General features: G+C 42.1%; 2 protein-coding genes and 1 pseudogene across 8 annotated transcripts; 1 reads left to right on the top strand and 2 right to left on the bottom strand.

Annotated features, from left to right (window-relative positions):
• The first annotated feature begins 16992 nt into the window (after nt 1-16992).
• On the top strand, nt 16993-25767 carry LOC457015 (endoplasmin-like). The gene is given in 4 exon segments (XM_009425105.4): nt 16993-17070; nt 24333-24499; nt 24501-24609; nt 24741-25767. Coding segments are annotated over 4 exon segments (1359 nt in total). The 3' UTR covers nt 25746-25767.
• Nucleotides 25768-58032: 32265 nt separating this feature from the next.
• On the bottom strand, nt 58033-263416 carry TGFBR3 (transforming growth factor beta receptor 3). Of its 7 annotated transcripts, none has more exons than XM_016922373.3 (17): nt 263330-263416; nt 239332-239505; nt 175348-175532; nt 136630-136767; nt 112793-112976; nt 107790-107958; nt 105661-105808; nt 99962-100151; nt 97541-97881; nt 96960-97112; nt 94286-94426; nt 93954-94112; nt 89957-90256; nt 86378-86498; nt 75788-75829; nt 73340-73447; nt 58033-61534 (listed from the first exon to the last, which is right to left on the bottom strand). In XM_016922373.3, exons 2-17 carry the CDS (start codon nt 239390-239392, stop codon nt 61416-61418), a joined length of 2559 nt encoding a protein of 852 aa, XP_016777862.3. In that variant the 5' UTR covers nt 239393-239505; nt 263330-263416; the 3' UTR covers nt 58033-61415. The 7 variants fall into 7 exon arrangements, with proteins under 7 accessions (XP_016777862.3, XP_513555.4, XP_009423400.3 ...); XM_513555.9 differs by lacking the exon at nt 263330-263416 and adding an exon at nt 263178-263270; XM_009425125.5 differs by lacking the exon at nt 263330-263416 and adding an exon at nt 263178-263270 and having other exon boundaries at nt 97541-97878.
• Nucleotides 138361-138514, bottom strand: LOC112206916 (U2 spliceosomal RNA; annotated as a pseudogene).
• Nucleotides 263417-288358: the final 24942 nt, after the last annotated feature.

The raw sequence follows: 288358 nt of genomic DNA, 5'->3' as shown, positions 1-288358 counted from the left end.
AATACAAAATAAAAATTGCATTGTATTTGTCAACAATAGAAAATGTGAATAAGTGCATCTTTAGAAAATACTCTGCAAATACAGCTTCATCATCCATCTCCAGGTACTCATACAACCCATGTGTTGCCCCTAAGCTCTTCTTACATCAAAATTCTGGAACCTTCACTGGCTCCACAAATGAATGTCTTCTTGTTCTTGGCAAGTTGTCTGGCCACATTTAGTCTCAGATTCTTTGGCTGGAAAGCAACCTCCCAGGGCTATAGTGGGGACTATAGTGAGATGACATACAAACCATCTGTTTGTGCCCACTCCCCACTTTTCCTGACAGAAGCTTGGTCATGGTCTAGCAGAAAGTAGCCTTTGCTACTGTGACTTGGGAGCTACAAAGCAAAGGGGAAAGTGGAACTTGCTTTACCTAGGTCCTCGTTTGTCTGAATCTAGCCCAATATTTGGAGTAGCTGAGTTCTCACAGCTCCGTGCTTTCCTTGAAAGGGAAGTCACTCATCTGACCTAAGAGGCAGAAACCCCAAGGGCAAAACTCCGAAACTAAGCTCATTAAAATATGGATCACAGGATTACCCACTTTCTGCCCTGTATCAGAATTTCTCCCACAGCCTCCTTGATGGGTTATCAGCCAGGATCTTCACGGTCTCTTCTGGAGCCAGGCAGATCACTGCCTTCTATGAGGTGTCCACTCCACTGCTAATCACCCAATGTTAAGCCAAACCTACCTTTTTATAACTTACTCCAAGTGATCCTTGCTCTGCTCTCTGGAACAAATCAGAATAAATATAATCCCTTTTCCATACAACCACCTTTTTCAAAATTAACTACCTTCACTGCCTCAATATGATATACACACTGTTCGTATCCTGTTTACCCAACTTTGAACTTGCTCTTATTCATCAAATAAGACCCTTTTGAAATTTGTGTTAATAATAAGGGCCATAAATGGATCCAAAGCGCCTTGTAACTGAAACCACTCAGAAGGCAATGAGAATATTGCCCACCTTGTATATCCAGATAGACATTTTCTTTTTAAGCAGCCAGATACATTATTGATGTGTATCCAGTTTGGACCATCTATAAAACTACTGATTTTCATTTTTGATTTTTTTTTTTTTTTTGAGACAGGGTCTCATTCTGTCGCCTAGGCTGGAGTGCAGTGGCATGATCATGGCTCACTGCAGCCTCGAACTCCCGGGCTCAAGTGATCCTCCCACCTCAGCCTCCTGAATAGCTGGGACTACAGGCATCCACCACTATGCCCAGCAATTTTTATTTTCATTTTTTTGTAGAGCTAGGGTTTCGCCATGTTGCCCAGGCTGGTCTTGAACTCCTGGGCTCAAGAGATTCACCCACCTTCTGGGATTACAGGAGTGAGCCACCATGCCCAGCCCATTTCTGATTTTAAATGGGACTTGGTTAACTGCCCAGGTAGAAACATGCCTAAATTTCTTCTGAAGTATTTATGAAGCACAGAAAGATTAAAATCTCATCTACCATCAAAAGCTAAGACCAACAGAAAGCCACTTGGCTTTCTGTTGCCAAGTGGCAACTGGCTATCAGCCTGGCCTTTTTCTCAAGAAACAGAGGCTCTCTAACCATGGAAAAGAAGGTGGGAAGAGGTTTCGCTCCTCCTAGCTGCTCTACTCCCCTACATAGAGAGCTAGAGTCTACACCACAAGAAACCTGGTGGCCATCCCTTTGCCATAATGGTGTTACATTTTGAGTTCATATAAATATGTTTCATCAGCTCCATCTTTTGCCATCCACTTGGAGACCAATTCTTGGAAGTGTATCAGACTGGGAGTGCTGGATACATTGCGTTCTATTAGGAATAATCACCAGAAATAAAATGCTACAGCTGGGGATAGAAGGGTATCACAGAATCAGACAATGGGGTAGGAATTCAGCACAGCAGAGCTATATTATAGGAATGTTAGCTAAATTCTCGAAATTGGGCCAAGATCCGTTATCATCAACCTGCTCTCCAGCTGTAGAGCTGAGAAAATTCAATCATTACCCAAGTGTCCAATCAACAGAACCAAATAAAATCTACACACCCTGTCTGTGAGTGAATCCGAGACTAGCTCATTCTCTTCTCATTCAAACATGAGTAATCAGAAAAAAAAAAAGAAAAAGAAAGCTGGCATTGGGAGCACAAATACAATTATGCAGAAGACAAGATGAAAAACATTCCTCTGAAAATGATCTCCTACAGGGGAACCAGAACACATTTTAGAAAACTGTGTAATATCCTCAGAAGCATGGAAGAAACTTCTGTGAAAGAGGTACAAATAGTCACAAAGAAAGAAAAGAATCGGTTGCAAAGACATGAAGTAAGATGAAGAGCAACAAGAGATAGGTGAGCTTAATAAGAATATTAATAAATATTAACTAAAATATAATACACTTATTAAATAATATAAATTACACATTCAGATGAAGAAAGAGTGGCATTAGCCTTTCAGAAAAGTATATTAGTATTCTGGAGATCACACTTGAGATGTTCTATAGTGTAGAGGAAAAGAACAAGGAAATGTAAATGGTGCGTGAGAAGATGGTAGACACAGAAGACAGAGAACATGATTCAAAATGACCTTTTTTTTTTGAGACGGAGTATTGCTCTGTCACCCAGGCTGGAGTGCAGTGGTGAGATCAGGGCTCACTGCAACCTCCGCCTCCCGGGTTCAAGCAATTCTCCCTGCCTCAGCCTCTCAAGTAGCTGGGATTACAGGTGCCAGCCATCACACCCGGCTAATTTTTGTATTTTTAGTAGAGATGGGGTTTCGCCATGTTGGCCCGGCTGGTCTTGAACTCCTGACCTCAGGTAGTCTGCCCGCCTCAACCTCCCAACCTGGGCACGTTTTTAAATTGAAAGAAGAAAAGAATCCTTCAGGTACTCAGGTTGAAAAGTTAATAATAAGCTATTTACAAAGGAGCAGAAAGTAATCTAATCTCTGATTTCTCTGCAATGCTAACTGCCAGAAAACAATGGAGCCAAATCTACAAATTTTTGATGGAAAACGATTGTGAATCTCAATTTTCTATCTAACCACGTTGTCACTGATTAATGAAGGCAACAGAAAGACATGCTCAGATAGGCAAGGACTCAGAAAATAGATTGGTCTATAGTCTCTTCTCAAAAACATTATTTGAAGACATACAATAACCAACTGATAAAAGAATCAAAATCAACAACACACACACAGGTGCACACACAACATACACCTTCATGCAGAAGAACAGGAATTCCTTCAGTTTGGAACCATGTTCTGGAATTCAGTAGACTGTGATATCTGGGATATTGTATACTCAGAGACTAAGCTTACCCCTTGTGAGAAACATTGTTGCTTGCTAACATGTTTCCCTCCTTCCTCCTTTCCACCACAACCCCAATTTTGTTCATCTCCATCGCCTTACATAACCATGGGCTTCAAAGGAAGGTAGCCTCATACCCAGACACCAAGTGGACTGTGACCGGTCTACCTCCTGGTCTGTGATTGGTTTAGGTATGCACATGTGACATAACCCCAGCCAATAAGACATGAGGAAAGCCTGTAGGGGAGACTTGGGGGAAAATTTTTCTCACTCTTAACTAGAGACACCTAGCAGGAGACAGGCTCATCTTCTCTTGTCACTGCCATGTCCAGGAACTGCTGCAATAATCTCACAGCCATGAAGGGAGCTGGCTTGAGGACCGCCCCAATATATCTAGGATGGCAAAGCCAGAAGATGAAAAGAACCTGGGTCATTGCTGAAATTGTTGATTAGCTAAATTAACCAAACCTGGATCTGCAGTGTGACACTAGATGTATTTATTATTTAATACAAATGAGTCCAAATTTTCTGTCATTTACAGCCAAAAGCATCCTAAGTGACACAGTGCTGCAGTGTTAACTTAGCTATTCCTCCACTCGCTAGAGTCTAAGCAGTAGAGTCTACTGTTTCCACCTCTCTTTCAGTGCCAAGAAACATTTCTTAAGCCATATCCTTTAACCCACAGTTCATATGGAATCTCTTGCCTGATTTGATGGTCACTTATAACAATAACTGGTGCTGTTCTTGTCCAGATTTTTCTAACAATGGCTAAGCTTATTACATAGTGAAGATCCTGTGCCAAGAAAATTACTGAACAACTGTTCTTTTCTCTCCCTCTCCACAAAAGGAGTATTGCGTAGAATGACATAAATGAACTTTTTCATTGCTAAAGAACTTGAGAAATGGCTTTTATGCATCTTTAAGTCTCATGTTAAATGACCTAACTCACTGAAATATTTTTTTAATGATGAAAGATAATAAATCACTTAGGGACTGACATTACATATCATTAAGTGCCTCTTCCTAAATTATTTGACCTATGAATATAAATGGCACTTAAAAATCAGCATATATTATCTCAACTATGTAAACGCATAGGAAAAAAAACTAAAAAAAAATTCACTAAATTGTTTCTGGTGATTTTGCACGTTGGGGCATGGTGATTATTATTTTCTTCTTTAAACTTACAAACACTGTATTCACTTTTGTCTGTCTTTTCTTTGTTTTATGAGTGCATGACCTTCCTTGACCCAGGAAGTACATGGCACCACCTCATTTTCCTAAAAGAGCAAAGTGGACCATTCCCCCTCCTCTCAGCTCTTCAGGGCAAGTATATTTTCTTTCCCAATTCAGATTTCCCTGAATTAGATTTACAACTTCTATTTCTAGCAAGATCTCCCACGCCAAGGCTGCAGAGTTGGCACCCCTCCCTCTGGCACCCTTGATGCGTTCACATGATCCAGACTTATTCTACAGAGACTGTCCTACAATGGGCACCAAGTTCTGCCTATTTCGCCTCTGAGCTAATTCCCTCCAATAACTAGTTTCTTGATACTCCCCTTTGGAATCATTTTCCTGGCTTCTTTCCTGGATTACTTCTTTCATCCTGCCTAGAAACCCTTTATTCTTTGTGGTCAATTGAAGGGCAAAGGGGACATCCTCTAAGCCTTTCATCCTTATCCAAATGGGAGATTACCTTGCATTCATAGCATTCAAAATGTAAGACCCCTCAGGCGAGAAGATTGGCCTAGCACACAGGGCGTGTATTTCAACTTGACAGTTCAGTGACCATGTGTACTTCTTAGATCAATGTGGTCCCAGGAAACTACCATGGCAAACTGCCTATTAGTTCTGCCTGTTCACTGTCAAGATCTCTCAGGAAAAGTGCTCTTAACTCTCTCCTGGTACATTTGTACCTGGAGGGCAGATTGAATTGACTTTGATCACTTGACATTCTGGCTCCTTACAAGTCTCTCTCTCCTTATCCTCCACAAGATGCTGATCATCATTTGATTCCAAGATTGGTAGGACCCCTCTACCTGGGCAGATCCCAACTGTAACAGATACAAATAATCCTTTGTTTTGAAGATGGCTATTTTGATGTAGAGGAACAGAGGCTTGACTCAAATTAACTAAAGAAAAAGGGAATCAATTTTTAAAGATAAACATGAGGCAAAGGGGGATCAGAAATGGCATAAGAATTCAAGGACAGGTACCATAGTATGGCTGGGCCCCAGGGGAAATCTGCAACTAGCAGAGACCACTCTCTTTGGGCATCTACCTATCTCTGGCAATGACCGCTCCATTCTCCTCCCTAACTGACCAGCTTTCTCTGCTTACCCATTCTTTCAAATTCCTCTAACTTTGGAATGCCTGTGGCTTGTGAGCGCCACTCAGGCCCCAGCCTAATGGCAACTCTTGATATAGAGATTTGGCTTTTGCCTTCAGTGTTCTTTGGTCTAGTTTTAGAAAAGCTGCAATTTAAAAATAAATGTTTCAATTATAGAATTTAACACACAACACATACACATTACAGTAGAACACTAAAGCCCCACATACCCATCACCCGACTTCCAATTACTAATACTTTTCTTCTAAACTTCTGTCAAACTATGCATCTGACAAAGGTCTAATATCCAGCATCTATAAAAAGCCTGTGCAAATTTACAAGAAAAAAAAAACACTAAAAAGTTGGCAAAGGACATGAACAGAAGAAGACATACATAAGGCCAAGAAGCATATGAAGAAAAGCTCAATATCACTGACCATTAGAGAAATGCAAATCAAAACCGCAATGAGATGCCATCTCACACCAATCAGAATGGCTATTAGTAAAAAGTCAAAAGATAACAGATGCTGGCAAGGTTGTGGAGAAAAGGGAAGACTTATATACACTGTTAGGCGTGTAAATTAGTCCAACTATTGTGGAAAGCAGTGTGGTATTCCTCATACAGCTAAAGACAGAACTGCCATTCAACCCAGCAATCCCATTACTGGATATATACCCAAAGGAATATAAGTCATTCTATCATAAAGACACATGCATGTGCATGTTCGCTGCAGCACTATTCACAATAGCCAAGATGTGGAATCAACCTAAATGCCCACCAATGTGGGCTGGATAAAGAAAATGTGGTATATATACATCATGGAATATCATGCAGCCATAAAAAGGAAAAAGATCATATCCTTTGCAGGAACACGGACGGAGCTGGAGGCCATTATCCTTAGCAAACTAATGCAGAAAAGGAAAACCAAATATTGTGTGTTTTCACTAATAAGTGGGAGCTAAATGATGAGAACACATGGACATGTGGAACAACACACACCGGGGCCTACCTAAGAATGAAGGGTGGGAGGAGGGAGAGGAGCAGGAAAAAATAGCTATTGAGTACTAGGTTTAGTACCTGGGTAACTAAATAATCTGTGCAACAAACAAATGCCCATGACACAAGTTTACCCATATAACAAACCTGCACATGTACCCCTGAATCTAAAATAAAAGGTTTTTTTAAATAAAAATAAACTTCTGTTTACCTCTTTTTTTTTTTTTTTTTTTTAGTATTTTAAAGCAAATCCCAGAAATCGTTTCATTTCACTTGTAAATACTTCTATTCAATTTCCGTATTTAAAGTCATTAGACCCTTTCCATCAGAAAGGAATCTGATTAGCCTGCCTCACCATTGTAAGCCCAGGCATACAAATGATCACTGGGCAGTCCATGGACTGGATGTCTTTGGATCAGGTGATCAACCCAGTTCAATCAAGAGTGGCTAGGCGGAACTGTGTTCATTATCACCAAATAACTGTGATGACACTGCTTCTCCACAAGGCCAACAGTTTTCAGTATAAGGAGGAATAGGCCTGGTACACACTGCACAACCTTGTTAAATCATCCCCAGATCACTGAGTTATCCACCAGAGCTGGGGCTAAGGTGAGGCAAAGGGGGGACTTGCTTCAGGCACAAAATTTAGGGGGAGCCAAAACATTCATTAAGCAAGATAAATAACATTTTAATGCAATCCTTTAATGAATCAAAATTACTTTTAGAAAATCCACAGTGAAGAAAATATCAAAATGTTAAGTAAGGACAGAAGTTGTCTACAAAAGTAATAAACTTGCTGCAGTGAATGACTGTCTTGTGTATTCAGGTACTTTACATACGTTAGAGCATTAACTCCTCATAACCCTATAAGAAAGGTTATGATTAGCTAGTCTTAGGAAAATTCTTGACATAAAATTGCATTTCAATCTATTCTTGGATAAAAAAGCATTTATTGGTGAAGTTAAATGTAAGGTATCAGAAACTCCGTAGAGACTCCTACAAAAAAGTAACCATATTCTCCTTTTTTAAAACATCTTTAATTTTCTCTTTTCCCAGTATGCCCAGTTCAACCATCTAACTTGCTTAGAAAAACAAGACTTTTCCAAGAGAAACAACATTTAAATCAAATAAAATCCTTACAACAACAGTGTTTTTAAACGTGATTGTTCTAAGATTCTGATATGCCCGACAGGCTGAGTTTTGAAACTTCGAGTTGGGACGCTTTATCACTCAGGGGACCACTTCTTCAGGGGAATTTTATAGCTGCACTTTGAAAGTTGCAGGGAGAGGGTTTTTTGCCTTTGAACTGTGATATCTCTTCAACAAAAAGGAGGTTTTCATTATTATTATTTACAGTGAAACCTAGTGACAGGCAGCTACTATTAATCATTCACTTATTCACCATTGGGGGTCCTCATGGTTTACAGCACTATGCTTGGGACACAACTACAAAATAAGATAACCAAAGTCCCTGCTTTCGTGGGACTCACATTTGGTTTTGTATTGTTTTGTTTTTTACTTTTTTTTCCCTTAAACTCAGTGGGAAGAATGACCTTTGATTTTTAGTATTATAATAGGGCTTAGCATGGCATGTTGCATTTAGGACCTAATTTTCTTATATTAAAAAAATGTTAATTTGTGCAATTATAAGAAAAATGGGAAACACATTCAACTTCAACTAAAGTCTGAACGCACTAGAATATCCCCAAGTCAGTAACAATCCTTAGACCTATGTTACCATTCTCCTAAACATTCTAGCCCATTAATGGCTTATTAATCCCCTAGCTAAACATTTAATAACTAACAAATTTGCTTGTGCCACATGGTTTGTGTGAATTTAAAAATCCTATGATTTTTCCCTTTCTTCTAAACTGCTTTTCCGAAAACCATTCAAGAAACCAATAAGGAGTTAGGTGAACTCTGCCCTTTATGATCTTATCATAGAAATGAATAAGGGTGGCTAATTTAATGACAACTTTAACCTCCTTTTCAAATTATTTCTGCCCATAAAAATGTTTTCATATGGTACCAGATAACTCCCAGCTGCTCTATGTGCTGAGACATGCCTTTTCTGGTAATACCATAGGACTCCAATGGTACAATCACAATACACAGAGATACTCTCCCTGACTTTCCAGATCTTCGACAGTTCTTAGGAGCTGGGCCTAGCACTGCTGGAACTACCTTTCATTAAAATACTACTGGTTCTATAGTTTATATTACTCCCTTTAAAATCTTACTAATTTCCAGACACTTGTTTTCCTGAATAAAAATGTCTCAAGGCTCCATAGTCACATACTACCTTTGCATTAAAATGCAATTGCAGCTAAAATCAGGAATGAAAGCAGGACATCACTGCTGATCTTAGAGAAACAAAACGGATTATAATGTAATATTATAAACAACTGTATATCAACAAAATAGACAACTTAGATGAAATGGACAAATTTCCAGAAAGACACATACTACAGAAACGGACTCAGGAAGAAGTAGAAAATCTGAATAGACCTGTCAGGCCTCTGAGCCCAGGCTAAGCCATCATATCCCCTGTGACCTGCATGTATATATCCAGATGGCCTGAAGCAACTGAAGATCCACAGAAGAAGTGAAAATAGCCTTAACCGATGACATTCCACCATTGTGATTTGTTTCTGCCCCACCCTAACTGATCAATATGCTTTGCAATCTCCCCTGTCCTTAAGAAGATTCTTTGTAATCTCCCCCACGCTTAAGAAGGTTCTTTGTAATTCTCCCCACCCTTGAGAATGTAATTTGTGAGATCCACCCCCTGCCCGTAAAACATTGCTCCTAACTCCACCGCCTATCCCAAAACCTGTAAGAACTGATGATAATCCCACCACCCTTGCTGACTCTCTTTTCGGACTCAGCCCACCTGCACCCAGGTGAAATAAACAGCCATGTTGCTCACACAAAGCCTGTTTGGGGGTCTCTTCACAGGGACATGTAAGACAAGACCGATAACAAGTAAAGAGACTAAATTTGTAATTTTAAAACTTCTCCTAAAAAAATTTGTCAGGTTGTCAGGCTGGGCGCCGTGGCTCACGCCTGTAATCCCAGCAGTTTGGGAGGCCGAGGCGGGCAGATCACAAGGTCAGGAGATCGAGACCATCCTGGCTAACACGGTGAAACCCCGTCTCTACTAAAAATACAAAAAATTAGCCGGACGAGGTGGCGGGTGCCTGTATTCTCAGCTACTCGGGAGGCTGAGGCAGGAGAATGGCGTGAACCCGGGAGGCGGAGCTTGCAGTGAACCGAGATCGCACCACCGCACTCCAGCCTGGGCAACAGAGCCAGACACCATCTCAAAAAAGAAAAAAAAAAGGTTCCAGGTCCTGATGCCTTTAAACTGATGAATTCTACCAACCATTTAAAGAATAATTAAAACCAATCTTTCACAAACTTTTTTAGAAAATAGGAGAGAAGCGGCCAGGTGCGGTGGGTCACGCCTGTGATCCCAGCACTTTGGGAGGCCTAGGTGGGCGGATCACGAGGTCAGGAGATGGAGACCATCCTGGCTAACACGGTGAAACCCCGTCTCTACTAAAAAAATACAAAAAAAATTAGCTGGGCGTGGTGGCGGGCACCTGTTGTCCCAGCTACTCGGGAGGCTGAGGCAGGTGAATGGCGTGAACCTGGGAAGCAGAGCTTGCAGTGAACCGATATCGCGCCACTGCACTCCAGCCTGGGCGACAGAGTGAGACTCCATCTCAAAAAAAAAAAAAAAAAGAAAGACAATAGGAGAGAATACTCCCAAATATGTTATGTAAAGCCAGCATTACCCTGATACCACACCAGACAAAGACATCACAAGAAAACTACAGACCAATATCTCTTATGAATATAGACACAAAAATCCTCAGTAAAATACTAACAAATCAAATCCAGCAATTTGTAAAGAAGATTATATACCATGACCAAGTGAGATTTATCCTAGAAATGCAAGGTTGGTCTAACATCAGAGAATCAATTTATGTAAAATACCATATCAACAAAATAAAAACAAAAATTAGTCCTGGTGTGGTGGTTCATGCCTGTAATCTCAGCACTTTGGGAGGCCAAGACAGGAGGATTGCATGAGCCCAGAAGGTAGAGGCTGCAGTGAGTTATGATACCCCGTCTCTAAAACAACAACCAAAAAAAAAATTTAAAACTAATTAGATTATCATCCCAACAGATGCAGAAAAAGCATTTGACAAGATCCAACACCCATTCATGATAAAAATATTTAACAGTTTAGGAATAGAAGGTAACTTCCTCAACCTGCTAAAGACTATCCACAAAAGACTGACAGCTAACATCATACTTCGAATAAAAGACTGACTGTTTTCCTCTAAAGATTAGGAAACAAAGATATCTGCTCTTGCCACTTTTATTGAATATTGTACTGGAAGTTCTAGTCAGTGCAGTAAGGCAAGAAAAGGGTATAAAAGGCATCCCAGTTGGAAAAGAAGAAGTAAAACTCACTATTTCAGCAAGGCTGTAAAATATAAGATCAATATACAAATATCAGTTGTATTTCTATATGCTATCCATTAATAACCTAAAAAAGAAATGAAAAAAGCAATTTTATTTACAATAGCATCAAAAAGAACAAAATACTTAGGAATAAATTTAATAAAATAAGTGTAAGATATATACATTGAAAACAAAACATCACTGAAAGAAATTAAATACTTAAATAAATGAAAGGCATTTCATGTTCAAGGATTGGCAGGCTTAGTGTTATTAAAATGACAATACTCCTTAAATTGATCTATAGATTCAGCACAGTCCCTATTAAAATCCTAGCTGTCTTTTTTGCAGAAATTAGTAAGTTGGCCCTAAAATTTACATAGAGATGCAAGGGACCCAGAATAGCTAAAAAAAAAAAAAAAAAATCTTGAAAAAAGAAGAACAAGGTTGAAGGACTCATATTTTCTGATTTCAAAGTACTTCAAAACTACAGCAATCAAGACAGCATTTTACTGGGGCATAAAGATAGACATATAGATTAATGGAATAGAATTGAGAGTAGAGAAATAAATCCTTATATTTATGATCGATTGATTTTTGACAAGTGTGCCAAGACTTTTTTCTCCAATGGGGAAGAAATAGTCTTCCACAAATGGTTCTGTGAAAACTGGACATCCACATGCAAAAGAATGAAGGTGAATCTCTTCCTTACACCATACACAAGAATTAGCTCAAAATGGATTATAGAACTAAGTGAAAGAGATAAACCTACACGATGTAACACTTAGAATAAAAAGGGCCAGGTACAATCCCAGCACTTTGGGAGGCAAGGGCAAGAGGATTGCTTGAGACCAGAAGTTTGAGACCAGCCTAGGCAACAAAGTGAGACCCTGTTGCTACAAGAAATTGAAAAAAAAACAAAACAAAAAAAACAGCTAGTCAGGTATGGTGGCATGTGCCTATAGTTCCAGCTACTCTGGAGACTGAGGTGGGAGGATAAATTGTTTGAGCCTGGGAGGCTGAGGCTATGGTGAGCCAGGATTGCCACTACACCCAAGCTTGGGCAACAGAGCAAGACCCTTCTTCAAAAAAGAAAAGAAAAAAAACATAAAAATAAATCTTTGTGACCTTAGGTTAAGAGACTTCTTAGATTCAACAGCAACAGCACAAGTGAAAAAACTAAGATAGATTTGACACCATTAAAATTAAAACTTTCTTCCCACTGATACTATCAAAAAAGTAGAAAAACAAGCCATCAAATAGGAGCATATATTTGCAAAATATACGTATGATAAGGAACTCTAGAATATATGAAGAACTCTTACAATTCAATAACAATTATAAAACAGGGTAAAAGGTCAGAATATTTTCTCCAAAGATATATAAACAACGAATTAGCATATGAAAAGATGTTTCATATCATTAGTTATTAGGTAAATGTAAATAAAAACCACAATGAGATATTACTTTACACCCACTAAGATGGCTAAAAATTTTTTTTTAAAGGTAATAACAAGTGTTGCTGAGAACACAGACAAATTGGAGCTCTTATACACTGCTGGTGGAAGTGTAAACTGGTATAGCTAATTTGAAAAACAATCTAGAAATTCCTCATGAAGGCCAAATATAGAATTACCATGTGACCCAGCAATTTCAGTTTTAGGTATGTACCCAAAAGAAGTGAAAACATACATCCACACAAAAACTTGTACATGAATGCTCATAAAAGCATTATTAATAATAGGCAAAAACAAATGCCTATAAACTGATGAATAAATAAAATGTCTTGTAGCCACACAGTGGAATATTATACAGCCATGAAAAGAAATGAAGTTTTAATACATACTACAGCATGAATGAAACTTGAACATTATGCTAAGTGAAAGAAGGAAGTCACAAAAGACACATATTGTATGATTCTGTTTCTATGAAATGTCTAGAATAGGCAAATCTATAGAGACAAAAAGTAAGTTTAGTGGTTGCCTAGGGCTGGGGGATTGGGGAGAAGGAGGGGGGCAACTGCTGATGGGAACAGGGTTTCCCTGTTTTAAAATTAGATTGTGGTGACAGTTACACAACTGTGAATATACTAAAAACCATTGAATTGTATGGGTAAATTGTATGGTATGCAAATTATATCTCAATAAAACTGTTAAAAATGCAATTGCAGGGATTCGTGTTGGATACAAAATTAATTAAAATAATATGTTAATTTTTAACCTCCTGAATCTTAGTTTATTAAACTGTAAAATTCAGATAATGCCTTCAAAAGTTTTTATGAAGAAATTATTGATTCCTTCATTCATTTATTCAACAAAAATATTTGTTGAGTGCACCCTAGGTGCAAGTACTATTCTAGGTGTAGGGGATAGAGCAAAGAACATAACCTAGCCCTTGTAATGCTAACGTTCCAGTAAGAGGAGACAATCAAATGACGCATGTGTTAGGTGAGAATTTGTGTTACAGAAAAAGTATATACACAAATATATGTAAATTTCATATATATATATATATATATATATATATATATATATGAGGAATGGGAAGAAGGTGAATAGGGTGATGGATGGAATGTTTCATTTTAAGTTGATCAGGAAAGGCTTCACTGAGAAGGTGACATTTTAGGGAAGTCCTGAGGGAGCAAGTCCTGTGGTTAATCTGGGGGTGAAGCACTCCTGGTAGAAAAAGGCCTTGAGGCAGCAGTCTGCCTCTGGGTGTTCTAGAAGCAGTAAGAAAGCCAGCTCAGCGACAGCTGAGTGACAGAGAGGGGAGAGAAAAGATGATGGGGTGTAAGGTGTGTTGGGTGGGGGTCGGGGGAGGTACAAAGGAAGACTGGACCAGATCACGTAGAGCCTTACTATAGATTGTTGTAAGAAATCTGGCTTTTTTCTCTGAGCCAGAAGAGCCATCAAAGGATTTTGAGCAGATTATCACACTGATCTGATTTACATGTAAATACCTATGGCTGCTCTGTTGAAAATAGACTGCAGGGCTGCAGCATCAGGAAGACCAATGGAAGACTGCCTCAGTGGGACAGGAAGGTGGCTTAGGGTGCTAGTGGAGGAGGTGATTAGGAAGGATTAGCATCTGTATATATTTTGAATGAGGAACCAACAGGATTTATGGACAGATCAATTGGGAAGTGTGGGAGAGAGACTTAAATGAAAGAGAAATAAAGATGAGTTAATAGGGCCGGGCACGATGGCTCACACCTGTAATCCTAGCACTTTGGGAGGCCAAGACGGGTGGATAGTTTGAAGCCAGGAGTTCAAAACCAGCCTGGCCAACATGGTGAAACCCGGTCTCTACTGAAAATACAAAAAATTAGCCAGGCATGGTGGTGGGCACCTGTAATTCCAGCTACTCGGGAGGCTGAGGTAGGAGAATCACTTGAACCCAGGAGGCAGAAGTTGCAGTGAGTCAAGATCACGTCACTGCACTCCAGCTTGGGCAAGAAGAGGGAAACTTTGTCTCAAAAAAAAGAAAATGAGTTAATAGATGTTAAATGCCTAAGCATTGGTAAACAGAAACCATTGACTACTTTTCAGCTGTTATTATTATTATTACTAATTCCTGTTTTGAGAGGTAATGTATAGAACCTATAAGTAGTACTTAACATAAGCTATTCTTATTAAATCCCAGAGAGAAGCCTTAACAGGAGTTTGTGTCCTCTCTGCAAGGCTGGGTGATGGGCAGCTGAAAAAGCGTCGAGGCTCAAGATGAATGAAATAAGAACTTCAAGTTCAGTCCTTAAATCCTATTTGAACCTGAGGTCCTTGCTAAGGCTGTTGGGTAAGATCGCTAAGTGCCCATACTCCCACCTCTCTCTCCCTGTACTCAGAACCTTCATTGTCTTCTTTTGAGCATTGTAGAGAATGTTTTCTCTTAGTTACCATCTTCAGTATTGTTTTTTAAACAATATTAGTGTGTTTTTACTAAAAAGGCATGCATATTCAATTCAGAGAATTTATAAAACATTGAGAAAAAAGTAAAACTATTCAGAAATAATATCACTCTAATATTTTTCTCAGATGGATACTTTTTAAATTAAAAATGGGATTATACTACACATACTGTTTTGAAGCCCTCTTTATTCATTTAACAATACATTGTTTCTTAACAATAAATACTCTTCTATAACATCACTTTCAATGGTACATAATGGAGAACCGAATTATGTATTCCCTATTGTTCAATGCTTAGGCTATTTATAACTTTTTGGCATTAGAAGCAGTCCTATCAATGAGTGTCATTACCTATATATTGTCAAGGAAAAAATTTCAACAAACTGAGTTTAAAGATCTAATTGGCTTTATTAGTGATTCATGAATCAGGCAGCATCTCATGTACAGAATAGAAAGGTGTTCTCCTGGGCATGGCAGAACAGTTGGTTTTTGTAAGGTAGCTTGAGCAGCAACAAGGGAACAGCAGAGTGCAAAAAGTGAATTGGTTAACAGCAGGTTACTTCAGGTTACTTTCCTTATATGGCTAAAGTAGAGGGAGCTTCCTTATGCCGATTCAGTTTGTCAAGGCTTTTTTGGGTTTTTGTAGTTGTTGTTTGAGACAGAGCCTTGCTCTGTGGCCCGGGCTGGAGTGCAGTGGCAGGATCATGGCTCACTGCAACTTCCACCTCCTGGATTCAAACGATTTTCATGCCTCAGCCTCCCAAGTACCTGAGACCACAGGCATGCACCACCACACCAGGCTAATTTTTTTGTCTTTTTAGTGGACACGGGGTTTCGTTATGTTGGCTAGGCTGGTCTCAAACTCCTGGCCTCAAGTGATTCGCCCACCTCAGCCTCCCAAAGTGCTGGGATTACAGGCATGAGCCACTGTGCCCAGCTGACCAGGCCTTTTTGGATAGGTTGCTGTGATCTCCTGTTTTCTGGAAAACTGATCTGTTTCTAAGTACAGCTTGATTATGAAGCACAAGTGAGTCCATTCTGGTTTGGTCTGGTCTGTTCAGCCAACTGCAGGAACTGAGTCCAAACCAATGGCCTCCCATAAACTTTATTTAACAATATCTTTGCAGCACTCTGATTAATTTCCCAGGAGAGATCTAGAAGTGGAGCTGCTGAGTCCAAGAGCATTCATAATGCTTTTTTTATTTTTAATTTTTTTAGAGACAGGGTTTCACTCTGTCACTGAGGCTGGAGTGCCGTGGCACAATCACAGCTCACTGCAGCAGACTTGAACTCCTGGGCTCAAGTGATCCACCTGCCTCAACCTCCCAAGTAGCTGGGACTACAGGTTTGCCCCACCACACCTGGCTAATCACAATGCTTTTGATACACGTTACCACCAACCTGATATTGATCCATTTAAGCCACCCATTTTTATGACTGAAGACTCCTTAGATTCCCTAGGCTTCCTCCCAGAGGAACGTGGTAGGACAGAATTTTAAACTACGAAGAACTTCAAGTTCAGTCCTTATATCCTATTGGAATGTGAAATAACTTCACCTCTCTGTTTTTCAATGCCTTCATTTGTCAAATGAAGCTACAGTACTTTCCTCAATGCAATGAAAAAGCCCCTTGAAAAGATTATGAATTCCCAAAGCACATATTACTTAAATCAAAGAATCTTTAAAGACCAGGCCCTGTCCTTAAAATCATCCTTTATCCTAGAGAAGAGGGAATGGACCTCCTTTGTCTTCCAAGCCATCTTTTCCTGTTATATTGTAAGTCACATCTGGAAACTTACTGAATAGAGATCTGGGAACAAGAAACCAAGAACTCAATAACTGATTGTCAGAAACAGCAACCTGTACTTGCTGCCTAGAGCAAGTGAGCATTCCAGCAGGAAGGCCATAGGATGCAGCAGAGGTGACTTCCTTCTCAGCAGGAAGAACTTGGCCTAGTATTGAATGATGGACGGGTTGAACTTTGAGATGGTGGCTGGGTTGAGCCTGCGGACCCAGGGAGGATACGCCCTCCTCTCACCCCAGGTAGGGGAAGTTGGTATTGGGCTGCCTCCCAAAGGGGTACTAGGAGAGAGGACTGGTTGCAATAAAGGAGGAAAGCATGAGTTTTGGTGGTGTCAGTAACTGTGGAAAAGCCCCTTCCACAGATCTCACTTCCCAGCCACCTGTGGGCCTTAGGCCTGAGTGAGTATCCCACCCCACCTTTCTGCTCCTCGCTGTTGGAGCAGTCCCAGCAGAGAAAGCCAAATTTCCTCATTATGGTTCTTTCCCTTGTCCAGGTTATAAGACCTTTGAGGGCTCACTGAATAGCAGCACCTTCCCAATACACAGAGAATCACCCTAGGGCTTCTAGGCCACAAACTTCACAAACCCCTGAACAGATTATCCAAGGCATGGGAAGAAGACTTCCCAATCAACATCAGAACCCTCCGGGAAACTTCAGTGCTCTTAGTAGATAAATTTGGAATCCTCTGGAAAGCCTCCAAGCTCCCCCAAGGTAAATGGCTCTCCCAGCACCCCAAAGGAACCCACAGTTGCATCTTTCATATGGAGGCCACAGAGGCATCCACTGCATGAGGTCACCTCACCCAAGGGGCGTGGCAAGGTGGCTCTTCTGACTGCAGAGCCTCCATCCTTCCCTGAAAAGTGCCCACTGTCGTCCCTCACATGTTCTCACATGGACCACGTTCTGGATGGCGTTCCTCAAAGCACAGCCAGTGGCCCTGCATGGGACTGAAGCCCCATGGAAACCACAGAAACTGCAGAGATCCCAGGAGCCACAGCCACATGTGTCATCATGATCTCAGAGGTTCACCCCTCAGGCAGGCTGACTGGATGTCATAAAAATTAATTAAATAACTTAAATTGACTATTGAGGTGTTTGCCCAGAGCAGGCACTGACATCCCTCAGGCTTCTCAGGGCAGCAGAGCTCATTTGAGTCATTCTGCAATGGGTCCCAGTGGAATCAGTGGAAACAGGGAGGCGCAGGTCTGGCTGCCCTCCCGGGCTGAGTCAGAGCAGGCCTCGCACTAGGAGGCAGGGCTGTGCCCCCAGACCCTGGATGCCCTTTACCCCCTAATCAAGGGCTCTCTCCCTTCAGGATCTCACCCTCCTGCAGAAAAGGTCAGAGTGAAGCCTGCAGGAGTTCGCAAATGTTAATCCCCACCACCACCACCTCCACTTCTGAGCAGATGTCCTTTTCTTCCTTCTTTCCCCCCCTTTTTTTTTCTAAATAGAGATGGGGTCTTGTTCTGTTGCCCAGGCTGGAGTACAGTGGTGTGATCATAGCTGACTGCAGCCTTGAACTCCTGGCCTCAAGGGATCCTCCCATCTCAGCTTCCTGAGTAGCTAAGACTATAGGTATATGCCACCACTCCTGGTCCCTTCATCCTTTCTTTTCCTTTTCTTTGCTTTCTCTTTTCCCACATTCAATTCGGGAAGTGGGAGTTGGCAATACTCAATTACCCAATAGGCAGATAAACATGCGCTTAAGGTCTAGGAAGGCAGGAATTCCCCCAAAATTGTTTGAAAAGTATCTCATATCATATATATCATCACATACACAGACACGTGTATTAGAAAAATCATACCTTTGTTTACCTTGTTAACACTTTGTGGCTTAGTGTAGTTTTTCTTTTGAATTACATGAGGGTCGTGAAAACCAACACCATTATCTTTTCATGTTTTCTGAGCTTACAGCTGCTAAAGTCCTTGGGTAACAGTGGTGAGTTTTGAGAAGTTGTGCTTGGAGTTAGTTAGGGACGGAGACAAGCTTTCAAATGTAAACCCATGTCTAATACCTACACTAATACTGGAGAATGTTGGTAGATGTGAGTTGTTTCAGCTACTTTGAGAGGCAGTAGTATAATGTAAGGTCTAAAGACTGTGAGGTCACACAGGCTGGGTTCAAAACTCATCCCTGACATTTACATACCGGGTGATCTCAGTGAGTTATTCAACCTCTCGGAGGGCCAGTTTTGTCATTCATAAAATAAGTGATCCTTAGGGCTGAATGAGCTAATATGAATAAACTATTTAATACATATAAGCATTCAGTAAGTGGTACTTATTATTTTCCGAGATAGGTTTTAAAAGCAACTCCGCCGTTTTTACTATAAAAGCTTCAACATGATAAGTTACGCTTTAAAAAAAACTTTTTTCTTATAAATAAACTAATTATTAATACCTCTGCTTTTTAATATGGAAAGATCCTCTATTAAGGGCTTCTAAATAAGCCAACTGTTAGATTAAGAACTTAAATCTCAATTCAGGTATCATTTGTTAATTTGTTCAGTTGATGAAATTATTTGTCTCATCATGGAAGCCAATTAAATTAATGCATCTGTTTTACCTATAATTTTAAAAGAAAAAAAGGTCTAGAAAGAGCAGAAACACTTTCCTTACCCAGGCTCTTATCATTATCAATTTAAGTTGACTTAGACCCAACGTAGGAAAGGCTGGGAAGTGAAAGGGCGCTGACCCAGGGTTAAAGAGGGGTGGGAAGCTGGGGGAAGGGTTTCCGTCTTGGAAAAGACCAAAACAAGAGCTTCCACGGAAGTAAAGATTCATGCAGGAAAGGCCTGGAAACCTGACCATTAAGTGGAGGGCTCCCGTGGTCCTAATCCCCCGATGGTGACTGATAACCCCCATTGTGTTCGGGCCTAGTGCTTCCGGGCAGGAAACCCCAGCCTCTGTACCAGGGATAAGGCAGGCTGGGAGCAGGCCTGGTGAGGGCATCTCACTGCCACTTCCTTCTCTCAAGGAGGGTCGGGGTCAGGCTCCCTTTCCCAGGACCTCAGAGTTCTGAGAGGTCAGGGCTGGTGTGGGCTGCTGTGGAATCGGGCCTCTTCTGTGTGGAGGTCAGCCCTTAAAGCCAGGCCTGGGGATTGGGGTGAGGTGGCCCATGAAGGGAGGGATATGAGGAGGTTGAGGGAGGAGGAGTGAGGGAGAAGATAAGAATTGGAAGATTCATAACGTGGCTTATGTTAGGGTGACATAGTGATGTCAAGGGTCAGCACAGAAAGGGATTTGAGTGTTGGGCTAGGAAAACTCTCTCTTCCCTGTACTGTAATTTTTTTCGGATTTAACTTTATATTTTGGCTAGTCATGTTTTTACAAGCTATATTGCGTCTTTCATTAAGTTGCAACTTCATATCTTAATTTTATTTAATTTTTTTTTTTTTCTGAGACGGAGTCTCACTCTGTCGCCCAGGCTGGAGTGCAGTGGCCTGATCTCAGCTCACAGCAGCCTCCACCTCCTGGGTTCAAGCGATTCACCTGCCTCAGCCTTCCAAGTAGCTGGGATTATAGGTGTGTACCACCATGCCCAGCTAATTTTTGTATTTTTAGTACAGACAGGGTTTCACCATGTTGGCTAGGCTGGTCTCAAAGTCCTGACCTCAGGTGATCCTCCTGCCTCGGCCTCCCCAAGTGCTGGGATTACAGGCATGAGCCACTGTGCCTGGACACATACCTTAGTTTTAAAGTGAAGATCAAAATTTGATTATAACTCCTTTTAAAAATCACATTATAAGGCCGGGCACAGTGGCTCGCGCCTGTAATCTCAGCACTTTGGGAGGTCAAGACGGGCAGATCACCTGAGGTTGGGAGTTCGAGACCAGCCTGACCAACATGGAGAAAACCTGTCTCTACTAATACAAAATTACCCAGGCATGGTGGTGCATGCCTATCATCCCAGCTACTCGGGAGGCTGAGGCAGGAGAATCGCTTGAATCCGGGAGGAAGAGGTTGCGGTGAGCTGAAATCGCACCATTGCACTCCAGCCTGGGCAACAAGAGTGAAACTCTGTCTCAAAAAAAAAGAAAAAAAGAAAAATCACATTATTGCTTTTTCTGATTAGAAAATGTATATATAGTTACTGTAGAAAATTTGAAAAAAAAATTTAATCACAAAGAAGAAAATTAAAACTACCTACACTCTTACCACATGGAAATAACTATGGTTAATGTATTAATGTATCTTCTTCCAGATATTTTTGTATGCATAAATGTATGTACATTATTGGGATAATACTCTACTTTGTAACCAGCCTTTTCCCCTGGACAATATATCAAAAATATGTTTTTATGTCCTGTGGTATTCTTATACAACTGGATTTTTAATGGCTAAGTATTCTGTCATATGAGTTTTCATAATTTATTTAACCAACCCGTTTCACTGCATATTCAGGAATGACCATTTTCCCCCCCCTTAAAAAATAACTGTGGTAAACATAATAATTACCACTTTTTTTTTTTTTTTTTTTTGAGATGGAGTCTCCCTCTGTCACCCAGGCTGGAGTGCAGTGGCATTATCTCAGCTCACCGCAACCTCCACCTCCTGGGTTCAAGCAATTCTCCTGCCTCAGCCTCCTGAGTAGCTGGGATTACAGGTGTGCACCACCACGCCTGGCTAACTTTTTTTGTATTTTTAGTAGAGACTGGCCATATTGGCCAGGCTGGTCTCGAACTCCTGACCTTGTGATCTGCCCGCCTCGGCCTCTTAAACTCTGCTAAAACAAAGATGAGGCATTACTGTGACAATTATTCAAAAGGTTCTAAATTCAAACAAAATTCTGAGGAGTTTGAAAGGCCATCTTAATGTAGCTCTCAGGCCTCCCTTCAGGCTTGCAGAGCACTCAGCCACCTGACTCTGACCCAGGACTCGGCACCATGGAGCATGATATTGTTTGTATGTTTGTCTCCACCCAAATCTCACGTCGAATTGTAATCCCCAGTATTAGAGGTGGGGCCTGGTGGGAGGTGATTGGATCCTGGGGGGTGGATTTCTCATGAATAGTTTAGCACCATCCCTTTGGTGCTGTCCCTGAAATGGTGAGTTACTTCTTGTGAGATCTGGCTGTTTCAAAGTGTGTGGCACCTCACTGTCTTGCTCCTGCTCTGGCCATGTGATGTGCCTGCCTCTTCTTCGCCTTCTTCCATGATCGCATGCTTCTAGAGGCCTCCCTAGAAGCTGAGCAGATGCCAGCATCATGCTTCCTGTGAAGCATACAGAGTCGTGAGCCAGTTAAACCTCTTTTCTTCATAAGTTATCCAGTCTCAGGTGTTTTTGTTTGTGTTTGTTTGTTTGAGACAGAGTCTCACTCTGTCACCAGGCTGGAGTGCAGTGGCGTGATCTCGGCTCACTGCAACTTCTGACTCCCTGGTTCAAGCGATTCTCCTGCCTCAGCCTCCTGAGTAGCTGGGACTACAGGCATGTGCCACCATGCCTAGCTAATTTTTGTATTTTTAGTAGAGATAGGGTTTCATCATGTTGGCCAGGATGATCTTGATCTCTTGACCTCATGATCTGCCCGCCTTAGCCTCCCAAAGTGCTGGGATTACAGGCATGAGCCACCATGCCTGGCCAGGTGTTTCTTTATAGCACTGAAAGAACAGCCTACTACAGAGCATTTATTCATTCAATTGGCTCATATTTTTTGAGCAGCTACTATTTCAGGAGCAGAGGCTACAACTTCCAGAGTATTCATGGAGATTGTATAGAGAAAGCTTAGGATCCTAGGATCCTGGAGTCAGATTGCTTGCTGTGGTCCCAAGAAGTTTACCATATGATTTTGGGCAAGTAACTTTACCACTCCGAGCCTCATTCTCTTCATCTGTGACGTGAGCATAATGGTACCTACCTCATGGATTGTTGTGGAAATTAAGTGAGATAATGCTTGCAAAGCTTTCGTACAATGTCTGGTGCATACTGAGTGCTCTAGCTATTATTAGCTTTAACACTGCCCTCCTGCTGTTATTATTGAAGTTTTGTTCATCTGAAGCTCTAGAGCCATCTCTCAATAATGCTAAACCTCTTTATTGCCTACACTTCAAATAATTCTACTCTTTTCTTGCCAGCAGCTTAATTGAGACAACTGTCTGATCTATAATCACTTGAGCGGTACACACCATCAAGGAAAAAGGAAACACTCAGTTAACAGATAAAAATACAGAGTTCAGCAGTTAGCCTTCCACACTACAAGAGATACTTGATTAGTCTTGAAACTTAGAGTCAACTAAACACAATTGCTTAAGTTTACTCTGGACAAACAGTTTCCTCAGCGAGGAAAAATCACGTTCCCTCAAGTTCTATTGACATTTTGAAACTCTAAACCCTCCAGTTACTCTTCTATAAATCACATCTGCTGGGACCCTGATATGGTTTGGCTCTGTGCCCCCACCCAAATCTCATCTTGAATTGTACTCCCATATTTTTTTACAGGCTCATAGGCAGAAGGGACTTACCTTGTCTCAGATAAGACTTTGGACTGTGGACTTTTGGGTTAATGCTGAATTGGTTAAGACTTTGGGGGACTGTTGGGAAAGCATGATTGGTTTTGAAATGTGAGGACATGAGATTTGGAGGGGCCAGGGGCAAAATGAGATGGTTTGGCTCTGTGCCCCCACCCAAATCTCATCTTGAATTGTACCCCCATAATTCCCACATGTTGTTGGAGGGACATGGTGGGAGATAATTTTAATCATGGAGGCAGTTACCTCCTTACTGTTATCCTGGTAGTGAATCAGTCTCATGAGATCTGATGGTTTTATCAGGGGTTTCTGCTTTTGCATCTTCCTCATTTTCTCTTGCCACTGCCCTGTAAGAAGTGCCTTTCGCCTCCCACCATGATTCTGAGGCCTCCCCAGCTATGTGGAACTGTTAGTCCAATAAAACCTCTTTTTCAGCCAGGCGTGATGGCTCACCCCTATAATCCCAGCACTTTGGGAGGCCGAGGTGGGTGGATCACAAGGTCAAGAGATCAAGACCATTCTGGCCAACATGGTGAAACCCCGTCTCTACTAAAACTACAAAAATTAGCTGGGCGTGGTGGTTGGTGCCTGTAATCCTAACGACTCAGGAGGCTGAGGCAGGAGAATTGCTTGAACCCGGGAGGCGGAGGTTGCAGTGAGCTGAGATCACACCACTGCACTCCAGCCTGGCAACAGAGTGAGACTCCATCTCAAAAACAAACAAACAGACAAAACTCTCTTTTTCTTCCCAGTCTCGGGTATGTCTTTACCAGCAGCGTGAAAACGGACTAATACTGACCCACGCGCTCACTGCATCACTGATGCTGAGCAGGAATGGTGGGAGGAGCACAGAATGCCTCCTCCCAATCAGGGTATTTTCAGTCTCTTCTGTGGTGAGAAACTTTTTGAGGATCCAGGATTTCAAAGCAAAGAGGCACTGAGGCCAACATTGAAATGGTTGCTCACCCTTTCCACTCCTCCTCCTACAAAATTCCACAGCTTGGTCTCCACATTTCATTCTTATTCCTTGACAGGGATACAACACTACACTAACCTTTTTTGGCTATAACTTGTGTCATGTAAATGGAAAAATGCAGCTGAATACTGTGCTACCTGGAATGGAGATTTGCAAGGTGCTAATGGGGAAATTAAAATTACAGCCTGAGGTGGGCAGACCCTGCGGCTGGAGCAAGGTTGAAACTTGAGGAGCCCATGGAGGTAGAAGAAGCAGCAAAAGAAGACAAAGAAGAATCTGATGATGAAGCTGCAGTAGAGGAAGAAAAAGAAGAAAAGAAATCAAAGACTAAAAAAGTTGAAAACACTGTCTGAGACTGGGAACTTATGAATGATATCAAACCAGTATGGCAGAGACCATCAAAAGAAGTAAAAAAAAAAAAAAAGTAGAAGATGAATACAAAGCTTTTTACAAATCATTTTCAAAGGAAAGTGATGACCCCATGGCTTATATTCACTTTACCACTGAAGGGGAAGTTACCTTCAAATCAATTTTATTTGTACCCACATCTGATCCACGTGGTCTATTTGATGAATATGGATCTAAAAAGAGTGATTACATTAAGCTCTATGTGCTCTGTGTATTCATCACAGACGAATTCCACGATAGGATGCCTAAGTACCTTAATTTTGTCAAGGGTGTGGTGTACTCAGATGATCTCCCCTTGAATGTTTCCCTTGAGACTCTTCAGCAACATAAACTGCTTAAGGTGATTAGGAAGAAGCTTGTTTGTAAAACTCTGGACAAGATCAAGAAGATTGCTGGTGAGAAATACAATGATAATTTTTGGAAAGAATTTGGTACCAACATCAAGCTTGGTGTGATTGAAGACCACTCCAATCAAACATGTCTTGCTAAACTTCTTATGTTCCAGTCTTCTCACCATCCAACTGACATTACTACACTAGACCAGTATGTGGAAAGAATGAAGGGAAAACAAGACAAAATCTACTTCATGGCTGGGTCCAGCAGAAAAGAGGCTGAATCTCCTCCATTTGTTGAACGACTTCTGAAAAAGGGCCATGAAGTTATTTACCTCACAGAACCTGTGGATGAACACTGCATTCAGGCCTTTCCCAAATTTGATGGGAAGAGGTTCCAGAATGTTGTCAAGGAAGGAATGAAGTTTGATAAAAGTGAGAAAACTAAGGAGAGTCATGAAGCAGTTGAGAAAGAATTTGAGCCTCTGCTCAATTGGATGAAAGATAAAGCCCTTAAGGACAAAATTGAGAAGGCTGTGGTGTCTCAGCACCTGACAGAATCTCTGTGTGCTTTGGTGGCCAGCCAGTACGGACGGTCTGGCAACACGGAGAGAATCATGAAAGCACAAGCATACCAAACGAGCAAGGACAGCTCTACAAATTACTATGCAAGTCAGAAGAAAACATTTGAAATTAATCCCAGACACCCACTGATCAGAGACATGCTTTGATGAATTAAGGAAGGTGAAGATGATAAAATAGTTTTGGTTCTTGCTGTGGTTTTGTGTGAAACAGTAACGCTTCGGTCAGGATATCTTTTACCAGACACCAAAGCATATGGAGATAGAATAGAAAGAATCCTTTGCTCAGTTTGAACATTGACCCTGATGCAAAGGTGGAAGAAGAACCCAAAGAAGAACTTGAAGACACAACAGAAGACACAGAGCAAGATGAAGACAAAGAAATGGATGTAGGAACAGATGAAGAAGAACAAGAAACAGCAAAGGAATCTACAGCTGAAAACGATAAATTGTAAATTATACTCTCACTGTTTGGATCCTGTGTGGAGAGGGAATGTGGAATTTAAGTCATTTCTTTTGGGAGAGACTTGTTTTGGATGCTCCCCACAGTCCCCTTCTCCCCTGCACTGTAAAATTTGGGATTATGGGTCACAGGAAGAAGTGGGTTTTTTAGTTGAATTTCTTTAACATTCCTCATGTATGTTAAATTTGTACTATTAAACTGACCATTCTTGATGTAAAACCTTGTCATGTGTATAAAAATAAAAAAGATTCCCCCCTAAAAAAAAATTACAGCGTGAAATCGCAAGGGGCTTCAAGATAGTTTAAAATCCTCTCCACTATTTACCCCATCTTTAAAAAATGCTTCAGACTGTGGGAAAACTAAAGTGGCTCTCTGTAATTCCTAGATATGGCAATTGAGTAGGAAATGTGGCTTTGAGGGGACCAAATTTAGAAGTAATTGAAGAGGCAGCACCATCTAACTGATGGAGAATCCGACTGGATTTTCTGTTCCTTCATCCATTGAGCTGGCTTGACACTTCCCTTCTCAGTGCTTTTGTTTGATTTTTTGTAAAATGAGAGTCACGCTACTAGATAATCTCCAAAGACCTGTATAAGAGTCTATGAAATTTTTTTTAGATGTTGAAATATTTTTAGACTTTGCACAATTATTAAATGTATTGAGATACCTGATAAATATATTTATTAATAAAATGATATAGGCAAAGAGCATAGACAGATGATTCATAAGAAAAAATACACATAATTAACGAACATTTCCAAAGGTCACTTTTACTAATAATCACAATTTTCTACTTATCCCAACAATACATATTTTTTAAAAACAGTTCACACTAAAGAGTCATATGCAGAGTGTTGAGATAATCTTGTTTGCTTGAAAGGTCATGGAGATGCAGATAAACCTCCAAATCCAGCAGGGTCTAAGCAGGATGGGGACCTGATTTTTTGCAGCCTGCTCCACCCATTGACTTTTGTGATGGACTCGGTTAGTTTTGTCTGCCTGCTTTCTGGGTCCTTTTCTTCTACTGTCAGCACTCCCCAGGTAGCCATTCATCCCCAACTCTCAGGCCATTTGTTTTGTGGATGCTGGGCAACACCGCCCCCACCACCCCCATCGACTCCAGTAGAATTTAATTCTTGGGCTTTGGTCAGAATGATCAGGAAAGCGACATTCCTTTCTGCTAGCACTAATAGCTTTAAGAATGCATAGGCCAGGAGTTGCTGTGCTGCGATGAGAGGGCCTGACTGAAAAGAAAATCAACACAAGGAAAGCTGTAGGGATATAGGACAAACCAAAGTGTTTTTTCCTACCCTCTACTCTCACACAGTCACTCAGTATAATACTTCAGACACCAGATGTGGGGGTGGTCTTCCCCCACACACCAAGCAATCCTGCAGATGATTCTCTGGTGGATACAAGTTGAGTGTCTTCAAATCAAATTCTATTCTATTCTCACACTGTCTTCCTGAAGATAGCAAGAGATCCCACAGGTTGAGGGCTCAGTCCCATGACACTGCCCCCACTTCAGAATGCCAGTTGCAAGTGTAGGATGTGACCAGTGTTTCTGACCAACCAGCTATAAACTGGGGTTTTCCCAACCCCTTCCTTGGGTTCCGTTAATTTGCCAAGCGGCTCACAGAACTCAGGGAAACAGTTTACTTACATCGAGCCATTTATTATATAGTATATTACAAAGGATACAGATGAACAGCCAGGTGAAGAGATGCACAGGGCAAGGAAAGTGGGAGGGAACCTGGAGCTTTCATGTCTTCTCTGGGTGCCTTACCCTCCAGGCACCTCCATGTGTTCAGCTATCTGCAAGTTCCCAGAACTCCGTCCTTTGGGGTTTATATGTAAGCTTCATTACATATAATGATTCAATCATGATTAAATTATTGGTCACTGGTTTATCAACCCAACCTTCAGTCCCTCCCCACTCCCCAGAGGTTGGGAGGTGTGGGGTAGAAAGTTCCACCCCCCTAATCACATGGCTGGTTTCTCTGGCCACCAGCCCCCATTCTGAGGCTATCTGGGAGCCCCAGCTACCAGTCATCTCATTAATATACAAAAGACACTCATCACTCAGGAGATTTCAAGGATTTGGGGAGCTTTATGTCAGGAAACAGGACAATGAGCAAAAATATATTTCAAAATATTACAAAAGCAAAGCCTAGAGGGTCAAGTCCTGATGACTTCATATGAGTTCTTGGATCCAGTCATGCCTGAAGATGGTCCTATCCATAGACGTTTTATGTCATTATTTTTGAAGTAATATAATATACAGAGTATTAAAAGCCAAATAATATTACAACATCTACAAACTGCAACAACAGAAGTCTCCTGCCTATTCCTTCCCACCTCTTTTGTCTTCCTCTTTAGTGTTTTCTGCTACTTTATATTGTGTTTATCTCCATATATCTAACCAATAAGGCTATCCTGCTATTTCTCAGATCAATACTTCTCATATGTTCCCTCATGACTTTCTTTGTGGAAGAAAAGGATTTAGCACTATTTTCTCACTACCTATCCCTCACCCAACTTCATCTTTCCAAAATAGATATTTTACAATTTTTTGTTAAATTACTATTTAGTTTTCATCTTATTATGAGGTGTTAGGTGATTACATTTTCTTCTATTACTGTTGTTCTTTCTGTAAGTAATAATTGCCTCCCTTTGCTCATTTTTTTATTGACTGTCATGATTTCTTTCTACACTCACAAAAGCCTTTTAAAACTCTGAATCAACTTCTTTTTTTAGTTAAACATCTGATATTCTTGTTTTTTTCCTTAGAAAGGGTCTCACTCTGTCAGCCAGGCTGGAGTGCAGTGGTGTGATCATGGCTCACTGCAGCCTCGACCTCCCGGGCTCAAGAGATCAGCCTCCTGAGTAGCTGGTACTACTTGGCTAATTTTTGTACTTTTTGTAGAGACAGGGTCTTACTGTGTTGCCCAGGCTGGTCTCAAACTCCTGGGCTCAAGCAATCCTCCCACCTGGGCCACCCAAAGTGCTGGGATTACAGGTGTGAGCCACCATGCCTAGTCTGATATTCTTTCAGTTCCTTTTTTTTTTCCTAGGGACATTCTCTCCTGAAGCTTTTCATCTTCCTGCTTCAATCAGACTAGCTGACTTCTAGGCCTGCTGCAAGATTTCCTTGATTTTATCTTCCAGCCCTTCTTGTGGTTGATGCTACTGTGTTCATCAAAGCAGATCCTTCTTCCTGAGTACACAGCTAGACTATGTCAGTTTTAGCTGATGGAATGTGGGCAGAAATGATTCCTGTCACTTACAGGCCTGGTCCATAAAAGCCTCCCAGGGAGATTCACTTTGTCTTCTCCTGTTGAGATGTCCAGGGTGATCTTGGAAGCTACATGTTAAAGATGGCAGGGTCTTTGTCAGTGGAGCTCCTAACAACTTTGTGGAGTCCTACCCCACTCTACTGTCTTTTTCCACTGATTGGACTTAAATGAATAAGAAATAATTTGCTAGCTTTCTATTCTGTAATGGTTCCTTTTTATAGCATCCAGTTCTTATTTCAATAATGTAACAACATTTGTTACCTCTTTGAGGACATTGAAGATTGTTGTGGAGTTTTTGTGGTTATTGTTTGTTTGTTTTGCTTCCGGCATTGTGTCTGTTTCCTCTGAGTTCTTTTTGGCACCTACCTGTTTTGATCACTCTTTCACATTGAGTTTTTCCTCAAGTATATGAGTATCATCATTGACCTCTGACCATATTTGAGAGTGAGGTATTGAAAAGCTGATTAAAAGCTATGTGACCATGGGTGGGGTTTGTTGCCTGATTAATCTTCATTACAGAGATAAAGTGGCTGGCTGGGTTTTTCCATTTGAGAATATCATCTCAGTATCATTAGGGCTTTTCTACTCCACTGGCCAGTCTTCTTAGAGAAGGATTCTTCAGTCTTCTGCCCAGGCTCTGTAGACCTGACTGCTGGGTTCTCTGAGCTGATCAGGAAAATGGTTGAAGTTCTCCCCATTCAGAATGTGGAATTGCCTGTTTTTGGAAGACTCTTTCCACTGTTTTTCTGTTTTCAGTTGCCTGCCCTGGACCTCTTTGCTACATCTGGTGTTTGGGGTCTGAAACCTCTCTGGTTAAAGTTTACTCCACAGTAAACCTTCAGTCCCCTGGCAGGGTTGGGGAGAGATGCGTACCTCTCAATGTTCCTGTTTCAGACCCACGTCTCCTTTTGTCCTTAGAGGCTTCTGCATCCCCAATTCCTGAGCCTTTCCAGTGTTCTGCGGTGTGAATGGGCTTGCTTCTCCTTTCAATTCTCTTTTAAGAATGTTGGGGCGCACCACTCAGATGGCCCCCTTTTGATGGAGGTCTCATTTCCCAGCTGCTAGGAGTATTGGCTGATGACATTCCTAGGAATTGACCATGGATGATGGGAACTGCCACATCCAAAGTTATCCCAAGGCCTAAGACCCTTGCCTCAATTTGGGACCACTCTGAAGGGCTTCCTATGAGGTCTTCTGCGACTGTGCTGTGACTCCATCTCAGCTCCACCTGTCTCTACTCAGTCCTGCTTCTTTCACTCCCCAACAGGTGTCGTACCCAAGAGCTCTGCCCAGTAAACTGCCAGCACCAGATTTCCATCTCCGGGTCTGTTTCACTGGGAACCGAATCAAAGACACCTTTCAGTCTCTAGCTGTTTCATCTCATTTTAATATTCCAAAAACATATTGGTATTTTTCATCTGCTATTATCTCCTCTCCTATATTGATTGACTTTACAAGTGTATACCTATTTTCCCTCTTCTGTTCTCATTTTATTGATATTTCTACAAGGCATCTGGCTTAAACATATGTGTTCAATCTGTTGTTTGACCAGAAGTCTGGAAACATATTAATAACACCATAGAACACATAACGAATCCTTCTAGCTTCATATAGGTCATGTGAAAATTACTAAAACTAACTCCCTTTTATGGACACTATTTGAGATGGAGTATTAGAGAGTAAGAGACTGTAGGGTAAATATGCCAGATCCAGACCGCCAATGGAAAAGCTAGAGAGCAGCCCCCATACTTTCCTGGATTACCCCCTCCCCTACCCCAAGCTGTGCTCCCTCTCCTTCCTGGGGGTGGCGGGGGGTAGGCACTGAATCCCCACCAAGCTCTGAGCCTGCTCTCTTTCTCTCCAGGCCTTCGCAGATGCTGCTTTCACAGCCTGGAATGTCCTTTCTTCATTTCACCTGACTAAGTCCTTTTAACCTTCCAGAACCCAGCACAGAGCATCATTAACCCCTCACTGGGTCAGGTACCTCCCTTGTGCATTTAAAGTACCCCACACCTGCATTCATAACAACACTTAATATACCAGAATTGTCACTGCCTGTGACTTTGACCTCCTTGAGCACAAGAACCGAACATTTTTCTTTTTAGAGCTAGTACTTCTCACAGTACTTGACAGATGTTTAAAAGTGGCTGTAGAGGCCGGGCGCGGTGGCTCACGCCTGTAATTCCAGCACTTTGGGAGGCCGAGGTGGGCGGATCATGAGGTCAGGAGATTGAGACCATCCTGGCTAATGCGGCGAAACCCCGTCTCTACTAAAAATACAAAAAAATTAGCTGGGCATGGTGGCGGGTGCCTGTAGTCCCAGCTACTCAGGAGGCTGAGGCAGGAGAATGGCGTGAACCTGGGAGGCGGAGCTTGCAGTGAGCCGAGATCGTGCCACTGCACTCCAGCCTGGGTGACAGAGCGAGACTCTGTCTCAAAAAAAAAAAAGTGGCTGTAGAACAAATGGAATAAATGGATCAATGAATAGATGTATGGATGCTTCAAACAGGCTCTCCTTGGAAAGACTGCCATAGAAGAGCAAGGCCTCAGGCTTGGGGAAAAAAAGAGGAGTTCAAGTTAGGAATGAGTTTCTCCTGTCCAGCTCTCGCCTAAACCTTGGTGAACTAGTTCCCAGAAATAGTAGAGTAAAGGAGGTGGTCCAGCCAGTTGTTACTGATCTGGATTGGCAGAAATGGAAGAAAAGATGCCAGAGTAGCAATGGAGTATTGATGCAGAAAAGGCAGAGAAGGGAAGCTGTATGTAAAAATACCAGCCTGAAGCTGCAAAAAGCTACAAACAAGAACCTCCCTAAGAGCTTATCATATCAACAAGAAGCACTACTACTAACGCTTATATCTTAGGGACTTTTTACAGTTCTGTGCATGTTGTAGCTCATTTTATCTTTACAACAGTCTTATGAGTTGGGTGCTTATTCATATTTTATAGATGAGGAAACTGAGGCACAGGAAACTTACCCAAGTCGATTCAGCTAGGAAGTGGCAATGCCGGAGTCTAAATCCAGACAGTCTAAATTTGGCATCCATGTTCTCAACCATGACAAGAGAAAAGCTGCCTCCCCTCTCATTTCCTGATCTCACCGATTCACCACCTACCCCAAGTTGCTAAAAAAACAATTCATCTTTTTTGATAGAAGAATATGCCTGTCAAGGCAGGATTCCCAGCTGTATTTGGTCTCATAGCTCAGGTAGAACAAAAGTGAGGTGAGGAAGAGAGCTGGGAGGGAGAAAGTCCCAGTGTCTGGGATGGTCCTTATATCCCCTTCCCTTGACAAACACATTCCCAGAAAGAATCAGTATAGAGGAAAAAGGGAGAGAACAGAAAAACTGCAGGACAGGTCCAACTGACTGTCCCTCCCTGGAGAGTGGTCCCCTCCAGGCCTGGTCGCAGGCACTCTGTGGCCTGCATTCCAAAGATGGGCTTTGGTTTTTGGACCCAGGAAGAAGGGGCCAATATGCATCAGGGATCAAGTCAGAGTCAGTGACTCAGCCCACACAAGGCCCAGAGGTTCAGTAACACATCACAAGATGCTGAGACACGTCTCAAACACTTGCCAGCTGAGTCCATCTGGAACATGAGTTCTGAGCAGAAAAGAGCAGGGAGATGAGGGGAGGAGCCCTGGATGTGCTGGTCAGTGAGAACTGACTCAGAGGTGACTTCCAAGGCCAACCTGGGGTGATCTGGCTGAGTCTCGGACCAGTCCCAAGTGCTGTGGAAGGTCATGAGAGTGGCAAGGCTGAACCTCAAGACCAGTTTCCCAAGCAGGGAGGAGAGGGTGACTCCAACACTGCCTAGCCTCTCCCATGCCGTCCCTTTCTGGTCTCACTCAGGCCAGGGAGGACTATTTTCCCAGGATGGCCCACCCTGAAATGTAGGAGGCAAAAGAAAGGAGCGCTATCAAAAATCCCTGGGGCAGTCTTGTTGCCACTTCTCTGAATCCTTTCAAAGGAAAAGAGCTCATAAGCAAGGCCATGAAATTGTTCCCACTTATATAAGCAGAATTCTCACACTTGTGACTATTGAGCTTGTGATGTGAAATTACTTGTTCCATGTCTGTCTTTCCCACCGGGCAGTAACTGTTACCAGGGAAGGGACCAGGCTGGTCTTGTTCACTTGTGCCTAGGAGAGTGCCTGGTACACAGCTGGTGCTCAACACATATGTGTTGGGTGATAAACTGTGCATGGACGCTGGTCTTCTTCTAGCCCTTAGTTAGGAATTAGTATGAACAAGACCTCTTCCCACCCTTCTTTACTGGACCAGCCTGCAGATGCTCTTGCTCCCCTCTCCCCCGTCCACCAGGGCCTCATTTTGCATTTGCAGAGCCGGCAATTAAAACTCCCCCAGAAACTTTCTTAGAGCCAGAGCCCAGGTCACGTGGCTTGGGCCACCGCATGGAGCCTGGGCCTCCTCTGGCCCCAGTTGCAGCTCAGGTGTCAGAGGCTGGGCTGGGAGTGGGGGCTGGACTGGGAGGGCAAGATTTCTAGGAATCACTGGGGGCCTGAATTACTCAGATGAAGAATTTGAGAAGTTGATTCAGCTTTTGGGAGGAAATGTCAGTAACTAGGGGAAAAACAACTGGGATGAAGGGCGAGCTCCCTGGCTATGGGAAAGTGTGCTGGCTCCAAGTCAAACTGGCTCTCATCCAGATTTTTATTTCTGGTGTTTGGTGGTTACATAAAAAAAGCTTATAAACTTAACTCCAGTTAGAAAAAAATACAACTATTTCTAATATTGATCCTGGATAATCCCTTCAAACCTGTCAGGGAGACCACCCGGTGTGAAGGGAGGTGGGGGCCCAGTAGGTGACAACTTAGGGAGGGCTGGGGCCAAGGAGGCTCTGGGGCTGCCTGATTTGGAACAGCACCTTCTCCATGCAGGATGCCTGTTTTACTGGTCACCTGGCTGCTTCCTATAGGATTTTAAGGACCAAAGGGCAAAAAGTTAATGTACAGGCCTGCAGCCTCCAGCAGTGATTCCTAGCCTTTCTAGAGTGCTCCCATGCTTACATTTGCATCTGATATTTGGTGACTCTTCCTCTCTGGGCAGAAATAATAGGTTAGTGTATATTTTTCAAGTGGAAATGAATTAAAATAATTTTATCAGATTGATAAAAGCATGACAAATACCAAATAGAGGAATTAACCAAGTATGTGAATGGACAGTTCACTACAGGAAAACAAATGCCAAATGAATGTGTGCAAAGATGTTCATCCCCAACAGTCGCCAAAGAAATGCAATCAAAACAAGGTACTATTTTGTGACTTTCAGATTAAAAGGACTAGAAAGAAATAATATCGTTTGTCAGTTTTAACTCTTGGAAGACCAGCAAGTCAACTGGAAGACCGCTAGGCCTGAGGCCTCAGTCCGATGACTGGTCACCATATTCTCATATAAAAAGCGTAGAGAGACAGAGTTCTTCCCAAATGCCTACAATAACCAGTTAGAAAATACAATGGGAAAAAAATTCCTTTCACAATAGCAACAACAACAACAAAATTTTAAATGCCCAGGAATTAATAAATTAATATAACAAGAAATGAGGAAGCTAGATAAAGAAAGCATTCTGCCTTACTGAGAGACAAGGACATCAAAAAAGGGGCACATCTAAAAATATCCAGATGAGTTAAAGATTTCATTGTAAAATACCAAATTGTAAAAGTCCTAGAGGAAAAGCTAGGTAATTATGTAATTATGAGATAGGGGAGACTTTCTGTGGATGATCCCAAAAGCAGAAACCATTAGCGAAAAGTTGGATAAATACGACCTATATAAAAATTTTTAAAAATATGTTGATGAACAGCATAAACCAAACTAAAAGGCAAATAACAAACTTGTAAGTACTCAGAAATTTTCTCAACGTTAGCAGAAAACATGTTGCTGGTGCTGCATTTTGTTATAGAACATTCATTAACATCTATTCTAAAGGAGTGTTTTTGGGGAAAGTGTCAGTAAGATGTGGTTTCAGTTCTTAATTCACAACAGCACATAATTCTGTGGGCCTTCTTCCAGTTCCTCAAAAACTACCAAGATCTTTTGGTTCTGACGTCCTCTACACTTGCTGTTATCTTTGCTTAAAAAGTAAATATGTCCTTTCTCACCCCATGGGCAGCCATGTCTCATGCTTCAGACTTGGGCATAAATGATGCCTTCTCAGAGAGGCTTACTTTAACCAGTCTAACTCAAGACATTCCTTACTCTTTATCCCACCAATATGTGCATTTTCTTTATAGCATTTATCAAAACCACACCTTGTAAATATAAACATATTTGTTCATTTGTGACTAGGCCTCCTCTGAAAGAGAGTAAGGCCATAAGGGCGGCTCAGGAAGACTCCTGCCTGTTCACAGGCATAGAGCAGTACTTGGTAGAGTAAAGTATAGCTGGCACAGGTCAGCCAGGCAACATTCATTTGTGGGACAATGAATAGGCACTCATCTGGTGTTGGAAGAGTAAGGGAAAATGAAACAGAGCCGCTCCCCTCCTGAAGGATTGGTTGCTTGAATCAATGAATAGATGAATTAATGAACAGAGTTGGATAATCCTCTCATGACAGTATTCTGTAAGGATTGTCACCCCATGTTTTGTCTCTCCTAAAGACCAGAACCTTGACTTGGATCAAGAGTCTTTGTCAAACTTAAACTTTATCTGACTTCAATCAAGTACAGATGCTCCTCAGCTTATGATGGGGTTATGTCCCAATAAACCCACTGTACGTTTTAAAAGATCATAAATTGAAGATACGTTTAATACACCCAACCTACTGAACATCATAGCTTAGCCTTGCCTACCTTAAACACAATCAGAACATGCACATCAGCCTACAGATGGGCAAAATCATCTAACACAGCGCCTATTTTATAGTAACGCTACAATAAATAATTTTGAATCAAAATTCAAAATTCGAAGTATGGTTTTTACTGAATGTGTATTACTTTTGTACCATTGTAAAGCAGAAAATTCATAAGTTGGGGACTGTCAGTGTCTTGAATCCGGCTGTCATTATCTAACTGAAGCCTACCCTAGTCAATACCCAAAAGCCCAGCTCCAGAACACAGGGGACCACCAAAACAAGGAAGCAAAATTCAACAAAGAAATTATCGAAAAGGACTTTCACTTGTTCCTTGTGTCTCTTGACATTCAAGGGAGTCTAATTTATAACCCCGTGGGACTTTTCATATCCTCTCTTCTCTACCCCAATCCCCTGCCCACCCCACAAGAATCTAGACTCCTCTAGATTTGCCAGAGGTGATGGGGTCCTCATAGCCAGCCTGCCAGTGAGCGATGCCATCCAAAAATCCCATTTTAGAGTCAGCATCCTAAGACCACTTCTCGTATCAACTGTCATAGTTCAGGTACACAGAGAAACAGATTCCAAGATTCTGAGATGTGCGTGCAGGAGGTTTTTTTTGGGGTGCACTCTTGGGACAAACATCTTCAAGGAGTGAGGGAAGCAGGATTGAGCAGGAGAAGAAATTGACCTGCACTGCAGTTGCAACAAAGGTTTCAGCTGCTCCTATAAGTTGCCATAGCACCCAAATGGTCTTCAGTGCTGTTCTGCTTTGAGGCAAGAGGGCTGGGACTTAAAACTTTCTCATCATCCAAAATTGTAGCTGTCAATTGCTAAAACCAATAACTATGGTCAAGTCACAATATATCACAGCTGGGGAAGTGCTGGACCTGCTAAGAGAAGAAAGGAGCTCCAGATGTGGCCAGTATGAATTGGTCAAACCTGGGACAGTGTGTATGGGACTAGATTCTAAGACTGATCAAGGCAGGGGATGGACAGAACATAACTGTATTAGTTATCTATTTCTGTATTACAGTACCCCACAAACTTTGTGGCTTAAAAGAACACACATTTATTTCTCATAGTTTCACTGGGTCAAGAGTTCCAGCACAGATTTCCTGGGTCCTCTGCAAGGCTGCAATCAAGGTGTCAGCCTGAGCTGAGATCTTACCTGAAAGCTCAAGTGAAGAAGGACCCACTTCTAAGTTTACACAGTCTCCCTGTATCAAAGAGGCATTTCTTACCAGCCTAGCTTAAAACAGATGCTATCCTCACCCTATCATTCTCTAACACTCTTATTCTGGTCTATTTTTCTGCTTATTGAGTGTTTGTTTGATAGCCTCTCCACCTAGAATGTAAGCTCCATGAAGGCAAGTCTGCTGTTCACTGATGTGTCTCCAGCATCTAGAACAGTACCTGGCACACATTGAGTGCTCAATCAGTGTCTGTTGCAAGAATAAGTGAATGATTGAGTAAACTGCCATGGCAGAGACATGGCCTGGCAGGTTTCTTGTGAGGTTTTTGGAAAATGTTCTGTGAAAGCTCAGAGAGCAGCAGGTAACAGCAGAAACTCATATATTGGCTGCCTCTTTTTTTCAGTCTAGGGATTTCTCATCCTATATTTGTTGTTGTCTTATCACCTCATTCAAAATAGAGTTCTAAAACCTCATGGCTTCTACCCAGACCAATAGGGTTTATGACATGGCACAACCAAACCCCTTCTTCCTTATCCATTTCCCAAACACAAATCCACATCCACATCTACATCTACACCCACACTTAGCTTTAGCAAACAAATCTTCACAGAACACATTAAGCTAACCAAATATATAAAATATATATTTACAAAAAGATTTTAGGAGATGTTTATCCATTTCACAGAAGGATCTTTTGCTTTGGAAAAGGATTCACCACAGGAATCCTTTCCATAACTAGTTCACCAAATCATTTTAAAATAGGACTTGACTTCAAGTGTCTCTCCTAGAAGAAAAGAAAGAAGCCTGTATTTACCAAATACCCATATGTTCACATCACTGGGCCTACACTATTGGCTAGTACTTTATTTAATGAGTTAGTGAGTTATACCAGGGGTCTATCTCATTATTACATCCATTTATTGTATCTTTTGAGTTTCTTTGAATTCCACAGATGATTATATTTTATCCAAGGAAAAAGATAAAAATACATAGCATGCTGGGGTCACTTAGTTTTGGAACAAGTAGATTTTATACACCTCAAAAACACTTAAGAAGGCAACTTCCATTTCTAGCCATTATGGAATAACTAGCAACAGACTAGTCTTCCTGTTTTAAACAACTCTTAAACTGGAAAAAAATGTATGAAATAATTGTTTTCAGACTTTAGACAGGATTGAGATTCCTGAGAGGAGGAAAACAAATGAGATGAACTTGTCAATTGCCCTGGCTTTTTGTCTGGAGCACTTTGCCCACTGTGGTACAAGGAGGGGGTGCTCTGATAGTGGATGGTCCTCTTGCTGAGCCAAGATGGCAGACATCAGAGCTCAGCACTACTGAAATGGTTGGAACTTGTGGGCAAGGCACTGGAGAAAAGGGAACTTTGCAGAGAAAGGACTCTACACATCTGCTTAGAAGTCCCCATGAGTCTTTAGCTGATATTAAGCTGTACTTATGTGGGACAAGACTCCATGAGTCGGAGCAAAGACTAACTATCAGGGAAAAAAACAACCACTGGGATGATGTGAACTAACAACCACAAAAACTCACACAGCCCTAGGAGACATTAAAGTTTTGACCAGCCAGATGGAGAGATCTCACTGAACACTCCAAGCAGTCATTAGAGACCCTAGGAAGGCCATATCTTAGGATAGGGCTAATTTAACCTTACAGTAAAGGCTACTCTAGTAAAGACTACTCTAATAAGGCTTAAAAACAGCTCTTATTTTATTTATTTAGTTAGTTAGAGAGGCTAAGGGAAGGGAAAAGGAGAGGAGAAGGATGGGGGGCAAAACAACTCCTGTAAAAACCAAGTTGATCCACAAGTAAATTAACTACCAACTAGAACAAAACTCAATATAATTAAAGAAGAAAACAAAATCCAGAATTCAACAATGCAGCACTGACAATGTCCAGCATCCAATCAAAGATTACTAAACATCTGAAGAAGTAGAAAAAAGTGACCTATAGTGAGAAGAAATATCAGCCAACAGAAATAAATGCTTCTAATGTTTTCCTTGCAATGTGGTACAGTATTTTCTTTTCAGAATTAGAACTCTGATTCAGTAAGAAGGTAAATGATATTCTGGCTATTTTGTTTAAAAGGCAGAGAAGCATATAATATTTTTAAGGATTTATGTCCCAAATAGAATAAATAGAAACTTGGGGTAAGTTTCACCTCTTTGACAATAACTCTTGAATCATATGAATAATTTACAACTTCATAGAATTATCACACTGTAAGAGGCCATGGAGATCATCTATTCCCTCATTTGAGAAATGAGAAAACCAAAGCCCAGTGACTTGCTATGGTAAGAAGCAGTTGGGTAATCATTGAGCCAGGTTAATTCCAAAGCCTAGGCTTTTTCCATGCTGCTTCTAGAGCCATCTTGTTAATTTTTAAATTCCACAGTATTTATTGCAGACCTGCTAAGGAGGGCACCATCCTAGGCATTGGACATAGAGCCATGAACAAGTTGGATATGACCCCTCTTCATGGAGCTCACATTCTAGGGCAAAAGGCATGCAATAAGCAAGAAAACAAATGTATATAAATTCTACATTGGGAGAAGTACTCAGAAGAAAATAAAGACAGAAAAATGGGATAGAGAATGACTGGGGGGTGAGAGAGGTGCCAAATTTGGTTTGTGTGGTGACAGAAGGCTTCTCTAAGAAGGTGACATCTGCCCTCAGGCCTCAATGATGATAAAGAGCCAGCCATATGAAAATGGGCAGGAAAATAATTCCAGGATGAGGGATAGCAAGTACAAAGTCTCTAAGGTGGGAATGAGTTTGGCATGACCATGGTAACAAGGAATGGAGAGGGGAATGGTGATAAAGAGTTAGGGACTGCAGACTTGCATCCTGGACCGATTGCTAATTTTCTGTATTGCTTAGTTAAGTCTAGGTGATCACTAAGGCTCTGACATATTATGGTTCTCTAATTTACGGAGCATATTCAATGTGACAATAACAAGAAGTACCATGCAGAGAATAAAGAAACAAGATAATGTCCTATGCATGGTGCAAAAAGAATGGGCTTTGAAATCAGCTTAACTCATTTGGATCCACATGTATTAACCTCGTATTATTGGATAATTTCTTCAAGGCCTTATTAGTTTCGGCTTCTTTACTGATAAAAATAGGTATAATGCTAAATAGCACAGAGTGACCAGAAAAATTTACTGAGATGTGTAACAAAACCAAGCCCAGTGTTTGGTGCATATTAGCAGCTCAAAAAAATGTTATTTTAAATCTTCTGTCTGGGGAACATGACTGATAATACTCACTATAAAGGCATGTGAAAACATCTAAGGAGAGGATGAAAGGGTTCATTAATCACAGATCTGTGTGACATACCTACTAAGTGCCAGGCACTGCTCTAAGTTCTGGGGATGGACTGATGAGCATGACACACACCCTGTTTCTTTTGGAGCTTGCATTCTGGATAGGGATGTAGCAGGACGAGCTGCAGACAAAACTCCTCAGACACCGAGTTAAAGAAGGAAGGGGTTTATTCAGCCGGGGGCATCGGCAAGACTCCTGTCTCAAGAGCCGAGCCCCCCGAATGAGCAATTCCTGTCCCTTTTAAGGGCTCACAACTCTAAGGGGGTGCGCGTGAGAGGATCGTGATTGATTGAGCAAGCAGGGGGTATGTGACTGGGGGCTGCATGCACCGGTAATTAGAATGGAACAAAACAGGATAGGGATTTTCACAGTGCTTTTCTATACAATGTCTGTATCTATGGATAACATAACCGATTAGGTCAGGGGTCGATCTTTGACTACCAGGCCCAGGGTGTGGCACCAGGCTGTCTGCTTGTGGATTTCATTTCTGCCTTTTAGTTTTTACTTCTTCTTTCTTTGGAGGCAGAAACTGGGCATAAGACAATATGAGGGGTGGTCTCCTCCCTTATTTCCCCACTTTGAGACTCTCACTCAATAGTGGGAGTTCTCACTTTTATTTTTACTACCCATGTTTTCTTGCAAGACAGATCGATAGTGATTTATGTAGTACACTTGTGCTGAAGCATTTTGGTGAACTAAAGTAGCGATGAAGCTTTTTATCATTTGAAGAAGTACAGGTAGCAAACAAGGGAGCAGTAAGCAGGTTCCTATTACTATTATAACTCTTATTATAAGAGTTTTACATCTTTCTAGTGCTGGGAACCATTTTCTAAACATGGCCCCAGGATCAAATCCATGCCACACTTGCACGGGCATATGTGCCAGTTTTGTCATATCTCTAACTATGTCTTTAACTACTTGCCCTTGATTATCTATGTGTAGGCAGCAATTAGTAAGGTTAAATTTCCTACAGACCTCTCTTTCAGCTGCTAGCAAGTAGTCGAGAGCTAATCTATTTTGATAGATTGCATTTCTCTTCTGAGTTTCTTGCCGGTCCAGAATAGTCAAGGCTCTGCCGGTTTTATTAGTGATTATTTTTAAGATAGCTTGTAACCGTATGATTCGGTTGATCATGTAAATGGGGGTCCGGTATCCCCACGAGCTGTCTTGTGCTTAAGTAGCAGGCCTATAATATTGTATGATTCTCTCAGGGGGCCATTTATTATTTTTAAAATTTTCTATAGCTATGCTTCTCTTTTCACAGGAAGCATAGACAGGGAAGCCCAGGAGTTCACCTGTTTTTATGGGCAGTAGGAAGAGAGATGGTTTAATAGTGCCAATAACACAACTACCTGCCCACTGGTCAGGTAATTTGGTGTAAGCTCTATGCCCACATATCCAGTATAATCCAGTGGGGGCTGTCCAGTCCCGGTGGGACTCCTGGTGGGTCCACACGGTTTGCAACTTTGGGAATTTACTAAATGGATTTCTCTCTGTGTGATTTGAACTCCACCAAGTGACTGTTTTTGTGGTACCATTCTACAGTTTCTGTCTCAGACAACTAAGTCGTCCTATGGGGTGAGTGAATTCTTTTCCTTCTCTAGCTATACAATATTGTCTAATAATTGAGGCTTTTAGGACCCAGAAATTATCAGGGTGATTCTTTTGAGCTGGGAATTCATCAGAAACTGGGTCTGTAGGTACTAATTCTCAGGCTTCCCATGGCCATTGATCTCCTATTACAGTTCCTCCACATACATACCATGAACTGATATTGAGAGACTGGGCTATATGCTCGGCTAATTGCAAAAACAAATTTCTTGTTTTTCCTGGAATTTCTGGTGCTGGCACATTTAGTTCATCATAGAAAGTTTGAAACACTGGCTCAGGAGAGCATTTGTAAACCTCTCCTCGAACCAAGATATTTACTCAAGGATCCAGTCCGGCCCCATCGACTCTTAAGGTCGCACGTTCCTCTTTTTTTCTAGCAAGGATCAAGGGGATTGGTTATTGCTAGCTCTAAGGGGTTACATTGTCCTTTAGTACAGGAAGGGCCATTTTTTCCTTTCTGAAGGTGGACTGGATCTTTTTTTTTTTTTTATCCAAGTGGCCTAAATGACACAAGACCAGTATTTACATTTATTTCTACACAGTCCTAATTTATGACAGATGTACTTATTTTCTGCCATATAGCCTCTTTTCTAATTAAGAGAACACACCTTATTTCTAACTTATTACCATTAATGACAGCACAGGCATCAAATTTTAAGGTGACTTGTTTGGGTACCCCTTTTTCTTCTGTTTGGCTGACAATTTACTCATATCATTTATGAGCCTCCACCAGTCCTCAGTCCTTAATCTTATTTTTAAAACTGTGGTTATGGGAGGATCAGATGGGTCATAACACACATCAGGTTGGTCATTTACTGGGCTACATACCTTGTATAGAATAACATTATACAAACAAGTTCTTTTTAGAGTTCCAGTACACTTATAATAACTGTAAAATAATAGGACCGTAGCAACCTTTTGTCCTACCTTAGTGACTTGATGTATACACTGGGAACAGTCCTCAGTCTGAGGAACGTCAGTTGACGTCCTTACTGTAAAAGTCCAAATTTTAAGGAAAATGAATCCCGCGACTAGTTTTCTCATGCTTCGGCCGTGCGTGGACCAGTCAGCTTCTGGGTGTGACTGGAGCAGGGCTTGTCGTCTTCTTCAGAGTCACTTTGCAGGGGTTGGCAAAGCTGCTCCCATCCACGTACTGCTCACAGTCTACTGATGTTTAAGGATGGTCTCGGAGGTTGGGCCTGCTAGAATAAACTGAGTCCAACACCTCTACACAGTTATGTTCAACTGGGCTCTCTGATACCAGGAGCAAGGTGGTGGGGTTTAGGGTGTTGCAAACTTCAATGGTTATGTGGGGATTTTCACATAGCAAGCTTTGGTGCTTGGTTAATCTAGCATTTGTTAACCAATGATGTCCTTTGGTAGTCATTAAAGTTACCACAGCATGGGGGACTTTTATATTCAGGTTTTGCCTAAGGGTTAGTTTATCTGCTTCTTGTGCTAACAGGGCCTTTGCTGCTAGGGCCCTTAGACCTGGGGGCCAGCCTTTGGAAACCCCATCTAGTTGTTTTGAGAGATAGGCCACTGGCCTTGGCCAGGGCCCCACAGTCTGGGTTAAAACTCCAACTGCCATTTTTTCTCATTCTGACACATAAAGTGTAAAGAGTTTTGTCAGGTCAGGTAGCCTCAGGGCTGGGGCCAACATGAGTTTTTCTTTTAACTCATGAAAACCTCATTGCTGTTGATTGTAATAGATGTAGTTTATCTAATCTACATTTTTATTAACTGTCATTTACTGAAATATTGACAAATCTCATAACTATTTGATTTCAAGCTTTAAATTGATCTGCTATTCTTTGTGGGACTCCAATTGCGTCTAAATAGACATGAGAGTCGAAAGACCCATAAGGGGCTTCTCTCGCTTTACGATGTCTTATTTTTTTTCCTTCCGGTTGATGAAATGCCAGGGTGAAAGGGATGGCCAATTGGGCTAAAGTACAAGTGCCACTCCAGTTATTCGGCAGAGTGCCCAGTAAAGGTCCACCACAATACCACCACACATCTGCTCAGGGATGAACAACGGCTGACTGATTGATAAGCTCTTGAAAATTCTTAAGCTCACTGCATCCCTTCAGGTCTCCAAGGAACGCTGTCTCCTCCTTGTCGTGAGAGACACGAAGTGAACTCAGTGTTGGGAGACGGAGGCTGGATGGCTCTGGGGGGCTGACCTGCAGGGTGCCGGACTTTGAGATATAGCAGAGAGAGCTTGGCACGACTTATTTCTCCAGGCTGTAGAATCCTGGAAAACAGCTACCATGCAGCCTACACCTGGTCCACTGGAGGACCACCTTAGTGGAAAGGGGACAATCTGGGCCTCTGGCCTGCCATGTGCACAAGCATAACAATTGCTTTTGTTTAACATGCAGATGGAATATTTGATCCATTTTAACCAGGCATTTGCATCTTGGTATCCTGCCTTAATTGCTAAAGTTTAAGTCTTTAACTTCTATGATCCTGTAGTAAAATGAATGTTTGGTTTTAGGAAATTACAAAACCCAGTTAGGGAAGTCCATCCTTGCTCTTTAGTGGTCCACAGAATGTTGGACCAACTATGGCATGAAAGCTCTACATCAGGGGCAAGACTCCTGGTTGGCACTGGGGTGTTTATCGAAATCTCCCCGGATTAAATGGTCCTAGTTTACTAGTGCCCAGTCTGAGGAGAGTCAGGAGGGAGAGAAGTACTTTTCTGAAGTAGAAAGCTGTCTTTGGCTTGGCAAGTCCCCACAGGGTATAACAAGGCAAGCATTAAATGCAATAGTTTGAGGCAAAATTGACTTGGTTATGTTAATAACTAGATGGTCAGCAATAGAACGAGGAAAGAAGAAAGAGTAACAGAATAGATGAAAAGAGTTAAATTTTTCTTAGCTTTAGTTTGGTAGGGCTTTCCCCCAGGACTATGGCCATGACTCTGGAGGGGGTGGCGCTTTCTTGACTCGGGTATCATGAGTCCATCCTTTTTTTTTTTTTTTTTTTTTTTGCTGTACAAACACCAGTCTTGGTGGTTAGCAGCACAAGGTAGGGTCCTTCCCAGGCTGGCTCGAGTTTTTCTTCTTTTCACCCTTTGATGAGAACGTGATCTTCAGGCTGGTGCTGGTTTACCGGAAATTTTAGGGGTGGTACATGTGCTAAAAGACTTTTAGTTTTTGAGAGAAAGGAAAGTGGAAGATAAACCAAGTATATAATTTTTAAGATATTGACCTTTTGTTTTAAATGTGGGGACCTTGGCAGTGGACTTTAGAGTCCTTAGTGCCTTTTTACTGAGAAATTTCCTTTAGCACCTATTTTTATTAGTTTTTAAACCAAAGAAAGCCAAATACCATTTTACATTTAACAATGCTTCTTGTATGATTTTTATACCAGATAAGCTAAATTTTATCTTTATATTAGTGTGTTATTAATGTTAAACCTAATTTTAATAAAACCTTGTAGACATATTTATCTAATTTTTAATGTTTGACCATAAGGTAAGATTTTATAAACTCTTTTTAACCTTTTATAATTTTTGCTAAAAAGAAGGTTGGTGCTTTAAGAAAAACCTGCTATGCTTTTACTTTAATGTCCAGTTTACAGAAAAACTGGATGATACTTCTTTAACTTTAGCTAATATGTGTACGCAGAGAATCATTTTTACAATTAATGTTTTAACACTTGTTTAAACATTCAAAACAGTAATTTTTTTTAACTTTTTAATGTAGGTTAAAATGTACATTCTTATGCCTCCTTATAATTCTTTTACCAAAGGTATATTTTGCTTTTTTTATACACCTTGCACATAAACTGTTTTTTTAAAAATAGTTTTATATTCAGGAGGCCTAGTTACTTTTAAATTATGCAACATTTTTTGCATAAATTCTTTTTTATAACTTTTTTTCTTTCATGACTTTTGAAGACAATTCTTTGACATGTCTCAACTTTATGACTTACTACAAATATTTCTTTAAACAACCAGTTAATTTATTTCAGAGCAAGAATTTACCATATAATACTTTTTATATAAATTCCGCCTTCCCTTTTTTTTCCTTTTTTTTTCCCTCACGATACTTCTGAACTGGTGAGGTGTGCTCACAATGAGGTTTTCTCTAAAAGTTATTGTTTTTTACTTTTGTTGTTGTTGTTGTTAGCAAAACAGTTGCCGCTACAGATTGAATGCATTTGGGCCATCCGCGGGTTACTGGGTTAAGGATTTTTGATAGGAAGGCCTCAGTGCTTTCGGGATACGCCCTTGTTTACACTGACAAAGTGGTATTGGAGTGTTATAGGGTTACGGAGGATACCTTCAATTATCGATTATAGGTTTTAAATTTACCTTGGCTTTTAAAAGAATAGGGTACGCTTTTTTTAACTACTTGTATATCTCTTTATTTCTCTCTTTGACTTTGTCTCTCTCTTTTTGACTTTCTTTTTGCGTCTGTCTCTTCCTTTCTCTCTCTGCCTCTCTCTCTCTCCTTGACTTCCTCTTTGTCTGTCTCTTCCTCTGTCTCTTCCTCTCTCTCTTTGCCTCTTTTCCTCTCTGTCTGTTTCCTTTCTCTCTCTCTGCTGGTCTTTCCTTGCCTTTGCCAGCCGCTTATGCTGCTGTTCTCTCAACCACTATGTGTTGGGGGCGGGGGGGCCTAAAACCAGCTGTAACCAAGTGTCTATGTACCGGAACTGGTCTGGATTCCCCGGCTTACAGGTTACCTTGTGTCATACCTTTGAAACAAGGGACCTGTCCAGGCTTCCTTCTAATGGCCAACCTACCTCTAATGCTGGCCAGTCTATCTTACACAAAGTTTGAAGTTTTCCTGGTGTCATAGTACTCCACAGTCTCCCTTAAATTCTTTTTTGAAATTTTTCAACATAGTTCCTAGTAGGGTGGGCTTATTTGTGCCTGATCTACGCTTCTTCGAGACAAAACACCATGCTCACTCCACAAACACACCACAAAACAAAGAACAGGTAAATAGAGCACACATACATACTTTTGCAGTTTGCACCAAACCAAAATCAAAACCAAAATCAGAGTATCCAGAAATCTAAGCCAGGTCAAAACCAAAACCAAAGTATCAAGCAATCCAAGTCAAGTCAAAAACAAAAACCAAAGTGCCAGTACAGGCACACCATGGGTGATCAGGCCACGCTTCCACTCAAATGGAGTGGGCAAGTTCCCAAAACCGGTCCTATCGAGCAATTCAAACCAAATCAAAACCAAAACCAAAACCAAAGTGCTGATAAAGGGACGCCGTGGCTGATCAGGCCACGCTTCCACTCAAATGGAGTGGGCAAGTTCCCAAGACCGGTCATGTCAAGCAATTCAAACCAAATCGAAACCAAAACCAAACCAAAGTGTCGATAAAGGTACGCCGTGGGTGATCAGGCCATGCTTCCACTCAAACGGAGTGGGCAAGTTCCAAAGACTACTCTTACCAAGTTTTAGATATCCAGACTTCAAGTGCCCATTCCTTCCCGGTGTTCAGCCACTGCATTGATCCTCCACGAGGGCCTGCAACACACTGCTCTGGCGAGGCGTCCCACCGGGGCAAATTCCTTCCCGGGAGCGCTCTCAGGATCCGCGTCGCTCGGGCTGGTCAGAGTCCCCCACAGGGATGTTCCACAGGGCAGGCTTAAGCCGCCTAAGGAGCTGCCTCGACCATCCGCCATTCAGCTCGCTTCCCAGTCAGGGAACCAAGAAATGTAGCAGGACCAGCCACAGGCAAAACTCCTCAGACAGTGAGTTAAAGAAGGAAGGGGTTTATTCGGCCGGGGGTATCAACAAGACTCCTGTCTCAAGAGCCGAGCCCCCTGAGTGAGCAATTCCTGTCCCTTTTAAGGGCTCACGACTCTAAGGGGGTGCGCGTGAGAGGGTCGTGATCGATTGAGCAAGCAGGGGGTAAGTGACTGGGGGCTGCATGCACCGGTAATTAGATCGGAACAAAACAGGATAGGGATTTTCACAGTGCTTTTCTATACAATGTCTGTAATCTATAGATAACAATCAATTAGGTCAGGGGTCGATCTTTAACCACCAGGCCCAGGGTGTGGCGCCGGGCTGTCTGCTTGTGGATTTCATTTCTGCCTTTTAGTTTTTTCTTTTTCTTTCTTTGGAGGCGGAAATTGGGCATAAGACAGTATGAGGGGTGGTCTCCTCCCTTAGAGAGAGATGGGCAATGTACAAACTAAAACAATTAAGAAAAATATTATCAAGGAATAAGTGCCATGCAAAGAATTAAAACTAAATGATGTGATGGAGGGAAATTGGGTGTCTACCATAGACTGGGTGATGGGGGAAAGCCTTTCCCGTGTGATAATTAAGCTGAGATCTGAAAAGTAAGGAGGAACCAGCTGTGGGATGATACGGGGAGTAGCATTCCAGGCAAAGGAATTGTCAATGTGAAGGCGTTAAGGTAACAAAGATGTCACAGAACATGATGGTTGGAGCGAAACAGGGAGGCAAGAGAGTCGTATGAGCTGAGGAGGAGTCAGATCCCTTAGGGCTCTGAGTGCCAAGATAATCACAGACAAAGGGCTAATCTTTGTAATATATAAAGAATTCCTAGAAATTGAGAAAATTAAAGACAACAAGCCGATAGAAAAAGAGGCAAAGGATAAAACAGACAGTTCACAGCATAACAACAAATAATCCTTATACATATAAAAAGATGCACAACTTCATTCATTGTAAGAAAAATGCAAATTAAAATTACTTTGAGATATCATTTTTTCATCCATCAAATTGGCAAAAATACCACAGTTGGATAATGCACTCAATTGGTACAGCTATGAGAAAACAGGTATTGTTGATAGTAGTTTAAAATGGTGCAACTTCAATGGGATCCAATTTGGTAATATCTATTAGGAATAAAAATGCACTTACTCTTTGGCCTGGCAATCCTACTTCTGGGAATTTTTCCTTGAGATACACCTGCACACAAACCAAAGAACCTTCATATAAGGCTACTCACTGCAGTGTGGTTTTTAATAGCAAGAGATGGAAACAAGTCAAGTGTGCATTGAAAGGGGTAGGTTAGGCCAGGTGCGGGGGCTCATGCCTGTAATCCCAGCACTTTGGGAAGCCAAGGCAGGTGGATCATGAGGTCAGGAGTTTGAGACCAGCCTGATCAACATGGTGAAACTCCGTCTGTACTGAAAATACAAAAATTAGCCAGGCATGGTTGCACGTGCCTGTAATCCCAGCTAATCAGGAGGGTGGGGCAGGAGAATCGCTTGAACCTGGGAGGCGGAAGTTATAGGTAGCCAAGATTGTGCCATTGAACTCCAGCCTGGGCAACAGAGCGAGACTCCATCTCAAAAATAAAATAAAGAAGAAGAAAAAAAGGGATAGGTTAAATAAATTATGGTATATCCCCAAAGTAGAATTCTATATGGCTGTAGAAAAGAAATGAGATACTGATTTATATTCTGATATGGATACAAAATATGTTAGGTGAGACAAGCAAAATGCAGAACATGTATCGTATTAATATGTTTCCACTGTGTAATAAAGCGGGAAAGAAAGGAGATTCTTATTTGCTCACATTTGCTTTAAGAAGCATCACAAGCTAGTGAAAGTGGCTACCTACAGGGGAACAGAAGGGTACACACAGGAATAGGAGCCGGATTTTTAAAAGTATACTTTTGTTTTGTTTTTTTGGAATTTATTCTAAGTGTGATGGGAAGCCATTTGGAGTATTAAACAGGGGATTGACAAGATCTAACGTCTTTTAAAGAGTGTGTTCTAGCAGCCACATGGGGAATAATCTTAGACAGACAAGGAGGCCGCAGGGAGTCTGCTGGATGTGCTGGTTTATGTTGGAGGTAAGGATGGCGTAGACTCGGGTGGTGGTGGTGCAGATGGAGAGCAGCAGATATGTTTGGAAGCCATCAGGACTCACTGATGGATTGGCTGCGGGAGGTTAGAGAAAAATAACAGTTTTGTGTCTTGAGTCATGAGGTGGCATGGTGCTACCAGACCCCAGAGATTGATAAAATAACAGCTGGGGCAGTTCATAAGGTTTTATGGAAAAGACTGCCTGTTAGCAGAGCTGTGAAGGACTCTAGGATCTGAGGAGGTGATGAGAAGGCCTTGCAGATGGAGAGGAAGGAATGGAGCAGGCAGGGCCAGGGGCCAGGAGGCAGTGGGGGGCTCTGCTCTGCGAACTGGTTGGGTCTCTCTGCTCACAGTTGTTTCAGTTTTTCTCCATTGCAACTCAGCTCAGCCCCAGGGCCATGAAACAACTTGAAACCAAATCCTCTATTTCCCATCATATGCTTCTTTTAACTGCTTCCTACACTTCCTGTGACTGTTTCCTTGCAGTAACTAGAGTTTCTATCACATGCATTGGCATTCTGAGAAATACACTAAAAGTGAAAAAAATCAACCAGTCAAAATGAGGACTGGCTGGCTGGCTGGGTTAAAGATTTGTCGCTTTTTCCTTTGCTGGCGCAATAACGTAATTACCTTCTCTTGGATCACTCACTGGGGGTGGAAAGGTAAAGCGTGGTGGATTTCCCTGGAGTGCAGGTTGGATGCTCCTCCAGGTGCTTCCACTTTTAAGGCTAACTGGCGGGCTAAGAAGCTTTTTATTTTCACCTCTCCTCTCCACTCGAGAAAAAGATTTGATAACTGGAATCCTCAATGGAAAGTCTCTTCTGCAGTTGCTGTACTTATCAAAAAGTGGTGCTCCAGAAGAAGTTTGTGTTTCAGATGAAGATTCTTGAAGCTCTAGTTTCCACTTTTGGGGTATGCTGTACGGTTTTGGGTTTAAATAACAAAAATTGGCCAGGCACGGTGGCTCATGCCTGTAATCCCAGCATTTTGGGAGGCCGAGGCAGGTGGATCACTTGAGGCCAGGAGTTCAAGAACAGCCTGGCCAACATGGTGAAACCCCGTCTCTACTAAATATACAAAAATTAGCCGGGCATGGTGGCAGGCGCCTGTAGTCCCAGCTACTTGAGGGGCTGAGGAAGGAGAATCACCAGAAAGTCAAGGCTGCAATGAGCTGAAATTCTGCCATTGCACTCCAGCCTGGGCGACAGAGCGAGATCCTATCTCATGGAAAAAAAAAAATTAGTTTTCTCCCTTCCTACACCACCCCTGCACCATACAGAATCCATGTGATTTTCCCTTTTAAAAATTCAGCATTATTTCAACACTGTTGTCAAGTACACTGTGTTCTTTGCAGAAACTATGTCATAGGCAGTTTATGAACCGGGACAAGTAACAGACCAGCAAAAGCTGCTCCACCCAAATCACTTATGAAGACTTTCAGCTTTGAGTCTTTGATTGGTCAAGTGGAAAGAACCAAGTTGGGTTTTAAAGCTGAGAAATTCTTGTTCTCCTTGTCCATTCCCTCTTTTCTTGCACAAGTGGTGTGCTTTGGTTGATAAAAGGATAATCAGTTCTGGGGCTTCTGAGCAGAAAGAAAATATTGATAATATGTTAATAAAATAGAAAGGAAAATGGCTGAGGGTTGTGTGTGTGTGTGTGTGCATGCACACTCACACTCCCACCCCTCATTTCTTTTTAAGTCAAGATAGAGTTCACTTCAGTCATGTGGTTCTACATTTAAAGTTTTTTTTTTTCTTTTTAATGAATTCTCAGAGGCAGTAAATGCAGAAAGTCTTTAAAAATTAATTCAAGCTGTGACCTTCTGAGTAAGGGGAGGTGATGTCATATGATGACCTTTATTTTAAGTGTGAAATCGAATCTACATAAAGTACAGTGTTGAGTTCCTCTGAAAAAGCTGAGGTGGAAATCTAAGAACAAGGGCAGCAAATATGCCAAAACTCAAACTTTTGATTATCAATGACATCTATAAAAATTAATCCGACCATCTGCCCATTTTCAAACATGTTGCATTAGGGGAGAACAATGCTATAGGTTTGGCTTACTTTGAAACAAAAAAGATGCCTATATTTGGCATTTGGTAACATTTCTTCACTTTACAGAATTATTATAACATTCACAAGTGGCTAGATGAAACCAACACTTTATAAATAATGTTTGATTAGGGAATATTAATTTTTCCATAAACATGGGGAGGGAGGAAGAGGAGGAAGAGCAGCAAATTATCAAGAATACTGTGTGGAACCATGAAAAGTTTGGGATAGACCTAACATTGATTTGCTTTTTATTTACTAGACAACTTTTTTTCTCTCTCTCTCTCTCTTTTTTTTTTTTTTTTGAAATAACAGTGAAAGAAATTACATCTGTGTGTGTTTTTTTTTTTTTTACAATAAAAATCGGACAACTCACAACTCTTATTTAGGTCATGAAATTATAACATTTTTGGATCACAGACTCTTGTAAGAATCTAATGAAAACTATGACTTATTGTCATATGTAAGGGCCTAATGAATTAGATCAATTTCTGGTTGTTTTACTTGTCTGTTTGAGTAATCCATTTAACTATTCCTATGCTAATATCATATTATTTTTATTACATGATTTTATACTATATGTGCTAAGGCCAGACTACCTCACAATTCTTTTTAAAAGTATTAATTCAATGGGAAGTGAATGAACTTTTTAATAAATGCTTCCAGTAGAATTGAATAATCACCTGGAAAGAAGCAAAAATAGACCCCTACCTTCATATCATACACAAAAGTATGGATAAAGACCTACATTTTAAAAATAAAATTTTAAAAGTATTAGTATATATCTAGAGTCAGAGAAACCCTAAGCAAGAGAGGGAACCCAGAGGCCAAAAGGAAAAGATATGTATCTTCAACTACATAAGAATTAAATATTTTGTCTTGGCAATATCAATTAGAAACAAAATGAAAAGACCATAATAGACTGGGAAAATATTTCTCATACATGACATGTGACACAGAATTTCACTAATGTACGATCATTAAGAGAAAGACAATTCATTAGAAAAATGGGCAAAGAAAATAGAAATTTACAGGAGAACCTGGGAAAGACTGATATGATAATTTAAAACTTAGTCATTGCAGATAATACAAATCCAAATGAGATACAATTTTCAACCATCAGATTGGCAAAATTTAAAACACATAACACTGGTAACAATGATAGTAGGTAATATTTATTAAGTGACTAGTATAGGCTAAGAACTTTATGTGGACTAGCTCATTTAATATTCACAACAATGCTAAAGTGTAAATTTTTTTTAATATCACGGAAACAGTTCGCCTAGCAAATGGTAGCACCAAGATTTAAATCTGATGCCTAGAGCCCAAACTTCTGTTTCAACATAGGCAATGTTGATGAGGAAGCCAGGGAATGGGCACTCATACATTGCCTGTAGTGATGGCGTGATTTTCAAAAACCTTTAGAGAAAGTAATGTGGCAATAAATATTAAGATTAATATAAAAAACTCATTCTCTTTGACCTGCCATCCCAGGAATAAAAGAAACACCAGGATCTTGGCATTATCTGTTCTTTGACTACTTGGTAGAATTTACCTGTAAAACCAGCTGGGCTTGGTGGTGTTGTTCGTTTGTTTGTTTGTTTGTTTTAAATTTTGTGTTCTATTTTGTTGTGAGTAGATTTTAATTTAGTTTTTACTTTTTATTTTTTATTTTATTTTTCCCATAAGCCTCCTAGATCTTACTTTTCTTAAGTGTAAAGATTTATTAAAGATTTATTTTCAATTTTTATTGCTTCTTGAAATAGTTTTGCAAAATTGCATTTTTACTAGGAAGTCATCAGTGCCATCCACTAAGTTTTTGTCTCCTAGCTCCCTATCTGCTTGATGATGCTGGTAGTGGGACTGGGCAAGCCACGCTCAACTTCCCGCTCTGATAATCCCTGCCCTGGGCGCTCAGCAATCTCTGTTCACCTTTTCAGCCCTTCAACATCTGCTACACCAAGTCCTCACGTTCATTTCTTTCTGTTGAAATAATCAGAGTGGTTTTTGTTTACCCAACAGAACTCTGACTGTCCCTGACATATCACCCACATTGTGTTTTCTAATTTATTAAAATAAAGTTTATGATGATCCCTTATTGATTAAAATTTCTGCTATATCTGTTGTGTCTTTTTTTATCTTCTAATGCATGTGTTTACTTTTACTTAATTTTTACCTATCTCCAATAGTCTTTTAAAGTAATAATTAACTTGCCATGTTGGATACTGTTACATTTTCAAACTTTTTTTTCCAATGTACAACTTAGAGCAATTTAAGTTTCTCATAAGTTACCTGCTTTAGCCACAGGTTTGAATGTAGTATTTTCACTGTTCAAGTCTAATCTTCTAATTTTCTTTTTTCTTTTTTTTTTTTTCTTGAGATGGAGTCTTGCTCTTTCACCCAGGCTGGAGTGCAGTGGCGCAATCTCGGCTCACTGCAACCTCTGCCTCCCAGGTTGAAGCGATTCCCTTGCCTAAGCCTCCTGAGTAGCTGGGACTACAGGCGCATGCCACCATCCCCAGCTAATTTTTGTATTTCTGGTAGAGATGTGGTTTCACTATGTTGGCCAGGCTGGTCTTGAACTCCTGGCCTCAGGTGATCCACCCGCCTCAGCCTCCCAATCCAATTTTCATTATGACTTCTTTGAGCCATGAATTACTTAGAAGTGTTTTTTTTTTTTTTTTTTTTTTTCCATTTAACTGATTGTCAGAACATATAAAGCGGTTTTTTTTTTTGGAGACAGAGTTGTGCTCTGTCACCAGGCTGCAGTGCAGTGGCGCAATCTTGGCTCACTGCAACCTCTGCCTCCCAAGTTCAAGCGATTCATCTGCCTCAGCCTCCCGAGTAGCTGCAACTACAGGTGCCCGCCACCACGCCCGGCTAATTTTTTTGTATTTTAGTAGAGGCAGGTTTCACCATGTTGGCCAGGATGGTCTCGATCTCCTGACCTCGTGCTCTGCCCACCTTGGCCTCCCAAAGTGCTGGGATTACAGGTGTGAGCCACTGCGCCCGGCTGTAAAGTGTTTTTAAATTCCTAAATGTATTGAGTATTTAAAAATTATTTTCATATTCATTTTTAAACTATTTGCATTGTGATTAAGTAACCTGATCAGTATGATTAAATTTTGTGATATTTGCTGAGAATGCCATTATAGTTCCAGGAGTGGTATATACAAAATTGTCAAATTGGGGGGACACAGGATTCTATGTATGGATCTTAATCAAGCTTAATTACATTGTTCAAATCTTCCATATCCAAATATTTTTGACTTGTCAACTTCTGAGAGTGATATGTTAAAATATCCTACTGTGATGATGAATTTGTCAGTTCCTCTTTTTCCTCTTTATAATTTTTATAATTCTGTCACTTTTTTTTTTTTTTTTTGCTTTAAAGCATTGGAGTGTGAGAACATAATATATAAGGATATTAACTGCAGCAGAATATCTTGGCAAAAAACTAAAATGTCATTACTAGTGAATTGGCTGAATTCATTGTAAAAAATATTATGCAGCCACCAAAAAACATGAAATTTGTTCCGTATCTAATAATCTACAGGAGGTCCATGTTAAGTGAAAAAGGCAAGTTGCAGAGTATGTATATTATGATCCCATTTTTAGTAAACGAAACAAAAACTTCTATATTCATGAACACGTTTCAATATGTTTGAGTTTGAAAAAAGGCTGTTAACATCAGCTCCTCTAAGTAAGTGACTGGAGGGAGTAGGAAGGGTAGCGTTAACAAATATCTTTGTATTTCACTTCCTATGAGAACCATGTTTTTATTTGGGCAATTTAAGTTAAGCCTAATAAGAAAATGATGATGATCAGCAGTCATCTTAGGAGGCCTGAGAAAGATATGCCGTATGAAAAAAGCAAGTCACAGGCTGGGCGTGGTGGCTCACGCCTGTAATCCCAGCACTTTGGGAGGCCAAGATGGGTGGATCACTTGAAGTCAGGAGTTCGAGACCAGCCTGGCCAACATGGTGAAACCTTTTCTCTACTAAAAATATAAAAATTTGCCTTGGGTTTAGTAGAAACCCCATCTCTACTGAAAATATAAAAATTAGCTTTGGGTGACACAATGAGACCCTGTCTCAAAAAAAAAAAAAGAAAAAGAAAAAAGTCACAACTGTTATAATCCAATTTTTTTTTTTTTTTTTTTTTTGAGACAGGGCCTTCCTCTGTCACCCAGGCTGGAGTGCGGTGACACGATCTCAACTCACTGGAATCTCCACCTCCTGGGTTCAAAGATTCTCGTGCCTCAGCCTTCTGAGTAGCTGGGATACAGACGCATGCCACCCCGCCCCGCTAATTTTTGTATTTTTAGTAGAGACAGGGTTTCACTATGTTGGCCAGGCTGGTCTCGAACTCCTTACCCCAAGTGATCCACCCACCTTGGCCTCCCAAAGTACTGGGATTACAGGCGTGAGCCACTGCACCGGGCCATAATCCAATCTTATTTAATGACATGGACATGTTGATATGAATTAAGGAAACATCTGGGAACACATACACTAAATCGGTATTCTTATATTCAAGTTGGAGGATTATGGAGGCCTTTTCATTGCTACATGTCTGTATTCTTTGCATTCATTTTATACATATATATTGTGTGAACAGGAAAGATAATTTTTTCTTACAAAAAGCCTATGGACTCTCACCAAAAACAACAGCCAAGACATATCTGCAATAAAATCCTACATACAATTCCAGCCACTTCACACTCTCTGAAGCCCATTTATTAGTCACCCAGGTTTTTCCTCCAGTAGACACAAGGAGAGTTTAATGGCAAAAAAAATTCATTGACCTGCCAATTACTCCCACATATCCTAAGAGGAGCTGGTTGCAGGGGGGCACCGTAGCTGTAAAATGGAGCTTAACACTGTTCCTGCTCTGTGGGTACCCACCTGTGTAACATGTGAGGGATGGACTGCTGGCCTTGATGCTAAATCATCTAAGTCACTAAAAATCTCAAAAGGGGAGTGTGGTCTGTAAATGCATATTCAATGCTATAATGTAATATTTGATACTGAACGAGAACTTTTTTCATTACAAATTTGTCTGGGGGTGAGGATGCCAAATAGAACTGAGCTCCGGAGAGGTGAGAGAAGTAGCTGGGAAAGCAGGCAGATTAGCCTCCTCGGAACCATGCTTAGGAATCTGAACTTTATCCTGAAGGCAAATGGGGCAATTACTTAAAATGGAGTCTTTTTAGGATTACTTTGGCTGCATGGTGGAGAAAGAATTGAAGGGAGCAAAATGGAAAGTCGGCATACCAGTTAGGAGGCTGCTGCAGTGACTCAAGAGACAATGGCTGTTGAGCAGTGTGTAACAACAGTCAGAGTAGGAATAAGTCAGTGGTTTGAAGAAAGAGACATTTTAGAGGTAGAATAACACTCGGACTTACTGATTTGGGAAGAGGGGAGCCAAAGAGGCTGTAGTTAGATTCCCAGGTTTCTGGCTTGGACAACTGGAAGACGGTGGTACCATATGGAGATACGGAATGCTGGAAGTAGCAATGGGGTATTTGAAGGGGCTGAAAATAGTAGACCTTAAATGTATATTATGTTTCTTTCTTTGACTCTGGGAGATTGACAGAAGGCCCAGGAATGGTTTCCAGGGTGAGACACCCACTTCCAAGTCTCCTGCCATGTTTTTCTGAGAAGAGCGACAGCTCCTGCTGCACTCTTCTTCTAGTCCATCCGCCCTTCCCTCTGCTCCGGACCTCTTAGCCTTTCTCCTCCCACTTCCTCATCAACACGGAGCAGACGATCCATTCAGGAGAAAGTCACAGTGAAAAAAGTTACATGAGCCTGAGGGTAGAATTTAATGATAACAAGACACATATTAATAATTGATATATATCTTTTTATTATGCACAGATAAAAGATTTAAAACTGTGGTTATCAAAACTATACATCTAAGCATCTTCACAAAATAGCTGACACACTGAACAGAGAAAAGAATACAACAGGGGTGTTCAAACTGGCCACAGGGATTTTAAGGGTACTCTTTTTACCCTCATAGATGATGAAAACCAGCAACAAAATCAGGCTCATTCAGGAAAAACCAGAAGAGAGAAGTATTGTATTTGGAAACTGATAATAGTCCTTTTCAGAAAAACATCTGTCAGTTTCATGAACAACCCCCAGATAAAACAAACATGAAAAAAATCACATAGGACTCACCCAACAAAATGTGCTCTGTTAACACAACCAGCAGTACAATCATCATTCAAACCATGAGGTAGTTACAGTACAAAAAGACTGGCACGCGTGTGAGCACCCCACACACACTCACAATCATGCCCACTAAGAACACAAGCAGGAAATGGGTTTACAATCTTATTACAAGGCAAAGAAAAAAACCATTTTTTTTTTGTTTAGAAAATGCTATAGAAACAGTTTAGACAGAAGAAATCTCTGGCTTTTTAAAATACAGAGTAACAGCTGGTAAACACCACATGGTGAAAAGCTATAGCGTATTATACAGACAATCTGCCTTGGAGTTTGGGGCATTTTAACAACAGCTTCAGCATCAAACAAACAACAAAATGGCCTCTGCAAATTAAGGGTGTAGCCTGCAGAAATAACAAAAGACTGCAGATACAAGAGTTCAGCTGAAATACAACAATACTTTTAAAGAAACTTGTAGTACACATTATAAAAGTAGAGCTTGTACTTTGTATTAAAACTGTAAAGTGTGAAGCAATTAGAAATACTGTAATGAGAAGCTAGGGAGAAAATACCTTATTTTTTTCATGTTCATTTTTTAGAAACATTTCAGAAATACTTAACGACATTCACTCTCCAATATGAGATTAGGTTTTATCGACACAGATTTCTTGATCTGAATAATAATTCTGACAATGAGACCCAAACAAATAAAAGGTGATTTTTTTCCTCTCTCTCTCTTTTAAAAAGATCTTTTGGTTTGCATCTATAAATTTGTAAATTAATTTTAAATTATTTATAAAATCATTGGCAATGTAGCATCTCTCTTAAAAATATATATTTAAATATATTACAGAAGGTTTTAATCCTGTCCTTCTAAGACATCAATCTTTTAATATCTCCTAATAGCTAATTTTCTTTTTAACACGATGGAAAAGATTTTTTAAAAAAGCAAAGGACTGATCGAAAGAATTCACAGTAGCTGAAATTAAACATTTCATATGGAGTAACTTAAATTTATCTAAAACACTTAAATATATCTTTATACACAAATTTTGTAGTAAAATATAGCTATAAGTGACTTAAAGACTCTAGTCTTCTTTGAAGACATCTTTAAACTTTTTTATACATAGAATATGCTGAAACAATACATTCCACCGAAGGTTAGGCAAAGCGCAATATTTTCAAACACGGGTAGCGTAATCTAGGTCCTCCACTCTGATACCCTTCTGTTAAAAAAAAATTAAAGGAAAAAAATTCTCTAAACTCATGTCTTCTTCGTTTGTATATGGAAATCTGGAAATTTTTCAGTAGATCAATGTAGATAGCCTGGAAATCTCAGCCCTAAAGTAATCTGTTTTAGTTAAAATGTTCCTTATTGAAAAAAAAAAATGTTCCTTATTGAATGTGTATATCTATCAGGTAAGTCATATTATTACTCAACGATTTGGTAAAAATGATTGTCAATTTCCACATACTTGTTTCCCATGTAGACACTGCCCTAAGGTTTTAAGCTTCATCAGGATTACCTACTGAGGTTCCATTCACAGACAACCAGGCATAACTTCCTTATTTTAAGGGCAGTGGGATTTGCTTATGAATATTTTGGGGGTAGAATCTATCTTGTTCTACTTATGGAATTCTAAGTTGTTTGGGGGAAATTCTGGAAAAAGAATAATTTGCAATGAAGCTATCTTCAGCAGTAAAATAATTTAGCATGATAATTCCCCTCTGGCATTCTTTTTTTTTTTTTTTTTTTTAACAAGGAGGTATCACTGAGCTTATTTTAGCTGCGAAGTGGCATCATATTATTCCATTTAATGAAATTCACCTCAAGCCCTTTTTGACATATTAAATATATGGGATATATTTAAGGCAAGAGAAGTAAGGCAATCCAAACGAGTGCCCTTTTCCAATCTCAGCACTGTCTTGGTGGAATTGGTGACACTATTCAGATAACCAACTGGAGACCGACAGGATTTGCCATGCATTTGCATCTTGCTAGAGTTTGGTTTTTATGAAAGGGCCTATTTTTTTTTAAGTTGACATATTTTGAGTGGAAACACTCACCCTACCAAATATACTTAAGTTGCAACTCTAAAAGCATAAGGACATTTTCAAATTTTCTCTTCTTCAACTGAGAAAATGAATGTGCCAGGTGACATATTATATACTTGTACTTGCATACACATAAAAATATATCACTGTGCAAATTCGTCCTTGATTTTATAACTGAATTTCACCTCAAATTATACATTAATTTGTCAGAACAAAATATTAGGAATGGGCACAAATCTGTGGTTCCTGATTTTGGTCATTTTCAATTTCTGTAGGCCTGTAAGAAATACAAAATTTGCATTAAGACATTTTGCAGTGGTGTATGCAAGTATGGGAAGAAACAGGAAGCTGATAAGGTCATCAGCATTGGTTTTGGCCCAGGGCACAAGAAAGGAATGTTGCCTTAACACTTGTCAGGGTGCAGTCCCTGAGGGCAGCACCCATCAAGGGACACATCAGACCCCACAGGTTGTGGCAGCAAGGTCAGAAGTGTGCATCCAGACGAAGGTGCAAATTAGACAGGAGGATCGCTTAGAAAGCCTCAAAGCATTTCTTGTTTTACATCTTGGTTCAGATATAAAGAATCTTTGGCCGCATCTCCTCACTGGTTCTACTATCTGGCTATTAACCCTTTACCAACTCCTTGAGTCTGGGTAAAACTCAGGGCCCCAAATTATGGATGTTCTCACCTGGACAAAGCAGCATTTTAAAAACTGGCATGTGTTTCACATTGAAAACCCCCAAGCCTGTGAGGGGCTGGTGGAGAAGACCACCATTTTAGCTTTCTCACATGAATTCTAGTGTGGTACAGAAGCCCAGGGTCATGTTTATACTAGCCCTGGGTGTGGGGTGAATACAATGGGTGATCTTTATACTGAAATTCACTGTCTTTACAAGGGAACCAAAATCCAGCCCTCTGAGTCTGGACACGAGGCTCAGCCATTGGTCCTGCCCTTGGCAGTAGCTGAGCTGAGCTGGGCTGGGCTGGGCTGGGTTGGGCTAGGCTGTGCTGCTGCTGGAGCAAGGCGTGCTCTGCGTGCTGCCGATGCTGTGGGCAGCACTGCTGTTTTCCGAGGCTGGCGGGGAGGTGGGGACTTGCTGCCTTCCTGCCGTCTCCCCTGCAGTTAATAAAGAAAAGGCAGAGTCAGAGAAAGACGCATATTATGTATGTGCATTCCTGAAAAGATCATTTATTCCGCATTTGCCATTTTAACTGATATTTTTCTCAACCAGGGCAGAAGCAACTAGACTAGGTCCTAGATGGCTGGAATACCTTCTAAAATAAGGTTTTGCTATTTGTTGTTTTACTTTTAAAGCATCATGAATGGGAAAAAGAAGACAGCTGACTGACAGGCAGCTCTAGTGGCTAAGACCTCTGAGAGTTGATGACAAAGTCCCTGGATTTCAGGGTCCACAACCTTTGATGAAATCACCACCACTTGGTCTGTGTGAGCTGGCAACTGACCAGCACCTGTATTCAGGAAACACTGTCCATCTTCTCTCATAAAGACAATGTAGGATTTGGAGGGTGTGACCTTTAAATTGCAGTTAAGAGAACCCTGGAAGTTTGGGAGCCTTGTTCTGAATGCACTTGTTAAAAACAGGAGTGAAATATAGACTTTGTCCTAGCTACAGTAGAGAGAGCCTTGTGTGCCAAACAGATAAATTACCTGAGAAACTGGGGTGGGGGATAGCTGCTATTGGAAAAACCTTTTGGGGAAGGGGTTTAGCTGTTTGCACATGGGGACTGCAGTTGCCAGCGAATGGCCTCTCTTCCCCACTGAGGTTCCCTGTGGGGTGCAGTGTGAGTATCTCCTAACACTTTAAGCATCCCACTTTTCATTACACACCCCACTGCATTTTAGCTAAAGCCATTCATCGTGCCAAATGTGCAGTGCTTTGGAGAGGAAGGAAACCTCAAGTCACACACATGGTTTGCATTTATCAGTGCAAAAGGCCCTAGAGTTAGTCTTCTCTTCGGCAAAACCGGCCTCAGTGCAACCCTCAAAAAATGGCTCTAGGTAGGGAAAAGTGATCAGGGCTCTCCAATAAAAAACACTGCATTTACTTTGAAAAGTCAGAGCATAAACTTCATAAACTTCTTGTAAGCAGCATCCCCTCCTTCAATGTGGGAAACCCCAGAGGGCCAGGCCTGTTTATGAATGAGCCTCCTCTTTCCTGTCATGCTGAAATACACATCTATCAGCCGGAGATAAGCAACCCTTCCAGCTGCTTCATTAAAACAAAACACTCGAGGAAAGGCCCTGCCCTCCAGTGCAGGAACTTGGCCCCATTACTTCCATTCTCTTTCTGGGGCCCCTCAAAAGCCTCTGTGAAAAAAGCAGTTCTGCAAAATGTAGAACTGGCTCATGTCCCTGGGTCTGGTTACAGCTTTTTCTGTCACCCCTTTCATGAACCACACAGCTATACACACTTTTGCATCAACCTCAAAGTATTTATGTGCTTGTTGTAAGTTTGGCCCTTGTTGTACTTCCTCTAATTATCTTTTCTTCTGGGATTGGCGGGATGGATAGGGGACTGGGGTCAATATTCCTGAGAAGCGGAGAAACACTGCTTTTTTTTTTTTGAGACGGAGTCTCGCTCTGTCCCCTAGGCTGGACTGCAGTGGCATGATCTTGGCTCACTGCAACCTCCACCCCCCGGGTTCAAGCAATTCTCCTGTCTCAGCCTCCCAAGTACCTGGGACTACAGGCATGTGCCACCATGCCTGGCTAATTTTTTGTATTTTTAGTAGAGACACGATTTCACTGTGTTAGCCAGGATGGTATCGATCTCCTGACCTCGTGATCGGCCCACCTTGGCCTTCCATAGTGCTGGGATTACAGGCGTGAGCCACCACGCCCGGCTGAAACACTGCTTTTGACTTTTTTGGAAACCTACGTTTTGGACCCTCCCCAGCACTGCCCTCTACTCTTCATGTGTGTGTATAATTAAGGCTGGGGAAATTAGCCTCCATGGCAATAACTTTCTGCCAAAAATTCACTTTCCCCAGAGTAGGAGCTTTATTTCTAGAAGGGAATCAAATCTCTTAACTATTCTGAGGTCAAAACAAAAACAACCTCCAGAGACCCAAACAACTCTAGATATGCTTTAAGAATTTGACTCCCTTACAAACTACATGTTGGTCCATACCCAGCTGGATCCTCACATAATCAATCAGAAGGACTAATGTGGCTATGCATGAACCACATTTTAAAAATATTTTTTCCTATTTAAATAAGGATACATCTGAAAAGCAGGAGGCCAACTCCATCTTTTCTTTTTTGGCTCACCTGGGCTTTGTTTGCTCAGCCCAACAGCAGGTAAAAGAGAAGGCCTTGCTTCATCAAGCAACAGGGAGCAAGTGTGCTCCTCCAGGATCTGCCCTGTGCTTGATTATTCACATTCAGGAAAAGTGCCAGGACTATGCCCTGCCCAGGAAGCCTGAATATCTGCTTTCCGATGTCTATTTGCCAAATATAATTTGTTGCCATGTCAGTTTATTTTCATCAGTGCCCATTAAAGAGACCTTTCAACTTCCCGAGTTTTGGGAACTCTTGTTCTGGTAATGCAAAACACTTCAAAACAAAACCCCAAACAAAACAAAGAAGCCTCCGCACTCAAGACTGCAGGATGCATCTCACCAGCTGGATAAGTCAAGTTAACCTAATATTATATTGACTTTGATCCAATAATGGGCCAAGGTGAGTCTCTGTCTGAGAATCTGCTGGGAAATATTGAAAGTCCCCTCTTCAGATCATCCTTTCCAGTTCTGTGGCTATTTTCACATGTAAGATGCAAGGTTTCTCAATATAACCATGTTTTAAAAATAACTCTTACCTTTTGACAGAATTAAGAAAAAGGTTTTTCACTGTCAAATGGAAGTGATGCTACAGAAAAATTCACCATGAGGAAGAAAGTTGAATGTACAGATGCTTCTACTTAATGGGCCAACAGAGACCCCTGGGTTTTCTGAGATGGGTCTTTGGCTGTCTGCTCTCCACTGCAGTGGTCTCTGATTTCGTGGAGCACCAACTTTCTCTAAAACATCCCTTGGGTGACAAGTATAACAAGGCTGCTCCTAAAGGAGATGGGCAGGGAGGACCTCGTGGCTAAGCAGACTAGGCCCAATTAACACATCTAAGAAATTCAAGGAGGGCGCCTTGCTTGTAAATAAATATCAGACTTGGCCAGCAGAGGAAATGTACTCAGTCTTCCTGCTTTCCTCCTAAAATATCAAACCACAGTGAGGGAACAGAGATTTGAGAGGAGGGAGAGTGAGTAGGGGAGAGAGGAATTTGGTGCCTGACATACTCTGGAGGAGGAGAGTACACTGAGGATAAGGACACTAAGGATTAATTCCACCCATCTCACAGTTAGCCTATGGCTGGGCCTAGATACTGCCAGAGATGCCTCAAGAAATAGAAAAACAAAGCCAGATGCAGTCACTTACAGTGCCAGCTACTTAGGAGGCTGAAGGGGGAGGATCTCCCGAGGCCAGGAGTTAGAGACTGCAGTGAGCTATGATCTCACCTGTGAAGAGCCTCTGCACTCCAACCTGGGCAACATAGAGAGACCCTGTCTCTACCAGGGGGAAAAAGAAAAAAAGAAGCAAAAACAAACAAACAAAAAACATTTCTTAATGGAGAATGTTTTATTTCTTTAGCACGGCATGGAGTTGTCCAGATCTGACTTCCTGCTACCTCTTTGGCGTCTATATTACAACTGTATTCTTATTTCTAAGTCTTTCACCATGGCAGGTCCTGGGGAAGAAACTATTCAAGAAAGATGTGAATAGCATGGGAGGACTCTGTGGGGAAACAAGAGAAGAGTTAAAAAGAAAGGTGAGGGCAAGCTTGGTATTTAGGCCAAAGGAGACTATTGCAAATACTCTCCATGAGGATTATTACAAATAGGAGCAGACAGCTGTTCTTTATCTCCCTGGAGGGCAGAACATGAGGAAATGAGTTTAAATGGCAGGACTAGGGATTTAGATTAGATAGAAAAGAACTTGCTGATTATGAGGATTGGTTAGTTATAGAGGGAATTTATGGAATCTCCTTCTCAGGAGATATTTAAGCACAGGATTGAAAACCATATACCTGGGGACACTTTAGATTTAATATTCCTTGATGCTAGAAAGAAAATAAAGATATTTTCTTCCAGATCTACGTGTTGGATGTGATTTTGTATCAATTAATGTCTCAGTTTCTTGATCTCCTAACTGTAATTAATTCACAAGCTCACTCTTTAAGCAGAGTGAACGATACTACCTTTAATTTAGAGAAGTCTTCAATCACTTTTTATCATTTTCAAATTTCATTCCTCCCCAGCCTCCACACAAAAGACTCTTCTTTTGCAGCATAATTCTCCAGGAGGGGTGAGTTAGATGTTGTTAGAAGTCACGGGGAAAAGACTATATCAAGAATTAAAGTTTTTCACCATGTCCTGCCTACTACTTTCTTTCTATATTCCTGCAGTGTGGCCAACCTGTTTGTATATGGACTTTGGTTTTCTGTGGTATCTTCCCTGCCTTTGTGGCCCCTGAATAGGATGCAAAATCTGATAATAACTAAGAAGAAGAAGAAAAGCAAGAGGGAAAGAGAAATCAGGTGGAGGAGGAAGGCTGTCCTCCACAGCTATCGCTACAACCCTGAGTCAGAAACTGGACTTGAAGCTCTGGTTTGTTCAATGGCTAGACTTGCTACCTTAGTAGGTGTATTAGTTGTGTTTCCCTTTAGTCAACACAGAGATAATCACTACTTCACAGGGTTATTAGGGTGAGCGTACTTAAAACAAGAAATGCGTAATAAAAGCTTTTTCAACTTTAAGGCTGCTCTGATGTGTAAGCAGAAAAAAAATCTAAGCGTGTAAGGAACACTGTTTCACAGAGCATAATAAAATGCTGAAGTTTTGAATTAGGTGTGCCCATCCCAACTCATCAGGCAGTTTTCAACAACCCTCCATGGAACACACCATGTGTTCTTAAAGCAAAAGTCAAGCGCATACCCGAAAGTCCACCCAAGTCAGGTAAGAGGTTTTCATTAGAAGTAGCTCTGGAGATGCCAATGTCTTCAGAGGCCTGAGGTTTCTCCAGGTTCCCAAGTGTAGCCCGATGAAAAGAGAAACAGCAAGAAGACAGACTAAGGTGTGATAAGGTAGGAGGCAAGAGACCAAGTCCCAGGGATCAGACAGATGCAGCTGGAACAGATGGAAACCCCAATGTGACTGTAAAGAAGGCAGGCTCCACTCTCTTTTCACTCAAATGCCCATATCATTATTTTATAAAACCATTAAACACAGAGGTTAAGATGAATGCCTTCGGCTTTCCTGGTGTCTATTGGTGTGTCTTTTTCTCTCAAAAAACAAAGTGCCTCCCGGAGCATCTGGCCATTCATACCCTTCCCCCTTCTTCTCACCCTCCCCTCAGTTTCCATGAAAGGTTAATAGAAAACTTAATTCTTCAGATTAGAAACACTTCTTCTTTCTCCAGTGAGACTTCCCTTGTCAGTTCTCCATTTTTCTGACACAGTTCATCAGGTCATTGCTTTCCTAAAGGTTGGCATGTGTGCCTGTAGCTGGGTTTCTGCCTGAGCCAATCTGCTTATAATCAGTCTGTTTGGTTATTCTCTTCCTCTGAATATATGGGAACTCCACGACAGCAAGGACTTTCTGTTGCTCATGGCTATTTTACCAGTGCCTAGAATAGCGTTGGCATTTAACAATAGCTTAAAAAATCCATTGAATAAGTTGAGTGAAAGAACGAATACATGAGTGAACAAACCAAAAAAATTTAGCTGACACTAAACAGAGGCAAAAAGAAAAACCAAAACACATGTTAATTAATGTTTATTATCTGATAAGCAGAAGGAAGATAAAAAGATTATGGCTACGTGACCTTTGAATTTGTAATAACAGAACAGGAAGAAAAGAGTGAACTCTGAATCAAGAAAGCAAGCCTTCAGTCCTGGCCGCTGTGCCTGGGTAACTTTGAGCTTGTCACATCAGTTCTCTGGGCTCAGTTTTCTCGCTATGTAAAAAGGAAATGCTGATGCAGACTAGTAATTTTCCAAGGACTCCCTTTAAGAAACTGATTTAAAAAAAAAAAAAAAAAAAGCAAGGGTACGACTTTGCATAGAGATAGTGCATTTAAAGGCATTGACTTGCATTCCTTTCCCAAATCTTACCAGAATGACAGTAAATGGACTTTTAAAGGCATAAACACATGAAAACAAAGATAACAAAAGTAAAGATAACAGCAATAAAATATATTGGAAGCTGGTGAGGAAATGGGTGAGTAGCAACTGACTTGGCAGACTCAAGAGAGCCGAAACCTAAGCCAACAGTGGGAAAAACTGAGAAACAAGCAATTTATGTCACCGAACCCTTAAAAAACTCAGGGAATGGTGGCATCAGGCACCTCTGGAAACCTCCCTTGAACATATGGCTATAAGCAAGAGGGGTTGGCTGAACTATATGAGAAGCAGAATAGTTCTCTAAATTTCCTCCCTCACTCCACTGGGCTGAGATCTGCCCTTCCTAATCCAGGAAGAAGACGGGAAGTTTACTCTCTTAAGAGGAGGAAACTGAAGGTTCCAGAAATGATCAACACCAGGCACATTTGAGGGCAAGAGTACCACATTCAAAAGGGGGGATTCAGCAAACATATATTAATACGTATTTTGGCTCACCTGGGCTTCTTTTGCTCAGCCTAAAAGGAGATAAAGCCAGATGGCCTTGCCTCATCTAGCAACAGTGAAACTCTGAATCAAGAAAGTAGGGTTCCAGTCCTACTTTGTAACAAATTTGTCTCCTGCAGAATTTGCCATGCGCTTCACTATTTGCATTCGGGAAAAGTGCCAGGATTATACCCTGGCCGGGAAGTCTGGATATTTGCTTTCCGGTGTCTATTTGCCAAATATAATTTGTTGCCATGTCAGTTTATTTTAATCAGTGCCCATTATAAAGGTCTTTCAACAGCCAGTCCTATACCTTTCAAGCAGGAGGCAAAAAAACATATTTTATGGAAGCCTGAAGAGCTAAAGAGGAAAGATCCAATGATGAGGTATCAGGGATTCATCAATAAAATGGCCCAGTCAGATCATCTTAAAGAAGTTCACAATCAATACATCCCACCCACAGCTTAGAATTTCCTCATTCTTTTTTTTTTCCTCATTCTTAAATAATCCTATATTAATATTCTCAGATGATACTGCACCCATGAAACAAGAATAGAACTTTTTTTAAAAGAAAAGAAATTCACAGGAAAAAAGTTACTAGAATTAAAAAAGTTATTGGAATTAAAAAATTTGAAGCCAGTATTAAAAACTCAGTAGAAAACTGAAAGATAAAGATGAGACAATCTCCCAGAAAATAAAGAAAGCAGACAGATGGAAAACAGGAAAGAAAGGAAAATTAAAGGACAAGAGGTTCAACTTTCAAATAAAATGATTTCTAAAATGAGAGAAAACAGAAAAAAGGGGGTGAGAAAAAAATAAATCATTCTTAAAAATCTCAGTACTGAAAGATATGAGTTTCTAAACTGAAAGGGCCCAATTAGTGACCAGCATAATGTATAAACATACACCTAACTCAAGAGATATCATTGTAAAATTTCTTCCAGAAAGAAAAAACAGGTTATATACAAAAGGGATCAGGAATCTGCACAGCTCTGAACTTCTCAACAGCAATCCTCAGAGCTAGAAGACAATGAGGAGGGCTTTCAAAAGTCCGAAGGAAAAAGTGTCTATAATCTAACATTCTATACCTTGCCAAACTGTCTACCAGGTGTTTCTGTTAAATGAGGATATTTTCAGACATGCAAGGTGTGAAAAACATTTGCGTCCTCTGTACGCTTTAAACCAGGAAGAAGAAAGGCAGGAGATACATGACACAGGACATCCACAACTCAAAAGAGAAGTGAAGGGAATGCACAGAATGGTAGCGAAGAAGATCATAGGAAGACAGCAGTGTCCAGAAATGGAGGGAACTGGTTCAGACAGGAGCAGGTCAGAGGCTCCAGGAAAGAGCTGAAGAAAAGGAATCAGTAGAACATTCCATATGTCTCAATGTATTAAAAGGAGATTGAGACAGCTGGCAGGGTCAGCAGAAGAATTAATGATAAATACATAGAAAATTAAGCTGATGACTGAGGCAGGAGAATGGCAGGAACCTGAGAGGCGGAGCTTGCAGTGAGCCAAGATTGCGCCATTGCACTCCAGCCCGGGTGACAGAGCGAGACTCCGTCTCAAAAAAAAAAAAAGAAAAAAAAGAAAAGAAAATTAAGCTAATGGGGTAGGGTGGGGAAAGATAATAATTAATTCTAGGGAAAATTAAAAGTCATGCAGGATATTATACTACATGAGTTAACTGTGATTAGCATTTAGGTAGTCATAATAATGTAAACAGTAAATGCTGCTCTAACCAAAATGTCAGTATATTTCTATTAAGAGGATGGTGGCGGAAGGGGATGTTTTCCATAACAGGAGGTCTAGAGCAAAGGTGTAAACCTGCGAAGTCAAAAAGCAGCAATATACTCAGGTTATTTAGAAGTATGGATTAACATCCAAAAGGATGAGCTAAGCGCCAAAAATAATGCTCTGGGGAGTGAGAAAAGAAGGTAAGGACAGTAGGGGTGTGATTTTTTTTTCATAACGAGTCTTGTAGGATTATTTCAACCTTTAAACTATTTGCATGTACTACTTTGATGAAGCTAAAAAGTTTTACTAGAAAATAAAAATAAAAGCATTTGTTCCTCCCTTCAAGAAAAAAACAGATAAGATTTTGCATGTGACTTTAGGGACCTTCATGGACTAGAAGTTAGGGACCCCTGAACTAGGTAGGGTTCCTAGGAGCATGAACATTCTATGGTTCCAGCACCATTTCAGCCCCCAAGCACTCCTCCTCTCTACAGCATCTTAGGAGAGAATGTAAGTTTTAGGAATGGAGTTTTCCAAACAGAATTAATCCAGCCTTAAGGGAATATCTCTTATTGTGCCCAGAGTTGTCATATGATAAAGTGGGAACCCAGTCTTTGTAGAGTAACACACATTCCAGGTATGTAAGTAGATATCCACAATCCAAATTTGTGACTTGGTTTTGTGCTCCGTGCTGCACATGGAATGGAAAGCGTAAACAAAGGGAAAGTTATTCAAATTAAGGATTGTTTTTCACACAGAGGCAGATGCTATCTGAACCCCCAAATACAGCATATACGATCTGTGAGTTCCACAGCTTCAATTACTGTTGAAATTGAACGGACTGAGCCAGTATTTGTATCCTGGCTCTCCCCATTGCCCACTGCATTACAATCTTCCTTATTAATCTAAATTGCTGCTAGCTGACCCAGGTAACAAACTGAAGGGGTTCTGGAAAAGAACTATCATGTGGTCCTGAAGTGAGTCTTCTTCGTGCTTGTATGATGCTGGTATTCCTCAAGAGCAATCTATAAAATGAACCAGAGGCTACAGTTTTTAATGAAAAGTAATTTTGAAGCTGTCTCATAAGTCATGCCAATGGATTTTAAGCCCAAATGACAGTGTCTATAAACCTTTTACCTTCTGAATCAGTGTAATTCATTTTGCTGGAAAGCATCACAGGAGGGAGGTCTTTGGTTTCATTTTTCTTAAATTTACTTACAAACCTATTTCTACATTAACAGTACTTGAAAGGCCCTCCTGAAGTCTCTGGCTTGGGGGAAAAAGGATCAGTAACAACAGACTTCCAAATTCAATGAGGATGAATACATGCCATACCACCAAGTTTTGCTTTTTATCAGGTTTGTGTGCTTGGCTGTGGGTAACAGTCTGGATTATTGGGGGGATTTCAGTGGGGCATGTTCCAGTAGTGAGTATTATCTGGTTGCCCTATATTCTGCCTGGACCTGGCTTCCTGGCCCAAGATTAGCTATGAGAGTGCAGCTGTGTGACCAAGGCCAGTCAGTGGCTGAGCAGGCACATGGTAAACATCTGTGGGTGACCCAGTCTTCTTGGAGGACTTTCAAACTCATTCCCAACAGCCAACACAGGCTGCCAACAGCCCTAGAACCTCTCAGCCAAGCAGGAGGTTGGAAAAGTTGCAAAGAACTGTTAGCTTGAGATCTGAACACGTCAGTATTCCTGCGACAAAATTACTTACTTTAAAATGCTGCTCTGCTAAATTCTGTCTTTCTGGTCCTTTTATAAACTGTTTATGAGGGAGAATCCTCCTAAACTGATTCACAGATGGTTATATAATACTCAGAATCATGACACTGGAGTCTTATTTATTTTGAGACAACTTCTCTCTCTGTCGCCCAGGCTGGAGTGCAGTGGCACCATCACAGCTCACTTCAGCCTCAACCTCCCAGGTTCAAGCAATCCCCACCTCAGCCAGCTGGGACAAGAGATGCACACCACCACGCCATGCTAGTTTTTGTGTTTTTTTGTAGAGACATGGTTTCACTATGTTGCCCAGGCTGGTCTTGAACTCCTGGGCTCAAGCGATCCTCCCGCCCCTGCCTCCCAAAATGCTAGGATTATGAGAAGTCATTTTTTAATCTTTCACGTAAACATACCTCACTCAAAGTATCCTGACTAGGAACAAGCATTTGAGGACTCAAAGTCTCTCTATTCAAGTCTTCTACATTTTTGCCAAGAGGTTGCCTTTTGGGTGAATGTCCCATGCTAGGCATGAAAGAGTCCATTCCTCTCCTTCTGGCATAATCTAAAATACCTCAGGCAGGAGATGTAGTATTTAAAGTGAAAATTCTGATTTGAATCTGACGCTTTTAACTATCAGAGGATCACTGTGTCATGCTTTTATTCTCAACAGCTTGACGTTTTGTCTAGCAATCAAGAGGGTAAAGATATGACTCTCCAAAATATCCTTCAGTACTTCCTTCCTCTTTAAATCAGCCATCCTTTCAGCTTGGCCCAAGGGGAAGCCAAAGATCATGGCATTCATTGGTTTAATGGACAATTAGTGAAATTCTAAACAGAGAAGCTGGGCCTGCCACTTGCCTCTGACGGATCAATCTGGCACAGTTTACCTAGGTTCACAGTGTAAAACTACAAGGATCCAAGAACAAACAAGAACAAGACCGATTTTATACATTCTAGTTCTCCAGAATGCCACAAAATGCATGTCACTCCTGCCCATAGTTGTAAGGAAACTAAGAAAGAATCAATAGCAGGGCAATCCATTTGTTCTTTCTCCATTGCATTAAAGACTCCCTTTGCTGGCCTGCATTCTGTATTGGGGTCAGAACAGGTTCTCTCATCAGGCTAGTAAGTTTCAACCTTGGGATTGGTAGGGAGGAGCACATCTGAATTTTGAAGATTGAGGGATAATAGCTTGAAAATGAAGTGCTCTGTTTCATCACTTTTTTTTTTTTCAGTTCATGGAAATCTATTTAGAAAATTTAACTTTATAGAAAAACATGAAAATTTTATGTTTTATCAAAGAAGACATAGCACGGGTTAAAAAAAGGTTGAGAAAATCTGGTTTAAGTCATTGATTAAGGACTCTGATGGACAGTGCTCAATACCTTGGCAGGTGTGGTAATAAAATCCTGGCTTTCTTTTTCACTTCCTCTCATGTATATGCCTATCCTTAAGTCTTTGGTTTTGACAGAATGGTTTGTATTTCTGTACGTTGTCTGCATTAACTTTAAACTCTAACAACAAAGTAGCTTTATTAGCAGCTAAATTTCACCAACATCACAATCGCAATTAGCACAAACAGTTTAAACATTCCTTTTCTTTCCACTGTTTATGGCAAATTATACTTTTGTAAAACCCAATTTATACCAAATATGTAAATGTAAAAATAGTAGGAATGAACTTTCTCTTTCATTCGTTATTTCATCCAACAAAACACTGAGTGTCTATTGTGTGGCAGGAACACAAGCTGTTCACCAACTCATACTCAACAGTCACACTAACCTGTGTGAGAATAGATGTACCACAAGGCCCCCGTCAGGAGTGCTCCGATCACAAAGGCTGCAAACGCAATGCCCATCACGGTTAGGGTGTCCAGACCATGGAAAATTGCTATAAAGGAGAGAAACCGATACACACAACTTTTTGGTTAGTCTGCATCATACATTGCAATTTTATATTTGTTTCACAAGCACTGTCATAAAGGTTGAGCACTAATAAAATCCGAGAATGCAATGAAGATTCCAATAAAATACACTGTATTTTGTAACTTGCAAATTTTTTTCAAAGGATAAATGAAATTATCAGGTTTCCAAAGTATTCTCAGTTTGCAATTTATTTTCATCAACAAACTAACTAAAAAATCAGATTTGCAAACTCTGTAAAATCTTGTCTGTCATCTCATTGTCTCACTCTGAGGACCTACTATTTGAATGGAGGGTAGCTTGAAAATTCACAGGTTAAGATGCTTTGGAAAATAAAGTGAACTTCCATGATCAAAATCTGGCTTATTGCTGTTTATTCACTGAACACCTCCAAAAATGACACACTGCACAGAAAACACATACCTTAGAATACTTTATACACATATTTTTGTGAACATTTACAAGTATGAAAGATAACAGAAAGAAAGGAGAATATAGAATAAAAATAAACTATTCCCATGGATTATAACATTTCACCGATCTCCTCATATTAAACTCTTAATCTTAACAGCTTCATATTGTATCATTTAAAACAACTTACTTTTTAACACTTTTCCAACCATGATCTTTCTATAAGGGGAACGGAAATACTTCCCAGTGGGGAGTGATGTCAGTTTTATGGTCAGCAAAACATATAAATAGAACCAATTGTTTCTCCATTTGGCAAAGGTTTTTATATTTGAAATTAATTCCAGGCCCCAGAAATAGAACATTTCCTTTCATTTAAGAGAACTACCTTCTTTGAGTCACTTATAAAAAGTTAAAATTGGTTTCCAAGGGAGAGGAGTTTTAGGTAGAATACAATTTCTAAGGTCTCTGGGTTTTGAATATAAGTGGGAAATACAGGATCTCCCCACTATTATCATATTATTTCTACTTTCTGCTCCAGTCAGAAGCAACTCCAGTGATCTCTATATAAATTAAATCCCTGCCTTTCAACTCACTTCAGTGTAAAGAAAGCTATTTTTTTTACATTGAAGACTGCCATACACTCCTGTGACCTTTGGGCAGTCCAGCACTCCAAAGGCTCTGGGAAAGTATGCTGTGGTGGAACGATTCTGGAAGGATCCAAACTCCCAAGTTCTGGTCCCCACTCTTCTAGACCTGTGCTCTTTGGTGTGTTCATTTAACTTCTGAAAAATGCGGAGAGCTTTAGTCACCTGCTGAAGTCAGGGGGTCAACACCTGAGTTTATAAAATGGATGAAGATCCACTAGACAGAGGAAGAGGTGGGAAGAGCTCCCTGGAGGTGAAGTTGAACCGAGCCATCAACCTATTTAATCTAGTCCTTATAACTGATATTAGAAGATGATTTGCCTTTTTATACCCACAGATGCAAAAATTGAACATGATTACAAGTTTTTAATGAAACTATTCTAAATCTCCAAAGATAGATATGTGTCCATATGTGCCTCTCTTTGAGTTCATATTGTTCCATAATTAAAAAAATAATAATCCACTTAAGACAATGGTTTATGAAGTGCTTTGTGAAAGGAACTTTCCAGACTGATTGTTAAATGTAGTGAATCAGCCGTGGAGACTAATCCTGGGAATCTTAGGAAAGGAAAAAAAGCACAGATTCACAAATTCTCCTCACAAGACATATCTAGAAGAGCTCTGGGTGGACAGCTGGGAAGTCCAGGTTGAAGTCCTGCCTCAATGCCAATGAGGCAGGAATATTTCTGGGTCAGCATTTTCTTCTGCATAAAATAATGAAATTGGCCTAGACAATTTCCAAGTCCTTATTCTGTAGCAATTGGTGTTGCTTTCTCTTTCATTCTTACATGCTCTTCCTGGGGCCCCCAGCCCTTGCACTACGGATTGTCTTGAAAGTATAGCAATGAGTTCCCTTAGCATTACGCCTCTGAGCAGATAAATATTGTTGATAAGACTTAAAGCAAACCACTTCCATGGCTGTATGTGAATTCTTGCAGGTTAGAACAGACATAAGCATGCAAGTCATTAACTTATCTCTCTAAATAAGTTACTACCTTCCCATTCAAGCCATACATGCCAATGGATCAACAAATTAATATTTTAAAGTGGTAAAGGTGAAAGGGAAAAAGAAAGCAGGGATAAACAACGGACAGAGGAAAGGAAAAAATACGAGCAAAAAGGGGAAGGGGGAAGGGAGAATGAGAGCAGAAGTCTCCTTATCAAAACTCAAACTTTGGCAAATGTTCACTAACCAACTCATTCTTAGGAAAGCCCAGGAGGTTTTATTTCGAAATAGTTGCATAAAGACTTACGTGGAGAAATTGGATTTGGTTCCTTCATGCTTGGACCTTTTTCTGAAACAAAAACATAAATCACAATGTATTCTATGGAGAACCAAGATTTAAGCAAAGGGTCATCAAAGTCTCAGCAGAAACTGACACTTTTCCATTTGTTAATAAATACTTTGAGAAAGCTCTGTCAATGATCCTCTTTAGATATCAAAACTATAATGAGTTAACCCAGAAATTTTAAGCATTGCATTTTGTTGACAATCAGTTGCATAGGCTCTCCAATTTGAAGAAAATTTGAAGAAAATTTGAAGGCAAACACCTAAACTTAGGGAATTTGGGTCCGACAATTTGTGTGTGTGTTTGTGTATATCTTTTTATTTACTTACAAAAAAATTCAATACCTTTAAGTACCATGCTTTTCCAGTGTAGTCTAATATTATTCTGCTTTCAAAATTTTTTTTTTTTTTTGAGGGTCTCACTTTGTTGCTCAGGCTGGAGGGCAGTGGCGCCCTCAGCTCACCGCAGCCTCCGCCTCCCAGGCAATCCTTCCATTTTAGCCTCCCAAGTAGCTGGAACTACAAGCATGTGCCACCACACCAGCTAATTTTTATATTTCTTGTAAAGACAGGATTTCACCACGTTGCCCTGGCTGGTCTCTAACTCATGGGCTCAAGCAATCCATCCATCTGCCTCGACCTCCCAAAGGCCGAGGGATTATAGGCGTGAGCCACTGCGCCCAGCCTTCAAAATATTCTTTTAATTTAATATACACATTTTGTAAAAGTATCTTTGTTCTCCTATCCTTAGTGCTATTATCCTATAGTTTAACTCCCCTTCATTGCTCATCAGGATTATCACAGAGGCCCCCTTATCTCCACCACTACCCTCCCCCCAATTATTTCCTCCTCCACATTTGCCCCCAGAGTGAATATTCTAGAGCCCAGAGCTGATCATGTTATAACCCTGACTAAACCCCTTGATGACTCTCCTTCCTTTATAGGGAAAAAAATCCACACTCTTTAACAAGGCACACAAAGTTCTCCCTCCCTTCTCTATCCTCTCTCTCCAGCCTCCTTTCCTGATGGAGTCCTTCACCCATGGTGGGCTCCCCATACTTAGTAATTTAAGCTTCCCAAATTCTCTATGCTGCTCTGTGTCATCATGCTTTGCAAGCCATCCCAAGACACCCTCCTCCCCAGACCTGCTTTGTTGGCATTTTCTCTGGGGGACCTTTGCTGAGTCTCCCACTGCTCCATCTCCATCCCAGCAGAGCTAGCCTCTCCCACCCTTGCTCATTCCATCCCTCCTCTGTTACACTTGGACCACAATACCTCCTAGTTCTCTCTCTCTTTTTCTCTTTCTTTTGCTCTCTTTTTTTTTTTTTTTTTTTTTTTTTTTTTTTTTTTTTGCTGTGAGGGCAAGGTCTAGTTCTCAGTCATCTGTATATCCCCAAGGGCTCAGACTGGCATAGAATAGGTCTTCCAGAAATGTTTGGTGAAGGATGATTAAAATGTTAATGTACTTTTTGCAAATGGAGGCCACAGAGGAAACCAGCAATCAGACTATGAAGATGTTCATACGCAGTTTGCACCAGTGCCATGAAGAAGGCAGAAAAAAATTTTGTATCACAGTTTTGGAAATGAGCAGCCTGAGACTCTGATATCGTGTGACTAGAGCCCAAGGTCACAGCTGGAAAGCATCAGGGCAGAAGTTGAATCAGAATTCCAGAGTTCTGCCTAGAAGGCTAAATGACTGGTGAGTGTAGCTCTGTCCCTAGCTGGGGAAGCACTGATGAAGTAACTATTTGTGCACAGCTACTCATTATCGTCAGCAGTGAGGCTGAGACCAGCGGTTGAGATATTATGGTCCACCACCTATTTTTGTATGGCCCATGAGCTAAGAATGAATTTTATATTTTGAAATGATTTTTTAAAAATCAAAAAAGGATATTTCATGATGTGAAAATTATATGAAATTCAAATTGACTCCATAAATGAAGTTTTATATGGATGCAGCTATGCTCATTTACATACTGTCTATGGCTGCTTTCATGCTGTAACAGCAGCGTTGAGTTGTTGAGACAGGGATTGTATGAGCCACAAATAAAAAATAATCACTATCTGGTCCCTTACAGAAAAAGTGTGCTGAGTCCTGCTACAGACCTTGACCCTACTCTTTGGAGTTTAAAAGTGATACGTGTTTAGCACCTCTCTTTTCATCTCCATTTTCATTCACCACAGAAGGAACACACACCTTATGTCTCAATTCACAGGGAAGCAAAAAGAACTTGGGAAAATATGACCCAAACAAGCAGCATCTGAATTGATGTCTATAAAAATAAAGAAGCTAGACAGGGTAAAAGAAAACAGAATTGTAAATTCTCAGGATTAACCATCTCCGATGGGTGGGTCAACATTCTGGCCACATGAGTTATCAATGTCTGGCTCTAGGGGAAGGAATGCTACCAGATGAATCAGAGCCACCACAATTGAATGGTGCCCCCTGGAGTTGTGCAACATAGTGGCCCTGGAATGAGGATATATGCAAAAGTATACTTAAATACAATTACTAAGAAAATAAAAATGATTGTATGTTTTTAAGAAAATCTAATTCAGTATGCAGAACACACACTAATTATGCTAACTACAGAATGCACTACCCTGGAAGCTGGGTCCCATCAGCCTCATTGGCACCAATAACAACAATGATGCCTTACATTTGTACATTTGTATGGTGTTTTGCAATAGACAAAAAGCCTTCGGCCTTCACTTATATTGTCTCATTTTAAACTCCCAAGAACTCTATGAAGGAAGAGTATCTAGCCACAAACTTCTCCTTTCAAGACGTAGTATTTGATTCCCTGAACTAAGTTCAAAGGCATTTAAAGGTTGCTACAAGATGCATCATGTAAGAAATATACACACTTCTGGGAATAATTCCATCCAATCAACCACCCATGGTTAAACTTTCTCACTCAGAATCCCCAAGCGGTTGAAAAATTATGACTCTCTCCTAAGGAGACCTCCCATGTAAGAGTTTAAGTTTTATAGTAAGGCCTGTGTGATGGATGGCATTGTTTTAAAATTCTTAATGGATTTCTGTTATGATCTAATCCTTTACCCCCACCCCAAATAGGAGCCTTCTCACAGAGCTAAACAAAACAGTTGTTGTTCATTTCCCCTGGGTGAAGTCTCTTCGTGATTTCTGAGCACAAGCAATAACAAGCAGAGGCTGCAGAACTGAGGTTAAAGAATTCTATCCTCGAACTTTTCTCTTCCCGAATCCCTAAGAACCCCTGAGTATAACTAAAATGGCTTGATCTCCACCGGAACCCTATCATTGAGTTGGCATGCTGAGAGGAAAAGAGTGGACGTAACAATATTTACTTTTGGTTTAAGGATAAGATTAAGATTATAAGAAAGGAATCTTAGCTATTGCTGTAAAGAGAACTGTAACAATAAAGATTTCTTTACAGAAAGGACAAACTATAATCAATGTTCTGAATTAAATCTTTTCATATACGCTGAGCAAATTTTGGTCTACCTCTAGAACCAAAATTCCCCTCTTCAGATTGTTCAGCATGGTTTTCATAAACGGGATATTTCTGGGGTTATGCATGAGTAACTGACCACAGCTTTTGGCCTTTAGTGCTCAATTTGGTACTAGGCACCATAGGACGGAGTGGGCCCACAGTGAAACAAGACGTCCAACTGGTACCCACATCTATTGGCATTTGGCAAAGAGAAGAATGGGGAGAGGAAGCTTCCTCCTGGAGACTCAGGAGGTCTTTGTGCAGGCCCCATTTAAGACAGAGTTTTTACTAACTTAACGTCACTGTAACTGAACCCTTTTTCTGGATTCTTTCAATATTTATGATATTCATTGCAATTACTTGTTCACTTATCTGTATCCTGCCACTAGACCAGTGTGTCTCACGTGGTGGGTGATTTTTATTCCAGGGGACATTTGGAAACATCTAGAGACATTTTGAATGGTTACAACTGGGCTGGTGGTGGGAGGGTGTTGCTACTAGCATGTAGTGGGTAGAGACCAGGGATGTTGCTTAACATCCTGTAACACACAGGCAGCCCCCCAACTACAAAGGGTATTCCAGCCCAAACACTGATTGTACTGAGATTGAGAAACTTTGCACTAGGCTGTAAAGGCCTTAAAGACAAGATAATTTGTCCACTATATACCTACCATTTTTTGAATAAATAACCACAAATATCACGTATATTTTATTCTTGAGTACTTTCCCCAGCAATGCAACCTTCACACCATTTTCAGAGTAGCCTTCCTAAATGACCTAATCGCCGGGCGCAGTGGCTCACACCTGTAATCCCAGCACTTTGGGAGGCCGAGATGGGCGGATCACAAGGTCAGGAGATCGAGACCATCCTGGCTAACACTGTGAAACCCCGTCTCTACTAAAAATACAAAAAATAAAATAAAATAAAATAAAATAAAATAAAATAAAATGACCTAATCATCAGTTTCCTGCTTGAGATCTTCTGATGGTTCTTAACTTTTAGAGGTACATACTGGAATATGTATGGATGAAATTAAATTAAATGTCTGGGTTTCCTTCAAAACAATCCAGTGGATGACAGAAAGTGATAAAACAAGATTCACCATAAATTGGCAATTGTTGAGACTTATTCTATTTTTGTATATATTTGAAATTTTTCAAAATAAAAAGGTTTTAAAATGTAAAATGCTGGCCGGGAGCGGTGGCTCAGGCCTGTAATCCCAGCACTTTGGGAGGCCGATGCAGGCAGATCACCTGAGGTCTGGAGTTTGAGACAAGCCTGGCCAACATGGTGAAACCCTGTATCTATTAAAAATACAAAAATTAGCTGGGCGTGGTGGCAGGCACCTATAATCCCAGCTACTTGGGAGGCTGAGGCAGGAGAATCACTTGAACCCGGGAGGCGGAGGTTGCAGTGAGCCGAGATTGCGCCACTGCACTCCAGCCTGGGTGACAGAGTGAAACTCCTTCTCAAAAATAAATAAATAAATAATGTAAAATACACGATGTTAAAAAAAAAATCTCTATGATATCCCTCCTTCCCTTCTTGGATAGAGACTGAATGCCCTGGTCTGTCAATGAAGCATTTCTACCATCTTTCCACTCAGTTTCCCCTCACCTCGACCTCAGCTTGAGGACAAAACCTGGCTGGTCCTTTAGAGTATTTTTATTCTGGAAAGATCAAATGTGTTCCAAAAAGTAATGCCTCTCTTGGATCAACTTCCAACTGACGTTCACAACTTTCCCTTCCTCAACCCTCCCTTCCCAAAAAACCTCCAGTTTGCTGAGAGGTTGAGAGGAAGGGGAGGAAATTAACATTTACTGAGTATCCAAGATATGCAGGCATTTTTATTTTTTAAAGTTAGGTGGTGAAAATACGGAGAAAATTCAGTATCTCAAACACTTAACTTGCTAAGAATTAAACACATCTATAGGTATGTAAATCACGGCAAATTTTGGAATATTTATTGCTCCTGATGACATCCACATCCATGCTCTTCTGTGTATGTGCACTGTTTCAGAGAAATGGTTACTCCTCTCTTTCACAATTTAAAAAAAATCATCACCGACGTGGTGTAATCATTTTTACTGTATAAGCCCAAGTGTTCTCAAATGCTGTAAAAAGCGGTCACAGAATCCAAGGCAAACAGCACTAATATGCCTATACTTCAAAATTTCAGAAAATAGGGTAGGATGGCACCACCTCAACTATTTTAAATGTTTTGTCATAAACCATAATATGCATAAACTATTTATGTTCTCTGGGCTTTCTGAGTTACTACTGAAAATCACAGAACTTCTCCTGAACTTTAATACTCTGCTAAACAGGTTACACATTTCCCAACATCTTAATCCTTTGGGTGAACAGACATTTTTCCTAAAATCCTTCATCTTCCTTTTAGTTCATAATCATTAGGGTATTTGGGGTGTTACCTTGAATACTAATGTGATATGGTATGAAAAGGGAGAAGAGGGCCAGGCGCGGTAGCTCATGCCTATAATCCCAGCACTTTGGGAGGCCGAGGTGGGTGGATCATCTGAGGTCAGGAGTTCGAGACCAGCCTGGGCAACATGGTGAAACCCCATCTCTACTAAAAATACAAGAATTAGCTGGGTGTGGTGGCAGGTGCCTGTAATCCTAGCTACTTGGGAGGCTGAGGCAGGAGAAGCGCTTGAACCTGGGAGGTGGAGGTTGCAGTGAGCCAAGATTGCGCCACTGCACTCCAGTCTGGGCGACAGAGTGAGACTTTGTCTCAAAAAAAAAAAAAAAAAGAAAGAAAGAAAAGGGAGAAGTGGGGCAGGAAGAGGGCTGTGAAGACATAGATGCACATGATTCTAGTTTTCAGTAAAAACTAGAATCAACCTCCATCTGGAATAAGGCATAGGGTTTAAGAGCACAGGCTCTGGAATCACAGTGCCTGAATTTGAATCCCAGATCCACCATTTATATGTTGTGTGCCCTTGGCCAAGTTACCTCTATACAGAGGTGCTATGAGGATAAAATATAATAATCCACATAAAGCATTTAGCACAGAGCCTTGCACAAAGTAAATGCTCAACAAATGTTAGATCATCATCCTCATCTCCATCACTATCATCACTATCAGCTTTAAACTTTCATCTATTGTTAAAAATTTAAATGGTAAAAGAACGCTAACCCAACACTGATTCCCAAGGGACTTAGAGATCAAAAGTGGCAAAGATGTGCTCAGGAAGGTTCCATTAAAAACAGTGGCCCAGAGGAGGAATCCAGAAACATTTTTATAGTCTTGATTGCCTACTTTCCTGTCCACAGAAGAAACACTAAAGTATGTCAATGCTATTGGCAGTGGTGGCCACAGAGCAGCTCTCTGCCTGGCTGTGAAGTTGCCAACCAGAGCCTTTATCTGCTGTCCCAGAAAATCCAAGTGTTGAAAAATAAGATGAACCAAATGACCAGAGAGAGCTGGAGTTTTGGCATGGCCTTCAAAGAGCACCTGTGTAGTAAAAGCACAGTGAAGCGTCCCATTGGTTAGGAAATTTTCACCCAAAAAGTCACAGATTCTACAATAAAGAGACATAAAGCTGTCTGGCAGGAAGGACATTCGTGACCTGTTATTATTCAAATAAACCAATGCAATTAGGCAAATGGTCACAGTCTCTTTTCTTTTTTTTTTTTTGAGACAGAGTTTTGCTCTGTCCCCCAGGCTGGAGTACAGTGGCGCGATCTTGGCTCACTGCAACCTCTGCCTCCCAGGTTTAGGCAATTCTCTGCCTCAGCCTAAAGAGTAGCTGGGATTACAGGCGTGTGCCACGATGCCTGGCTAATTTTTCGGTTTTTTTTTTTAGGTAGAGACAGGGTTTCACCATGTTGGCCAGGCTGGTCTTGAACTCCTGACCTTGTGATCCACTCGCCTCGGCCTCCCAAAGTGCTGGGATTACAGGCGTGAGCCACTACGCCCAGCCCACAGTCTCTTTTCAAATGACTATTCCAATTCACCTTGAGGCAGAAAGCACAGACTCCAATGGTCTGCATTGAGGATAAATGATTTAGAGTCAAAAGAAAATAAACTTAAAAGGTGAGAGGAGTCACACACAGCTGAAACCTGCCAGAAAACTTACCCCAGTAAGTGCAAAGTTAGAAAGCGAATTTGCATACAGCCCCTGGGAAGCTGGCCTACAGTTTAACCACCTCAATTTATTTAACAAACCTAAGTAATAAACTTTCTTCACCCACATGCTTCTCAACTAAAATCTAGTCTCAATTAGCAAATCTCATAAAATTGCTTTGATATTTGCTAAAACTTTCCTCTTGAACTTTTATACAAGAAAACATTGAACTTTCAGTACAACTATACTAAGTTTAAATAAAAGTAATTACCTAATTTGCAAGAGAAATTACTTAGAAAAATGTCACCAGGCTCAAAAGAAGAATGGATGAATTGCTGGAAGTTATACTGCAGCAATATTAATGCCTAATTATTGTCTGGCATGGGAAAAAGCAAGCCGCTGCCTTCAATTACTAGCAGAATTACCTCTCTCAAAATAGTTATGAGTAACAGATGGAATCCAAGGTAGCTGCTCTTATTGTTAAATTATCAGAGACATTTGAACCAGAGCGACTCTACCTTGAATAGGGCTGGGTAAAATGAGGCCAAGGCCTATTGGGCTGCATTCCCAGGAGTTTAGGCATTCTCAGTCACTGGATGAGAGAGAAGGTCACAAGATACAGGTCAGAAAGACCCCGCTGATAAAGCAGGATGCAGTAAAGAAGCCAGCCGAAACTGGCCAAAAACCACCAAAACCAAGATGGCAATGACAGTGACCTCTGGTTGTCCTCACTGCTCATTATACACTAAGTATAATACATTAGCATGCTAAAAGACACTCTCACCAGCACCATGACAGTTGACAAATGTCATAGCAAAGCCTAGCGGTTACCCTATATGGTCTAAAAAGGGGAGGAACCCTAGTTCCGGGAATTGCCTGCCCCTTTCTAGGACAGCTCATGAATTACCCACCCCTTGTTTAGCATATGATCAACAAATAACCATAAAAATAGCAACCAGCAGCCTCTGGGGCTGCTCTGTCTATGGAGTAGCCATTCTTTTGTTTCTTTAGGTCTCTAATAAACTTGCTTTCACTTTACTCTGTGGACTCATCCCCAAATTCTTTCTTGGGTGAAATCTAAGAACCCTCTATTGGGGTCTGAATTGGGACTCCTTTCTGGTAACAAAACCACTTTCATAGTACAAAACGGAGCCAGCTGCTGCCCAATTGTGATTACTCTGCAACACAATTTATATTCTTATTTCTTTCTCCTGAACCCAATAAAAAGGAACTATTTGGACCATCCATTTATATAAAGACTGGGTCTATTATAACTTTCAAATGGTTGAAAACCAATCAATAAAAGTAAAACAAACAACAACAAAAATGTTGCCGAGAACATCTCATGTACACTTCACACCAACTTTAGGACGGCCAGGAAAATGAATTAAAGATTATTTTGCTTCTTCAAACAGCATAGTTGAGTATTACAACTGAAAGGACCTTTTGGAAGTCACCCAGTCCAAACCTCTCCTTTCCAGATAGAGAAAATGAAACCCAAAATGCTGGTGGTAGGGGGGTTCTCCAATGTCCCACAGCCAGTTAGCAGAGAAAGCTAAAAGCAGTGCCTTAGGCTCCCAGCTCCAATCCAGTGTGCCTGCCACCTATACTCTTCTGCCATTTTGAGGGAGCACATTCATTCATAGGAAGGGGGCAGATGCCACCACCAGATACACAGTTGGAATGGCACAGCTGTTTTCACAGAGGTTAGTCAACCAATAAGACACTAGACAGTACCTGCATGCCTCTGTTCTGGTAGGTTCTGCCCACTGTCCAGGGGTCACCCCTGCTGCCTAGTCTTGCCAAATCCCAATCCAACATGCTCAGATCAGGAATGCCATCCCAGGGCCACACCAAACCCTAGATCTGGTGTCAGCACCACCCAGCAGGCCTTCCAGCTAATGCCCTGAAACTGGAGCCAGACAGTGTGCTGGCTTTTGTCAAGGCCCTTGGTGCCCAGGCTCCTCTGTGCCCCTCAGAGTGGCGAGAGGCAGCCTGTAGCTCTAATCCTGAAATATCTAACCCCGCTTGGAATCCACTTTCACTCTCCCAGCCTTCTCTCAGTTTGACACCCTTAGATATCAATGTTACTAGATGGTGACAACTGTAATTGCCTAGATATCCCATGTGACATTTGGTTCCACCCCTCAGATGCTGACAGCTGCCTGGTGTGTCCTTGCTTGTTTATAACCCTTGGAGCTGTGATGCGGGTCCTTGTCAGATGCTCTTCTCACCGCCCACAGGGCCTCATATCCACTCCTAACATTTGTTAGGGCCCAGTTCTGCCTCTCTACTGCTCTGGCTGGCCAGACCCATGCCAGGTCTGGCTCTGCTTTGCCTGTCCTCTCAGGTACTGATGCCACACCCCTTAGGGCACAGCCTTCCTTTTCTCACAGAAGATACAGCTTGCTGAATGTTCCTGCTTGTGGAGAAAGAGGCATGCTTGGCTCCAAGCAACAAATGTGATTGTGCAAAATTCTGAAAACTGAATTTTAAGATGCATTTGGGCAGTGGTTCTCATCTGTTACACCTAAGATGAATAATGTTCACATATTCTCAAAGGCATCTGCAATTTTGATAAAGCAATACAATAGGTTATAGCCAGCATAACCTTTAGTAGTAGATCACAGAAAGATGAACTGTGGATTGTGTGCAATTCCCGGGACATGGGACTAACTAGAACCCTTTTTTGCATACTCAAGGAAGCATATTTGAATGCAAGAGAGAGTGACCTTATGACAGGAACAACCTAGACCTGATTCTTTTTACAGAGGAAATCATTTTCAAATAGATTACTTACAACTAGGCCATAATGGCTGTAAGAGAACCAGCTAAAGAAAAGACTCTTCGGGCAAAAAATGGTCTTCTAAAGTAACTAACTGGCCCTTTAGTTATCTTGTGAATAAAGCTGGACTTTGATTTACACTATTGGGTCTTCTTAACAAGCAGAGCTCAGGCCCCATGCTCTGATCGTGCCTCCCAAAGCACACCTTTAGATTCTGCTTCATGGTGGATCACAGCAAGGGGCTTGGTGAACGTCTTCTTATTCTGCATCATGGCCCAGATTATCGAGGCGTCCAGCGAGGTGCAGGCTTCGTCAGGAGGCACACACTGCAGACAGGCAGAACAAAGCACAGAATCAGGGGCCACTCAAAAGTGCCTTCACCAGCTCTACCTGCACAGCTGTCCTGTGGCCTTTTATCAGACAGCACACAGCTGTTCACTACAGAAAAGCAAGAAGGTGGGTGTTTTTCAGAGAACACCAAATAACCTGGGAGATATGACAGCAGGCCCAGTGGATTTTTGGTTGTACCTGAAGATGCAAATATCACTGGACAGCTTCTCAATATTGTCCTCCCCCTCCCCTTCTTCTCACAAAACTAAACATTTTAGTGTTAGTTTGAAAAACAGAAAAACTCTATGCCTAGTGTTGGTCCTCACCAAGCTGGGCTTCATATACCCAGTTCATGTTTGTGATTGGTGATTGTGGGAAATTCCCCATAAAGATGCTCCTCAACTTATGATGAGGTTACATCTTGACAAACCCACTGTAAACTGAAAATATCACTAAGTTGAAAATGTGTTTAATACACCTAAAGTACCGAACAACACAGCTTAGTCCAGCCTACTTTAAACATGCTCAGAACACTTACGTTAACCTACAGCTGGATAAATCATGTAACACAAAGCTTATTTCATAACAAAGTGTTGAATAGCTCACATAATTTATTGAATACTTAGATTGAAAAACAGAATGGTTGTATGGGGACTGTCTATGTTGCATTATGAAGGTGACAGATTTTACATTTTTGTCCAATAAGATAATAATGTTGCTGAGTTTGTTTCATTTTAATCCTGGTATAGGCTCATGTAAAACTAAACTTTCCAGGGTCATCTGCTTTTAATGTTTCAAAATGCAGATCCTGGGGGCTGTGCCCAGGTTGTGGAGGCCATGAGATCAGCTGCTTCAAACCTATTAATGAGCATGCTCAGGCCCACTACATCTGTTTTGAAAAAATATGATCACACTCCGCACTTTTTCTTTAAAATAACTTTGTTTTCTTGTCTATATTTATCAATAGGTATAGTTCTTTTTTATTTTTCTTGAGACACGGTCTTGCTGTGTTACCCAGGCTGGAGTACAGTGGTACAATCATGGCTCACTGCAGCCTTGGCCTCATGGGCTCAAGTCATACTCCTGCCTCAGCCTCCCCAGTAGCTGGGACTACAGGTGTGCACCACTACACCCAGCTAATATATATATAGTAGTGACAGGGGTCTCACTATGCTGACCAGGCTGGTCTCGAACTCCCAGCAAGCTGCCAACCTCAGCCTCCCAAAGTGCTAGGATGACAGGCATGAGCCCACGCCCAGCCTAATAGGTATAACTCTAAAGTAAATGACAGCTTCTATGGTAAGAAGACATATTAATACAGCCATCATTTTAAGTCTATAGCAGGCATCCCAAAAAGCTAATCAAGTTCCATCTTTTCCAAACACAAAAGAGCAAAGACTTTAGGCCTTGCTGTCATTGCTGCTCTGAGCAACATGCCAGTCAGACACTTCTTATAAGACAACCCTCACTGCCCTACTCTTACCCCCTCAAAAAGAGAAAAGCCTTTAACAAGAGCCCTCTTGTAAAGAAAAACAACAAATTTTCTGTGGAGAGGCATGATGACTGAAAAGATTTGCATTTTGCTTTCCTGTTTTAGTTTACTGTTACTTTCCTATTGAGCTCTTCAGTTAAGCAAGAGTCTATGATTCCGCATTTAACTCAGTGGAGTGTGACCCTGGGCAAGACACTCTGCTCTCCGGGTCTCGGTTTCATCAGCAAAGGGCAGGGTTGGTCTCAACAATCTCTGAGACCTCTTCCTAGAAGATTCTTTGGCGCTCTCTATTGTCACAGAAAGCACTCAGAAAATAATAGAAATGTGAAAATATTACCTATAAGCAGCAAACAGAAAGACAGTGGTAACAGCTCATCCAAGCCTCTGCCAGATAAAGGGCTGTCATTGTACATACTGTCCTATTTGCTCCTCTACCCAGGAGGGAAGCCAGGTATGATTATAACAGTTTATGAGGAAATACAGGCTCTAAGGGGTCCAGAGACTGGCTTAAAGTCCCATTGGTGGCAGCAGAGCTTCCTTCTCAGTCCCAGGCTCTTCCCATGTTATCTTACCTTGGGGGTAAAGGGCGACTTGAGGTTTAGGGTTATATCCCATCATGTCATCCCCTGAGGCTTAGAACTCTCTTTACGATTAATTTTCCCAGATTAACACACATGAAGCTGGGCTGTTCCAGGCCAGGTCAGAGAGAAGTAACAGCCAAAGCCACAGCAAAGATCCCTGGTAACTGCTAGGTCTCCCCTCCAAGACCTCTAACCCTTAAACGTTACCCTTCTGCCCACAGGAAGCAGCTGGTCCCACAGCCACACATGAAGCTCCTCATGGCTCTCTACCACTGTCCACTAAGCCCCAACCCTGACGGTGAATGCCCACAAGGCTAAGGCATCACCGCCGCAAAAGCAAACCTAGGAATATAGTCTAAATCACTGTATATGTGCTCCCCAATGGTTATGATCATATCTGCTCTATTTTCGTATGCAAACAAAATTCTCTTGGGTGTTATCAGAGAAAAGGATGCCCAGGGGACTATAATGATGCAAGGAATTCAGATCAATTGTAATCTATTTGGAAATGGTGGTTTTTCCTCCTACCTCCATACCTAAGACTTAAAATCTGTGAGTTAAATGAGAAAATTCCATACATACATTATTAATAATACTGCTTGATTCTTAGCCTTTTAGACATTGATATATGACTGCAAAAGGATTGGAAATCAGTTTACTCTGTGTGAGATAGCCACAGAATAAATGCACATATGAAATTATACATAATTATGGCAGATCACAGAAACAAAACTATGGCAGAAGATACCTTTCATATACAAGACCAACCTAGTGGGTATCATAGTTAACCTTGCAGATCTCCCCTATCAAATGCATTCCACCAAGGTCAAATGGTTCTGCTTTTTGTTATGGCAACAGAACATTCAATCTGGAGAGTGACAGGAGGCAAATATGATGAACTGATATGAAACTGAGAAAAGCTAAAATATTTGTTAGTTTCCCCTAGAAGTCTCCCTGAGACAAGTCAACCTTATAATTCACACAGAAAAGGTTAAAAAACAATGACAATGCCAGTCCCAGCAGGACCTGGAAAAATTAATTCTCACAATGAACTTGTCCTTTCGGCTTGCTGTATTTTTGGCCTGCAAACTATCTGAAAAGCAAAGATAAAGCCAGAAATCTCCCTCCATGGAAAAGCGTCTTGATTTATCACTCGTAAGGTACTACTAAGTAGCACGCATGGAAAAAAGAAAATCATGCTGTCAGGATTTATTATCTAAGACTCCATAAAACTCACAGTTCCCTGCTAATACTGACTTTAATATTTCAGTTGGGCAGTTCCAAAACAAAAAACCTCAACCTGCAAGACCTTGGAATTAAACTTTTCTGCCTCACCTAAAAATGCCAAAATAACCATCCGAATGGATGAAGGCCCACAAACCTTAGGCAACTTCTGGGGGTGCTTCTCCATCTTCGTACACAGCGTCAGCTCACACTGTAGAAAGAGCAGTGAGGTGTTGAAGATGGGCTTGAAGACAAAGCTGAATCGCTTCTTATCCATGTCAGCTTGCGGGATAGGAAAGTGCACTCTCTTGGGACTGTAGAATTTCACAGATTCATCTTTAGGACAAATATTCTCAATAATGGTGTAATGAGACATCCTATCAGGGTTCGAATATGGAGAGATAAAGCACGTTTGGATGGCAAATCCCAGTTCTTCTTCAGCCTTAGTAACAGATACCTATGAAAGAACAGAAAGATGAATTAGGAAATGAGTTAGCATCTCACTTTCACTTTAGGCACAAGGACCATATGCCAAGACAGCCCTTCAGATGACACGCTGTTTTATCTTCATAACATAGTTATAGCCTTCTTTCTAATTACAAAAGTAACCCACACACACGTTGAAAGAAAAAGATATTTTCCACTTCAATTTGATATAGATGATGACAGTGAATTATTTCTTTCAAATATTAGTCCATTAGATTCAAATACAAGATGAGTAAATCTCTTCCACCTCCCAATGAGTCCTCTGAGTGTTAAAAATAAAAACATATTTTGCATTTAAAGTGGATTTTCCAAAGTAAATAAAACACCAATAGGCAAAGTCCCTAATGTTTTAATAGTACAACACTTATAAGCTAAGCTCTTTTTAAAGATTGACCAAAAAACAAAGTTCAGTGGCAAAATCTATTTAACCTAGGCAGGAAGACTGAGCTTCTAAATTGCAAAAAGTCAGAGTAAGCCTGATGAGAGTCCTGCTTCATCGGCGAGAAGGCAGAGCTGGCTCCGGCGCTGGGTGTCAGTGACGGTGCAACCTGGAGGCCATCATGGGCCTGGTAAAGTGTCCCAGCTGCTCACAGATCCAAATCAGCCTTGCCAAGTACTCCCCCTTCACTCCATAAGCCCAGGGGTAGTTTAGGGGAAATCGAATCTGGAAACGTTTCCGACTCATTTATACTTCCCCCTTTGAAAACATTTGTATGGGCTATGTCCAAATTTTGTTAAGGTTCTTTTCCTTAGAAACAGGAAGTAATGTTTAGCCAAGTGTAAACAGAATTCAAACCTCAACTATCCTGAACTTAGCTAAAATCCCCAGACCAGAGGAGATTCTCCATTTGGTGACACGTGGATCACTGCATGAACTGCCCCTCCCTGCTATGCCTCATTCTTTGACTAAATTTAGGATCAAAATAAACTTAAACGCTTGTAGAAACAGCTAGTCCTTACCCATAGACCAACAGCCGCAGAATCATTTCAAAAGACATGGAGATAGAAACAGACTTTCCACACTGAGATACCCAGGGGAAACCCCCGACATCACATGGGGCTTTGAATCCGCAGCACTGTTGTGAAAGATTCCTACGTGGTGGTTAACTGCAGGACACTCAACAGTGAAGATGCTAATGAAGAGGGTTCTGATAATGTCACTGTGGTGACATTCTGTAAATACTAACACTTCAGTATTTTTGCAATACTTCTGAAAAACAAGATATTCTATCTTGGAAAGGTGGCAAATTACATATGTGCTATTACTAAAAACTGCCGTTTAACATGAACTCAGAAACCACATGCCAAAATGTGTAACAGAGGGACTGCAAATCTCTTCTCTAATCTCAAAAGAAAGTATGTAGTGGCAGAATGTCTAAGGTATCCCAAAAAGGGATACCTTTGTAGCAGAGGGAAAAAATATATATTATTTTTTAATATATTTTATGTATATATAGTTTATATATATAAATTATCAGCAAATCTTTTACTAAAAAAGATTTTACTTTTAGACCAGAAGTGAGTAGGAGAAGGACTACGGGCTTTGCAGTGAGACGAGCTCATAAAAATTACATGCTCTCCTGCTCACGTGCTGGGCACCGAGACTCAGTTTACTCACCTACAGAATGAGAACACGAATACCCACAAGATATCATAATTGTGAAAACTAGCAAAGTAAAAGTTACATGCAAACAACACAGTTCCCAGAGTGTCAATAAATGCTACCTATTAGTAGTAGTAGTATTCTAGATTTAAAATTTTGGGTTATTAACAACTGGGTTTGTAAATTCCCCAAGACAAATGAACCAAAAGAAAACTGCCATTATGTGACCAACAGTCACCTGGAGATGACCAATGAACAGGTGGCAACACTGTTAACTTGGATTATGAAAGGGACTGTATGGTGTAGAGGGAATAGAGGATAAACTATGAGAAATATAGGTGATGTATGAAAAGGTATAAATGGGAAAACAAGAATGAAAAAAAAAAAAAACTACCAATAACACGTTTCAAGTAAGCCAGCATTTGAAGGATGGGGGAAGAAACCCAAAATATCCAGGGTAAGGTACAGGAGGAAGATTGACCACTGATTAGCATAAATCAGCAAAGCCAGGCATAGATTTGGAAAAGAACAATCTGCAATTATGCAGCACCCCTGAAATCCACAGCGCAATAGGGAGCTGTTGACCAACTGCCCATGTGAACTGTACAGCCAGAAAAGCAAGAGAAAAACAGCCGTCTTGGCTTAGGAAAAGCATGTAGAAGGCAGTATATTTTCCCCAATGGAGAAAGAAGGTGTGCTCAAAGAAAGAGAACTCTCAGAATGGGGGAGGGGCAGAATCCATATGATCAAGGAAAACAACATCTAGCGCCAGCGGGCTCTGTCCCAGAGTCAGTGCGAATGTGAGAGTTATTTGTCTTTCCAAAACAGAAACACGTGCACCAAAGTCATTTTTAACATATGGAAGTACCCCACTTTGACCCTTTAAGCTTCTCACCCCTCCCACTATGAAGCTGAGCTTGCAGCTGAGCACCAAAACCAGCTCATTAGATGAGGACCTTCCCATAAGACCAACAGATGATATGCCCACTTGAAACACTAAGGTTGAAACATGAAAGGTTGTACCCAGGGCACAAGAAACAGCAGACATCCTGGTGCCATAAGGACATTTATCTTTTCTAGAATCCACTCTCTGAACCTGGATGTTTGCATTGATAAGACGTTATGTTTTCTCTCCTTTCAAATGGCACTTTGGAGATAAGCGATAGTCGTATCCAGCGAAGATCAGTCAGAGCTCTGGAGTCACACGGCCTATGAGCACTGAATCTGAACTCCACTAGTACCAGCTGTGTGGCCTCAGACAAATTTGTGCCTCAATTTTCTCATCCATAAAATGAAGACATTATTAGCCTCCCTTATAGGATGGCTCTAAAGAGTTAACTAACTGCTGCAATACTTACAACTATGTTTGGCACATAATAAATCTGCAGCAAATGTTAGATGTTGTTATTTCATTATTACCGCCACTGCCTAATATTTTGTAGTCACTCCAGATTCCAGATTTAGGTTGCACATGATTATTAACATTATATATAGGAAATAGTTTTAATAAGTTTATACAGATACTCAGATCATGATCTAGAAAAAAAATGTCATGAGTTATAATAGCACATAGCATTTCACTTAAAAGTGAGTGCAATTTAAAAGATAACAAGTCAGTTTCAGTGGCGGCACGGACCCACAGGGATTTGGCTGCCCTGCTGGGGGCTAAGGGGACTGTGCAGGGAAAAAAAAAGAAATAAAAGATAACATATGAGGTGGTTTTGAAATATTCCATGGTTAACTCTAACACTGCAACTACTGAACTACTGTTCCAAAAGCAAAGGACAGGGCTTTACCAGTAGAATTCACACTTGCCAATTTTTTTTTTTTTTAACATTCATCTACAAAATACTGTCTTCACTTAGCATAATGTATTAAATCTTGAAATTTCCCGCTTTGGTCAGAAGCCAGTCTGGAAGCGTTCTCTCAGCCAATCCCTCATCAGACCTGGTGAAGGTCTGTGAGGTAGGACAGGAAGAGGTCTGTACAGGGTATTTTAGCTGATGTCTAAGGAACTATAGCCCAGCACTAACCTAAAAGGTCAAGGCTAACTTTCAGGTCTCACCTCAACATAAACGTGTCCATTCTCTGGCACAGAGAAGACCCCCTGGGAGGGCACCAAAAAGAGGTCAGTGTTGTATAGCTCCATGTTGAAGGTGATGTTTCCGTGGGGCTGTTCCTGGAAGCTGCTGGGGTTCCTCACCTGCTGAAGGCTGCAATTAAACTGGAAAAAACAACCCACAGGAAGATTAATGACAGTCATATGAAGGATGAAGGCCCTGTAGCTTCATGAGCTTTGGCTTTTAACATCTGATTTTATTTTCAGATAGTCCCTAACTAAAGCCAACAAAATAGACAGCATTTTCCACAAACCCCCTACTGATAACAAACACATACCACCACGATTTCAGGTCGGGTGAACAGGGAAGCATCTCCTTCATCCATATCTCCCGGAAATCCATTATCACCTGACTCCAGATCTTCATAACCATCTGGCCAACCACTACTGTCCCCAAGGGCTGGAACCTGTATCACAATCTAAAAGGCAAAGAAAGCACAGCCAATGTTATAAAAACACCAAACCATGTGCGTTTGGTTCTGCCTCACACAAACACTCATGTAATCATTCTGATGCAAATTGAAAATCTGACTTTAAGACAAAATAATAAAATAACATCCAGGCTTTTTCGAATTTTATCTTCAAAGTGATGAAGAATAAGGAGAAACCCAATGCAGGTTCAAGTTAAAAGCTAAACTAATATTTGTATCTTCTCTTGTGAAAAATAAATATTTATGTTGTAACCATATTGAATAATTACAAATGATTTCAAATGGTGGGAAAACACTAGATACTAGAATGGAGTTGAATGGAGTTGTCAAGAGACTTGCCTATACCGTGAGAAGGGGCTTCCCCTTAAGAGGCTTTATATTATAAACTCTAAGAAGTACTAGCAGTTGGCGAATACAAGCAGCTTTCATTATATATATCCTTTAAGAGTTGTAGAAAGTTTGGTTGGAGTCAGCAGCGAAGGACCTAATGTTTACTAGGGAGCACATCTCTTCATTGCTGCTCTTGTACCCCTGTAACTTTTGCTCATTTCTTCCCTAAGAAATCTTTCTCTATGGTGTATGGATGTGGAAAAGAATATGTTTTATCCCAGGAATCTTTTTTTTTCCGCCTTTTTCGCTATCCACCTGCAGATATATTCCTGGAATCTATCTTGACATAGGTTGAAATTATGATTCCTGGATTATTTCTAAATAGGATGAGAAAATTCACCCAAGGGTCATGACTCCATAAATGAAATCCTAATTTCTTTTGCTTCACATGCTTGGATTCTGAACATGATGCAAAATAGAAATATATAGTAAGTCTGAAAATTACTACAAACAATTACAATCGGTAAGAACAGCTAAAACAGTCTCCAAAGGGAGTAGGATGGGAAGAAAATTTAAAAAAAAAAACAACTGCCTTTCTCTCTGTACCAGGTCCTCCAAAGAAAGTATTGATGCCAATTAAAGGAAGCATCTAGGATATTGCTAAACTCAAAGATCATAATAAAGAAAAGAAAAATATGTGAGAAAAAAAGGAACTTTAAGGGATCATTACATGCCTTTCTCTCCTGAAGCAACTGACTTTTTTTTTTTTTTTTTTTCTTAACAGACATATTACTGTAGCCACTTTTGGTGTTAACTTGGACCCCAGTTTTAAAATGCCATAATCAAGTATTTCAGTAATATATGACATTCATTATATCTGCAGACACTGGATAATTGAAAGAAAATTCATGCTGCAATTATCAGGAGGTCAAAGGTTAATAAATTAATTATTTGAGTAACAAAAGGAGATTAGCAGGGCCTAGCCTGGTGTCTAGGAAAGATTAGTGGACAAGAGGTCAGGAAGTTGGATTCAGTCGTCCTGGCTCTGCCATTAGCCCATCCCTGGAGTTTAAAAAAGCAAGTCTTTTTAACTTCTTGGAGTTCAGTTTCCTCACCTGTGAAATGAAGAAGCTGAATAAGCTCATCTTAGGGTTATTTGCGGCTCCAACAATCTAAGATTCTCTGAGGAACAATATGCTTGGGTTCATGGGAGAGTCACTTCCCACAGGAACCACGCTGACCAGAGCACCTGATTGCTAGCCTCTCTTCTCTGGATGGGGTTGAACTAGCAGCCACAGCTCAGCCACCCCATGTCAAAGCTGGATATGGCACTAAGAAGATACCCCACCTCCCACCCCAACCCACCCTGTGTCAAAGGTGGACACAGGGATCTCTGAGCCTTATTTTTACCATTAAAAGTAAAACCCAAAATGCAAAATCAGCACTTTAAAGTTCTTTTGGAACTTCACATTTTAAATTCTTTTAATATTCACTGCCTAGTCTCTGTCTCCAAGAGAATGGGTTTAATCTGAAAACATTTTGACCAACTGAGAAGAAAGATTTCTGGAAAATGCAGGTTAGCTATTGCAACGGTTTATCATTGGGGGAAATCTGTGGAATCTTTCTCCAAGTAACTTCAAAAGTAGGAGAGTTTCTTCAATGTATGGTCTTTCTTAGAGGTGGAGAGAGACTTAATAATTTCTTAAAGGTCCTTTTTGAGTTTTAAATTCTCTTTTTGGATTTTTATTCATGAAGGAGGGAGAAGTTCTCCTACTTCTGGACGAGATTCAAATGAGGCCAGAGAGACCACACATCTGGTTAACCCGGCTGTGCAGAGGTGCTGCTCATTCATATAGCCCAGGGCCTTAAATTTTATCCTTATAAGGGCCAGTTGAGCTTGGCCACTGAGAGAAGTCATAATCACCTTGACAGTGCAGCCTTTGTCATCAGGAGACGGAAACGGGGGGTGAGAAAACAGGCCTTCCAATTCCCAAAGACTCACCAATAAAACAAATAAAACCAAAGAGCTCAGGGTCAAAGTACATCCATTTTGTTGAGAACTGACACTTGGCTTTGTTCAGGCCTGGGGTGAAAACCCTCTTCATCTTCAAAGAAATGTTAAGACTAATTTTAAGGGAGCACACAGCCAGGCTCTGGCAAAGGGCAAAGCTTTGTTCTGGAAAACACTCACGGAGTTATAGTAGACCACACCATCAAGGGCTGACCACCGGGGCCGAGTACCGCAGCCATTCAGGGGAGACTCCAAAACAAAGTGTGTGCCATTCATCTTGGCCTTGCAGGTAGGATCCAACAGAGTGACGTCCATCCCTGAGTAGCCACTGGCCTAAAACAACAACCACCAAAGACATGGTTGGAGGCCCACAGGCAGTTCTGTTGTATAATTGACACAATTGACAATTGCTTGGTCTTCCAAGGACAGGCGATGAGAGGCCTGCATCGTGCCCCTTCCCCAAGTATCTCTTCCCAGCTGCCCACCTCTCAACAGCCCAAGGGTAGTCTCTGTTGGCCTTGGAAATTCAATAGCAAAATATTGACACACAAGGATCTGGAACCCCCACCCCCTGTCACTGAGAACAACAGGAACCGGGTGAGAATCACAGCCAAGGGGAAGTAGGCCCATCCAACTGAGAAAACAGTATCAAGCCTCTGGAGTTCAAAAATGAAAGAGATAGGGAGAAATTACAGATGCAGACTAGGGCCAGATGGGAAAGGAGGTAGCCTCTCTTCCCTCCTGTAATCAGCTGCACCAACCTGAAAAGAATCTTTTTCTACAGCCACGATCATCTTCTCATTGTCACATTTGACAGACAGGGCAATATCCACGCTCCCTTGCACCTCTTCTGGCTCTCTGAGACCAGGAAACAGTTGTATGCTGGGAATGACAGGGTCCTTTGGCTGAGGGAGCCCATCTTCTCCCTCTTCATTCCAGACTCTCCTGGAAATATCTGGGAAAGGAAAGGGAAGGCCTCCATTTTGGCCTTCGTCCCCTCCCCGGATGGGCGGGTTCTGCAGGGCAGGCAGGGCACCAGGGTCCAGCAGGATCCGTAGCTCAGGAGGAATAGTGTGGACTTCCTCATCTCCCATCTCCTCTGCTGGTGAAAGAAGAAGGCAAAACATCATCAGTGTTTGATGCCAGGCCACAACCAACATCATTACAGGCAGAACAGGAGGAATTAGCATAGAATGGGCAGGTGTAAAATGACTTTTAATAAGCAGTGTATAAAGGTCATTAGAAGTCTAGAAGCCTGAATTCTAGTCCTGGTGTTCTCTCTAACTAGCTCAGTGGCTTTGGGCAAGCGGCTTGCTTCTCTGTGCCTCAAATTTGCTTTTCCAATTTTTTAAATTAAGTGGTTGGAAATGATCAGTGGTTCTTTTTTTTTTTTTTTTTTTTTTTTTTCTTTTTTATTGATCATTCTCGGGTGTTTCTCGCAGAGGGGGATTTGGCAGGGTCACAGGACAATAGTGGAGGGAAGGTCAGCAGATAAACAAGTGAACAAAGTTCTCTGGTTTTCCTAGGCAGAGGACCCTGCGGCCTTCCGCAGTGTTTGTGTCCCTGGGTACTTGAGATTAGGGAGTGGTGATGACTCTTAACGAACATGCTGCCTTCAAGCATCTGTTTAACAAAGCACATCTTGCACCACCCTTAATCCATTCAACCCTGAGTGGATACAGCACATGTTTCAGAGAGCACAGGGTTGGGGGTAAGGTCACAGATGATCAGTGGTTCTTAACTTTGGCTACACATGAAAATCACTTGGAAGCTTTAAAAAATATTCCTACGCCCAGGTTGTACCCCAAACAATTTAAACTCAGACTCTCTGGCGTGGTACCCAATCATTAATATGTTTTAGTCTCCCCATGTGTAACTGCAATGTGCACCTAAGACTGAGAACCAATGGAGTAGACAGTTTCTAATGCTGTCCAAGCTAGAAAAATCTGTGATTTAAGTTACATGATGCAATATTATTCCATTCAAATGCCACTAAAATACTTTCCTTGAATCAAGAGAGTCTTTTGAATAATTTCTCTAAGGACGTCTTGAAACAATATTGGTATGTTAAAATTACTTCGCCACCTTCTTTTTGACAGCTAAATTTTAACAGGTATCTGGGCACCTTGGCCTTTCGGAACGTATTCCCTTGAAAGATAAGAAATAGCTGCATAGATACATTTATTCCTTCAAAGGGAGAGACGTATTTCCATACAATCAATACTCAATATTTTGTCGTATTTCTAACAACTAAAAAAATAATAATTTCCCCAGTATTCTTTATATCTACTATCTAAGGCCAACTGATGTACACTTGAGGTCAAATCCATCTCAGTGGAAGCTGGAAGTGAAGATGATAGTTGGACATTATCTCTCCTTTAATAGTATTCTTTGGAAAGGACGCTAGAGCTGTAAGGGTCCAAAATAAGTCATAGCTTTGTAGGGTTTTTAATTTGTACTTTCACGAAAACCTTCACAACAACCCGGTAAGGTCAGTCCTATTATTTTCCCCTTATTACTGAAGAAAAATCTGTGGCTCAGAGGTGAAGCAACTTCTCCCCAAACAGTGACTAAATGGTAGAGCTGGGGCTTGAACCTGTACTCCTAATCCTTATTCTATTGGCATTTCACTCAGTGGTGGTACCATGAGCTGAGGAACAGGTCTAGGGATCAGAAAACTAGGGTTTCAAGTCATGCTAGCTAGAAGACTCCAGAAAACCTCAAGAATTTGTTGACCCTCTGCTTTCCACCCCATTCAGCTGGGGTAGTAACTCCTGCCATCCTCTGGGTATGAACACTCAAGTATGAGTCCTCGTGACTATTTTCCTAAAAGATACAGCCTTTTACCATGAACTTCTTTCCTGCAGTCTTAACTCTTCTGTATTCTCAGCCATAAGTGGTCATTAGGTGTCTCGGAGAGAAGAACCTAATGTAATCACACTAAAGATAACCTATAACAAAGTTCTCTGAATATGCATTCAACTCTATGTCACTGAAAATCTGTATTACAGTTTCCTCAAAATCTCTGTCTAGGTAATTTTAAGCCTTCTGATAAAAAGTAGTCAAATTATTAAAATATACAAGAGAAAAACAGCAACATATAAGCTGAAATGACAGTTCCTCACTGGAAAAGCTTCATTTGGGGGATATTTTTTACATAACTTAAAAAACTTCTAACTTACCATTATTTTCAAGCCGAAGATGAAATCTATTAGCCACAGGAGCCATTGTGTATGAAGTTATTGGACTATAGCCATTGTCCAAAGCCCACTTCACCAGATTCCCTTGGGTTGAAGGAATGTCATCTCTTATTGATTTGGTCATTGTCATAGATCTTTCACTCTCTTTTCCAAAGCCAATACTGTTAGGAGCCTGAAGATATAGCAAAAAAATCACTCATGAGTCTAAAATTAAACAGTACTTTAGATAATAAAAATTAAATATCTTAAATAAGTAGATCTATATTGTATATGAGGGAATTATTTATTCTTTTGACCCCTGTTTTCCTTGGGCTAAGAACGATGATGTGAAAAACCTTTAATAGCCGACTAAAAGACATCTACGCATGCTGCTTGATCATACTATTTGTATTGCCTATGCTGATAAAAAAAATCATCCAATGACATGTAAGTAGTTACATACTAAGTATGCCTAGTCTATAACTGTACAGTTAGTCTAATGTTTAAATTATTCACACACAGTACATATGTATAATAAACTTTCCCTTTTTTTACTTAAAATGACATATAAAGTATATGTCATAACAGACATGTTATATTGCCCTCAAATTCCCATGCTTCCACTTCCTATTCCCCTAGATTTCAATGAAAGATAGCACAATCACTTACAGCCACTTAACAATGGAGATATGTCCTGAGAAATGCATCATTAGGTGATTTAGTCATTGTGTGAGCATCATAGAGTGCACTTACACAAACCTACATGGTAGAGCCTACTACACACCTAGGCTATATGGTACAGCCTATTGCTCCTAGGCTACAAACCTGCACAGCATGTTACTGCACTGAATACTGTAGGCAGTAGTAACATGATGGTCGGTATTTGTGCATCTAAACATAGAAAAGGTACAGTAAAAATATGGTATTACAATCTGATAAGACCACTGTCGTATATGTGGTCCCTCACTGACTGAACCATATTATATGCTCAAGACTGTACTTCAGTGTGGAGACTATCCCATCTATATAAACTATTAAATTCCACATGGTAAAACAACCAATGTTTATATTTCATCTAAAATGTATGATCAATTAGTAATTCTATAATTGTATTCATTTGCCAATTCTACTAACTGAATATACTTATATCTTCTATTCTAAATATTAATTAATTAATTTAGGTTACTCTCCCCTTAAGTATCACTGTTTTATCCAGTAATACAAGTAGGTCTTAAGATTAGCTTTCAGGGATGGGTGCAATAGTTCACACCTATAATACTAGCATTTGGGGAGGCTGAGGCGGAAGGACTGCTTGAGCCCAAGAGTTTGAGACGAGCTTGGGTAACACAGGAAGATCCCATCTCTACAAAAATTTTAAAATTAGCCAGGCATGGTGGCATTTGCCTGCAGTCCCAGCTACTCAGGAGGCTGAGGTGGGAGGATCACCTGAGCCCGTGAGTTAGAGGTTACAGTAAGCTATGGTCATGCCACTGCACTCTAGCCTGGGTGACAGAGGGAGACCCTGCCTTAAAAAAAAAAAAAAAAGACTAGCTTTCACTGGATAATCAATTACAAAATTAAAATGACAGAAATATTTTTGGGAAAGGATATAAATGGACTCTACTCAACCAGGTTATTCAACAAGGACATGGAAGGTAAATTTATACATCAATTGCTGACTCCTGTGGCAGTGCTCTTCTCAGAGGGTGAGAGAGCTAAATGCTGCAGAGGGGACCCCAAAGGGAAGGTACCATATTTTCAACAACTGCACCAACAGGGCTGGAAAGCCCTTCCAGCATGCAGATTACACCATTTTCATGCTGTATAAAAATCACTTTAATTTCCATGCCCAGTGATTTTCTCCTGCATGCATGCAGCATTTTTCCTAAATTCCTCATTTGTTTCCCATTCTGTTTGCCCCTAACATGACTAAATATTAATCCTTTCCCACTGTAAAACCCTAAAAGATTCACAGGCTCTAAGTTCTCTTGGCCTATGTGGTTGTGGGATATTGGCTGAAGCCACATATATTTCAACTCAAATCTTAAAGGATCTCATTCAGTATATTTTTCTATTACCTAAAGTGCTTATGTGTGGGAATACTGCCAGACTCACCAGTCACAAACTCTATATGCAAAGGAACCAGACAGAACTTTAACCAACTTCTGCGGCCATTTGTAAACTCAGTTTAATAGATTCAGAATATTTTAGCTCTTACTCCAATTCAGAAAAAAACTCCTTAGGGTAAAGAAGGGCTAGGGAGGAAAGAAACAAAGAGGAAGGAAGGAAGGAAAGAGGCTAAAATGAGATCATGAAAGATCCAATTTATTCTTAGAACTTTTTATGCATTTAGTCAACAGTAGTTTCTTAGGTACAGCTTCTTCCAGCCTTTTAGAGCTACATGTCATTTTGATTGGCTGGAATCACAACAATTGGCCTAAACAACACTGCTTGCCCTCATCTGCCCTAGTCTCTTTCATGTTGTTGGACAGCTGAGAAAATATCGTATTTCCAGAACACTATCATCATAACTGCCAACTGTCCTTTTGCACCAATGTGGAATGAGCTGTTTGCACCTTTCCACATTAAATCTAGGAGCTGTCAATACATCTCATTTTGATTATGTCTGGGAACTTAAAAGACTCGACATCTATCTACACATTTGTAAAGCAGCAAGGCTTGGGACAATGGCAGACAAGTTGGTTCCCAGCTTTGAGCAAATTCTCACACTGTACTTCTGGAAGTCCCTAGGCTTTTTCCAGCTTTAGTGGAGCTACTCCAAATGCAGGTGTACAAGGAGGTCTCCAAAAACCACCACCATCTTTCCCAGCCATATCTTCATGAAAGATAAGGAGTTAAGTCTAAGTGCCTCCACACTCCCCCATATTTACATCTGAACTGCTGGTATAGGGGAGGGAGGACTAAGGAAGGGAATGGCCAGAGAGCATAGTGCATATGCCCACTGAGATTTTTAAAAATGTATTCTCTAAGAACAAGCTGCCCATCATCAACCCTGAAGTCCTGAGGCCACATGAAATAATATAAGAGGAAACCTCTAACAAGTTTCCTCCATCTATTCTTTTATGTTTTAGAGGTTCTTCCTACCATAAAAGTGATTATGCATGGTCCACACAGGACCTGAGAAAAGAGCCAGAGCTGGACAAGGCAATGTAGACACCTCCAATGTTCCCATTCTTGCCCACTGCCTGGCTCTTTGCACCTCTTTTGACCATTTTGTCATCTGGAGGACACATTCTGCCCATGCCCCACCCCCGACACACACATGCATAAGACATCCATATTTACTGGTGCTCTTCTTTAAATTACTCCATCAGACTCCTTACAATTCCCTTAGTAGACATCTTTCTTTCTTTTCACCTTGTTTAGAGAAGTGCCCTAATTGTTCCTATAGACACTCTGAAAGAGTTATTTATGGAAGGAAGATGAACCCCCTTTTTATGGCAGGCACTCTGCTAGGCATATATTATCTTATTTCTCTTCCAAAATATAAGGAGATAGGCATTACCATTCCTGTTAGAGAAGGAGAACCTAAGACTCACAGAAGCAACACATGTAGCTGAGAACTTACATGTGCAGGCCCTGTGTCCAGTGCTTTAGGTGAAATATCCTATAGGCCCTTAACAAGTATTTGGCAAATAAATGAACAAACAAATGAACTCAGCTAATGAACCACAAACTCAAGGTGAGTACTATCATCATACCCATTTCACAGGTGACCAAACAGACTCGGTGTTCATCAGTCAGACTGCACAACATCTACTAGGAGTAGTAATTGGAGATGGTATTTAAATCTAGCCCTGTCTGGCACAAAGTCAAGATTCTTTCAATTTCACTATGCTGTCTCTAAAGGAAATACTAGAAACAAGGTTTCTATAAACCATTGCCCCCTTTCTAAATAGTAATTTAAACTTTTGTGGGAGCAGGTACCTTTCCCTCACAGCACAGTCAGAATTCACATCTGAAACAGGGAATTAGAAAATCACAAAGCATAAACTGGTTGGGAGAATAAAAAAGAACATCATGAAACATTACCTAATTGTTTAGTAATGTTGTCATGCATTGTCCAAAATTGGCCTGGAACAAGCGTACAGCCAAGGAGAGGAACATAAACAGATCTTGCACTGGGATGAGCAATCTCATTTCTAGCCTTTCTGATTCATATGAGAGATGGGGACATTCAAAGTGAACTCCAGGACTGCCATGGACCAGGCACACATACTCAGGGAGAGAAAGAGCCATCGAAGGGTCAAGGCTGAAAGAATATTTACACAAGAACTCCAGCAGGGAATTAAAATGTACCGTATGTTTTTGCCTTTCAAAGCATGATTCCCTTTCCTGTTTTTGTTATTCTGAAATTAAAAACATTTGGCCGGTGTGCCAGGCAGCAAAAGCAGCAGACAGCCTAGGTCACCAACACCCCTCATGCCATGCCAGAGAAGGCAATCAAAACATCTCTGACTTCAGATCATGGCTAGGCTTTGGGCTTGACAACAAATTAATGTATCACCATTACATATGATGGCTTACTGGGATCCTAGCAAAGTTATAAAAAAAAAAAAAAAAACCCACGGGAACCAGAAACGATTACTTTAAAATTAAAATATGTGTGCTAGTGGTTTTGCCTGCTGCCTCTGGTGAGTGCTTTTACATGACGTTGCCAAGGGAACTGTTGGCTTTGCTCACTGTGGTATCACATGGAAGGTGCCATGAATGAATGAATAATACCAAAACCAAGGGCATCCCTCTCCCAAAATACTGAAAACATAAAACCCACTTCAGCTTACTCAGTGCAGGAACTAAAAGAGAGATTGGCCAAAAAAAAAAAAAAAAAAAAAAAAATTTGAGCCCATAGAAGAGATACTAAAGAGATAATTATCTTCTTAAAAAATAGGGAGGAGGATTTTTCTTTAACTTTCAATATAATTCAGTCAAATAGTTATTGCCTAAGCATATTTGAGATAAGATTTACTTTACCAAGTTTCAACATTCAACTTTTGAGGAAACCAGCTGCTGTTTGCCCATCATGCCAATGGGCTAAGCCTTGTGCGTACATCTCTATTAAATAGAGGGCCTTGGGAACAAGCTGGAGTAGACTTGTCCAGCATCATTTCACTGACTTTGCACTTACTGTGATTCTTCTATCAGTGTTTCACACTTAGGAGTTGGAAGCAAGCAAAAAGACATGCCAATATTTCGTATTTAACTCAAAAAGAAAAGTCAATGATGTGAGCTGGGGTCAGCCTAATAGTCCGTACTTTCTCTAAGTACCTAACTCCAAAATAAAAGCTGATATTCGGTACTGTGACACTGAGGTCCTTGTGGGATGCTCAATATGAAGGCTTAATTGTGTTCATTACTTTACACTTACTATTAGTGGAAAGCATACTAATGTATTTCAGGAATTTCACAAATGAGGGAGCTGGGGTTCAGAGAGGTTAGGGGAATTGCCAAAGGTCACAGTGGGATTACCTGGACTCAGACCTGGGTCTGTCTTAATCCAAGGCCATGTTTGAACAACCGCACCTATTTTATAGGAGCATGCTATTTTGCAAAGTGAAAAATAATTGACAGAGCTTAGAGAGTCCAAAGAGGCAGGAACTTTAAAAATAACACTTATAAAGTACAGCTTAAATTGTTGTCATTTGTCTAAACAAAACAAAAGACATGCTCCACCAACTTACAATAATTTTCAGGCTTCCCTTAACATCAAAAGATCTGATCACCCAGTTGACAGACTTTTTGCACTTCAAGATCAGGATGAGATTTTTGACCACTTCAAGATCCTCTTGAGAAGGTCTTATATCAATTGTTATATCCACCTGGAAAGCACTGTGAATGGAAAACAAAGGCAAAGTTAAGACCTACATGCCAGAAAGTTGCAACTATCTCCCCTCTTCCAAGTCTTCATGTTTCTAGTGTCTGGCCAGTTGATTAAAAAGCTGGAGTTGATCCCAGGCCAATGACATGTGCAAAACAGATTGTTACTGCACACATAACAAAATTGTTTTACATAACAATAGAAACATATGCTTGCTGATAATTAGTCACTAAAGTTTTTCTCTTCTTTGATGGAAAAGAGGTGGTTACTTAATGCAGCCACTGTTTGAAGTGGACTTGAACGAACCAGAAGAGTTTACTTTTGAAGCAGTATTGTTGCTTTTTCAACCTTTAACACCTTCGATGTATAGGATTCCCATTTGGCTAATATGCTCATATTCCTTCAAAACTGAAGTAGGTGGCAGTTTGGTGAGTTGGGGGCGGGGTGTGGGGAGAAGGGAAGCATGGTGGTAAAAAAAAAAAATTAGGAAACTTCAGAGTAAAATAAGAGACAAAAGGCTAAAGAATTTCTTGATTTATATAAGGTTTGCTTAAGTCATTAACAATTGCTACAGAATCGTATCTGCATTTACTTTCCCAAACTTCTGGATATAAGGTTATTAAAATAAAGAAAACAGATGGTCAACCAAGTGATTACTGGAAAATTGATGAACACAACCCAAACTTCTAAGAATTCGTAAAAAAGAGAATTTTTTACTAAACAATAACATCCCTGTCATTCTGAATTTAAGGGAACAGTCTTTCTTTCCATCTCAGCTTTACACACTTGTAAAGCATAAAATGCATGGTATACTCCAATGAAGCCTCAGGCCTGACATCGAAGCACATTCACCAGACTGCTCCTATTCCCATTCCCTTTTCACTTTCTACAAAATTCTTCAAGTGGACAGAGTGGAATCTTATCAAAACTGATCTGTAGCTTACACACTTTTAAAGTCAAACCCTGATTAGAATTTTAACCTCGAAATCCCTCTACAACATAAATTTAAATTTTTAAGTCACTAGTCCAGATGCAAAGGAAGGAGGGTGAAATGCAGGCTAATGTGGGAAAAGAACCTACTTTTTCTCCTTTTTCTTTTTTTAAATTCCCTAATTATTCTTGATAGGGAGGGTCGAATTTCCAATCCAGGGGTAGGAAGCTGAGAGGGAGAACAAGCGCACAAGGGAGAGGCAAGTTCTATTGAATGGCTTTTTGGTATGTCACCATGAAGGGCCACTCCAGCATACACACACACACACACATACACACACCAAGCACACAAGGGAGAGGCAAGCGCTATCGAATGGCTCTTTGGTATGTCACCATGGAGGGCCACTCCAGCATACACACACACACACACACACACACACACCAAGCACACAAGGGAGAGGCAAGTTCTATCGAATGGCTCTTTGGTATGGCACCATGAAGAGCCACTCCACCACACACGTGCATGCGCATACACACACACACACACACACACACACACACACACACACACAGATTTAAAGCAAACAGCTCTGAGTGCCTAAGTGCTCTAAGGACACCATAAACAGAGCATTATTAAAAACAGAAGGTTACTAAGATGATAATTATATTAATAGGGCATATTTTGTAATTTTCCTGTCAGGGATAACCTTAGTCAGAGGTGATAAAGATGGAGCAAGAGTGACTGTGTCCTGTAATTAACACCCAGAAGTTCGGAACAGGCTTCAGGAATTCATCTGAAATATCTGGGATCTAGGGACAGATGCAGAATATAAAATATACCACTGGTGCCTTTACTGTCTTCTTCAAAGCTTCTGTGAAACACATCTGATGAAACACACCTGAAGCATCAATGGCTACCTTCCCTCCTGCGTGAAGCATCAATGGCTCCCTTCCCTCCTGCGTAGGGGAGGGTGTAGGACGGGCTACACCTCTCCCTGCCTCAAGTCAAGGAAGATCTTTACTTTCATCTCTTGTCACACTCACACACTTAGACTCACTTACCTGTAGGGGTTAGAGTTGGGGGTGATTAGCTCGATGATGTGTACTTCCTCATTCTGGGGCTGGCTGGACATCACACACCCTTCTGCTGCTTTGGGTTGAAGGTACTCAGCAAGGTAATTCAGTGAGAGAAAATTCTTCCCTATGTTGCACTTTGGAGGGAACACTTGATCTGAAAGAGGCACAGGACAATCTGTCAAACCACTGAGGTACTCGGTAACCAGATTCAAAGGAAGGAGGGTGACAGTGAAACTGAGGAAATGGCAGACACAGGGAACCACGAGCTCAAAGGATGGTTCTTCGTCTGTGAACTCCGCAACCACTGCCCTGAAATGCATCCTGTTATGGTCACCAGTGACCGCCTATTGACTAGCCCCCAACTAGGGGCCTCTTTTGGCTAAATCTTCTCCTTGCTTGTTCTCTGTGATACTTCCTGTCCTCGTCTGTTTCCTCTGACCTATCTTTCACATCTCTTCCACTGGCTCCTCCTCTGCTCAGAATCTGTATAGACCCCAACCCAGAGAATCTGATTCAGAACACCCAGGCGGGGCCTAGGGAGCTTTCTTTTTTGAAAAGCTCGTAGTTGATTCCAATATAAACCAAGGCTAAGAACTTCTCAGCTCCTTCCTCAATCCTCTTTCTATCTCATTCTTTTTCTAGGTGATCTCAATCACTCCCATGGTTTCAACCTGTACCTAGATCATGACTCCTTTTCTGAGCAGTTGACTCATACTGTCATCTGTCTACCAAGCATCTCCTATCTAAAAATCCAATACTTAGGTATTTCATGGTCAGCGTATTTAACATTCAATCCATTCTATCCCCAAATGCACTCCTCCTTGGATATTTGTTATTTCAACTATCAGGAGAAGCAACCACCTAATTAATCCTCCGACACCCCATGTAGAATTAATCTTTCCCTCATATGTATTCCTCACAGCACTTTATACTCTGAAGATGAAAGGTAGGAATTTGGGGGAAATAAAGAAGGCAGACTTTCACTCTTTCTCACAATCTGAACACAGACAACTCAAGTTTATATGGCACTTTACAGTTTACAAAGTGCTTTCGCAAACATTATCTCACTGTGCTGAGAGTTGCTCACCGCCTCCACCCGGGAAAGTGATGCAAGTACCAGAATCTGAAGACACTCCCCCAACGGCACATGCCATTTACACAGCACGGCGGCTGATGGGATTTCCATCCACGGGCTTAAATGTTTCAACAGAACTTGAAAGAAACTGCTGGCAGTGTGACAGCTGGGACCAGTGTCAAGGAAGTTCTAGGTGTAGCATGCTTTTTTCAGAAGGGATAATTAATCAGAGGCCTGGCACTACTATAAAACAGACTTCTGCCTTTTCCATTTTGAGGACAGGATGCCAGGGTTCAAATCCACATGGAAGTCTCACTTTGGAGTAAGGAATCCAACCAGGGGGTCCCAAGACTGGGTTGATACTGTCCCTCCCCCTCCCCACTTGTGCAACCTCCCTTGTGCTGAGGTCCGCAGCACACACTGGGGCATCATGGCTCTGGCCACCACAGCACCCCCAGCACCACCCCAGAACAAAGGGGACCAAAGCCTCTGCTTGTGGGCTCGTTGCGAGAGAGCATTGGGTTTGCACTCTGCAGTCTCCTCTAATTCCCCTCCCCCTCAGAGAGAAAAGCTCAAGGCTCCACTGACTCAGGCTGCTAGAGCAGCCTCCCTCCACATCTGCTGAGGGTTTTGCCAGATGAGCAAATGAGGTATGCACACCGTGCAGCTGCAGCCCTGCGGATGCCTCCCCCACATCACAGGATGGAAAATGATATTGGAACGGCAAGGTTGAAATTTAATTAAGAAAGAGCGTCTATGGGCCAGGGACAGGCCAGTCTGGAACTCAAGAGACTAGGGCCCTCCTGGGATTGTGGCCGGCATATCCAGTTCATAGGTGTGCCTGGCTTGTATCTGGCACATAGTGGGCATATGGTATAGGTTTCCTGAATTAACAAACAATGATGTGAGATTTGAGACAAATAACAAAATATTCACTCATGTGAAGCCACTAGGAAAGGTCTAATTGTTCAAGAGTTGATGTTATTAAGGGCTCTAGTCCCAGAAGCCATTGTCACTAAGTTGAATAAGCTGACCACTTTTGTTGTGTGTGGTTTCTCCCCCGCTCCCCAATGACTTTCCGAATGCCTGGCATCAAAACTTATACCGAGTGCCAAGTAGAAAGGAAACCACAAAGGGGAATTCCCGGGTAGAAACCTGGCAAGTTTGGGGGCAGGGGGAGTCACATGCTTATTTGTATTTTAGGGAAAGATTGACAAATGACTTTGAGACACAGAAGGATATACTCTGAGAGCAGGAATGAACCTGGGGGGTAATGAAAACACCTCATTTTCCTGCTGTGGAAACTGAGGCTCTGGTGGTAAGTCAATGTTGCTTGAAGCCTCGCAGCAAGATCAGCTGGGATAAGAGCAAAACTCTTAAATTCTTTCATTCTGGGTATATAGATGAGAGCAGTTCCCAAACGTCAGCAAGCATCAGATCTCCTAAAGGGCTGATTGAAACACTGACTGCTGGGTCCCACCCCCAGAGTTCCTGATTCAGTTGGTCTGGGTTGGGCCTGAGAACTGGCATTTCCATCAAGTCCCCAAGTGATGCGGATGCTGCTGGGGCAAAAACCACACTCTGAGAACTGCTCGGGTTAGAGCAACCAGGCCTCACGGCCTGCGATCGCTGGGTACAAGAAAGGTAGAGCCAGGTCGGATTCTGGGAAGTGGGGGATGAAGCTTGCTCAGTGCAGTCTGAGCCGTGGTGATAAACATATCACTTTATGGTCCACTGACCTCACCAAGGAACCTCCTTTCCCTACTGCTCCTCTCTCCACGGCATGGCCCGGTGACTCATACTCAACTGGTGGCTGGAGTCAAGTTTCAGGGGTTCCGAAGGTGTTACCAAGGAGTTAACAGTTTTTACTGCACCAGACACAAGGTCCTTTAAGTTGGCTTCCCCTACCCAGTGTGCACAGGCTGAACCAGTTAAGTGACAACCCATGGCTCTCAGGGTAAGTGACTACTGTGCTTAGAAAGAAGCTCATGCACTGCCGAGAGAACACAGTCCAACATTCTAAATGTTATTATAACAAATTTTCTTATTCTAACAAATTCCAAGGGGTAATCAACATTCTCTCATGCTACTAGAATTCTGCTTCAGAAACGCGGCCCGCTGGCCAGGGCTTAGAGTCTTTATTAAAAGAAATTTTTCATTTTGTCTCAATGGGATTTGACCTCTGTTATTAGCTACCTATCATGAGAGTTCAGAAACAAACTTAGACTTTTTGAGCCCAGCCCTCATCTAAGTCCCCTTCTCTCTGCCTCAACTAAACAAGGATGTTCATCCAGGTGGACCACTTCCCTTTTTGAGTTATGCTTATTTGGCTAGGACTTAAAGTACAGCTCAGGCAACAAGCGTTAAACTCAAGAGTCAGGAAGCCTGGGTTTGTGTTCTGGCTTTGTCACTTGTTAGTAACTTGGATGTGAGCAGGTTCACTTAGCCCTCCACTAAGCCCTCTGTAAAATGGTGGAAATGACGTCTTCCTCCTGGGATTACTGTGGGGTTAAGTGGGATGCACGTGAAGGCCCCTGAAATGGCTTCTGCACGTAGCATCCTCTCCGACGTCCACGTCCACCTTTCCTGCCTCTGTCTCTCACACACTTTAAAGCAGCCCAGATCCAAATAAGAGTTGGGATCAAGTGTTCACTAACCCACCCTTCCCTGTCTTGTCTATGAGGAGGTGACAGCTGCTGTAGAATTTAACAGAAAGCAGCTGGATGCTGAAGACCTTAAACGCAGTGTTCACACAATCAGCCAGCTATAACAAGGACCCATTCAAAAGAGTTATTTCCTAGTAACTTATGGGGGTTCCAAATATACTCAACTGAAAATAATGATTTTTAAAAAAAGGTCTGGCCAGGTGCGGCGGCTCATGCCTGTAATCCCAGCACTTTGAGAGAACAAGGGAGGAGGATCTCTTAACCAGCAGTTCAAAACCAGCCTGGGCAACACAGCAAGACCTGTGTCTACAAAAAATGGTAAAAATTAGCCAGGTGTGATGGCATATGCCTGTAGTCCCAGCTTCTTGGGAGACTGAAGCAGGAGCATCACTTGAGCCCTGCAGGTTGAGGCTGCAGTGAGCACTGATCGCACCACTGCACTCCAGCCTGGGCAACAGAGCAAGACCCTGTTGAAGGAAGGAAGGAAGGGAGAGAGGGAGAGAGGGAGAGAGGGAGAGAGAGAGAGAGAGAGGGAGGGAGGGAGGGAGGAAAAGAATGAAAGAATGAAAGAATGAGAAAGAAAGAGAAGGTTTTTTGTTTTTGTTTTTGTTTTAAAAAAGGCTTTCAAAACTGGGTTTCTGGATATTTCTATCCCTCTGCAATGCAAGGAAATTTAAATAGGCAATCTCTTATCAAGACCCTACACTTCTTTTCTCCAATAATTTGTCCCTGTAATAGTCATTTGTACTAAAAATATATTTAAATACTTTTCCTTTGCTATTGTCCAAAATGTAACCTATGTCTCAGCACCACAAACTGACACAGGCTTCAAATGTTTGCAGAACACAGGTAAGAGGAAGCCACCTGCTGACCCATTCATTCTGCCAGCTCTTCCACTCCATCAGTCATCACCTCCTTCCCACACCCTCAGCTTCTCACCTCCACTTACTTTTTTTGACTTCTGTGCATGGGTGTCTTCTAAATCCCACACAACAACCTTCTCCTCTCTCCCCCTGCTCCTCCCTATGTTTCACTTGGCCATAACCAGGCCTGCTTCTCCAGGAGGAAAAAAGAAGGGAGGGAATATGGGGGGCGGTGGAGAGGCCTGGGGCCAAATGACCCCTCAGGTCCCTTCCAGCTCCAACATTCTGTAATTCTGTGATTCCTTGCCCTAACCACCTGGTTTCAGAAAAGAAAACAATTGCCTGTCATAAATCAGTCATTAACTGAAGCCACATAAAATTTACCTTCCCCCACTTTAATATAAATGTTTCTTGCTATCTTGAGTTCGGTGAATGAAGTAACTGCTCCATACTCTTTTCGGGCCCAATTTAACAGATGTTCATTTCCATGGGGGAAGTTCCTTTCTTCTGTTTCTGCTGTCAAGGAGAAGTTTGCTGATGAAAACTGGACCACAGAACCCTTAGACACCTAGAGGAAAGAGAATTGCGTATTTAACATGGTGCAGTAACCGGAGCTGAATCATAATTAGAGAAAGTACTTCTCAAATCGAAGTGCTTGTAAATCGAACCTCTTCCCTTTGTTATACAAGCAGATCAGCGTTTTTAAGCAGCAGATTCAAGGAATAATCCCAAGCCTAGTCCTCCCAGACAAAGGCAAAACTACCAATGCAGGATGTCCCTCTGAACTCTGAAAGAACCTTGTGATGACGGACTGCATTGCACATTGAGTAATCATAAGAATTATCACTGCTATTTCCAAGAAATCTAAATTGAAGACCAATCTTACAATGAATGTATTTCAAGTCAAGTGGGAAGCCTTGATGAATGTTCTCATGGGCTTATAAAAAGCTTCAGGATCAAGACAAGTGATCCCAAAGTCCTGCTGGCAACTGATCACGACTTTCAGGTCTTCCATAGTTGCAGCATCTGCCAACAGAGTCATCACAATAGGGACACAGCGAGAGTCCTCTTGGTTTATGTTCACCTCAGCACTGAGATAAAAATGGCCAAAGGTTACCAGCCTTTCTATCACATTGCTCTATTTCATAAGAGTGAGATGAATGTTTGTAACAGTTTATTGTGTAAGACCCCCAAATTCCCATAGATAATGAAGTCAAGAGGCTGTTAAACTGATCTAATAAAACTTTCAGGATGACGTATGCAAGTACCTCATTCTTGCTGAACGTATTTAGACCACTGCTGACCTAACATATCATGGTATATGTGTAATTAACACATCCAAAGGAGGAAAATCATCATCTTGTTGCTGTGCTATAATCAAATTTAGTTGCTGGTGAAAATATGCATGCCATTTTTGTTGGCTAGCATTTATAAAATAACTGATTTTTTCAATGTCAGAGTGAAACCTCAAAATGTGGGCAAGAAGGCTCACAAATTCTCAGGTCATAGAACTATAAATGTCTTGTACTAAATTTCACATGAACCATTTATTCATAACGAAAAGCATGCAGTTTCTGAAGTAAGACTAAGAAGCAAGTCCAGGGCAGGGATTTTATTAGTGGTTCTATCACAGCAGCATTTTTAACACACACAAAATTATATTTTCCCAGCTACTGTGCTAGGCATTAATATTTTCTATACAATTATATAAACGTATCTTCTAAAAACGCTGGCAAAAAAAAGTACTTCACTTAATTGATTCCATGACCTACTAATGTTGCAAGCTGAAAACTAGAATCACCTGAAAAGTTTCTAGATATCCTGATGCCCAGGCCACACAGATGGTACAGAGCTACATGTTCCACTCTGGTTTTGTTTATAACTGGCATCAGGACATTCAGAAATGATCGTGACTACACTTGACAGCACTGATAGGTAGTAAGTGTGCAGTCAGTGGTAGCTGTGTAGAACTACACAGGGCTCTGTGGAAGCCCTGAATTAATCACTAATAAACTCGGTGTAAACCAAAGCTACTCACAACAGCTACCACTGACTGCACACTTACTACGTATCAGTGCTGTCAAGTGTAGTCACGATCATTTCTGAATGTCCTGATGCCAGTTATAAACAAAACCAGAGTGGAACATGTAGCTGTAACCTTGTTTTGACGTCGCCTGAATAAGAAAAAAATCCTAGGTCATTTTCCTGCCAAAAAATAACCATGCCCACCTAAGTGTAACTTCTCTGAGGCTTAGCTACTCATCAACACTGAACTTCCAACAATGTTTATCTAATTTTTTGACTTTTGCACTGTAGTAAAATCTTCTTTTCACTTGTACTAAAAAGGCATTTTTATCAAGGCTGTCACCAAAACCCACAACAGTCCAGAGGCCTTTGTCCCACTGCCAGCACAGTTCTGAATGTTTAGACGAGAAACCCTGGATGTTCTGCTTCTTGTTTCTCATTCATGTTGTGGCCATAAACTACAGCAACCCTATATACATTATACACAGAGTACATTTTTCAGAGCAGAAAGCGGGATGTCACACTGGTGCATTCCAGAGGCAAGAAAGCAAACAGCACGAATACAGAAGATATCAACGGCAACTCCGAATTGTGTCCTGAAGTAATTAAAGAGCGATGCCGTGATGAAGCTGGTGATGGGGCTGATTCGTGGAGGAGGAACAACTCCCTCTGCTCCCTCCAGGCACCGTTGTCCTCACGGGCCAGCAGCAATAAGCTTCATACACTCAGGGCTGAGGAATTTGGAACTGGAGTTAACTGCCACTCCTCAGGCACATTCCAATAAGAAGAAAGCAAAGCTGCAGTGAGGTGTCCCTGACTGCAGGTCAGTGGAAATTTTCAGCTTCAGCAAGGAGTGAGCTAGCACTCTCCTCCTGACTGCCAGCTCTCCTGACCCTGACAAGGCTACAGCTGAGTTTTAGAAGGTGTTGTTTTAGAAGGTATTGTTCAGATGTTATTTCCATCTGATTTGCGGAACTGTGAGGCAGGCTACGGTGACCTCTACAGCAGAAAAGCGGAAACCTCAGAGAGTCTGATGGCCTACCCAAGGCCAGAGAGTCATGCACCAGGCCCAGACCAGAACTTAAGACTTCTGACTCCTGGTCACAGCTGGCCTCTGCTTGCACCCTTCCAGAAAGAAGACCTCACTAGCTCCCAAGACAGCAGATTTCTGTTCTGTTAGATTCATTTTTTATACACTAGTCTGAGCCATGCCTACCAGAACAAAGAATTCCTTCGTTTCTTCCATGAGACAAGACTTCAGGTGTTTAAAGGTGTCATCTGACCTCAATCACATGTTTGCTTTTTCAGGGCAACACCCCTAGCTTCTTCAGTTCTGCCCCAGATACCCTGGTTGTCAGAGCATCAACAGGATAGTCTCTGAAAGACGGTGTCAGGACAAGATTCAAGGTCTCCAGGTATGGTCTGAGAAGCATACTGTGATGGTTCATTTTATGTGTCAACTTGACTGGGCCACAGGTGCCCAGATATTTGGCCAAACATTATTCTGGGTATTTTGGTGAGGAAGCATTTGGATGAGATTTAAATGTTAGTACATTGAGTAGGGCAGATTTCTCTCCCTGATATGTATGGGTTCATCCAATTAGTTGAAGGCCTGAATAGAACAAAAAGCTGACTCTCTCACAAGTAAGAATTCTACCTGATGGCTTTCAAACTGGAACATCAGCTCTTCCCGGTGCTACAGCAGCCTACAGGCCTTCAAACTGGAACTGGGGCACTGGCTCTGCAGATTTTGGACTTCTTAGCCTCTATAATTGCATGAGACAATTCCTATAATAAATCTCTTTCTCTATATATGTGAACACTGCATGAAGCATCCGCATTAGCTTTGGCATCAGCTGAACCCTGCTATGATCTCATATTTACTAATTGATATAGTTTGCATATTTGTCCCCACCTAAATCTCATGTTGAATGGTAACCCCCAACGTTTCACATGGGGCCTGGTGGGAGGTGTTTGGATCATGGGGGCAGATCCCCCCATGAATGGCTTAGGCCATCCCCTTGGTAATAAGTGAACTCTCGTCTTGAGTTCACGTGAGATCTGCTCATTTAAAAGTGTGTGGCACCTCCCCCGACACACGTTCTCTCTCTTGCTCCTGCTTTTGCCATGTATAAGTGCCTGCACCTGCTTCATCTTCCTCCATAAGTAAAAGCATCCTGAGGTCTCCCCAGAAGCAGATGTTGGTGCTATGCTTCCTGTACAGCTTGCAGAACCATGAGCCAATTAAACCTCTTTTCTTATAAATTGCCCAGTCTCAAGTATTTCTTTTTAGCAGTGCAAGAACAGCCTAATAAACTAATCTATGCTTTAAACATAGAGCCAACAAAGATTTATGGAGTGCCTGCCTACTCCATTGTTCTCCATGCTGGAGACACAGTGGAGAGACACAGTGGAGAATATGACAGAAAAAATTCCCTGCCCTTATGGAGATTAAAGTCTAATAAGACAGCCAGAGGAGCACAATAAGGTCACTGAGAAGTTAAAGACCTAAAGGAGACGAAAGAACAAACCACACAAACATCAGGGCAAGGAGCATTCACAGTTGAGACGCAGCAAGTGTAAGGTCTGACATGGTGAAGGAAGACCAAGGAGGTCAGTGTGGCTGGACACAGGGCTGAGAGGAGGTTGGTAGGACACAGGGCTGAGGCGAGGTTGGTAGGACACAGGTCCCAGAGGAGACCAGTAGGCCCAACAGGACCTTGTAGACCATTGTAAGGACTATTGAAACATCTACCAAATGTTTTCGCAGGATGGCTCTGGCTGCTATGTTGAGTCTAAGGGGAGACAAAAAGCAGGAGATCATTAGTAGAATTCCGGAATAATTCAGGTGAGAAACAGTGGTCACTCACACCAGGAAGGATGGTAGAGATGATGGTACCTAACCCCCCAAGGTCTTTTCACCAGTTCGAGGCTTTTCTATCCTATCCTTATACCCATAATTCTCCCAAAATAAATGCAAAGTCTTATAGTTATTCTTCAGACCCATATTTCAAGTCTGAAGAGACCATGTAAAAATCCTTATTAGCTATAAATAATTAAATTTTATAGCACACCTTCTGCACTTTCATCTAAATCCCTGAGAGGTTGACCAAGACAAGGCTGAAGTCTGTGACTCATACGTACACGCCCACACTAACCTGAGCACATTAGCAGTCCTTGCTGGGGTTCCAGGTTGTTCAACCAACTACCAAGGGACCTCACAGAACCTTCCTCATCTGTGTAAGGGCATCATGCTACAACCCGCCAAGAACCCTGCTGCATTAGTCCATTCTCACACTGCTATAAAAAAATACCTGGGACTGGGTAATTTACAAAGAAAAGAGGTTTAATTGGCTCATGGTTCCACAGGCTGTACAGGAAGCATGGCTGGGAGGCCTCAGGAAACTTACAATCATGGTGGAAGGTGAAGAGGAAGCACGCATGACTTATATGGCAGGAGCAGGAGGAAGAGAGGGAATGGGTAGGTGCTACATACTTTTAAATAACCAGATCTCACGGTAAATCACTCACTATCACGAGAACAGCACAAAAGAGGAAATCTTCCCATCCCCATGATCTAATCACCTCCTACTACCAGGCCCCACTTCCAACACTGGGGATTACAATTTATTTTATTTTATTTATTATTTTTTGAGATGGAGTCTTGCTCTTGTCATCCAGGCTGAAGTGCAATGGCGCGATCTCGGCTCACTGCAACCTCCACCTCCCAGGTTCAAGAGACTATTCTGCCTTAGCCTCCCGAGTAGCTGGGATTACAGGCGTGTGCCACCACATCCGGCTAATTTTTGTATTATTAGTAAAGACGGGTTTCACCATGTTGGCAAGGCTGGTCTCAAACTCCTGACCTCAGGTGATCCACCCACCTCGGCCTCCCAAAGTGCTGGGATTACAGGTGTAAGCCACCACACCCAGCTGGGATTACAATTTTTTTTTTTTTAGATGGAGTCTCGCTCTGTCGCCCAGGCTGGAGTGCAATGGCATGATCTTGGCTCACTGCAACCTCCACCTCACGGGTTCAATTGATTCTCCTGCCTCAGCCTCCCAAGTAGCTGGGATTACAGGCGTCCACCATCAGGCCCGGCTAATTTTTGTATTTTTAGTAGAGACAGGGTTTCACCAGGTTGTCCAGGCTGGTCTTGAACTCCTGACCTCAGGTGATCCACCTGCCTCAGCCTTCCAAAGTGCTGGAATTATAGGCCTGAGCCACTGTGCCCGGTCACAGGATTACTATTTAACATGAGATTTGGGCAGGGACATAGACCCAAATCATATCATTTGCTGAAATGAAGACAAGATATTTCCAGGTCATTCCTCTAGTCTACCAGTCCATGCTCCAGACACTGCATTAATTTTCATGGCATAGCACCCTTATCAGAGTCTGGCTTGTAGAAGAACATAGGATATAAAGAGAATAGCAAAACACATAAGAAATGTAGGGAAAATAATTTTGTCTAATATGAGAAAGGGTTGCAATCATCACTGCAAGGAAGATAACTGCAAGAGTGTATAGGAGAAAAACAACCTATTTTTCTCTATGCTCACACCACTCTCAATAGTTTACTTCTGACATCGCATGTCTGGGTGTTTTTCCCGCACCAACTAATTCTCCAACTCAGAACACCAATTGATGCTGTGTATTTCGATGTAATTCTGATACCATCTACCTGGAGATAGGTCAGACCACACAGATTAAGGGCTCAGTCCCACAAGACTGCCCCTCTTCAGATGCTTCTGATAGTGGGGCTATAAATCATAGGTTCCCATGACCCTGAGGTTCAATTATTTTCTAGAATGGCTCACAGAACTCAAGGAAATACTTTAAAGTTTATTCATTTATGATAAAGGATACAACTCAAGAACAGCAGCCAGATGGAAGAGATGCACAGGGCAAGGTACGGGGAAGGGGTGAGGAGCTTCTGTGCCCTCTCGGAGAGCGCCACTCCCCCACGCCCCGGCACCTCCACATGCTCACCAACCAGCAGCTCTCCAAACCCTACCCCACAGATCAGGGATTTCTAGGGAGCCTTCATTCCACAGGCATGACTGATAAAACCATTGGTCATGTATGATTAAGTCAATCTCCAGCCCTTCTCCCCTCCTTCAGAGGGGTGGGCTGAAAGTTCCAACCTCTAATCACATGGTTGGTTCCCTTGGCAACCAGCCCCCATCCAGAGGCTATCCAGGAGCCCCAGCCACCAGTCATCTCACCAGCATACAAAAAGGTACTTAGCACTTCAGAGATGATGAGGGTTGGAGGAGCTGTGTGCCAGAGGAGGAGACTATTTATTCCATGCCCCATCTTCCACCTTATCCCTGGAGGCTTGCCACAACACTGTCCCATTTCGGGTCCTTATAATCTCAACCAAACTGTTGCAGTAACTTTCTACCCTCCCAGCCGCTATTCCTGTTCCTTCTACCCCTCCTCCACACTGTCACCTGGGTAATCCTTCTAAAAAGTAAACACATGATAAAGCGGAATGGCACCTAAGCATCTTAACATGGCGCATGACTGAAGTGCCTCTGCCCGCCCTCATCTCAGGCCACCCTCCCACATACCCAAGAACTACTCACAGTTGTAGAACACATCATGCTGCCACACACTCCTGGGTCTTTTTACACCCTGCACCCTGCCTGAACCCGTCTATCCTACCTTGCTCCCATGGCAAACCATTCTGTGTCCTCCCAGGAGTATCACCTGCTCTGTGAAGCCTCCCAGGCTCCCTACTCTCCTCACAATGAGCTGCACACAAGTGACTGTACAGACCTTTAGTCCATCCCTCTCTCACATGGACTGCGACTATTTATCAGCATACCTGCCACCCTCATTTGACAAAGAGCAACACCTCGAGGGCCAAGAAAAAACCTTGTTCATTCTGAATCCCTTGGGCCTGGCATAGTGCTGGGCATGAAGCAAGGACCCAATAATTGCTTGTTGAATGAAAGCTCAATGTTGTTACCTACAGGAAAAGACACACCATAATTGATTCATTCCCATTACCCAAACTCATCGCTTCCCTTACTGCCCAGGAAATGAGCTTTTGGCCAAGCTTTAAAGCTAATGATTTGATTTTTCACCTAATAACTCCACCTAAAAACCAATTATTAAAGCATATTTAGTAATTCCATGTCTTCCCCACAACCCAATGAACTTTCCTCCTGCTTGCTAATTAAAACCCAATCCTCTAACATTCCCTGACATGACAAATGTCTTCCTGTGGGAATGAACAGAGCACTGGGCTCCAAGGGTCCCAATTCCTAGTAAAGGTTTGTTGAAGGGGAACCATGAAGCACTTTACAGTCAAACAAATCCTGGGATGCTGAGATGCACCCTGGACTCTCCTGAATGCTCCTCCCTACTTGAACCATGCACAACATTTGTATTTGAAATTCAGGTTATGCTACCAGACTTTTTTAAAGAGCAGAACATTACTCTATCTGCCAATTGCTGGGAGTTTTATTATAAGAACTTACGGCTAGGCAACCACAGCCAAGTTTATTATTTTTTCTGGATCAGGTTCAACAACCTCATCCAAAACTACATGAAAAAAGCCAAAGAGGCAACCAGCCCTTTGTTTCCACACCTGTCTTTAAGCTTTAACTCTTAAAGTCCTCAGCGGATCCATGGAAGCCTCAAGGTTGATCTCCTAAGCCTGAGTGAAGTGCCCAAGTCCCAGCTAATGAGCACAGACACCATTTTCCTGGCACTGAGGTTCTTTGCTTTAGCACTTAGCACATCAGCTGACTCACCGCCTGGCAGGTTGCATTGTAGTCTCTCTCTGGGCCTCCCCAACGTTGGTTTAGTCTTCAGTGGTGAGGAGAGGAACTTGCTGTGGATAGTGCCACACTGCCCTATCCCCATCCTCCTGCCTCCTTGACCCCTACCCCAAAAAGAATGCTCCCAGATGAAGTCTTGAGGAAACTTCAGGCCACCCTAGATCAAAAGTGGATATTAAGTCTCATCTTAAGTTTCACCTCAACCTCCTTCAAGTCTATTCAAATGTTATCTTCTCAATGGGCCCATTTAAATTTACAACCCCACCACCCAGCCCCACTCTAGGAATTCTGATTTTCCCAGACTCACTTTACATTTTATTTCTACAGTACTTGTCACCTTCTAAAATGCCATATAATATGCTTATTGCCCAACTCCTTCCACTAGAAGGTTCCTTCAGAGGCTGGGATCTTAGTGTGCATTGTCCATGGGTATACCCCAAGTGTTGGGTACAAAAAAGATACTTGTTAAGTATTTGTTTGAGAAATAAAACAAATCTTGATGTCCAATTAACTGGCAGTGCCTGCCTAAGGTTCTGTGCCGAGAAGGATTCTGAGGTCATATTCAGGAGCAGTGGAGAAATGGGAACAAATGCCATGAGCAACCACGTGTCTGCCAGGGGGTTAGCGAAGGCACCATTGCTCTACAGCTGTTATCCAATGTAGTGTCCACTGGCCACATGGCACCATCAAGTACCTGAACCTGAAATGTTGCTGGTTAAATTGACCTGTGTTATATAAATGTAAAATGCACACCACTTAGCACAAGAAAAATCACTATCTCATTAATTTTTATTGACTGATTACAAGTTTAAGTGATATTATTTTGGATCTACTGGGTTAAACAAAGTGTCATTAATATTAATTTTACTTACTTTTTTTTTTTTTTGAGACGGAGTTTCGCTCATCACCCAGGCTGGAGTGTAGTGGCACGATCTCAGCTCACTGCAGTCTCTGCCTCCCAGGTTCAAGCGATTCTCCTGCCTCAGCCTCCCGAGTAGCTGGGATTACAGGCACCTGCCACCATGCCCGGCTAATTTTTTGTATTTTTAGTAGATATGGGGTTTCACCATGTTGGGCAGGCTGGTCTCGAACTCCTGACCTCAGGTGATCTGCCCACCCCGGCCTCCCAAAGTGCTGGGATTACAGGCACGAGGAGCCATGCCCAGCCACTCAGCCTTCTTTTACTTTTTAAATGCACCAATAGAAGACTTAAAATTACATATATTGTTGGCATTATATTTCTATTGGACAGTGCTTCTCTAGAGCCTCCTCCAATATGACCCTAAGAAAGGAACATGTTTATGAACTGATCATGTCCATCCATCTGCTTCTTGGTCTGGTCTCAACATAAATCAATGTCAAGAAAACATCTCAAGCCCAACGCTTCCCAAAGTCTGATCCTCAGACAGAAGTACGTTAAAATGCAGACTCCAGGGTGGTGGGAGGTAGAAATGTAGGAAACTACATTATAATCCTCCCTCTACCACTCATGATTCTGACGCATACTTGAGGAACATTGTTCTAGGCCATAGATATGAATATTATTTAAACTCCAATAATCTTTATAAAGCTCGAATGAGATTGTTTGAAGAACGAGCAAGAATCTCTCCTCTGCACTGATGATAAAAAGCCAAGAGGGAGAGTGTAAAGCCAAGTCATGGATGGAGTCATCTCCTTGCACATCTCAAAAGGAAGAAATGGGCCTTGTGAAATAAGAGAAACCATAGCTCCCCAATGATAATGAAAAAGCCTGTTGAGATCTCAGAGGAAATCTGTTCCAGGAATCTCAAACGCACGCGTACACACACACACACATCCCCTACAACTCAGCTGTGGTCCATTTGGAACTTGAGTTATCAGCTGGGTGAGTGCCTGCTATTCAGGTTACAGGCCCTTGGGGCTGCTCTAACTCGCACATCCAACTGCACACATGTCCGTGACTTTGGCATTGGTGGAAGTTCAACACTTACACAATGAAAATAGACTCCTCCCCCTCTTCTGTCCTGCCCTACTCCCAGCTTTCAGTATTCCTCTTCCCTTTTCCTGACTCCTGCACAAACAAATCTCTTTTTGGAGTTGCCTGCTTAGGAAAATAGAAAGAGCAAAACAAGGAAAACAAAGAAAGCAAAGAAAAACACACTGATATTTCAGAAACACCTGCCATGCCAAGAACTTGCTGGCTCAATTCCAGGGGGAAAAGACACACGGTAAAGGAGAATAGGTATTCCTCAAGAATCTCAGTTAAGGTTTAAGTGGGATCTACAGATTGGCCCTAGAACTCATCACAGCCCCCCACACAGAAAGGCATTACAAAGATTATGCTTTTATGTATTTTGGACACACAAAGTCCAGCAAAAACAAACATACTGGAACAGCACTGAAATATTTACCTTCCAAATGAAGACTGAACCCTGCATTCTAAAAGAAGAAAATCACACGTTCTCCCTACCCAATTCCTGGGAGGACCCCACTTGCCTATTTCCTCTGAAGCCATGTGATGTGAAATGCAATCCGAAACATGTTTTCTATTAACATATATCATGACTCAATGCCTTTTAAAAAAGCTTCATTTCAAAGAAATAATAACTTCCATGCCTGTGAACCTAGGTTCATAATTTGCAAAGCTACATATTCATGAGCCATGTGATGACGGTATCTGCCAATCATGCATTCATGAAACACAAATCCATGCAGCCATTTAAAAATTCTTGGGTGATTTTATTTAGTACCCCAAACCAGATTACTTTCTTCCAATAAAATGACTTAAAACATATTTGACTATTACTTTTTCTCAAAACATTCATGATGATCATCCTGTTCTTAATTTTTGCTGAAATATAAAAAAAACCTAAATGACTGAAACCGCCCCATGTTCTTAACACCCTGCATGTTTACACACGTCCAAGAGGAAAGCTCTGAGATGCTGCCCTCCAAACACAAACATGCACAAACTTGAACATGAGCCAGTACAAAAGCAATACTCTCATCTCCCATGGAAACGTTATCAGAACAACAGTACATGTGAGTGTGTATATACACAAAGAGAAGCAAAAGATGTCTTTCCATCTAAAAAACAAACTAAGTCCCCACAAGTTACCAAACTGATGAAGCACAAGCTGCTTTCTAATATAGTTTTCCAAAGTAGAGTCCCAGGCCACACAGGAATCCTGTCCAGCTTTACAAAAAATTCTTCAGACTCCTAACTTTACCCTTCCTCATCTGCCAATGTTAGCCTGATGGAAGAGCTTACCCCCAAATTCAAAGTGCATTTCAATCTAAATGATGTTTTTCACGAAAAAAAATAAAATGTTGGTATCATTACTATTACTTGCCATATTCCTTTATCTAATTTTGTCCTCCAAATGTGCTCCTGGAGAACCCCACAGGAGGGAAGACTCTCTTTTTTTTTCTTCTAAGTTACATCCAATCAGCCAAGTCAAGTTCAAGAGCAAAAACTGATTTTTACAAATGCCTGGCTCCAAACATGTTCCTAGAATTCTCTTTATAGAGTTTTTTTTTCCTCAAGGCTGATAATCTCAACTCCATTTTATAGAGAAGGAAATTGAAGCTCACAGAAGCTAAAGGATCTACCCAAGGCACACAGCTGGCAGACAACAGGGTGGACAATAGAACCAAAGACCTGGTTTCTCACTCTAGAGCTCTTTCTATTCCATCGCTGTGGAAGAGTCAGCTACCAGGCTCAGAAATCAGTAGTGTAGGGTAGACACGCACATCCCTCAGCCTCATGTTAATAAAACACTAGGAAATATGATATTAATCACAAAAGCTCAGGCTGCACACTTCCTAAGTGCATGTCACATGGATTCTGAATCCTCATATCTGATAGTGGAAAAAACTGGGGCTCTGAGCAATTAGATAAAGTGCCAGATTACACACCTTTAGCAAGAAATGAGTGCAGATTCAAACTGTCTGCTGGACTCCAAAAATGATGCTCTTTCCACTGTGGGAAGGTGGACACTCTGCCTGGAAAGGTCATCTCCCGTTGGTGAGGGAACTGACTGGCTCACAGATCAGCAAAGACCTGGGTGTCTTAGGGCAAGCTTTCTACCAAGTCTGGGTAGGCAAATACAGAGGAACATTCTCCAGGCTTAGAGGAGAGTGAAAAGGAAAAGCAGTGAGGCAAAGCAGGGGGCTCCCACCCTTCACTGCTGCTTGCAGAGATTCTCCTGGTGGGTTATTTCCCTCTCTGTCCCCTCTTCCCCAGCAATCTCAGGAGCTGTGCTGGTCAGAGTGGAGAGGAACGGAATGGAAGGGACAGACAGAAATAGAAATGAAACAGTTAAAGAAACGAAATAATTACTTGGCTAGAAGTCAAGTTAGAGTAAACAACAACAAATTGTTCAAGGATCTTAAAAATTTCTGTGATGGTCAGTTTTATATGTCAACGTATCTAGGCCATCTTCCCCAGCTATGCAATCAAACACTCATCTACACGTTGCTGTGAGGTATTTTGTAGACGTAATTAAACTCCATAATCAGGTGGCACTAAGGAAGGAAGATTGTATCAGATAATCTGGGTGGGCCTGATTCAATCCATTGAAAGCCATTAAGAGCACACCCAAGGCTTCCCTGAGGAAGAAAAAATTCCACCTGTGGACAGCGGCTTCCGCTCATGCCTGAGCTGCCCTTCCTGAAGGCCTCCCTACGGACTTTGATTGCCCTGCCTGTCCCCACAATGGCATAAGCCAATTCTTTGTAATAAATCTCTTCATATATATATCCCCGACTGGTTCTGTTTCTCTAGAAAAATGCTGACTGATAGCTCCTGGGAATGGCTGGTGCAAGCCCTAGGAGAAACAGAGCTGCATATTCTGGCCCAGGAACCACAGACCTAACAACAGTTTGGGAAAAAAAGTTCTAAAGGGTATTTCCTTGGAGGGCAAGAATGGAGGTGAGGCCTCTAGCCCAAAATAACTGTGGTTGGAGCCTCCTTTGAGCTTCCTAAAATTAGCTCTGAAGCAAAGGCAGAGCCCTCTTAAGCAGGCCACACCCATTTTGCAGTCTACATTGAAGTCTCTGAAGATGATCAAGGTGGTCTCCCAGGTCAAAGCAAAGAAGGTTGAACTGCACATATTTAGCATCAATTAACAAACGGTCCCCACAGGGTTCAGGATAGATGTATATATTAGGGCATCCTGGTGGAGCTGATCCAGAAACGCTCCAACTGGGACCCCAGAGGGAAAGCTCTTGGGAAAGGGGTCAAGAAACAGTTTTAAAATCTTTATTCAAGTGAAATACTGATATGATCTAGATCCCAGTACTGAAATAAGTCATGCATAAAACACTTTGCTGAAACAAGAAGTTTGCTCACCTGATGCGATGCCCTGATTTGGCTCTATGGGTTCAATTCTGAAGCCCTGTTCTTGGAACAGTCATGAGTGGCTCCAGACTGGAGGCCAGAGTTAGAGATAAAATCATAGTCATGCCCTCGAGTCAGCAGTGTGACTGTTCCCAATGAGGTCCCCATTTACCATTCTGGAAAGTATTATTATTATTATTATTATTATTATTGCTAACATTTACTGAGTACTTACTAAGCACTGTCCCTGGGTTAGAGCCCCCGTTTACTAGCTATGGGACCAGGTACATGTTAACCTCTTTGTCTCAGTTTCCTCATCTTAAAACAAAGACAACAAAAGCACCTACTTCACAGGCTTATTATGAAGACTAAGCTCATACATGTAAGTACTCAGAAGAGTACCTCACACATGGCACACACTAGAAGTGCTTGTTAAACATACACATATGTGTGTATGTATCCTCACATTGGGCCATGAGATTTGTCTGACAGATGCTGAGGTTGACAGGCCACGAGTCATTCCTCACTACGGCAGGACCATAGCCTTCTTATACAAACTGCAAGAAAAGGATATAAAAACCCTGTTTTAATGGATTGGGGCAGGCTTGGCTCCAAACAGCAGCTCTGAACATCACCCTGCCATCTGTATCACCCAGAACCAATAGAATCTCAAGAACAGGCTCTCCGTGATAAAGATGGAAAGGCCAGAGATCAAATGGACTGTGAGACTTTTGCTAGAGGTGGCAGACGGATGACCCCCTGATTTCCAGGTATACATTGTGTCATTCACCACCTCAGTGGGACAAGGCAGAGGCAAACCAATGGTGACTCCCTAGCACAGTGGCATTAAGGACCCACAGTTGCAACAAAGCCCCTGGGTCATCTAAGGATACAGTGTTAGGAACAAAAGGCAAAAGCAGATCTTGAGAAAAGCAAATTCTATCCTAGACACAGAAATTAGAAGGCTAAAGGGACTCCTTCCTCCCCTGCGAAATCAAAAGTAGCTTCCAAGCTAGAGTTAGATAATGTGGACTCGAGGTGCAAGAACCAATTTGCCTCAAATAAACCCAACAACCTGTGTCCAGGAAGGAGTTGGACCATCCCGGAGTTGCTTTCTGAGATGGAGAGTGTGGGTCACCTGTGGAGAACCCTTACCAAAGGCATCACTGTCTATAATTTATGAGCGGAACAAGGCACAGCCACAGACTTCAAGTCAGCCTCCCAGAGTCTCCTGGTAGACAGTTGGGGTTTCTTTCCCCTCCTATTACATGGAAATAAAATATTCTGCAACCTCCCTTAACAAAACAGTCACTTTTTCTACCAAACAGCTCTCTGGAGGCTGGCCACCACGTCGACAAAGGGCACCAGAGATGTGACATTTGATACAATTGCCCAACACTTGGGAAGGGCAGATGCATCTGATTACCAGATTAGCCTTAGACAATAAAGCCTTAAAAGACGTTATGGGACTCCACACGAAGAAACACCAACCTTGCCTCCTCAGTGAAAGTGAGTTTATTTGACCTCAATTTGTTGAATGAAAGCAAAGCCTTCACAGGGCTGCAACCCATGCCTGCACACAGACATGACACAAGTCCAGCCAGAGCCAGGAAAAGTCTACACTTGCGTGAACCCTCCTGGACAGTATGTCTTCCTCAGGAAAAATACACCCAGGCAAATCTCCCAGGGGCCACGGGCCATTCACTCACTCACAACATTCACCAGCCTTAACCTAGCAAGTTAGAATAAATCCCAGGGAGTCTTTCAAAAACCCCTTCTGGACCAGGTTTACCAGTTGAAACTGGGCTCTTTCCAATGTTCTAATTGCCATAGTGACATTTAGGAAGAGCTCAATGGCCACAATAGGGCCAAAAACTCCTATTCCTAGGAAACAGGAATGAGTTGTTTGAACTAGGGTAGTTGACTGACCCTAGTTCATGAGAGGATCAAGACCCATATAATTAAGGCCCTTAAGGACAAGCCACAAAACCAACAGATGAGCAGACTCCGGAATAAAAATGCATGGTACACAACCACTTGGAATATCCCACAGGACACAATGAGTCATTCCACAAGAGACATTTAAAAAAAGAAGAAGAACCACCAGCAATCTTGAAACATTTAGTTATTTAATCTCCCTTCAAGAGAGAATTTATCTGGGGAAAGATCTCACTGCAAAACACAAACTGGTATATCCGGGTCCCTGGAATACAGGGGTAATGCTTCTGGCCGAGCCAAGAGCTGTGTTTGTGTCTGCAACCTTGACCCATTTGCCACATGCTGTTCTCCAGAGCCAACCTCATGCAGGAAGCTGCCTTGATTGCATTTGGAAGAAGAGAATTCTCATTTTCTCCAATTTCTACTATTCTCATCTTCTCCAATTTTCACTATTATTTAGTGTAATAGTACTTAGCACACTAAACTGCAATTCTCAATTTTTCAATCAGCTCTCCCACACAATGGGAAGCTCCCTGACGACAGGCAATTCACCCCAGTTTTCCCTAGATCCTCCACAGCTAGCACAGTTCACAGTCAGGCACTAAAAACTGTGTGTTGGATGAATGAACAAGCACATACATAAACCATCATACCCGGTATGCTAATTCTGTGTTTTTTTCTAAACATGGGGGTGGGGGAACTGCCAAAGAAGGGAAAGAAGGAAATTAGCAAAGAAAAAAATTATTTCCAGATTTTTTAATGTAACCCAATAGAATACAGAATTTTTTTTAAAAAAAGTTCCCTTCTCCACAAGCAAACTTGAATGTCTGAGTTATTCTTAGGGCATTTTTGGACAGACACTACAACCCTCAGTTACACATCACTTGGCTTCATGAAAAGGTAACAGCTGGACATGCACGGTGGTATGGGCTGTGCGTGTCCCTTCCTAGTGCTGCACTGAGCACACATCTGGGGCTATTTAGCAACTGATTGGAAATTTAGCCTTCTGATTTCCAGTTAAATACTAGACACAGGAAAACAAATAGCACTTGTTTTTCACTGAGTCTTGTCAGTCATCCAAACTCCAGTGCAGACCAGAGAACTGCCTGTGGTTTGGTGGCAGAGGCCCAAAATATTTGGACCTTTTTTTTTTTTAATGCCTCTAGTTTAAGTAAAAGGAATAAACTACATGTTGGCAGCTCCAGCTTCTTCACCCATCCCTCCCCGCTTCTTGAAAATACAAAACTGGTTTTAAATTTATTAATTTACATTTTTCATTAGGATTAAGTTTTGATTTGTTTTTAATCCAAAGCTAATAGCATAGAGTTTAGTTTCTGTCATTTATTGCAACTGCCCTGCCTTGATATTTACTTGGATTTGCTGAAGAGGCAATGCTCAATTTGCCAGTTTCTGTTTCAAATTAAATTGGGATATAACATCTAGCAGTCATACTATCAAAGAATCACAGAGTTTAAAAGCTGGGAGGAACTTTAGAGATGAGCTAGTACGATCCCCTCATTTTAGAAATGAGGAAACGAGGCCTGAGTAGTTAAGTGATTTTTTTTCCCGATGATGTATATAACTAGTTAGTGGCAGAGCCAAGACTAGTACTCAGGCCTCCTAACACCCAGGCCAGGGTGTTAACTGGAAACAAAAACCTGAATTACCTCCGAGTAGAGCTGCCCAATAAAGTACAGGACACCCAGTTAAAGTTGAATTTCAGGTAAACAATGAATACTTTTTCAGTATATGTTATGTCCCATATACTACATGGGCATACTAACAAAATGATTTGTTATTTATCTGAAATTCAACTTTAATTGGGCATCCTCTATTTTTATATGCCAGCTCCGGCAATTGTACCTCAAAGACCAAAATCCCCTTCTATGACCCATCCCCCACTCAAACATACACACATTCACATACATTTGCTCTCTGATTTTAATGATAAATGGCTAGAAAAAAATAGATCACAGCACAGTAATATCGAGAGTGAATGAGGTTGGAAGAAGCTGCTTATTTCTTGAAACTTCTAATCTTAGATACCCTTTTTTCCTTATGAGCATGCAAAGTGACTAAGCCTGACATAAGTAAGCTGGCCAAGGCCTCTGGACTAGGTATTTTAGGTTATTAAAAGCCAGGCACTAGGGTCTCATCTTGAAAACGTCTGCTTGTCCTAGGGCTCCAAGTCTACAGACCTTGCAGGAGAGAATGCTCAAGTTTGGAATACAAATAAAGCAAGATTAAAAAAAAAAATTAGAGGCCGGGCATAGTGGCTCACACCTGTAATCCCAGTACTTTGGGAGGCCAAGGCAGGTGGACGGCTTCAGCCCAAGAGTTTAAGACCAGCCTGGGCAACAAAGTGAAACCCCATCTTTACAAAAAAAAAAGTCAAAAATTAGCTGGGTGTGGGGGTACATGCCTGTAATCCCAGCTACTCGGGAGGCTGAGGTGAGAGGATGGCTTGAGCCCAGGCAGCAGAGGTTACAGTGAGCCGAGATCATGCCACTGAACTAGCTTGGGCTACAGAGCCAGACCCTCTCTCAAAAAAAAAAGAAAAAAAGAAAAAAAATCAGGTACATGGAATAAAGTAAAAAGATACATTTAAAAACCTAGTCCCTGCCCAGCACTGTGGCTCGCGCCTATAAACCCAGCACTTTGGGAGGCCAAAGTGGGTGCATCACTTGAGACCAGGAGTTTGAGATTAGCCTGGACAATATGGCAAAACCCCATCTCTACAAAAAATACCAAAAAAAATCAGCTGGTCATGTTGGCATGCACCTGTAGTCCCAGCTACTCGGGAGGCTGAGGCAGGAGGATCGCTTGAGCCCAGAAAGTTGAGGCTACAGTGAGGCATGTTTGCACCACTGCACTCCAGCCTGAGTAAGGGAGTGAGACTCTGTCCTCAAAAAAAAAAAAAAAAAAAAAAAAAGTGCTGCAGCAAGTTTTTCTTACTAGTTTTATGAAATACAGTCCACATACCATAATATTCAGCCTTTTAAACTGTACAATTCAGTGTTTCTGTGTATATTCACAAGGTGTGGTATATTCACCACTATGTAATTACAGAACATTTTTGTCACCTCCCATAAGAAATCTCGTATCATTAGTAGTCATTCCCCATTTTCCCCTCCCATCAGCCCCTGGCAATTACTAATCTACTTTCTGTTTCTATAGATTTGCCCATTCTGGACATTTTATATAAATTGGAATCATACAACTTGTGACAATTAGCATCTGGCTTCTTTCACTTAGTATAATGTTTTCAAGACCCATCTATGTTGTGGTATGTATCAGAACTTCAATCCTTTTTATGGCTAACTAATATTCCATTGTATGGATATAGCACTGTTTTCATCCATTCATCTGTTGATAGACATTTGGGTTGTTTCCACTTTTTGGTTACTGTGAATAATGATGCTTTGGACATTTGTGGACAAGTTCTTGGGGACATGTGTTTTGCTCAGTTTTCCACAGAACCATTTTACATTCCCACCAGCAATGTATGCGTGTTCCAATTTCCCTACAGCTTTCACAACCCTTGTTATCGCCTTTTTTATTAAAGCCATCCTAGTGTGAAGTGGCATCTCACCGTGGTTTTCATTAGCATGTCCCTAATGACTCATGATATTGAGCATCTTTTCATGTGTTTTTTGGCCATTTGTGTCTTTTCTCTAGAAACCGTGTATTTAAATTGTAGTATGTCCTTAAAGACAACTTCAGACTGTGGCTCTCCTCAATCATTTTAGCAAATTCAGGTTGAAGGTTCAGGCATCATCACCCAGTTAAGTTATCTTACTTTTTTTTTCAGTGTAGAAATGAATGCATAAATAAAAACAGGCTTATGTGATCCTTCTAAGAGATTATTTGCAGTTTCAACATGGCACACTGAGAGGGTAAGATGATTTTTATTTCTGATTGTTCTCTGGGCCACCCACACACCCTGCAAAAGGAAAACTATAAGATTATGACAACTTCATCACGTGTGTGTGTGACTCACACTCAAAGATTCACTACTTGAAACTCAGCCTGAAAGCATCACTCTTCATCCCACTCATATTTCCTAGGTAACCAGAATAACCAGATAAAGGAGCTGCACCTGCAGAGAAAACCAAATCCCACTTTCTCCCTGCCTGACATGTTCCCTTCTTGCCTGTGCTGTGAGGGGGTGAGAAGGACTGAAATGATTTGACAGAAAAAGACAGATGTCTTTATTACTAGTATTAAAGTATGTTTTCAGTCACCCTCAAGGGTGGCTGCGATGTTCTGGGTAACATAAGGCCCTCCTAACTAATTATGAAAGTTTTCCTTTTTTAATTTGGGCAGTCATAACAACACAGACATGTCCATTTAAATAAAAAGGTCACCCTGATAAATGAGTAGATGCTATTACTTGAACTTTTCTCATTGCCCTATTTAAAAAAAAACAGTTAAAAGTTCTGTAACTCTACGTACACAGTAGACAGCTCTGAGACAGAAATGCAAACCATCCAGCAGCATGTCAGGAAACAGGCAAGGATACATGCGTCGTGGACTGAGAGTCAAGAGACCCATTCGCTTTCCACAGCTCCTTTAGGCTCCCTGGGTAACCTCGGAGAAGACAGTGATGAAAACGGTGAAGCCTGAGTTTCCAGAGATCCCGTGGGCCCTCTGAAGTGTTTGATGAACACTTCATATAAAATAATTTAGTTATCTTATCCCCAAACTTTAACTCTTAACTATACAAATGGATAAAGAGAACACACTACTGGATTTCTATTGATCACCAGACCCTCTGTGGCAAAGGCCATCAAGGAGATGAGGAGAAACTAAAATTCATTTCAGGCCACAGAGAGGAAGGGAAAAGCCTGCCCAAGGAGAGTGACCCAGCTTGTGCAAGGACTTGCATCACTCGTTGTCTGCTGATGTGAGAACGTGAATGAACAACAGATGTTCCACCGTCTCTTCCAGGCCAAGAAGAAATGTGCAGACGGGAAGAAAACCGTTTTCCCTAAAGGAAGCCTGCTGGACAACAAAGCAGAGTTCAGGTGTCCTGGAATTTAAATCCTTGACTTCTCCTGATGCTGCCGCCCACGTGTTGGTAATTTTAGGCTCATTACTTGATCTGCAATCTCCTTACATGGGATTGATCCAAATGGGGTTGATGTTCAATTGTTTACTAAAGCGGCCACCTTCTTTCATTGTTAGTGTCTAAACTGATGACCAAGAAGCAGTTTTTACAGATTTTAAGCAAAATTAAAGCAAATTAATAACTAAGAGTAAGACACTTTCCGTCAAAACCCATGAACTGGCAGACTGAAGAAAGAATCCAGGCAGCAATAAGTACAACTATGACATACGTAGCCCACACTTTCACCTGGACCTATAGCCCAGAGAAACAGAACCCCTTTTGATCTGGGGCCAGCCAAACTAGACATTTCATAATTACAGATGCAAATTCAACACCCGTCCCACATGCTCTTTACTGTGACTAGAAATAAATAAGAGCAGCAACAGCAGGTGATGTCTATAAACATTTTATATGTGATCCCACTTACTCAAGATAACAGCCCTATGATGCAGGGCCTGAGAAAAATCCAGCTTAGAGAAATTAATTTGCCCAAGGTCACTGCTTGGATCTAAACCAGGACATGCACTGCCTTTGCTCATAATGCCTCCATAACCTGCCCACTGTGGTAGCCACTAGCCTCACACAGCTACTAAGCACCTGAAATGTGGCTAAGCAGGACTGAAGAACTGTAATTTAAGTAGCCACGCACAGCTATTTCCTATAGTATTGGACAGTATAGCTCTACAGTATGAGGGCTAAATGTGCATATGACTTTATGATCAGAGCCATTAGTATTACTATCACAAGTAACTTTAATTAGAGGAGACTGACAGTGATTATGAGTACGAAGGCAGACAGTTTAGCATAACAGCTTGTAGAATGGGTCCCATCTAGGTTTGAGTACCAACTCTGCAAGTAACTAGACATGTGATTTGGCCCACTACTTAACTTCTCTAAATCTTAGTTCTTCATCTATAAGAAAGGATCTACACTATGGTACTGTAGAAGGTTATTGTGAGAATTAAAGTATTAGAGCATTTAGTGACCTGAAATATCCTAAGTGCTACTAAATAAATGTGCTAGTAATAACAACTAAATAATTACTGATTTTTGATTTTTGGCCTTTTTAATATAGAATAAGAGTTGCAATTCCCAGAAAAGGCTACAATAAAGTTATTGTAATGCCCACCTTGTAAATGTACCTTTTGAGTTTAAATGTTTTCTTTTGAAATTAATTTAAATTTACGGCAAAGTTGCTAGTACAAAGGACTCTATTATACCCTTTTAACTAGATTCATCAGTTTTTAAAACCTTGCCACATTTGCTTTATTCTTCTCTATACAACATGTTTTTTTCCTGAATGATCTGACCTTTTAGCCCTTAATCTTAAAGAGTATTAAGTATGTTTCCTAAGGATATTCTCTTACATAAAAACAACATAATTATCAAATTCAAGGAATATAACATTGATATAATATTTTAATCTATAGGCTCAATTATAATTTATTTATATAAAATACAATCCACTGTCCCCCTAATGTCTTTTATAGCAGCTGCCCCACTCCCTACCCAACAGGATCCAGCTCAGGATCACATGTGTCTTGTCTTTTTGTCTCCTCTAATCTGGAATGGCTCCCCAGCCTTTCTCTGTCTTTCATGACTGATACTTTTGAAGATTATAGGCCAGTTATCTTATAGAATGTCGTTCAATTTGGTTTTGTCAGCGTTTCTTCATGATTAGATTCAGGTTATATGCATTTCTGGCAAAAATACTACAAAAGTGATGCTGTGTTCTCTCTCATTTATAGGCACACAGCGTCCATCTGCCCCACGTTGCTGATATGAATTTTAATCACCTGGTTAAGGTATCATGGGATATCCCCAAGGTATATAGTCACTATTTTTTATGTGTAATTAATAAGTAATTTGTATGAAAGATATTTTAAGAATATCTAAATATACTACTTCCTGAACTCCCTCCATCTCTGCCAGATTTAGCATCTGTTGATAATTCTTGCCTGGTCAACTTTTATTATGATGGTTGCAAAATGATCATTTTCTAACTCCTTTGCTCCTTCTAGATTTTCTAGTTGGCATTTTACTATAAAGATGAGCTTTTCCTTTTCTCCCTTTTATTCATTTATGTACTTATTATAATAATTGTATTGACTATGGATTCTTACATTATTCAACAAGAACCTTTGAGTTTTTAGAAGTACTCTTCAAACACAGGGGAAAGAAACTACAGATCTGGATTGAGAGACATTAACTGGGCAAAGTTTATTCATGAGGCAAGAGGAAAACTATTAACTGGGGACTCCACTTGTTTTGGATGCTTGTGGGCAAGAGAGGTTTAAGGCCTCAGGCACCGCAGTTAGGACATTAGCCTGCAGCTCTCGTAATAGACAATGTGAGTTACAACTACCAAGTTGCAGTGCTGCTCATCATCAGACATGATATCACACCAAAAAAATTCCATCCAAACAACCCATCTATTTCTCCACGACCAGCACACTTGAATGTTCTGGCAAACTCAAAGGGACATGATTTACAAATAGTAGGTAATATTTGGATCTTTCTACAAGAGCTGAGTTCCAGCTTGTTTTTTTAATAAAATACAAATGACTTCATTTTGGAGCTCACTGTGTCACTTTCTCAACAAACAGATCCTCATATCAGGAATTAGGCCTGTGTTATATACAAATAGTATGGGTCCGTGCATATTCATTTTGTGGTCAGGGACCACACAGCCGGTAGCCAGTTACAATATTTACAGGGCTCCTGATGCCACAAGGGGGGTTTCAGAGCTGAAACCAAAGCTCAGGCCACACAGAGTATGACGACAGGTCCTGCTCTAATGTGCACACTAGACCCCAGCCTCTGCCCACAGAAGATGGGCGGGTGTGTCTGCTTTCTGTGAATGCTTATCTATGTCATCATCCAAATATCACTAAGTGCATCCTCCAAATTTAACACTCTTTGGACTCTGGCATTGTTTCAATGAAAGTAAGCCTTTATGAAAAGTTTGGCAAAGTTTAAGGACCATTATGTCCTTGTGCTAAGGATCAGTTTGGGGGAGGTTTAAGCACTTACCAAAAACAGTCTGGAGACCCCAGTGGCAAGTCTCTCTGTCTTCAGATGCCACACCAGGGGGTGTGGGGAGTTTAGCAGGAACACGACAGACTTGTGGTGGATGTGGACTGAGGAGATGGGATTCAGGTGAAGTGTGACCTAGGAAGCAACAGAAAGAGGGTAGAAATCTTAGCCCTGGCTTTCCATGAAAATCACTCAGAGCAGCCTCTGGAATACTTTTTTTGCAACTCACTATCAACAGAAACAAGCTATAATCTAGCTCAGATTCTATGAATAAGATACATTAAGTTGAACCAGATGATATTGCCAATATTTGACCATTTTTTACTACAAAATGGCTATTTCATATTAGTCAACCACACTAATCTCAACCAAAGCATGATTTAGCTCCCTGCCAAAGAACAAATAAACAGAACACATTTTTTCTTTCTAAAAGTCAGCAAAGGTGGAGCAAAAGTTACCTTCCCTTAGGCCTGCTTTAAGCTTTAGGTCAAATGACTAAGGTGAAACTTGGAAAACAAAATCCCCTTGGGGTGGGGTCATCCCTCTGGATCTCCAGAGAAATGACTTTCTTCTCCTCCAGGTGAGCTCCAACCTCTATAAAGTGAAATGGGTTCTGCCAAAGAAAAGTGCTGAAAGCTGAGGGAAAGCGGCTGCCAAGGGAGGCCGCCAGGGCTTTCATTGTCTCAGCTTTTAGCTTGAAGGGCTTTTCCAAAGAAATGAAGCACAGAGGACACACAGAATAAAGAGTGATTGTATACAGCCCCTGTCAAAAAACAAAAAAACAAAAAAAAAACAGGGAAGAAAACCATGGGATGGATACAAAAACTGTAGCCAATTTTGACAGCAGATCAAGGACTATTGCAGGTCATCACTGTTGTCATTAACATCACCAAAAAGCACCTGTGAATGGAGCTGCAAACCATGGACTCAACAAAGTCCTCTTGGCACACATGAGCCCAGGGCAATATGAACATAGGAGAACAAAGGGATATATAAGGAAATATTGACTAGATACTTTCATACAGTCTGTCTCATACTGGCTTTCCATACAGAGCGGGGAGGCAAGACCCAAGAATCACATATTTAAACAGAGTGAACTCATCAAAGATAACCATAAAGTAATAAGGGAGGGACAGGACAAAAAAGGACTTAGGCTAGAAAGACACAGACTGAATGATGCACTGGGAATAATAGTACATCTCAGCTAGAATCCTCATGAGGATGACATGGTCTAGATCCACGATCTGTGTCTATACAACCATCAGGGATACAGCACTAAATGCTGGACTATTTCACATTTTCCCAATGGCTGCCAGCCCACTGTGATCTCAACATACTTCTACCTTTTTTTGTAGGGACCACTTATGACCAATGTCACTTATCACAGTATGCTCTCAGGTCATTGATAAATAAAACAGTAAACTTTCATTATCTTTCAAAACCCAGGCTTTAGCACATGGTAAGCACTCAGCGAATGTCAAAATAATGTTTTAATTCTCTGCTTTTCAATGCCACAAAAATATTCTATGAATAACTTGCATCATCTTGTTCACTAGCTTGAGAATGCATGTCTTAATTTCCAAAATGGACTGTAGGCCAGGAGTTTGAGACCAGCCTGGCCAACATGGAAAAACCCCGTCTCTACTAAAAATACAAAAATAAATTAGCCGGGCATAGTAGCAGGCACCTGATACTCAGGCGGCTGAGACACAAGAATTGCTTGAACCCAGGAAGTGGAGGTTGCAGTGAGCCCAGATCGTGCCACTGCACTCCAGCCTGGGCTACAGAGTGAAACTCTGTTTCAAAAACAAGCAAACAAAAAACTGTGCTTAACATAGACACGATAATACACTTGATCTTAGCCAAAAGGCCGGGAAGTAAACACACACAATAAATATTGACTTATCACAGCAAATTCATATATTTATAGGTTACCTAAAGGGGAAAAAAAGGTTCAAAGGAATTTAGCTGGCTAATTTGCAAAAAAATACAAAAATAAGCAACACTCCAACTGTCATGAGCTATTTCTGCACACAGCTAGGATCATTTTTATATTTGGCATAAGCATAGCGCTAAATCAAAGTACTAGATGAACAGTGATGTCAAGTACGGCTACAGCAAAGTAATGTGCTCCTTGGTTGTAAAGACTCTACCTCACAGCACACTTTGGAGATGCTGTCCGCATCTAGAAATAAACAGATTGATAGCCACTGAGAAGAAGAGATGCTATAGAAATAGCAGAAGCAAAGATTCAAACTGTACTGAACAAAGAGACACACACACACTATGGAGAATGAAGGAGGGATGAAATCATCATTTGTTCCAGTGTACCTGAAAACTGCAAAGCAACACTCTTTCACTAATAGCATGCATCAGTAAAAGGTTTCTCTATTTATTTATTCAAGACTATTTACTGAGTACCATAATGATGCAAAGACTAGTAATGTATATCTGCAGGGGCTGCACCAACCCTTCTTCTGAAGATTTTCTTTGCAGTCCTCAGGCATACAATTCTTCTTAGAGCTCATAGATATGCAGAAGTTTCGGTCAAAATATATACTACAAAATACTAGTAAGTATGTATTTCAAATGAACAAGAATTTTTTATAAAAGCTCATGAAATGAGAAGAAAAAGATCTATGAGACAGATATTGGTGCTCAGGTCCAAAATTTTCCAGATGGTCAAAAGTGCTGAGGCCTGGCTCATACAATCAAGGAAAGATTTCTAGGAGCCACAGCTCTCTGAGCTTTCCTGGAAACAGCTCCCTCTTCAATATGTGGCAGTGTCTGGCCAAGATGAATCTCTGACTCTGGCACACAGGGTCCAGGCAGAGCCCCAAAAGCCAGTTGGCAAAGAAGAATTCACACTACAATTGGGAAATTCAAAGAAAAATACCCAATAGTTTCTTTAAAAGATCATTTGGCAGGGACAATGAGTCCTGCAAGTGCCTGCTCACCTAATCCCTCAGCAACCTGTCTTTTCTATGCTTCCCCCGCTTGAGTAAATCTTGCTGAAGGGAAGATAAAGGACAACCAAAACAGCTAACAAAAGAACCATGGTATAAAAGCTTCCAGAAATGTAGAGAGAACACACGGCAATATCTCAAAGAATTCCTGGCTAAGTTGCTCAGTTTCTCCCAGGCTGGGGGAAAAAAAAAAAAGACAAAAGAAAAGAAAAAGAAAATCCTCCTCAGGATCAATTATAGCTCAGGGTAGACTACAGTTACAAATATAAGAATATCCTGAAGCTTTTTGTGGTTACACTCTCCAGTGCTCATGGTCTAAAGGCCGAGCTGAGGCAGACTACAGCAAATAAATATCCCATGAAGAAATGATACAAAGAGTATCCAGAAATCTCCAGCTTGGAAATCCAAACAGTAGTTTAAAGAGTTGACCATCAATCCTATGTCAAATTTACACATAAAAATACAGGTTAACAGCTTTGTCTATGGGCTGATAATAAGGAATTGAACACTGGGACCATGCAAGCTGTGAAGGCTGGTAGAACCAAAGGGGATGCAGCTCAAAGGAGCAGCAATGACCAGTCTCGAAACCACTGGCTTCTTTGTAAATCTTTGGGAGTCATGGAACATTTGAGAACTGAATGCATGTATGCACCCTCTCCTTACCAAACCAAACCAAACAAAAAACATCCATATCACACAAACTTTTGCAGACAATGTCAGGGAATTACATTCATTGCAGGGCCCATGAACTCCCCGTTAGGCACCCATTAACCCAGATTAAGAACCCCATCGTAAAAGAGTAAGAAAGTTCTAACAGCAACAATGGTAACAAAATGGCTCCATCTAATTAAACTACAAATTACACCGCTGGTCTTAAGATGTCATCCTTTCAGCAGAAGAACTTAATAGATGAAGACTCAGAACTAAAAAAACTTTCACATGCAGTTTCTCGTGAAACCCGTACTTTGACCACAAACTGGTCCATGAAGCCTAATCCAAGAGTTCCTGTTCTAACCATGCTGGTTTCAAACAGTGCTGGATATTCGGTATTCCTGATGGTGTGAGAAAATGCAAGCAAATCTGATCTGCCACATCCCTTATGTAACACCATCCCTCATACATTGCTGATTCTTCCCCTAAATGGAAAAGAGTTAATTGGTCTAACCTGTTCTACAACATCTATTCATACTAGGTCTTCTGCAGTTACCTGTGCAATGCAACAAACATATAATTTTATAAAGAAATTCAAAGCAGATCTTCTGAGTGTTTTTCTGGGGAATCTGAACACAACTTTGCCCAAAGTCAAGGACAACTCTAAGGAGCACAAAGCCTCTGAGTGGAAAGACTACCTCCCTATCTCTCACTTGGGAAGCATGTCTTTGCTCACATTATCAGCAGAAAATAACAAGGACAATCTTTTCTGGACCTTGTTATAGTGAAGGCTTCTGGGTTCTCCAAAGATTATCTTTGATAAGCAAAAACTATCTATTGTCTCAAACTCTGTAAATTACTTTATGAAAATGAATTACAGGAAGAGGGGGAAACCCTACTTGCTTTATGGAAAGATTCCTTATGAAAACTGTTTTGAATTTCCCAAGATTCATAATATAGATGCAAGGCATTTCTACCATAGAGATTTCAGAATATGAATTAGTTAGACCCCCTACTTCTGGGGTTCATTAAAACGAACGAAAAAGCAAAGTGAGCAAGGCAACTGATATGCTAGTCTAACAGCTGTCCAATTTTGCTAACGTGTCAGTGAGGTCCATTTCAACATTTCTGATTCTTAGAACAGCCCCTGTGGACCTGTGAAGCAATGAAGTCATCCAAAACACTACCAGGGAAACTCTTATTATCTAAAACCAGACCAAATAATTCTCTGAAATGGATGATTCAATAATCAGTTTACACTAAGATAAGAAAAGAACTCCAACAGCGTGCCTACAACCAAGACCCATAAAATCACATGCTGGTCTGTATATAGCCATCATCTGTCCCCTCTTCAGGGGTAAGGAGACATCCCACTTGGCAACAATGTTAGTAGTAACTGAAAACATCCTGAATCTGGGTCTCCCAGCACCCACACTTTGCACCCACAAATGGAAAGGCACAAACCTATTTCAGGACACTAGGGTCCCACCGAACTCAAATTTCACTGACATTTGGGCAATATGACTTTTAGGAACTCAAACCTGACCCCAGATGGATCTAAAATGTGCAACTGACTGCTAGGGGTGGGAACAGTATTTACTTAGTTGCTGCTGCAGTATTTAAAGTATATTCTGGTCTAAGGAACCCCTACAGCTGATATTTTATTCACCATTGCTTGTCCTTCACCATTTGGGAATTGGTATAAAAAGATTCCCTCAAAATATTTTTAGAGAACTGGGTGTGGAGCTTTAAAATTTTTCCTTTTTATTTTTATATTTCTCTGAATTTCTAGAAGAATATTAATCAGTTGGTGCTGAATTCAAGAAATCTTGACATACACACACATTCCCCCACACACACACCCAGGGTCCCCATCCTGACCTGGGGCACTCAACTAACCATTCTCCTTGGTCAAATGGTATCAAGCTCTTTCCCAATGGTTTTGTCTTGAAACCACTTAAAGTGCTGAGAGGGGCACTGTCAGTCTATTTCAAAACTAATCTCCCTTCCCCCCAACAAGGACATGATTCAGGATTCCCTGAGAGCCTCTGAAAATCATCTAATATAACCACAAAAGAGACAAAAAAAAAAAAAAAACCTAAAATGAAAGTCTGAAACGGGATGCAGAAATAAGCTCTGCTCCATATTTTGTATGCCCTGGAAAAATACTGGGAACTAAATTTGGGTTGGGGGTTGAGGGGCAAGAGCTCATATAAACAGACGAGTATTTATGAAACTACAGGTCATGACCTTCTAAAGGGGTCCTGGGAGCCGTTGCAAGGAGATTCCAGAGACCCAGGCCCTTCCTTCCCAAAGCAGCCACAGCTCCCCCGGCTGCGGAGAAGAGAGGCAGGCAAAGTGGAGACCCTGATGTGTGGGTGGTTCGGGTGGAGGAACGCTGCTAGTGCCCTCAGCAGGCCACTACTGATGCAAGTCTGAGGACACAGACAGGCACTTTTCTATCATTCTTTGGCATTAAGATAGGTTGTGTGAATGGGGTACTGTATACATCACTAACACGCCGCAGCCTTGCAGGATTCTGGCCTAAAGTGCACCACAGTGCTCCGGATGGACTTGTGGGTCCAGCTCACAATGCCATCTCCAGTAAAATCTTTCCCCCTCCCTCAGACAGAGCCAGAGCTCTCTCAGACAGCACTGGTGTTTCTACCTCTGCCTCTGCCTGGCACTATAATGAACTGCTTAGATCAAGCTTGTCCAACCCACGGCCACATGCTGCCCAGGATGGCTTTGAATGAGGCCCAACACAAATTCGTAAACTTTCTCAAAACATTATGAGATTTCTTTTGCAATTTTTTTTTCTTTTTCGTTCATGAGTTTTCATTAGCATTCATGTACTTTATGTGTGGCCCGAGACAATTCTTCCAATGTGGCCCAGGGAAGCCAAAAGATCGGATGCCCTGGTTTGGATGTTTGTCCCCCCTGTCACAGTATAAATTCCTCAGGTCATTCTTCAAGGGCAGAAACTGAGTCACACTCATTTCTGCATCCTTAGGCCTAGCACAGGGCAGGACATCTAGTAGGCAGTCCACAAGTTCTCTGAAAGAAGGAATAAAAGAAGGAACGAACAAAAGTTATTAATGAAATGTGACTAGGATAATAATTACAGAGTCATATTGTCCTGTTTTTCTGGCCAGAACAAGGGGGTTGGGGTGTACACAGTAAACAGAACATTAACACACAGTCAAGATAAGCAGATTCCAGCTACTGAAACAAATGACGGAGATGCTTCCGGGAAGGTATGCTGGACAGCATGCCAAGGCCACTCCCAGGCTTTGTAGGACAAGCCACCCTGATCATCATCCTCTCTGTGTGTAAGACAGCGTAGAATGGCACTTGGGCCATCCATGGGAACCATAAAAGGCAAAGAAAAGAAAATAGAAAATGTTTGTTATCTTAAACAGTTACACAAATAAAAACACATAAAATGTAAAAAACCTTTGGAGCGTGTTTTCTTCCTTAGGGATAGATAACAAAGATAAAATATTTTGAGCAAATATTCCACTATCTTTTAGAGGCATAGAATTTTACACGGGTTTGCATGTAGGCAATTAAGTGTGTTAGAATGGTTAGAAATTAAAATTTTAGACAAACTGAAGAAACTCAATATTTGCAAATTGATTAAAATGGAGGGAAAGTTTGCTTTTTATATATATATATTCCCTGTCACATTTAATAAATACATCCATTCAGATCACTTTTTGTTTTTAACACTAACATGTAACCAAAGCCCCATATAACTATGTGCTATACAAACGTATTTCCTCTCAAGTTCTCCTTTTTTTGAGACAAGATCTCACTCTGTCGCCCAGGCTGGAGTGCAGTTGCACAATCAGAGCTCACCGTAACCTTCAACTCCTCAAGTAATCTCCTGTCTTGGCCTCCCAAGTAGCTATGGCCACAGGCATAAACCACCATAACCAGCTAATTTTGTTTTCTTTTTTTTTTTTTTTTTTTTTTTGTAGAGACAGGGTCTTGCTATGTTGCCCAAGCTGATCTCAAATCCTGGTCTCAAGCAATCCTCCCACCTCAGCCTCTCAAAATGCTGGGATTACAGGTGTGAGCCACACAGTACCTAGCCTAATTTCTACATTTTATAATGGGCTTCAAATTAGCTTTGCTACATACCTGTTTAGTAAGCCAGTATGCTCACATGTATATGTCTTTACCAACAACAGAATGTTAGAATGGCCTGTGCATCAGTACTGTGATGTATCAAACTGCATAATAAAGAGAATCACTGGAGTGATCATTAGAAGCTGATTTACAAAATAAGCATAGCAGGAACTCAATTCCCACAAAATCTGAGTACTGGAGTAATCATTCCACCTGCTACGTGCAGTCAGAGATTGAAGCTGTCCTCACTGGGTTAACAAGAATTCCGGACAGAAAATATAGTTATAATTAAGCATTAACATGCTGCTCTTTGACCTACTTTCTTGTAACCAAGTCACACAGCACTAGATTCTCACCATTTGCATCCCCATTGCTCCTATAGATAGATAGGATGTCTGATGTTAGAATCCTAAGGGTTTTGTTTGAGAGTTGCATGAGCAGATCCTGAATTCCAACGGGGCAGCTGACACCAACCAGTTTAAAGACTCCCACAAAGGAACCACCAAATCAGCATGAGAACACAGTTTCTTCATCCCCCTGTCCCATGACTTTACCCTGCACTCTTCGACCCATCAACAATCTCCATATTTCAGCCCACCCAAAACCCTTAAAAACTCCAACCCCAAACTCCTGTGGGAGATGAATTTGAGTTTTCCCCCAGTTCAGCAGCTGTACAATTAAACCTCTGTCTCTGCTGCAACCTGGTATCTCAGTGTATTGACTTGCCACGCACATTGGACAATGAACCTATTATGGCTGTAAGATCTCAATAAGGATTTCTGTTTAAGCAGCATCTTAAAGTTAGTTAATTTGTAATAGCAAAAACAAACAAACAAAACCCCACAAAATGCAGTTGTAGTCAGGTAGCGATTTAAGATGCTCTCAGCACCAAAGGATGGCATTTGGATTCCCCTGGGCTAAAGTACAATCTTAGAAAGTATATTAACCTGAAGCTGGTAAGGAATTCTTTAGGAGTACAGTGTTACCTTGCTAGCAGAAATCAGAAATCCAGAGAGGAGTAATTACTAAGACATGAACATTCAAAAACACCGCACTTGGATTATTGTTAAAAATCATGGTGGCAGCAGTAGTAATAACCATCATCATCATCATCTCCTAAGGAAAGACAATAGGTAGATCCATGGCTCCTGTTGAGATTTGCTGCTCTCATCAAAAGGAAGTGCTCTGCGTAATATCTAATTACTCCCATCTTAAAGGTAAAGAAATTGGTGTTCTTGCCAAAGTCATATGGCTAGAAAATGACAGTGCTGGAAGTAGAATGAATGTCTCTCCCTGTCTGTCTGTCTGTCTCTCCCCCTACCTACCCACCCCCATCTTTAATCTTGGGTGTTAGTCTTGGGGCATAGAGGAGAATGGGAAGCTGCTCTATAGCAGTAAGAGGCAGGAACTATTTTACTGCTGGAAACTATATACAAACTCAGCAAAGTAACTTCTCAATTCTTTCTGGAAGGAGGGATAAATGCATTAATTACTGTTTTGTATTTTCACATTGGATCACAGAAAAAAAAAAAGCCATGCTCTTTAAGATGACTTTGTGTTGGCCGGGTGCAGTGACTCATGCCTGTAATCCCAGCACTTTGGGAGGCCAAGGCAGGAGGATCACCTGAGGTCGGGAGTTCAAGACCAGCCTGGCCAACATGGAGAAACCCCGTCTCTATTAAAAATACAAAATTAGCCGGGTGTGGTGGCACATGCCTATAATTCCAGCTACTCAGGAGGCTGAGGCAGGAGAATCCCTTAAACCCAGGAGGCGGAAGTTGAGTTGAGCCGAGATCATGCCATTGCACTCCAGCCTGGGCAACAAGAGCAAAACTCCATCTCAAAAAAAAAAAAAAATAGAAGACTTTGTGTCCAGAGGATATTACTGACCTATGTCCTGTTGACCCATCTCTTACAGCATCCAGAATCTGCTGCCTTGTATTAACTTTGTACATATAAACTATCTCAGAGCATGGGGTGGGACTTGTATTTTTATCACCTTAGAACCTCGTCCAGTATCTAGCACTTACAGGAATTACATTAATATTTGGTAATGAATGAATGACTGAATGAAGAAATTGATAGGTTTTGGATCTGTGTCCCCACCCAAATCTCATGTTGAACTGTAATCCCCAATGTTGGAGGTGGGGCCTAATGGGAGGTGACTGGATTATGGGGGTAGTTTCTCGTGAATGGTTTAGCACTATCCCCCTAGTGCTGTTCTCATGATAGAGTTCTCACAAGATCTGGCTGTTTAAAAATGTGTAGCACCTTGCCCTTCACTCTCTCTTCCTCCTGCTCCATCCATGTAAGATGTGTCTGCTTTCCCTTCGCCTTCTGACATGATTGAAAGTTTCCTGAGGCCTCCCCAGAAGCTGCTATGTTTCCTGTACTGCCTGGAGAATTGTGAGCCAATTAAACCTCTTTTCTTTATAAATTACCCAGTCTCGGGTATTTCTTTATGGCAATGTGAGAATGGACTAATACATGAATCAACACACACATTTTAAAGCATAATTTCATCTCTTCCAAGGTCTCTACATTTTATTCTAAGTTGGCCACATCTCCCGTAACCCAATCCTTTGGGTCACTCTGCCTTCCTTTCTAAATTACAGGCAGTTTGACCTGGTGGTTAAGAACAGTGACTCAGAGCCAGGCATTAGGTTGGAATCTCAGCTCTCCACCTACCCACCCTAGGGCCTTGAGGATGTTAAGACTCTACTCACATCAGTTTCATCAATTGTAACATGGGAATAATAATTGTATCTATTCTATCAGATGTCAAAGGGTTAAATCTGTCATTTGTCGAAAGCACTTAGAACAGTGACTGGCATCTGGTAAGCACTCTCTAAGTGTTAGCTATTATTACTTCTACCCACTAAAACCACAGCTGCTATTCTCCATTCCCTTGGTTCCTATGGAAGGAAGCTCTTGTCTATACCATCCTCCATTGAGGCTTCAAGTCAAAACGGGTTTCCTCATAGTCCTCTAAACATCAAGCTGCTGGCATCCTTGGACTCGGCCCACATTCTCCTCCTAAACCAACTTCTCTCTGGGCACACACGGGCCCTGTTAACCTTCCCCTTTGCCCCCACTCTCTTTCTTCCCCACCTGGCAACCCCACTTCCTGAGTCACGCTCCCAAAGCTTACTCACAGCACTATCATGACCAACAACATCTCCAAGGCTCACTTCACTCTAGCCAGACTTGGAGATACTTCAAAGGCCCCACATGATTGGAGAGAAGGATAAGGGAGCTGTTTTTTTGTTTTTTTGTTTTTTTTTTTAATACAACACATCCTGAAGTGGATGCCCTGTTTCCATGTGTGTATTTTACTCTGACACAAACCGATCACTCTCAGGCTTGAACAAGCTCGGTGAAGACCTCCACCAGATACAAAACCAAAAAGGCCGAGACAGCTGCAAAGGTTTCTATTTCCCTAGAGATGGGAGTTTCATGGAAGGCTAAGGATCACCACAGCAACCAGACTACAAAAACAGTCGTGGGCTTCAGCACCGTAACTCTGGTAAAGCAATTTGTGCTCTGTGAAAGGCTGGGGCACAGAAGTTGAAGAATGATCAAAGTAAACACTGCTCCTCAGGCACCATTTTGTTGTGCTGATTTCAAGACACTGAGTCTCAGCATCAAAGTTCTGTTATGAAAGATGCACATCAAGTGCCAAAGATTTGCTAGGCTGGACTGCCTGCCCTGGTGCAAAGGTCTGGAGAGAAACTCATAGCACATTTTCCAAAACAACCATTTCAAATTTGCTCTAAGAGCAGACCAGGGTAAAAATGTATGCCATTATATCAAGTTACCCTGCCCATGCTAGAACAACTGTTGATCCCAACCCTGGATGAAAAAAAAAAAAAGAGTGGGTGATTTTTCTCATAAAACCCTAAATAGACTTTATCCCATGCTGAACTTATATAGACTGATTCCTACAGATTTAAGAAAAAATTACCTAAACTTTATTAAACACCAAATGAAAAAAATCACCTGTTCTAGTCTCTGATCTGCTACCCTAAATCTATACTGCAGTTTACATAATAAATAAGAAACTACAGCATACTATTTCTACACTCTATAGAAGCAGCAACTATAGAGTATAGTAACTAAAACAGATATCTCTTCATGGATTTATAAGAGCCTTCAATATTTATTAGTATGATTAATTTAATTATTAACTATGTTAACTATAGCTTGAATATATAGGAACTTGTTCTTTTTAAAGAAACTCAAATTGGTCTACCTGAGTAATCTTACAATATCCTCAAAAATTAGGTTAAAAAATATACAATTCCCATTAGCAAATTTATAGAAAAATCCTTCAGACCTCTGTTATGTTGGCAGTACACAATGCATTCCTAAAAAACACTTAGTGGTAGTGAGAAATCTGTAACTTAAACTGCCACAAACAGGAACACTGAGAAATACAACAACCATGTGATGTGTACACATACTTATCACTCCCCTTTTCTCTAGGATGTGTCCCATGTATAGTGCGCTGCTTTCTGAATCTTTTGTGGGGAAGGGGTCCACTTACACAATTTCTGGAGTTTCAGCAGATGCTCACTCAGTAAGTCAGCAGGGACTCTGCAATCCACAAAATTTATTGTTCCATAGGCCCCTCTAGCCCAGCAGTTTGCAATGCATAAGAGGTAATTAGTAATATCTAACACCTAAATGCTTCACAGACAGGAATGAATGGCTTGGCTTACGGGCTTGCTCAGTCTTTTCTAGCTGCACCCTCCTCATTTTATCTCTAGGTTAATAAGTGTGAAGTTACTAAACTAACAGGGAAAAGAGGTTCTCATGTTATGTTTTGCGCATTTACTATTCATTCCTCAGAAACTGAATGGCTACTATGTGTAAAGCACTTTACTCAGTCAATCCTTCCCAAAGTGTGGAGATACTAAGAATGTTTTAAGATATACTTTATGTATATATATTTTTACAGGAATTAAAAACATGATTGCATGTTTAGGAAGTTGAGGATGAAGCTAAAGTCATTTTTTAAGTGAGTAGATTTAAGAAAAAATATTATGGGCCAGACGAGGTGGCTCACGTCTGTAATCCCAGCACTTTGGAAGGCCGAGGTGGATGGATCCTGAGGTCAGGAGGTCAAGACCATCTTGGCTAACACGGTGAAACCCCGTCTCTACTAAAAAATACAAAAAAATTAGCCAGGCGTGGTGGCGGGCACCTGTAGTCCCAGCTACTCGGGAGGCTGAGGCAGGAGAATGGCATGAACATGGGAGGCAGAGCTTGCAGTGAGCCGAGATCGTGCCACTGCACTCCAGCCTGGGCGACAGAGCAAGACTCTGTCTCAAAAAAAAAAAAAAAAAAAAGGTAAATAATGCAAATAATATATGAATACTACACAAACTGTGAAGACTAATAGCACATATAAACTTATATTTGGGAAGCACCACTAAGTAATGAAAGGACTTCAAATGTGAGTCAGACACAATACCTGCCCTCAAGAAGTTCACAGTTTGATGGGGGCAGAGGGACAGGCAGATACAAACACATCTGTGGGCAGCAGGAAGGGGGCACTTCAGCTGGGCCAGAGGGTGAATGGGGAAAGGTGGATCTAAGGGGTCCAGACAAGGAGGAGGGCAGTGGAGGCAGCATGAGTGGGTGTGAAGAATACTTAATTCAGACAGAGCTAAGGAAATACAAAAAAGAATAAAGAAGAATGTCGTTGAAAGGGTACTGGAGCCAGATCACAATGAGCCTTGAAAGCCAAGCTTAACCAGTTAATGAAAGACGACCATTTGCTTTTCAGAGACATAGACCCTGATTTGCTTCCTGATAGATAATGAGTACATTAACTTCTGGCTTAGTAAGTGTCACTTAGTTAACCACATTACTGCACTGATTCACTAAATGAACTTCCATTACCTGACTTACTTGCCCAAAAGAAAACATATCATCCATAAATCTAATAACAATTTTAAATCCCATTTTTGTTTAGGATCCCATTTTTGTTTAGGATCTAAAGGGTACCTTTAGATTGTTGCTGAATTACCAAGGAATATCTTGCATGGTGAGAAAAATCAAACTCTAGCCCTCAACCCTAAATCTCCTAGACTTGAGGAGTTTGTTCCTTGGCTTTGTCCCCAGGTCATAGTCCCTCAATAAACACTTGTTGAGTTTGGGGTATAACCATAAACTATCAATGAATTAAGCAACTGAGCTAGGAGCCTTGAGCATTTCTATAAGGAACAACTTATAGGGCCTGGTAATTCTGGTCCTGGTTACATTATTTTATGTAAAAGTCTGTAAGTTCTATCCATAATTCTCTACTGTGTAAGAAATGAGCTGAATTAAGCCTCTTATCTATCCCTCTACTTTATCATCTCTAAGGTGAAAACAAGTCACCATTGTAGAATGGTGTACAATGTCTTTCTGAGATGCCCTCTTAAATCTTGGCAAGACCTACCAATACAATATTAGCATCTTCAGTACACATTTCAGACAATTTTAGGTCAAAATCTCTCTCATTCTTTTCAAAGAAGAAAGTAAGTAAATTGTTGGCATGAAATTTTAGAACAAAAATAGGATTGTCTGATTTCTAGAAAATAATCATTTGTTGTTTGCCCTCAAGGAGAAAAAAAGTTAATTGTCCTTGCCTGAGAAACAGAGGAAATTAACTTTCACTATAAACCACAAACCCCGGTGCTCCCCAATTTTGCCTTCCTCCTAATGTAAGATCTTGACATATCATTCATTTTAAAAAGGGGGTCAGGCACAGTAGCTCAGGCCTGTAATCCCAGCACTCTGGGAGGCTGAGGTGGACAGATCACTTGAGGACAAGAGTTTGAGACCAGCCTGGCCAACATAGTGAAACTTTGTCTCTAAAAATAATAAAAATAAATAAATAAATGATTTTTTTTTTTTTTTTTTTTGCTTAAGTATCTTACTTTGGGCTTCAGTCTCCCCATAAATGAAAAGGTTAGACTCTATCTCTATGGCCACCTATAAATCTAGAGCCTATGGTTCTTTCAGCAACTAATAGAGTCAGTAAAAGTCTTCAAGACAGATCTCTAGGCCAGGCACAGTGGCTCATGAGCATTATCCCAGCAATTTGGGAGGCCAAGGCGGGCAGATCACCTGAAGTCAGGAGTTCAAGACCAGCCTGGCCAATATGGTGAAACCCCGTCTCTACTAAAAAATACAAAAATTAGTTAGGCTTGGTGGCAGGCGCCTGTAATCTCAGCTAATCAGGAGGCTGAGGCAGGGAGAATTGCATGAATGCAGGAGGCAGAGGTTGCGGTGAGCCGAGATCGCGCCACTGCACTCCAGTCTGGGCAACAGAGCAAGACTCCATCTCAAAAAACAAAAGATCTCTAGAAATGAATGTATCTCAATAAATGAGTTGATGTGACTGAATTATCAATTTCATAAATGCCATGTCACACTAAAATGATTTGTGTACTCAATTAAAAGGAACAATTTTTAAAAGTTTAGTTTAGCCTGCCAAAGTGAATACTAGAGAACAAAATAGAAGTGCTTTCTTCTTTCAACAAGTGAAAATGTCTTGAAATGCTGGTTTGAAAAATTAAATAATGTTTGTTTTAGAGAGTTTCTTTGCTTTCCTTAACTTTAATTCTGGGTCAGTGTGCCCACTTAGTCTTTTACATTTGGCAGAAGCAAAACAAATAATGAAATACTCAAAGCTAATCCTAAGGGTAAATCATGATTTACAGTGCATTTTAAAATAGGAAGTGTTGACATGGTAGTAGTCTAAAAACAAGTTAATATACTTGGTCTTGCTAATTTCTTTTAGATATACTTTTCTTTTTTTTTTGAGAGTCTCACTCTGTCACCCAGGCTGGAATGCAGTGGCACGATCTCGGCTCACTGCAACCTCTGCTTCCCAGGTTCAAGTGATTCTCCCGCCTCAACCTCCCAAATAGCTGGGAGTACAGACGTGCGCCACCAGCCAGGCTAATTTTTGTATTTTTAGTAGAGATGGGGTTTCACTATGTTCTCAAGCTGGTCCCAAACTCCTGGCCTCAAGTGATCCACCCACCTCGGCCTCCCAAAGTGCTAGGATTACAGGCGTAAGCCACTGCGCCCGGCCTAGATATACTTTTCAATGAGAGAGTTGTATAATTGATACTGAAAGATGAGCAGATTTTTTTTATTGAAATATAAGTTTCCAATAAATCAAAATATGATTTTAAAAAAAGAGTAAATGCAAACAACAGTATCCCACTGTCAGGTTCTCAAATGCCGTTTTGATGGGATAAATCCTCCTCAGTAAGGACAATGGCATTTTTTGGTTAAACCCTACATCACTAGTCTGAGAACAAGTCTCGGTCATCACAATCGACTCATGCGGTGATTGGGAATTCTTTCAGGGCAACAGGCAGTGTGTTAAATATGCACTGTTGAGTACACTGTGCAAAGTTATGAAATTCTCTCTTTCCCTCCTGACATTTTTTTTTCCAAGTACTTCACTGGCTACTCCAGAAGCAAAGGAATAGAGAAAAGAGTGAAATCAGAACTAGTGAGTGGACTTGGTTACTGTAAGATCACTGGTAAAAGTCTGAAAGAAACAAAAGGATAAAACCAAAAATGAAATTTATATATAATAAAATCATTGACTTCTAGTGAGAAAGGAGATTTTACAGACATTCTACTCCAAATGTTTGTTATAGATAAGGAAATTGAAGCCCAAAGAGGTCATGAGTTGCCCAAGTTCTGTAGCTGGTTATGGCATGGTTGGGACTAGAGCCCAAATATCCACTCGAGTAATCTAGTTTCTACTTCTCTTGCCAGTGGAACTATTCGCATTTCTCCTTATAGAACCAATTCTCCGTTGTTAGCAAACAGGGACTCCCCAAGTCTTCAGAATTTAGGGTCAGCTCTTTTAATCACTGGATAAGAACACAGAAATGTAAAGAAATGTCAAGAAACAACTTCTTACTCCGCAGGGCCCCACGTGATCCAACCCTCAATGACCAATCGCACCTCCCACCACTCTCCCCCTTGCTAACTCCACTCCAGCCATACTGGCCCCTCTCTCATCTCCAACAAGCTGCTTCCAAGCTGAGGGCCTGGACACCAGCAGACCCTTTATTTGGCCTCTTATTCACCCAGATCTCGGCATAGTTCACGCCTTTTCATCATTCAGGTCTCAGTTCAAGCGCGCTTCCTCTAAGAAGCCCTTCCTAACAACCCTAACAACCAACTCTTCCTGTCACTTGAATACCCAGGTAGCTCCACAACTTGGTGCTGGGAAATCCTTTCATTTACATTTTTATAAAATTGAAGGGAAAAGACACAAAGCCTGTTGGCATCTATCCCAAGAATATCTCCTGGGCACCTCTAAGTAAAGGCCACTGCCAGCAAAACAAAAATAACCAACTTTCAACCTACTCAAGACATGTAAGAATTCAAGACCAAATCAGAATGCATCCCAGAGTTCACCTGATTCTGCCAGCAGGAGCCCTGCAGTGCTGAATTTCTGGGCATGTGAATGATACATTGTTGTACTGAAACATTCATTTTCCAAGATTCCTTTCCAAATTCAACTCCATGGTCTTTCTTTTGTTCTGTTTTGCTAAAGGGCAAAATACTAACCTGTTTCCAAGCTATTCAGCAATATTTTGGCACAGGTAATCCAGTAAGACAATTGTTTGTATAGAACAGAGCTGGTGTTAATAACAGGGCGCCCTAACCTGCCCCTCTTTCTAAGCTCTTCACCTATAGATGACAGCCCAGCTATTCACATTTAACTCTTACCAGATGGCTGTTTTATTGCAGCTCAAAGACTTACCTGCATATGATTAAGTCAACACGCAACACTGGGTGCAACATCTAAGCCCACATTTAAGCAAAGCAAAGAGCTTGAGATCATCTAAATGGGAGCAGGAGCAAGGGAGAACTCACTATCCACTGTGTTTTTGTTACCTTTGGCAAATTCTCAAGGGTAGAGGGTCAGGACTGCCATTGCCTGGCACTGTGCCTGACACATTACAAACAGGTGCTTAATAAATAATGATTTCATTATTGAATAAATGCCGAAGCCTTGGGAAAGCCCACCTTGCCCAGAGCCACTCAGAGTGCATGTCAACTCCATCTATAGGAAGTGTGTTGTGAATTCAAGGTTAGGTTCTACCAATTATTTCCCAGCTCATGACCTTGGGTAGAATACTTAACCTCTCTTAGCCTCAATTTCCACACCTGTAAAACAGAGCTAACAGAATCTCCCTTCCAGGGGTGTTGAAAAAAACAAATAAAATGCCAGGTTTTGTAATTCTCTGGAAAGAAGCCTACCAGTGTTTGACTTTGGCTCTGATCAGCGTAGTGCCATTACCTCCTGCCTACAGGTCCCTGGATTTTCAAGCAGGGTGACAAATTGGTGGCAGCTGCATACATGACCCTCCAAACACTTGGCTTCCTCATGAGGAACTAATGGTTGTTCTGCCATTTGTCTGCTTTTCCTTCACCTTTGGGATTTGGAGCTCATTAAAGATGAGGGCCTAAAGATGAGGGCCGAAAGGTAGCACAAACATCAACATCTTTGCTGGTTGTTCCTGTTCAGGCACCACTAACCTGGACGAGCTCAGGTGTTGCTCCCCAAATCTCATGGTAGTTCTGGAGACTTCTGAATCTAACAAACAAAGGTCCTTGGAAGACCACATTCATTCCACACCTGACCCCAACACCACATCTGCTCTGAGGTTACCCCAAATCTCTGAACGAAAACTCAATCACCTGTGCTTGCTGCCTTTCCTCCCTGGCAGGTACCTTCCAAAAAAATAGGAACATAGGAAGTGCCAAAGCAAGGAACTGCTTCCAAGGCAGCTGACATCACTGGATTGTGAGGTAAAGCTAGAGGTTTCTCCCAATCTGTAGTGGGGAAATTTGGGGACAAACATTTATCTTCAGAGGCCTGTCTACACTGCCCCTTCCAGTGTCACAGGCTGTCACAATTCACCTGGCTTTGAAGACCTGTGGTGTTCAGCTGAAGACCATTCTCCCAGCATCAACACCAACAGGCAAAACCATCAGATGAAGCTTTCACAGCTGCCAAGGTACTTGCTGTCCTCAACATATTTCATACTCAACTCGGCTCTATTTTATTTACCAGTCTCCTCCCCTAGTCTTGGAAAATTCTCCTTTCAGCCCTCTGCCAAACCACATCCCCATTTCAAACCTTCCAATTTCTCACCTCCAAAAAGCAGCACCAGGCAAGCACACCTGGCTCCAATTATTCCAGCAACGCCTTCCCCCAGCCCCAGCCCCAACCCCAGCTCTAGCCCCAGCCCTAGCCCCAGCCCCACATCCCTCTAACATGCCTGATTACTTAGCACTTAACGTGTTTATCTCAGCCCAGCTGTAGTTGATTACATCTATTTGGTTAAGTTTCTATCTCGTGTATTTAGGGCGATGAGATGTTTCTACGTCTCCGTACTTTCTGTTACAGGTGTTGCTCTTTGTCCCTGGATGCACGGTGACCGTGAGCTCCGAGGGCTGCCTTTCTCCTCACTCCTGCAACGCTTTGCACCGGTGCCCAGTTCACAAAGGCAGCTGCAGCTGACTGTCCAACTGCCTGGTTCTAATTTATGTGGAGAGAGGCCTCCGCTCAACAAACTGGAATAATTAGTTCTTCTAATCTTCTGTATTTCAATAAATAAAAGAAAGACAGGGAAAGATTCACATGTACTCTGTCCTGACGAAACAGTAGAGCTCTTTGGAAAATCATGAAATTTTTGCTGTGCAAGGCAGTAAGATATAAGCAATGAAACTCAAAAGCATTTTCCCAAGTATTCAGAGACCAGATCTGCCCCCAGATCTGTAAATCCTACTTAATCTAGGTTAAAAAAAAACACACACACACACATAAGAAAACATGAAACACCCTTAGTTTACATTTCAGCTCTTAGGTGGTTCCTTACTCACTGAATGCTGAGGGTTTCTTTAAGGATATTTTGTAGTTTAACAACTCCAGAAATGCTTTTGACTCTAATTCTCAATTGGTATTTTGAAATATTAATTTTCTCAACGTCTTTATATTGACAAAAAAGAAAAAAAGAAACTGAGATCCAAATGGGTCTACACACTTGCCCTCAAGTTTAAACAAAAAAGATCACAACAGAGGGAAGACCAAAAAAGAGGGAAGTCTTTTATTAAGACTCACAATCCAGTGCTGTCTTCTATACCTTGAAGCCTTGGTTTAAGAAACATTACTTTATGCCCAAGCCATACATACCAATATCAATAACTAGGTCTTCAAAAAATATAATTAATGAGAAACTTCCATATATAGAATTTCTAGACTTAACCTATTTGCTAAACTACTACATCAACATACTTATTTATTCATGCAAATGTTTATTTCACAAATGTTTCTTGACTGCTTACTATGTAGTGGGCACTGTTCTAATTCCTGGCAATACCAACTAAAGATAAAACATCTATACTGATGATATACTAGCAGAAGAGATAGACAGTGAACATATTTAAAAATAAATATCAGGTGGTAATATAAGTTATGTTTTAAAGTAAAACAGTAAAAGAGAGTGTGTCTGTTGTGGGGTGCTATGACTATTTTAAACGGGGTGGTCAATGAAGGCCTCTCAGTGGAGGTAATGGCAAAGCAGGGACTGGGTGAAGGCAGCCACATGAGTAACTGGGAGAAGTACTTCAGGCAAAACAAAGAGCCCATGCAAAGGACAGGAGGCAAGATATCAGGGCCCACTGCAGCACAGTGAGCAATGGTGAGAGTGCTGGGAGAAGGGGGAAAAGATCATTCAGGGCTCTGGTGGGGATTGGGGATTTTCGTTGAAATGTAAAAAACCATGGCAGGAAGCTGAACTGGTGAACTTCGTGACTGGACGGAAGTCTTTCAAAAGATCATGCTGGCTGCCACTTAGAGAATAGATCTTATTTGCTAACAATGATAGCAGCTGACATTTATGGAGTGCTGATGATATTCCATGCACTGTTCTAAGCACCAGTCATGCTTTAATTATTTAATCGTCACAGCAACTCTATGAAGTAGATACTATGATTATGCCCACATGAGGAAAATGAAGCATAAAGAAGTTAACTGACTTGCCCAAAGCCCCACAGCTCATGAGCAGTGTAGCCAGGCTTCCAACACTGGCGCTCTACCCCAGATCTTGCACTCCTAAGAGGGATGGGCCAGAGGCCCACTGCCTCTCAAGTAAAAATGTGATGGTGGGTCAGACCGAAGGTGGTGGTCAGAAGTGGGCAGATTCAGAATATGGTCTTAGGGTAGAACAAATAGGATTGGATATGACATCTGAGCAAACACAGGAAGTCATGGATAATAATGCCAAGGACTGTGGCCCTGGCAACTGTGTGGTAGCGTCCTTTACGGAGCTGGGGAACACAGGAGTAAACAAACTGGAGACAGGAGGGAGCATGGAACTCAAACTAATGTGAGTGTGTGCTCATTTCCCATGCTGCTGTAACAAATTACCATAAACTGGGTGGCTTAGAACAACAGAAGGCTATTCTCTCACAGTTCTGGAGGCCAGAAGCCCAAAATCAGCATTGCTAGGCCAAAACCAAGGTGTCAGCAGAGCCACACGCCCTCCAGAGGCTCCAGGAGAGAACCTGTTCCCAGCCTCTTTCAGGTTCTCGTGGCTGCTGGCATTCTTTGGCTTGTGGGTTCCAGACCACCAATCTCTGCCTGCATGGTCACACAGTCTTCCCTTTTGTCTGTGTCATCAAATCCCTGTCTTATAAGGATACATGTGACTGCATTTAGGGGCCACCAGATAATCCAGGATAACCCTCCATCTCACAATTCTTAATTTAATCACACCTGCTAAGGCTTTTTCTATATAAAGGCAACATTCCCAGGTTTAGGGGTTAGAACGTGGATATGTCTTTGGGGGCCATTATTTAGCCTATCACAGTCAGGAATACCACAAATAAAAACAATAAAACGTTCAGGTGTGGATAAACAGTGAGCAAAGCTTTTCCCTCTTTTACATGAGAATTTGATCTTCTGTTAACTCTCTCAATTCTGTAACCCTGGTAATCTGGTAAGACAATATGTCAATTATAATACAAGGCAGCTTGCTATTGGGACTGGAAAATTTTAAGACATCTGATAAGAAGTGACATCTGGGGGCTTCCCTGAGAGCAGTGATTCTTGTAAATGGGGCATATTTATGAGAGAGAGCACCATGAAAACTATTCCTACATAGTTGCCTACTAGTTCCCGCAAGGGTCTAAGGCTTTTTTTTTTGACATGGAGTTTCACTCTTGTTGCCCAGGCTGGAGTGCAATGGCATGATATTGGCTCACTGCAACCTCTGCCTCCCGGGCTCAAGCGATTCTCCTGCCTCAGCCTCCCAAGTAGCTGAGAATACAGGCATGCGTCACCATGCCTGGCTAATTTTGTATTTTTAGTAGAGACGGGTTTCACCATTTTGGTTAGGCTGGTCTCAAACTCCTGACCTCAGGTAACCCACCCACCTCAGCCTCCCAAAGTGCTGGGATTACAGGTATGAGCCACTGCACCCGGCCTTCCTAAGGCTTTTAAACTAGAGAACTACACACACACACACAGACACACAAACACACACACACACACACAGAGATCTCATCTCCTGGCATTTGAGCCATCAGCTGGAGAGCTCTGGATGGCTATGTGAACTGATGAACTGACGTGTGAACAGTCACAAGGCACACAACAAGGAGGAACGCCTTGCTGCCATGCCGTAAGCTGTGGTCCTTGTCCTATACCCTTTTAAGTATAATGAAGCCACCTACGGCCTATGATAGTCTCATGGGTCTGAATGTTTATTTGGACCCAAGAAGACTCCTTGCCTGAGTTTGTTGCCACATGTAATAATATCGTTTCAGTTCATTATTTCCATTTCTTCCTCCACCACAGTTACTCAGCAGCAAAAAGGAGTAGAGCATTTGTTTCATCTGTTCATGCTCTTGTGTGGCCTCACTCAAACAGCAAAATGGCTAAAAAGGGCAAAGGGAAAGGAAAAGCTAGAGAACAAAAATTAGTAAATTCACAAAAACTGAGCTAACTGTTCCCTCAGGGAGAAGTGAGTACTGCCTACAAGGAACACGCTGCGCTGCCTGTGCTATGCCTTCCAGAGGCCTCTCCAGCAGAATGAAATGTAAAATCCCTAACCCACAGTTCTGCTGGAAATGTGCAAGTGGGCTCATTACTCAGAGCCAAGATAAAGGATAAATCTTTATGAGTACCGTAAGTATGAGTCATAAAAAATAGGAAACATATGTAGGACGTATACCCAGTCCTCTCTGGCACCAAGCCAGAGAAAGTGTTTAGGAAATGTATTTAAGAACACATGACAAAACAGGACGAAAAATTGCCCTTGTACATTGCTCTAAAACACATTTAAAAAAAAACCTCACAGCAAATCAAGGGCCCATATCACTTTGCTGATCTCTAATAAACATAGATCATTTCCATATTTGGAAATAGGCTGGCCTTTTTATTTTAAATGCAAATAGGAGAGCTGAATCAAGAAAAAGTAACTTGGAGTAGGCTTTGAAAGATTTTATGATTTGGGAAATTTGAAGAGTTTCCAACTAAAATACTGGGAATTAGATCTTAACAGCATTAAAAATGAACACAAAAGATTCTTTTAGAAAAATAATTGTTCACAATGGTAATATTACCATTTCATTTAGATTCTCACTATCTTAACAACCACTGGAAAAACGAGTGGAATCTTCAAACCTTATGAAAGCAGGAATCAAAAATAAACTGCAACACACGGGCTGACAACATACCGAGAGCAATGAAGGGCCTGCGTGAAAGCCCTCACGGGGATGCTGGGCTCAGCAGGAAGAACTCGCAGCAAGGAAGAGGCAGACCCCCCTGGCCAAAAGCACCAAGTGACAATCTAGGGGAGGAGGGCGTTCAGAATAGAAGGGAGGGTGATCGGCCCCCAGAAGTCTTTCGGGGCCAGATGACTGAGGCAAAATGTATCATCATTGGAAATTAAGCTCTTCAGTTGCCTTTGATTTTGGAAGATGCCCGAATTTAAGACAGCTTGGCAAGGCTAGGAGACACCTACATGCCCATGTGCCCAACACGGAATCATGTGTGTCCCAACGGACCTTTGGCTCCCTTGGACCAGGGCTTTCTCCTTTACCTTCAGAAACTGCTGCCTCCCAAGGAAAGCACTGCTTGCACATCGACTGACCTGAGGTTGAGAGGAGGAGCAGAGGAATGTGGAAAGGATTGTTTTTACCTTCATTAAGTGTTAAATTTACCTAAGACTCCCAGAAAGTCAATGCTCTTCAGGAACTATTCTGAGGCAGAAATTTCAATATAACTTCCACCTCATGAAAAAATCCAACTGTAGGTCATTAAAAGACCCCAGGGGCATGGCGAGGGCTGAGAGGTACGATAGCTCACTTTCGACCTTTTGTTGCTCAGGCCTCTCAGCAGTTGCTATACCTCTCTGCCCCTCTCCCCCAAGGCACCTCGGTATGTGCTCACATCACTGGTAGTGAGGCCACACCTCACTCTGGGAGGGGGACTCACCTTTTAAGAAGACATCGATGCAGCTTCCACGTAAACGGGTCCACAGGCATGCAGTCCCTAACCTGTGGCAAGCCCAGTGCTAGGCACAGAGAACCGACAGCCACATCACCGACTTGCTGGAGCAAATTCAAAATGGATCAGATGTGTGTACACATGTATCAACAAATAGAAGTTAAGCCATAATGGGCACAAGGGGACACTTCAGCTCCGGGCAAGAGTTAGGCTACGGTAGTGACCTTGGATCCTAAAGCTGGGCTCTGTCCTTGCCTCACAGTGAGAATCAGTAACACCTCATCTCATTAGCTCTCTTATCTTCAAAAGTATCCAAGTCATACCTGTAATTTGCCCCTCATCCTCCAAGAGTTGTACAAATTTCAGGTTCAGCTGAAGGACTCTGTGGTTCAGGTGAAAAAAAAGCCATAAATACAAAGCATTATTGTAGGGTGCTTTGGACTAGAACCCTGTCTAATATCTGGGCCTTGATATTTCAGCCTTTCAGACAAGGCCAAGGAGCTCAGAGACAAGGACTCCTTCAATCAGCCAGCAGTACCACTGAGGTGCCCCGGCGGGCTGGACAGGAAAGCATGGAGAGCATGGCTGCAATGGAAGCCAAAGCAGCAGGTCTTCCAAACACAGACTCAGATGCCTGTGTCTTTAAGACCAGACCCTCATAAATGGATTGCTTCTGCTGGACACCACGCTCTAAATAAACAGACTCTTCTGGCCGACACACAACTTCCTGTAGGATTCTGGTGGGTAAAGCTTGAAAAGGCTGCCAAATCCAATGACCAGCAACTTTTGAGCTGACTTAGAAAACAAGCTACAAAGACTTGAGTCCAGAGTAAACAAAGGAAAAAGCCATATTAAACAGGGAACAAATTACTATATCGGCAGGGATATTTTAAGTACTCACTGAGCAAGAAAACAAAATCAAAAAAATCAAGTTATAAGGTATTTAATAATACACGGTAGAGTAAAATGCCCTCTTTCAGTTAGAGGAATCAAAGTTAATTAATTCCAGCAATATTAAGAATTGGCTGGAGTCACCCCCTACATCATGAGGACAGATCATTCTCAATGGCCCAACTTCAAACCTGGCTCAGATCAAATGAGCAACCCAAGGGAGCTGCATAGAGTTGAAAACCATTTATAGCTTTTTACCCAGCTGACGGAAAGAACTAACTAGTTTACTAGCAGATGACTAAAACCCCTCAGAGTAAAGAAGAATGTAACAAAGATTTAGAAATGGGCTAGGGAAAAGACTGAACAAAGATCTGCAGTTTAGAGTAAAAAATAAGATTAATTAAAAGAGATTTAATTTAAAAAATCAATCAAAGCAGTCATACAAAATGGAGGACACCTGCTTAGCTCCAATGTTGAGGGGCCTGGGGACCAAACACTAAGTCCACTAATAGAATGCAAAGCAAATAAAGATGCACTATGCAAAAGGAAAGTCATTTAAGAAGACTTTCAGTTATACTCTAAATAACATCCTTGGTGCCATGCAATAACCCAATTTGCATAATGCAAAAAAGACCCAAGACCTAGTTCCTGCCCAAAAGCAGTCCACTCACCAGCTGAGTGTGCAGAATTAACACACACGATTCAGCAGCAAGTAATACAATAAAACATATAATTCCATACTGTGGGAAGGCACAGGTTGTGGTAGGGGGAAGAAGATTCAGAGCGATGTTTAGAAAAGAAAGAAATGGAGGAGGGTAAAGCAATCAGGCAAGGGTTTGGTGAAGAGCTAAGACCTAAGCATGGGCTTCCAAAGTGGCAAGAATTGAGAGACTGAAGAAAGAAGTCCAGGTGGAATTAAGAATAAAGGCGTGGGGCAAGGGTTTTAGCTGGTAAGCCCAGGGGGAGGCTCAGGAATCTATACATCAAGGGATCCGATGCAGGGGCTTCACACACCACACACACTTTGAGAAGCCGATCCATAGGATTAAGTCCAAATCCTTACGTGGCCTTTCCAGTCTCATCTTCCACTCAGCCCCAGCCTACCCCCTTCATTGTCTTCATCCTCTATTACAGGAATTGCCAAGCTCTTCTTGCAAAGGGCTGAATAGTAACTATTTAAAGCTTTGCAGGCCATGCAGGTCTCTGACACAATACTCAACTCTGCCACAGTAGTGAGAAGGCAGCCATAGACAACATATTATCAAATGGGTGTGGCTTTAAAACTAATAAAACTTTAAAAACAGGCATCGGACTGATGAATGCATTAACAAAACATGGTATAGCCACACAATGAAAACTACCCAGGAATAAAAAGGAATGAAACAACTGATACATGCTACAACATCAAGGAACCTCAAGTGCTTTACGCTAAGTGAAAGAAGCTAGACACAAAAGATACATATTGCATGATCCCATTCATATGAATGTGCAGAACAGATAAATCTAGAAAGTAGATTAGTGGCTACCTTGGGCTAGTGCCGGGTCGTGGGGGGCACACACAGGGAATGGGAGAGTGACTGTTAATAGATACAAGGTTTCTTCTTAGGGTGATGGAAATGTTGTAAAATTAGATTATGGGCCACTGGTTGCACATTTCTATAAATATACTAAAAACCACTGACTTGTACACTTTAAACAGGTAAACTTTATGGTACGTAAATTATATCTCATTAAAGCTATTTTAAAAACACAAACAGGCAGCAGGCAGAATTCAGTCCTGCCTGGCACCCCTGATCTGTCCACCAGCCACACCGTGTAGGTGAAGAACTTTCCTCCACACCTGGCGCCCACTCTGTGTATATTGAGTCCTCCCATCCCTTGGCTCAACAACACTGATTTGACTTTTAAGCCCTCCGTCAAATGTTCTTTCTTCTGGGAATCCTTCCCTCACTTCCAGAGAGAATGAACACACCCTTTGTTGGGCTTCCGTACTTTTTTTTTTTTTTTTTAGACAGCGTCTCGCTCTGTCTCCCAGGTTGGAGTGCAGTGGCGCGATCGTGGTTCACTGCAGCCTCAACCTTCGGGCTCAACTGATCCTCCTGCCTCAGCCTCCCAAATAGCTGGGACCACAGGTGCACACTACTATGCCTGGCTGTTTGTATTTTTGATAGAAACAGGGTTTTGCCATATTGCCCAGGCTGGTCTTGAACTCCTAAGCTCAAGCGATCTGCCCGCCTCAGCCTCCCAAAGTGCTGAGATTACAGGCGTGAGCCACCACAGCTGGCCTTCTGCAAATTTTTAAAATATATTAGTCATATTATTTGTCATGTTTCATTAAATTCATTCTCTCTCAACTCTAATAGGTGCTAAAGACATAAAAATGAGTAAGAATCTGGCAGAGCACCTACCTAGCACACAGTGGGTTCTTAATAGTGATTCATTGAACAGGCCTGTGAATGAATAAACAAATTCATTATGAGAGCATTATTTAGAGAAGTTTGGTTTTATGAAGAGGTTCACAAGCTAGACAGAAAGAATCAGGGTCTAAAGCTGAAGAGGCCAGTCCCAGGAGACCAGTTAAGGAGGCTCCAGGGTAAGTGGAGAAAAACAGAGAAATTCAAGGGCAATTGCAGAGGAAATGTTAATAAAATGTGGTGATTGGCCAAATATAGGGTTTAAAGAGAATGGGCAGGCCAGGTGTGGTGGCTCACACCTCTAATCCCAGCACTTTGGGAGGCTGAGATGGATGGATCACTTGAGGCCAGGAGTTCAAGACCAGCCTGGCCAACATGGTGAAACCCCATCTCTACTAAAAATACAAAAATTAGCCAGGTGTAGTGGCAGGTGCCTGTAATCCCAGCTACCTGGGAGGCTGAGGCAGGAGAATTGCTTGAACTCGGGAGGCGGAGGTTGCAGTCAACCAAGATCGTGCCAATGCACTCCAGCCTGGGTGACAGAGCAAGACTGTGTCTCCAAAAAAAAAGAAAAAAAAAAGAGGATGAGTAAATACAAGATGGTTCAAAAGTTCCAAGATGGAGGGTACTGGTGACATTGATGGGTCAGGGAAGCCAGATTGAAAAGCCAGCACTAGGGTCAGGAGAACTGGCCTGGGAGGGTTCTTAAATTCTATTTTAGAGAGAATAAAAATTACTGTTAGCTAGCAGTTGACTGTACCTATACCGGCCCTAAGTGCCACAGAGACATTTCTCAATGGTCAGTGAACCCTCTAAAGAAGTGCTACTAGCTGGGCACAGTGGCTCACGCCTATAATCCCCGCACTTTGGGAGGCTGAGACAGGCGGATCACGAGGTCAAGAGATTGAGACCATCCTGGCCAACATGGTGAAACTCCGTCTCTACTAAAAATACAAAAATTAGCTGGGCGTGGTGGCACATGCCTATGGTCCCAGCTACTCAGGAGGCTGAGGCAAGAGAATCGCTTGAACCCAGGAGGCGGAGGTTGCAGTGAGCCGAGGTCACGCCACTGCACTCCAGCCTGGTGACAGAGCGAGACTCCGTCTCACAAAAAGTAATAATTAAAAAAAAAAAAAAAGTGCTATTAACATCTCCATTTTACAGATGAGGAAACAGGGCTTAGGGAATTAAGTAACTCACCCAGGGTCACACATGGGGAGTGGCAGAGCTGAGACTAGCCCTGTATCTAACATGGGAGCGAACCACAGTGACAGCCACTCCTCCAGTCCATATCTGAGGCACCTGGCAGCTCAAGATGGGACCCAAGAGCCGGGGTGCTTCAGCCATCTGACTGCAGTTCCACTGGAGAAGCCCAGGCAGAGTTTTCGGAGTTGTAAGCAAGGAAGTGACAAGCAAAATCCTAAGAACAGACAAGCCACCTCAGGGAGAGGAGACAGAGGAAAACAGAAAGCCAAGGGCTGTGCCTCAGTCAAGAACCCCCGAGGTTAGGCACACTGGCTCACGCCTGTAAGCTCAGCACTTTGGGAGTCCAAGGCTGGTGGATCACTTGAGCTCAGGAGTTTGAGACCAACATGGTGAAAAAAATATAAAAATTAGCCGGGCGTGGTGGTGTGCGCCTATAGTCCCAGCTACTCAAGAGGCTGAGATGGGAGAATCGCTTCAGGTTGCAGTAAGCTGAGATCGCACCACTATACTCCAGCCTGGGCGACAGAGCCAGACCCTGTCTCACGGAAAAAAAAAAAAAAACCCCAAGAAGAAAGAGTGAGCAGCTGAGAAAGAAACAGAAAAACAGATGGAATGGTAGAATGAGAACCAGGAAACCAAGAGGGAGGTGCCAGAAAGGGAGTACTTGACAGCACTGGAGGCTTCATAAGCTGGGGAGGAGCAAGAGTGGGGCAGGCAGATGTGTAGAGGCAGCTCTGCAACAGAAGTTGGTGCCCCCAGGGGCTAGTCCAGTGCTAGCACCAAGTTCTTGGTTAATAGTGAACATGTCACCGCTACACCCTCTGGCCTGGTCCCCCTAAGGTATTAGGGCTAGGTGGACTCCAGGGACCCTCTAGTCCTAGCAGCCCTTGAGTTGTTCAAAGGGGCATCATCAGGGTCTCCCCAGAGATGAGCTCAGGCCACAGAGAGGGAAGAAGGGAAAGAAGGACGTACAGATGTTCACTCATTCCAGTGGAGCAGGGGAAGGAAAAGAGAAATAAGCTGACCTGAGGCATCAGAGGGGCCAAGTCATACATGGCCTCTTCATCGTGAAAGAAAGAAAAGTGAAATAATTAAACATGTGTCTAAACTTACACAGAAATATTTAGAAAATACTGTGGAAGGAGTGATTGAAGTCAATACAATAAATACTTCTGCAGAGTTTAAGTATTTAAATCAGCGATTAGCAGTTAAGTTTCCTTTTACTCTCAAACAGAATGTCAAGAAGCAGATAAGCAATGGCAAGGAGAAGGCTCAAGCTGGAAAACTGGAGACGCTGCACACGCATGCACTGGGCCTTTGCCCAATCAGCACATCTGCATCTCAGATTTGCAGAGCTGCTCCTGACTTGGGTCTATTGCTTTTTTTTAACACTCTCCCAAAAGTTCTAAGAGCAAAATGTCACATTTTTAAATGCAGAGAGTGCTCTTGTAAAAACATTGTCTAACAACACTTTCAGGAAATTATATAATTTTTTTTTTAAAGCCAAGGGCAGTTACCATGGCAACAGTAGTACGGGTCAGGGTTCTAACCCTAACCTCCATAAAGACAAAACACCATACTGGTTGGAAAATGCTGCTGCTGGACAAATTTTAAAAGGGGTCAGCCGGGCACGGTGGCTCACGCCTGTAATCCCAGCACTTTGGGAGGCCGAGGCTGACGGATCACAAGGTCAAGACATCGAGGCCATCCTGGCCAACATGGTGAAACCCCATCTCTACTAAAACTCTACTAAAAATACAAAAATTAGCTGGGCATGGTGGCGTATGCCTGTAGTCCCAGCTACTCAGGAGGCTAAGGCAGGAGAATCTCTTGAACCCAAGAGGCGGAGGTTGCAGTGAGCCAAGATCGTGCCACTGCACTCCAGCCTAGGCGACAGAGTGAGACTCGTCTCGAAAAAAAAAGGGGGTGTCAAGGCAGTCTCTATCTGGGGGAAGAGGCAATAATGAGAGGTTTTTACAATCTGTCCAGCCAGCATAGAATATAAATCGGCATTACCTCATTCTAAAAAGGCCGAGTCCAACCAGGCTCAGTCCCTCTGCCGGGGCAGGGGCTGTACTTTCCTGGGGCAACTTTACAGCATCTGGATATTACTGTGACGAATGACAGGATTTAAGTGACGTGACCAACCTGCATCTTGGTAGGAACGTTTTAACTTCTTAGCTTAGCCTTGTGTCCTGGTTTGTTTCCTAAACCCTGGTGTTTGCTATTACCTCTCTGATTTCTGCTTTCACTTTTTCTAAAAGTCCAAGACTGCATTTTTGGAGAGTTCCTATTGGAGAGTTAGCTGGAATTTTAGATTGAACATCTTGCCCCAAAGTGTTAGACATCATCCTTGACTAGTGTGACCAGTGCCAACTCTCACTTGCATTGTCCTCTGTTGTGACAGCTAGCAGATGCCTTGCCTTGCTGTCCCTAACCCTGCTCCCCTTTCCAGGCCTGGACTGGCACCTTCACACGACCTAGCAGGGTGTCATTGTTTAAATTGCATTGAGTGTCTTCAAGTAAAGGAGTAACTCTTTTTATATAATATGAGTGTCCTATTCATTCAGGCCCTCCAATCCTATGTGGACAGACAGATTCAGTTGCCTTTGTAGGTAATGAAATGATTTCTATAGTAATACTCAAATAAATGGGGAAGGGAAGAAAGGAGAGAGGAAATGGGCAGGTGGGGAGAGACAGAGAAAAAAGAGAGAGAGAGAGAAATAGTACAGGCATGGGCCACATAACAATGTTTCAATCAACAAGGGACCACATATACAACGGTGGTCTCATAAGATTATAGTACCATAATTTTCCTGTACCTTTTTGACATTTAGGCATGTTTAGGTACACAAATTCTTACCATTGTGTTACAATTGCCTACAGTATTCAGCATAGTAACATGCTGTGCACATTTGTAGCCTAGGAGCCATGGGCTATATATGCCATATGGCCGAGGTGTGTAGTAGGACATACCATCTAGGTTTGTGTACCTACACTATGATGTTTGCACAACACAATCCCCTAACAACACATTTCTCTGAACGTGTCTCTGTCATGAAGCAATGCATGACAGTATCTGTTAAGGACTGGTGGAAAACTAAATGACCATTTCAGAGGTAATCTTCCCTGTCAAGCTGGGTGATTTCCAGAACAGCTTCCTTTTAAACAAACACCAGGCAGTGCTTATATGCGGAATGTATTTGTTTAGAAACCAAATTTCACTGATATACAGTGTCTGTGTGTGAGGGGTTTCCTTTGACACTTGCTTAGTACATACCACATAAAAGGTATCTCAAACATAAATAGCCCTGGGTTTTTTGTTTTTTCTGCATATGCACAGGACTGCATTAGGAAGTCATTTATGAATAGCAGCAGGGTAAAAAATGCCCCAGATAGAGAAAAGAATGTAGCTAGTTTAATGTTTTTGCTCTCACATATGTACTCTCCCAAAACCCAGCCTTGAGATTTTCTATCAGTTCTTTTAGTGGTGTTGGGCAAGGCACACCCACTCCTCCCCAAGCACTGTTTTATCTGAATCTCGATAATCGAGGGGGAAAAAGAGAAAAGGTGTTCGTGTATTAATATTGTGGAAATGGGGAAGGATTACATATAGATAGGTAGGTAGGTAGATAAAGATCTCCAAAATGGTCAATCTTTGAATTGCCAAATTCCTCAACGTAAGCAAAAAGATGTCAAATCAGATGGCAAAGTCTGAATACTGAAGCTCTTGCATATCATTCTTAGCAAGAAGAGTCAGTTAATATGCTAGTTCTCTCTTACCACACAGTTAAAACAAGTTTGGATACAAGACGTAGTAAATTATAAGCAGAGGACAGGTGAGCTACTTGTGTGAAGGCAGCTGAAGGCCTGGGGGTGGGGGGAATGTTTAACTATGAAAACAGACAAGAACATAAAAGGCCCCTTGGTGGTGCCATTTAGCATGGGGATTAGCAGCCACATAGAGCACAATGGCTCCTGAGCTCAGCCCTGCATTTTATAATTACTGACATGTGGTGTGATAATCCTAAACCATGAAAGGGAAAAAAAGAGACACTGCCACACACAGACCAACTTAATACTGCCCCAAAGCTGCAAGGAAGGGAATCAAAAAGGACTCCAAGCACTGGAAAGAGTTATTACAAACCTAGGCACAGAACCCAAACCCTCACTAACAGACCTACTTGCTGGCTGTCTAACAAAGCAGACTAGCAGGTTTTGTAGCCCAGAACCAAGTAAGAGCTAAAAGGAAAGGACAACTATCTGGAGTGTGGGAAAAGCTTGCAGCTTGCACTGTAGAATCCAACAGACACAACTCGGGGGCTGGCTCCACAACTCACCATCTGGTTGTATAACCTCCCTAAGCCCAAGCATCCTCTTCTGCAAAAACAGTGACCACCAAGCCTCCCTTTCAGGCTGACGACAAGACTGGCAGAACCAAACAAGTGCCTGGCAGGTGGCTGGCCCACAGGAGACACGCAGTCTTCACCACTACGGCTGCTAGTATTGTCATTTGGGGGATGTGAGAGCTGTTAAGAGGCAAGTCGAGCAGTTAGCACTTGACAGTGTTTACTTCCTTCTCTTTCTCCCCACTGTGGTCTTTCCTGCCCTCAAAAAGAACCAAAAAAGGGACAGCTTTATGCCAATCCTCAGAGAAGGTACAAAGTAAAAGTGACTTGGAGCCACATGTGTGATTAACCACACATCCCATTTGTCTGTGCCTGCCAAGAAGCCTGGAGCCAAATTTCAAACACAATCATACCAACCACATTAACCCAAATGGCTCACAAGCTGCACCCTTCTTTTTCCCTTGGTCCTCATTCTGTATTTCTGCTTACATTGTTGGTATGCCTGTTGCTGGAAGCTCATCCCAAATCCTCTTTTGGAAGGAGGCAGAGAAGCTCATAGGGTTATGAGCTTTTTGACGGGTGAAGTTATTAAACCTGGCCCCTTTCCCATGGTAATGGAGCCTCCCGATCCCCACTCCACCCCTACAGCCAGGCACTGGCACGCCCATTGCTCCTTTAATGTCAAAACAAATGCATAAATTTAAATGTCCATATCTTTTCTACACATATGTAATGGCTGACTAGGGACTTATCCTCAGCAGCTTTTCATAATAAGCAAGCAATTAGATAGGTCGGAAATAGAAAAGACACACCACCACATAAAAGCAGGTCACAAGTAAAAATTAGATGATAGGAAACAAAATTGTTGCCATTCCAGCAACTAATGAAAGTATGTTACTGTAAACAAGCCTCTGATGGTGCTGTAACCCTTCTCAGGAATCAGGAAACGCCCTGAGCAATTAAACTCGGGAGTCCGAAAGAAGGGGGCAGCTGCATTTTACTTCAAAGTCAGAGGGTACTAGGAGCTGGTTTTCATGGGGATGGAAACCATGACACTGGTCCTCACTTGCTCTAAAAGATAAATCTGATCTCTCAGCATTGTTTATGCTCTTCTGCTGTCCTCTGTTGCCAGAAAGTCATTTTCCAGTTTCCTGTTCGCTTCCAAGGCTGTGGTTTCCGAAACCAATGATTACAAATGAGAGGTGTGTTCTCAGATGAAAAATACAATAGGTCTACTCTGACCTGAGGAGAACCCAGCAGGGAGGCCGATGACAAAACATTGCTTTGGTACTGAGGGCTTTTTATGTACTGTTGTAACAAGTGTGTTTCTGATACAAATTCTTTGCTGGCCTATAAAACTGTTCATCCAACTTAAGCGTTACTGTCTCCCTAAATCTTGTCAACCTGCTGCAGTTACTACTTTTGGGTGTAGGCTCTGTCACCGCCTCTACACAGGAAAATTAAAAATCTCTCCCCAGCTGAAGAACTTTAAGGTACCTGGGAGGTAGGAATTTATTAACAGTAAAATATTAGAGATGGGGTGATTTATAATAGATCTTGATACTGATCTTGCACCAATAACAAGCCAAGGGGAAATGGGGCTGATTTAGTAATTCCCTCACATTTAAGGATGACATCATGAAAACCAACTACTCCAGTCTTCAGTCATAGTCAATTACAGCTTGGAGCCAGCACGGTAATTGTTTTGCTAATTTGTAAGTAACGGCACTTATTTCATTTTGAAAAATATTTGCCTTTAATATTTGGTAGAGGCCAGGCGAGGTGGCTCACACCTGTAATCCCAGCACTCTGGGAGTCTGAGGCGGACGGATCACTTGAGGCCAGGAGTTTGAGACCAGACTGGCCAACATGATGAAACTCCATTTCTACTAAAAATATAAAAAATTAGCCGGGCACGATGGCATATGCCTGTAATCCCAGCTACTCAGGTGGCTGAGGCATGAGAATTGCTTGAACCCAGGAGGTGGAGGTTGCAGTGAGCCAAGATCACACAACTGTGCTCCAGCCTGGGTGACACAGCAAGACTCTGTCTCAAAAAAAAAAAAAAAAAAAAAAATTTGGTAGAGACTGCACAAAGGCTGCCTCTGGCCCTCCTACTATTACCCTCAAAACAGATCAGCTGTTATTTTTAGCATAGACCATATCATGACATATCTACAAAAACCAAGTTATCCATTGAAAATAACAAAAAGCATTAGGTGAGTTTAAGTTGAAGGAGTAAGCAATCTTGGTAAAAGTGAATTGAGCCAAGGTAAACTTTATAGACTAATTAGCATGTCAGCAGGTCAAATGGTTTTTTTAAATAGTTTCATTGAGATACAATTCCCATACCATAAAATTCACCCACTTAAATTACAATTCAACAGTTTTTAGTATATTCACAGAATTGTGCAACCATTAAAATTTTAGAACATTTTTGTCATCTCCTCCACCTTTTTTTTTTTTTTTTTTTTTTTTGTTGAGATGGAGTCTCACTCTGTTGCTCAGGCTGGAGTGCAGCAGCGCAATCTTGGCTCACTGCAACCTCCACCTCCTGGGTTCAAGTCATTCTCCTGCCTCAGCCTCCCAAGTAGCTACGACTACAGGCACCCGCCACCATGCCAGCTAATTTTTGTATTTTTAGTAGAGAAGGGGTTTCACCATGTTGGCTAGGCTGGTCTCAAACTCCTGACCTCAGGTGATCCACCTGCCTCGGCCTCCCAAAGTGTTGGGATTACAGGTGTGAGCCACCTCGCCCAGCCTCCACTTTTTTTAAAAAAACATGTAACGTTTAGCAGTCAACCTCCATTTCCTTCTTTCCCCTCTAGCCCTAAGCAATGACTAATTTACTTTGTCTCTATAAATTTCTGTATCCTGAACATTTCACATACATGGAATCATATGATATGTGGTCTTTGTGTCTGCCTTCTTTCATTTAGTGGATTTTCAAGGTTCATCCATGCTGTAGCACCTATCAGTATGCCATCCTTTTTATTGCTCAGTAACATTCCATTGTATGGATATACCACATTTTATTTACCCATTCACCAGAAGATGAACATTTGGGTTTTTCCACTTTTGGACTAATGCTGTCATGAACAGTCACAGACAAGTCTTTGTGTGGACATGTGTTTTCACTTCTCTCGGGTATATACCTAAGAGTGGAATTGCTGGGTCATGTGGTTCAAATGATTTTTAAAAACTGTTTGCACAGCTGCGGGAATGTTCTCCACAGTCATATGTCAAAAGAGTGAGCGATATTTAATCCTTATACACACCCATCTTACCATCCACAAACAATCTTTCATTCTCTCGTCCTGACCCTCATTCTGATGTTATCCTCTATGCTCACTTTGTATATGCAAACTACTCTGAGGTCTGCTGTATGTGAGCAACGCAGAGCCAGATGGAATCTCCAAAAATCAGTTATCCCAAAATCTTGTTTTCAAACAGTATTGAACTACAACCATCTAATTCTTAAAGGTCCGTCTGTTGTCTATTCTCAGAAGCATCTTCAAATCACTGGCCCAAAATCATACATATACTATACTAATATCGAAGGAGAATAATGTTCAGGTTTTTAAACAAGTTTGAGACTACCCTTTGTAGGCCCTCTTTCTTTTCTTCCTCACTGAACACACTATGTCCCTGATGCCAGCTAATGTTATGTATCCTCAGTACTGCCAGGTCCTAAAATGAATCCCATTTTGAATAACATAGTAACCAAGTGCAGGAGAGCTCTGCTGTCACTCCTTGAGGTATTTTTCTTTTGTTTCAGTAGTCTTACTCGAATTTGTTTTCAGAGTCAACAACAGTACTGCACAATTTAACATCAAGAATTTTCTGCTGTTGCTGCTTCTGTAACAGCTTGGACTTTCTTTTCCCTCTGAGTTCCTCTGAGAGAAGCATATATAAAATGAGTAATTGTCGCTGCTAAAGAATTGCTGGAGTCAGCAACGCTTCATAGGAGCTGCATTTCCTCCTCTCCTCCTTTCCCTCTCACCACAAACTCTCCCCCATCAGTTCAGAATTAAAGGCACATTACTGGGATAAAGAAATCTGACCTGAAATATGAGTTGCAGCAACAATGGCAAGCAACCAAGAGTATTAACAATAATTTCCAATGGTGCTGGAAAGGTTAGATGATCTGTCTTTGAAATGAGCCAACTCTGCACACGTTCATGAGATTAAAATCAGCTTGCTTTTCCTTAACATCTCGTGCTTCTCCTCTTCCTACCACCCCAAAAAGATGGGGTGGCTGAGGCACATAAACAAGTGGCTCTGGAAATTAACTTTCTTGACCAGAAGAAAGCTCAAAGATAAATTCCATTCTGCATTACTTTTCCTATACTTCACTATGATCAGGATTTTTTGTGGTTTCTCTCTCCCTGGAGAGCGAATACCTGAGTGATAACATTTCTGACACACAGAAGCTTAAAAACAGAAGGAAAGCACTCTGTGTTATCTTGTTGGGAAATCTGTACTCTTAAATGATGACCATTCACCCACAATCTAGGCCATTTTTGAGCCACAGGAAAGAGGAGGCCATTTCTCTCTGAAGATGATGACCTTGCACAAATAAGTTTTCTGCACCTGTTTTGTCACCTGTAAAATGAGTATAATTGTAGGATTCATGGAGTTACTGTATGAGTGCTTCGAACAGTGCTTGGCAGAGTAAATGCTGAGTAACTATGAGCATATATCTTTATCATCACCATCTCCGCTAATGTCACCGCCACCTTTGGGAAGCTGCCTAGATAGTGATAAGGAGCTATGCTCAGGGATTTTCAGGCAAGTACAAAGTACAGCCATCTTTATTCCAGAGTGTTCCCATTTCCCCTCACTCATCCTGCAGAAGCAATAAGTTCATATGACAAAGTAAAGAAAGAAGAGAGAGGACACAGGAGGAAATGGGAAAGACATTTCACAACAACAGAGAAAATGGTACCTTATTTGGTTTCTCACAATCATGTTTAAAAGATGAAATTATTATTATTATTTTTGAAACAGGGTTCCGCTCTATCTCCCAGGCTGGAGTGCAATGGCAATCATGGCTCACTCCAGCCTCGATCTCCCAGGCTCAAGCAATCCTCTTGCCTCAGCCTCCCAAGTAGCTGGGACTACATGTGCTAACCACCACACCCTGCTAATTTTTTTTTTTTTTTTAGTTTTATTTTTAGTAGAGATGAGGTCTTGCTATGTTTCCCAGGCTGGTCTTGAACTCCTGAGCTCATGCGATCCTCCCACCTTGGCCTCTCAAAGTGCTGAGATTACAGGTGTGCACCACCACCATGCCTGGCCTAAAAGTTGAAATTCTTATGAACGTTTTTTTCCAATACGGAGGGCCAGGAAATGGGGAGAGCCAACCAATTTCTAGACAGAGAAATCCTAAAGTTGCCCAATCCAGACAGCATCTGGTATTTTAAATCTGTTCTCTTATGTTCATACATGAGCTTCTTTTGTTGAACCCCAGAAGAGAAGAAAAGGACTTCTATCCAGAAAATCATCTCTGCAGACTCAGTGGCAGTGGGCTGAGAGCTGACACCTGCACCTACCTCTCTCTGTAGTTGGCCAGGCCCCTGGTCCGCAGTGCGGAGATTCAGGACATGCACCTCCTGTGGCAGCCCAGTTGTGCCTCTGCTGGCACAGCCTGACAAAACAGTGAAGCTCTCCATCAAGGCCTGGACAGGATGGGAGGCACTGACAGGTGACAGTTCACACAGTGCACCAGGCTCTGGACCTGCCAAGGGAATCACAAACACAAGCCACTCAGAAACAGCAATTAATTCTGCCCCAAAGGGGCAAGGGTGATCAAACCACTGCCAACCCACCAGAGATGCCTTTCCAGGTAAACTGTTCCAAGACTAAGTGGCCAAAAAGCTAGCCTATCTTCTAAAATCCCAATCTCTTAAACTTCTTTTGGATAATTTGGTATGTATTTGATTTTTTAAATTCCCTTTTGGACTCACAAGTCATGAATGCATTCCTCTGGGTAGAAGACACTTTCCATTTAACATTTGTGTTTAATTCCTTCTTCCCTCTTGGTAGAAAATCAGAGATAAAATAAATTGCTTAAAGTCCCAATAATGCTATACATAAATAATATTAAATACCTAAAATTGCACTTAACAAAAGTATAAGATACAGATCCTATCTTTTCAGAGCTTCCCTTTATTAGGGAAAGCAAAACAAACTTAAGAACAATACAGAGCAAGATGTAACATGTAGAGGCGATCAGGGCCAAAGCTGTACAGCAAAATTTGGGCCAGAGGTCAGAAAAATCCTCCCAAAAGAAGTAGGATCTGAGCAGAGCCTCAAATAGAAAAAGTAGAACGCTGGTCATACTTGGTTCCTGCTTCTTCATTCCCTCTTCCTCTAATCAGTCAAGCCTTAAATCCTAAATCCATCCACTCCTCTCCATCTCTACTTCTTTACCAACCCTAGACAATTACAAACCTTCCTGAACGGAGTCTGAGGACTCAAGCTCTGCATGCCACCTTCCACACAGGCACTGTCCACCTAACCTAGAGGCACTCAATGTTACGGGTGTTCCCAAAGCAAATGCCTGCCGTTGGCATCTCTGTGGGCAGTTCCTGTCCCTTCAGAACAGCTGCCCTACCAAATAAAGCCTGAGCTCCACCACAGAGCACAGGAGGCCCTTCTTGATCTAGCCCCTTCCTATGTCTCATCCCTCCCCACTCCACGTCAACTTATTTAAAGGTCTCCAGACACACCAGGATGTTTCCCAACTCCATGTCCTCATTCAAGCCTGCTTCCTTTACCCAAATTCCTCTTCCACTCTCACTCCGCCCCCACAACAAACATCCCAAGCTGAGGAAGGCTTTCTTTCTCTGCCCTCCCGCAATCCATCTGCCTGTCTTCACTACTGCATTTACATGATAGCCACTGGTGTACACATCCATCTTTATTGGTCGAATGTGACCTCTCTGAGGGCTGTGGGTACTCATCTTTGTATCCTCAGCATTCATCTGCAGTGCCTGGCATATATGAGATGCTCAAAAAACGTTTGTTAAATGTATAAATGAATCATTGAGAAAAAAATTGCCCCCTCTCAGATCAGTGAGTAGGGCACCATTCCAGGGACTTGGATTTGGCTGTAGGGAATAAGGGAAATAGGCTGCTACAGCCCTGACATCACTGCAGCCTCCTTTCACATTGGCTGGATTGATAGAGACATACCCAGGGGAAGAAGGAACTGGATGCTTACTCCTCACACACTTCTGTGAGCTTGGTGCTATTGTCTCCATTCAATCACCCAGGAAACTGGGCTGAAACATACAGTGCCCACTACACCACAACCTCCCAGATAGAACCCACGAAAAAGGCCTGAATGTACTCCAGTTTGTTCTTCCTGACTTCTAAATAATAAAGGTACTCTCCAGGGTTGCAAACAAAGTTCAGAACCAGCCAGTCTGCACCCAGAAGGAGACACCCTGCCTGGTGAGCCAAGTCTATTTCAGGACTTACAGAAATTATCTAGGCTGATAATAGCTATCTGGTCTGAAATGAAGTATGTGCCTTCTCAAATAGTCATTGCCACTCTCTGGACTGTGGCCAGCTGCTTTCTGAGAAAGCATAAGGTGGTGAAGGAAGATGGCCCGAGAGCAACAACAGAGGGTACTGACTGTAAATTCCCTGGAGCCCCTGGCGGGGTGCGGGGAAACCGTATGGGCAGGTGATCCCTCTGCTGCCCTCATCCCGCCCTCCTGGCCTCCGGCTTTCCCAGCCGCAGTGGGATGTCTGGTATACTTCACACCCAGAGCTTCAAGAAATTATCCTACTCCTACTCAATTCTGGGGACACACACTGGCTACAGCTACCCACACTGGGAAACCCTTCTGAACTGGTTGCAGAGCCTCCTGCCATGAATTTACAATTATCACAAATTAAGCACAAATAAAAATGCCTTTCAGTTCCATTCTTGTATGTGTGCAAAGCTCTGAACAGGCTGAAAACACATCTGCAAAAAGGCCTGCAATCTATTTGATCTGCCCTCCTCTGCATGATGCCACCATCACCCATTAAGATCTTCCTTAAATCACCATACTGCTCACCTCCACACTGGGGCAGGGGCAAAAACTCAATGGAAACAAATCAAATAATAAGGTACTCCCAAAGAGGGAGGGAACCAGTGCCAGGAAGCCTTCAGTGCTGAGGATGTGCACTTCTTGTCTTAGAGTCTATGCTCTCTGTTTTGCCAGAGTCCAGAACAGGGCAAACACCCTCTTTAAGGGCTAGAGCTCTAGCCATGGGTTGGTTATATGAGTCAGTCCAAGGTCAAAGAAAAGAGATAGCAATGCATGGGGCACACCCTGATCAAGTGCCAGGACAGCGACTCTTTACAGAGACCCACTGGAGGCCAGGTGCAATGGCTCATGCCTGTAACACCAACACTTTGGAAGGCCAAGGCAGGTGGATCGCTTGAGCCCAGGAGTACAAAAGCAACCTGCGCAATATGATGAAACCCCATCTCTACCAAAAAAAAAATGTATATATATATATATATACACACACACACACACACACACGCACGCATATATATACATATATGCATGCATATATGTATATATGTGTATATGTGTGTGTGTGTGTGTGTGTGTGTGTATATATATATATAAAAGCAGTTGTGGTGGTGCACACCTGTAGTCCCAGTTACTTGGGAGGCAAAGGTGGGAGAATCACCTAAGCCCAGGGAAGTCCAGGCTGCAGTAAGCCGTGATCACACTATTGTACTCCAGCCTGGGTGACAGAGTGAGACCCTATCTCAGAAAATAAAAATAAAAATACAGAGACTTACTTGGCTTGACGTTTAAATACACTCAACAGTGTGTTCCTGACCATCTGACACAATAGAGTAGTATTTGGTTTTCGAAGTTCCTCATAGAATTTTTTTCCCTCCAAGATTGAAAAAGAAAAAAAGCTACAACATATGATTAAACTATCCTTACACCAAAAAGACAAAAAAAAAAAAAACCAGGAATTATCTACCACCATCCCCAGGGTCATATAAGAAATGGTATCTTTAACAGTTCAGCATACAACGTAATAAGAGACACTGCTCGGCCCAGTGTGGTGGCTCATGCCGGTAATCCCAGCACTTTGGGAGGCCGAAGCGGGTGGATCACCTGAGGTCAGGAGTTCAAGACCAGCCTAGCCAACATGGTAAACCCCGTGTCTACTAAAAATACAAAAATTAGCTGGGCTTGGTGGCGTGCACCTGTAATCCTAGTACTCAGGAGGCTGAGGCAGAAGAATCGCTTGAACCCGGGAGGCAGAGGTTGCAGTGAGCCAAGATCGCGCCATTGCACTCCAGCCTGGGCGACAAGAGCAAAACTCTGTCTCAAAAAAAAAAAGAGAGAGAGAGAGAGAGAGAGACTGCTCCCATTTATTAAGTGCCCACTATGCAATGCTAGGTGCTGCACATCCTTCTGACACATTGCAAGGAAGCAGCACTAACCCCATTTTAAAGAAAGCAAAGTAAGCTCAATGTGCTTAAGTAACTGTTTCAAGGTTGCCCCAGTCACCCAAAGCTTCAGACTTGGCCCTCCTTGGGGCTCCCTCTCTCAGGAGGCAGGGTCCTGAAGTGCCCGGCCTTGCAGTAATCAGGGCAAGAGAGATGATGGTGCCCGTGGAGATGGAGAGAAGGGGACAGAGTTGAGTGGCCAGGGAGAGAATCCACTGGGTGAGGAGAGGGAAAGGGTGACCAAGCATTGTACGGTGAACATCCAGCCCAATGCCTGGGCTACTGTGCCAACACTTTCTGTGAAAATAAAAAAGTGGTCATAGATTTAGGGGTGAGATCTACCATTTTGTAACTTACTTTGAAATACCTCCCAAAAAATAAGATGGATTGACAGATGGAGAGATATTTGATAAAGCAACTATTGCAAAATGCTAATTGTGGAATCTAAATGTTCCCTGTACAATGGTTTCAACATCTCTACATGTTGAAACTTTTCATTAAAGAAAAGTTGGGAGAGGGAGGCAATGCTTATAAAAAAAATTAAGCCCAGAAATGCCTTAAGAAACCTTCCTCAAAAAGTGTGCCAGCATCACACTGCTGCTGAGAGAGCAAATTGGTATAATTTTTCAGTGGTATCCAAGGCCCCACAAAAGGTACATATCCTTTGACCCAGCAATTTCCCGCTAGGATTTTATCCTGAAAAACATAACTGGATAAGTTTGCAAAGGGTACAGAATGAACAAGTGAAAAAAATTAAGACTTAAGGGAGGGGACAAAAAGTCCCTGTGAAAACACCCAGGCTAAAGGACAAAGGTTAAACTCTAAGTATGGGGTAGAATAGTCCTCTCCTAAGAGAACAGACACAGTGTAGGAGTCAGGGCAGAGGGTTTCCTTTGGGTAAAAAACAAGCCTCTCTGGCCAAGAAAGGAAAGAGGCAGTGTGATTGTATGAAGTTTTCCTTTGAATATCTTGGAGAGACGCTCTTCTGCCACCAGCTGTTCCATTGCCGCCTTCCAGGTAAAATGCCTGCCAGGCCTTCCTGGAGTGCACTATCCTTTTTCCATAGATTTTCTCAAACACATCCATGGGTTCAACTCTCATCTCTTTATAGAAATGACTCCAGGCCATCTCAGACTTACTTATTTCTCCTTTTTTTCTTTTTCTTATTTTTTTTTGAGACAGTCTCACTCTGTCGTCCAGGCAGGAGGGCAGTGACGCGATCTCGGCTCACTGCAGCCTCCGCTCCCCAGGTTCAAGCGATTCTCGTGCCTCAGCCTCCCAGGTAGCTAGGATTACAGGCGCCCGCCATCACACCCAGCTAATTTTTGTATTTTCAATAGAGATGGGGTTTCATCATATTGGCCAGGCTGGTGTCGAACTCCTGGCCTCATGTGATCCACCTGCGTTGGCCTCCTGAAGTGCTGGGATTACAGGCGTGAGCCACCATGCCTGGCCCATACTTCTTTTTCTAAGCTCCAGGCCTGAATATTCAACAGCTCCTTCACCAACTACTTTTGTCTCATGGACACCCAATCTCAACATGCAGAACTCAGGATCTTTACCCCTCGTGCCTGTTGTTCCTCCTTCATTCCCTCCCTAAGTAAATGGCACCAGCCTCTTCCTACGTACACCTGGCACCAACCTGGGGGAGGTGCCCCAACATCACCCCTTCCCTCTCCTCACCCAATGGATTCTCTCTCTGGCCACTCAACTCTGACCCCTCCTCTCCATCTCCATGGGCACCATCGTCTCTCGTTCCCTGATTACTGCAAGGTGCTCTTAATTCTTATCTCCACCAAAATGTCTTCTATAGAGCAGCCAAACTGATCTTCTGAAAAACCCAAGTCTGATCCTGCTTTTCTCTGCTTTCAAAGACTTATCGCTCCATCTCTGCTGTCCAGATGAAGCCCCAAAACCTCAACGTGACTTACAAGGCCCTCCAAGATCTGGCCCTGCTTCCTACCACGGCCCCGTCTCTCATTCCTCGGACACCTGCTCCCGTGTTTTGGCCATTCTGGTGAAGCACAGAAGTGCTCGCTGTCTCCCTATAGCCATCGTTCTCCTTTCTCCAAGTGCCAGCTGGACACACAGCCACCCAGAACGAAAGCTATGTTTCCCAATCCTGCTAGCAGCTGGCAGCTTCCTGTATGAAGGGAAGGAGGTCAGTTCTTCTGCCATTTCCTTCTGACTGCTGGTTGGAACGTGGATGTAACGGGCAGCACTAGAGCAAGCCTTTGGGGCCATGAGACAGAGGCAGCATGCTGAGGAGCGCACAGCAACTGAGAAGCTACCTGGGTACTTGATGAACATGGAGCCACGGGATCAGCTCTGAACTGCTTTTTTTTAAAATAGGAAACAAATGTAAACTCTTTTTTTAATATAAGCCAATGTTATTTTGGGTTTTCTGACATTTGTAGCTTAACCTACCCGAATTAATGTACTTGCCTTCTTTTATTTCATCAGAAGTGCCAACCTTTGTCCCAAAGGAGCCTCTGAATAGCAAGGTTTCCTCCAGGAACACATTCCCCACCATTTCTGTTCCTTCCCACCACCATGGCCTGACAAACTCCTGCTCATTCTACTGATCTCTCAAGGAAGCTCCCCAAACCTCCCTCGCTGTGTTAGATCTGTATTTTTTCATACTCTCATGGTACTCTCCGTTTCTCTCCACAGCACTTCCTGTGATGAGATGTACATAATTATTTGTGCAATTATTGGTTTCACATCTACATGCTCCCAAAGACTGCAAACACCACGAAAGAACAGAACCCAACCACTCTGTCTGTTGCTGCCTGCCTCACCCCAGCACAGTATCTGGCACACAATAGACACTCAATTATCACTGAGAAATGGGGAAGAACCATGGGGTGATGCATGCTGCATGGGCTTTGTGCCAGTAAGGGACTGTCTGTCTCAGACTTCCTGCTTTCACTCTTTACCTGAGAGCCAAAGCCTCACTCTTATACTAAAAGGGGCAGAAAAAAAAAAAAACACCAACCATGAAATGAAGGAGGTGGCATTTTTGGTTGCTAAGAATCAAGTCCCAGTTGGGGCTTCCCCACCTTCAACTGTCACAGAAAGCAGGAAACACAAATCTGTTTTTGTCTTCTCTTCCCGGACACTCTTCTGGCCAATCCCCTCTCTCCAGGTGGCAGGACAATCCTCTATCTCTCCGTTGGCACACCACACCCCCAGCCTCATCCTGCCACTTCTGGGTCAGGCCCTAGCCTTCCTGTCCCTTTCCCTCTGCCACAGCCAGCTCATGAACTTGTCTCCCATCCTTCCCCCTTGGCCTCATAGTGGTTCCTTCCGCAATCTGTCTGCACAATGCCAGGGCCAGCTCCATTCAGGAAGGCTTCCACCTGGGAACAGCAAGATCCACCCCACAGGCTCTAGCACACGTGCCTGAGTTAACACAGTGGCTCAGATTCTCACTTGACCACCATGGGGCCCGAGTATAGCACCTCCCAGCCACGAAGGCTTGGAAACCAGGAAAACATGCTCCGAAACCCCATCTGACTCATCTGCTCACTTTTGTGGTGACCTGTGAGCTCTGGAGCTGCTACTGTAGGCCCTCACTGGCAGCCTCAAAAGGCTGGGAGTGTCTCCTGTGGCCACGGCTGAAAACCCACATCCCGTCTTCCCTACGCAATCTCTTCCCTGCAGTCAAAAGCCAAGTGAGTGACATGCTCTGATGATGCTCCTTATCAGCAGCACAGCAAAAGCTGTGTTACCACGTAAGGATCAACCAGGGCGTGGACGATGACGAAAGAACACACCTGAAAGCAACAATGCTCATAAGCACACACGCGTGCTCACTTCACACCATACTCTATCATGAAAAGGCATGTTGCAGATACTTCATCCAAAGCCTCACAGAAACTCTATAACCCACTATAAGTAAACTGTTGTGAGCCACACAGAGGTAGAATGTGTATTTCAGAAAAGTGCTTCCTGGCAGTAATGTACATATGGATTCACCTCCAGAGACAATCCTCACTGGTGCCTCCCAATCTGGATATTTCAGTTCATTCTGGGCATCTGGTATGTGACGAGTACAAGATTCCTTAAGGGTAGCTCCCAAAGAAATCTAACTTTTCCTTGGACTCAAAGTGTGAGCTGAGTTTAATCCTCCCCTGCTGGCTTACTCGAGAAATCTGATCTCAAAATCTTGCCGGGTGTCGTGTCTTGTTTGAACTGAAGTCAGGCTCTGCTCTTCTTTTTGGTACACTCTCCTCGGCCACCAGCACAGAGGCACAGACCCCTTCACCCACAAGATGCTACTTCTACTGACAAAAATATTTACTGACCTGAAGACAGCACAAATTCAAATAAACTCTGGTGAGAAACTCCCCAGGTGGCCCAGACCACGGCCACGCTGCCAAGGCCACTGCCAAACCAGCCTCCTTCACAAAGCAGGCCCCCACCGCTCAGGGGCTCAGCAGCTGGGCCACCTGAGGCCACACTGTGAAGCACATGGTGGCTCCCTGGGCCGCTGCTTTGTGTGAGAAGCTGGGGGTTAACTCTTCATATGTATGGTTACCATACCACTAGGGGCCACACATCTTGTACATGTTTCTGATCCTCACAATGCCACTGTGAAGACAGTGTTAATGCCCTCATTTTAGAGTGATGGGAAACTGGAGATCATGAGAGGCTAAGAAACACATCAGCAGGAAGTGGCAATAGGGGATTTGAACCTGGGTCTCTGAGACTCCAGCTCCAGACTTTTCCCCTGGCAGAGCACCACCTGCCTCTGCCTTGTACTTTCCAGTTCCTCGCCTCAGGACTGGGTGAACAGATGCATAGGCCAAATGTAAACATTCATTCATATCTACTAAAATAAAATAAACTGCTCGGTTCACACATATCACCTTTGGTTGACTTAAAAGACTTCATAAACTTAATGAAATTCGTTTCTCATTTTACCAAATGCCCTCCTCCATCCTTTTCACTAATGCTTGCTTATCTGGACACATGGGAAACGTTCCTAAGATCTCGCTATAACATCAATGTCTAAATTCCCAGTTCCACTTAAAGAAAAAAATCAAATGGACTCACCCTTTCATTATGTCCTTTAGCTGCAACACAGCATTCCAATCTCAGTTACAGAACCCCCACATCCCTGCTGGCGGTGGGCCAGCTCCAAAACTTGACAGAATGCAGACAAAGCATTTGGGAACAGATGCATTTGCTGCACAGACTTTAAATTTAATCAGTGCCAAAAGAAATTACTAATATCACACCTCATGCAACATGGACAAAAATACTGGCGGAGGGGGGTAATGTTTTGGAGAAGACATAGTAAGTAATTTTCACATTTAATAAATGTGATCCTCAAGCATTCTAAATACCAATGCATACCAAGTTGACACAAACATCTGGTACCTATTCCACATAATTTTCAGCACTCTGATTCCCCATATCACCCAGGGTTCTAATGAGGAGCGTGTGTTCAGCTGTAATAAAAGTGGTAAAGATGCAGAGGGAATTAAGGGGTAACATTATAGGCTGGGACCAAGACATCGCAGTGGGGAGATTTTATTCTAATGACACCATTGGCTAATAGGGTTTTTGTTATTGTCCCACAGGGAATTCTGAAATGCTGTCAGCTGCAAAGAGGGACAAACTCCCACAGACTGTGGGACTGGGTACTACAGGATCTATTCTGCCCTTGGGCTGAAAATCCTTTCTACCCCCATGGGATGCAAGAATCTGTAAGAAAGGGCACCCAGGATGATTTCTCAGCCAATAGCACTGCCTCACTTCAATCGAGCTTCATGAGAAGGAATGTTACCAACACAGGATATGACGCAAAAACAAAGCTCCAAGAAAAAAACACCTGGAATGCCCTGAGCTCACAAACACGCCTGACGTGTACATAACATATGCTCATGTTTGTACCATCTCAAATTACAATTCATTGGAACTACAGCGCCTTGGGGATGGAGTGGTGGAATGTACCACCATTAAACTCCAAAGAGGGCCCTTCTACCACAGCTCCTACCTGGGTTTTTCAACAATAAAACCTGGCTTCAGGCTGAAGCTTATCCCTAGTAGGAAAAAGGTAGACAAGTCCTAAAACTTGTAATTTGGATTTCTCAGGGGGAAAAAAACTAGATTTTTCTACAGCACAACTCTTAGGCATATCTTATCATGGTTTCTTTCACCCTCCAAGCAAAATCTACATCCAAACCTTCCTCCTAACAAACTAACCCTCTTCCAAGAAGTCAACCACCAACTTTTTGGGCCAAAAGCCAGTGCATATTTGTGTATTGTTGTGTTGAAATCATGGAGCAACCATGTTGGAGAATTTCCTGTATTCAATTGTGTTTTCAAATGTTCAAAAGGAAACAAAGGGCACAGGTTCTTTAGGAATCCAAATTCTCAAAGTGTTGGGAAGTGCCAAGCTATAAAAGGCACATACTCTTCCATCTAAGCAAGATACCACTATACAATCTGGACGTGCCAACAGAGGGGGATTTCTGCAGCCCTGTGAGGAAGTGGTGCTGTTATGTTTCATGGTTTTTATGACCTGAAGTGAAGCAGGGGCATGTCTCAGAAGTCACCACTGGACATAGCAAGAGGCGTCCTTGTATTACAGAAGCACCGGGAAATAGTGAACCAGGAGATACAGGAGCTGGGTTTTAAGCGTTCCATGATCTCTTATTCTACGACAGGCTTGACTTATAGATCAAATGAGGCACTATATGTGAAAACGCTTTACAAACTTCAAATACTATTAGAGACATAAAGTCCCTTGAGGGGAAGAGAAATAAATGAATGAGAACATTTTCTCCAATCAAAAACTGTTTTCTCTAAAAACTTTTAGAATGATTAATAAAATATCTAAGATAAGATGTTCTTATACTACTCCCTAGCATTACTCCCCAGAAATTATTTCTATGAATTGCACTGGAAAGACTTAAAATAAAACTACAGCTGGGCATGTACTCCCTGTAATCATGCCTGTAATCCCAGCACTATGGAAGGCCAAAGCAGGAGTGCTTGAGGCCAGGAGTTCAAGACCAGCCTGGGCAAAATAACCAGACCCCCATCTCTTTAAAAAAAATTTTTTTTAATTAAATTAAACTATGCACAGTATTAGAGTAAAAATTCCTGTTCTCTGAGCACATTCTGGAAGTACAACTCCCAAAGGCGAGAACAGGCCATGTTTCTGCCTCCAGGGAATTCCATCAATCCATAAAGACAATCGGTTGGCATCATCTTGGCCAACAGTTCTTCTGATTTACTTTGTTTGGTGTTTTGTTTTGTTTTGGTTTTGGAGACACAGTCTCACTCTGTCGCCCAGGCTGGAGCGCAGTGACGCAATCTCAACTCACTGCAAATTCCGCCTCCTGGGTTCGAGTGATTCTCCTCCCTCAGCCTCCCAAGTAGCTGGAATTACAGGCATGCACCATCACACCCAGCTAATTTTTGTATTTTTAGTAGAGATGGGGTTTCACCATGTTGGCCAGGCTGGTCTCAAACCCCTGGCCTCAGGTGATCCACCTGCCTCTGCCTCAGCCTCCCAGAGTGCTGGAAGTGAGTCACCACACCGAGCCCTGATTTACTTTTGACCTATAATATGGTGCACCTGTCCCTATTCTTCTCACAAGAAGGAAGCTTAGACAGAAGGAGACACTGGCTACAGCATTCATTTTTGAGGGGATAAGAATTTATGGGATGTTACTGCCTAATTGGCTCAGAACAGAGACCAAGAACAAATCTGAAGGTTTGAAGGATGAGAGAAAATAAGATCTTTTTTCTCCTACCCTATGAATTTGGCAGATACAAAATAACTGAAGGATAGTACACTTCTTTATTAAAATGCAAATGCTTTATCGACTTAGATTCAAAATATTAAACTGAACTTCATCACACACAAAAATTACAACTTAATTCCTACTAATGCAATATCTGATGGCAAAATAAGACTTGCAGAGCTACAAAGCTACACCTCATTAACCCTGAGGGATGACATTACCAAATCTGTTCATCTCTCAGACCTTGATTTGTACCTAAGATGATCACTAATTTTCTCTTTTTTATCTTTTGCAAACTGATGTCTAGCAAGAAAGAAAAAGATGGGAGAAAGAGAGGTAAGAATGTGTGCAAAAGCACGGAGGAATAACATGCATTGCATGTGGCATGCTCTGGGCCTGGTGAGCATTCTGTTAGGGCTGGTGGCCAGGGTCTGGGGTGCAGAGTCTGAAGCAGAGACAAGTGGCAAGATGAGAAACTGTAAGAGGGTCAGGAAGAGCAGAAGGGGGAAACCACAACTGCTGGGGAGTTGAATCATCGCCTATAACCACTGGTCCTGATTGCAGATAGGAGACCATAGATTAAAAAAGGAAAATCTGCAAACTTTTGGTTTGGCTGTGCAAAATATTATTAATTACAGCCATGTGTACACACTGGGCCATGAACTAAAACACATTTACTTTAAGGAGTTTATACATAATCAGGGCACTCACAATTGGTTACAGGAATGAGTCAAATGCTTAACACTGAATGCCAAATTATTCAGCTTAATATATAGGTCCCAATTATAAGACTAAACTCTATTCCTTCCTCTTCAGGCTAGCTAGCCTGCTGCTTCAGGTGCTTCTGTTAGGAGGGAAACTGAGAGCTGACATTTGCAGAGAAATTATGAACACCTGGTCACTGGTGTGCTCTTGCTCCTTTCACAGTGAAGCTAAAAGGCTCTGAGAAGCTGTGGACCTGGTTTTTCCAGAGCTTATAGCACTTACAGGCCCATCAAGCAGTGCCATCAACAGAACTACTCAGTGTAGACTGGGTCTTAGAGAGACAGAAGGATTGTGCTCGGCTCAGTTGCTGTGGTTCAGAACCACAGTTTTTTGGGGGTAAGTGGACGGGGACAAGGTCTGGCTTTGTTGCCCAGGCTGGAGTACCATGGTGCGATCTGGGCTCACTGCAACCTCTACCTTCCAGGCTCAAGCCATCCTCCCACCTCGGCCTCCCGAATAGCTGAGACTACAGGTGTGTGCCACCACACCAGCTCATGTCTTATATTTTTTGTAGAGACGGGGTTTTGTCATGTTGCCCAGGCTGGTCTCAAACTCATGAGCTCAAGCAATCCACCTGCCTTGGCCTCCCAAAGTGCTGAGATTACAGGCATGAGCCACCGTGCCTGGCCCAGAACTACACTTTTGTATTGCACCTGATAAAATTCAGAGGTCCCTTAAACTGTTACACCTGTTACTCCTTTATAGCAAATATAAGCTTTTATAAATCTATTGCTTCATTTATTTGGGCATATGTTTTTGTGTCCTCTACTTACCAGAAACTCCATGAGGGCAAGGACTGTGTTTCTTTTACTTCCTCTCTCCCAGTGCTTGACACAGTGCCTGGCATGCGGCACGTGTTCATAAACATTTGTTGAGTGATGAATTCATGTGCCAAACAACCAAACTCCCAAGCTGCTAATTCTCTAAGGACTATGGAGCCAGTCTCCTACATTTAATCCCAGCGCTGCCACATTTTAGCCTTTTAACCTGGGGCAGCTACTTAGCCATTCCCTGCCTCTGTTTCTTTATCTATACAATGGGGATAATAACAGGATCTGCACCATAAGACTGTTCTTAGGATCAACTCATTTTTATTATTGTATTACTGTAATTATTACCATCTCTTCAACTATGAGATGTGTTCTGGAAAAAAAAAATGCAAAAGAGAAACTCATCAAAGCACTTAGCTAAAGGAAACTACATCATTTGAGTGCCAAACCTAGCTCTGCGCTTTCTAGCAGGCAGGATAAAAAGAAAATATGATGCTCACATAGATGTCATAAAAAGGAAACAAATCACAGGCAGGTGCAGTGGCTCACACCTGTAATCCCAGCACTTTGGGAGGCCAGGGTGGGAGGACTGTTTGAGCCCATAAGTTTGAGACCAGCCTGGGCAAGAGAGTGAGACCTCACCTCTACAAAAGATTAAAAAATTAGCCAGGCATGGTGGTGCACACCTGTAGTCCCATCTACTCAGGAGGCTGAGGTGGGAGAATCCCTTGAGCCCAGGGAGGTCAAGACTGCAATGAGCCAAGATAGTGCCACTGCACTCCAGTCTGGGTGACACAGTGAGACCTTGTCTTAAAAAATAAATTAATAATAATAATAATAGGAAACATCAGCTCTTGCAAGAAAATACTTTTCCAAGGTCTCAATTTAAGAGGCCTGTAATAAAGCAAGAATCAGTGATTTTTAACTTTTTAAACCAATAATTTGCATTATTGTAGGTATGAAAGCAAGAAGCAAACTGGCATTTATTTGCTAAAAGCATGTGACGGAGTTTGTGATCTTGGCATGATATATGCCATGACATATATCAAAAAGTTTGGATTTTGCTGTGTCGGGTCAATAAGCAATTTCTGAAAGGATAAAATCTAAGCAGAGAGATTAGTTCAATAAAAGGCTAAGAGAGAAGGGTATAATTCAATCAAATTGTATTTAACCTAAAAATAAGATAAAGTACTGTACTATTGTTTAATAAACTCTCCCCCAAAAATTTAAAACTGGGATAAATGAGATACCTGTTCAGAAAAACATCTATTGAGCCTGCTCAAGACGAAACTTTACACAGTAACATACTGTAAAACATACATCTGTATCTGACAAAGCAACCTTTCAAAACAGATGTGTCATATGATGTTTCAAAGCTGATTTTTTTTTTTTTTGAAGTTTGTCACATTCAGTGAAAGTAACTGCTGTTTTTCAGAAATCTGTGTGTGTTATTTTGGAGAAAACTTTGCTTTGGTGTTTTTCCACTCTGGATCAACTAGCTCCTCTCTTTTCCTCCCAAGCAAACCTTCGTAAACCACACTGCCAGAGGGAACTCACCTTTCTCCCATGGAGACAGCTCTAATACTTGCAAATGGTCAAACTGAAAATAAAATCCTTTGCATGCCATTTCCTCCAACAAAAAGGGCTTTGTCTCAAGATTTGCACAGAAAAACATACCAAAGCTACATCTATTATTTAAAGTAGTAATTCCTTCTCTCAGTATTTCATATTCCTTTCTTCCCACCTTACTTCATCTGGCCCAAAGAACCACCTTTCCGCCACACAAAAAATGCCTCACTTATTCAACACTGACTGGCAATGAGATATTCCACATAAGCAAATTATCCAAATAACTAAGTCTTTTCTTGTTTCAAAAAAGTAAGTGTCTTTAGTCAGTTTTAAGGAAAATCTGCCTAAAATGTACTACATGCATAATTTCTTCTTGGCCATCTTAAATATTTTGAGCATCCTGAAACTCGCTAATTGTATTTTTTTCTTGAAGATGTAGGGCTGCCATTATGAATACTAATTAGTTTATTAAAACTTGATGTGATTTCAGTTACTATATCTACCAAATGGTCCCATATTTCTGTGCTTTATAGTTTTTTTGGTTTCGTTTTTGAGGTGGAGTCTCGCTCAGTCGCCCAGGCTGGAGTGCAATGGCACCATCCCAGCTCACTGCAACCTCCGCCTCCCGGATTCAAGCAATTCTCCCTACCTCAGCCTCCTGAGTAGCTGGGATTACACGTACTCACCACCATGCCCAGCTAATTTTTGTAGTTTTAGTAGAGATGGGGTTTCACCATGTTGGCCAGGCTGGTCTCAAACTCCTGACCTCAGGTGATTTGTCCATCTCTGCTTCCCAAAGTTCTGGGATTACAGGTGTGAGCTACCGTGCCTGGCTGCTTTATAGTTTTGCCTATACTTTTTATACTTGTGGGTTTTTTTCCAGTTCTGGCTGCAGGCCTGTGTCTCTGCCTCAAGCCTATCACTTACCATCTTTTACACTCTTATATACTCAATTTTAAGTCAATCAAGTCTGGATGAAGACCAGAAGATGGCTCCCCAACCCATCCACAAAGTAACCTTTATGGACTTTTGACGGCTATTTTCCTTGTAACTCACTAAAACGTTCTGACTTCCTTCATGATGCACAAACCTGCTGTAAAACTGATACTGTATAATAATATTAGTGACAATATTAGGGACACTGTCCACAGTAATCTAATTTGAATGGCAAACCATCAAAGAAAGTTAAGCTTATGCACTAAAGGTGAACTGTTGGGAATTTAGTTCACAACAAAACCATGCTAAAAGCTCTATTCTATTGCTTCTGGGGCTTCAAGCTTTTCAGAAGTTCTAAGAGAAAAAAACAAATGTATAACTAGGTATGACAAAGTTCTTATGGTCCCTCAATCCCATTTTCTCATGGTGACCTCCCCTTTTCTTTCAGGATGAAGAGATATTCAACCTGTACAGCCCAGATTAATTACAATTTTAGCATAATTTGCACATTTTTTCCACTCTAGTTTCTCAATGGAAGTTGTATTCACCATTCCTTCCTGTCTTCTTTCTTGAGTCAGTGCCAGCAAGCACTGTTCATAGAAATCAGATACTCCTACCAGTGCTCCCTGGTCCAGGTCAGTACGAATAATCTACCATGAACCACAGAGTCCAGGGCAGGCTGGAAAGCACCACCTCACAAAGAAAACACGTAACGGGGCCACCCAAAGGCCCCTCTATGGCAGCAGTCCCCAACCTTTTTGGCACCAGGGACTGGTTTCATGGAAGACAGTTTTTCCACAGACCAGGGAGGAGAGGATGGTTTTGGGATGGAACTGTTCCACCTCAGGTCATCAGGCATTCGTGAGATTCTCATAAGGAGCAGGCAACCTGGATCCTTCATATGCACAGTTCACAACAGGGTTCATGCTCCTATAAAAATCTAATGCCACTGCTGATCTCACACGAGGTGGAGCTTAGGCAGTAATGCTCACTCACCCGCTGCTCACCTCCTGCTGTGTGCCCCAGTTCCTAACAGGTCCGTGGCCTGGGGGTGGGGACCCCTGCTCTATTGTACAATATCATTTGCAGCTTTCTAAAATCCAGCCATGACATGGAATCTTCCCTGCCTTTCCATGTTGATTAGAAGTCGGGGTCCAAATTCACTCTTTGCAAATCATTATTATGTAAGGAAAGGCATATGTATATGTATATGTATGTACATATACACACACACACATACATGCCAAGGGCTATTACTGTTTCTCATACTCAAGAAGGTTCGCTTCCTAAGCTCCTTCCTGAAATGAAATCGTTTCTTTGCCCGAGAGATAGCTCATAATTTATCCTAGATTTCAACCTTTTTTAGTAAAAAGTATAGGAAGTTACATGGAAACAATGAATGGAAGTGTACTTTTTTTTAATCAAACAAGAACAGGAAACTTTCCGTGGTTTATGGTAAAACTACATATTTGAGCCAAAGAAAAAAATAAACTATGCTCAACCCCTTTTTACCCTCCCCTATCCAAAACATATAAGAACATGCACAACTGACAACCACAAGACAAATCTCAACACCAGGGACAAATTAATATTTATAGGCTTCAAAAATATACTTCCCCAAATTACTTAATAAACCCCTTCAAACAGGCCGACACCTACTTCTTCTATTATTGTATGACCAAAATGAGTCATAATAAAACTTAGGAATATTAAAGACAATAAGTGAGGAAATTCCAGAAAATATAAAAACTATTTCAGGGAGCCAAAACAGAACTATATTTATTTTTCCATCCAAATGCATAGGTATAAATAAACGGGCAAATAAAACAGGCGCTCACAAAAGTAAACATATACCCGGCTGCAGTTCTACAACATAGTCTTCTAAATTACCACCTCCTCCACATTAGAGAAATTACTTCCTTCAACAAAATTAACCTCCAACACCCTCCAAACTGTAAAAATCTCTACTATACTGTGAGCAATTTAAAAGCAGGCATTTTTGAGGCCAGGCACAGTGGCTCACGCCTGTAATCCCAACACTTTGGGAGGCCAAGGCAGGTGGATCACTTGAGGCCAGGAGTTCAAGACTAGCCTGGCCAACATGGTGGAACCCCAACTCTACTAAAAATACAAAAATTAGCCGAGCATGGTGGTGGGGGCCTGTAATCCCGGCTACTTGGGAGGCTGAGGCAGGAGAATCACTTGGACCCGGGAGGCGGAGGTTGCAGTGAGCTGGGATCGCACCACTGCACTCCAGCCTGGGTGACAGAGCAAGACTCCATCTAAAAATAAAATAAAATAAAATAAAATAGGGATAATCCTGTCCTAGCTAATCCTCAGGGTCATCATGAAAACAAATGAGATCATGGCATTTGAGAAGTGTTTAATTAAATCAGGAAGTTCTATAAAAATATAAAGATAACACCAATAAGTATATGAAAGATCAACAGAAAAGAACCTCCTTTCTCCTCACTACCCACTTTACGTTACAAAAAAGAAGCCCACAGGATACAATGGGAACCTTGGGAGCACAGAGGAAAGAACACTACATTTGGACCTAGAAGGCCTGGGTTCCAGGCTCATCTCTGCCATTAACAAGCTCCTTGACTTAGGGCCCCTCTCTTGGTTGCCTCACCTGGAGTTAATACTACATACCTTGCCAAAATGAATTAAAGTAAAGGATAGCAAAGAATTCTATAAACTCTAAGTGAGATCCCTATAGAAGAGACAAATGAAATCAATCTGCTGAACAAAAAGTTTGAACTTTAATGGTTTGTGTTATAAAATCAACTGACAAGGAAAGAAGTTGGCTGTAATTAGACTCTTCCCAAACACCCCAAGGAAGAAAGCCAACCAAGACAGAGGAGTGGAGAAGCCTCCACAGTGTGAACCTGGAAGGGCTCAGCTTGTATATTCATTACCTAATGAAACGGGGGCTTTAGCAATGGGAATTCTGAACCTGTCACTGTGGATCAGAACCTCTCTGAATCCACCTAAACCCATGAATTGAAAGACTGGGTTGGATTTTTTCCATTCCTGGTTAAGATAGAGCCACACAAGTCCTAATTCTAAATGTGGATGTTCAACATTCCAGAATAAACAGCAGCTCATGGAGAAAGCAACAGAAGGATGGCAAGAGGAAAAAATAGATCAACAAACTACAACAGATTGGTCACTTAGTAATTAAAAAAGAAAAAAACGAAAAGAAAACAACCCATCTCAAAGTTCAACTCAAGGCTGAATTCCTATCAGAAACTACCAGAGGCCAAAGACTACATCTGCATAATATTTTAAATCTGAGCCTGGTCTTTGAGAAAACATTTGACAAAGATTACCAAAACATCTATTTTTCTTTCTTTCTCCTCATTTTTCTCAATTATTTTCCCTAATCCCTACACTTCACTGACCACTCCTGCGTTCTCAACTGCAGTAAGCAAATACATACTAAGTTGGATAACATATTATTTTGTATCTATGGTACACAGCTACAGTGTTGGAATGGCTCCTGATTCTTCCTGGGTTAGCAAATGTTCACTTAAATCAAGTGTACCACCTATTTCAGCTATTGAGTCTCTTTCATCTTTATGGGACTATATTTTGAAAATCACTAGAAACTGCGTGGTTCCCATATATTGGGCTCAACTGAAACTTTAAACTCATGCAATAACTGTTAATATTCAAGTATAATTTTACCTAGCAGTAAAGTTATATTTTGCACATCAAAAGCAAAATGAAGCATTAAGAAATTTAGTTATATACATTCTTTCATATCCCTTTACATAAGCAGAATACAAAGTACTTACTTTTTTTCCCCCTAAATGAATACAGGATTTCAACAACATTAAGACATGATTATTTTCACTTACTCCCATATAATAGGTATTCTTATTAAAGAAAACATCTTAATGTCACCATATATGAATTCATCTAATCTCTGAGTACTCATTTATCATCTCTACAACTACACATTTGACAGAACCAAACTGTGACCCTAAGAAACAAGAATTACTGGCATAGCTAAGAATTCAAGAAATCAGAATACAGTCTCCAATTATGCATTTACTTCAAATAAGAACAATAACTTGAAACTCTGTGTTAGGCTTTGAACTCACCTCCAGCCTGACTTTAAAAAGCTACCATGAGGCCTAACTCCAGCTGGCAGTAGTAAACATCCCTAGCTATCTAACAATATTTTTATAAACAAAGCATCATAAAGAACATAACGTTCAAACGGCATGGAAACTGTTTTCCACGGTCCATATTTGACAATCTTTCAAAAAAATGTTAATATTACACATATTAGCACTGTGTAATATATAAGATGTAACCCCCTCTTCATACCAAGATCAGTTGCAAAAGAACACTATGATCATATTTCAGAAAGTAACATGTAAGGAAAAAGAAAAAATAAAGAACACTATGACCTTGGCAAAATTCTCAAGTGTTCAGACAGAAACTTCTAGAAGTGCTTGTTTGTTTTCAAATACTGCTTTTTGAAATTACTCACTTGATTTTTAGGCCAGAAAGGATGCAAACGTCTGAATTTCTACAGTCACCTCCCTCCCACTGCTTTTAATTGCTCTATAAAGCAATCCCTGTGGATACCTATCTTAAACTGCCCTGGCCTTGCCAGGACAAATGTTGGCCCATGTATTCCAGTAAAGCCATGAGTATTCTGAAGGTCAAACAAAATACATATTATTTCCAATCAGAAAGGAAGCCTGCGCTTTCTGGAACAAGGCCCCAGCTCAACCTTGACTTGGTGCGCTATGAGGCAAATAAACCAAGAACTGGGAATGGCCTTCCTTTTTAATCAGTACTTTCTGAAGGATGCTACTGATAACAGAAAAAAAAAAAATGTCAATATACTTGATAATTCACATCTCCCTCTGTCTTGGCTGGAGTTTTTTACAGATGCATTTACAGATATTTAAAATAATGATCATAAATAAAGCTTTAAGTTTAGAGTATATAAATTTTTATTTTTCCCCCACTCCTGAAAAAGGCTTGATGGTTACTTAGCTTTTTCTTTTCGTTTTTTTTCTAGTTTACCAAACAAGTTTCCACAAGTCCTTCCTACGCGTGTCCTCACAGCCAAGCAAAGAGCAGTGAGATTTCTCACCATTAATTCACTCTTCATTTCACATGTTCCCACAGCACCAGCTGCTAGTTTATATTTTCAGTCTTTACTATTAAAAAAAAATTTCAACTGCAACTGCACCATTTCCCCTTAGCCCCAGCTTTTTTTTTTTTTTAGGAAAGTTTAGGACAGCAGGAAAACTGCTGAGCTGTGACACAAAGAAAAGCTGACTCTGCACATGCCTCATTGTTTTCTATTTTCATTCCAGCACAGTTGTGGCTGGAAACCAGCCTTCAGGATTCCCCGTGGACCTTGCCAGCCCTGGTCCCTGGTGTTTTAAAACGTTACACTTTATACACTACTCATAGAGGTGTGATTCAATTGAGTATGTTCCCTGTGGTTCTGAGTGAGGCTAATATATATCATGTATCTTTGGAGAAGTAACCAAAATATGTGTTTAGGGAAAAGGAAAAAAATAGGATCAAGGGAGTATTCAGAGATGTAATTACACATACTCAAGTGGGACCTTTTGTGTGTGTGTCTTGGAGGTGGGAGATTTAATGTAAACACAGACCACGTTTGTGCTTTCTGTTATACACAGCCTGCATCACCACACACTGAGCACACATGTGTTAAAATGCTGACACATTCATTACAAGAACATCATTTATCCTATTACGAGTTTTAGAGTTTTGCGTGTTTTTTGTTGATGGTGGGGATTTTTCCAGATTTTCTTAGTTTTCTTCCTCAAATACATTTGATAACTTATTTTTAAATGTGAGAGCATTATTATAACACCAACAGCATCCTCCTGCAATCTATGGACACAGATTATTTTGCCAGAGTAAAACAGATTCCAAAAGGCTGTTCACACCTTCTTTGGGGGACCTAAAACACAGGGTCCAGGAAGAGCTCAGAAACAATCCTTAAATCCTGATCATCGCCAGGTGTGGTGGCTCATGCCTGTAATCCCAACACTTTGGGAGGCCGAGGCAGGTGGATCATGAGGTTAAGAGTTCAAGACCAGCCTGGCCAACATGGTGAAACCCTGTCTCTACTAAGAATACAAAAATTACCCAGGCATGGTGGCATGCGCCTGTAATCCCAGCTACCCAGGAGGCTGAGGCAGGAGAATCACTTGAACTCGAGAGGCAGGGGTTGCAGTGAGCTGAGATCGCGCCACTGTATTCCAGCCTGGGTGACAGAGCAAGACTCCGTCTGGGAAAAAAAAAAAATCCTGACCATCATCCCACTCCACTGACCTTGTAAGCGAGGCCACTCCTCAAAGAGCTAGGGATCCCACAGGCTAAAAATAACCCTTTGACCCACATAGAAATTAAAACTCAGAGGAAGCTGAGACAATTCATCCACTGAGAGCCATTCTCCTGTTTAGAGAGGGCCTACAGGCATCGGCAGCATCTAAACATACAGCCTTTCCTGGTCATGATTTATTTCTTAGCATGATAGTAAATCCATAGCTTACAATAGCAGGACGTTGCTGTCAGACACCAAGGTCTCTCAGCATAACCACTATCCTGAAGTCATGAATCACACCTCCAAGTCCAGTGACAGGTTCAGAGGCTTTACCACTCCCTCCCTCCCCTAAATCCACAGGATGCCCACTCTGCTTCTCTGCTCATGCGATGATTTCATTAGTTCAAAGATATTCTGCCTTCTATCATTTTTCTCCTTACAGTTCTTAAGAGAATGAACCAGCTTCAGAAAATGGGGAAAGAAAAAACAAACTGATCATCAGATGAGGGTTCAAATCTTGAACTGGCTTCTTAGAAGCTGTGTCACTTTATGCAAGCCACAGTCTTTCTCAGTCTTAGTTCCAGATAAACAGTGAATAGCAGCACATTCTTCATGAGATTATTATAAGACTCAAATGAGAGAATACACAAGAAAATACCTAGCACGTATTAAATGCTTGCTAACCTTTTACCTATGAGCAATCATAATGCTCAATTCATACTTTTCAGAGGGTGCAGTCATTCAATAATAAAGACCAGTAGAAATATTTTAAATCTTTTGTAATCTTCTCAGCCAGGTTTGGACAGCAACTGAACTGTCCAACCTCTCTCTAAAGGCATTACATCATAACTGTAATTACACCAGGCTGTAACTGATATCAATGTAAATACACCTACTGTACTACACCATAACAACATCACTGTTACGGTATTATAAAGTATTAACAGGCATAGATGTTAACTGCCACAGTATTTATAATAAACAAATACTTTAAAATAACTGGCCGGGCACAGTGGCTCACACCTGTAATCCCAGCACTTTGGGAGGCCGAGGCGGGCGGATCATGAGGTCAGGAGATCGAGACCATCCTGGCTAACACGTTGAAACCCCGTCTGTACTAAAAAAAATACAAAAAAATTAGCTGGGCGGGGTGGTGGGCGCCTGTAGTCCCAGCTACTCGGGAGGCTGAGGCAGGAGAATGGCGTGAACCCAGGAGGCGGAGCTTGCAGTGAGCAGAGATTGCACCACTGCACTCCAGCCTGGGTGACACAGCGAGACTCCATCTAAAATAATAATAATAATAACCTAAATGTTCATCAAAAAGGGTGTGTCTATATCATGAAATACATATGCTGCATTTATAACACTGTTATTTGTACAGACAGAAATATCTTATGACATGTTCTTTTTTAATTGCAGAAGAATATGTAAAGAATGATACAATTTATTAACCTTCTAAAACTATGTGTATTTGTCCATATGCATGCACATACATGCATAGAAAAAGGATTAAATGGATAACTCTAACTATAAATGGTTCTTACCTAAGGTAGGGGTGATGCTAGAGACGGGTTGGAGACACGAGAGGAACTCTGACTTTGCTCTCCATCCTTCTATGAGGTTGACACAAAAGTAATTGCAGTTTTTTCCATTAAAAGTAATAGTAATGGCCGGGCACAGTGGCTCATGCCTGTAATCCCAGCACTTGGGAGACTGAGGCAGGCAGATCACCCAAGGTCAGGGGTTCGAGAGCAACCTGGCCAACATGGTGAAACCCTGCTTCTACTAAAAATACAAACATTAGCCGGGTATGGTGGCACACGCCTATAATCCCAGCTACTTGGGAGGCTGAGGCATGAGAATCACTTGAACCTGGGAGACAGAAGTTGGAGTGAGACGAGATCGTGCCACTGCACTCCAGACTGGGTGACAGAGATAAGACTGTCTCCAAAAAAAAAAAAAAAAAAAAAAAAAAAGTAATGGCAAAAAACACAATTACTTTTGCACCAACCTAATACATTCTTAATGCTTTTACTGTGCAAATGTGTTTTTGAATATTACTTAGATAATTAAAAATTTAAAAATATGCTCTACTTTATCATAAAAATAATTCTGATCAAAGCCAATGCTAGTTGATTGGTTTCTGCTCTACATATCTTATTTTAAAAATCATATGTGGTTTAAAGGAACAATCTCAGTGTCTCTCTAGGAAGCAGAGAATCCTGGTTTCCTCCACTTCAGTGACAACGCCCTCTCATAGACCTGAGAGCTGTGGCCCAACTTCCTCCTCCTCTGTGGTCAGCAACTCTACAGACCTGGGGCCTTGCCTGGGTAGGATGCTGTAGAGAAAAGACCTGGCTTTGAATCCTGGTTCTATCTATACCATCTGAAACTTTGCCTTAGTTTTCTCATTTGTAAAATGAAGACATCTACACTTTGTGAGGATTACATAATGCATGCAAATATACGATACATATTAAATGGTCAATAAATGGCAGCTTTTATCTTTACTATTATTAACCAGGTTAGTCTCTAGATTTCCGTATCAGTTCTCCTCTGTAAAGGGAGGGCCTATCATTTGATTATTTTGAAAGTTCCCAGCTCTAATAGTCTATGAACATGTGCTATAGAAGACAATGGACAAATATGTGCTAAATAGTGAAGCCAGGTGGCTGAGACCAAAGAGACCAGACAAATGGCTAAGCAGAGCTTTGGCAATAGTGTGACTTATGTGACCTATTACCATACGGGGTAAGAGGCAAAGAGGATAAGAGAAGTCTTTTCAATCCCACCTAGAAGCCTTTAGAATCTGGAGAGATGATAGACAAACCGCCACATTTATATTCTTCTACTGCCAAACAGAAAACATTTCCAGTATCTCCTAGTGCCCACTGTAGGCTGAGAAGAGCAAAGCATTAAAAAAAAAAAGGATGAATCTTAGTGTGACCTTCCCAAACATAAACTTCATTTTCCAGCCTCACCAATCTTTTAGAACAGAAGATCAAGTCAAATCCCTTTAGAATCAATGGGTAATAATATCTCGGCACATCTAATCTATTTTGGGGGCTCAGTTGAAACCCCATCTCCTTTATTAGCCTTCCCAAATCCTCCTCACTAAAAGTTATCACTCTCTTTCACTTCTCACAGACTTTGTTCTTCAACTCTATTAATTTCTGCTTCACATTAGTTATTTGCATGCCTATTTTATCTCCCTTACAGGGCCATAAACTCCCTTACAAAGCTGAATAAGGGCCGGGTATGGTGGTACACGCCTGTAATCCTAGCACTTTGAGAGACCAAAGCAAGAGAATCACTTGAGTCTAGGAGTTCGAGACCAGCCTGGGAACATGGCAAAACCCCATCTCTACACAAAAATACAAAAATTGGCCAGCGTGGTGGCACGTGCTTGTAGTCCCAGCTACTCGGGAGGCTGAGGTGGGAGGACTGCTTGAGCCCAGGAGTCAGAGGTTGCAGTGAGCCAAGATCACGCCACTGCACTCCAGCCTGGGTGACAGAACTAGATAGACCCTGTCTCAAAAAGAAAATAAAAATAAAGATGAATAATGTCCTATTTAGTCACCCATTCACAAGCACTTATTGAGCACCTATCTAGATGGTAAATACTATATAAGGTCCTGGGGATACAGAAATAATAACTCATTTTCCTTCTTCAAGGAGCTCACAGTGTAATGGGAAAGATAGGCCAGTGAACACTCAATCATCAAGGTGTTAAGGGAGCATGGAGGGGGAGCCTCCCTAATTCACCTCAAAGGAAGATGAGAAGGGTCAAAAAAAGGCTTCCTAGGGCAGGTGATATCTGAGGTGATTCTTAAGAATTAATATAATCTACCCAAGCAACATGGATAGGAAATGATGACTCTGTATTAAAACCAACATAGGTACACATACTTTGAAGAACTGCGTGGCAAGTTCTTATAAAGTTACATACAACTCAGCAATTACAGTCCTAGGTATTTACTCAAGAAAACTGAGGACATATGTCCACAAAAAGACATGTTTATAGAGGTTCATAGCTACTTAACTGCATAATACTAAAAGGAAACAACCCAAACATCCATCAGCAGGTGAATGAATAAACAAATTGGGGTATATCCATACCGCGGAAAACATTCAGCATCAAAAAGGAACAAATTACTAATACATGCAACAACTTGGCTGTTGATTCTCAAAAACATTTTGCTGAGCAAATAGAAGTCAGACACAAAAGAGCACATGAATTTCTAGAACAGACAAAACTAATCTATAGCAACAGAAAGCAGATTAGTAATTGCCTGGGACTGGGGATATGGACTACAGGGAGGCTGAAAGAGAATGAAAGGGGTGGAGATGGATAATAGAAAAATTCTCTGTATCTTGATTGCAGTGGTGATTGCACAGGCATATGTATTCATTAATACTCATCAAAATGTACCTTTAAATGTGTGCAATTTGCTGGGCGCAGTGGCTCACGCCTGTAATCCCAAAACTTTGGGAGGCCAAGGTGGGAGGGTTGCTTAAACCCAGGAGTTTGGGACCAGCCTAGGCAACATAGCAAGACCCCATCTCTACAAAAAATACAAGAAATAGCCAAGTTTAGTGGTGCACACCTGTAGTACCAGTGACTCAGAAGGCTGAGGTAGGAGGATCACCTGAGCCTGGGAGGTTGAGGGTGCAGTGAGCCGAGACTGTACCACTGCACTCCAGCCTGTGTAACAGAGCAACACCCTGTCTCAAAAATAAATAAATAAATAAATAAAGTGTACATTTTAATCTATATAAATTATACTTCAATATAAAGTTGATTTTAAAAGAAAAAAAGAGTATGTAGTACAGAACACAGACTCTGGAGCCAGACTGCCAGCTCTATAATTTATTGGCTGTTTAAGAGTTAACTAGTAATGGCATTAATATTCACACTGCATTAATATTTAGATTACAGGCAAAGATCTGGAAGTAAGAAATGACATGATAGTATGAGGACTACAAACAGTTTGGTATTTGGGGAACATAAATCAAGAGGAAAGATGTGAAGACAGATGAGGCCAGAGAGGCAGACAGCCGAAGGTTGCAAATCTCTTTGCCCCCACACCTAAGAAAGAGCATCTGACATGCCATGGGTGCCCATTCAAATGTTTATTTTCATTGATGAACATCCATTGAGATACCATTACACACCCACTAGGATGACTAATTCAAAATGACAGATAATAATAAGGTTTGCAAGCATGTGGAGAAACTAGAACCCTCATATATTGTTGCTGGGAGTATGAAATAATACAACAGGCCAGGCGCAGTGGCTCACACCTGTAATCCCAGCACTTTGAAAGGCCGAGGCAGGTGGATCACGAGGTCACGAGTTCGAGACCAGCCTGGCCAAGATGATGAAACCCCATCTCTACTAAAAATACAAATATTAGCCGAGCATGGTGGCAGGCACCTGTAATCCCAGCTACTTGGGAGGCTGAGGTAGGAGAATCGCTTGAACATGGGAGGCGGAGGCTGCAGTGAGCCAAGATCGCACTACTGCACTCCTGCCTGGGTGACAGAGCAAGACTCCGTCTCAAAAAATAACAATAATAATGCAACCACTTTGAAAAAGAGTTTGGCAGTTCTTCAAAGGGTTAAACACAGAGTAACCATATGACCCAGCGATTCTACTCTCAGACACATATAAATACAAGAGAAATAAAAACATAAGGATGTGCTTGACTTTGGCCTTGGCCAAAGCCATACTTCCCAGAAAAAAGTGAAAAAACATAAGCCCACACAAAAACTTGCATGTATATGAATGCCCATAACAACATTATTCCTCATATCCCCAGACAGGAAACAATGCAAATGTTCATTAACTGATGATGAATTTTTAATGTGGTATATACATAAAATATTACTTGGCCATAAAAAGGAATGAAATACCAAATACATGCTCCAACATGGATGAACCTTGAAAACATGCTAAGTGAAAGAAATTGGTCACAAAAGGCCACATATGGCATGACTCCATTTCTACAGAATGTCCAGAATAGGCAAATCCATAGAAACAGAAAATAGATTAGTAGTTACTAGGGCCTGGGGAAAGGGAAGAATAGGGAGAGATTGACAGTGGATAAAGAGGTTTTTTGGAGGATGATTAAAATGTTCTAAAATTGACTGTGGTGGCAGCTGCACGACTCTGATAACATATTAAAAATGATTGTACACTTTAAAGAGGTGAATTGTATGGTATGTGTATTATATCTCAATAAACTTGTTATAAAATGTGCAATGAATATACTATCAATAGTCCACTTGTGGTTGGGTTCAGTGGCTCACGCCTGTAATCCCAGCACTTTGGGAGGCCAAGGCGGGTGGATCACCTGAGGTCAGGAGTTTGAAACCAGCCTGGCCAACATGGTGAAACCCCATCTCTATTAGAAATACAAAAATTAGCCGGGTGTGGTGGTGGGTGCCTGCAGTCCCAGCTCTTCGGGAGGCTGAGGCAGAACAATCACTTGAACCCAGGAGGCAAAGGTTGCAGTGAGCCCAGATAGTGCCATTGCACTCTAGCCTGGGTGAGAGTCAGACCCTGTCTCAAAAAAAAAAAAAAAAATCCACTTGATTCAAGCAATGTTTGATAAAAGTTAAACACAAAGGAATATGAAGTATCCTTTTCCGTTCAATTTGCTGAAACCCATATTAAGTCCCTGCTATGTGCCAGCTACAGTGGCCACAAATAGTAAGACAGAGTGCCTTGGCCTTAAGCAGCTATACTTCCAGAGTCGAGAGAGAGTGACAGGTGGAGTCGGGATAGAGAGACAGGTACACAGTGAGGTAGCACATTAGAGGGTCCCCTAGAAGGCTGCCGAGGGAACGGAGGAAACACAAACAAGGGCCATGATCGCCTCTTCATTACCTTGTCCAGTACCTTATCCCTAAGTTATGGTCCTGTTAGATGTGCATTTCTTCTATTTTAAGTCCCGCTCACATTTATATTTAGTAGGAGGCCGCTGTGGTGAGTGGTGTGACTGATTCTCCAGCTGACTGTCCTAAGCCAATCACTGTAACTCCATTACTCTACCAGGGACTGATTCAAGGATGGGAAGAAAAGCTGAGTCAATTCAGCCAATGATTGCAAAGAGAGACATACTGGGTGTCTGGGGAAAGAAGCTCTCTCGCTCTTAGCTGAAGCCAGCATTGCCCTTCCTGTTTGAAGGAGCAAACCAATGGCCATTCCTAAGCACCAGCACATCCTTCTTCAGCTGAAGATGACCCTATGCCAGTAAAGCAAACAGACAAAACAACCTAAGTATTAAATAAAATTAGTCATATTCCCATTTTCTCCCATCCACTATTTAAAAAAAAAAAAAAAAGGCCTGGCCATGCCACCTGATGCCTGTCTCCCCTCACTGGTCTGGAGGCACCTACAGAGCAGGGGGCCAGGAGTTCCACGGGTCTCATTTCCTCCCGTCAGAGCCTAGCACTTAGTCAACCACTGCAAGTCACATATTTTGCAAGAACGGAAAAGCGATGAACAGAGAGTTATCAATCTGTTGTTACACTCAAACCCAAACATTTTTAAAAGCAGATTTTAACGGAGAAAAAAAATTACCTACAGGCCTTTCCTATTAAAACAGATGAACATAGTTGCCTTTATTGATTCAAGCAAAGACCACATTTTACTGAGGAAAACTTTCTGTCCCTTGCCCTCTACCTATTCCTGTGGTGCCAACATAGAAAATGTCCTGGACTTCTAGGGAAGGTAAGCTCCCGGGGTGGGGATGCCGTAGGTGTGATGTAAAGTGCCAGGCATGAGGCTGGCGTTTGATGTTAAGCGCTGTAGCAACGATCACAACAACAGAACCAGCGGGGCGTGTACAGGCTGGCGGTTACGACATGGAATGGTACTGGTTTCTATTCTCAGCATGTGTCACTGACTTACTGACAAGACAGTTAAACATAAAAGGGGTCCATTATCAGTGGTAATTGGGATCAAGTCCTTGGGATAGCAGGAATAAGAAAAATCCAGCAGTAATCCCCAAACCTCCTGTTTCTCAAGAGTTTCAATTTCCTGCTCCAAACCTTTTCAAAAACTGCTATTACCAAAGTAAACTGATTTAAGTTGACTGTTACTTCCTTTCCGTGATGTGACAGCCCCAAAGGATGAGCAGGGAGAGACAGGCCCCCATTATCCTCCACTTCTTAAGGCTTCTTTGTATTCACGCCGCATGAGATAATTCATTAACGAAGAAAAAGTTACTGGTTATGATAACACAGTCCCTGGCACACAGTAAGCACTTGGTAAATGTTTACTGAATGACTACAGGAAATATCTGAGTGCTGGACAGAGGAACAAAGCCTCAACTCTCCCAGGTTTACTTTTTTAGCCAACCTGTTAACAACAATAATAGTGCATGTCATCAAAGAGCTGGAAAGGAGCTGGCTAGTAAGGCTGCAGTCACTCACTGCTCAGTGAATGAATCGATCCATTCAGTTTCTCTGACCCCCATCCAGAATACAAGGTAGTTATGGCCAGCACAGGCATAACTCCCAACGGACTTGTTATTAACCACACTGGGTAACTATGAATGGATGCAGAGACACCAGTTCAGTTCAGCTGCAGACTGTCCGGAACATTATCTTGGTTAATCATCTACTCCAGGGTACCAGCTCTTCAGATCATGCTGAGGTCTGCTTCTCAAAGCCTGACAGGATCAGAACTGTACAACCTCTCACAGTCTTCTTTATCCCTTCCCCAAGATAACTCGTCATGATCGCTATAGAATAAACCTGAAAGGGTTTACTTACTACCCTAATTACAATTACTCAGGGTGAAGCGCTGGATTCTCCTGCACCATGAAGAACTTTCAAATGTAACCATTCACACCTCCTCTTCCCTAACTCCACACCCCCATCAATATTTTGGCTTCATTAACTAGTCAAAGGAAAAACAGTTTGCCAAATGGCAAACTCATATTTCACACAGGTATCTCAGCCAAGACAGGAAGGAAACATCAAATCCATAGCCCAGTGTATAAATGTTCAGCACTGAAATGAATGAAAACGAACAGGACACTTGTGGTTACGCTTTGACTTAAATCCTTAATTAAAGGGAAACTAAAGCTGATCCAGTTCAGTTTATCAACAGGAGAGTTCATAAGGAATTATCACGAGCAAACAGGGGCAGCCACCCCCGAAACTGTAGTTGCCTTAAGTAGAAACGGAGGTGCAAGTGAACTTAGCTGTGAAAGGGTCCCTCTGGATGGTCACCTCCACAGAAGCAGCAGCTGCTCAAGCCCCAAGACACACTACTAAAGTTAAGGAGTGAAAGGCTGCTGGGGTAGAGGAAGACCGAAATTCTTCCAGGAAGGAATTCTAGTTTAAGCCCGTATTACTGTCACTGCAGTTCCAGGACCCTCACACCGCAGGTCCCTCTCTCCCAATTCCCTGGCATCTAGTCAGACCAGGAAGAGCAGGTGAGGGACCTCAAGGACTCCTCAATGCAGTGAGTGGGTGTTTGAAGCTTTAAGGCTAAAGCTGACTTATACGTACGTGAAGGAGTCCCTCTTTTTCTGGCCATCTTCCTGGGCATGTGTCCTGCTGGCAAATCACCAATGCCAGCACTCTCTACCTCCCAACCCCGCCCCCTCCACCATGACACCTGGGCCATGACCCAAGCAGACATGCGGTAACAAGGCACAGTGTGGCTGGGCACGATGGCTCACACCTGTAATCCCAGCACTGTGGGAGGGTGAGGTGGGCAGATCACTTGAGGTCAGGAGTTCAAGACCAGCCGGGAGAGCATGGTGAAACCCCGTCTCTTCTAAAAATACAAATATTAGCCGGGTGTGGTGGCACGCACCTGTAATCCCAGCTACTCATAAGGCTGAGGCACAAGAATCACTTGAACCCAGGAGGCAGAGGTTGCAGTGAGCTGAGATTGCCCCACTGCACTCTAGCCTGAGCAACAGAGTGAGACTCGAAGGTCTTCAAAAAAACAAACAAACAAAAAAACAAGGCATGGTGTGGGGAAGAGAGCCACAGGATGGCATCAGAAGACCCATGCACTGGCTGTGGTTCTGACAAAGTGACACCAAAGGGCACATATGCTAGAAGGGTCCAGCCATAGAATCATAGAACCTGTGAATGCCAGAAGCACCCAGAACATAGCAGTCCCCTCAAAGGAAGCTCTGAGATTCAAAGTGTGCTCCAAGATGATGTCCATGGCTCACCAATTCCCATGGAGAGTTAAAACTACCAAGGATGCTTTGGACACAAGAAAACAATCACTATGAAAGCAAGGACTCTAAGGGGGCAACAAACTCCAAACTCAGTTGTTCCAGACAAGGGGTTTTGTTTTGTTTTGTTTTATTTTGTTTAGAGACAGGATCTTGCTATATTGCCCAGGCTGGAGTACAGTGTCTATTCATAGGCACAATCCCACTACTGATCAGGATGGGAGTTTCAACCTGCTCCATTTCTGACCTGGCCAGTTCATCTCTCCTTAGGCAATCTGACAGTCCCCTGGGAGTCCCCAGGGAAGTCACCACACTGACGCTGAACTTAGTGCGGACACCTGATTGGCATAGTGCACTACAACAGCCCGGAACTCCTGGGCTCAAGTGATTCTCCTGCCTCTCGAGTACAGACCCAAATGATCGTTACAGTTTACATAAAGGCAGGGCCTGAAATAAAATTTTCAAAAAGCTAGATCTTTGGTACTCAACACTCTTTCCATCTAAAACCAGAACTAGAGGCCAGACCTGAGCAATGCAAGGCTGTGTTCCAAAAACTGCCAATACTAGTACCATGTTCTTTGCCTCCGTCTTTCTCTGGCATAACCAAGATCAGCTCAGCCTGGCAGGGTTATGCTTGGTGAAGAGGGATACAGGCAATCGGGACTTGGTGCTCGTCCCCAAGGGCAGAATACTTCCTGGCTACTTGTGTTTGGTATGTCTTTGTTTTGGGTTAGCCCTGGCAATCTGGCAGGCAGTCTATTTCCAGGGGGAGCTCTGTCCACGGTATGGATGCCCCAGGCTTGAGGTCCTCATTCATTTTCATAAACAAAGCCCAGTTGCCACAGTGACTGGTGCTGCAAGCAGCTGCTAAATAACAGAGGTCACCCAGAGCTTTCTCTGGGTTCTACAGTCTGTTCCTAGGCTTCTGTGAACAGTGAGTGGGTCAACGGGAGCTGCAGTCATACCAGCCAGTACTTTATATGGGAGTCTGCCCCCTGAGGAGAAACTCCCAAGAAAGCTGCCAGATACACAAGTGATTTCAGGTGGGGTCCAAGACCCCTCCCCTGACAGATCTCGGTCTGGGGGCACAGGAAGAATGAAGGGCATAAGGAGTAGCAACTTCCTCCTTGTGGCTTCAACAGTCCCCAGAGCAGTGAGAGGGCGCAGGGTCAGAGCTTGGTGCAAAAGGAATGATCCTGGAAAAGTGAGTGTGGAGTTGGGCCAGTGCCGCTTCTGCACCCTGTGTGCCGATCAGACGCTTTCTCCCTGTCCCACTTAGGTGGGAAACGGCTCTCACCACCCCCATAGCAGGAAGCACAACACGCCTCCCACCCAGTACACACAGGTAAAAACTTCTGGACTGGAGTCCCAAAGGTCTCTTCAAGTTAGAAATCATCACCATTGTGTTTCCACCTCCCCAAGGCAAGCCTGTCCAAAGGCCACAAGATCTGCTAGACCTCACCAGCTGGGGCACAACCTGCACCATGCCCACCTGCCTGGGTTGTTCATTTGTTAAAACCAGTAATAGTTTGTCTTTTACTCTGCAAGTACAGCTTCTGTCCTCAAGGTAGATCATTTCAGACAAAAACAATTTTTTAAAAAAAACTGCACTATAAGGCAGGTCCTCTTCGCTCTTGCAAAACCAAGTCACCTTGGCTAGAGCCCAAGGAAGCTGTAAAATAGAAGTGAGCATAAACGTCACTTAGTCATTAGACTCATTCCCATGTTAACATGGAATAATAAACATTCTTCGACCCCAGTGCCAGTTCCAGAAATAAGTGATCATTTAAAACTTAAGCAAAATTAAGGTTTACCATTCCCAGAAACATATGCTTCTGTCTTTATCAACCATGAACCAACTAAACCACTACAAGGAAAGGAAAATGGAAATGAAAGGTCCCTAATTCGCAGTGTAACTCAAAGGTAAACCTGCAGATTTGGGTCAAACATGCAACCAGGACCCAAATGTTTTATACACAGGATTTTTTGTGTTATTCCCACCACTGTAGTTTATTACAGGCCAGAAGAAACCTAAACAGTTAAGAAGTTTGTCCTTAGGCAAATAGTTCAATAATTTAGACTTCAAAGACTCCATATTAACCTCTGTTTACACAAAGTAATGTGTTTCCTTTGCCTGCTGAACATCAAAACACGTAACAATTAATTACCTCTATTTTTGAAAACGACGTAAGTCCTGTGAAGTATAATAGCCAACACATTTTAAGCAGAGGGAAAAAAGCATGTTCAAAATCTGCTGCATTCTCTGTAGAGATAAAGTAATAACAAAACTTCCATGGAATTTAATTAACATAGAAAATTATTTAAAAACAAAAACTTTTCTCCTTAAAATTGTCATTTTTCTTTCTGTATTATCTATTTTTTTCCATGTTGCCTTATGAACACAGTGAATCTAATAATAGAGCAGACTGGCTTTTATAACCCTTTACTTAAAAATTCAACAAAGTTAAAATTCCAAGTAAAGGTAAAGCTTAGATAATTCAAAGTTATGTCATGTTCTAACTAGTCAGCTCTCCTGAGAGCATTCCTAGTCCATCATTAACCAATAATTAATGGCTAATTTCCTAGAAATTAACTCTATATCCTGTATAGGGAAGTGTAAATGGAAAAACAGCTAGTGGCCCTAAATGAGAGAGAGCTTTGCAAATACTAAGGTCATCTTTGATATACAGAGACAATCGATATTCCTTTGAATTTGTATAGGAATTTTAAATTTGCATTTTCCCCCATTATATGACCCTCAAAATAACCACATTTGGCTAATAATAACATTATTATCTACGGAGTGTTTACTATTGTGCAAGGGTCTCTTCTAAGCATTTGACATGTATTAACATGTTTATTCCTCACAACAACCTTGAGATACACTATTATTGGCCCCACTTTACAGATGAAAGAACTAAGGTAGAGTGATATTAAGTAACTCACTCAAAGTCATAAAATTATTGAATCAAGTGATTAAGCCAAACCAGACAGCAGGGGAAAGGTAGAACCTAGACTAGAAGGCAGTCCAGCCTCCTGGGTTCCAAAATCGAAGGGAGTTTCTTCTCAGAGAAAACTCTGAATCGGGGTCACGCATGGTGGCTCACACCTGTAATCCCAGCACTTTGGGAGGCCGAGGCAGGCGGATCACATGAGGCCAGGAGTTCAAGACCAGCCTGGCCAACATGGTGAAACCCTGTCTCTATTAAAAATACAAAAATTATATAAAAATATAAAAATGGTACATGCCTGTAATTCCAGCTACTCAGGAGACTGATGCAGGAGAATCACTTGAACCCGGGAGGTGGAGGCTGCAGTGAGCCAAGATCACACCACTACACTCCACCCTGGGCCACAGAGCAAGAATCTGTCTCAAAAAAAAAAAAAAAAGAAAAGAAAAAAAAAAAAAGCCAGGTGCAGTGGCCTGTAATCCCAGCACTTTGGGAGGCCAAGGCAGGTGGATCACAGGGTCAGGAGTTTGAGACTGGCCTGGCCAACATAGCGAAACCCCATCTCTACTAAAAATACAAAAAATTAACCAGTCTTGGTGGCGGGAGCCTGTAATCCCAGCTACTTGGAAGGCTGAGGCAGAAGAATCGCTTGAACCCAGGAGGCGGAGGTTGCAGTTAGCTGAGATCACGCCACTGCACTCCAGCCCAGGCGACAGTAGGAGACTCCGACTCAAAAAAAAAAAAAAAAAAAAAAAAACAGGCCTGGTAACTCACGCCTGTAATTCCAGCTACTAGGGAGGCTGAGGCAGAAGAATCACTTGAACCCAGGAGGCGGAGGTTGCAGTGAGCCAAGATCACACCACTGCACTCCACCCTGGGCGACAGAGCAAAGCTCTGTCTCAAAAAAAAAAAAAAGGCCAGGCACGGTGGCTTATGCCTATAATCCCAGCACTTTGGGAGGCTGAGACAGGTGGATCATTTGAGATCAGGGGTTCAAGACCAGCCTGGCCAATATGGTGAAACCCCACATCTACTAAAAATACAAAAAAAAAAAAAAAATTGGCTGGGTGTGGTGGCACGCACCTGTAATCCCAGCTACTTGGGAGGCCTTGAGGCAGGAGAATTGCTTGAGCCCAGGAGGTGGAGGTTTCAGTGAGCTGAGATGGTGCTACTGCAGTCCAGCCTGGGTGACAGAGTGAGACTTCGTCTCAAAAAAAAAAAAGGAAGAAAACCCTGAATCAAGATATCCCAAGGAATATCCCAGTGAGATCTGACCTAAATATATGTCCTAATTCTATGGAAAACTCAAGTACTAACATATTAAAGAAAGAAAGAAACAAAGAAAAAAGGAGGTCCAGATTTCCTTAATCATCTGCTCAGAATTCTCAATATCATTTTAACTCTACATATATTTTCTACATTGTCCAATATTCTTTGCAAATTACCTAAGAAAATGTTTAAAGCCTCCAGAAAAAGGAACTATTTGGACATTATATACTGGAATTTTCACTACATTTTTTTCCTACATTGTAATGTTTTGATGGTTTTTTAACAATTCATGTTTCTGGCAAACTTGTTCTTTTAACACTCAAAGCTAAACTCATGTAACACATCACGCTGGCTGCAGTTTGAAGCTACTATCCAGCTGGGCTGATTTTAAAATCCAATTCTGATAGCATGGTGTCTCCCGCCTTCAATAAGAGTTGAACCTTTCCTTTCTAGAAAATCTTCACATATCAAAAAGGCAAAAGATACTTTTCTCTTTATGTATTTGAAAATTGCAAATAGTAACAGACGCTGCTGAGATCTCATTTCCTATCCTCTGACAGGTTCCCCTTTGGTTCAGGCCTGAAGAATGGGCATGACATATGAGTGTTTATTTTCCTGCACTAAAGTGAAAATCTATCTGCCTTTGAGAGTTCGGAGTCGATCTTTAATTCCATCATTTGAATACCGAACACCTATGACCTAAAGTGCCAAGTTCTTGTGGCTACTCGAGAAACAGCAGCGAACAAGATAAGCAGTTTCTCCTCTGCTTTCATGGAGCTTCCATTCTATGCAGGAGGAGAAATAAACAATGAACAAATACGTGAGATGGAGTTTGTTTTGGTTTGGTTTGGTTTTTAAGACAGAGTCTTGCTCTGTTGCCCAGGCTGCAGTGCAATGGCGCAATCTTGGCTCACTGCAGCCTCCGCCTCCTGGGTTCAAGCCATTCTCCTGCCTCAGCCTCCCGAGTAGTTGAGATTACAGGCGCCTGCCACCACACCCGGCTAATTTTTTTGTATTTTTAGTAGAGTCAGGGTTTTGCCATGTTGGCCAGGCTGGTCTCAAACTCCTGACCTCAGGTGATCCACCTGCCTCAGCCTCCCAAAGTGCTGGGATTACAGGTGTGAGTCACTGTGCCTGGCGGTGAGATAATTTTTAAGGCACAAAGAAGCTCCTCCTCCAGGAAAGGACAAGTATAGCAATGGATGGGGGTGCTTTATGCAAGTGGGGGGCCCAGAGACCCAGCCACTGCCTATCCCCTGTCTGGCTCACAGCCCCATCACAGGCTCAATGGGGCAAAAGTGTTCCCAACTAGATCAGGACAGCTCTAACCACAAATCTGAGCCTTGCTTCTTTTACCAACAGGGAGCAAAGTCCTCTGAGCTCCCTCAACTTTGACACACACCATCCGGCCACTTTTATACAACACTTAAATTGTCCAGAATTCATTTGCTTCACTGTCACCATTCAGATGGGTTATTTGTTAGACAAAAATTCTATGTAGCTCTACAAGGAAGAAGTAAGGGCTGGGAGAGGAGGTTACAGCCAGGTGAACTGTAGCACAACACAAGGAAGAATTTCCCAAGAGTCAGAGATGTTTTAAATTCAAGTAAAGGTTGGCGGCTTAGTCAACAGGATATTAGAAAGGTAGTTTACATATCAGGCTGAGTTTGACCAGATAATCTCCAAGGATTCTTAAAATGCCAACACAGGCCAGGTGTGGTGCTCACACCTCTAATCCCAGCACTTTGGGAGGCTGAGGTGGGCAGATCTTGAGGTCAGGAGATCGAGACCACCCTGGCTAACACGGTGAAACCCCGTCTCTACTAAAAATACAAAAAATTAGCCGGGTGTGGTGATGGGTGCCTGTAGTCCCAGCTACTGGGGAGGCTGAGGCAGGAGAATGACGTGAACCCGGCAGGCGGAGCTTGCAGTGAGCCGAGATTGTGCCACTGTACTCCAGTCTGGGTGACAGAGCGAGACTCCACCTCAAAAAAAAAAAAAAAAAGCCAACATACCACTAGAACTCTAACCATGCCCTATGAATACCAAATCTTCCCAGATGTAACTTACCCTAAAACATTACTTGAGGATAATGTTGTTAATGAGATAAAAATTCAGATGTCGGCCGTGGTTCATGCCCGTAATCCCAGCACTTTGGGAGGCCGAGGTGGGCGGATCACCTGAGGTCGGGAGTTCAAGACCAGCCTGACTAACTTGGAGAAACCCTATCTCTACTAAATATACAAAATTAGCCAGGCGTGGTGGTGCATGCCTGTAATCCCAGCTACTCAGGAGGCTGAGGCTGGAGAATCGTTTGAACCTGGGAGGCAGAGGTTGCGGTGAGCCGAGATTGCACCATTGCACTCCAGCCTGGGCAACAAGAGCAAAACTCCATCTCAAGGAAAATAAATAAATAAATAAATTTAAAAAAAAATTCAGATGTCATGAAGAAATAACCTAAAACTTAACAATTGCTAACTAAACAATAATGGAACAACAGAGCACTTGAAACACAGTATCTCGTTAGATCTTCAAAACAACCCAGGGAGATGGATATTATCTCCATTTTACAGAGGAGTACACTGAAGCAAACAGAGGTTACACAGCTACTCAGTGGCAGCCGTGGGATATGCACCCAGGCAGCTGGCTCTTAACGTCTATGCTCTAAAACGCTGCGCTCCATTAAGTTCTCCTGCTGGCAGTGAGGAGCATTTTCCTCTTAGATTGGGTTCTATGAATATCCTAAAATATACTTAAACCTTTGAAATTTGATGAAACTTTTTTATATATAATTATATATTTCTATTGTATTTATAATACATGCTGAGTTAACTTTACTATAGTTTACCAAATTGTAGAAGCTCTCACAAAGTTAGTTCAGCTTCCAAATCTTATTTCCAAGCAGTAGCTTCAAAACACTGGAAGAATCTGGCTCAAAATCAGTTACAACATTTTGCCATGACAGTATAACACACACACGCTGCATTAGATATTTATATTTCTGCTAAATATCAGAGATGCTCAAGTTGGTGATTATGACAGAGCTGGCCCTCCACTGTGGCAGTTTCCATTACTAAATTCACTTTACAAGAATGCAGGATCCTGTTTAACATTTGATTTAAACTGATACTTAACACGACAAGATACTACTGGCTTCCCCTCCCTTTTGTTTCCCCATTTTAAAAAACTAAGCCATCAAATCGCCTTTCATTTAAACTAAAAAAGAAAAATGTTAGTTCCAAAGTTGGGGATTCTTAATAGATTCTAGCTGGTACATTTTTAAGTCTATATTTGTAAATACAGACCTAATAATTTTTTTTAAAACCAAAGAACCAAAATAACAAATTAACTTCATGAAGACTATAAGTAAGGATTTATTTATTTATTTATTTATTTATTTAATTTTCCAAGATAGAGTCTTGCTCTGTCTGTCGCCCAGGCTGGAGTGCAGTGGCATGATCTCGGCTCACTGCAGCCTCCACCTCGTGGGTTCAAGCAATTCTCCTGCCTCAGCCTCCCAAGTAGCTGGGATTACAGGCATGCACCACCACGCCTGGCTAATTTTTGTATTTTCAGTAGAGTCGGGGTTTCACCATGTTGGCCAGGCTGGTCTCAAACTCCTGACCTCATGATCCACCTCAGCCTCTCAAAGTGCTGGGATTACATGTGTGAGCCACCATGCCCGGCTGGTAAGTAAGGATATAATGGATATGCAACCCGAGTCTACTTCAACAGAGACATCAGTGGTATATTTAGAACCCATTAACAAATTTAAATGATTTATGTAAATACTTACAAATATTCACATAAGTTTACACATATACATTAGAGCAGAAAAATTCTCAGAAATCATGCATTTTTAAATTTGTGATATAGATAAATTGACAAAAATTTTCAGCAATAATTAAAAATCTTTCCCTTGCTCATTACAGTAAAATCTAATAATCATGAAAACTTCTATTCTTTTAAAGGAGCAGTGAAAGAAATAATTTTACAGGCCCAAAAAGAAAAGTCCCTGGAGTCCCTGCTTCACAAATACTACTGCATTATATCCTTACATATAACCTTCATCTTTAACCTAGCAAATAGTATACTCGGGAGATTGCTGCATAATGCCCATGCTGACAGTGATAGTGATTTGAAATCATGTAGTTTGGGGTTTAAAGAAACTTGGAGATAGTACAAGGCAATCCCCCTCATCTGCCAGCTGAGTACACTGATAATTGAGTGACTTCCCTGCAAGGACCAAGAGTCCTTGGTGGAGTCCTTCATTAAATCTTTATTTGGTCCAGAAGAAAAGATTCCCCTACTAAGATATCTCTTCTGTATTATTCAGAAAAAAAGCAATTCTGAAACTTTTTGTTGTTAGGATCCCTTTATTGCTTTAAAATTACTGAGGACTCCAAAGAGATTTTGTTAATATAAGTCTATTAACATTTTCTGCAATAGAAATTAAAACTGAGGAAATTTTTTAATATTTATTAATTCACTAAAAACCAACTATAATAAACTGTAACATAAACAGTATCTTTCATGAAAAACAACTACTTTCTAAAACAAAATGTAAGGTGAGATGAGCAGCACTGTTTTACATTTTTGGAAATCTCTTTTTTTTTTTTTTTTTTTGAGACGGAGTCTCGTTCTGTCGCCCAGGCTGGAGTGCAGTGGGGTGAACTCAGCTCACTGCAAGCTCTGCCTCCCGGGTTCACGCCATTCTCCTGCCTCAGCCTCCCAAGTAGCTGGGACTACAGGCACCCGTCATCACGCCCGACTAATTTTTTTTTTTTTTGTATTTTTTAGTAGAGACAGGGTTTCACCGCGTTAGCCAGGATGGTCTTGATCTCCTGACCTCATGATCCACCCACCTCAGCCTCCCAAAGTGCTGGGATTACAGGCGTGAGCCACCGCGCCCGGCCGCAAATCTCTTTTCTTGTTAAATTTCAAAGACACATGCACAGCAAATCTCTTTAAATGTCTGGCTTAATACAAGACCGCTGGGTTTTCCCTGAGCAGCCTCCTGAGCAGCTGGGACCACAGGCACACACCACCATTCCTGGCTAATGTTTTACTTTTTCATAGAGACGCGGTCTCGCTGTGTTGACCAGCCTGGTCTCAAACTCCTGGGCTCAAACAATCTTCCCACCTCACCCTGTGAAAGTACTGGAATTTACAAGTGTGAGCCACCACACCCGGCCAAATCTTAAGTCTTTTTATATACTTGTGGTTATTTCTTCTTTACTATTACACCTAAATTCAACAAATAATCATTTCTTAAGTTTAGTTGCAAGGTAGCAGCTGAATTACATAATAAATTTTTCATACTCCATAACATTAAAATCCATTGCTTTCCCCAAAATACTGCGTAATTTCAAAGTGAAAAATAGTACCTTTACACCAGAGAATTCTGGCAGACATCACTCTAGCCAGGTGACCAAGATTAACATCACTAGTAATAATTCCTATCAACATAACATATCCTCGATTTGATGCCCTGAAAAGAGGACATCACCTCTATGGTATTCTTCCAAATGACACATAACCTCAATGTAATCCTGAGAGAATGTCAGGAAAAAAATTAATTGAGGGACATTCTCCAGTAGTTCCCAAAGTGTCAAGGTCATTGAAAGACCAGGGAACTGTCAGCCTGGAGGAGGCTAAGGAGACAAGGCGACTAAATGCAATGTGAGATCCTGGGTTGGATTCTGGACCAGAAAAAGAACATTAGTAGAAAAACTGGTGAAATCCTAATAAATATTATACTTTAGTTAATAATATTGTAACAAGATTAATTTCTTAGTTTTTATCATTGTACTTTGGTTATGTAAAATGTCCTCATAAGGTAAAGCTGAGTGATAAGCCTAAAGAAACGCTGTACTACTTATGCAACCCTTCTGTCAGTCAAAACTTATCTCAAAATAAAAAGTTTTTAAAAATCACTTGCTCTGGCCAGGCACAGTGGCTCACGCCTGTAATCCCAGCACTTTGGGAGGCTCAGGCAGGTGGATCACCTGAGGTCAAGAGTTCCAGACCAGCCTGGCCAACATGATGAAATCCCATCTCTACTTTAAAAAAAAAAAAAAATACAAAAATTAACTGGGTATGTTGGTGTGCACCTGAAGTCCCAGCTTCCTGGGAGCCTGAGGCAGGAGAATCACTTGAGCCTGGGAGGCAGAGTTTGCAGTGAGCCGAGACCATGCCACTGCATTCCAGCCTGGGCAACAGAGCAAGACTCCGTCAAAAAAAAAAAAAAAAATCAATTGTTCTATCTTGTACTCCCAAGATGTGGAATATTTTACCAATGCATGATTTTGTAATATCATGCATGATTTTGTAATATCATGTATGATTTTGTAATATCATGCATTGGTCATCTGGAAAATAATGGTTTACTGCCAAATAAGACATATTTCATTATATAATATTTTAAAAATCACATTTGTTAATATCTCAATTGATTTCATCAGAAAAGTATTTAACCATTGAGAAACTGTCACAATCATGGTGATGGATGTAAGTTTTCCAAAATTTTAACTTGTGTGAAAAACGAAATTTTATTATTGGCAACAAATACTGTTGTTTTCCTTGAACTAACAGGTTCACTTTGTTCATTTTCTTTTTTTTTTTTTTTTTTTTTTGAAATGGAGTTTCACTCTTGTTGCCCAGGCTGGAGTGCAATGGCACCATCTCAGTTCACTGCAACCTCCACCTCCAGGGTTCAAGCAATTCTCCTGCCTCAGCCTCCCGAGTAGCTGAGACTACAGGTGCATGCCACCACACCCAGCTAATTTTTGTATTTTTAGTAGAGACTGGGTTTCACCATGTTGGCCAGGCTGGTCTTGAACTCCTGACCTCAGGTGATCGGCCCACCTCGGCCTCCCAAAGTGCTGGGATTACAGGTGTGAGCCCCCGCGCCCGGCTCACTTTGTTCATTTTCAAAAATGTCTGCCAAATACTGAAGTCTGGATAACCATCAATTGTCTGTCAGTCACTCTTTCACATCAAATGGTGTTCCATGAAAAACAGACCGGATCAGCTCACAACTCAAACAACTGCACAGTGCTTTTCCTCAAGAAAATCATTGTACTTTGGAATGTAGAAATGCAACATACGTACCTCCCATTTTACCATATAGAATAAGGAAAAGACATGTATCTGAGGGTAATAACACTCTTAAAGGAAAGTGGCAGATGTTTTACTGCAAGTGTGTGCCAGTGAAGTACTGCCTTGATTCCTGCTGAGTCACCAGCAGTTTTATCCAATATTGCTCTTATACAATTAGAGCAGTGTTAACCCAATCTTGGAATTATTATAAAAATAGTTGGCCAGGCACAGTGGCTTACACCTGTAATCCCAGCACTTTGGGAGGCCAAGGCGGGCAGATCACAAGGTCAGGAGTTCGAGACCAGCCTGACCAACATGGTGAAACCCCATCTCTACTAAAAATACAAAAAATTAGCCAGGCGTGGTGGTGTGGGCCTGTAATCCCAGCTACTCAGGAGGTTGGGGCAGGAGAATCACTTGAACCTGGGAGGCGAAGGTTGCTGTGAGCTGAGATCACGCCACTGCACTCCAGCCTGGGCAACAGAGCAAGACTCCATCTCAAAAAAAAAAAAAAAAAAGTAGTTTTAGGCCGGGTGGAGTGGCTCACACCTGTAATCACAACACTTTGGGAGGTAGGTGGATTGCTTGAGTTCAGGAGTTCGAGACCAGCCTGGGCAACAGAGCAAAACCCCGTCTCTACCAAAAAATACAAAAAATTAGCCAAGCATGGTGGTGTGCACCTGTGGCCCCAGCTACTTGAGAGGCTAAGGTAAGAGGATCACTTGAGACTGGGAGCCGAAGGTTGCAGTCAGCCAAGAATGTGCCCCTGCACTCCAGCCTGGGTGACAGAGCAAGACTCTGTCAAAAAAAAAAAAAAAAAAAGAAAGAAAGAAAGAAAAGAAAAAAGAAAAAGCTGCACCAGAGCAAAAGCAAAACTAACTTGACTCTCACGGAGCTTACATTTTAGTGGGGGAAGATAAATAATAAACATAAGTAAATTACAAGCAGCTTTTGAGGTGAGAAGTGCTACGAGGAAAAACAGAGCAAAATAAGAAGGAATAGGAGTTTCTGTGGTTAGAGAGGGATTACAATTTTAAGTAGGGTGGTTAGATTGGGACTGAGCCTAGAGGTACCATATAGATGAGGAAAACTACCAATACACAGCCTCAATCCACTTCACTTGGGTTCTCCTGTCCCCCACTGGTCCTGATCGTCGGCACTGCCACCGTCCTTGAGGATTCATCTTTACCCTATAACTTCCAGTTAAAGACCAAGTCACTGCCTCAAAAGAAAACAAGGTCTTTTCCATCCAGGTGCTCAGTTCAAATCCACCTGGCTCAGCCAACAGCTCCTCAGCCATCTCCCAAGGAAATTCCCCAACCTGCTTTTTCTCCATTGGGAGCACAAAGCTAAACAGCAAATGCATTCTGCCCATCATAAGGTTGTTCTAGCTCTCTCTCCCCCTCTTTTCCTATACATATATATTGTCTAAATAAAGATTAACTTTTTGAAGACCTACTACTATGTGCCATAAACTTCTGGCTGCTTTACAAGTATTTTATCCTCATGAAATCAAAGGAATAGGTATAATTAGCAGTATTGTATAGATAAGGCAACAAAAGCTCTGCAAACCACAAAACTGGGACTCAAATCTCCAAAACAAAACAAAACAAAAAGTTGGGGGGCAGGGAGAGCACTTCTTATTCACACCCTCTCCCAACTTCATCACTCCCATTGTACCACTGTGGTATTCCCACTATACTGCTCTAAGTAAAACTTATGGAAAATAAAGAAACTGGGCATCAATAAAGTCTGTTTAACAGCAACATTATATTTCAGGATCAGATCTAATTTTTGTACCAAAAATATGCCTGAATAATAGAACTGCAACTTAAAAGACTGATTAAATATGTCCACCATGTGTTACGGACTGAATGTGTACCCCCCTAAAATTTGTATGTTAAAATCCTAACCCCAGTGTGATGGTATTAGGAGATGGGGCATGCTAACAGGTGGAGCAATTAGGTCATGAGGACAGCGCTCTGATGAATGGTATGAGTGTCTTAAAAGAGACTCCAGAGAACTCTCTAGTTTGTCTTTTTGAGGATTGTATCCATGTGAGAATACAATGAAAAGTCATCAGTCTGCAATTTGGAAGAGGCCCTTTCCAGAACCTAACCATGCTGGCATCTTGATCACAGACTTACAGCCTCCAGCACTGTGAGAAAAATACATTTCTGTTGTTTATAAGACACACAATCTATGTGTGACTTATATGTGACTTTGTTATAGCAGTCCAAACTAGGTAAGTACTACGGTAACATTTTCAAAGAATACTATTTCCAGTAGTTTCATTCAGAATAAACGTGATCCTCTGGTTTATATGCATTATCTCATTTATAATCCTCACAAGAACACAACTGAGACAGGAACTACTGATACTTCAATTTTACAAATGAGGACACTGAGCCTGTGGTCACACAGCCTATGATCTGGACCTGAATCTGTGTGCCTGAATCCAAAACCCAAGGTCACAACTAGTGCACGATCCTGACTCTCTGACCTTTCATATGTCTCTGTCAAGACCACTCTTGACACTGTGGTGGAGAATTACTTTCCCTAAATAAAGGTGCAGCAACCCAACAAAGTTACTGTTCATCTTGATAAAGCCCTCAGGTATTACCCACATTCAGAGGGTAAAATCTCTACAAAATCCTTTTGTTACAAGTCCAAAATGAAAGTTCACTGGAGTGACTCTGTTCCAGCGAAACTCTGCTGGGAAAGCCCAACGGCCTGATGGAAAGGCACAACATCCAATCTTTGGGTTCCAAGACTGCCTCTAACTCTGACATTTAGTCCAAAGGAACAAGGATATTCATTTTACTACATCTCTTGCTTAGCAACACTAGCCTTCAGCCTTAAAGAACATATCTCACAGTACACACTGAGCTTTGAGTTCCTACAACTTAGAGCAAAGGTAGCCAGGCCGATAACTCACTTTAGCAAGTAGCCTTAGTTACACACCCCTGAGCTCACTCTCCAGGAAAGTCAGAGGGAGTATCAGTTTTCATCATTATTAATGAAGAGTAGATTGAAGAGGATAGAATTACAGCTCTAAAACAGAGGTTCTCAAACATAATTCTAATAAGACAGACATGATGAATCTTGTTCACATTTGGACACACTAGAGTCTTCAAAATAAACTAGTGAAAACTACAAAAGCAGTGCTGAAAGAAATTAAGGAAAACCTAAACAAATGAATGGGTGTACCATGTTCATGAATAGCAAAACAGATACTACAGGCAACAAATTATGAGCACTTTTCATTCTATCACTTGTAATCCTAACTTCTCTTTCTCCCTTTGAAATATTTTTAAATGCAAATAACCATACTTATTTTAGAATAACCTTGAATTTAGTTTTATCTTTTTGAGGAAAATCATTTAAAGTCTTCAATTTAACTATCAGTTGTAACGTTATTCATGATATCTCACAACCTAACTGGGATACACAAGTAGGTCTTGTTTTACAGAATTACCTCTCCAAAATAAAAGCATCATGAGACCTTTTAACCATAATAAAGCAGCAAAGAAAAATCATAGTCTTTCGTCAGTACAAAGGCTTTCATAATTCCTCATAGCTCTCAGATCTGTGTTTCTATCAACTCAAAAAGTTGGCTGGGAGTCATATGACAGAAAGGGTTAAAAATACTAAGCTGCTACTCTAGACCTGCTGGCTGAGGAGCAGGCAGGTTGCCCAGGGTTTCAGGATAGCCCGCCTCACACAGAGTAAACATAGGGGATGCTGTACACTCAGGAATAAATTCCTCAACCAGTGCATACTCTCCTGAGGCATTCTTGTAAGCTTTTTCCAAGTTGAGTAATAAACAGAAATAATAGATTTTTGGGGGCCTTTCCTGAGTTCAGGGAGATCTGACAACATCACGAAATGTTTCGGCACAGTCCTCTGAAATTTTTCATCAGAATTCTTTTCTTCTGAATCATGTTAATAAAGTAAGATTTGGTCTGGGATTTGTACGTAAGTACTTACTCACATGTTGCTCAAGCCCAAAAGGACAAGAAAAAGACGCTGAGGCCTGTCAACAGGAGGCAGGGCCAGGCTCAGGAACTGGAAGATTTCTGGATGGATGTTTTCAAACAGAGCTACACACAGCTCCCTTATATAACACTCAATTGGCTTTTAGATAAGTCTGAAATATCCTTCTATGCTTTGATCTTCAGCTGTCTCCGTTGCCTTCAGAGTCAACAGAAACTGGCACTTGGCTCCAAAAGCCTCAAATCTCTCTCATCTATAAGGGACAGGGACTTCTATTATTTGTCTACAATTTGTCAAGCTGAGTTAATTATAGGTGTTATCATTCTATATGTCAAATGTAGCAAAATAATGCAAACCTGTTTACCTGTTTCTTCCTTTCCTGCATGTAGTATACCCTGACCTTAAATTGGCATGCACTTGATTTCAAATGAAGATTTTTTTAAACAGCATCTTCCAACTGCAGTAGCAGTTGGAAAGTTCACTTTTTGCTGACCTGGGCCACCTAAACAGAGGACATGAGGAACCTGACTTGTTTTATTTTAAGAAGAAAAAACTATTTAAAGCCCTGATCCTGGCTCCTTTGAACATTTAACACTTAAAACCTGAATTGTTACACAACAAACTAGAGTTCCTTTTCCTCTATTTAAGAAGAGGCCCTTGGGAAGAATTTATTTAGTTAATGAAAGTTAAACAATTGTGTTTCTCTCACAAAACAAAAATAAACAAAACCTCTTGAAGATGCTCTCTGGGCTCTCTAGGTCTGCAAGTGTCCTTATGAGCTCCCTCACGGAGAGCCTAGAGCAGTACACTGGCAGTTTAGAAAACAATATAGCCACAAGCACTTCTCCAAAAAGAAAAGCAACTCCCCTCTTGGCCCAATTCCAAAACGCAATTGAGCCGGGTAAGGTCCAAGCTAATCTCTGTACCGTCTCTCTGCCAACTTTCTCCTGCAGGCATTAGGTTTTTCAGCATGGGCTTTGCAAATAATCTAACAATTAATTAGTGCTTTTGAATTCACCCCATACCATTAATGGAACACTGCCAGACAGCCTTTGATAGGGTATTTCTAGAGCTAATTAAGCTTGGCAAAACAGAGGACACAAACTTCCTGGCACTCACAAGGGCCAGGCTGAGACCTGGCAGGTGACAGACAGTAAAGTTGTCCTTACAGATAATCCTGGGGTGATGAAAATGGCAGGCTGCTTGGATCAGGCTCTCGGAGTCCTCTATAATATGCCAGACCCTACTCTCAAATTATATAACTATCAGGCTTTTCGCATTCGAGCTATTCTTTCACCCTGAAGACATTTTTTTTCTTCTGAGTGAAGATTTGATACTTAAAAGTTTGGTATTGCTTCTAGTCCACACCCCATCCTGTCACCCCCGAAAAGGATTAGTTTAGAAAAAAACAAAAAGTTGTATACTAGGTTTTTTTTTTACTATATCTTAAAATAAATCTCATCTCAAAATGTCCTTCTTCCAATCAAAGAGTCCTTGCATAATCCAAGATTTCTCACTCCCATAACCTCAGTCACGTGGGAAATCTATTTTTTTCACTATCTAATGTCACACAGAATTCCAGACTGCTCCACATGCATGGACAGCAACATAAACACATTTTTGGGAGGGCTAGAAAAAAGCTAGCAGGGGGGCAAAAAGAAAAAATATTGTTACATTCCTCAGGACTTTTCTGGTTCAATTTCAAAAGCAGAATGACCACCACCTGAGTCTTGCGGTGAGCTCCAGAGCTGTACGTAGGTTGTACGCTGCCTCTCCAAAAACAGTGATGAGGCCAGAGAAAGCAAATCAGAAAACCTTATAAACTACTCAATGGCAGTGTAAACAAATAAAAGTTAGTTTAAAACACAACTTTTCAGGCACAGAGCTTAAATATTCTCAGTCTTATCCCCACTTATAATAAATATGGTGTCAGGGTGCTTAATAAACATCAATTACAACTTACAGAAATTTTTCCCTTCTAAAAAATGTTAATTTTTTAAAAGCTCTAGCCTGGAGTGTGATTATAAGAATAAAGTAGGGCCGGGCGCGGTGGCTCATGCCTGTAATCCCAGCACTTTGGGAGGCTGAGGCAGGCAGATCACCTGAGGTTGGGAGTTCGAGACCAGCCTGAGCAACATGGAGAAACCCCATTCCTACTAAAAATACAAAATTAGCCAGGCGTGGTAGTGCATGCCTGTAATCCCAGCTACTCGGGAGGCTGAGGCAGGAGAATCGCTTGAACCCAGTAGGCGGAGGTTGCAGTGAGCCGAGATCACGCCATTGCACTCCAGCCTGGGCAACAAGAGCAAAACTCCATCTCAAAAAAAAAAAAAAAAAAGAATAAAGTAGGAAGTCAATGGGGAAACCTGAGCTAGAAAATTAGAGCCCTGCTAGCAGAAATGAGGTATACCCAACTTTTAAATTTTAGTCCCTAACTCCAGAGACACCCTCGCTAACCCACCTAAAGTCCCCCTTTTATCCACTCAGCCCATATCACCTCTCATTACCGAAGAGTCCCTTGGCCACAGGTTCCGGGACCAATGACCCCACCCTCAGTGACCCAACACGAATCTCCTACCTTGGTCTACTAAGTCACAAGGCAAGAAATGAGACAAGGCAAAAGAGGCACATAAAAGGAAGAAATGGTGGGGGTGGGAAGAATTCCTTCTTTAACAACTGTTAGGATTATGTCAAGGTGTAGCCCCAGCTAATAAAGATGCACCTGGTTTCTGCAGGTGCACCACACTTACAGTCAGAGAGCTAAAGGCATCTGTGGAACTCACTGCCTCAAACCAATTTCCTCTCCAGCACATGGATCCCTCTGACCCAAACAAGTTTACCAAAGGTGTTCAAGGTAGCTGTTGTAAAGGCATGCTAAAATCAAGCTCCCTTTTATGGCACTAAGAAATTGTCTAGGTGTTTGCAGTTTCTGTGTTACAATTTGTGCATTGAGAAAACAGATGACCTATGCTGTCAAATGTGGTCCTCAGACTAACGGCATCAGCATCTTATGAGCCTGTTAAAAATCTACAGTCTTTGACCCATCAAGGCCTACTAAAACAGAATCTGCATTTTAACAAGATCCCTGGGTGATTCTCATGCATATAAGAAAGCACTGGCCTAATATTTGTTTATAACCTCAAACTCCAAAAGCAAAACTTCCTATTCCATAAACAAGATGGTATATTCCACCTCTGGCAAAACCACTCACCTCTGGCAAAACCACTATGAATATCCTTATTATAAAATATATTTAAAAGTGATTATTTTCTTTATAGAAAAAAAATCTGCTGTATCATGCTCCTTGCTCACATTTAATATGTAGTTTAACTTATAAAAATAGGTTGACCTACAACTCAGAAACATTTACTATGTAAAGCTGGATGCAACTGTATTTCTTCGAAACTGTAATTTACAACACTGTAAGAAGCACTTCTGCAAAAGGTGGTAAGACCCTCAAAACTCATGATCCTGAAAACCAGGCCCCCTGAGAAATGAAAAGAACAAGACTTGGAAATCAGGAGGGTAAGTAAGCAAGGAAAAGAGGGTTTAGGCTATTAAGACGATGATTTTTCAAGGACATTCATTCACAACACAAAGAGATTTTCTTTAGATGGTTTGGGGAGGTTGTTTTGTGTTTTAAGACTCAGCTTTTTCAGTTCTATAGATGTAATTATCTTTAATATTAGGCTATGGCACAGTATTCCACTGATGTGAGAAATACATCTTTATCCACTTTCCTCCTCAAAAGGAATAGGTTGGGGAAAAAATTACAAAAGCATCATTCTTAATTTCCTAAGCATATGACTCCCAAGGGTCCTTCCTTCTAATAAGGAGTCCTGGTCACCATTATCTCTTGCCAGTATCTCCAAATCCACCTTTGCCCAACAGCCTATTCTTAACCCAGCAGCCAGAGTGGTCCGGTTAAGACATCCTTCAGATCATATCATTCCTCTGCTCAAACTCTCCAATGGCTCAGTGTGATTCAGAGTGAGAACCTTATGATGGCCTACAATGCCTTGGGCTATACACACCCGCACCCTCTCCCACCCCTCAGTTAACTCTCTGACTTCCCATTCCAGCAGGCACCTGGCCCACCTGCTATTACCTGAGCACTGCAAGCAAACTTCCACCACAGGGCCTCTGCACTTGCTTTTCCTGGAATGCTCTTTCCCCGGATATCCACTTAGCTCACCTCCTCCAAACCTTTGCTCAATGTTCCTAGTGAAGCCCTTCCTAATCACCTTACTTCAAATTGCAATCCCCGCTAACAATCCCCAACCTCTTTGCTTTTTATTCAACGAACCTGCTGAAATATGCATTTTGTTTGTTTCTGGTCTCTCTCCACTAGAGACATGCTTCATAAGGACAAGGATTTGTATCTGTTTTGTTTACTACTATCTCTCCAACACTTGGAATAGTGTCTGAAATACAATAGGTACTCAGTAAATCCTTGTTAAATCAATCAATCAACACTTTAGGAAAGTTAACTGTATTAGAAAAAAATGAAAAGGCCGGCGAGGTGGCTCACGCCTGTAATCCCAGCACTTTGGGAGGCCGAGGCGGGCGGATCACGAGGTCAGGAGATTGAGACCATCCTGGCTAACACGGTGAAACCCCGTCTCTGCTAAAAATACAAAAAATTAGCCGGGCATGGTGGCGGGTGCCTGTAGTCCCAGCTACTCGGGAGGCTGAGGCAGGAGAATGCGTGAACCTGGGAGGCAGAGCTTGCAGTGAGCTGAGATCGCGTCACTGCACTCCAGCCTGGGCAACAGAGCAAGACTCCTTCTCAAAAAAAAAAGAAAGAAAGAAAAAAAAATGAAAAAACTCATTATTTGCACTAACCCCAAAGTCTCTCCCTTTTCTGTGCCTCAGAAGCTAGCAAAGTACCTGAATCTTAGGAGGTACTTAATGTTGACCAGACTACAAGTCTTCATCTAAAACATAGTAGTTATTTAAAAGTATAAAGAAAAGGCAAAATAAGTGGTTCTGTCCTCTAATTAACTCAAAAGGAAAAGATAAGGGCGGGCAGGAGCTATAGAGCATTTTGCTTCACCATGTAGTATTATAACTTTAACTTTCAGCAATTTAACAACATAATTGTCATGCACAGGTGCATCCCACTGGAAAAGTTCATCACAGGAAAATGCTGTAGCAGTCCAGCGGGGTCAATGATGAAAACAACACAGCAGGGAGGCCAGGCGTGGTGGCTCACGCCTGTAATCCTGGCACTTTGGGAGGCTAAGGTGGGCAGATCACTTGAGGCCAGAAGTTTGAGACCAGCCTAGGCAACACAGTGAGATGTCATCTCTATAAAAGATCACAAAATTAGCCAGGTGTGGTGCCACGTGCCTGTAGTCCCACCTACATAGGAGGCTGAGGCAGGAAGATCTCTTGAGCCTGGGAGGTTGAGGCTGCAGTGAGCCAAGACTGCACTACTGCACTCCAGCCTGGGTGACAGAGCAAGACCCGGTCTCAAAAAAAAAAAAAAAAAAAAAATGCAGAGCAGGGGCTGACTCCAGAGGCTGAACCTCTGCCCTCCTTTGAGGCCTATGCTACCTGTGTATCCTCATGGGTGGAGTAGGAGAGTAGGAAGGAAGGGAGGTGTTACTCAGATGGCCCTGGTCAATCTTCTGGACTAGGACACAGTTACTCAGGCATATGAGGACAAAAGGAAGCAAAACAAAGAACACAGAGCAATTTTATCAAGACCTTTTCCTTTTGCCATATATGGTTCCCCTCATTGCCAACAAACAGAGTAACTTTAAAATAATTTTTTAAATCAACATTTCCCTTTGAAGGTAGTAAAATTTTCCACATTACACTGTAGATTTTTTTAAAGATGTTTAAGAGCTGGCAAGGGAGGGCAGGGGAATAGCTGGGCTTCAGTCCCCAGAGCACCTGCTGCCTACTCCTTGGAAGGAAAGTTCCAAGAGCTATGGCATTTTTCAGCCCTCTAGAATTCCACCTGATTGACAGTGCCCTCTCAGAAAACAAAAATATGACTAGATTGAAGTTCAGGATAAATGTTTTTTAGGCCATTCTGGCAGAGATCGTTTTAAAGAAAATGAAAGTCAGTGGCTGCCATGGATGTGGTGCGGGATGGGCCAATCATGCGCCTCGGTGCTGAGCAGGGTCAGTCCTAAAGGAAGGCCTCTTGCTGGCACGCTTCCCGGAACACTTCCCAGAACACTCCCTGCTCCTACATCACTTCCAAAATCAGTGTGCTCAGAGCTCGAAGCTCTATGGGGTGATAAAGATACCCCCAGAGTTGGATTAATTACCAAAGCAAACAAGCTGAGAAAGTCTAATTTCCTATATACACAACCGTGTGCAAGGGTAAGCTTTTAGCAATTAAAGAGCTGTGTAGGCACATACAGATAAAGCTGTGTCTTGATGGAAATGTTGATCACTGTAAAACACACCATCACTGCTGTCCTAAAATAATCCCAATCAATCAGAAATCCAGAAAGCTGGGTGGCAATTATACAGCCTACAATAAGGATGCAAAGCAAAGAGAAACCTGGATTCTCTTGACTTGGCTAACATCACATCTAGCAATAATCTTACTCATTCTTGGTAAACATCCTCCCCTCCACTATATGCACATTCAGTTGCCCAACTAGCTATTAGTAAACTCTCCTTGAAAATGATAAAAAGGGCCAGGTACAGTGGCTCACGCCTGTAATCCTAGCACTTTGGGAGGCCAAGGCAGGTGGATTGCTTAGCTCAAGAGTTTGAGACCAGCTTGGAAAACATGGCGAAACCTTGTCTCTACAAAAAATACAAAACTTAGCCAGGTGTGGTGGCATGTGCCTGTAGTTCCAGCTACTCAAGAGGCTGAGGTGGGAGGATCGTTTGAGCCCAGGAGGCCAAGGCTGCAGTGAGCTACCGTGCCACTGCACTCCAGCCTGGGCAACAGAGTGAGACCCCGTCTCAGGGAAAAAAAAAAAGTAAAAGGCCTTGCATTAGGCTATCCACCCCACCTCCACACACACACAGGTCCATACAGGGCAAGGGAATCTTTGAGAAATGAACTCACCTTTCTCTCAACTACTGCCTCAACTCCCGTGTGTGTGTATGTGTGTGTGTGCGCGTGTATGTGTGTGTTGTGTTTGCACATGCATGCACGCACATGCTGTTTCTGTAGAAAAATCTAATGGAGAAGGTAGGTGGGGAGGTGCTTCATCACACTTGGCTGTGCACAATATCCTCAAAGGGAATACACTCTAAAATGCAGGCTACCCTATCCACTCTGGGTCTTTCTTTTATTTTTGAGACCTAGTTTTGCTCTTGTTGCCCAGGCTGGAGTGCAGTGGCGCCATCTCGGCTCACCGCAACCTCCGCCTCCCAGGTTCAAGTGGTTCTCCTGCCTCAGCCTCTCGAGTAGCTGGGATTACAGGCAGCCACCACCATGCCACTCTAGGTCTTTTAATAGCAGTTATTTGCTCTTTAAAATAAAGTTTGGCACTCTGGTGATAACTGGTATCACATTTGACAATATCCTTTCCTTGTGTATCAAAAAGCAGAATTAAACACAAAACTGGTTAAAATAACCAGCTAAAGGCCAGGCATGATGGCTCACACCTGTAATCGTAGCACTTTGGGAGGCCGATACGGGTGGACCACTTGAGCTCAAGAGTTCCAAACCAGCCTGGGCAACATGGCGGAACCCCATCTCTACAGAAAAAAAACACAAAAATTAGCCAGGCATAGTGGCGTGCACCCGTAGTCCCAGCTACTTGGGGGGCTGTGGGGGTAAAATGGCTTGAACCTGGGAGGTCGAGGCTGCAGTGAGCCACGATCGCACCACTGCACTCCAGCGCAGGCAACAGAGTGAGACTCCATCTCAAAAAAACAAATAAAATAAAAATAAGATAAAATAATCAGCTAAAAACAATAATAATCACAGACCAAATCAACTAGCTGTGTTCTAAGACCTGAGGGTTGGCAAAAAAAAAAAAAAAAAAAAGAAGAAGAAGAAGAAAAAAAGGGGAGGGGGCTTTTTTTCAGTTTGCTTTGAACCTTTGAGCCTATCCATCTTCTATCCTTACATTCCCTGGTGGCAGTCCCCTGCCAGCACCCTCCAGCCTTCCTGCCCTTATGAGTATTACAGCCTTTGATCACTCGTTTGGCAGACAGGAGATAACTATGGCAGAACCACCTCTGAGGTTCACAGGCCGTTAACTCACATCCAAGATTTCTCTTTCAAGTACAGGATAAATGAATAAATTGAATAATGAAAATGTGGTATATATACACAGTGGAATACTATACAGCCTTAAAAAAGAAGGAAATCCTGTCATTTGCAACAACACAGATGAACATGGAGGACATTATGCTCAGAGAAATAAGCCAGGCACAGAGCGACAAATATCATATATGATCAAACTTATATGCGGAATCTTAAAAAGCCAAACTCATGGCCGGGAGCGGTGGCTCAGGCCTGTAATCCCAGAACTTTTGGAGGCCAAGGGGGGCAGATCACAAGGTCAGGAGTTCGAGACCAGCGTGGCCAATATGGTGAAACCCCATCTCTACTAAAAATAACAAAAATTGGCCAGGTGTGGCGCACGCATGCCTATAGTCCCAGTCAGGAGGCCAAGGGAGGAGAATCACTCGAACCCGGGAGGCGGAGGTTGCAGTGAGCTGAGATCATGCTACTGCACTCCAGCCTGGGTGACACAGTGAGACTCCATCCCACCCCCTCCCAAAAAAAAAGTCAAACTCATAGAAACAGTAAAATGGTGGTTACCAGAGGCTGGGGAGTGGGGGTGGAAGGACTGAGGAGATGTTGGTCAAATATACAAAATTTCAATTAGACAGGAGGAATAAGTTCAAGAGATTGACTGTACACCATGGTGACTACAGTTAATAACAAGGTATTATAGTAGCCACTGCCACCACTGAGCCTAAGATGGCCATGACCCCTGTAGAGGTGACCCCCCCCCCCTCACCTACCCCTCTAGGACTCATGCCTTCCTCAAAAATGCCTGGGCCATGGAGCTGGTGCCAGTCATGTCCTTCACCATGGGGGCCAATACTCAGCCCCTACCAAGTACAACATCATGACCAACCAGGTGATGCCCTGAAACTATCTAGTGCCCTTCCAAGGTGGTAGGAACATGCTGACATGCAGAGCCACCTCCAGGACCCCCAGTGCCCAGCTTGGAGCTGCCAAAGAAACTGTGACCACCTCACTCGACAGTGAGGAGGCCCCCTTCCTACAGCCCCCTATAAAAATGTGAAAAAAATAATATATTTTACACATGAAAATTGTTAAGAGAGTATATTTTAAGTGTTCTCACCACGAAAAATGATAAGTGTGTGAGGTAATGCATATGTTAAAAAGCTTGATTTACTCACCACAATGTAGACATGTATAAAAACATCATGGTGTACACCATAAATATATACAATTTTTATTTGTCAAGAGGTGCTAAGGGTGCACTATACCAAAAAGGCCACAGGATTTGTTGGTGCAGTTTGTCTGCAAAAGCATGTCTAAGTTCTGGTCCAACCAAGACTTGAATTATCTTTCTAAATCACTTACTTTCTCTAAGCCCTATTATTCTCATTCTAGAAATGAAGAAAATAGTGCCTGCCTACCCCCAGAGGCTGGTGTGAGGATCAAATGAAATACTTGTTATAAAAACATTTTTAAGATTACAAATACAATATGGTATTATTAGCCTCTACTCAAGGCTGCCAGCTTGTACCATTCCAGACCAAGTATTAACCAGCTGGTATCTCAGCTTGCTCTCCCACAGACACAAAGAGTTCAGAGCTTTCTGAGCAGGAAAATAGCTCAGACTAAAAGCATCTCGATTTTCCTGTGGACTCTACCTGGAATTCCAGGTACATCCAGTAGAGAGGAAAAGAAATGTGTTTCTCAATAGAAATCTGTGCACAGGTTGCAGGCGAGTTTCCAAAAGGATACATCTGGGTACTGAATTGAGACAGTGGAATGAAGAAGTTAGCCATTCCACCAATAGCCCACTGGCATCAATACCAGCAGCACTGCTCCAGAGCTCACCTCAGCGGCACCCCTCTGACCTGGCACAAGGGGCCAGCGATAACTCCAGCCCTTCCAATAAAACTGATTTCCCTGAATTCTCCATGCGTGCCTCTTTTTCTTATTACTAAAACTCCTGGAAACATAGCCCTGCCTAATGTTGGCAAGCCTCAGAGGCAGCAGCTAATATCTTTTAAAGATGTGTAGAACAGTTGGGAGGTTTTTTTCTTTTTGTTTTTGTTTTTGCCTTTTCAAGTTTTTATTTTTATCCATTTCTTGTATTAAAAAGAAAAGCACAATTATCACAAATTACAAAGGAGGAAAGCAGAACTAGAATAATAAATGAATCACTTCAGCCTGGAAAGCAGATATTTTCAATAATATTAATGTTATAACACAAGTATAGACGAGTTTTTAAAGCAAAACTTAGACTTAAGCCCATAGTATCAAGCACTTATTTTTTAAACTTCCCACTTTTCTTACATTAGGTAGCTTACAGGATCTAAGAGGCCAATAAATAACCTTAGAATTTCTTTTTTTTTTTCTTTTTTGTTTTTAACCCCAATAAATCTCTTGTATTTATTCTCTCTCTTTTTTTTTTTAACCCAAGTAAATCACCTAAGCTAATTTCTAATCAGGAGGCATTATGGTCCTTACACAGCTCGTGTTCACCAAGAGCACAGTCCACCCTCCATCCTCAACAGTGCTATATGATAACGAAGGAACGAGGGAGGGGAGGGAAAGCATGAGTTTTTTGTTTTTTGAGACGGAGTTTGGCTCTGTCGCCCAGGCTGGAGTGCAGTGGCGCGATCTCGGCTCGCTGCAAGCTCCGCCTCCCGGGTTCACACCATTCTTCTGCCTCAGCCTCCCCAGTAGCTGGGACTACAGGCGTCCGCCACCGCGCGTGGCTAATTTTGTTTTTGTACTTTTAGTAGAGACGGGGTTTCACCATGTTAGCCAGGATGGTCTCGATCTCCTGACCTCGTAATCTGCCCACCTCGGCCTCCCAAAGTGCTGGGATTACAGGCGTGAGCCACCGCGCCCAGCCGAAAGCATGAGTTTTGTCAGAACAACACTAACACTGGGACATGGATATCCCCCAACCCACCCGGCCCCGACTGCCTTCATTCACTCTCTATCACAAGCAGAGAAGGAAAGAAAGGTTTTCACTGAAGGCCCAGACAAACCCATGGAGCTGGAACAAGCAGGCTCCTATTATTCTAACTTGGGCTCAATTTACATGCTCCCTTGTGCTCTGCCCCTCCTCTGGCCACATAACCAAAAGGAGGGCTTTGACAACCTTCACCCCTCTGCTGCCAGACCTCCACACCTTCCCACCGATTTACAGCTTTAAGGCCACTTTGGTTAAGTCAGAATATGAATAAAGAAGGCCCACTACTTGAGGGTCCTTCTGCTCTGATGACCTATGTCTGTCTCTTCTGAGGCCAAAGGGGCTTAATCTGGTTCCAGGATGTCACACTGGTAGCTACTCACCTGGTATTTAATCAATCAAGAAGAGGTTTATTCATCCCACACACAGGGTCTCCTCCCTAGAGAAGGATCTAGTGGTTGATGGGCTGGATTCTAGAGCCAAACTGCCAGGTTCAAGTCTCAACTCTGCCACTTATTAGTTCCAGGACTTTGTACAAATTATTAACCAAACTGAGTCCCAATTTCCTTGTTTGTAAAATGGAGGTGATGATAATAATAATACCCATCTCATAGAGTTGTCTTAAATAAATTAGCTGGCAGAGATCAAGCCCTTGATAAATGACAGCCTGTGAGCCAAGCACTGCTGGGTCTGAAGCTAATGAGGCTACATACTCAGCCTCACTGTTTGAGGCCACCGTTTGAATTCCAAGATTAAACAGTGCATGCCTTTGGCTCCAAGGGATGGAAGAAGAGAGCATCCAAACCACAGAATAAAATCCACAAGCCTCATTATGATATTTAAGAACTTTCATAATCTACTCCATCCTTCTTTCCAAATAGACCTCCTGCTACATTTCCACACCAGCTCTCCAGGTCATCCATTTATTTAAAAAAAAAAAAAAAAAAATTAAGCACCTAAATGCCACATTCCGTGCTAGGCCAGGTTTTCCCACCTGGTGAACTCAGTGCCTCCTTCTTCCTAGATTCTGCCCAGTCTTCAAGACAGAGTTCAAGATCTAGAGCTTCCACATAGCCGTCCCTGGCTACTCTGACCCACAGGGCTTCCCCTCGTGACCCCTCTGAGGTCTTTGGGTTTTACTTGGCTTTCACTACACATTCATTATTTGGTTATATGGTTATATTTTATAAGCCTAAATAAAGTACAAGCAACTCAAAAGAAGGGATGAATATGGCTGGGCACAGTGGCTCACGCCTTTAATCCCAGTGCTTTGAGAGGCTGAGGTGGGAGGATCACTTGAGGTCAAGAGTTCAAGGTCAACCTGGACAACACAGCAAGATCCCATCTCTCCAAAAGTAAAAAAAAATAGGGTGGGAATGAATCTTACATTTCTTTGCATGTATATCCCTAAGTGACTATTACTGTGCTTTGTACTCAGCAGGGATCAGTGAATAAATGATTTAATGTTTCAGGAGGACATAAATGGCTCAAAACCTATTACCATTCTTTCCCAACAAACGCCCTTCAAATCAATATAGTAGAGAGGCCTAAAGGCTCAATCTCCAGACCTGGACTAAGTAGGTTTATAGTTCCACCTGCCATTTATTAGCTGTGTGACCTTAAGAAAGTTATTTGACCTCTCTGTGCTTCCATTTCCTCACTTATAAACTATGGATTATCAAAGTATCTATATTTCTTAGAGTATTTATGAGGATGAAATGAGATAATACATGTAAAGAACTTTGGGGCCTGACACACAGTAATTATTTGAAATATTCATCATTGTTATAACTACCCAGATGAGCTAAATTCAGCTCATCCAGAATGCCCAAAAAACCATTTTGTAAAGTACGCTGGGCCTACAGAGAAAAATATCAGATATTAGCATATAAAAAATTTTTTTTGCAGCCAAGCGCAGTGGCTCACACCTGTAATCCCAGCACTTTGGGAGGCCGAGGCAGGCGCATTGCCTGATCTCAGGAGTTCACGACCAGCCTGGGCAACACAATGAAACCCCATCTCTACTAAAATACAAAAAATTAGCTGGGCGTGGCAGCGTGTGCCTGTAGTCCCATCTACTCGGGAGGTTGAGGCAGGAGAATTGCTTGAACCCAGGAGATGGAGGTTACAATGAGCCAAGATTGTGCCACTGCACTGTAGCCTGGGCGAGTGAGACTCTGTCTCAAAAAAAAAAAAAAAAACAAAATTTCCCTCTTCTTCATTCATTTGATCTATTATGTTGTGCAAAAGGGAAACAACCAACAAACTTCTACACCAAAAAGGCATCCATACCTCTGTGCTATTTATCAGTTGCCTCATGCTATTATAAAATCTGTAATTCATCCAGGGGTGGTGGCTCACACCTGTAATCCCAGTGTTTTCAGAGGCTGAAGGGGGTGGATCACTTGAGGTCAGGAGTTCGAGACCAGCCTGGCCAACATGACAAAACCCCATCTCTACTAAAAATACAAAAATTAGCTGGATATGGTGGTGCATGCCTGTAATCCCAGCTACTCAGGAGGCTGAGGCAGGAGAATCGCTTGAACCAGGAGGCAGAGGTTGCAGTGAGCCGAGATGGCACCACTGCACTCCAGCCTGGGTGACACACAGAGCGAGACTCTGTATCAAAAAAACAAAAAAAAAATCTGTAACTCTACCGTCCCTTCCACCTCAGCAAAGCTTTGAGTGTGTATTCAACTCAAATATATATATACTTGTGTGTATATTTTCCCAAAGGCTTCAAATAGGAAAGGAAGATCTGAAGCAAAACTGATTCACTATCAAGTTCATCAAGGCTGGACAGGGCCATTGAACTCACTCCTTTCCCATAAAGTGCCTTCTTCAGTTGTGTTTTTCAGTCTGACCCAGGCATCAATGAAGGCAGAAAGCCCAGCCTCAAACCCACAAGGTGAGACTAGACATCTTGTCATCAAAACAGCATATTTTCCATCAAGCCGCTTCTCTCCCTCTTTCTCTCTCTCTTTTTTTTTTGGGAGGTGGGGGTGGGGGGGCGCATTTCTACTACTTTTCGATAAGATTTTAAGTCAATTCCATTTTAATACACAGGCTAAAAGGCAAATAGCACTTCAATAATGAGACAAAATGAAACTGCTGATAGACAAAAATAGAGAATGGGCAGTTGAAATTCATAAACTGGCATTCAAAAAACAACAACAACAAAAAAGGCCTAGCAACTTTCTTTCAAGATATTTACAGCCAGGGGAAGTGGCTCACGCCTGTAATCCCAGCATTTTGGGAGGCTGAGGCCAGGAGATCGAGACCAGCCTGGCTAACATGGTGAAACCTCGTCTCTACTAAAAATACAAAAAATTAGCCAGGCATGGTGGCACACGCCTGTAGTCCCAGCTACTCGGAAGGCTGAGGCAGGAGAATCGCTTGAACCCAGGAGACAGAGGTTGCAGTGAGCCGAGATCACACCAGTGCACTCCAGCCTGGGCAACAGAGGGAGACTCCATCTCAAAAAAAAAAAAAGATATTTGCAATGAGAGGAACATTCTACTTTCCAATCCATAAACCAGTTTCTGCCAGCTGACTCTCGCTTAGTCTACGTCTGCACACAACCCCAGATCTGAGTCTACTGGAGTCTTAAGGGAGATCTGGTTTCTTCAGTGTAACACAGAGGTGAAGAGCATAGATGTAAAATCTGAATGTAAAATCTGGCTCTTCCACTTTCCAGCTACGTGACACTACGCAAGTTACCTAATCTCTCCATATCTCATTTCATCATTTATAAAATGCCAAATTAATTCTACCTCCAAGTTGTGATTAAGTGAGCTCATTAAGAATATCCTTATTCATTTTTACATTCTTTAATTGTTTAGCCCAGTGCCTGGATATAGTGCCCACTCAATAGATGATCATTACTATCACTCTCATCTGTATGTGCAATTCAACAGCCAAAACCAAGCAGCTAATCACTTTTCGAGTCAATGCTTTTCTTGCTGAGACCTGCCAGTTTCCAGAACTGGTCCAACAAATTAGTTTTATGTAGCTCATTACAGAATAGACACAATGGAAATTATAATAAAATAGAGCAAATTAAGCTTCCAAATTTACTAAGTAACCCCTCACAGTAAGCACACTAAGATGGTGGTGTGGGAGATCCGATACTCTTAGTTAAGCAACAATGTTCCAAGTCATTTGCATCTTTTCATCTCCAATCTCATTTGGCCTCCAGGAAGCTCAGTGTATTTCTCTACTTTTTAAAAAGTTAGTAATCCCAGCACTTTGGGAGACCAAGGTAGGCGGATCACCTGAGGTCAGGAGTTCAAGACCAGCATGGCCAAAATGGTGAAACCCTGTCTCTATTAAAAATACAAATATTATCCACGTGTAGTGGCAGGCATCTGCAGTCCCAGCTACTTGGGAGGCTGAGGCACGAGAATTGCTTGAACCCGAAAGGGGGAGGTTGCAGTGAGCCGAGATCAGGCCATTGTACTCCAGCCTGGGCGACAGAGCAAGATTCTGTCTCCAAAAAAAAAGGTTACATATTGAAATATGTGAAATAGGCAAAACTAAATACCTCCCAAGCAGCCTATGTCAAGAGTGTCACCTCAATCTAGAAGATCTATTTATTTGCTAATAAAGGACAAAAATGTTTTCTTGAAATCCTTATTCAGGGACAAAAATGTAAATACAGGTCGGGCGCAGTGGCACATACCTGTAATACCAGCATGCTAGGAGGCCAAGAAGAGAGGATCACTTGAGGTCAGGAGTTTGAAACCAGCCTGAGCAACATAGGAGACCCTAGCTCTACAAAAAATAAAACATTAGCTGGGCATGGTGGCACACGCCTGTAGTTCCAACTAGTTAGGAGGCTGAGGTGGGAGGATCACTTAAGCCTAGGAGGTAGAGCCTACAGTAAGCCATGATTATGCCTCTGCACTCCAGCCTGGGTAGAAACTTCATCTCAAAATATATATATAAACAATCTATGCATGTAACAAAATTAAGTAGGATTATTCATTAGCGTATTTGTTCTCTACCTTCCTCCACCAAGGTTAGTTAGGTATCTGCGTCACTAACATGACAATGCCAGCACCAACCTAGTAAAATATAGCACAGACCAATGTATTATGCATCTATATAGTAGTCAAATATTTTATTTCCCTAAAGAACATAAATATTCAAGTTCTTCATGAACATCACATGGCCTAAATTCTTCTGAACTAAAGAGACTGGGACAAAATATATCCAAAAATATGTAACAAATATGCAATTTATATTATGCAACTTACCTGCAGTGGCTAAACAGGAGCTCATCAGGGCAAAGATGGCAATCACATAATGGGAAGTCATTTTTATTTCTCCAACAGTGCGTCTCGTCCAGTCACTTCAGCCTGCTCAGAGCACAGACAATCTTTGCAAATCAGAAGTAGTCTTAAAGTCCCTCCTTGCAATTTTCAAACTGCCTGTAAAACAAATTTCAATAAGAAAACTTAATGAAGAAACTTCATAAACAGACACTAAAGTTAAACGGAGAATTTCTGAAAAGCGTAATGTAAGAAATTTATCTTAAAAGATGCCAAATAGCACTCAAGCAAACTAGACTGAGGGCAGTGACTACCTAATAAAGATTTTTATAGCAAATACTTTTGCAAATGACATATTTGTTATTGGCTTTTTTTTTTTTTTTTTTGAGATAGAGTCTCTGTCGCCAAGCTGGAGCACAGTGGCGCAGTCTTGGCTCACTGCAACCTCTGCCTCCTGGGTTCAAACGATTCTCCTGCCTCAGCCTCCCAAGTAGCTGGGACTACAGACATGCGCCACTACGCCTGGCTAATTTTTGTATTTTTAGTAGAGATGGGGTTTCACCATGTTGGCCAGGCTGGTCTTGAACTCCTGACCTCGTGATCTGCCCACCTCGGCCTCCCAAAGTGCTGGGATTACAGGCGTGAGCCACCACGCCCGGCTCTGTTTTTGACATTTTAAATCTTTGGTTTTATAGAGAATTTTCAGAACTACAGAAGAAAATCAAGGTGCACCTGAAATATAACACCACCAGTTAAGTTGTGGTACCAAAGTAATCAATAACACTTGATACATGCAACCCTAGTGCCAGCAAGAAAACAAAACCAGCTCTGATTAGAGACTCAATCTAATGTTATAATAACAGGGTTATCACAAGGATCAAATTAAGTTGTGCTGGGAATCAATCTGAAAAAAATAAAGAAACATAAAAAGGCAAGGTTCTTATTTCAACTGTTTGCCAACATTTTAACAGGAAAAAAGTCTTCCCTGTCTCTCAGCCCATCTGAGACTATCTGGTTACTGGACTCAAGGATCTAGAAGGTTCTTTCTAATCTTTTCCTATCCAGAGTCTTCAATGAGAGTTTTGTGGTGGTTTGCCTAACTTGAATATTCCTCACATGGCCCTAATGGTTACTGATTTGGACACTCCAAAGTATATTTCTCCAGCCCTCTATCCCTGACCCTGGCACAACTCACAGAAGTTCAATTAACAAACATGTACTGAGCATTTACTATGCTCCAGGCATGGTTCCTTCTCAAGAATAAAAGTTATGGGTAAAAGTGCAAAGACCCTCCCTGATCTAAGCCCTGGAAAAGGCAGAATGGTGGCATTTCCGGGAGCCATCTCACACACCTGGGGGTTGTGGCCTTGTTATCCTCACTCAGGAAATATCACGCAACAGGAGTTGCCCATAGCTACCTTCAGAGACAAAGCCAATGTGGGTGCTTGTAGATACAGTACAAAAAAAATTATTTTAAATGAGTTTTTAATTAAATGGTCTTAATTTATTGCATCAAGTGACAAAGAGAGATATTTAAAATGGCTCTTTGCAATTGTAACATTACCTATGAGAATGGGGGAAATAGGGTGACTGCAGGACAGGGGTGGGAGGGAGCAGAAGCCTTTTCACTGAATTCCCTTCTGGGTTTTGTATTAATACCATGTGCAAGTATTACCTATCCAGAAATAACAACAGTAAAGTTCCAATTTCAAAAAGAATTTCTTAGATATGTCTTGAAACTAAATTATTACATAGGCAGGAGACACTATGGTTCAATCTTGATATACGATAGTGATTAAAATCCTAGTATGAATAGCATATGGATTATGATAAAGATTAAAAATCTGCCTGGGTGTGAATCCACTCTGCCCCTTACCAAATGGTGATGTTAGGCAGCTTACTCTTCTTGAATGAACATATCCTGTGGTAGGAAATGTATGGTAGGCTGTTGTGAGGATTCAGTTAGTTAATATACATACACAATGCTTAGAACAGTCCCTAGCACATAACAACCAACCAAATAAATGTTAGCTACAATTACTGTACTGTATCACTACAGCAAATCCCTGTAAGGAGATCTCAAGAGAAGATGACTTCCCAGAGGATTTTATGAAGCACATAAACTGTAAGCGGCACGAGGCTTGTGGGAATATTTAATGAGCTTGCGTCACCCTGCCCACAGCTGCAGTGGGTCTGAGGGTCTGTGCTGCGTTAATCCAGGGGCTTAAACCAGGTCTGAACAAACCTGTGGAAAAGAAAGGCAAATGGTTCCATTAAAAATATAGGCTGCAAATTGCTGACAAGAATATTGGGCAATTATTAAAATGCAGCAATTACAGATATAATAGAGCCAAGCTAAACAGTTTGATGCCCAAAGGCAAACCACAGCAAGTTTACACCGGATCTTAAAACATCTCTGAGGAAGTCCTGGACAAGTTGAAACTACACACTGCTGTTTGTAACAAAAAGGGAGCTTTTCTTCTTTTAGCTTAAAAGTCTCTCCATAATGTAACTTGTTCAAAAAGAAAATAAACTGCAGAAGGTTTTTGTCTAATCTCCCCAGTGTGGTGAAAGGCTCCCAAGGCAGAGGAGAAGCAAAAGGGAAGTGTGTCATTCTCATTCAGCTGAACTCCAGTTTTGGCCACAACTTGTACACCTCAGTGCCTTAACACCCGACTTAGGAATCAGTTCCCTGGAATGCTGGATGGACTGAAGGCTTCCAAAAAGTTGTAGCTTTGATAAAACTAACGAAATACAAACTCCTCTTTCTTCTGTGAGGTTCTACCACACTGACTGCAAACATCAGGGACTCCCAATCCTGACTTTTTGACCTCAAAGAATCTCTGGACTTTATGAACTAAATGCATTCTTTAGAAATATGGGTTCTGGCTGGGCACAGTGGCTCATGCCTGTAATCCCAGCACTTTGGGAGGCCGAGCTGGGCAGAACACCTGAGGTCAGGAGTTCAAGACCAGCCTGGCCAACCTGGCGAAACTCCAGCTCAACTAAAAATACAAAAGTTAGCCAGGCGTGGTGGTACGTGCCTGTAATCCCAGCTACTCGGGAGGCTGAGGCAGGAGAATCACTTGAACCCAGGAGAGGGAGATTGCAATGAGCCGAGATTATGCCACTGCACTCCAGCCTGGGCAACAGAGACTCCATCTCAAAAAAAAAAAAAAAAAAAAGAAAGAAAGAAATATAGGTTCTGTCTATGGAGTAGCCATTCCTTTATTCCTTTACTTTCTTAATAAACTTGCTTTCACTTAAAAAAAAAAAAAAGTAGAAATCCCTAATGTAAATGATGAGTTAATGGTTTCAGCAAACCAACATGGCACATGTATACCTAATGTATACCTATGTAACAAACCTGCACATTGTGCACATGTACCCTAGAACTTAAAGTATTTATTTAAAAAAAGTAGAAATATAAATAGGGTACTCTGAGATCATGAAAGAGCAATTTGGAATAATAGTCATTTTCCCCACATTTCAAAGCAACATGTTCCATTTAAAAGGTAGGTGAACTTTGATGAACTGAAGAACACTTAGTATTCATCAATGAACATAAGAAAATTCTGAGAACTTGGCCGGGCGCGGTGGCTCACGCCTGTAATCCCAGCACTTTGGGAGGCCGAGGCGGGTGGATCACGAGGTCAGGAGATCGAGACCATCTTGGCTAACATGGTGAAACCCCATTTCTACTAAAAATACAAAAAATTAGCCGGGCGCGGTGGCAGGCACCTGTAGTCCCAGCTACTCGGGAGGCTGAGACAGAAGAATGGCGTGAACCCAGGAGGCGGAGCTTGCAGTGAGCTGAGATCGCGCCACTGCACTCCAGCCTGGGCGACAGAGCGAGACTCCGTCTCCCAAAAAAAAAAAAAAAAGAAAATTCTTAGAACTTAATGGGTTTTAAAAAAAAAAGCAAATAAATGTGCTGCTAATTCTGCTAATTTCAGAGATCCCCTGGGTTTATTTCTGAGTCCATTAAACTGAGCATACTGCCCCACATGCCCTCATGACCCAACAGAGTGCACAGGTAAAGACCAAGATTAGCTGAAAAAATCCCATCCAAATGAATCCTCAAAACCATCACGTTCTAAACCAATATTCAAAAGGATCTGGTTGGGTACAATATTCCCTAAGGTGAGGAGAGAAATCTTGCTCTATCTAAGAGAAAAGCTGTGGCAAAATGGATGTCTGGCAATAGGCTAAGAACTAGTAAGAAAAAATTAGTAGCTTCCCCTTAGATGGCTAACATGGCCTGGCTACATCCATGAGTTGATTCAGAATCAGAACTAAACTAATCCCCATCTTCAGATAGATTTGGCACAATGAGAGAAAAAGTTCTAGATTTGGATAAGAAATCTTTGGAATCACAACCAAGCACAACTGATATTCAATAAATATTACTGCTATATGCCAGGCACTGTTCAAGATGCCAGGGATATAGCAATGAAAAAAAGACGCCAAAAATCCTGCCCTCAGGGAGCTTATATCCTAGTAAAAATATCATTTACTACTTCTCACAAGACATTTAATTTCCTGAGTTTCTCCTTTCAACAAATCTTTATTGCTTACTCTGCTAAGCAGTGGCCAAGGAGACATGTTTTTTGCCCTTGTGGGCTTAAAAGCTGGTGAGATAAACAGACAATAATCACAAACATGTAATTACACGATATAATCAGAGTTCTAAAGGAAAAGTATACGCAACCTGAGGATAAGCGAAGATTTTAAAAGTCAGGTGATGAATGACACTGCAGGCAGAGGAAGCATTACAGGAGGGAGGAGAGCTGCAGAGCTGAAAGGGAAAGAGAAGAGGAATAAGTTCAAGGAGGGGTTTAAACAGGGAATAGCGTGATCAGATGGGATTATTAAAGATTTCCCTCACGCTGTACAGAGAACAGACTGAAGGGAGGCCAGAGTGCCTGGACAATCAGTTGAGATTCTCACAGCATGTCAGACAAGAAAGGATGGAGGTTTAGATCAGAATGGAGCCTCAGTTTCCTCCTTTGTAAAGAGTGTAACAGACGAAACTTAGCTACATCACAGAGTTGTTGCAAGAATCAAATGAGATTGTGCATGTATAGTATTAAAACTATCATTTACCATTAGCAAGCTGTTTCTACCAAAGAGATTTATTATCCTGAGGTATCAGATTAATTAGTCCCAACATTCTGTGGCTGCCAGTGGCAGGAAAAGAAAGGAGGAAGATTACTCTGGAACCACCTGCACTGGTAGGCACGGGGGAAGCAGTACCCACAGAGGGTACGAGGAGAGCAGAGAAGCCTGACTCCACTCTGCCTGTTCTGTGCCGGCTGCCTTCAGAGGTGAGGTGGGCTGTCCCTCCAGAGCAGGCCCACCCTCATTCCTGGCTGGGAGCATGATCAACAAATCTGGCCCCAGCAGCCTTGGTTTCCTTGGGGCCGAACTTCAGTCCGTCCTTAAGAGCCCTTCCATCTATCCCAAGCACAACACACCTCACTCCCAAGCAAAATACAGGAAAAAGGGAGGGTGGGTGTTGACACATTTCACAAAGTTGGAAAAGACCATGTTTTATTCAAACTCACAAACTAGGATGGCTTTTTCACCCACCCTTGCAATACTCTAAGAACCACCTTTTCACATTTAAGATTTTTGCATCCAAAGGTTTCTGTACCTTTTCATTTATAAGGGTGTCTGCTTTTAAGCTAGAATTAATAAAGAACTGTCTTTGGGGGTTCAAAACCTGGCTTACCCAGCTATGTTACATTGGAAAAGTCATTTAGCCCCTACCACGCCCTCATCTGTAAAATGGTAGCAATATTTTGATTATAATATAAGACAGAATATAGGCATGGTACCTAAAACAATACCTGGCCCATACAGTCTATTTTATTTTATTCTTTCTTTTTTGAGATGGAGTCTCACTCTGCCACCCAGGCTGGAGTGCAGTGGCACGATGTCAGCTCACTGCAACCTCTGCCTTTGGGTTCAAGCAATTCTCTTGTCTCAGCCTCCCAAATAGCTAGGATTACAGGCATGTGCCACCACGCCTGGCTAATTTTTGTATTTTTAGTAGAGACAGGGTTTCGCCATGTTGGCCCAGCTGGTCTCGAGCTCCTGACCTCAGGTGATCAACCCACCTCAGCCTCACAATGTGCTGGAATTACAGGTGTGAACCACTGTGCTCGGCCCCACACTGTCTATTTTAAATAAATAATAGTCACTGGTATTTTTATGGTTAAAATATACCTAGACTTCCAAAAAGAAAATAAGCAAACTACTAGTAGCAAGGCAACAGAAATAGTTGTTTATAGCAAATTTTGTATTATTTTTGAGATTAGACTTTATCATCTAGAATTTCAAAAATTCCCTCCATCACAAAAAAATGATTCCAAATTCCATACAAGGTATGGGTTCTAAAGACACTCATAATGTAGCAAAACTGTCCAAATGGTGGTGAAGCCATTGCCTCAACATTTCTGGTATAAGTTACAGGGATCTGGCTGCAGGGCCCTTCTCGATTCTATTTGATGATTCCCAATTAGCTGCAGGGGTTTAGCTGGGGGCTGTGGAACTTGGTCTGGCACTGCCACCAAACCAACCAAGCTACCTAGAATGAGGAATCAGCTGTCATCAAAAAGGTTTAAATCATAAAGCTGTAATTATTCGAGCAAAATTCAGCACATCAGAATATTCTCAGGACAACAGTCATCCTCCCTCAGGCCCTAGCAAGCACCTGGCCATTGAAAAAAGCTTTTGATAGCCTGGACAACATAGTGAAACGCTGTCTCTACAAAAAATTTAAAAGTGCACCGGGTGTGGTGGTTTAGAGCCCAGGCATGTGAAACACTAAGAATTAAAACTCTTCAATGGTTGCCCACTGCCGTCCAGATAAACAGCAAAACTTCACATGGCCACCAACCACCGTCTAGTTAGTCCAAGCTCATCTTCTGCACATTCCAGCCACACTAGTGTCAATTCAGTCCCACAAAAGGGCCAAGTCCTCACCTTCCAAAAGTGATGTTCACTATATCGGAACTCAACATCCCTCCATGGTCCCTAGGATGGTCACTTTCTAACATCTTCAGGTCTCAGCAAAAGCCTTACTTCTTGAAGAAAGCCTCCTCTGATTCCCTTGGACCAAATTAAACTTGGACACCTAGAACGCAGTACAACCCTTCAGGTTGTAATTATTATGTAATTATTTCCTTCCAAGTATGGCTTTCCCACTGTCTTAATTCCAGCAAGGCGGATCACAGTCTACCTACACTTGGCTGACAGCGGGCATCTAATGAGGGTACCACAGTGGACTACAGGTATAAATACTACTGTGCACACTACAATAAAAATAGTACAGGCCGGGAGTGGTAGCTCACACCTGTAATCACAGCACTTTGGTAGGCCAAGGTGGGCAGATCACTTGAGGTCAGGAGTTCTAGACCAACCTGGCCAACATAGTGAAATCACATCTCTACAAGAAATACAGAATTAGCCAGGTGTAGTGGCACATGCCTGTAATCTCAGCTACTCGGGAGGCTGAGGCAGGAGAACCGCTTGAACTCGGCAGGCAGAGGTTACAGTGAGCTGAGATCACGCCACTGCATTCCAGCCTAGGCAACAGAGCGAGAGTCCGTCTCAAACAAAAGAAAAAAGAAAAAATAGTACAGCAGGATGATAAATTAGAACATTTCTCAATAACAAATAAGAGTTGTGTATAAGAACCTCAGGCATCCTCAAAGGAAAAGGAGGCAGGAGTGCGACCATCAGCATGTTTTTACCAGCTCAGACCTTCTGCGTCCTACTTCCCTCATTTCTAATATGAAGAAATTAAACAAGAAAATCTTTTATTCTATATCATACTATAATTGTCATTACATAGACTAATAATCCTGAATCCCTTCTAGAAAATGAGACTTCAAACACACTTGTGGAAATCTGAAATGCATAATTATGTAAAGGCTAGCAGGAATAACTTCACAAAACAGAAAAGTGTTATCCAAGAAAAATATTCAACTTGGCAACATAAGAATAAATAGAATATTAATACTACATTAGCTATTTTAATATATAACTTACGTAAACAAAAATTATTTAAATGCAGTATCTTCCCAACAATGTAAGCACACAAAAAACCTGAATTTTGTCAGATCTAACCATTTTATCACAATCTGCCATCTTTATGCTATTCCTCAAAGTCCAAGAACTCTACCAATAGTCCTCACCTCATTCCAAAAGAGACTTCTGATTAATCCCATCCTACTGTGAACATTCTGTCATTTAACATTTTGTGTATAATTTGTTCCATGTTATCTTCTAGTCAGAGCCAACTTGGAATGCTAAAACAGGTAGTATCTACTCCGACCCTTTAATTTTACAGATTAGCAAACCAAAAATTAGAAAGGCTCAACGACTGGCCCAGCTTTACACAGCTACTTAGTTACAAAGCCAAGACTTGTCCACATGCTGCTTTGTAATTATTCTGTGGTTGATCAAGTGTCTATACCTTATTCCCCTTCCTGTCAGAAGCTGACATCTCTGCTTTCTTCTGAACCCACAAAATGTCTCAGTTATCATCTACTGAACACCTATCATGTATATCACAATTTCTCATTTAATCTTCTCAACAATACAAGGAGACAGATGCCCTTTACTCCATTTTGTAGTGAGAAAGGTGAGGCTTCAAGATGCTAAGTAAGGCTGGGTACAGTGGTTCACACCTATAATCCCAGCACTTTGGGAGGCAGAGGCCAAAGGCTCCCTTGAAGCCAGGAGTTCATGACCAGCCTGGGAAACATAGAAAAAATAAAAATAATTTGAATATCAGGAGTTTCTGAAAATAAATAAATAAATAAATACAAACACAAATATTAGCCAGGCATGGTGGCGCATGCCAATAGTCCTAGCTACTTGGAAGGCTGAGGCAGGGGGATCACTAGAGCCCAGAAGTTCAAGGCTGCAAGTGAGCTACAATGGCACCACTGCACTCCAGCCTGGGCAACAGAGTGGGACTCTGCTCTGTCACCAAAAAAAAAAAAAAGATGCTAAGCAACCCCAAGTCACCAGCTTATAAATCCTGGCACCAGGACTTAAACCTAGGTCTGTCTAATTCCACGCCCATGCTCTTAACTACTACAAACAAGAGATCCTCCAGAAACAGCTGACTTTCAAAAAAAAGATAGGGACTGTGCCTATTACTAAGCCACTGTAGACATCAACCAGGCCCTGCATGGACACTCACTTTCTGGTGGTGGGTAGTCTGATGAGATCTGGCACAAGGGACAAATTATTTTGTTCTGAAACCAGGCTGGCAGGCCTTGATCAGCAGTTTTAGTTTACTTCATTCATTCACTCAACAAACATTTATTAGCACCTACCCTGTCCTGGGCACTGTTCAGGGAGGTGGGCACATAGCAGCAAATTAAACACACTCCTGTTTTCACACAGGTTACCTTCTAAAGGTGGGGACAGATAAGACAACAAATAAATAATATGTCAAGGCATGAGAAGACCTAGGAAAGGAAAATAAAGCAGGTTAAGGAGAGAGAGTGATGACAGGAGGGATGCTATTTTAGACAGGGTGGTCAGAGAGGGCCTCCCAGACAAGGTAACATTTAAGCACAGAGGTAAGAGACAAAGCTATGACAATATCTAAAGGAAAAACCTCCCAGGCAGTGGGAATAGTGAGTGCAAAGGTCCTGAGGTAAGAGCATGCTTGGTTTGTCCTAGAAGCAGACTACAGTACAGCATAGTGGAAAGTGCGGGGCCCCCATAGCCTACCTGAGTTCAAATCCCCCACCTGCCTTTTCTAAGCAATATAATTTTGGGCAACTTACTTAAAGCTCCATGCCTGATCTATAAAGTAGAGATAATGATTCTACCTCCTTCATGGGATTGTTATGATGACTAACTAAATTAATAAATAAAGCACTTACTTCCTAGTATGTTGTTAGAATTCAGGAAATGGTAGCTTTGATTATTTTTAACTACTCACTGATAACTCAGCTCCATTCTAGACAATTTATTTTCAATGTGATACCTTTGAATCCCAGGGTGAATGACACTGCAGGCTTTGTACATGGCCAATAGCTTCCTCCTAAGCCTTTGCCTTTCTTGGCTGGGCTTCCTATCCCTGTAGGAACCATGCCGATGTTATCTCAATAAGAGCAGGAGGCAAATTCCTCTAACTTTACTATTACACTAATACAAATTATGTACTTCATTCCACATAATCCCTACCCATAAGAGTCTGACACTTCTTCAGAGCTGAATTTATTGCCCCGAGGATTTAAGGTATTGGTTTCACAAGATGGGGTCCTGCCAATCCTGACTTCCCACTAGCATCATCAGCAGAAGCAAGCAGAAATTTCAGGGACAACCCCTTATCTTGAGAAGGGTTAAAACTTCACTTCGAAAGATGGTAATTTAATTTTAAAGAATCCATTCTCCAATGTCCTTTTTGCCTAAAATTAAGATTTCTTTTCAAAGAAATTACAACATCAAAGCAAAACTCAAGAGTCATCTGGCCTAAAAGTCTCAAGACTGAGCACAGCCCCCAAGCAAGGCAGCTCTGGAAGGGACTGTGTAACCAGACAAGGGGATGGGCACAGAAACAAGGCAAGATGTCAGGGCTGCAAGGAAATTCTGCCCTGTTTCCCCCTGCCCTCTTCCCTAGCTCTTTTCTTTAACGTTGTGTTTGCTTTTCATCTTTGTAGCCTGCTGGGTTAAAGGGCAAACCACAGGCAGAGAGAAACCGCAGCAAGCCGATGCCTGTTAGAGGTAAAATGGGATCTTCCCAAACCACTTGTAAGGATGGGGGGACCCACAGGTGCTGCTTCGAGTCAGACATGAAAACGAGGTCAGTGTTCTAGTCCAACGAGTCTTAAATGAGGCTTTTTAAAAATCATATTCTCCTTCCCCGAGATTGATGGTTTTCCCTTTTTTTGACGGGGTGGTGGGAGGGGGGGATAGGGTTTCACTCTGTCACTCAGGCTGGTGTGCAGTGGCATGATCATAGCTCACTGCAGCCTTGAACTCCTTGGCTCAAGCTATTCTCCCACCTCAACTACAGTCCCTGTAAGCAGGGACTACAGGTGTGCCCCACCACACCCAGCTGACTTTTTAAGATTTTTTTTATGGAGATGGGGTCTCACTGTGTTATCCAGGCTAATCTTGAATTCTTAGCCTCATATAATCCTCCTGCCTCAGCCTCCTAAAGCACTGGGATTATAGGGGTAAGCCATCATACCTGGCCAATTTTCCCTTCTTTTTTTTTTTTTTTTTTTTTTTTGAGATGGAGTCTCACTGTTTCCCAGGCTGTAGTGTAGTGGCGCTATCTCAGATCACTGCAACCTCTCCCTCCCAGGTTTAAGCAATTCTCCTGCCTCTGCCTCCCAAGTAGCTGGGATTACAGGTGCCTGCCACCACGCCCAGCTAATTTTTGTATTTTTTTTAGTAAAGATGGGGCTTTACCATGTTGGCCAGGCTGCTCTCAAACTCCTGTCCTCAAGTGACAGGAGTCCTCGAGACTCCTGTCCTCGGTCTCCAAAAGTGTTGGGATTATAGGCCTGAGCCACCACGCCTGGCCCAATTTTCCCTTTTTAATGCCCTGAGTGCACCTATAACTGGGGCTATAAGAAATCCATAAAATGGGCTCAGCGCTGTGGCTAATGCCTGTAATCCCAGCACTTTGGGAGGCCAAGGCGGGTGGATCACTTGAGATCAGAAATTCAAGACCAGGCTGGCCAACATGGTGAAACTCCGTCTCTACCAAAAATACAAAAAAAATTGGCTGGGCCTGATGGCATGTGCCTGTAATCCCAGCTACTTGGGAGGATGAGGCAGGAGAATGGCTTGAACCCGGGAGGCAGAGGTTGCAGTGAGCCAAGATTGTGCCACTGCACTCTAGCCTGGGTGACAGAGTGAGACCCTGCCACAAAAAAAAAAAAAAAGAAATCCATAAAATGCTTCTTATTCATTTAATAATGTTTATCAAGTGCCTGCTTCATGCCAGGACTGTTCCAGGTGTGGGTATTCAACAGAGAACAAAACATAAAAATCCCTGCCCTGATGGAGCTTTCATTCTAGCTAAAGGAGACAGACTATAAACAAGATACATAATTATATATTATATAGAGACCAATGCTAAGAAAACAAAGCAGAAAAGGGAGAGACAAAGTATGTATGTGGGGTTTGGGTTTGGTTTGTCTGTTTTGAGTAAGGACCTAACAGAAGCGAATTCTGTAGCTATTTGGGGAAAAACATTCCAAGCAAAGGAAACAGCACATGCAAAGGCCCTGAGACAGAGCATATCTGGCGTGCTCAGGGACCAACAGTCAGGTGCGGCAGCTGGAGCAGATTGAGCAGCCTAGAGAGCACAAGAGGGAAGTCAACTGGGTCACCAGCATAAGAGTGGTGGGCTGGTTGGGCAGGGCTTTACAGATCACTGTAAGAATTCTGGCTTTTATTCTGAGAAAGACAAGAATAAACAGTAGAGTGGTTTTTTGGTTTTTTGGTCACTCTGTCACCAGACTGGAGTGCAGTGGTGCAATCTCAGCTCACTGCAACCTCCGTCTCCTGGGTTCAAGCGATTCTCCTGCCTTAGCCTCCCGAGTAGCTGGGATTACAGGCGCCCACCACCATGCCAGGCTAATTTTTTTTTTAGTAGAGACGGGGTTTCACCATGCTGGCCAGGCTGGTCTCAAACTCCTGACTTTGTGATCCGCCTGCCTCAGCCTCCCAAAGTGCTGGGATTACAGGCGTGAGCCACTGCGCCCAGCCTAGAGTGTTTTAAGCAAGGGAATGAAGGAACCTGACTTAGGTTTTATCACAATCATTCTGGCTATTGGGTGGGAACTAGGCTGCAGAGGGGCAAGAAGAGAAACACTGTTCTCTGGTTGTTCTCATCTTTAGAGAAACTTAAGGAAGATTATTCTAAGCCCCACTGTAACCCTAAACTCTATGATTCTGAGTTGATTTTCTGTGTCTTTTCTATAGCTATAATTTATATCAACTGTAAGCCTGATCTTTCCCCAAAGCCATAACTGAAGTGGGCTGAAATGAAGAATTCCGTTTGACAATGTATCTATAAACCAGGCCCATGCTACACACCTAGGATACCAAGATGGTAAGACTCAATCCTGCTCTGGGGAATCTGCCGAAGGAAAAAAAACATTCTCATGAGGCAGCAAGAGAAGCACCTGCCAGGAGGAGCCACATGAAGCCCCACTGGAGGAGCTGGCAGCAGTGAGAGCCTGGAAGAGTAAGCAGGAACCCCCATAGAGAAGGAGGGACATGGGAAATACAGAAGGTGACACTGTGGAGGCTGTGGACCACAGAGAAGTAATATGGTGGCTTTTGGACTGTAACAGAAAAATCTACAGAACAACCAGATGGCACTGTCCGATAGGCTGTTGGAAATATGGGTGTGAAAAAACAGGGAGCTGCTGATATTGAAGCACAGAAATATGAGCAACTCAATGTAGACTGAAAAGACAAGAAAAAGAAAAGAAGAGGGGAGAGGAGAGGAGGAAAGGAAAATGCAACCTTGGAAAATGTCAACCCATAGGGATCAAGCATTGAAAAGGAAGACTGGGCTGGGCACTGTGGCTCACGTCTATAATCCCAGCATTTTGGGAGGCTGAGGCAGGCAGATCACCTGAGGTCAGGAGTTCAAGACCAGCCTGGCCAACATGGCAAAATCTTGTCTCTACTAAAAATAGAAAAATTAGCTGGGCATGGTGGCGCACACCTGTAATCCCAGCTACTCGGGGGGGTGGGAGCGTGCAGCTGAGGCAGGAGAATTGCTTGAACCCAGGAGGCGGAGACTGCAGTGAGCCAACGTCGTGCCAATGCACTCCAGCCTGGGCAACAGAGTGAGACTCCGTCTCAAAAAAAAAAAAAAAAAAAAAAGAAAAAGAAACAAAATGGAAGACTGAAGAGACATCCGGAACATAAGAGGAAAACCAGAAGAACTCGTTTCAGGGAAACCAAGAAAAAAAAATGGGGGAAAAAGGATAGTAAAGCAGCAAATGCAACTTTGCACTCCGTACTTCACACCTCTTATAGCACCTCATGGGGGTGTGGTGGGGGTGTGGTGGGCGTGGGAGCCAGCAGCAGGCAGGAGAGTAAATGGGAGGTGAGAAGAAAAGCACCAAGAGCTAAAACACATTAGCCTCAGTGACAAGACTAAGAGTTATCAAAGATTATGCAGCATCAGGAAAGTCTTATTCAACACTCTGTGGAGGTGTAAGGTGTGAGAAACAGGAACTAAGACCTGCCGGGGCTGATCTTCTGGCAGTGGAAAGGAGATTTCTTAGTTAACACCTAGGTCTCACAGGACCACTAATCCTGAAACTAGCAGTAGGCATCCCGAAAGGCTAGTTGCTTCCGACAAGTGCTGAGGACAATATATTCACCCACACATCATCCAAATGCTAGGCTTCGCACCTCCATACCTTTCCCACACTAACATCCCTAGTTTTCTCCTCCGGCAGAATAATGCTAGGCAGCAGGGACTACATTTCAGTTCAAAGCATGGTAAAAAAATTCATATAACAAAAACCATAGCACCACTACCAGGTATGATGCTGTGAGCCCATAACCTGGGACCATTCAGGCAGGAAAAGGCTTTACCAAAAACACAAGCTGGGTCCCGGAACACTGGACCCAAACCCTTTCATGTCAGCAAAAACTGCCTAAATGCTCTTCTATTTGCTCTCTGAGAAACAAAAAGAAGCCGAAGGAGGAAAAAGCCTTTAATCCTAAAATTATTCTTAATTTCCAATACAGAGCATTTGAGAAAAATCTGAAAGCCAACAGAAAAACTAGCAGATTCTTTAAAATGTGTGTCTACAGTCCTTTCTCCTTTACCCTCTGCAAAAAAAAAGCAACCCAACTCCCAAATGATCATATTTCTTGGCTTAATTTCACTATTTTTTGTGATACATAATTGGAAACAGACTGCTTTTTCCTGGCTTTAGAGAACAGGATCTTCAGGGTTATAAGAGTTGCCAACTACAGAACCTCAACCTTAGCAAAATTTCTTTTGCAAACCTCTTACCTATCTACCTACTTGAAATACATATTAACTCCAAAGAAAACACGTAAATCCCCTATTATTATGCAAAAGTGGATTTTCTCCCAACAAATTAGACACTCCTCTCCTTTTCCTAGCCTCCCTACCCATTGAAATCCTGCTCTGTGTTCAGCTATGTCCCATTCAAACATGACCAAAAGCCCTAACCAGCATGGTATCTAGATGGGATACTTTTTGGAAGCATTTTCTTTTTTCTTCATATTTTCTTTTTTTTTTTTTTTTTTTGTGGTGGGGGTAGGGACAAGGTCTCACTCTGTCACCCAGGCTGGAGTGCAGTGGTATGATCATGACTCACTGCAGCCTCGACCTCCTGGCTCAAGCCATCCTCCTGCCTCAGCCTCCTGAGAAGCTGGGACTACAGGCGCGCACCACCATGCCTGGCTAATTTTTAACTGACATTTTCAGGAATTTAGTAGAATTGGTTCTACAGGAAAGCTCCTTATTTAGCCCACACAGTGAATGAAATTAAAACCTGGAACGTCTTAGAGAACCACTCTAACAATGAAATAAAGATGCCACAAATTGAAAAAAGATATAAATATGGAAAAATGTGAAATGCAACAAGTAGGTCATCCTTCCCCTAGCTCCTGTGTCAAAAACATGATACATCCAATGGCTGTACAGCTATTGTAACGAATAATGAGTATGACAGCTTAAAAGCTCAAAGACAAGTGTCTTTACAAAATGGGCTGTTGGCATAAGTATTTTTTTCAGGATTCAGATGATTTATCACGAATACATAACAAGTAACAATCTCTCTAAAGTCTCGAAAATAAGAAAATGAATAGGAATGTCTATTCAGAAATGCTTTGGCTAAAAGATAGACCAGCAATAGGAAACATGCCCATTTAGATCAGAAACTTCTCCCACACACATAGGGAAGACCTTACGCTGCAATGATGCAAAATGTATGTAATGAGTCAATGGTGCTTTCCCTCAAAGTTAAATTTAATTTGCCAGCCAACTGCACAAAATCTAATATAACAAAATGAGATACTTATTCTTTATGGAGACTCAGAAGAGTTTTGTTTTAAAGAAAAAACCATAAAAGAGATAACTCACAGCAACACAGTGAGTATCTTACAAAAGTACTCAGGGTACCACATGAACACAAGCCTTTGTGATTAGAATCTAAGTTTTTCACCTCAAATAACCTTCCAGAATGAAAAGAAAAAAAAAAAACACATTCTGCTCCAGCAATTATCACACAGTTAGTTAATTATAAAATGAAATTTCCAAATAGTCTCCAGAGTATTTTTGCATCCAAGGACCAATATCACACTGTCAAAACAATAAATCACTAAAAATGCTAACAAAACGAATACTCCCAAAAGGGACCCTTTTCACTTGCCAGATGGAATTAAGTATTCATCAAGTTTCCATTAGCAAAATAGTATGATACAAATTTAAAAAGAAATCCAGAGTTCTACTAGACCCTCCACCTGGCCCATTTGATGTTCTCACCTATAAAAGGTAGTGAGTCATGCTTGTGAAACTGCAGACCTTCGCCCAAGGCAATCTGATCCACAGGAAAGCTCAAGGACTAGTATCTGTAAAGATCGTTTTCTAAAGATCATTTTTCAAGGACTAATCAACTTAAATGTGTTTTTACAAATGATCCATCAGCAATTTTACACAAAAAACCTGACCTTCGGCATATACCAGAGAAATGAATTATGTGCCTGGAAGGACAGAAAAGCAGGTGTTTCATCCTCCTGCAAACAACACCCAACTCCAAAGACCCCCTTCACTAGGAGTCCAATGTCCAGAGAGTATACGCTTCTTTATAACCATTTTTTAAGTAAAGATAGAGCTAACATTTCAGACTTAATTCTAAATTATTATCTTGGCAACAGTTTAACATTAAAGTGGGCTTGCGGGCATGGTGGCTCACGCCTGTAATCCCTGCACTTTGGGAGGCCGGGGGGAAAGATCACTTGAGGCCAGAAGTTCGAGACCAGCCTGGACAACATGGCAAAACCCTGTCTCTACTAAAAATACAAAAATTAGCCAGATGTGGTGGCCCCCGCCTGTAATCCCAGTTACTTGGGAGGCTGAGGCACAATAATCGCTTGAACCCAGGAGGCAGAGGTTGCAGTGAGCCAAGATCACACCACTGCACTCCAGCCTAAGCAACAGAGCAAGACTCTGTCTCAAAAAAAAAAATAACCATTAAAATCTAATTCTAAAAATCAACTTTGCTAGGCTCTACATATAACTGAATCCTCTTCCCAGGCTGGAAGAAGATTTCAACATAAAAGAACCACCACCACAGAAACCAGACATTAGGCTCCCTGCCCTGCCCCCCACACCAAAAAATTATCTTCAGCAGGGCACATTAGGATGGCCTGAAGGCATGGTTCTGGGGCTCTTGTTCTAGACCTTCCATTTTAAATATGGTCTCTATCCCTCATAAGCAGTTGTCAGCCTATTAAGTCTTCATCTTTGGCCTGAAAAACTGAAGAATAAAAAATGAAGAATAGGTTCCAAATGACAGTAGCCTCATGCAGAATTTATATCAATGTTGTTTCAAAAACACATTTTGGTTGAGAGAGCAAGACATCAAAATCATTATTCAAGTGGGGAGGAAGAATGCTTGGAAATTTGTGCTGATTCTTAAGCAAGGACTTTGCAAGCAGAGAAAATAAAGCTCAATGTCAGTTAACAAACAAATGTGCTATTTCAAAAGATATAAAATAAGAAATCTAGAAATTTTATATTCCTAGATTTATTTATTATATTTCTATATTTCCTGGACAGAGCCCAGGAAATGAACCCAGATCCTTCTTGTAAGGCCCTTCCAAGCTGTGTTGATTTATTTCAGCTTGACTAGACACTGAACAAATTAGCAACAGCTTGTGTTTTATGAAATGCTGCAAAGAAACAATGCTATCATTCCAAGTGTTTCTCTGAAGATGCAGAACCAGAGAAGTTACTGCTATGGCTCTTGGTACACTTAATTTTCTTCCTATAGAAATGCCCTCACTCAATCTGCTGAAGGCTCACTATTATGTGTTTAAGGTTAGCTTTTCATATAACCTAGATTCACTCTTAAATTCCAAATTGTTTATATTCCTAGTGGCAATACAAGACTGCTTTTACATTAAAGGCCCCTAAAAACATTTATCTAACTCAAGTTATGCAAATTTCAAAAAAGTTAACATTTTTTAAATTTACAATTGTTTTAAATAAGTTTAAAAATATGGCCGGGCGCGATGGCTCACACCTGTAATCCCAGCACTTTGGGAGGCCAAGACGGTGGATCACGAGGTCAGGAGATTGAGACCATCCTGGCTAACACGGTGAAACCCTGTCTCTACTAAAAATACAAAAATTAGCTGGGTGTGGTGGCGGGCGCCTGTAGTCTCAGCTACTCGGGAGACTGAGGCAGGAGAATGGCGTGAACCAGGGAGGCGGAGCTTGCAGTGAGCCGAGATCGCGCCACTGCGCTCCACCCTGGGTGACAGAGCGAGACTCCATCCCAAAAAAAAAAAACATAAAAATAAAAATATAAGAAAAATGCTCCAGGAGACTGATGGAAATGGCAATAAAATCACTTTTAAGTAACTGTTAAGACTGAAAAAGAAGACTGTCCTTTAGTAGCTAATAAATCTGACAGCCAGGAGCAGTGGCTCATGCCTGTAATCCCAACAATTTGAGAAGATGAGGCAGGAGGATCACTTAAGCCCAGGAGTTCGAAACCAGCCTGGGCAACATAGTGAGACTCTGTCTCAAAATATATATATATTATATATTATACAATATATAGTTATAGATTATATATATGTGAGATTTTACATATATTTACATATTTTTATATGAATAAGTATATAAATAAAAATAAAAAATAAATCTGACAATTACAATTTTTATCCAACAGCAATGAAAGCACCACAAAAAGACGTTTCAAAATGAACTATCAAGAAGGGAGGTAATTCAAAATGACCACAGAGCAGAATCATCCAGGCAAAATATTACAGCAAAGTTATTACTTACACAGCCACAGTCTAAACTCTAACTGTTCTGTCTGTTAAGCTTAAAATGTAAAGTCAGGACCTTTCACAGATTTTTGAAGCCAGGAAATTGGTCTTCACTTATATGCTAAAGAAGTCAGCAGTGATCACCTTCTTAAAACTCAAAGGACAGTTGAGTTCCCTGGGCTCTTAGGCTCAGATTCTGCCCTCAGAAAAACAAGCACTCACCTGACTTTTACAAGTCACAACCAAGTTTGCATGCAAGAGAGAAAAATTAATTCCTTTGAGTCTTAAAAACAATGGAACAACACTTTCCTTCAAGCCAACGAAAGGCTTTCTGTAAGAAAGCCCTAAGCAACCTGAAGGCATTTTGGCCCCCAGTCATCAGAGCACTGAATAAGGACAATTTGCCAAGCTCCAAGACCAGAAACCATAGCCTAGTAGGGGGTAGGAGGTTATAAGTGTTTGTTGAATTACTCGAGTAAACTAGAGCAAAGCATAGAAGACTAAATGAGATCCTAAATAAATGCCACTCTGTAGTATAAGCGCAATGCTAAGATTTAAAAAGAAGGGACTCAACTAATTTTGAAAGTTATTTTAAAATAGGATCCATGGGACCCTAACGTGGTAAATGAAATAAAGGTAAATCAATACTACATAATATGGGGCCGGGCACAGTCGCTCACGCCTATAATCCCAGCACTTTGGGAGGCCGAGGCGGGTGGATCATGAGGTCAGGAGATCAAGACCATCGGGGCTAACACAGTGAAGCCCCGTCTCTACGAAAAATATAAAAAATTAGTCGAGCGTGGGGGCACGCACCTGTAGTCCCCGCTACTCGGGAGGCTGAGGCAGGAGAATCTCTTGAACCTGGGAGGCGGAGGTTGCAGTGAGCCAAGATCACTCCACTGCACTCCAGCCTGGGCGACAGAGTGAAACTTTGTCTCAAAAATAAATAAATAATAAAAAAATACTACATAATACGCAAGAAACAAGAAAGGAAACTGGCCTACAAAACTACAGACAAAAATTGAAAACCTTTTTTTTTTTTTTTTTGAGACAGAACCTCGCTGTCTCCCAGGCTGGCGTGCAGTGGCACGATCTCAGCTCACTGAAACCTCCACCTCCTGGGCTCAAGGGATCCTCCCACCTCAGCCTCTGGAGTAGCTGTGATTACAGGTGTGCACCACCACGCTCAGCAAATTGTTGTATTTTCTGTAGGTTTCGCCATGTTGGCCAGGCTGGTCTCGAACTCCTGACCTCAAGTGATCCACCTGCCTCGGCCTCCCAACATGCTGGGATTACAGGCGTGAGCCACCACACCCGGCCAAAAGCTTTTTTTAAAAGTCAAGTTTGGCCGGGCACCGTGGCTCACGCCTGTAATCCCAGCACTTTGGGAGGCTGAGGTAGGTGGATCACAAGGTCAGGAGATCAAGACCATCCTGGCTAACACGGTGAAACCCCGTCTCTACTAAAAATACAAAAAAATTAGCCGGGCATGGTGGCGAGTGCCTGTAGTCCCAGCTGCTGGGGAGGCTGAGGCAGGAGAATGGCGTGAACCTGGGAGGTGGAGCTTGCAGTGAGCTGAGATTGCACCACTGCACTCCCGCCCGGGCGACAGAGCGAGAGACTCCATCTCAAAAAATAAATAAATAAATAAATAAATGTCAAGTTTGATTTTTTCAAGCATATTCTTATTGTTTATGTTTACAAGTATGAGTATTCATAGACACATCACACCTATACTAGTATCAAATATGATACATCTGAACTACTACTATACTTGAATATTAATGTAAGCCTCTGAGGAATGCACAGTAATAGAACTGCTGTTATTTAGGATTACTGATCCCCTATTGTCTTGCACTTAGAAGATGTTAATGAAAGATGATGACAGGATTGTGAACACACCAACCTCCCTGAGAACAAATTCATTATATTCAGTTTTCTACAAAAGACAAATGAGGATCATTACAAAAGGATTCACAACAAATTCCTCTGGATTTCCATTTCTCCCAGGTAAGTTGAAATATTATTCAAACCACACAAAATTAGTTTACATACAAACTTCACTTTTTAAAGAGATGGGGGTCTCACTATATTACCCAGGCTGGTCTCGAACTCCTTGGCCAAGTGATCCTCCTACCTCAGCCTCCCAAAGTGTTGGAATTACAGGTGTGAGCCACTGTGCCTGGCCTACACACCACTTAAGGAAACAAATTGAAAAAAAACTATATGTGTGTTTATCTATTATCTGTCCAGCCACCATGGAGTTCTTGACATATATTCAACATACAGGCCCTGTCCTCAAGGTCATTCTTAATCAGTTCAAATTAAATCTAGTCCTCCATTATAAACTCCAAAAGCAACTTAGTTATTTTGCTAGATATTTTGCCCTCCCCTTTCAAACTATATGTTTAATACTCTAAAAACGGGTTTATGCGCCTTATAGATATCAACAGTGTGTTATGCTCCCCCTATTGACTAATATTCAAAATAACAATGAACTCCCCAGGGGTTGCCTTTGAAGTGCTGGGATTCAAAAGTATGTTGGTGATTTTTATATTTAAAAACATGAGCTGAATCAACAGTTGTTAGGCAAAGCTGCCGTGTAACGGTCAGATTCCATCAAAACAGGAAAAATTAAAGTTGACAAATGTCAAACTGAAGGGCCAAAAAAAAAAAAAAAACGCTCAAGCCTTGAAACACTAAACAATGCAGAAATAAAGCCAAAAGCAAAGAACAGCAAGAAATAGAGCAACATCCTTTAACTGACACAATGGCATGAAATCAATTTCATGTTAATAGCCCTTAAGGGGGTAAGAATTATTTCCCTGCCTCCTGTGCCAACCCCAAGCTGTTTCCTAAGGAAGCCAAGTAATGGTGATCAACAATGTCTGGAGAATTAATAAAAGAAATTAAGAATAAAGATCCATGTTGGCCAGGTGTGGTGGCTCACACCTGTAATCCCAGCACTTTGGGAGGCCGAGGCAGGTGGATCACGAGGTCAAGAAATCGAGACCATCCTGGCCAACATGGTGAAACGCCGTCTCTACTAAAAATACAAAAGTTAGCTGGGCGTGGTAGCCCGCGCCTGTAGTCCCAGCTACTCTGGAAGCTGAGTCAGGAGAAACTCTTGAACCCGGGAGGTGGAGGTTGCAGTGAGCCGAGATCGCACCACTGCACTGCAGCCTGGGGACAGAGCGAGACTCTGTCACCAAAAAAAAAAAAAAAAATTTCCATGTTAATTAATACAAGTCAGAGTTCTATTTATAATTATTTGGGGCCAGTTTCAGAGGAACTTTAATTGGGCACCCTCATAAGTATGTAAAATCGCCTAAATTCATCACAGATACCTTATGTGTGTTTCAAGAGATATGCGTTCAGCTCAAATAGAAAGCTGAAAGATGGGAGAAGATGCATGGACTATGCACACAAATCTATGTACACACAAATCGGCCTGCACTTGCCGCTCTCCGCTGAGGAAGGAAGCTAGCTTTGGAGTCAGAACTAACAGAAAGTTATGTATGATCTTGGACAAGTAACTTAACCTCTAGTGTCTTATCTGTAAAATAGGGTTATTAATAGTGCTTTTCCCATAGAGATGCTGTGAGGATTAAGTGCACACAGTATGGGCTTAGAAAACGTTAGCTGTTATTATTATCCAAAAGAAACAACTGAGTTCACACTGAAGTAACTGTTTGCACTCTGCATTCAGGAAGAAGAAACGGTCTTGACGTGTGTTTTTACTACCTGTGGAGACTTCTCCCAAACCGCTCACTTCTTCGGAAGGACATAAAACTCAGAATACGCCTGGTTCCCCAGCACAGCCTGTCACTCCTACTATCCTCTGCCCTCGCCGCTCCTATCCTGCCACCTCAGGGCTAGCGGCAAAGCAGCGCTAACCTCCGTGCGGTGCTTACTCGGTGCCAAGCACTGTTGTAGCACCTCACACACATTAAATCATTAGATGCTCACAGCAACTTTACGGGTCCAAGTACTACTATCCTCAATTCACAGCTAGGGAAATGGAACGGTTTTCTTCTTCCAGCTTTTCGTGAGGACACCAAATCCACTAAGTTCTACTTTGCCAAGGTAATTCATGCTTGACACGTCGGCTCCTGACACTATGCGATTCTGCAAAGCGGGGCAAATGCCCTAATAAGATCAAGTCTGCAAGCAGATTCTTCTAGCGACAGTTCAAGATTTCCAAGTTTGTCCTAACCAAATGAATACAAGAAGAGAGCCTTCAAAATAAACCGGGGCGGGGGGGGGCCGAGCTGCAGCTTGCGGCTCAGCCCGCAAGGCACCCTGAGGGCGCGGCCAGCGGGGAACGCAAACCGCGTCCGTGCACGAGTCCGGGAGCCACAGCCTGGGCCACGGCAATTGACTGCGAACCCACAACAAACCATTCCCACCGAAGCTGTCACGCGCCCGGAGGGAAGTGGCCGCCGCGCCCCGCAGGGGTCAGAAGGACCCGCGGAGAGGAAGAGTGAGGGCGGGCGTGGAGAATTCCTCCCCAGCACTGCGCATCGCCGGGAGCACTGCCTGCCCCGTGCGGCCGCTGCCCACGCACCGCTGGCCACCGGTGCCTGCTCCCCGGAGCGTAAACACCGCCCCACCAGCGCCTCCCTCCCAAGCCCGGAGGTCCCGGCTGCTGGAGCGACCCTGGCCGGTAAGTAGGCACTGGCAACCCGCGCCGCGCCGACGGGCACCCGCGCAGCCTGCAGAGCCCACAGCCCGGGCGGGCTGCAGCGCCGCGGGGCTGGGCCGGCACGTACCTCGGAGGCGGTGTGTCCAGCGGAGATCCACCCGCAGCAAGTTGGAGGAAAGCGGCGGAAAGTTTCCCCGCCCAGCGCTCGGCGGCGGCGAGCTCCGGCAGCTGCTGCGCCGCGGCACAACTACGCCATCCGGACCCGCTGGGGACTCTCACCTCCTGCAGGGAGCTCCGGGAATCGCGCAGGGAAAGTGGCCGGGGCGCGAGAGCCGCCGACTGCCCTCCTTCACTCGCTGGGAAGAGGAAAGTGCCGCTCGGCGTCCCCGAAACCCTCGATTACCCCCATCAGGCCGACCCGGCGCACTCGCCCTCCCTCGCACACACGCGGGCGGGGACGGGCAGGACGCCACAGCAATCAGCGCGCGGGGGGAAGGGCGCTCCTCCGCCGGCCCCACCGGGGGCTCTCGGCCGCCCAGAAACTCCTCCTCCCGCCTCCCGCCTCCCGCCTCCTCTCTCCTCCCCCTTTGCCTCCGCGGCTGATGGATGAGCCCCGAATGCTGCTCGAGCCTGTGCTTCCCTTCGGGACGAGGAGGCAGAGAGAGAAGGGGCTAGGGGCGCGGCCGGGCTCAGCGTGCCCGGGTTGGGGCTGCCCCTGTCCTGCGGGAAGCGCGAGGGAGACGTGGGCACGAGCTGCGGGGACTCGCTCCCTCAAACGAGGTCCTTTGAACTTTCCAGGGCTCCCTGGAAGAGTTGGATTTTCATTTGGTTCCTTGGTCTTTATATAAAAGTTCTGAAACCTCAGATAATCTGATCACAGCCTCTTGCCCTCTCCCCAGCAGAGCTCCCCCATGCACACATTCATTCTGTCCCTGTGCTTTTTCCCAACCTCCGGTCCCGCTTGTTGTCACGCTCTGATGGTGGGCGCCGGCGGAGTCTTGCCTCTTCCCCTCCAGCAGCTGAGACTGCATTACCCAGCCGTTCCCCCTGCTAGCTAAATAAATTAATACAAATAATGGAGCTAGGTCAGCATTACCGGCGTTACCCGGAGGTGGGCGCGATATGAACGACAGTCTCGGCGGGGCAACGTCCTAAGTACCTGTGCCTGTGCAACGTCCTAAGTACCTGTGCCTGTGCAACGTCCTAAGTACCTGTGCCTGTGAAGTACACGCTGCAGAAGTTGAACTGCTGGCACCAGAACACCACTCTGATACTCTTGCTTACACCCAGTTTTTCTTATTAAAAAGTATACTCAAGTAACAGGACATTGTTTTACAAACAGGCAGGTGAAATGACCGTGGACTGACAGGTTTCAAAGACCAGACTTCCAGTCGTGACTACTGTGCGACCTTCCACAAATGGCTAACGGCTAATACCCGTCAAGGCTCAGTTCAAATGAAGGGCTTGGCCTAGAAGGCTTCTTCCAGTTCTAAAGGGCTATGGACCTATGCCTTTTTTTTTTTTTTTTTTTTTTTTTTTGAGATGGAGTCTCGCCCTGTCGCCCAGGCTGGAGTGCAGTGGCACAATCTCAATCTCAGCTCACTACAACCTCCGCTTCTCAGGCTCAAGCGATTCTCCCACCTCAGCCTCCTGAGTAGCTGGGATTACTGACAAATGCCACCACGCCCAGCTAACTTTTTGTATTTTTTGTAGAGGGGGTTGGCAGGGCGGGGGTCTCACTTAGTTGCCCAGGCTGGTCTCAAACTCCTGAGCTCAAGAGATTCGCCTGCCTTGGCCTCCCAAAGTGCTGGGATTAGAGGCGTTAGCCGCTGCACCTGGCTCAATCCTAGGCTTTTAATATGTTGGAGAGTAGAATGAGGAGGCTTCTTATGACATGTTATTTGGAAAGTTATTGAGAGAACAGGAAATATTTCTCGTCCTCTTCCTCTTGTACCTATAGGCAGAGAATCCACCCAATTGCAGAATTGGAGATTCATTCACAAAGGTCAAATGTCATCAGTCACCTGAATTACTGCAAAAATCTCCTCACTGAACCATTTTTTTCCTTACCAATATTCATTGAGCACTAACTATGGGAGAGCCCTGAGTCAGGCATTGGGAATACAAGTAGGCATAATATTCTGAAGGAATAAACAGTCCAGATGGAGCTAGCCTCTGCTTTTATAGAGTCTAAGTTTAAGGCCTTAAGATTTCTCCTAGACTCAAATTAAACAGTATTTGATATGGTTTGGCTGTGTCCCCACTCAAATCTCATCTCGAATTGTAAGTCCCACAATCCCCATGTGTCCTAAGAGGAACCCAATGGGAGGTAATTGAATCTTGGGGATGAGTTTTTCCTGTGCTGTTCTCATGATAGTGAATAAGTCTCACGAGATCTGATGGCTTTAAAAACAGGAGTCTCCGCGTACCAGCTCTCTCTGCCTGCTGCCATCCACGTGATATGTGACTTGCTCCTCCTTACCTTCTGCCATGATTGTGAGGTCTCCCCAGCCATGTGGAACTGTAAGTCCAATAAACCTTTCTTTTGTAAATTGCCCAGTCTCGGGTATGTCTTTATCAGCAGCATGAAAACAGACTAATACAGTATTTATGCCTTGTTAACAAGTTTTAGTTTCAAGTACAGATGTGAACACTTGAACTAGGTGTGAATATTTAATCCTACATTTAAATGCATCGGCCAGGTGAGGTGGCTCATGCCTATAATCTCAGCAATTTGGGAAGCCGAGGTGGGTGGATCACTTGAGGTCAGGAGTTCTAGACCAGCCTGACCAACATGGTGAAACCCCATCTCAACTAAAATACAAAAATTAGCCAGGCATGGTGGCGGGCACCTGTAATCCCAGCTACTTGGGAGGCTGAGGCAAGAGAATCGTTTGAACCCAGGAGGCAGAGGTTGCAGTGAGCTGAGATGGTGCCATTGCACTCTAGCCTGGACAAGAGCAACACTCTGTCTCAAAAAAATAAAATTAAATTAAATGTATCAATCATGTTAAGGCTTTCTAAATAAAATGGCCTGGTAGATAATTTAGGAGTGTCTTGTCTTTAAAGAGTGATGAAGTGACTGGTCCCCGTAGAGCCAGATTCACAACAGTAACCATCAACATCTGAGCCAGCGTGGGTACTGAATTCTTTTTTGTTTGTTTGTTTTTGTTTTGAGACAGAGTCTCGCTCTGCTGCCCAGGCTGGAGTGCAGTGGCACGATCTCAGCTCACTGCAACCTCTGCCTCCTGGGCTCAAGCAATTCTCCTGCCTCAGCCTCCTGAGTAGCTGGGATAACAAGCACGCACCACCATGCCTGGCTAATTTTTGTATTTTTAGTAGAGACGAGGTTTCATACCATGTTGGCCAGGCTGCTCTCGAACTCCTGACCTCAAGTGATCCACCCGCCTTGGCCTCCCAAACTGCTGAGATTACAGGCATGAGCCACTGCGCCTGGCCATGGGTACTAAATTCTATACATATAAACACATTTACTTCTCACAGCCCTCTAAGAATATGTATAAATGAGGCCGATATACATGCCTTTATACAAACTGAGATCTTGTCCACGATTCAATCTCACATCCACCGACCTCAAAACCTAAGTCCTTAACCACCAGGTTCTTCTACCTGTCATCAGAAACTTTATAGACTGGCAAAATAAAAGGGCTCTTTTTTTTAAATTCTGAGCTATTTAGTTTCAGTAGATGATATGGAAAAACACAAGAAATTACATCAGTATTTACAAAATTAACAATGTCTACAGAGATGTTTTCTCTTTAAATCTTTACAATGTGATATTAAAAACAGAAATCCAGATACCTCAAGCATAGACGAAAGGTTTAAAATAAACCTGAATTTTTGGTTCCTGAGCAAAGCTCTATAAAAAAGGGTTCCCCTACCTCTTTTCTTTCTTTCTTTTTTTTTTTTTTTTTTGAGACGGAGTTTCCCTCTTGTTGCCCAGACTAGAGTGCAGCAGCGCGATCTCAGCTCACTGCAACCCCCACCCCCACCTCCCGGGTTCAAGTGATTCTCATGCCTCAGCCTCTCAAGTAGCTGGGATTACCAGCACCCACCACCATGCCTGGTTGATATTTGTATTTTCAGTAGAGACAGGGTTTTGCCATAACTCCTGACCTCAAGTGATCCACCCACCTTGGCCTCCCAAAGTGTTGGGATTACAGGCGTGAGCCGCTGTGCCCAGTTGCCCAACCTCTTATTAATGGCAATATTAACTGATTTCTAAGGGAATGGATGCTCCCTTTCACCAATTTCTCATGGAGAACTGCATTCAAGCTACAGTATTTGTTACTGTAAGATACCAGCTTTCTTTTGGTCCAAAGTGGTTTCTTGGTCATTTGTTTGGAATTGTTTCAAACAGGATTGTAAGCAGGGGGGTGAAATTGAGGTGCATTACTTGCATTAAAAATGTTTGCCAGCAGAGTTTCAGTGATTTACTGAGGCTGTTTTTCATACAAGGAACCACCCCTCCTGTAGGTGTGGACTCACATGTTGACAGTGACTCAGATTTAGTGGCATGTCTCCAGATTCTGTTGATTAGCAGTTCACAGTCTGCTAATCAGACTTTCTTTAATCAGATAAAGTCTAAAAGACTTTATCATTAGAAAAATCATTTGGTTGTTTCTCTATAATCTTTTTTTTTTTTTTTTTTTTTGAGACACAGTTTCCCTCTTGTTGCCCAGGCTGGAGTGCAGTGGCGCCATCTTGGCTCACTGCAACCTCCACCTCCTGGGTTCAAGCGATTCTTCTGCCTCAGCTTCCCAAGTAGCTGGGACTAAAGGCACACGCCACCACGCCCTGCTAATTTTTGTATTTTTAGTAGAGACAAGGTTTCACCATATTGGCCAGGCTGGTCTCAAACTCCTGACCTCGTGATCCACCTGCCTCAGCCTCCCAAGGTGCTGGGATTACAGGCATGAGCTACTGTGCCCAGCTATTATCCTCATTTTACAGATTAGGAAATGATGCACAGAGAGGTTATGTAACTTGCCCAAGGTCACACAACCAGCAAGTGGCAGAGTCAGGTGGCCTGGCTACAGAATCCGTTCATGCTCTGAACCTCCACTTTGTGCTACAGGTGAAAGACACCTTCTACTCATAAAAAGAGAGTCTCATATTTCTTTTTTTTTTTTTTGAAACGGAGTCTTGCACTGTCACCCAGGCTAGAGTGCAGTGGTGCAGTCTTGGTTCACTGCGACCTCTGCCTCCTGAGTTCAAGCGATTTTCCTGCCTCCACCTCCTAAGTAGCTGGGAATACAGGTGCCTACCACCACGCCTGGCTAATTTTTGTATTTTTAGTAGAGATGGGGTTTCACCGTGTTGGCCAGGCTGGTCTCGAGCTCTGTGATCCACCTGCCTCGGCCTCCCAAAGTGCTGGGATTACAGGTGTGAGTCACTGAGCCTGGTCTCTCTTTTTTTTTTTTTTTAAGTTTACTTCAAAGGCCAAGTACAGTGGCTCAGGCCTGTAATCCCAGTACTTGGGAGGCCGAGGTGAATCACTTGAGCCCGGGATTTCGAGACCAGCCTAGGCAATGTGGTGAAACCCAGTCTCTACAAAAAATACAAAAATTAGCCAGGCGTGATGGTATGTGCCTGTAGTCCCAGCTACTTGGGAGGCTGAGGTGGGAGGATCACTTGAGCCCGGTAGGTTGAGGCTGCAATGAGCCGTGATCGTGCCACTGTACTCCAGCCTGGGCAACAGAACTGAGATCTGTCTCAAAGAAAAAAAAAAAAAAAACTCAATTCTTTAAAAACTTTCAAAAGATAAAAATGAAAGTTTGTTTAGAAGAACTATTACCCCACCACCACCACATAAAAATAGATTCCTTTCACTAATTTAAAGTTTGTCTAATACAGCCAACAGCTTGGAGGCAATTGCACAACTACTCTTAAGAATGTGTGACAGAACATGAACCAAATGTTCCAAAATTGTTGTGACAGGATGCTGATCTACAAACTACAGCATCTGCCCTTATTTTCTGCTCTGTTAACCTATTATCACAGACAGATTTACTACTTTATTTTTCAAATTCGCTCATAAAGACCCAGTTCATACTCGTTGGTGTTTTATTTCATCATAACCTAAGGCCATAATTTAAAGCCACATTTTCTATATCTATCTACGAGATGAGAATTTGGTTTTCGCTGATAAAATTGCAGCTGGCAAATTTCAATTAATGAGAAAAAATACAATCAGATGAACCTGTATGCAGAGCAGAGTCCAAAGCAGGCACTGGCTTCAGACCTGGGGAATTCCACAGAGATTTTGGACATAAAAATCCAAAGCAAATTTTCTCACAGTAACCGCAAGTTCCTGCAAACTCACCATTTCCTGTGACTGTGCAGAAGCCCCCAATGGAGGTTTCCACAATACACCTTCAATTTCCCCCTCAGCAGGGATTCTGATGAAGCAGGAAACCTCACACCATTTCAAAGTGACAGTGAAACCCCCTGAGATCCCTGTGGTCTTAGCTCCTTAGGGTATGTGGCAGGACCTTGCTCTCCCAAAAGCAGGGCTGGGATTCCAGAAGGAAAACTCCATCCTCAGCCCCACCTCCACAACACTCTGCAGAGAACTAGCCCCACCTCTTTTGTTTATCTGTTTTCTGTTTACTGGGTTTTGGTCTAGAGAAGAGAAAAAAAGAATCATGAATTATGTAATGTTATTTTGTGCTCAGGGGGACAAAAAAAGACAAGGGGCACCCGGAACATATATTAATGCCTGTAAATGTTTTGAATCTCAGTCCAAAATGAAAGTGTGCCAGAAACATAACTTTCTTATTTTTTAAAACTGAACTGAAGTTGCATTGTGAGTCCTTTAGTCAACTGAGGGTCTCCCTGAACCCTCTCTATTCAGGGTTATACCCTGAACATTGAACAGAAATTAGTGAGGGCACCATCTCATCCTCAGATCATCATCTTATCTGTGCTTGGTTGTTTCGTAATGAACATGTATCATTTTTACCAAGAGCCATGAGATAGTTATTCCCGAGATTTCAGAGTTTACTTGAAAGTAATACCAGTTTAGAGCTGAAAGAACTATATGTGTGTATTACTATTCGTTTTGAGTTGCATCTGTGTGGTATTTCATCCAAAAAGTTCACCATACTTGCAAATATTAACCAAGGTAGCTTCAGGGAAATGCTTTATTCCTAAAGCCAACTGATCAAACATTTCCTTCCTAGTGCCTCTTGATACTCAGTTAACACACTAAAGAAAACAACCTCATTGACTTCATTTCAACAAGTAGAAGAAATGCTGAAAGTCTACTTCTAAAAATATCTAAATTTAAAAATTATTGCTGTTATTATTGGCTCTGTTATTATTACCCTTTATTGAGCACTTACTTTGTGGAAGGCCGTGTTGTAAGTTTGGGTTTATAAAATGTATTTTCTAACATATTTTGAAAATGGGCATATCCACCTATTTGTCATAAAATTACCTGCTGTAACATTTCTTGAGTTTCTTTTAACATGTTGTCTAAGGAGAAGGAAGAGTTTCTTAACTTGTAACTTTTTTTTTTTTGAGACAGAGTTTTGCTCTGTCGCCAGGCTACAGTACAGTGGCGTGATCTCGGCTCACTACAACCTCCACCTCCCGGGTTCAAGCAATTCTTGTGCCTCAGCTCTCAAGTGGCTGGGATTACAGGCATGTACCACCATGCCTGGTTAATTGTTGTATTTTCTGTAGAGCAGGGTTTCACCATGTTGGCCAGGCTGGTCTTGAACTCCTGACCTCAAGTGATCTGCCCATCTCAGCCTCAAAGTGCTGGGATTACAGGTGTGAGCCACTGTGCCCGGCCCAACTTGTAACACATTCTTTAAGATTCAGGAATGAGTTAAATAGAAATTTGTTTTTATTTTGTATTTTTTATTTTAGTGACAATCTTAAAAAGCAATCTTTTATCCTGTTTTTTTTTTTTCTGACAAGGATAATTAAGAACCAAAAGACTTTCTCATAATAAAAGACATTATTTGCTTATAGATGTTTTTCAAAGTAGGAAATGTTTTCCCAAAGGTTTCTAAGAATGTTTCTCTTCAAAAAGGGTTCAGTCAGTTGGAGGATTTAAAATTTTATTTTTGGTTTACAATACATTGTTAACATTTGAGAAAAATGATATAAAATTTTTAATTAAAACTTCCTAAAAAAAAAGAAAAACTTCCTTTGGCCAGGCACGGTGGCTCACACCTGTAATCCCAGCACTTTGGGAGGCCGAAGTGGGTGGATCACCTGAGGTCAGGAGTTCGAAACCAGCCTGGCCAACATGGTGAAGCCCCGTCTCTACTAAAAATACAAAAATTAGCCGGAGTGGTGGCATGTTCCTTTAATCTCAGCTACTTGGGAGGCTGAGGCGGAGAATCATTGAACCCGGGAGGCAGAGGTTACAGTGAGCCAAGATCGCACCACTGCACTCCAGCCTAGGTGGCAGAGCGAGACTCCATCTCCAAAATAAAAAAACTTCCTTTAAAATTTCCCGTTTACTCATATAATTTGTGCTGCTTTCTGGAAGATGTTAGTTTCTTCCGTGTTCTAAAAACCAACCAATATTCACTGAAATGTGTTAAGCCATATTAAGAGGTGAAAGTACATATAATGGCTGGGCATGGTTGCTCATGCCTGTAATCCCAGCACTTTGGGAGGCTGAGGTGGGTGGATCACTTGAGGTCAGGAGTTCAAGACCAGCCTGGCCAACATGGTGAAACCCCGTCTCTACAAAAAATACAAAAAAAATTAGCTGGGCATGGTGGCAGGCACCTGTAATCCCAGCTACTCAGGAGGCTGAGGAAGAAGAATTGCTTGAACCCAGGAGGTGGCGATTGCAGTGAGCCGAGATCCTGCAACTGCACTCCAGCCTGGGTGCAGAGCAAAACTGTGTAACAGGAAATATGATAAAAAAGATATCTAAGGAACAGGAAAGCATTATTTGTTAGTCTCATCTGTTGAATGAGACTATAAATGCTAGAGGAATTGAGATGTGCCTTGGCTTGAAAGGATCAGAGCAGGGTAAGAAGTCAGCTTAGGATTCAGGGGATGCAGAGAATGAAAAGAATATTCTGAACAACCTCCAAGGGATGTTGTGTCTCTACAGCAGGAGTGTCTGAGAGACTAGTCCTAAGAAGGAAGCTAAAATAGAATGAATTCTTCACCTCCCCCTACGAGATCACAAGGCCATCACAATCCTGTTTACGTCAGTCTCCGTAAGAAATCCAAGCCTTCCGGCCGGGCGCAATGACTCACACCTGTAATCTCAGCACTTTGGGAGGCCAAGGCAGGCGGATCACGAGGTCAAGAGCTTGAGACCAGCGTGGCCAACATGGTGAAACCCCATCTCTACTAAAAATACAAAAATTAGCTGGGTGTGGTGGCACATGCCTGTAGTCCCAGCTACTCAGGAGGCTGAGGCAGGAGAATCACTTGAACCTGGGAAGCGGAGGTTGCAGTGAGCCGAGACCACACCATTGCACTCCAGCCTAGGCGACAGAACAAGACTTGGTCTCAAAAAATAAAATAAAATAAAATAGAAATCCAAGTCTTCCAAGTCATATTAGTCACCTGGATTCTTGCCACCATATCTTATCACCATATGCCTAACTTGATTCAATCTTCTTCTCCCCTCAACCTTCCAAATGCTTCCAGTTTGCCCTCTGGAATTTATGGCAAAATAGCAGTAAAATCTCTTGTATCTTCCACCTCTGGAAAACCCTGATCTCTCAGTGCCTCCACCTTGTCACCTCCTGGTACCACAACCATGACCAGATCACTTTCATCAGTAATAACTGTTCCACCTCCACAATCTCCATTACGAGCATTTCTCTCTCACCACCAATCTTAATCTTTCCAACTCATTGCCTCTAGTATCTTGGTTCCAAGAGTAATTTGACCCACTAGGATCTCCAATCCATTGACCTTACCACTTTTTCACCATTTACACTTTAAATCTCACTTTAAGTTGATGACCATAATCCTCAATGGGCCCTCAGTGCTGCTCAGCAATCCTAAATTTTCCTTATTAGCTCACTCTGCCACTCTACAAGAGGTTGATTTTATTTCTTCTCAAGTCTTCAATACCTTCTTCTCCCTCTTTGAACTCAGCAGATGACCTTGTTTCTTATTTTACTGAGAATATCAGAGCCCTCAGAAGAAAGTATCTTTGTCTTCCCACCACATCTGCCGATTTTATCTATGCGTCTTCTCTGCTCTGCTTTCTCTCCTTACCCTGGATGAACTGGCCTTGCTTCCTCCATCTGTGCCCTGGAGTCATTCCTTCAATGACTCAATGACTTTCATCCTGTAGTAATTCCCTCTTGCAATTGCAGCCTCAGATTTCTTTCTTTCCTGGATCATTCTCATCAACTTACAAACATACTAGAATATTTCTTGTCTTTAAAAATCTTACTTGACCCCATCTATCCACCTAACCCCTATTTCTCTACTCCCTTTGCACTAAAACCCCTCAAAAGAGATGTCTTCCTTTGTTGCCCACACTTCTTCATCCACAGCTCCTCCCCAATCAGATCCAATCAGATCACTTGTCAAGGTCACCTTGTGGCAAGACCAGTGACTGATACTCAGTTTTCATCTTACCTAACTGCTCTTAGTTTATGCAAGAGATTACTTCATCCTCTTTGAGACACTGCATTTGGCTGCAGGGATAAGATGTACTAATGGTTTCCCTCCCATCACACTGGCTGTTCCTTCTAAGTCACTTACGCTGGCTTTTCTTTCTGCTCCCAGGATCTAAATGTTGGCTTGTCCCAAGGCAATGTCCTTGGTCCTCTTCTCTGTTGAGACACTCTCTCTCCTTTTTTTTTTTTTTTTTTTTTGAGACGGAGTCTCGTTCTGTCGCCCAGGCTGGAGTGCAGTGGCACAAACTCGGCTCACTGCAACTTCCGCCTCCTGGGTTCAAGACATTCTCCTGCCTCAGCCTCCCGAGCAGCTGGGACTACAGGCGTGTACCACCACACCTGGCTAATTTTTTGTTTTTTTAGTAGAGAAGGGGTTTCACCGTGTTAGCCAGGATGGTCTCGATCTCCTGACCTTGTGATCTGCCCACCTCAGCCTCCCAAAGTGCTGGGATTACAGGTGTGAGCCACCGCGCCCAGCTGAGACACTCTCTCTGAAGGTGTTATCATCCAGACTCATCTAGCTTGAATCTGCGTCCTCATCCAAATCTCATGTTCAGTTGTAATCCCCAATGTTGGAAGTGGAGCCTAGTGGGAGGTGATTGGATCATGAAGGCGAATTTCTCATGAATGGTTTAGTATCATACCCTTGGTATTGTCCTCAAGATAGTGAGTTCTTGCGAGATCTAATCAACTAAAAGTGTGCAGCATCTCTCCCCTCACTCTCTTGCTCCTGCTTCCACCATGTGAAACACCTGCTCCTCCTTCACCTTCTGCCATGATTGGCAGCTTCCTGAGGCCTCCCCAAGAAGTAGATGCCAGCTTTATGCTTCCTATACAGCCTATAGAACCATGGGCCAATTAAACCTCTTTTCTTATAAATTACCCAGTATCAGGTATTTCTTTATTTTTTTAGAGAGATGGGGTCTCACTACATTGACCAGGCTAGTCTCAAACTCCTGGCCTTGAGTGAATCCTCCCATCTTGGCCTCCCAAAGTGCTGGGATTAAAGTGTGAGCCACCACACCTGGCCAGTCCAGAATGGACTAATACAAGACCCATTTCTTTAAATGGATTACACATTGATGATCTCAAAATTTTATCTCTAACCTTGAACTTCAAAGTCATGTATTTGTGACTTCTCAATATCGCCACTTGATTTTTCAACTGGAAAATCAAATGTAACAATGAAAAAAACCCAACTCTTGATTCTTGCACACACATTCTGTCTATCCTCATCTCTGTAAATAGCCCTGCTGTTCACCCAGTAGCTCAGGTCGAACACATATGGGTCATCATTGATTTATCTCTGTCTCTTTAACCCCACAACCAGTCTGCCAGTCAGTCCTGTTTACCCTCAAATGATCACTTCTCACTATTTCCATTGCTGCTACAACCCTGGTCAAAATACCATCATCTCTAACCTAAACAATGTTGATAGTTCTGGTTTCCTTGCTTCCTGTCTTGCTTCCCACCCACTAACAAACATATACACACACACTCATCCAGTACCATCTATGTACAGGTCTCATTAGTGAAGAAACCTGATCCTTCCTTAAAGCAGGCTCCCTGTGTAAGCTCCACAGTACACTATAAGCACCATGAAGGCAGGGGCCATGGCTATCTTAATCAGCACTATATTCCTAGCTCCTAGCAGAATGGCAGCATCTAACAGGTATTCAATAAACATCAAATTAAGGGTTGGTTTCATTCTAGAGATGGGTACCCACAGTTAAGAGGTTGAGGCAATTAGTAATGTTTGTAACACCCATGAAGAGAGATGCACCTCTAGGGCTCAATGAGAGACTGATGCAAAGGCTCTGAGTGTTATGCACCTCAGGACTTGGGAGTCATCAGAATACATCTGACCTGAGGGAACTGGGACCAATTTGTCCAGGCAGGGAGCAAGTATGTGGTGTAAACGGCATGAATGAATCTCCACCTGGAAGCCAAAGGTTCTGACATGAGGAAGGGGTTTCCATAGTCAGACCTGTTCACATAGAGTAAATAAATCAAACCCCCTAGGCTGGAGCAAATAAGCCTGCTGACTAAAGCTAGCTGAAAGAGAAAGAGTCAGATACAGGAGTAGAAATAATGTATAATGCTTTACTATATTGCTCTTATTTTGGTCTTATAATAGTATACTGCTAGAGTTTTTTAAAATGATGTCCATACTGCTATTATCATTGCTGGAACACGCTGGCTATCTCCTTCTAGAGAAGGAAAAGTAAACAAGTCTTAAAGGGTCTTTGACTAACTCCCCAAGTGAGAGAAAGGAAGGAAGCCCTCATTAATGTACACATCCCCTACTTCCTACTCACTTTTTCTTGTCTTTTTTTTTTTTTTTTTTTAGGGAGTGAAGTGTATATATCTTTTTAAACTTTTTTTTTAATTAAAAAAGACAAAGTAAGTTTCCCAAACTAGTTCTCCAGACATTCAACTTTTTTTAAATACCTCCAGGTTCAACTCAGCTGGAATTCTGAGTGCTGCTGAGTACACTTACGTACTTGCCTGGTTGTTTTTCTCTTTCCTATATGTTTTACTAACTGGCATTTCAGTTTGAGACTCTTTCAGAGAAGATTATAATGGTCTTTTCAATAGCACTCTGCAGCTCCGCTGCCTTTGCAGGTATTGTACTGTCAAATGTAGCCTGCGGGGGTATCAGGCAGCATTTGGGTATTTATGTGGCAAAGGGACAGCATCGACATATTTTGGGGGATGCCAACTTGACGTGGGGAAGAGGAATATTCGTTGGAAAGGGTAATAGGTCTGAAAAGCATATTCGGTAAAAGGTTTTGTTATCTTTGGGAAATCTCATGTACAAACACAAGAAAAGTATTATGTCCCAAGGCCTTTGTGTGGCACAGTTCTGGTGACAGCATATTTTCATTGTATATATTGGTTCATTAAGCTCAAACCAACCTCATAATTACATGATTGTGACAAGATTAACTGAATGGACAATCCAAATGGCCGAAAGGTCAAATGAGGGTCCCTCTGTCTAATAATACTTTTACTCTTCTGTTATTTTTAGGCTGACTTAGTGAGAATGTGTCATGCAGGCTTGCAGAGGATTGCTTATGTTTTGTTCCAAGACTCATTTATTACTATTGTGTGGGCCAAAATGTGCACAACATACCAAATCCAGGCACAAAGTAGAAGATTAATCTTCACAGGAGAGAACAAATCTTATTTATAAGAAATCTTCAAAAGACAGAAAAATGCAAAGAATATAACAAACACCCATGAGTCAACATCCAGAACTGATCATTGTTAACATTTTGACAAATTTTTTGTCTTTCCTATAAGAAATAAAACATTACAGCCGGGCATCATGGCTCATGGCTGTAATCCCAGGACTTTGGGAGCCCGAGGCAGGAAGATTGCTTGAGCCCGGGAATTCAAGACCAGCCTGGGCAATATAGCAAGACCTCAGTCTCCATTAAAAAATGTTTTCAATTTAAAAAAAAAAAGAAATAAAACATTACATTAGTCACCCCTAGAAGGTACAGGAAAAAAAGAAAAAAAATTACAGATACAATAGAAGCCCCCTTGCACTCCCCTCAACCCCAGTCCAAATCAATTACCCTCCCAGTCTCTTCAGAGGTAACCACTTTCAGGAATTTAGAGTGTATCCTTCCAGTGTGTCCCTTTCTTCCGCATATGTGTGTGTCTGTGTGTGTGCATTTAAAAAGAGAGAACATGAAGATGCTATTAGTATGAATGTGTCCATTTAAGAATGTTCCATTTTCCAATGCCCACCAAGGAGAAAAACAAAACAAATAAATAAAAACGTTACATAAGCAGTACATAATCTGTAACTTGCTTTTCATTCAACAGTATGGTTTTTTTGGTTTTTGTTTTTTTTGAGATGGAGTCTCGCTCTGTCACCCAGGCTGGAGTGCAGTGGCGCGATCTCGGCTCACTGCAAGCTCCGCCTCCCGGGTTCACGCCATTCTCCTGCCTCAGCCTCCTGAGTAGCTGGGACTACAGGCGCCCGCCACCACGCCCAGCTAATTTTTTTTTAATTTTTAGTAGAGACGGGGTTTCACCGTGTTAGCAGGATGGTCTCGATCTCCTGACCTCCTGATCCACCCGCCTTGGCCTCCCAAAGTGCTGGGATTACAGGTGTGAGCGAACACGCCTGGCTGATCATTGTTCACATTTTGACAAATTTGTTATCTTTCCTATAAGAAATAAAATACTACAGCTGGGCATCGTGGCTCATGCCTGTAATAATTACAATGATTTTAAAACCCATCTGTGTTGTGTATATGTAGATTTAGTTCATTTCTCTTAGCTGCTATATATCCCTTGCATTACTATACTATTACAATTTTTGTTTATAAGTTGCCTTAAAGGTGGGAAAGTAAAGTTGAACGTGGTTTCATGTATGTTTGTTAACCACTCAATTTTCCTCCTTGTGATACTTGTTCAGTTTCTACACAGAGCAAATCATAAATGTAAAGGGAAGAATGGAGAGAGATCTATTGTACAGCTTGGTGACTATGGTTAATAATGTATTATATATTTCAAAATTGTTGAGAGTAAATTTCAAATGTTCTTACCCCCAAAATAAGAATGTGAGGTGACAAATATATTAATTAGCTTGATTTAATTATTCCACAATGTATACATCTATCAAAATGTCAGCTGGGTGCCATGGTTTATGCTATAACCCCTGCACTTTGGAAAGCTTAGGCGGAAGGATCACTTGAGCCCAGGAATTCAGCAACATAGTGAGATCCTGTCTCTACAAAAAATTTAAAAATTAGCCAAGTGTGGTGGCGTGCACTGGTAGTCCCACCTACTCAGGAGGCTGAGGTGGGAGGATCACTTGAGCCGAGGAGGTTGAGGCTGCAGTGATCTGTTATCACACCACTGCACTCCAGCCTGGGCAACGGAGTAAGAGAGTCACAAAAAAACCTTTCTACTAATCACATTATGCCATGTAAGCACTTAGATAGATGGCTCATTCCACTTTTCAGGCTCAAAATAAAATGCTTTTTATGCTGACATCTTGACTTAGGTGACTTTTCCCAGGTACTCACCACCAAAGATCTACACGCAAGGATTCTCTGCCGTCCCTTTGATGTTGTGTCCTTGCTTTGACTACAAATAAAACAAAGAACATTAATTGAGTATAGTTGTAGCAAACTTGAGTTTTTGGCTGAAAATTAACATTTATACAAGAACTCCTGAAATACCAAGAAACTGCTTTGGCTGGGCACAGTGGGCACTTGTAGTCACAGCTACTCAGGAAGCTGAGGCAGGAGAACCACTTTAGCCAGGAGTTGAAGACTACAGTGTGCTATGATGGTACCTGTGAATAACCACTGCACTCCAGCCTGGGCAACATAGTGAGACCTGTCTCTAAAAACAAAACAAAACAAAAAGAAACTTCTTTGACTTTTCTTGCACAGTTGACTTGAATTTTGTGCATAGATATTTGGAGTAGTTAAAAAAAAAGATTCTGAAATATACTCCTAGATATCCCTCTCCATTCATATTAAACTTACTTATTTTACATCATTTTATTTTATTTTGAGATGGAGTCTCACTCTGTTGCCCAGGTTGGAGTGCAGTGGTGCAATCTCAGCTCACTGCAACCTCCACCTCCCAGGTTTAGAGATTCTCCCACCTCAGCCTCCCGAGTACCTGGGACTACAGGCGTGTGCCACCACACCTGGCTAATTTTTGTATTTTTAGCAGAGACAGGGTTTCACCATGTTGGCCAGGCTGGTCTCAAACTCCAGACCTCAGGTGATCTGCCTGCCTCAGCCTCCCAAAGTGCTGGGATTACAGGTGTGAATCACCACGCCCAGCCAAACTTAATTATTTAAAGCTAAGTTGTTAGCTGTTAGATGAACCGTTTCTAAACTAACAAACTCACCGTTTTAACAACAGTAACATTTAAAATCACTATTAATGAAAATTCTAAATATGCAAACTGTAATTTCCTAATGAAATAGCTAGTTTTTTCTTATAAAACAAAATAGAAAAGTATCACATACAAGAAACTCCACATCTTGACCATTTCTACCTTGCAATATATATTCTTGACTCACTCTTTTCTGTTAGTGCCAAAGGCAACACTGACAGTCTTGCATAATCCACAAGGTGGTCCAACATTAATACTCTCTGGAAAATAGTTGGGATGACAGCAAAGCTGAATCATCATATCACTTTACAGTGTCTCAAAGTATCAAACACTAAAACTGTGATTGCCCCACTCTCTGGATATTTCCCCAGTGGTGCCTATCTTGAAAAAGCAAATTCAAGAGATATGAAAAAAAGTTATTGGGTTTGGTTTTGTTTTATTTGAGATAAGGTCTTGTCATGTTGCTCAGGCCGGCCTCAAACTTCTGGGCTCAGATGATCCTTCTGCCTCAGCCTCTGGAATACCTGGGACTATAGGCATACACCACTGAATGTGGCTTCTCATATGGTAATTCTATTTTAAATTTTTTAAGAGCTCTGTATGCCATTTTCCATAGCAGCTGCACCATTTTACATTCCCACTAACACTTTACAAGGGTTCCAGTGCCTCCATGTCCTCATCCTCACCAACACTTGTTATTTTCTGTGGGTTTTGTTTGTTTTTAAAATAATCATATATACTTTTTATTAGGTGTATTTTTATTGGGTCTTATCCTCTGAAAAATATATAACAACTCTTCATCAGTCCAAATACTTGGTTAGTTGGAACACATACAAATAATATCCAAAGAAAAAGAAGTAGCTTCTCCAGCATGGAAGAAAAGGATAGTCAGAACTAATATCTGAAAATATGCAATGAATGGAAACTACATCCAAAGATTATAGTGAAACAAGGCAATCTCTATGCAATAGGCTGATTATTTATGTGATTAAGCTGACAAGGATTTACATCTGTTTTTATTCAGCTTTTTGTTTAAATAATAGCATTGTACATTCTCATATTACAAATGTTATTGTATACTATTATATATTATAACATGTTTAAAGACATCAAACTAACTTTTTCAACTGTTCTTGAAATTTTATGGAAATAAACATTAGAATAAACGTTGTGGGCCAGGCTCATGCCTGTAATCCCAGCACTTTGGGAGACAGAGGTGGGAGGATAGCTTGAGACCTGGGTTAAAGACCAGCCTGGACAACATAGCAAGACCTGGTGCTTAAAAAAAAAAAAAAAGTTAGCCAGACATGGTAGCATATACCTCTAGTCCCAGCTACTCCAGAGGCTGAGGTGGGAGGATCACTTGAGTCCAGGAGTTTGAGGCTGCCGTGAGCTATAAACACGCCACTGCACCACTCCAGCCTGGGCAACAGAGCAACAAAGCAAGGCCCTGACCCTCCCCCACCCCACCAAAAGAAAAAAAAAAACGGTATGTGTTCACTGATACTCAAGGAATTTATAGATTTTCCTATCAAAATCAGTAGGCTCCATTAATTTATAATAATTTTTGTTTTAAAACTTACATAATACTAGCATGCACAGTATTTAATTGCCCCTACATCCTTATAAGTTAAATATTATTGGAAAACTGAGGTACAAACATCTGCCCAAAGACATATGTTTAATAAATGGTTAGCTGAAATTCAAAGTTAGGTGCTCTCTTTCCAAATCCCTACTTCTTTTCACTCCTCCATTAGAGAACATAGTTCTGTTTGAAGACGTGCAGTTTCTTTCCTTTTCTTTTTGTGTGTGTGTGTGTGTGTGTGTGACAGGGTCTCACTCTGTCACTCAGGCTGGAGTACAGTGGCATGATCATAGCTCACTGCAGCCTCAAACTCTCAGACTCAAGCAATCCTCCCACCTCAGCCTCCGTAGCTGAGATGACAGACGCATACAAACACAAACACACCTGGCTAATTTTTTTTAATTTTTGTAGAGACAGGGTCTTGCCATTTTGCCCAGGCTGGTCTCAAACTCCTGGGCTCAAGTGATCTTCCTACCTCGGCCTCCCAAAGTGCTGGGATTATAGGCATGAGCCACCACACCCAGCCAAGTGCAGTTTTTTTTTTCTTTTCTTTTCTTTCTTTTTTTTTTCTCACATCTTTTTAGGTCTCTGAACACCCAGAACACATTTATTTCAAATAAGGGCTCAATTAATTACATTCCAGACTTGGTCCCTGTATAAGAAGCTAAAACAAACACAGGATGCTAATTCAGCACCCAGCACTGAAGAGTCAACATGAAAACAAGGCATTTTCACACACGGATGATGGAGGTCAGGAGTAGAGTTCGCATCAGAGACTTAGTTTAGGAAAGGAGACAGCTGTGGACAGGGGCAGTGCCAGGCTCTCCAACCCCTTTTCCCTGCCTGCTATGCTGAGGATCTCATGAGATGGGCAGGGATGCCCTCCAGATCTTCTAAAACCACTGGGTTTTGTGTATTTTTTGAAAAAGGAGTGACCCCCAAGTTCCAGTAACAGTCTTCTAGCACCTCACTTTAAAAAATATATATATATTGAGGCCGGGCATGGTGGCTCAAGCCTGTAATCCCAGCACTTTGGCAGGCCGAGATGGTGGGGGTGGTGATCACCTGAGGTTGGGAGTTTGAGACCGGCCTGACCAACATGGCGAAACCCTGTCTCTACTAAAAATACAAAAATTAGCCAGGCGTGGTAGTGTGTGCCTGTAATCCCAGCTACTCAGGAGGCTGAGGCATGAGAATTGCTTGAACCTGGGAGGCAGAGGTTGCAGTGAGCCAAGATCACACCACTGCACTTCAGCCTGGGAGACAGAGTGAGATTCTGCCTCAAAAAAAAAAAAAAAAAAAAAAATTGCCAGTCTGGACCTCTGTCTCATAAGAGAAAGAATTTATCATTCAGATAATGATTGTTGATGGCAAATTCTGATTATCTATAAGAATTTTGATAGGCTAGGTGTATTGGCTCACACCTATAGTCTCAGCACTGGGAAGTCAAAGTGGGAGGATTGCTTGAGCCCAGAAGTTCAAGACCAGCCCAGGCAACATACTGAGACCCCTATCTCTCTAAAAAAAAATTTAAAAATTAGCCGGGCATGGTAGTCTTTGCAGGTACTTGGGAGGCTGAGGTGAGAGGATCGTTTGAGCTTAGGAGTTCGAGGCTGCAGTCAGCCTGTCTTAAAAAAAAGAGTTTTGAAATAAGATCTCCATGTCAATTAGACATTCTTATTCCTGGCTCATAGCAGGAATAAGCTACATATGTATTCAAAATATGTTTAAAAAATGATATTTGAATGAATTCTTATGAACTGCTAGCTACATATGGTTGGCAAATTTAAAGAATCAATCTAACACATCTAACATTAAAACTTAGTAAAACTGGCCAGGCATGGTGGCTCACGCCTATAATCCTAGCACTTTGGGAGGCCTAGGCGGGCAGACTGCCTGAGCTCAGGAGTTCGAGACCAGCCTGGGCAACACGGTGAAACCCTATCTCTACTAAAAATACAAAAAAAATTAGCCAGGCCTGGTGGCGCGTTCCTATAATCTGTAATCCCAGCTACTCGGGAGGCTGAGGCACAAGAATCGCTTGAACCCAGGAGGCAGAGGCTGCAGTGAGCCGAGATCGTGCCACTGCACTCCAACCTGGGCAACAGAGCAACACTGTCTCAAAAAACTATAGTAAAACCCTGCTAACTCAAAAACTTACTTTGGAAACTTATAGAGAGCACAGTGGTTAAAAGCATGGGTTTGAAATTAGAAAGATCAGGGCTTGGATTTTTTTTTTTTTTTTTTTTTTAGAAATATCAACATGAGGGCTTAGATTTGGGTTCTACTACTTGTCAGTTGTCTTTCTAATTTCAAAGCCCATGCTTGAGCACATTACTAAACCTAAAATTCTTTTTTTTTTTTTTCTTGCTCTGTCGCCCAGACTGGAATGCAATGGTGGGATCTCAGCTCACTGCAACCTCTGCCTCCCGGGTTCAAGCAATTCTCCTGCCTCAGCCTCCCAGGTAGCTGGGATTACAGACGCGTGCCACCACGTGCAGCTGATTTTTTTTTTTTTTTTTTTTTTTGAGGTGGAGTCTCACTCTTGTCACCCAGGCTAGAGTGCAGTGGTGCAATCTCGGCTCACTGCATCCTCTGCCTCCTGAGTTCAAGCAATTCTCCTGCCTCAGCCTCCTGAGTAGCTGGGATTACAGGCCCCCACTGCCATGCCTGGCTAATATTTGTACTTTTTAGTAGAGACAGGGTTTTGTCATGTTGGCCAGGCTGGTCTCGAACTCCTGACCTCAGGTGATCCGCCCACCTCGGCCTCCCAAAATGCTGGGATTACAGGCCTGAGCCACCATGCCTGGCCAGATTCTTTACCTGTAAAAAAGGAACAATCACACCTACCTTTTAGGATTTCTGGGCGAATTAAATATAAATAATGATAGGCTTAGCACACTTCTTGGCACAAAATATGTCAATATGTTGTAGCTATTATTAGTACAGAACTCAGGATCATTTCTCTTGGCATCAGTTTCTACAGAATAATCCTATTAATGTTGGAAATGTAGGTGATTAAGTTGAATCCACACTGACACTCTGACATAACCTGGAATTACATCTTTGAATAATCCTTAGGATCAGTTGGCTTATTTAACACTGTCTCTAGGGTACAGAAAAATGCTAGTTATTTGAGCTTTCTAAATTTAGCATGCCAAACCAATAAAAATTTACCAGTTATCCAAAAGAGATTGTGATAAGTTTTCTATTACTCACAACCGTTGACCAGTTACTTTTTGTTTTTGTTTTTGTTTTTTTGAGGTAAGAGTCTCACTCTGTTGCCCAGGCTGAAGTGCAGTGGCACGACCTCGGCTCACTGCAACGTTGGCCTCCCAGGTTCAAGCGATTCTCGTGCCTCAGCCTCCCAAGTGGCTGGGATTACAGGCGCCCACCAGCACGCCCAGCTAATTCTTTGTATTTTTAGTAGAGACGGGGTTTCGCTGATCCACCTGCCTCGGCCTCCCAAAGTGCTGGGATTACAGGCACGAGCCATCGCGCCTGGCCAACCAGTTACTTTTGCTTGCACCAAGTTGATCATTCTTACCCCTAGATGAAAAGCAGTATCAAAGCACTTTTGGTGCAAATGATGGAAATTCAATTAATATTAGCTTAAGCAAAAAAGAAGGTACTGACCTCAATGTTGCCAGAGCTCTGCTTCCTTGTGTGTGCTGGCATCCATCTGCAGATAGCTTCTTCCTGCACAGCCTGATGTTAAGACCATGCGCAGCTTCAGGCTCATGCGGTTCTTTCAGTTTGAAGGCCCAAGGAAAAAAAGCTCCTTTCTTTCTTAGTAGCTACAAATCTTAAAGAAATAAATTTCAAAGATAATTCTGGACGGGCGCGGTGGCTCACGCCTGTAATCTCAACACTTTGGGAGCCCGAGGCGGGTGGATCACGAGGTCAGGAGATCGAGACTGTTCTGGCCAACATGGTGAAACCCCGTCTCTACTAAAAAATAAAATAAAATAAAATAAAATAAATAAATACAAAAATTGGCCGGGTGTAGTGGCGTGCGCCTGTAGTCCCAGCTACTCAGGAGGCTGAGGCAGGAGAATCCCTTGAACCCGGGAAGCGGAGGTTGCGATCGCGCCACTGCACTCCAGCCCGGGCGACAGGGTGAGACTCCGTCTCAAAAAAACAAGATTCTTAGTTCAGAGTAGGTGGGGCACTGTGCTCATCTCGCGAGAACCACATGGCCAGGGGAGGGGCGATTCCCCAAAAGGAAATCAAGATCTGATTCCAGACAAAAAGGAATGGTAGGGGGGTTCAAAGAATGGTAGGGAGGTTCATCCCTGTGAGGCTGTTGGGGCGGGGTGTCTAGGAGGGTGGCCCTGAGGTTTCTGGGGGGTCGCGGACACTTCTTGGGGGATGCCCAAGAGGCAGGGCTCAGTAAAGTCTAATTTCAGAGCTTTATTTGCACTATCCCTAAGTTTCCGCAGAGTAATAATTGAATTAACCAGTTTTCTGTTTTCTTCTGTCCTTCATTTGTTTTAGGGGAGGGTTCGAAGAGATGTGCCTGTACCTGCAATTGGCGTCCTCTCTTCTTTAGCTGTTATTAGCTCTGAGCAGTCCCTTTTGTATAGGGAATTGTGTTAATTTTTTTGTGCACCCAGAGCTATGTACCTTTTGAAAGATACATGGGAGGCACTACTGAAAGTACTTTTTTTTTGGCGTAAAATGGATAAATTTGGATATCATAAAGGCTGTATAAGTGTGTTCATGTGTTCTAGAGCCTTTCCTATTTCTCTAATGGGGAAGATTATCAAATAATGAGGAATATAAACGTAAGTGTGCATGGCTGTCAATGAAACAGGGAAAGCAAAGGGAGCATGTATATTTACCCAGGAATACAGTACCTTTCTCTTTCTCTTTCACTTTTATATCTCATTCTTTACTGTTTAAAAAATATATTATTCCAGTTAGAACGAATAATATCTAGTATCTAATAGCACAACAGGGTGACTAAAGTCAATAATAATTTCATTGTACATTTTTTTAAAAAACAGAGTATAATTGGATTGTTTGTAACACAAAGGATAAATGCTTGAGGCGATGGATACCACATTTACCATGATGTGATAATTACACACTACATGCCTGTATCAAAATATCTCATGTATGCCATAAATATATATACCTACTATGTACCCACAAACAATAAAATTTTTAAAAATTTTTTTAAGAGGTATGGTAGAGTGTGCAGAAAAAAACAATAGATGCCCAGCTGGGCACAGTGGTTCACACCTGTAATCCCAGCACTTTAGGAAGCTGAGGTGGGCAGATCACCTGAGGACGGGAGTTTGAGACCAGTCTGACCAACATGGTGAAACCCCGTCTCTACTAAAAATACAAAATTAGCCGGGTATGATGGCACATGCCTGTAGTCCCAGCTACTCAGGAGGCTGAGGCTGGAGAATCGCTTGAACCCAGGAGGTGGAGGTGGCAGTGAGCCTAGATCACGCCATTGCACTCCAGCCTGGGTGACAGAGCGAGACTCCGTCTCAAAAAAAAAAAAAAAAAATAGATGCCCACAGCAGATAGTTTGGGTTGGATTACCCAAAAACAAAGACTTCAGCATGGCCATCTTGACTCTATTAAAATATGCATTTATGCCAGGTGCGGTGGCTCACACCTGTAATCCCAGCACTTTGGGAGGCCGAGACGGGTGGATCACCTGAGGTCAGGAGTTCGAGACCAGCCTAACCAACATGGTGAAACCCCCATCTCTACTAAAAATACGAAATTAGTTGGGTGTGGCGGCACCTGCCTGTAATCCCAGCTACTCAGGAGTCTGAGGCAGGAGAATCGCTTGAACCTGGGAGGTGGAGGTTGCAGTGAGCCAAGATCGCACAATTGCACTCCAGCCTGGGCAATAAGAGTGAAACTACCTCTCCAAAAAAAAAAGTATTTATTTCATGAAACCACATACAAATGTTTCAAAAGGGCATTGGGGTGGGCCATTCTTGACTCATGAGTATTCTCTATGCTAACTAAGCTCCACATATGGTAAACATCTGCCAAAAAAAAAAGTTATCCTCATATGTTCTGCATCCTAAGCAATAAAGTGTGTGCATAATTACATGAAAAAAAGGGAAAATTATCTTTCCATATTGAAAAAGCAAATCAGACCACTAATAAATAATAATCATATACAAGTACATGAAAAAGTAACAAAGGAAAAATGTTTCTTCATATTAAAAAAGCAAATCAGGAAATTAATAAATAGTAGTCTAAGAGTTCTTCATAAAATTTTGCCAATTTTGGCCCAGCGTGGTGGCTCATGCCTATAATCCCAGTACTTTGGGAGGCAGAAGCGGGCATATCACTTGAGGTCAGGAGTTCGAGACCAACGTGGCCAATATGGTGAAACTTCGTCTCTACTAAAAATACCAAAACTAGCTGGGCATGGTGGCAGATGCCTGTAATCCCAGCTACTTGGGAGGGTGAGGCAGGAGAATCACTTGAACCCAGGAGGCAGAGGTTGCAGTGAGCTGAGATTGAGCCCCTGCACTCCAGCCTGGGTGACAGAGCGAGACCCTATCTCAAAAAATAAATAAATAAATATAAAAATTTGCCAACTTCAAAATAAAAACAAAAGAGTTAACATTATAGAAATAATTTCAACAATACTGAGAAAAAAAAGGAAGACATTGGCATTATTTGCATTTGCAAATCACTATTGTTGGCTGAGTCAATTTTTCTAAGTGAAACAGCATCATGCTTACAAGGAAAAATAAGTTATTATAAATATTTTAAAAATACAAAAATGAAAAATTCGGTGTTCTTTGTTTAATCCCAATGCTGAAAATGACTTTTTAAACTCCTGATTTTATTCTTCAGCATTTTGGCATATGAGTGAGTAGAATACTGATGCCTCTCAAATTAGAAGATTCTTGTTGAGATTTCAATGGGCTTCACAAACATGATCTCATCTTTCAGCTTGGTTATGTTCCAAATCTAGGAGTGAGGATGAGTATATGATCAGGGAGGAAAAAAAGGAAACATTTATATAAGCCCCATAATACACAACTTTCTTTTTTCTTTTTCTTTTTTTTTAATTTTGAGATGGAGTTTCACTCTTGTTACCCAGGCTAGAGTGCAATGGCACGATCTTGGCTCACCGTAACCTCCGCCTCCCGGGTTCAAGCGATTCTCCTGCGTCAGCCTCCCATGTAGCAGAGATTACAGGAATGCGT

This window comes from Pan troglodytes, chromosome 1 (genome assembly GCF_028858775.2).
Source record: "Pan troglodytes isolate AG18354 chromosome 1, NHGRI_mPanTro3-v2.0_pri, whole genome shotgun sequence".
NCBI classification, from domain to species: domain Eukaryota; kingdom Metazoa; phylum Chordata; class Mammalia; order Primates; family Hominidae; genus Pan; species Pan troglodytes.
This window is presented reverse-complemented; position numbering and strand designations above follow the sequence as displayed.

Bases quoted from the DNA above. Each gene is read 5' to 3' on its own strand.
- TGFBR3 (XM_016922373.3), bottom strand. From the start codon at position 239,392: ATGACTTCCCATTATGTGATTGCCATCTTTGCCCTGATGAGCTCCTGT. The intron at 175,533-239,331 runs GTAAGTTGCATA...TTCCCTTGGCAG, and splicing joins CTCCTGTTTAGCCACTGCAG to GTCCAGAGCCTGGTGCACTG. The intron at 97,882-99,961 runs GTAAGTTAGAAG...TTCTTTCACCAG, and splicing joins TCTTCGGCTTGAAAATAATG to CAGAGGAGATGGGAGATGAG.